The sequence below is a fragment of the Urocitellus parryii genome, chromosome 4, assembly GCF_045843805.1.
Source record: "Urocitellus parryii isolate mUroPar1 chromosome 4, mUroPar1.hap1, whole genome shotgun sequence".
Lineage (NCBI taxonomy): Eukaryota > Metazoa > Chordata > Mammalia > Rodentia > Sciuridae > Urocitellus > Urocitellus parryii.
Window position 1 is genome coordinate 159,625,017 of NC_135534.1, and position 288,358 is coordinate 159,913,374.

At 38.0% G+C, this 288,358-nt stretch overlaps 1 protein-coding gene and 1 non-coding gene across 2 annotated transcripts; one reads left to right on the forward strand and one right to left on the reverse strand.

The window, feature by feature from the left end:
- Positions 1-17,463: 17,463 nt before the first annotated feature.
- Positions 17,464-233,216, forward strand: Sh3gl2 (SH3 domain containing GRB2 like 2, endophilin A1). Its single transcript, XM_026397572.2, has 9 exons — positions 17,464-17,620; positions 178,726-178,794; positions 191,845-191,917; positions 221,768-221,911; positions 222,815-222,948; positions 224,734-224,892; positions 227,172-227,275; positions 229,489-229,619; positions 231,713-233,216. The coding sequence occupies exons 1-9, from the start codon at positions 17,576-17,578 to the stop codon at positions 231,910-231,912; spliced, it is 1,059 nt and encodes a 352-aa protein (XP_026253357.1). The 5' UTR covers positions 17,464-17,575; the 3' UTR covers positions 231,913-233,216.
- On the reverse strand, positions 93,756-93,859 carry LOC113189003 (U6 spliceosomal RNA). Its single transcript, XR_003301602.1, has one exon. It is a non-coding gene; the product is annotated as a U6 spliceosomal RNA (small nuclear RNA).
- Positions 233,217-288,358: the final 55,142 nt, after the last annotated feature.

Sequence of the window (288,358 nt, forward strand, 5' to 3'; positions counted from 1 at the left end):
TACAGGAGAAAGGTGCAGCAGGGACCTGGGCAACACTTCCCTCTTGGCCTGAGTCACTGCATCACTCAGTTGGCCAGAAGTGCCAACATGATGAGCAAAAGCTCAATCTTACATTTATTTTCTTCTGTTTTTAAAGTATGAGTTTCTTGCCAGTATTTAAAAATGTGAGGACTGTTCCCAAAACATACAGGTGTCTGGCTATTATTATCAAAAGATATGGCCAGTTTGGACCCTTTATCTAAGGTCCCTTGCAGTTGAGAAGAGGTTGCCTCCCACTCTGCAAAGGCCCCACCCAGCAGAGGTAGGTGTATGGTAAAGATAAGGGGCCTAACACATCAGGGCCCTGATCTTCCAAGGCCTGCTGCCTAATTTCACACTTGCAATTTTGTGAGGTTTTCTTAAAGAGGCTCACAAATTGTTTAAGTTCAAGATTCACCTCTTCCACTCTACTCTATGTACTTCCCACACCGAGGTCGAGGTTTTGTTACCATTTATCACCAGTCTTGTCAGTAGATTTTATAAAGTGGAAGAAATAGTTCTCTGAACTCATGGGTCTATAAAACCAGAAGACAAATAGAAAGGGCCTCATATTTCAGAAAGAAAGTGAGTCTATCTCTTGGAGGATGTGATCTGGCCCACATCCCTGGCATTTATTTCATGATCCTTGGCTGCATCTAGTCCTCCTTCTACAACTTGTGATTCCTTAAATTCCCCATAGCTGAAACCATTTTTGTACATAGTCATCATGTGTGCTTTCTTCTCCCTTTCTTCAAAGATATATTAAATCCTATCAATTCAATCCTCATGGTAAAGAAAGGCTGCTCAGAATCCCCATGTTAAAGAAAAAAAAAACCATAGTATCTGTCCATAGAAAGAGAGTGAGCTATATATATCTTGGTCTTTGAAATGGAATGTCCTAGGGGGAAAGGACTGAATCTTTTCTGCATTTTTTTACTGCAAGTGTTTGCAGGCATGGCTAAATGCTAACTCAATAAATATTCATTGACACTGATGATAAGACATGTATGGAACAGAGCATATGTTCTCCAGTTACCTTCTAGGATATGTGTTTTCTGTATTGGTCACTGTTTGGAACAGATCCTTTTATCCCATAGTATTAGAGCTCTGTGGAGATATAAATATTTTGTTGTAATAACAGGCTATGATAGGGAATTCAATCATTACATTTCCCCCTTCCAAGATACTCTTTGCTTGACTTTGATATTTTTTGTGTTGTTCATGATGCATTTTATGGCCCCATTTTTCACTCTCAAGATTGTTAAGGATTTGGTGATGTTTTCGGTGACTATATTTATTACTTAGCAGACTAGAGCCTCTGCTTCTCCCCAGGAATGGGGGGAGAGGATGGGGAGTGGTAAGGAGGCATGGATTATAGATCATCTGGCAAGGAGTTTTCCCTGAACCATTTATTTGAAGCTTATTTTAACATTCCCCTTTGCAGACTGTTAGTCTTCTTTTTTTAGACAAAATAAATCTTTGAAGATATACAAATAAGACTAAATACAAACAATAGGGCATTTTTTAAAATGTGGCTCTTGCCTTACCTATTTTCTAATTCTTCCTGGCTAAAGAGTAGAATGGGGGAAATGTGACATATTTCTCTAAATCTAATCCATTAGCTATTATTACTATTATTATTAATTTACAAAATAATAGTTTGGGAGCCAGTGCGCATCAGCCATTGTGCATATTTGTTGGTCATGACTATGGAGATAGTAAAGGATGAAATTTTGGTGGGGGACGGCGTACTGGGGATTGGACTCAGGGGCACTCAACCACTGAGCCTCATTCCCAACCCTATTTTGTATTTGATTTAGAGACAGAGTCTCACTGAGTTGCTGAGTGCCTCTGAGTTGCTGAGGCTAGCTTTGAACTTGTGATCCTCCTTGCCTCAGCCTTCCAAACCGCTGGGATTACAGGCGTGCACCACTGTGCCTGGCAAGGATGGGATATTTTAACATTAATTAATGTGAGCCTATTTTTTTCAGAAATTTTCCATTTTACTTATATTTTGCCTACACAAATGTCAATCAATATTTTTCTATATTTAAACTGGTTCCCTGAGTAACAGCTGCCCAGTTTGAAATCATCTCTAATCCTAAAATTTAATTAAGATGATTCCAGAATACTTGAATCCTCTGATGTCTGAAATAATCCAACAAAATTTCTGAAAAGGGTATTATGAGAAAGGAAAATGATTGGCCAATTATTCTTATAAGCATATATACAAAAATCCCAAGCAAAATAAAATCAAATCTAATCAGTTCATTAAAAGTGTATATAAAATGTGACCAAGTTGTGGTTTTCCCAAGACTGCAAGGTAATTTGGATATTTGAAAATCAATTAACCACAGAGTAAAGAAGAAAAATGATTATTTCAATAAATATAACAAAGTATTTTAATGAGATTTTACCAAGTTCATAATAAACTCTTAGCAAACAAGTAATAGACAGGACTTTCTTAAACAGAATAAAAAATACATACAAAATGAACTCAACATGCTGAAAATATCCTGAGATCAGGAAAAAGAAAGGATGCTTACTATAGCTACTACTCCTGGACATGGCACTGAAGGTTTTAATCCTGTAGGTCAAGGAAAAGAAGTAAGGTATTGGAAAAGAATTTCCATTCACATGGCACAAGTTTGCATATAATATGTTTGCATTCACAATCCAAAGGATTCATTAGAGTATTATAATTAATATATAAATTTATAAAGGTCATTTCATAAAAGTATCATATAAAAATCATTATATTTTATATATTACCTCAAATAACTGATAATGAAAACTTGAACATACATACGAATGTAGCTAAGAAAAGATAAGACAGAAGGAAACCTAGAGAGAGAAGGAATGAAAAATACAAAGCAAAAGGTAAAATACAGAGGGAATATTCTGAAAAGGACTAAGGCATGAATAATTGCAGTCCCAGAAAGAATGTGGCAGAAGTAATGACTGATGAGATAATGGCTGAGAAAATTCCCATGCTGGTGGAAAAACATCAAGGTACAGATTAAGAAGTCTTACAAACTATCAACAAAATAAATAAGAAGAAATACATACCCATGTGCATCACATGCCCAAAATAAGTGACAAAGACAAAATCTTAAAAGCATCCAGGAGGTGGAGTGAAGGAAGACTGAAGACATATTACCTTTGAATTATAAAAATCACACTGTGAGCTGACTTCATAAGAGAAATAATGGGAGCGAGAAGAAAATGGGGAAATATAAAGTACTTTAAAAAATAACTGACAATTTAAAATTCTATTTTTATCTTTAAAGAATACAACTGAAATGGAGACATTTTAAGAGGAAGGAAAACAGAAGATTTATCATGAGCACACCTATTCTCATGAAAATCCCAAAGGATAATTTTTTTAGGCAGAATAAAAATGTTCCCAGATGGGAGAAGCAGGAAGAAAGAGAACTTTATGAATATATCTAAATGAATATATGGCAATAAAAAACAATACTAAAAGTGTCTTTTGATTATAAATCATGAGTTAGGTAAAAGGAGTTAAAGTATTCTAGGGTCCATGAATTGTCCAAGAGTGGGGTGACAGTATCAATAAACTCTATATTCTAATAAGTTAAGAATGTATATTGTAATCTCAAGGGTAACTAAATGTTAAAGAAATTGAAGAGGATTTATAATTTTGAAACTAATAATGGGAAAAAATGGAATAATAAACAACAAGCAAATCCAAAACAAGTTTAGAAATCAGGGACAAGGAACATAAAGCAGGTTAAACAAGTAGAAAATAAAAGGTAATTTTTTTCATTTGAAATACAAATACACCATTGTGTAATGGTTAGCACTCTGAAATACGTCAGCAATTAAATGCTTTAATTAATAAGAAAAAAATCCAGAATAAAGAGATTTATGAGGTAGGTAAGAGACCTACCTAAAACATAAGGGTTTAAAAAGGCTGACATGAAAACTTTGCCTAAAGAACACTGAATACATTCTATGTTTTTACTATAATTCACCATATGCTGGTCCCTCAAGCAAATTTCAGTGAGCATCAAAAGGTTCACATCAGAGTGTGTTCTAGATCCACAATGCAATTAACTACAAAAAAAAATACAAAATTTTCATATACTTTTATACAAGCCTTGATAAAGTAGAAATAATAGAAATTAGAAAATATTTTGTACAGAATAATTATTATGTCTTAAAACCTGTTGGATACAGCTCAATTTTTTATAGACAAATTACAACTTCATATGCAAGGAATAACGTCTGAACATTGACGTATTAACAACTCATCTCTAGAAATTTGCCATGCTTTGAATGTGCCCCCTAAAATTCATGTGTTTCCAATGCAACAGTGTTAGGAGGTAGGGGTTGAGAAGTGATTCTGTCATAAGGGCTCTGCCCTCACTGATGGATTAATATTGTTGTCAGGGGGTGGCTTACTTATGAAGAGAGTGGAGAGAAAGTCCATCACCCTCTCTCTTGCTTGCTGTCCTACAGGTTCTCTTGTTCTTCAGCCTTCCATCGGGATGACGCAGGCTGAAGGCCTTCACCAGATGCCAGCACCTGGATCTTGGGCTTCTCAGTCTCCAGCCTGAGAAATACAAGCAAGATACTTATTTCCCACAGTAAGGCATAAGTATTTTGTTTGTGTAAATTATCCAGTCTATGATATTCTGTTATAATGACACAAAATGAACTAAGACAAAGTTAGTAAATAATATCAAGTCAAATTTAAAGAAAATAATTAAGATAGCAGAAATTAATGAAACAGAAAACAAATAATAAAAATAATAAGCAAAAAATTGAAATTCCTCTTTTAAGAAACTAATAAAATGATAAACCCCTCTGAGACTGATCAAGAAAAGGAAAGAAATAAAAAAATAACCAATGTCAGGAATGAAGCTGGAAACACCATTATAGATCTTATAGACATTAAATCTATAAGAGAATATAAGGAACAACTTTATGCCAATATTCTTGAAGTTTAGATAAATTTTACAAATTCCTTGAAAAAATACAGAATAGACTTTATACAAGAAAAAAACAATTGTTCTGAAAATATCAAATATATTAAATCTATAATTTAAGTTTGCTTTAAGGTAATTTTGAGCCTTAATGGCATCAGCAGTGAATTCTACTAACCACACAAGGAAGAAATAACACTGATATTACAAAAACTTTTTAAGAGAATAAAACAAAAAAACATGCCCAACATAATTTATGAAGCTAGTATAATCTTGATACCCAAACCTAAAAGCACACTATGAGAAAGGAAAACTATAATCCAGTCCCATTTTTGAAAAAAGACAAATAGGCTAATGAAATAGAGAAAAACTTTCCTGTGATATACATCACTGACAAAAAAATTGATTTTGAAATATATAGAAACTGTCTACAAATTGACAGAAAAAGAAACCTTGATAGGAATATAGGCAATACCTCTGAATGGTCACTTCACAATAGAGAACATTCCAATGACTAATAAAAAATATGAAAAGATGCTCAAAACTTCACTACAAAATACGAATTAAAGTCACAATGAGAAATTACTACCTATTATTGAGAACCCAAATGAATGATGGCACCAAGTGTCAAACACTGCTGGTGAAAGTGTAAATCAGTACAAACAGTTTGTAAAACTATTTTTGTTATAGACTAAAGCTGAACATGGAATTGTGATTGAGCAATTCTACTACTGGGTAAATACAGGACAGGTGTGTGTGCATAAGTGTGCCAAAGCATTACATATAAGGATGTCAACAGCATTATTCAGAGTAGTCCCAAGCTGAAAGCAGCCAAATGTTTATCATTAAGAGAATAGAAAATATGAGATTATTGAATACCTAAGAAATAGAATTCTCTTAGTACAAGTATTTTTAAGTACTTTTTAGTTGTAGATGGACACAATACCTTTATTTTAATTGTTTATATTTATGTGGTGCTGAGGATTGAACCCAGTGCCTCACATGTGCCAGGCAAGCGCTTTACCACTGAGCTACAACTCAGCCCCAGAGTATAAGTCTTTTTATCTCTGAAGATTTGTTCTTTATAAAATTGTCTCTATATAACAAAATTTTGTTATATGTAAACCAGCAATAGATCTGGAATAAATCAATACAAGAATGTGATCCTATGAAAGTTATAGCTATGCAGATAAATTTTCTGGGATATTACCTTAAGCTTAAGATATAACCATGATCATATTCATACATATAGTAAATTTTTTGGTTATATTGATTCTCACTGGAGATACAGAATTTAGATAATATCATAAATATAATCAGGATAGAAAGCACCCATAAAGCTTGCCACTCTCAGATAAGCACTAGTCATATTTTAAAATATTTTCAGCTATTTTTTTTGTATGCCTGTGTATGTATATATTATTTTGTGATTGGAATTATAGTGACTTTTCACTTTTATACATACTTATTGTCAATTATGATATTCTGAAAAATTTGAAGCATCAAGAAATGTTGTTCAGAAATTTTATATTCCTTAATTTTGGATTTTAGATTGTTTTCATTATTTTCCTGTTATATAATGCTGTGATGTTTTAACAACAATTTTATTGAGATCTAATTCACGCCTCATACAATTCAATCACTTAATTGAATGACTTTTAGTATACCCACAGCATTGTGCATCCTTCACCCCAATTCATTTTAGAATATTTTAATTACCCCAAAGGAAAAAAAGTCACAAAGTCTACTCCCTTTAACCATGAACACCCAAATTCTTCCACTCCCTGTCCAGCACTAGGCAACAAGTAACCTGTTTTCTGTATCTACAGGTTTGCCTATTTAGGAAACTTAATATAAATTGAGTCATACAATATGTAGTCCTTTGTAATAAACTTCTTTCATTTAGCACAATATTTTTAAGGTGATCCATGATGTAACATGTATCAATATTTCATTTCTTTTTAAATTTTTTTTTTGTAGATGGACACAATATTTTTATTTTATTTATTTATCTTTATGTGGTGCTGAGGATGGAACCCAGTGCTTCACATGTGCTAAGCAAGCCCTCTCCAACTAAGCCACAACCCCAGCCCACTTCCTTTCTTTTATTGCAAAATAATATCACCTGTGTGTTGATACCATGTATTATAAATCTATTCATCAGTTTATGGACATTTGGGTTTTCCACTTTTGGCTATTCTAAATAATGTTGATATGAACATGCATGGATGTTAGTGTGGACATATGCTTCTATTTCTCTTGGACACATAATTGGAGTGAAAATTGCTGAATCATATGGTAATTCTATGTGTAATTATTTCGGAATGGTCAGACTATTTTCCAAATGACTTAATCACTTTATATTCCTACCAACAATGTATGAGTGGAACTTCCTGTTTTTCTACATCCTTACCAACACTTGTTATGATCTACTTTTTTAAAAAAATTATAGCTGACCTGTTAAATATTAAGTACCATATCTTTGTAGTTTTGATTTGCATTTCCCTGATGGATGATTGCCTGAAATTCTATTTGATAAGGACATGTTTTGGATGTAAAATTACTGAAATATGGGAATAATTTTTAAAGGTTGAGATATAGTGCCAAACTGCTTTTAAATAATAAAATAATTACATGGATTTTACTCTGCCTAAAAGTATGTAGTATTCTCATTCCATAAAATTTACATTAAAATAGATATTTAAATCCTTGCTAATTTAGTCAAATTGATAGTATTATAGCTCCATTTCTTGTGACATGGGGCCTTTTTATACACATGATAATTATCTGAAGGCATTTGTACCCCCAGAAGGCCCAGTGTGAGAGATGAGCAGATACTGAAGTACCTGTCCCATCTTTCTCTCTGATTGTTTATGATCAGGGCTCAGAAGTTATTTATGTAACTACAGTGAGCAGCTTATACACTTTGTACATTTCTCTATTGGGTCTAAGTTTTTCCTTGTATTGTGTTGCAGAAGCTTCTTATGTTAGTCATATTTTCTATAAGCTATTTTTAAAATATCTTGGTTTGAGAGATTATTTTTAAAATACCTTGGTTTGAGAGATATTTTTTAAAATAGCTTACATTCATCTTAAATGATTTTTGTTAGATATGAAATTTTTTTGAGTAAATTATCACTTATAAAAATACTTTGAGGAAAAATTAATGTTTCAGAGTCCTTGTTTTAACCAGACTATTTTCAAAGTTTTAAAAGAGATTTAGAAAATTTTTAAAACTATATTTATTAGTTTAAATCATGAAAGCAATTAGGTAAATGGAGACTAAGAGAGAACATTTTGGTTACATAAGACATATTAATGCTTCTCCCTGAATCCAATTGAAAACTAGATGATAGTTTATGTTCAAAGAAATGTCGAAAATTAGAAGTGGTAATTATTTTGGGGTTTATCCTTTTCATTTAGTTTCTTATTCACTTTCATTACATCTCTGGAAACAACCATAGGTTTTGTTATATGGCCCAGAGTCAAACTCTGAGTGTTTACTTGTATTTAAAAGAATTTCATGACAAAAATCTAGGTCTGAGCACTATTTCACTTTCTGGTTTGCAGCATTTTTACACAGAAACCGTTGAACAGTAAATGCATCCTCAGGCACTGGTACCTCCAGAAGGCTGAGTGTGAGAGAAGAGCAGATACTGAATTACCAGTCCCATCTTTCTCTCCGATTGTTCATGCTCAGGTCAGAATCATTCATTAAATTATTACATACATTGTCAGTTTTTCTTTAGGAAGTTCTGTAAACCTAAAGGGCTTACCTAAAATTGTAGAGAAGTTCTGAATTTATAATCTGAATTAAGTTCTGTCTTTTCAGGCCTAATGAGTCTCCCCTTCTATCCACAGTGGTTGTATGTGACTTAAGCCAGAAGGGGCAAAGAGTAATGTAGGAGAGGTGCCAAATATTATCTTCTTTTCCTTAAACTATATGTTTACATGGTTGGATACTGATTAAGTCAATAGGAAAAACCTATTATGTTATGTGTCAGAATGGAGAAGAAGGGTCCCCGAAAATTTTCTAAGTGAATGTGTGTAATCATTATTGCTTCATGGGGACACACTGTGTGAAGGAAGTAATTTATTTTTCCTTGTTAGTTTTATCATCAGTGGCTTGAAATGTAGAAATCTGTGGAGTGTCTTTGTGTTGTTGTCTTTGGCAAGGTAACTTAAGAATGCTAAGGAATGACAAGTATAGATACTCTTTGATGAAGGTTACTCCCTCATAAACCCATTATAACTGGAAAACATCACAAGTATAAAATGAATTTTTTAAAAAATATTTATTATGTTTTAGTTCTCAGCGGACACAACGTCTTTGTTGGTATGTGGTGCTGAGGATCAAACCCTGGCGGCACGCACGCCAGGTGAGCGCGCTACCGCTTGAGCCACATCCCCAGCCCCTATAAAATGAATTTAACACACCTAACCTACTGAAAGTCATAACTTGACCTAGTCTACCTGAAACATGCCCAGATACACACAGAGAATAAAGACCAGGGGAAGACAGAGGCAGAGATGCATCTGTGAACTAAGGAATACCACAGATCACCAGATGCTAGGGGAGAATCATGGGACAGATTTTCCCTCGGAGCACTCAGAAGAAACCAACCCTGCAGACACTTTGAGTTCAGACTTCCAGAACTTTTTTTTTTTAATATTTATTTTTTAGTTGTAGTTGGATACAATACCTTTATTTATTTTTATGTGGTGCTGAGGATCAAACCCAGGGCCTTGAACGTGCCAGGCGAACACTCTACCCCTGAGCCATAACCTCAGCTCCCAGGCTCCAGAACTCTGAAGTAATAAATTTCTATTGTTTCAAGCCATCTTGTTACAAAAGTCCTATCAAACTAGAATAGTCCCCAAATCTCTTAATAACCAAACTGCTTAATAGCCTTGGTTTAATTGCTTTACTTGTGGAAAAGAAGTAATCCCAGCTGATTGTGAGGATGCACAGCTTCTTCACAGGGACAATTTTTATGTTTGGTTTCCTGATGCTTCTGGTCCAATCCTCCATCTCAGTGCAGCCTCTGCAGTTTAGAGGCCTGTGGCTCTTGAACCAGAGCATAGTTGGAGGTCACACTGCCTGGAGTTTGGTAAAGCCTGAAGAGCTTGTTAAAACACATTGGGTAGCTCTTCCTCTGATGCATGGTCATTCTGTAGGTCTGGGTGAGGCCTCGATGATAATTTGTTAATCTAACATGTTCTCAGGTGCTGCTGACACTACTGGTCTGGGGTCCACATCTTGAACACTATGGAATCAGATGGTTGGAGAATATTTATAGGGGAACAGTAAGAAAGCAAGTTTTAGAAGTTGTCCTGAAAGTTTTGAGGGCTTTGCATCATGTGTAGATGACCCTTAAAATGCATTATCAAAATGGGTCCCAGCTACCCACCCTTCATCTACACTATAACACCTGAAAGTCTAATACTGTCTTATTAATTATAGGTTCTTTCTCTGTCTTCATTCTGAATTTGGAAGTTATTTCCTTTTACATTATGGGCTTGGACTTGAATGTCTACCTATTGTGTCATCTTGAGCTTCTAATTGGTGAAATTTGAGATCTGATCCAAAGTGAATTTCAGGATCTATTTTCTCACCTTCCCATGAAGTCTTTTCATTAGCTTCATAACCCATACTTTCCATATTTCTTATTAGCTTCATAACCCATACTTTCCATATTTCTTATTAGGTTTTTAAAAATTTTTTTAATATTTTTTTTAGTTGTAAATGGACACAATACCTTTATTTGTTTTTGTGTGGTGTTGAGGATAGAACCCAGTGCCTCATACATGAGAGCTAAGTGCTCTACCACTGAGTCACAACCCGAGTGCCACTTATTAGGTTTTTTAACCATATATTTCATTGGTGGATCAAGTTTTAATGTAGCGGTCACTGAGGTCACTGAGTGACTTTCTTGTTGATTTATGGGGCTCCAAATAATATTTTGAAGATTTAGGAAGCTATGCCATTATTTTTCCTCAGAAGCACCTGACATTTCTCTTAAGTTTTACTAAATTTGTCAAAACTTCTCCACCTATGTATTCATTCCTTTAATGCCCCTTGCAGCACCTGCTGTATGTCAAGCTCTTGTTTTCTGCTGGGTAAGCAGTAGTGAACAAAACCCAACCTCCTGTGTGTGTTCCTATGGAGTTTGCAGAATAGTGTGGTGGGGGTTGGGGGAGACATTTAAAAAATTTAGTAATATATGCAAAATCACAGCTGTGAAAAGTACATTAGAGGACAACAGCACTTCACTCTAACACACTGTAATGGTGAGACTTGACCCTATTAGGGAGATCAGAGAATCCTTTTGAACAGAATTGAGCTGAAGGATGTGCATGGAATTAGCCAGGTGTAAAGCAGAAACAAGTAGGCAGAGAGAACAGTATGTGTGGTCCTGATCAGATGAAGAGGTGCACCAAGGACTGATCTTTGAGTGCAGGCATCAGGGTAAATCAGAGGTGCTGGGGAAGGACAGTAGGGAAGCGAACAGAGGGCATGAGTTGTGTATTCTCTGTCTGAGCAGGTGTGGGTCATCAGGCATCTCCCTTGTTTCCACCAACTGCACCCCACTTGTCACCAGACCTCCTCCCCTCATCAATATGGTGCCATCTTTCTACACCTTGCACCAATATTCTGTATTAGGGGAATATACATCCTTTTCCTTTTACCAGGTGACTTCTTCCTTTGGCTTTTCTTCCTTCCTTCCTGCATCCTCCAGTGACTGAGCCTCTAAGTCTCCAGCACAACTCATGTCTGTCATTTAACTGGCTTCTTTCTAGGGTTCTTAACATACCCAAATCTCTCTAGTTGAAAAAGAAAGGAAGGAAAAGGAAGGAAGGAAGGAAGGAAGGAAGGAAGGAAGGAAGGAAGGAAGGAAGAAAGAAAGAAAGAAAGAAAGAAAGAAAGAAAGGGAGGGAGGGAGGAAGGAAGGAAGGAAGGAAGGAAGATAGATTACTTATCACATCCCTTGCTATACCTGACCTAACAACTGGGTTGTCTCTTCTCATTGTGGAACTGGAGGGACATCTGCCTTTGCTCTCTCCTTTTCCTCTCCTTCTCTGACCTCTTAGTTCTGCCTGGATGGAGAGAAGACTCTTTTCACTGGTAAGTGTGTTCATTGGTCTTGATCTTGCAGGCTTCAATGGGATCTCCTCTCTGCTCACTGTAATATACCTTTAAAATTCAGGGAATCTCATGATTTGCGTTTCAAATTTCCCCAATTCAACTCTACCCACAGGGAACTAAAAAATATTTTCAAGATCTTTATTTAAGGAATTCCCTACTTGGCAAACTTCCTGTGACTGGACCTTGGGGGAAAATGATATTCCTTAGAAGGGGGTGTTTCAATGCTAATTTAAATGTTTTAAATGCAGTTTTAAAATGGTGAGTTATATTAGATTTGTTGTCAATGAAGTCAGATTTATATGTGTGGATAAAAGGCAAGCTGAGCACATTTAATAAAATGGCCTATCTAAAAAATAGTTGAAAAGGAAAAACAAAAGCTCAAAACTAATCAAGGATAAATGATCTATTTAAATAATTGTACATTGTGTATCATTTCAAAGTATATTTTTGCCTTTTTAAAAACATAGTAGAATAAATACATTACTATTATTCCCGTATATAAAGCTTATGGTGACAGAATAGTGAAGGTTGTACTCTAAGTTCTTAGTTTTGTTGACAGGTTTGTTTTAAACTAAATTATCTCTCTTTTCTCACCTGGACATTTCTGTAATCCAGAGAATGCAACCTTGACATGACAGGACAAAATACTGTGACTAAGAAATAGTTTTTCTGTGCATAGCTAACTAGCTACTAAAATAGCAATAGAAGTTGTCCTCTTTAACACAATGCTTTATCAGGCTGATCCCATGTTCAAGGTTAACAGCATGTCTTCTGCATCTTTAATGGTAATATATTCATGCAACAATCAAATAGATAAGCCAGTGGTAAGGCTGCCCTAACAACTTGCCCCTAATTAAGGCTATTCTCATTCCAGAAGTGGGCACTGTCATGTCAGAGTCCAATTGCTTGGCATTTATTTACAAGCAATCAGCTGTCAATTCCCAGGGGCTGGGGAGGTTCAGGCCCTGGCAGCCTGACACATACTAATCAAATAAACAAAAGGTTTGGTTTGTAAATCAGAATGTCAATGTCTTACAGGGAGAATTGACACTTGCTAAAAGACTATATTCCTTGTCACTCAATCTGCCTACCCTTGTCTGAGAGGGAAGCCTAACACAGTGGTTAGCATGAACAATGATTTCCTAAATCTCTGTAGTTAGCCAAATGAGAAATGGAGCTGAGATTAGAATATTATTGCAGGGAGGGAGATGGGATATGCTTCACTAAGAATTAGTTGATTACAAACAACAGAAAGGAATATTGCCTGACTGAAGCAAAGGGGTTTTATAAGAAGGATATCAGGAACTCTAAAAGTTGACAGAGCATTGGAGACTCAGGCTACTGAGAGAGTAGCAACCATAACTATTGAACAATTTGCTCAGATGGAGAGAAGCCCAGCCAGTTTCATTCTGGAGTGCTTTATTGATTTTTTAAAAAATAACCTTTACTTTTTATTTACTTTTTTTTTTTTTTAATTTAGTGCTGAGGCTCGAACCCAGTGCCTTACCCAGCTAGGCAAGCGCTCTACCAATTAGCTACAACCCCAGCCCCGGGGTTAGCTTTTAAAAGTTCATTAGGCTTTTCAAATTTCAATTGGTCTATGACAAGTGGGTATCTCTTATCTGCTAAGAGTTTAAAAAGTAAAGATAATACCCTGTACTGGAAGAGGTAAGAATCTAACTATATACAAATTCTACAATACACATTAGACTGAGAACAGAGCACATGTGCACAAAAGTGCAATTTGGGGGCTCCAAAAGTGAAGACTAATGGGGAAAGATTTCAAAGCAAAGGTACTTGCAGTGGGTATTAGAGATGACAGGATTTTGCTAGGGAAGTTGGAAGCATTTCAAACTGGGATGTAAGTAATGAGCATAGCCCAGATGTAAAAGGCTGTGAGTCACTCATTTAGCTAAATCCCCTCCTCTTCCTCTGTGACTGGGTTAATAGGGTTTAGCTAAGTGAAAAGAAAGCTTTTGAAGAAAGAGGCCCCTGTGCTTTAGAGGAAGGTGGTCTATGTCGGAAACAAAGAAAGGAGGCATCACTAGGAGAAAGACCTACATATGCTACCTCAAAAAGAAAAAAATAATATACCACTCCCTATGTATGTGTTGGAGGGGGGTGATTGGTGATAAACCTGGAAGCAGAGAAACTAAGGTGTTCTTTCATTTGGCTTCTCACCTCTAGGAAAGGGCTTATTATTATTATCCCTGCCCATGCTGGATAGGAGCCAGTGCACCTGGTAGCATCCAAAGGCACAAAATGTTAAGTGCCACTCACATCCAGAATAACTTTGGTTCCTGCACAATTCAAATTTAAATACAGGATAATCTGATGAAGATTTTTGAATATCAGATTCAATGTGGTAGGAGGACAACATTGGTGACACTGATGTATTGTGCATCCCCTATCCATTGCTTCATTCAAATCTATATTTATTAACACTGACTAGAGACTCTGTCCTGAGGTGAGACTAGAGGCTAGAGTATAAAAAAGGAAGGATGAATAAGTCACCTTCTTGAACTGCCTTTCTTTTCTCATCTGGAAAATAGCTTGGGATGTAATACCTTTGCTTCGCTGTTTCCTATGCTTGTGAAGCAGTTTGCCCTGTACCAATCAGATGGGTGGGCCTGATGGGCAGAAAAAACAATGCTTTTCTTCTACCTCCTTGGAACTAGGAGTCATCTGAAAGGTACCAGGAGTCATCTGAAAGGTACCAGAGACACAGCAGCTCTGTGCAAACTAGTGGTCTGGTATTTGCCAGGAGATTTGGCATTATGCAAGGAGAAATAGTGCATGAATGATGTGATGGAATTATAGCTGACCATAAATTTACTTCCCATTATTGAGATGGTGCTTTGTAGGGGTTTCATTTAATTGGGACTTTCTTTAGCAGATCTAGGTTTATTTACCCTTTTACACTGATTTTATCACAGGAGACTATAGGGCAATATGTTGAATCACAACAAGTTTTTTCAAAGTTCTTCCTCATTGACCTTTGATTTCCCTTTCCCTGCAGTATGCTTCTGGATTTCTCTGAAGTCTCTGTTGCAGATTGTTTGTAACCAAAGAGGGCACCTGTATTTGGAAATTTTTAGTGCCTGCTGCATTTGTTCCTCTGTATTCCAGTCACAATAAATGTCCATAGAAAGGGTTTTCTGAATTATTGGCCTGGAAACTCCCTGTTGTGGCTCAAAGTCCAGTCTTGCTCTACCATCCCCCAACACCTCCTACTAAGATGCCTGCTAGTAAGAAAAGCCAAAAAAATCTCTTCAAAGGTAATATCTGAAAGATTTTTATTGGTATAAATTGCAGCTTCAATAGAAATACTGAATTTAGGTGAGATCTAGGAGATACCCAGCAGAATTAACAGTGGTTACAAAAGGATTCAAAGCTCTTTAAGTAGTTCTTTCTCCTAAGGTAGTTCCTTTGAAGTTTAGCAGCATAAGCCTTCTAAGTTGATGGATGAAGAACCAGGGAAAGGGAAAGACCAGCTTTTGTTTAATTTAGGTTCAATCAGGTATTAAAAGTTCTGAGGAGACTCTTCAGGTCTCTATTTCACACCTTTCATAGTCAGAAATAAGAGCTCACAATCCCATACTCTCCACTTTGTAGATTAATTCTTCTAACTCTTGGCAACTTCAATCAAGGCCAGATCTGAGACTATGTGGTAAAATCTAACTATAAAATCTTTCTTCTTTTGGATAAGTAATAGGAAAACATTTTGGAAATTGGAAAATTGAAGAAAAATCTCATTTCTATCAACCCCAGCCCCAGTGGATTAAAATTACTCAGGTTTATTTCTCATTCATGTTAATGTCCATTTAATGTTAACTTGGAACTTTGCCCTCATTTGTCCTCACTCTGAATCCTAATTGACAAACTACAACCATATAAAATGTTGTTGCAGAGGGGAAAGAGGGCTTTGTGTATCTTATACTGATGGTTAAATTCCCTGCCAAGAGCAATAGTCTTTTTCTTTCCTTACCCACTAACCAGAATTTGTCATAGTGCCTCACTTAAGGGGTTTGGAAAGTGCACTGGAAGGTGTATGCACATAAGAACTAACACTGCTGGCCTACCTTTCTGCTTTTCTCTGCAAACTAGGCACATTAGCTCTGCTTTAATATCCACCACACTCTGTTTGACTTTGCCTTTATGTGTTTTGTCTCTCACTAGCAAGGACTATAATTGAAGAATAGAATCCCTTTGCACCAGGTGTTCACTCTGAGTCCAAATAGCAATGGTTAGAAGGGTGGGGTTGGTGGGTGAAAGAGGGATAGGTATTTCGAGGAATCCCATTCTGCTATGCTTCTTTACTCATCCTTGGCAATTACTCTTATTTTGGCTTCTGTCACTCTGGCTTCTCTTCCTATCACTTTGGTCCCCATGTGGAGACAATGTTCAAGTTCTTCTCATAAGCTCTTAAGTACTAGAAAAACTAGAGGAAATGGATAATTTCCAGAGCGTGGAAGGTATCTGATGAGGCTCTGCTCCCTTCACCTAATTCCATCAGTTTCCCTTAGTCCAGCCATGTATACTTAATTCCATATTTAGTATTTGACAATTTAGTATGATATTTTTTTTGAAATTTATTTTACATTAAAGATTATTTCAAATTGGAAACCCTAAATCCATTACCATAATTGCATCAAGGCCAAGTTCACACTTTGGGCCTTTTCATTTCTGTAAACAGAAGATTAAATGCTATTATTGTAATAACATTCAGCTTTAAGTGTTTTTCTTCTTAAGTCGTTAACTTGCATCAGACCAGATAAAAAAAGCGTTGGTGGTTTTCCCTAAGGTAATATAGGCTTAAGAGATATTGAAACCAGGGCAGATAAGTGTTTTCTGCGACAAACCAACCGGGGGCAAGGCATAAAAGGAGCAATGACTTATTCATTACTCCACATAGACCGCCTCTCCTTTTCAGGCTGCTGAAAGGCCAGGCTCAAAGGGCAGGCAGGCTGTCTGCAGGCAGCGCCACTGCGGCTACCTGGAACCCCAGCAAGTCACCTGAGTCCTGCTAGTGCCTGGACTGCGGAGCTGCAGCAGCCTGTCGGCAGTTCGCCCGGGGTACTAAGGAACACCCCTGTTCCCTGGGGGAGTACGCCCTCAGCAGCCTGACCACCGAGTAGGTGTCAAGGAATCAGTAGTCCGCAGCGACCATCAGCGCCCAGGTACCCTGTGCCGCAACACCTGCCTGGCCAGCCCGCGCCTGGGGCGGGGCTTCCCGCGTCCCCTTTAAGAGGCCGCATCACCCGCCCCTGACGTCAGGGTGTCTCTCCGCACGAGCCCGCGTCCCGCTCCGCTCCGCGCCCCCGCGCCCACAGCCCCGGCGGCTGCACGACGAGCGGCGGCCTGGCGACGGTGCCGCCCCGTTGGGTCCACCGGTCCCGCTCCATCGCCGTCTCGTTTCCGCACCCGCAGCTGCCCCGCCGGCGCGACCTCTTGCACCATGTCGGTGGCCGGGCTTAAGAAGCAATTCCACAAAGCCACTCAGGTAAGGCGCGTGACAGGTGCGTCGAGGAGCGGTCCCTGACTGAGCCGCGAGGGGCGCTTGGGAGCTTGGGGACCCCAGCCCAGCGCTGAGTCCGCGTTGGCCGCGCCCCGAATCTCCCGCCTCTCTCGCGGCGGCTGCGGGACGGTTGATGCGGAAATCCGACCCCCCAACCCATTGACCCCGCCTCGGTGCGGCGCTGCAGGCGCCCGCGGGTCCCTGGCGTCCCGCCTAGTCTTCCTGCTCGCCGCCCCCGCACCGCCACTGGCCCGTGCTGCAGGGAGGGGACCGCAGCTGCACCGGAGCGGCGCTCAGGTGCCCCGGCGCCGCGGCAGGCGGGGATTATGTAAAGTCGCTCCTTCCCCAGTGACCTTGCGGTGTCGGTGCGCCCCACTGTCCTGCGACGTGCTGGCACGAGTGGTTGTCCGCACCAGGAGTGGCTACGGAGGTGCCCGCGGGATGCGCTCTTCTGAATACCTCCCCCGCCCGAGTCCTCAGGCTCCAGGGGAATGGAGGATGGGGGCTTTCTTCAGTGAAGCATTCATTAACTTTTCCGTGGAGAACTCCCTCATAAAACTTCTTTGAGGCCTTGACTTGACCAACACTGTACGTGTCTTGTAACAGTTCCCATGAATTTTGCTGTCATGGCATAACCTAATTGCTGAAACTTAAAATCAAATATTTTGAAGTATTTTTAGTGAGCCGTTTACATCACAGGTGTGTCCATTTTCCCTTAATAAGTTTCCATCAGAGTTTAACTTATTTAATTCAAACTCTAGTAATTTAAATCATATTGGGCCCAGGTGAAGAATCTCACAGAAGGAAAAATAAGTGAATACTTACATGATGTGACCTATTTTTTTTTTTTTAAATAATGTATAGGATTACCCTTTAAAAAAAATTTCTTCTGAAACAGAGTCAAGTTTAAGGAATCTTTAAGGACTTTTTTTGATTTACCTGTAAATTTTTTCCATGCTTTAAAGGCATTTTCATAGTAAATTAATAGTAAATTTCTCAGAAGTAGTGACGTTTTTCCCAGGCTGCCATAATAGCAGTGTATGTAGGAACTACCTACAGAAAAGGCGAGGATTGTGTTTTGTAGAGTATTTGTCAAGTTAGGATGACAGATGCAACATGAAATTCATCTGGGGTGTGTGTGTGTGTTTACATGCAAGGTGTCATCTCTATTATCACTGCCTTTATAAATATAATTGCCTTTATAAAATTAGCTTTGCCAGTTTTAGGAAGTCAGGAAAATTCCTATTTTTGCTTTTCTAAGGAAGCTTTCTGTGACCTCTCTGCCAGAAATGTTTGTAAGCTTAAGTGCATTGATGATTTAGATAGGAAGGCATCTAAGCTTTATATTTTAACTTCCTTCAGATTTACAGGACCAGCATATGTGCTGCTCCTGTTATCCTTTCAGCAAGACTTCTTTGATGTTACTAACGTTTTTTGAATTTCAGGTACTTATCACCTCTCTCAGTCAGACCTTTTTTTTTTTTTTTTTTTTTTTTTTTTTTTTTTTTTGCTAAAAGGCAATTAGATTGTTTTGGAAGTGTAACTGATGTGATACAGCAATCTGTATATGGGGTAAAAATGGGAGTTCATAACCCACTTGAATCAAACTGTGAAATATGATATATTAAGAACTGTGTAATGTTTTGAACTACCAACAATAAAAAAAAAATAAAGGCAATTAGAAACCCTGGCTTTGGAGTGGATAAGGCTAAGATTTGGTATCCCAACTCTGTTGCCTCTGACCTTGAATGAGTTAACTTCTGAATCTGTCCTTCCTAAAATGAAGATAATAGTCATTGCTCAGGGTTGATATGAGTATAAATGAATTTGTAGAACATACACACACACAGTCACACACACACAGACAGAAAGTGCCTAATAAACAATAGCTGTTAACCTTGAGGATAATTTCTTTAGTATAAAATACTGTCCCTTATACCAGTAATGAGACATGAGGAAATTATTGAAGCTATAAGTTTTAGCTTTATTACCTTACAAAATAATGACATAAGTCCTCATTTCAGCCAAATCGTGAGGTCGTGTGTCACGCTAAAATTTGGGATAAAAAAGTTGGATTACAATATGTATGAACTTTTACGTGGTTGGAGGAGGTCTGCTTGTGGTAAGATTAGCATTTTATCATACTGAATCCAAATGAGGAACTACTGCATCATTTTCTTTTGCTGAAAAGTCTTTTATTTCAAAATTGAAGCAACATAGTCTTTTGTTCATAGCTTAATGTAGAACTGTAGAAAACTTAAGGCAGAGATTACTCTTCTCATACATGTATGTGTATTTTGGAGGGTATGTAAAGGGAGTGTTAATGTTTGTATGTGACAAAGATATTAGGGAAACAGTCGTGTCTTATTTTTGTAAGACATTTTTCCCATATAGGTTCATGAACCTGATCTTATCTACCAAGGAAGCTTTAGACCTAGAATTATTTTCTTTTGAGAACTGGCATGCTGAATTATGTAACCTGTGTGTATAAACAGAAGGCAAACATTTTTAATTTTTACAGAACTGAGATTTTTGCTTATGCTAATGAGGGTAGTATTTGTATTAATAAAGCAGTGTACTTTTAGTGTTTGAAATATTAATTTGGAATTTTTTTTACTAAAATGTGTCATAACTATGGTCTTGTATTAGAAGTGATTATTTCTGTCTTGTTGTCAATAGTCATTTTAATACCTTTGCCATTTGGAGATGAAAAAATGCTTTTGCAATAAACTATTTCTGCATGAGGATATACTAAAATAGCAAAAAATCACCATCTTTTAATATGTCTTATTAAGTTCTCATAAATATATAATTAATTAAACTAACTTTTAAAGCTATATAATAGAGCAAATCAGCATCTGTTAGTCTGTTCATTCATTTTGAGATTTTGTTTTATCAAGAGTAATGTCAGGTTTTTTCTGTGTGTTTTAAACCTGTAGCAGTTTAGGGGGAAAATAACCTCAGTTAACTTGCTGCTTTTACAAAACCTGTACTTTTTTTCCCTTATTTTTTAACTTCATTATACCATGTATTTTATGTGTATGTATCTGTGCATGTATCTTACTTTATAGTAACATAGGAAATTCTGTTATAGGGTAAAAAAGTATTTGTTCATTGTATTAGTTTGCTAGAGTACCACACACTGAGTGGCTTAAATAATAGAAATGTACCACCTCATCCTTCTTGACTGAGGAATGCTAGATGTCTGAGATCAAGGTGTGGGTAAGGCCACACTCCCTATGAAAGCACTAGGCAGGATCTGCTGCAGGCCTATTTTATAACTTCTAGAGCTATATTTAAGTCAGTCTTTGGCCTTCTCTATATTGTAGATACATCACCTTGATCTTGCCTTCATGTACATATGGCATTCTCTCTATGTCTATGTCTTACTTTACATATTTTATAAGAACAATCATATTGGATTGGGGGCCCACTGTCCTCCATGTAACTCATCTTAACTTCAGTAATTATATCCACAGTGTCCTTACTTCTAAATAAGGTCACTTTCTGAGGTGCTGGGTTAAGACTTTAACATATACATGTTTTGAGAGACAAAATTCAATTCATTACATTTTTTGCACTAATGGGTTAATTGCAGAATCTACATGTTGCATTTGACTCAACATTTAGAAGGACGAGTCAGTCTATAAATATTGCATAACTTTACTATGTTGAATGCAGTATATTTTTAAAAATTAGTTTGGTAGGAATATTGCTATGGTTTGCATTTGTCCCCATCCCAAATTTTTGTTTTGAACCTTTATTGCTAATGAGGTAGTATTAAGAGGTGGGGGCTTTAGGAGGTGATTCATTACTGAGGGCTCTGCCCTCATGAGTGGAACTAGTTGAAGGGAGTGCCCCATCACATTTTGCCATGTGAGGGTATAGCAACAGGGTGCCATCTTTGAAACAGGGTGAGTCTTCACTAGACATGAAGTCAGTGGTACCTCGATCTTGGACTTTTCAGACTCCAAAACTGTGGGAAATAAATTTCTATTATCTTTAAATTATCCATCCTAAGGTATTTAGTTATAGTAGTCTGAACTAAGGCAGAAATATACCTATTGTCGTAGTACATTTTCTGTTGTTATAACAGAATACCTGAGACTAGGATGTTAATGAAGAGGTTTATTTTGGCTCATGATTCTGGAGGCTAGGAAATCCAAGATTGGGTGGTCACTTATGCTGAAGGCCATTCAGCTTAGAATGGCATGTGTGTGGTATGTGTAAGAGGCATAGTACAGAAGTTGTCTTGCTTTTTAACAGTTCACAGTCTCGAAACTATCCTGTCTCTGGAGAGTGACAACTCCTGTGAGGAATATATTAATCCAAGTGGTTTTGGGGCTCCAAAACCACTAGGCTCTACTTCCAACACTGCTGTCTTGTAGAAATAAGCTTTCAACAAGTGAACTTTGAGGGGACGCCCTGAAACCATAGCACCTATTGTAGGCTGTATCTCTTGACTTTTTAAAATGATAAAACTCATTTGGATAGGTTGTATATTATGATACAGTTTGTTATGCATTTATTATCACACTCAGATTCTACACCTGGGAAACTTTAATTACATTTATGTTCCTTGCCTTTGTGTTTTAACTAATTTCTTCATGCTTCCATTACTTTTAAAATGCTGTATTTTTCTAGATTCTCTGCTCAGGAGAATATTATATAAATCTATTCATGCATTTGTTGGTTATTAAAGAATTTATTGAAATATATAATTAATTGTGATTGAATCAAGTTCTCAATTCCTTAACTGTTTGTTCTAAGCACTAAAATCTCCTGTGCCTTTAAAATCTTCAAGTGTGGCTTCTTGCTGGACAGATCTTAAGCCTGTTTCCTTTGCCAGGTCTGACAGTAGGCTTCAGGGCCCTATATATTTTCTGAAATTATATGCCACATTTTACCTATGCATTTTTCTGAGGGAGAGGGTCTGTAGTGTATCACCAGGTTCTTAAAGGAATTTCTAATCACTGCTGTCCCTTATCAAGTAAAAATGTAGTGCAAGCAATTGATCATGTAGTCTAGAGGGAATAGAGTGCTTCTTACAACAACTGTCACTCCAGCCATTCTGTTACTAAGCTCGAGAATGTCTCATCAAAATGCAGCCTTCCCTGAACTATATTTAGGGGCAATCAAATATTTAAAAACCTCTCCAGAGGTGTAAGGATTGAATGAGAATGCTTGTGAGAGTATCATGTGTGTACAACAAGAATAGATTGAACCATGTTAAAAAAAAAGTTGTTAATATGCTAGCTCACTAATACACTTGGTAGTGGACTTGGGGTGTGTGAAAGTAAGTGAGTGACAGAAAATAATTTCCCTCGAAACTGAGATTCTTCTTGACTGAAGGTTTGGTTGTTGATACAGTTATATTTTTGCAAACTCCCCCCCTGCTGCTCCAGTGATTCTTTAAAGTTTTAAATTGTTTTGATGAATTTTGGTTTTAATCTAGTTGGAACATTTTAATACATCTTCCAATTTAGTTAGAGGTGTCATTGAAAATGGCAAGATGTGGTTGGGGGAAAATGGTGACGGTTTTGAAGACAAATGTCATGGAGGGAGGGAGGGACTTAATATTCAGGGAAAGGGACCTGAATCTTACAGAGCACATTCTATTCTTTTAAACCTCTTGTATGGCATAGAGTCCCATATAGAGAATCCTAGAGGTAGCCTGAGAAAGTAGACTGAGATGGATAATGAAAATTGGGCAAGGAAGTGGTGTTAAAGGACTGATTAAAGGGAATGCAAGTAGGCAAGATACTGGGTGGGTAAGAAATCAGTGAATTTCCTCGAGCTTCCCCTTTTTAAGTTTTTTCTTCTATTTTTTTTTTAATTCTTTGCATCCTTGTTCTTTGCTCTTTTATAAGGTGGTCAGTCAGGTATGTCCACTGGAGGGTATATAGGACAGGCTCAGGAAAACAAAGGTGGTTATACTCTCAGGTCCTAGAAAGACAGAATCACTGTATCCTGGAAAGGGGGAGGCACATGGTGAGCAGCAGGGGAGCAAGTCATCTAAGCAATGGGGAGCTAAGAGTGAAGGAAGACTCCTGGGCAAGTGTCTTTAATGGGGATCATGGTGGCATAGACAAGAAAAGGCAGGAGGGAATTTCTTTTTTTTTCCACAAAGCATTGACTTAAAGGCCACTGATCTGCATCCCCCAGCCCCCCTGCTTTTTTTGTTGTTGTTGTTCTGGAGACAGGGCTCTGCTAAATTGCTGAGGCTGGCTTTGAACTCGGGATCCTCCTAAGTCACTGGGATTACAGGTGTGTGTCTCTATGCTCAGCACAGGAGGGAATTTCTTTGGTATGTTTGTTATCAGGTCCGGGAGGGTGGGACGGAAACTAGTGGAAGGGGTCAACTTGATCACATTTTTGCACCTGGTCACCTGGATAGGTGCTTACAGCTTATTATATGTTTGGGGATGTTGAGGTAGCAGAAGAAAAAAATAAAAGTTTTAAAAGTCCATAGCACAGACCTTGTCAATGTTTTGTTTGTTTGTTTAGTTTTTCTATGTTTCCCTAATGATTTTGAGACCTAAATACCTCAGGGGATTTATGTGGTCTTTATGATAAAGCCTAAGAAAAGAGCTATATCGCTGTTTAAAAATGTCATAGTGGTGAGACCCAGTCAAATCATCTTGCAGACTATCAATAAATTCTTAGTTAGGATACTAAATCATTAGATGATGTCCAGTGGTTCAGGAAAACAACATTTTACATTTAGTATACCTTCTAAATTCCAAACATGATGCACTTTTTCTGCCCTGTCTCAGATTGCATGTGGCCTACATGAGTGTGGAGACACAGCTTGTGATACTTCAGGAGAACCCATAGCTTTTAGCAGGTTTGCTTAATGTTCTGAGGCCTCTGAAAGATTTTGAGGCAATATGTTCAGACCTCTTTTGAATTGTGATATATGAAAGAAATAGAGATATCTTTTTTTTTTTTATAATTTATATTGAACTTTCCCTTGCTGGCAACTTTCCCATAGATCCTAGCTGGAGCAGTTTTAGGTGGCTAAGAAGTATCTCAGTATCAGGTATAATGCTTATTAGTGCATGTAGCAAATAGTCTGTTTATACTTTAAAGTGAAATGTACAAGAAATGTCCACAGTGAACATCACAGTGAAAGACAAGAATGGGAGTCATAGGCAGTTATGTCCCTTAGAGTGCTGCTGCCCTGCTCCATACGCATTGTGAAGTTCCCAACCCCTAAAGCAGATGAAGTTCCTTGATTTGATCTTCACTCTGCAATCCGGGTAGAACTTTTGTTCTTATATTTGGCCAAATCTAATGAAAGTGACAGATTGTGGGTTCTTTTGGATCTACATTACATTTGCATTCAACTTTTTATTTATTTAAGAATTGGCTTACAGTTACAGGCTTCTGACTACTCACAGTTTAAGGCTGACGTGGGCAATACCATTCTCTCAAAAAGGCTTATGAACTGTTTTCTTCTTGTCAGTACTATTAACCAATTATCACAGTGGAAATTGTTTTTTTTGGATCTAGTTTTCAACCAATAGACTTGGTTGTGTTAATGTAAACTTTGTACAACTTAGTTGTAGTTATTGAAACTTCTTGGTTTAAACAAAAAGTCTTAATGGAACTTTGTTGCTCAAAGAAAGCCCCTTTCATTCTTAATTATTATTATTTGTGTCCAGGATATAAGATGAATCTGGATTGGTTCTGCTGCCTTTAACACTTAGTTTTCAGAGTTGCTGAATGGAAAGAATATGCTGGGAAAGCATGGGAGATTTTCATGGATCAGGTCTGGAAGCATGTATAGGCAGAATGCTTAGACCCTCAATGACTCTCGTTTTTTTTTTACAGGCCCTGCCTTTTGAGTGTGGGTGAAACCTTCATTATGAAAAGATGTCATTCCTGAGATTGTTATTTTACAAGGAAAAAGAGAGATTATATAGTTGTATGAGTTCTTTAAAAGCAGGGGATTTTCTCTGGCTGATAGCAGAGGAGGAAGTAAGAGAGGGTGAAAGAATGACTGGTCATGCTGTGGTTTCCTTAAAGAAGGAGGGGACTGTAGGAGCAGAGAGCTGCTCTTGGATAAAGGGAAGTAGCTTTCAAAAGACTGGATTCTGCCAACAACCTGAATGGAAAAGGATGCTTCCCCAGTGCCTCCAGACAGCAGCCCACTCCAGCCAACACCATGATTTTGGTGCTATGAAAACCTTGACATAGAGCCTTATTGAGCTGGCCCAAACTTCTGATTTGTAGAACTGTGAGCTAATAAATGAGTATTGTTTTAAGCAGATAATTGTGTGATAATTTGTTATGCAGCAGCAAAAAACAGTCACTTCTGTTTATGTTTCATTGGTTGGGACTTGTAACATGGCCACTGTCTTGTCTTTCATAAGTACAAAGGAATAAGGTGGAAGAAGTTCAGCAGTGTGCTCTGAACATAGAAGTGGGTTTTGGTGTACACGTGTACATACAAATGCAACATGAACATGTACACATATGAACCTTAAGTCCATTTTGCTGGATCAACCTTTTGTATAAGGTTCAGTGTTCCATTTATATTTTTAAATACATTTTATATACCTTATAGGTTTTTTTTTTTTAATATGTAGATGCTTGTGTTTGGTGAAACACAAGTATATTTTGTGTTCCCTGATCAGTTTAAAAAAATTTTTTTTGTAATTGTAAATGGACGGAAAGCCTTTATTTTATTTGTTTATTTTTATGTGGTGCTGAGGATGGAACCCAGTGCCTCATGCATGCTAGGCAAGCGCTGTGCTGCTGAGCTACAGCCTCAGCCCCCCTGATCAGTTTTAAACAGTGGCACTACTGAGTTCTTTTTGAGAAGCCCCTTAGCTTGGTGGACTGGCAGACAATGACAACCTCATTACCTTGGAATGGTGATACTGAGGAAATGCAAAGAGGTTTTTTGAATTATTAGTCTTCAACAGTACACAAGGAATTTTTACCAGGGAGGGTAGAGTGGTTGTTCACTGTACCTCTGGTTTTGTGCTTGAGGAAGGCTGATGCCAACAAAGACCCATGAAATGCCCTTGTTCCAGTCTTCCAGAAGGCTGCGTGGCAGTTTGAAGTTGGTCATGACATTGTTGTTGAGGATTACAAATCTGTGCAGCACACATGAACAGTGCAAGTTGTGTAATCAGAAAGGGTGACTGCAGTATTGAGCTCTGTAGCCTGTGGGTGTTATTGCCATGCTCTTTGACATGATTTGCGGCCCAATAGCTCTGAACAGTTTTCTGGGTGCAAATGGTGGAGATAATTCTGAAAGAATGAGTTCTGGCACCTTCAGATGTTACTGTTGAACAACTCAGCCAGGAAGAGAATAGTCAAGCATGGTCTGTGTAATAAATAACCTTAAGGTGAAGTATCCTGTAGGAATTGATTACAGAGTGGGTACAGCTTTCACCCTTGTCATTCTCTGCATATACTACTCACTGAGGTGACCTTGGTATGCCACTTCTCTTGAGTACATGCCCTGTGCATTGGCTCCATGGCCATATTTATACCACTTTTAACTGCTTAAGTGGCTGCATCTGGGCAAGAGAGTCCTACAAGGTCAAGCCCTTTGCTGTGGCCATCCCCCATCCTTGTACACCAGCTGAAGGAAGTTTTTTTGGTAGATGTTCATCATCAATACTGTCATCAAGATTTTACTCATGAAAGTTAATATCCTTTTATCCAGAGATCCAGTTCTCTTCCCTACACTCAGCCCCACACTGGGTTGTCTCCAGGTTCACTTTTTAATTAAGTTTAACAGGCATAAAATGATTTTCCATTAAGCTCTTTTCCATTCATGTCATCCAATATGCTCTATCTTTAGACCCTTTGAAGGTCACAAATCTAAAATATTTTATATGGTCATTCTATTCACATTAAACCTAGTCCAAATTTTCCATAGAGATATGGTGCTTATTGTCCATTTCATCTCCAAAATTCTTTTTTAAAGAAATTTGTAATTGTAAATAGACAGAATGCCTTTATTTTATTTATTTTTATGTGGTGCTAAGGATTAAACTCAGTGCCTCACGCATGTGAGGCAATTGCTCTGCCACTGAGCTACAGCACCAGTCCCAAAATTCTTGATATAAACACAGATAAGTTCTTTTTCCTACCTTCATCAGAACCTAGGAAAGCTTCTCATTGTTTATAAAACTTGAATTGTTCAAGTATTTAAGATGCATTCAATTCCTTTCACTGGCTATTTCAGCTACTTTCGGGAGTCTCAATGTATACAGATTTAAATAATGCCGACTAATTTTTACCATAAACTACCTTACATGAAAGGGCAGTCAGTTTTCTGTAGGCTCTTTCCATATGGTGGAGTAATTGGACTGTTTCCTAAATCTGTCACTCAGTTCTGTCTTCATGACTTTTCGGGCTCTTGTATTCATTTTTATATTACTAACTGTATAACTCAGGGTTCTTTAGCAAAACAGAAACCAGTAGGATATAGGTATGAAAAAAGGATTTATTTTGCTTATTCTCTGCAAGCTGGAGAACCAGGAAATCTGGTGGTGTAATTCAGTTTGAATCCAGAGACCTAAGATTCAGGGAAGCAGAGGGTATAACTTTCAGTCCATGGCTGAAGACCTGAGAACTTGAGGGCTGCTGGCATTTAAGTCTTGGAATCCATAGGTCCAAGAATCCAGAGTTCTGATGTCTACAAGCAGGCAAAGATGCAAGTCCCAGCTCAAGAGGAGCTGCTTGCCCTTCCTCTGCTTTTTTGTTCTGTCCATACCCTCAGTGGATTGGATGATCTTTGATTAGCCTAATGATTCAAATGCTAAAACTCTTTGGACACCCCCAGAAAGTTGTAATGTTTTACCAGCTGAGTGACTCTTAATTCAGTTAATTTGACATATAAAATCAACTGTTTTAATTTAAAATCATTTTCATAAGTGGAAAAACCATAATCATTTATATAAAAAAAAGTTAAAGTTCTAGCTGATCTTGCTTAAAATCTGTGAATTTAAGGTTTATTCTGCCTTGGTTAAATTATCAAGTAGACTTTCAAGAAGAAATAAAAGGCAGAAGATAGATTAAGTGAATGCTATCCTTTTTGAGGGATCTAGTATTATTGAGGACTGTGATATTGTAAAATATATATTTTGCCCTTATTCTAGTTTCCTGGCAAAATAAACTCCCAAGACTCTTGAAATCTCTGCTTAATAGGAATGTCTCTTGTCTGTAAATGTCACATGACTGGGGACCCTAGGTATCAGGATGAGACTGGTCCAAGGCATGATTAGAGGGTTGAGACTTTCAATGCTACCCCAGACTTCCAAGTAGGAGAAAGGAACTGAAAGGTAAGCTGATCACCAGTGGACAGTGATTTAATCAATGATGTTTGAAATCTTAGGACTTGAGAGGCCTTCCTGACAGTTAGACATGTGGACATTACTGGAAGGCATGTTGAGAGAGGGCCCGGAGGCTTCCTGTGCTCCTTCTGCCATTCCAGCAGCACTGAGTTATCTGTTCTGTGCTTCCTGTTCAGAAGGGAGGTAGGGGTGTACTTTAAGAGAAACTCTTGGAGTAATGTAGAGAATAGAGCCAGGCCATCCATCATCAGGCCATGTAGAACATCATCAGCCAGAGCCCAGAGTTGAAAGCCCACAGGTGAGAAGCCCTATACATCTCTTCCATGTGCTTGCTTATCTGCATCCATTTTACTATTCTTTATAACAAGCGAATAAATGTAAGTAAAATAGTTCCCCAAGTTAGTTAGTTAGTCCTAAGGAAATCTATCAAGTTAATTGAACCCAAGGAAAAAGTAGTGGGAATTCTCATTTATTGCTGATTGGCCAGAAGCATAGCCATAATCTGAGTTTGTGATTGGCATCTGAAGAGGGGGCAGTTTAGTGGGACTGTGCTCTCAACCTCTGGGATCTGATGCTACTTCCATGTAGATGGTGTCAGAATTGAATCAAATTAGAGGGTGCTGAGCTGGTGCCTGTGGTAGAATAAACTGCAGAACTGATTCTTAGTGGTGAGAAACCCCTGTGAATTTTGGTGACCAGAGGACACAAATGTGTCCAAACTGTGTTGTTAAAAACATGCCCCTCCCACTGTTTGACTGTATAAATTGGTCAGCCATTTTCTGACCATCAAGAGTCTTCTGCTCATAATGGGATTTGATTATTTTTTGTAAAAGGGAAGGTTCCTTGTTTAGAGCAGCACTGAGTTATCTGTTCTGTGCCTCCTGTTCAGAAGGGAGGTAGGGGTGTACTTTAAGAGAAACTCTTGGAGTATTGTAGAGAATAGAGCCAGGCCATCCATCATCAGGCCATGTAGAATATCATTAGCCAGAGCCCAGAGTTGGAAGCCCACTGGTGAGATCGCCTCCTGGGCCTCTTGTTCTGACCACATGTGGGGCTCTAGTCACTTGATTTCAACCCTTCTCTCCTGTAGTTCCTTAGTTCCATAACTGAGGTAATATGGTCTGGGGCATGATTTAGGTTCAGATGTTTTATACTTTGGATGCTATTCCTCTCTGATTTATTATCTACGTGCAATTGTAATGATCTTGGGTTTTTTTTTTTTATGGTGCTGAAGTTGGAACCCAGGGCCTCACACATGTTAGCAAGTGCTATACCACTGAGCCACATCCCCAGCCCAGTAATGATCATTCTAAAGAGCAAGTCTAATATTGGTCTAATATTGTTCTAAACTCTCCAGTGGCTGTAGCTCCCAGCCCTGAACCTTCGTAAGCTGGATGTTACAACTTTGCTATGTCTTAGAAGTATTTGCCCAGTGAGATCTGTTGTCCCTGAATGAAAATTCCTACATTGGATCCTTTGAACCATGCTCTTTGCTCTGTGGAAATTCCCCTTCTGTCTTTCACCTTTATACTTGACTAATCTACTTCTCTTAAAAGATCTCAGCTTCACTTTTTTTTTTTTAAAGAGAGAGGGAAAGAGAGAGAATATTTTAATATTTTTCAGTTTTAGGTGGACACGACATCTTTATTTTGTTTTATGTGGTGCTGAGGATTGAACCCAGCACCCCATGCATCCCAGGCAAGCGCGTTACCGCTTGAGCCACATCCCGAGCCCTAAGCTTCACATTTTTGAGGGAGAGAATTACACTTCTTTTGGTGTGGATCACATGCCTATCCATGTACTATGAAAATTTCCCATTGTAGTTCTGCAAGCATAGCACTTGGCCCACTTCTCTTAAAGCACCTGTTTCCTTCTTAACATCCTCCAAGAGAGGCATAAGGAGAGAGATCTTTCTGTACTTCATTGTTTCTAGTGTCTGTGCCATAGTGGGCATTCAGTTGATGCCTGTTGAATGAGTACATATTTCCTGTGTGTGTATTGTCCTAGGCATATATTTTTGAAGTGTATTTCTACTTAGGAATATGTATTTTAAAAAAACTTAAGTTTTTAACTAGAAGTTTAAAACATTTTTTCATAGAGTTGTAAGTTTACAGGTTTAAAACTAATATCCTTAATTGTAAAAATGGATGGTTGGCTAGGTACTGTTTTAACTTTTTTTTTATTACTCACACTAACCCCATAAGTCTGCAGCATTATTATCCCCACTTTTAAGATGAGGAAACTGAAGCCCAGAGAAATTAAGTTGCCCATAGTTACATGGCTATGGTGACATAATCAGGATTTGAAACCAGACCAAATGGTTTTAGATCTAGCAACTTTCAGTAATTTTCAAGCATGAATCCTGTTCTAGCCTTAAACCAACAAGTATCCCAAAGCTTTTAGCAATCAGTGAGAAAAAGATAAATATGTTGTAGAAAAATCAGCACAAGAATATGCAAAGGCAATATGTGAAAGAACTATGAGACACAGATGTAAAAACTATGAAAATCAAAGGGTAGTATGTTGCATTTTTGATTATTTAGATAGAAAAACATTAAAAGATAATTACATTGTATGTTAACAAGACAGAACGTGGGTTCTCATTTGAAGCATCAATTCACTTCCCTGTAATTTTGTATTTAGTTGTCTATCCATATAAAATAATTGTACAAGCATGTAAAAGTTATATACAAGATTGTTCTCTTTAATAGTTATTGTGGTAAAAGATTAGAAACCACCTAAATGCCCAGCATTTAGGGGATGAGAACTAAATCATGGTAAGTCTCTATAATGGAATTTCCATACCTGTTTTACACATACAGCAGTATTTATTGATTTAGCAAATATTTGTAATTATTGCTAAGTGGAAGAAAGCAGGGCAAAAAACATATATGCAATATGCCTAAATTATAAAAATATATTATGATATAACTAAAATACTAAAATATTATAAAATGATATATAATAATATAAAATTACTAAAATACATGGAGACTTGATATGCCAGCTAGTGTTCTGTATTGCTACTATAAAATTATTTTTAAATGAACATTTAATTAGTGATTATTTTTGATCAGTGGGTTTATGAGTGAGCAGTTTGTTTCTACATGTGTTTTCTTGTCTTTAGTAATTAGATCTACCAACGAATTTTCTTTCCAGTTCATTATCTTATTATTCCTGCCCCAACTTTTCCATGTTAAGTTGAAAACAAAGTAGCAGAATTTTAGGAGCCACCACAGAGATGGGGAGCAAACCCAGTTTCTAGCCAGGTTTTAGAACTATAAGTAGATGTAGGTTTGCTCCATTATTACATATTGAGCTTCAGTCTACTGGAACACCTGTCTTGCTCTTTGTAGAGCCCTGAGTTAAATTGTGCTATTGGGATTTCTTCCGAATGTATGGCTGCTTTTCCTGTTTCTCCAAGAAATGTAGATACATCGTAAATAAGCTGCTAGTGACTTCTAGTGACTTTTGTTGATTTTAATTTTAGATAAAGATTTTATTTTCCAGATCTTTAGTCTTATTCTGAAGAAAAAGTGTCACAAAACTGACCCTGTGCTTTGCACACAGGGAAGGAGGGCAGTTGGGACGTGCATAGTATAGAGCAGTGCTTCTGTGAGATTGTAAGATAATGATGATTTGGGGTGAGCTGTTCCACCTCATTCTCTTGTTCTTAAATGGGAGTCTTCTGGGTATTGTCATGTCTAGCTTCTTTTCAAAAGACCTATTGGCATTGCCTATCAGCAAAGAAGAGTGAAGTGAAGATACTTTTAAAAAGTAGATAGATATTCCCAGTGATCCCTTTTGAAGGTGAATATAGAGTATTCTTAGTAGCCTCTGTGGGCTTCTATTTAGAAAATTCAAAGTTTAGGGAGCCATGAATAGAAAAATACTACCCTTTCTCTGCACCTCAAACAAAATGGAAAATCACTCCTATGAAACACAGCCACTTTCAGCTTCCATCCAGAGAGGACACATCTGGCAACATCACCCAGAACACTAAGGTTGCTGCTTGCTGGGCAAAATTGTGCCTTTATGGATGGTTTGGCTTTTTTCAGGGCCTAAATAGCTTCAATGACAAGTACTTTGAACTCCAAGACAAATAATCCATGAAGTTGTTTCTGGAGTAAAGCTTATTTTTCCAGCTTCTGGAGAATCTCTTGAAATTTCTGGAGCCAATATTCACTTGTAAGTCAAGAAAGAGTTGGAGACTCTATTTTGAGAATTTTGTTTTTCTGAATAGTAATTTGCTGGAAGCTTATATTAAAAGGATGCTTTATTTTCTACAAAACTTAAGGTTTTGACCCTTTTAAAGTATTGGAAAATAATCCAGTGTTTAACATAATCACCAGGTAAGAGTGATTTCTGAATTGAGGTAGAGGCGGTGTAATAGAACATTGTTGCCTACAGACTATGCATTGTGTGCCTCTTAGATGGCTCCTATGACAAAGGGAGGGTTGTGTGGGATGCTTCTCTTATTATTGGCATTGCTGGTGGGAGGTGAGGTGTTAGATTTGTGAGTTTCTTTTAACAGGTTATTTAAGTATGCTTTTATGAGCTACTTTATAAATTGTTTTGATTTTAAAACTCTCCTTAGGAAAGGTGGAGTTGTAAATGTATTGTTGTTTTACTCTCCTCTTGCTCTTAAGAAGACTGTTGTAATCATAAAGTCCATCTTGATTTGTGGCAAGCATACTGACTGGGAAAACATATGTGATTGTGTTTCTGTGGATTAAACTCCTTCACTTTTTTTGCATTATAATTTTAAATATGTTTCACCTTTTTCTCATGCATCATTTGGCAGGGGCTCAGACCCCAGCCCATAGTCTCTGCTAGTAGCTTAAAATCATGTCAGCTGATGCAGTGACACCCCAACTGAGCAGTACATCATCATACTCGGTTCCTGCCATTTGGAAGGCTGGGGAGGGGCACAGACACTACACACAAACAAACCCCCAGCTCCGCAGCTTCAAGCAATGCTCTCCAAAGAGTCTTCTATAATAGATAGAGTATGGAGAAGATATATGAACAGAGGCCAAATAGGTTTGTGAAATACCAGAGTAGATAAAGTTGAGCACATTTCTATACTTCAGGATTTTCAGAAGCCCAAACAAAATGTTCAGAATTCTTGAAACAGGATATAATTATGTATAGTTTCCCAAATGAAATTGGTTGGTAAATCCTTTTTAGACTGACTCTCCTTCTCTTTTTTCCTCTTCTTTTTCATTCATTTTCCCTTCCTAATTCCTCCTTTTAAAAAACTTTCATAATAGATTTATTATAGATCACCTATACATCAAATGAATAGTGATTCTCCCTGAAAAGTTTTTAAAGCTTGGTTTTTATATTCGTTTCTTTAAGTGGAAGCATTACCTTTATTTTGAAACAGTTTTAGGGTCTTTTTATTTTTTGGTTTTTTTTTGTTTGTTTTTGTTGTTGTTTTTGGTGCAGAGGTTAAACCCAAGACCTTGCATGCTAAGTATGCATTCTGCTATCCCTAGTTCCACTGTTAGGGTCTTCTGAGCAATCTGTCCTGCCAAAAAGAAGTTCCTTATTTAATATGTCAAATAATGAGGCCATTGTGATTTCACTCTCCCCATTGGCTGCTATGATATATGCTTCTCTGACATTCATCTCACATAGGAAACTCATATTAACCATTCCCTCTTTGTTGATGAATGTGGAGCAACACCATATTATCTTATGGGGCCTATATGGTTAATTATTGCCATAGTACCTATCTAGGGAGAAGCCTTGTTAATATTAAATCATCCCTATGGGAAAAGAGAAGCTGAGGAAGTTGGCTGAAGTTCCTGCAGAAGTGATAGAATTGTGAGAGTCTGGAAAGATCTTATACATTCTTCTTGGGCCCAAAGATTACCAGCAGTGCCTGATGTTCCTATGGCAGCTGTGAGGAATAGGAAGGGAAAGAAGTGCTTTGCAGGAGGGTAGTAGAGTGCTTGAGGGTGTCCCCCAGTGCTACATGTGGCAAGGAATTTAGGTTGTATTTCCCTGCCAGACAAACCAATCACAAACAGAAATTTGTGTCCTCATATTAGAACTTAGTATGTAGTAGTATCCAATAGCCCTTAACTGCTGGGTTGGTTCAGGTTTACTTTGCCATGGTTTGTGATTGCATGTTAATTTTGTGGCCATTAGATTAAATGTCTATTTCCTGAAGGCAGGGATCAAGTCTGTACCTACTTTTGGGTCTGATGACTAAGAATAAGTGACACATACATAGTGCCGACCATTTAGCTTGATCCTTGTAATAACCTATTTACCAATGAGGAAGGCAGAGAAGTTAAGAGCCTCATTCAAAGTACCATAGCAGTTTGTTACTGTGTTAACAGAGGCAGAATTTGACACTGGCAGTGGATGCTGGGATAGGCTTTAAGTGAATCATTTAATCATTAACTCAGTCAATGTAACAAAATTGAAAGTCCAGTAGTGTATTTGTGGCGATTTGGTATATGATAAAGGCAACATTTCAGATCAGTGGAGGAAAGAATGGATTATTCAGTAAATGGGGTGTGGACAGTTAGCTGTCTGTTGGGAAATAAAACTGGATCTTTTATCATACCTTTTACCAAAACATATTTTATGGGTTGTGAAAATATGAAAATAAAAGATTATAAGGTAGTCAAAGGAAAATATGGGTTCTCTTGAGCTGTAGAAATACTTTCTGAACTTGACTTCAGGTATAGGGACTCTAGAATATAGGTGAACGATCTTTGATACTTAAAAATGAAGAACTCTGGCCAGCCAGAATATCCTAAAGGTGCTGGAAATGACTAATGGAACTTAGGGCTTTGCCACATAGAACTGAAAAATAATACATAAAAAATCCCATGTGTTCTGTGTCCTGCAGGTCCTTCCTCTCTGGGTGGGCCATGTGTGTAGATTCCGTTTAAGTCACCTCTAGGCTTTCATCACAAGTAGAATACCTAGATGTGTGTGCACAGACATTCCAAATATGTTGCTGTGTTAATAATGCAGCGCTATCTGTTAACACGTTGGCATTCTGTGAGGCAATTAAAGTGATGTATCTATATCCCTGTAAAAACCTTTGCTAGATAAATTTGGGGCAGGGGACAGATTTTAGCAAGGCATTTACAAAGTGAACTTGGATGTAATATTGTGAGTGTGGCCTGTATCTGTTCATGAGCATAAGTGACACCGTGTATCTTTATTTTTTTCCTCATAGGAACAGTTATCTTGCTTATGAAGTACAAAAATTAAGATGTTTTATTGTCCTTTCATGTTTACATTTCTTATTTTTATTTTTTTGCAGTGCATGGATTTTGAACCCAGGGACTTGCTCATGTTGGCAAAGCACTTTACACTGAGCTAAACCCCCAGCCCCAGTATTTACATTCTCATAAAACTTATTTTTGCTCCTAAAAGTGCTGTTCTCACTTTTGGACTTCTTAGTCACTGCATTAGAAGTGTTTGAAATATTCAGGACACTGAGCAGCAGTTTCAACACAAAGAAGGAAGCAAGGTGCAGGAGCATGTTCATTAAAATTGCATGAGTGCTGGAGTTTATTCCACGGCACAAAGCCTTCCTCGATGAACTGGATCAATGTTTAATAGAAACACAGCCTTTTCAGCATCCCTGTTCTTAAACCCTTTTGTTTTTAATTAAATGTCCTATGCTCTTCAGCCTTAAAAGAGAAACAAAGACAAAGGAGGAGGGGGGAAAAAAAAGAAACTGAAAGCAATGATAGTATAATGTTGAAGGAAGAATTTCACATCACCCACCTCCACACATACCTCCCTCCAATATTAAGCTGCACAGCTGGCTCAGGTTGCCATCTTTTCTCATCAGCTCTTCAGAGAACAGTTTAATAAAGTACTAATTATGGAGCAGCCCTGCACGCACTGTAGACAGGGTGATCTAGCTGCATAATTGTGCTAAGGATATATGTACCGGATGTGATTTCTATTCTGTTTTGAGGTGTTTGTTTGTTCTGTATTACTAGGGGAATACTGATTTCTGAACTACAAAGAGCATTTTAATATTCAACACATTATCTGGTTCTATGAATATTTAGCATTATTTTGGATTTTGTAGAGAATGGACTTTAAGACTAGTTTCATGGTAATCCCCAATGTGGGGACTCATTTGGGATTTAAAACAACCTCTTGGCCTAGTATTCTAGATGAGATTTTTGGAAGGCTGAAGAGAAGGAAGAAAGGGATAAAGTTTATGTAGATGTGAAATGTCAAGTGAATTTGGAGTTTACGGTTTCGGGTTTGGTGATTGTAGCAAGAATAGGAACTGTAGTGGGTAGTGGAGCTCTATAAATTTTGAGGTTATTTTCCCTATATTATTAACTCTGTGACAATTACTGCGATCCACCCACTTAGTCCAGGTGGCCTCAGCGTTTCTAACCCTTGTGCACTTGTGCTGCCCAAGTTTTTCCTTGGGATGCCTGCTGTTCTCTCATGTCTCCTTATTGCACAGCTCAGGTCATGTTGGGGCTGGGTGAGCATGTCAGGCACAGGTTCATCTCTCTGGGCTTATTGGAGCTCACATTGTCTTATGTAAGTAATGTTTTATTTTTTAATCAGGAGAGGTCTGTTACCAAAAGGACACACAGCAAAATGGAGAAAGGTGGAAAAACTAAACATAGGGCTCAATGTTCAGAGATATTTTTAGACTTACAAGCAGCTTGCTGCTTTCCATGAAATAGCTGAGTATAATTAATGACTCACATCTCCCATTTTGGTGTTTTTCCTCTAAAGGGTGAAATACTGGTTTCAGCTGCGTGTGTGTATTTGTGTGTGTTTCTCTAGGTTCACAGGAGTGTGTTTGTTTTGTTCAGTGGCCATGTGGATGACATTCCCTTTGTCTTTGTAAAATGTCTTCTTTAGTCATTATGGAAATCAAATAATCTTCCCAAGTACGCTTCAGAAAAGGTGAAGTTACATGTTAAAACAAACTATGACAGTAACTTAATTTCCGTATTTTCGGGGGATGAAGGAGGAAGTCAGTGAGTGGTTAAATGAGATTGTAAATTTTCAGTTCCATGGAATGCTTAAGTGGAGCCAGAAGTAATTTTTAGGTCATTTTGAGTTGCTACACTTTATCAGGCTACTGATTAAATCCCCTCTGGGAACTTGGAATGTGGCCATTAGATAGAGAATCTCAGTAGTGGGAAATCTTCATCTGCCTTCCTCTGTAGTGGATTCAATTCTATCAAATCATGAGAAGTAATTATATTCCTAGTGGTTATAAAAGAGAAATGATCAAACTTGGGAGAAATCTTACAAATCATTCACATCTGTAACCACTATTCTTAAGGGCATTACAGAAGTCTGGCATAAGGTAATAAACAACTTTTCCTCCCCAAAGTGCTTTTCCTACCACTTGAAAACCACTCTTTATAAAACGTCTAGAGAATGATCAATTCTATTTATTGGATAGATAGATTTAAAATAGGAACAGTCTCAGTCAGACATTCCTCTTGTATGTTTCCCTTTGAACTCAAGGCAGAATCCTATTGGGTCCCCAGTTCCTCACAGAAGTGATCTTAATTCATGGGACCATACCCCAACTGGGGCCTTTGGGCTCCCATCCCTCATGCTTTTCATATTTTGTTTGCAATATCTTTGATTTTTAGCTCAGTGTGAGATCTAACAAGACAGCCCTGTCCTCTGTCCCTTCTGACTGAGGTCTGTCTTGTTTACAGGCTGCTTGGGAACATACAGGCTATTAGAGGTGGTCCTGTACCTGATGGGCCTGCCTCTCCAACGATTCTGCATCATATGCAGGGTTATTTTTTACTTTAGCTTGTGTACCTCAAAATCCCAGTCAGTGGAGCACAATTTTAATTGCTGTTGTCTAAAATTTTGTTTTACTTAGAAAATCGATATTAGATCGTAGCTAAAGTCAGTACCTTTTAATGGCTGTGTAATCATGAAACATAGACAGAACTTTTTCTTACTCGGCACATTTTAGCCAGAACATTTTTGTAAGATGTTTGCTTCTTATTTTGCAAGTGTTTTATAGCACATTCTAAATACAGAGTCTGCCAGACACCTTACCTTCTCCAATAGTTTCCTGGACATGGTCATAGTAAATCATGCCTTCCAGGTGAGAGACTGATCCCTAGAGTGAGGAGTGGCCAGGTTCCCTATAGGCCTAGCAGGGAAAAAAATCTTCTGAATTATTGATTTGCAAGAGAAGGGCTAAAGTAAATGTTAACAAGATAGTTGGTTGTCACTTTTTCTCTTTATTGTTCTGTTTTTGAGGATAATGGGGTGGAAAAAAAGGTAGGGAACACCTGTACCAAAATGGAAAAGTTTCTTTGTAAAAATAACAAAACATTTTAAAAAAAGTTTCAGCTAACAACAGGATGGTTAAAAGAAGTACTATTAAGAAAAAGCCACCTTAAATCCCCCTGCAAAGTGCATCCAGATCTTCCTCTGTATAGTACTTTTTAAAGAGATAGTTTTTTTGGGGGTGGGGGGTAATGTTTTTTTATTGTATTCTTTAGTTATAAAGAACTCAACTTAGAGGAGCCTGGCCCCACTAAGGGAGCAATGCTGTGTGTGCCTGTGTGGCATGTTATGTTACTCTGAGCATGTGCCATCAAGTCTCCAGGCCTCTGCTCAGGGAGGCCAGCTTAAGTCAGGAATGGCAGGTTTTGATTTGTTTATAATAAATCTCTACTTACATTTTTTTAAAAAGAAAACCCTTTAAACATGAATTGAATTTATTTTGTCTCATTCATTACCCAGAGACATTTGACACCTGTGTTCTGAGCAACATTACTGTCAAGAATCGAAAGGTAGAAAGGTAGAAGCAGCTTTCAGTGTCCACAGATGAATGGATAGACTGTGGTGTACACACACAGTGGAATATTATTCAGCCTTAAAAAGCGGGGAGATCTTTTCACATGCTACAGCATGGATGATCTGTGAAGAGATTATGCTCAGTTAAACAAACCCATCCTAAAAACACAAATACAGTGTGATTCCACTCATGAGGTACCCATTTATAAAGATAGGAAGCAGAACAGTGGCTGTAAGAAGAGCATGAGGGCACTTTGCCATTTAATGGGTACAGAGTTCCAGCTGGAGAAGCTAAAAGTTTTAGAGATGGGTGTTGGTGATGCTTGCATAAAACATGAGTGTACTTTTTGCCAATGACCTGTATACACTTGCAGATTTTATGCTATGCATATTTTACTACAATTTTAAAGACATACAAAAGTAAACCAATCTCAGAGTGAGTCTGGTTTTTTAAAAAAATTTTAATGTATTTAAAATATTTTGGGCTGGGCTTGAAGTCTGGTGGCAGGGCGCTAGCCTAGCACATGTGAGACACTGGGTTTGATCCTCAGCACCACATAAAAATAAATGAATAAAATAAGGGGATTATGTCCATGTACAACTAAAAAAATATATCTAAAAGTATTTTTAAAATTGGCAATTTTTATTCTGGGTAAAATATACACAGTGTAGAATTTACCATTTTATCATTTATAAGTGTGATTTGGCATTTCTATTTCTGGATCTTTTTCATCATCTGAGACTAACTCTGTACCCATTAAACATGAACTCCCTTCTCTTCCACTCCCTAGCCTTTGTTAGCTTCTTTTCTATTTTGGCTGCCTTATAGAAGTGGAATTGTACAGTCAGTATTTGTCCTTTCATGTCTGGCTTACTTCACCTAGCATTTTTTAAAGGTTTTTATGTACCATAGCATGGATCAGAATCTCATTCCTTTTTATGACTGAATATATTCTGTTGTATGGATGTATACCACATTTTATCTATTTACCTTTGATTGGATATGTGGATGGTCTCTACCTTTTGACAATTAGGAATAATGTTATTAGGAACAATAATGTACAAATATCTGTTTAGGCCTTTGCTTTTGATTGTTTTGGGAATGAAGTTGCTTGATTGCATGGTAATTATTTTTTCATTTTATTATTATTATATGTATTAAAACATTGAGGATATAAATTAGTGGACTTCACTGAAGCACTCCATACATGCATATATCATGCTTTAATCATGCATTCCCTCCCTTCTCCTACTCTTTGTTGTTGTATCCCCTACCCCTTTTCCCCATGATGCCCTTCCCCAGACTCTAGTAGTCTATTACTTTCAGGTCCTCTTTGTTCATTTTTTTTTTCAGTTTCCACATGAGACAAAACATGTGATACTTGTCTTTTCTTTGTCTTGTTTATTTTACTTAATACTGTGTCTTCCCCTTTCATTCATTTTCCTTCTAATGACAGGATTTCATTCTTCTTTATGTCTGAATAATACTCCAATGTATATAGATACCATATTTTCTTTATTCATCTGTTGAGGGGCACCTGGGCTGATTCTGCATCTTGGCTATTGTGAATAGTGCTGCAGTAAACATAGACATGCTGTTATCTCTTTTGTGCTGGTTTGATTTCCTTTGGATGTATACCAAGAAGTGGGATAGCTGGATCATATGGTAGTTATATTTTTAGCGTTTTTGAAGACCCTTCATTCTGTTCTCCATAGTATCTGTACTCATTTATATTCCTTTCAACAGTGTAGAAGGGTTCCTTTGTTCTCCACAACCTCTCCATCGTTTGTCATTTTTTGGTTTTGTTTTTAATAACTATTATAACTAGGGTGAGATGGGAGCTCAGTGTAGTTTTGATTTTCATTTTTTGGATGGCTAAAGATTTTGAGCATTTTTTCCCTATTTGGTAGCCACTTGTACTTCCTCTTGTGTAAAGTATCTATTCAGATCATTCAACCACTTATTGACTGGATGATTTGTTTTCGTTGTGAAGTTTTGTGTGTTCTTTATATATTCTTGATATTAATCTTTTGTCAGATGAAGAGCTGGTAGAGATTTTCTCTCATCTTGTAGGTTGTCCTGTTGATTGTTCCATTTTCTGTGTAAAGGTTTTTTTTTTTTTTTTTTTTTTTTTAATGCCTTCAGCCTGTAGCTCTTTCCCCTTGTTTATTCTGATTGTGGACACAGTTGATCCTTTAATGGTGTTCCCGAGATCATATATGTTCTGTTCCTTCTTTTTTTTTTTTCTTTATTGTAGTCTGAATGTGCTATTTGATCAGACTTGTTTTCAAACTCTTAATATTATTTCTTCTTCTTGATCCATTCTGTTGGTGAGGCTTTCAACTGAGTTAGTTTTCTTTTTTAATTCTGACTCATTGATTTTATTTTTAATTTCTAAGATTTCTGTTTGGTTCTTTTTCAAAGGCTCTATCTTCTTATTGAATTATTCACTCATATACTGCATTGCCTTCCTTAATTAAGCTCCTTTTTTTTATTCTCTTGAATTTCATTGAGCCTTCTAGAAATCATTTTCTATTATTTTATCCACTTTGATATCTTTGGAATCTATTACTATAAATTGATGAACTTTAGGAGGTGACATTTTTACCTAGCTTTTTCATATTTCTTGTGTTTCTATGTTGAGACTTGCCCATCTTTTGCTTTTTGGTGGCCTTCATAGTATGTGGCTTTCTTCTGCCAGTGTGACTTGGAATATTCATTTCTTGTGTAATGTAGAGTTTATTTCCTGCTGGACTCCTTGGTTTAATCTCCCTGTAGCTTCGTTGGTTCTAATTTGTTCTAATTAGAGATTGGGATTGGAGTGCCTTTTTGGGATTGGAGTGCCCCACTGTCTCTGTAAATCTGGAAAGAATGGGGACACTCTGGTACTTCAGGATGATGTGTAGGAAACAGTATGTAGGGTGTGCCTTCTGTGGTTACTCCTACCATTTCCATAGGCACTGTTGACAGTAGCTTCGTTTCTTGAAAGAAATTCTGATGCTGGTTGCTCCAGTCATTTTGAAGGGCCTGAAGCTTTTGTCTTCTGATTGGAGACAGGTGGAAATCTAGGGACTCTGTGGGGAGGGGCAGGGACTAGAGTCATAACTTCCCCTCTGTAGGACTCCCATTTAGACCCACCAGCCTTGCTGCTCTGACCTGATGCAGCTGTCATCACTGTAGAGGGCCTGTGTAGATGTGGTGTCATTACCATTATGTTCTTCCTCTCTGCTGCTGCTGAGGGGTTATCTTCCCAGAAGCAGAGCCTCAGAATTCCTCAGTCTGTGCCACCTTGGGACCAGTTGACAGCTGAGAGCCTGTGTTTACCCTTTAAGGGTGGCAAATATGCAAGCCTGGAAGAATCCCCAGAATGTCTCTGAGGGTGATGGGAGCCCTTGAACTAGAGTTCTGTACTGGAGCATCAGTTGCAGGAGGCAAATGATTTGTAGTCTCAATCCCTGCACCTTCAGACCCGGCCTCCAAATGAAACCACATGTAACTGGTGTCACTTCACATCACAGAAGGCAGGATCCTTAAACTACTGATGTGCCTTCCACTCCAATCCATTGCAGCTTATGCTTCCTGCAGTCTAAACCCCTCAGTGAGTTTGTGTAAGAGATACACTCAAGACTCGCCTGTCTCACGTGGCTGCCTTCTAAGTAGCTGTGCAGCAGGATTTCTACAGGGACCCTGAGACATCATTCGGCCAGGTTTTCTGATCCTCAGAGCAGTGTAGTCCCTAACAATAGGACACTTTCCAAGATGGCACGTGGTTGTATCATGCTCCGTGTTTGCTCAGAGGTGCACTAGATTTCTTCTCTAAAGCCAGTTTGTTGTCTAGATTCCAGATCACCTATTTGTTTAGGATATTTGTCTTTGGGGTACACCCTTCTGTGACTTCTTCTTTTGGAAGGGATAGTCCTGACTGAGGTGCTAGGAGCTGGGGTATTTTGCTTCTCTTGCTTTGTTATTCTCTCTAGTCTCTGGAATCCACCAGGTTTCCTTTTGTGTGTCATCTGTTTTCAGTGTTATGCTACCCATAGCCACTCATCTTTAGGAGCAGTTACTCACCTGTTGCTTTGTTTCTATTCCTATGAAGGAAAAAAAAATAGTGCTGGGGGTGTCAGCCATCTTGAATTTCCCCTCATTTTTTACTTTTTTTTAAAGCTTCTCATTACAGTGGGATGAGGCTTTCTTGGTCCTGTGCATGATGAAAAGTTATTGTTTGGAAGGGATCAACTGCTCCAGTGCCTTCATTTTATAGATGAGAAAATTGGATCTCAGAAGTGAGGTGATTTATGCCCTCATTGGTGTGAGCAGTGCCCACACTGGGCTTACCCAATTTTCTGTAGAAAACACTGTGTGATATGCAGTGTATAGTGTAGGTGCAGGAAGAATTCTGCCTGGGCTCCACGGTGGATCCACTACTTGCTTGTCAAGTTAACCACAGGTTAGCTTCTTTAACCTGCTTCTCCATCTGTAAAATGAGAATATCACTATCCTGTGGGGTTGTTAGGAAGGTGAATTGAACTTATCCATATCTGACACCTTCCATAGTATTTTCTCATACAATAAATAAATAAAGAATGTTATTTTTATTATTTTATTATTGTTGCTTCTCCTGGTATGTGCTGCAAACAGTACGTGGGGACAAATCTTGGAATTTTGAGGCTCAGTGGCAATCCCTTGTTAGCTCCCTATTCTGAACTACATGTTCCACTTATCCCTATTAACCAGCTGTGGCACAAGAGTCAGTGAATGCCTGTCTTACTGTGGTGGTTGTGAAGGAAGAGAGTGAAACATCCAGCATAGGGGTCAGTTTTAGAGGGTAAGAGGAAGTCGCTGTAGGGAGGAGGCTAGGCATCTACAAAGGTACAGTGTTCTTGATCAGTGCCAAGAACAGAAATGAGGGACTCTGGTCTCTAGCTGCATGTGTGGGGATGTTCTTCTGCATCTGAGGAAAAGGTCAGCTGTCTTCTCTAGGTCAGTTGTCCCCAGAAGCCAGTCAGGGGTCTGGAGGTAGAGCTTGGCTTAGTTTGAGGTAGAGACAGAAGTATCAGTATTATTTTACAAGGACTTTTTTTTTCTTTATCTGACTCCAGATGGTAAACCTCCCTTTGCTGCTGAATCACTATCTTGTTGGCTCTTTCCTAGTTGCTCTTACCAGCTTCTGGAAGAAGACTTCTTCCTGTTGACATTTCCAGGAAGGCCGTGTGTGCTTGGGAAAATTCATCTAGCAAATGTGCTGAGCAATGTGCTGAATGGGGTAGCAGGCTGGAGATAAGAGCGGGGTGAAATGATCCTGGCCTGGAAGGGCTCATCATCCTTCAGTATGCAGTCTTGTACCTGAGAGCTAGAAAGAACTAGGCAGAGGTGTCAGCCTACGCAACTTCTCAGTGAGCAGTCATACTGTTTGTTATTTAAATGTGTGTGCTTGTGTTGCATGTAATGCACATGTTCATATATAAATGAAAAGTATGATACACTGCATATCATACATATGATACACTGGAATTAGTTCCATCAAAGTCAGTACATTTTTATCTGCTTTATCTATGATTGATCACACAATCACTTTTATTAATGACTTCTTATTTTATATATGTAGTTAAATTCAGTCCAACTCAACCATGACTACTCATTAGCTTCACTTGGGTGAGAATTTTTCAAACAAAACAAAACAAAACAAAACAAACCCCACTAGATTCCACTCCTCCCCAGACCAAGTAACTTGGAAATTTCTCAACTGATGCCAACATGCAGCCTGAGCCTAAATCTATTGCCTGTCCTTTGCTTGAGTAGCATCTGCTTTCTGTTGTGATTGGTGTCAACTCTGCCAATCTTTGTTCCTGTACCAGTTTGGTGTCTTCTCCATCCTGAAAGGTTTGAACAATGAAATAAAAAGCTAAAGCAATTTTAAAAGCTTTTATCAGATTTAATTGGTGTTCTCTGGTGAAGTGAAAGCTTGATATCCTCCCCAGATATGAGCTGCCTAACATTTTCTGTTTGACATTTTCCCCAGCTCCTATATGGGAGTGAAGGAGGAATATAGTGTCAGGAATTTCCCACTCATGTCCTAGAATGCAGGAAACCACCACAACAGATGAATAAAATTAAATAAAATTTCCAAATTCAAGCTGTATTTTGAGTAGCTCTTTTTTTTTTTTTTTTTTTTTTTTTTTTTTTGTCAAGGCAGGTCCTTGTCTAGTGGTGAAATGATGATTTAGAAGCAGAGGGTCAGCCGTTGAGAAGGGGCCTTCTGTGATTTCCCATGAGTTTAGGTGAAAGATGGAAACACCCCACAAATAATGATTCAAAGAGCATGTTCTCCAATGGGAGCCCCTTTTCTCCTTGCAGGGGCTGCTGGAGAGAAAGGCTATGTGTCCATGCAAGAACTACTTTATGATGGTTCCTAAAATGATGGCATAGTAACAATTAAATCACAGTAAAGTTTTTCTAAAGTATTATTTTTTACAGGCTCACTGTTTTATTGTGCATGTAGATATTTGCATCACATGCTCATAGAACAATAATTGTAGTTTTGACTTGTTTCTTCAAATTTTGAGCAGCTGTAACTTCCAGCAGGCTCCAAGAGCTTGTCTTCTGTGTTTGTTTCATCTATGGCAGAATTGCCTAGGTTGAAACTAAATGAAAATAATCTGTGATGACAACCTGATCAAACTCATGAACCAAATGCATTTCATTTCATGATTTATTGAAGATTTTCATCCCAAATACTGGTGCCCATGCTGGAATATGATGATATGAAATATTCATTATCTTGGAGAAGTTCAGGATTTTTCTTTCCTTTTTGCTCTTCTGTTGAAATTAAAATGGAATCTTTATTTTTGGGAGGCCAGTTTGCATTTGCATGTAAACAACTGAGAAATTTAAGTATTTGGGAATAAAATCTTTTTTTTTTTAATTTGGAATTTGTAGGCTGTCCCCTTTAGGGTCAAATGTTATTGCAAAGGCCTATTTTTTTTTTTTAGTTGTAGGTGAAAATAATACCTTTATTTTTTATGTGGTGCTGAGGGTCAAACCCAGTGCCTCACACTTGCATAGCAAGTGTTCTACCACTGAGCTAAAACCACAGCCCTGCAGAGACCTATTAATGGAAATTCTGATGAATAAAATTAACAGATTTGATTCTTTCTCACCCAAATAAGTTGGAAGCAACAAGTATTTTGATTTTGACTCAAGTGAAGTGACAATTTGTTGATTCATGAAGTACAGTGATATTTTAAGATGCTTTGACATTCTCTAAGCAGAGTGTTGTCAGGAACACAGCCCTGAAATTTGAGAGAATTGCAAATGCTTTTGATTTTTATTTAACTATCTCCCCTTACATTATTGTTTCAAGAAAGCCAATGAAATTATTCTTCAAGGCTCAAAGCAAGGAGTTGTCATGGGATTTGAGGTTGAAATTAGATGGAGAAAAACGTGATTTTTAGTAACAAGTGGAAATATGACTTAATCCTTTTTAGTTTTGGTGAATGTGGACATAAAATTCCACGTAGATGGCTGCATGGCTCTTTAGGTAAGTATGTTTTTGAGTAAAGCAGCTCTGGTTTAGTGGTTGGAAACCTGTATACATTTAGTAGATCTGCTTTGTCACTGTCTCCATGCACAGTGGTAAACTGAGCATTTAATGAACAGCAATTCTCATAGCCCAGTGAAATAGTTATTTATGGCGTTCCCATTTTTAGGTGAGGAAATGGAGGAGATATAATAGCTTGCTGAAGATCAGTTTGTAAGAGGGAGTATTGGAGCTCAAACCTAGGTAGTCAGGGTTGTTCAATGCAAGCATCAGATAAGCAAAGGCTGAAATTTTCCTGGGATGTCACCAAAGAGAGCTGGGACTGAAGAGGAGGAAAGAACAAAGATGCTCAGCCTGTTCAAGAAGATCATCAAAGGCTGTTTGGTTTATCGTCTGTGTACCCATAAAACTCTGGCAAGTGCAGAGGCTGTAAATCAAATGCCTGTGTAAGCTGAGCAGGTAGAGAGAAGTCTGCCAGACAAGATGGGCTGTGGAGAGCTGGGGACCTTGATGGGTGACCTCTGCCAGCTGGAGCCAGTGGGAAGAGGAGCCCAGGGTGGATGATGTTTAGTAAAGGCCTGAAAATACCTGTGTGTCCTAAATGGATCTTCAGGTTTTATCAGGTCTGTGGATACCTAATGGGCAACCTCTGAACATATCCTTGATATGAGTTTGGGGAGAATTATTGAGAATTATTTGGCCCTGAAAAAATCTTGTAAATCACATTACAGATCCACTGTGGAGCAGAGGCTGCCTCAGAGAAGGGCCCAAGGTCTTCTTGATGAGGCACATTGATGAGCAGGGTGGGGTTGGATGTTCTTGGAAGCCCCAGCAAGATGCACCATACCTATGTTCTCATGGAATCATTTTTGTGGCTTGTGAGAGCTCCAGACATATGATTGGCCACTGTCAAAGGCACTTTCTAAGGCAGATGAATTGCTGAAGTATTGATTGGCTACATTAGGGCAGAGTCCTTGATACCACCAACTTGTGTTTCCCTAACTTGGTCAGTCTATTAAATATCACCTGTATATAATTTTAACTCTGTGGGCCTGAGTTTGAATTGAGGACCAGCCTTATTCTAGCTGTGCAATTGTGGGCAAGTTGTACCTTGTCCTAATTTGTCTTCCTCAGGGTATTGCAAGGATTAAACACCAAAATGAATGCAGGTTAAGAGTCTGGTATATAACAAATGACAGCTTCCTTTCTTTTCCTCATTTTAATTGATTGCTTAATTGTAAGGAAGTGATAACAAATGAGCTTTGTGGAGATCAGTGCTGTGTGTGAGCATAGGGCTCAGATTCCTTTCATGTATTTAATGAACAATATTAAATAAGCACCTGCTCTAGGGCATTAGGGTATTGAAGACCTGTTTCTGTTCTCAAAGAATTTATGGGTTAGTGCCAGAGTCATGAAAAAGCCGATATCTAAATGTTAACTTGGTTTAGGTGGTTAATACTTGTGGAATGAATGACTATTTAATGTAGGTGAGTGCTTACTGTAATAGGAAATTCATATTTTAAACAGGGTGTAAATAGCACAGTAGTTGAATGATGTTTAAATTATTTTGTTATTGTGTGGAACAAAAATTTTCAAAGTAAAGCCTAAGAAGTGTAAATTTTCTAAGTTTTTATTCTTAAAGCTTAAGTTATCTTCTATAAGTTAATTTTTGCTGACTCACAGGCAGAATAAAAATAGGAGAGTACCCCCTCAAAGTGAGATTTTCCCTTTTGTTGTAAGAATACCTTTTTTTAATATTTATTTTTTAGTTGTATTTGGACACAATACCTTTATTCTATTTATTTATTTTTATGTGGTACTGAGGTTCGAATCCAGGGCCTCACACTTACTAAGTGAGTGCTCCACCACTGAGCCACAACCCCAGCCCTGTAGGGATACTTTTTAATGAATATATTATACTTATTTTATTTTTAGGTTGTAGACTGTCTATACTAGCTCTAATACAGTTAAAAAATTATTGCCTGAATAAAGAGAAGAAAGATGTCAAAGCCAGTGTGTTAACAAGGCTCTCATTACTTTCTAGTGAAGGTTCTTTTTTGAATTTGGAATTAAAATTGTATTTTCTCTGTTTCTGTAAGATTTATTTGACAAATTTCAATTCCTGAAAGATGTAAAAAAATCTCTTTAATTTTTGATGCTCATATAATAATCTTGAAAATTAGGAAAATATAAGTGTTTCATTTCATAAAAATTAACAGTTCTTTTGCTGTAAGAAAATGTTTTCATCAGCTTTTTTATCACTGTGACCAAAAGGCCTGACAATAATGGTGTAGAGGAAGAAAAGCTTATTTGGGATCATGGTTTCAGAGGTCTCAGTTCATAGGTAGTCTGACCATGAACAAAATGTAAACCTCAAAGGTACGCCCCCAGTGACCTACCTCTTCAGCCACTCTCCACCTGCCTACAGTTACCACCCAGGTAATCCGTAGCAGTGCATTAATCAGTTGATTGGTTACAACTCTCACAATCCAATCATTCCACCTCCAAACAATTCCTTTGTTGTCTCACACTTGAGCTTTTGGGGGGTACCTCATATCTAAACCATAATAGGAAATATATAGGTAGAGTAATGCTATCTGATTTTAAGACTGTCCTGTAACGTTTAAATGCATTATTCTTTTTTTAAAACAAGTCTCTTAAATCTTGTTTATGAAAGTAACTTCCCTTTTCATGGGATAAACATGGGTACACAATAGACATATAGTACATTTTGGTTTCTTTTTTCATCTTTTTGATGAGATTGTTCATGGAAAATAAAATTTATTCTATATTCTACAGGGAAACAAGTATTCTGTTCTCTTCAGAGCACTACAATTTAATAGAAAGTGAAGCTCATGTAGAGCTTTATTGGCTTCAGTTCCTTCTGGCTATAGCATAATCCTCAACCTGAGTTATATTGTCATTGTGGTAGTGTGTTTCATCTGCGTGTGAATCAAGCATGGACATGTCTGAGACTCCATGGCTGGTAACAGGAGCTCCTCATTATTAACTTTATGATCTCACAGTGACTTTGACTCAGATTTCAATGGATCCCTGAGATGTGCACTAAGCTTTTATTGCTTTTCAGAAGGTGCTGGTTATCTTTGGCCACTGAAATTCTCCTCCTCTGCAAACTGGGCTTATCCTCACTAAACCCCATGGGGAAGGCCCATTGCTGTGACCTCCATCTTCAGTGCCACAAAAGTAGGCATTAGGAATTGCCCTGCAGAATTTGCCCACTGCTTTGTCTTTTGTGTCTGGCAAGGAATGTCTTGAAAACTTGCCTTTGTCAATGCTCTTCTCTTACTACAAAGCAACATACTACTTTGTGCTTCTTTAAGCTCTTTTGCATCTTTTCTCACACAGGAAACAACTCTATAAAGTCAGTAGCTAACAGTATTAGGTTGGGTTGAACATCTGAGGACATTCTCAGAGAGAGCAGGTGCCTGGTGGAAAGTCTCTCAGCAGCTGAGCAGGCATAGAACGTATCTGGAACCTGCTTGGGTGTGGAAAGTCTGGCTTCCCAGAGTAGCATTACCTCTTTCCAGGTCTGTGCTTTGGAAAACAGGGAGGAAAAATCCTTCCCAGGAGTGTCCTAGGTGAGGCTTATGGGTAGTAGCTCTGCTCAGTGCTTAGCACTTAGGATTTGTTACGATCCTGGTATGTGGTACAACCTTTGGGTGTGGGACGACCCACAGCTAGGAATGTAGACTGTCAGGCTCCACCTCAGACATCAAGAATCATTATCTGCTCTTCAACAAAATGCACAGGTGAGTCTTACATACAGTAAAATTTTCAAAGCACAGTTCTAGAATTATAGAGAACAAGCAATCCTAGAGAATGAGATAAATAAGTATTCTGTTCTCTTGAGGAGAGAAAGGGAAGCCGGTGTGTGTACAAGAGAATGACTAAGAAAATGTATTTTGTTTGTGTGTATATTTGTAAGTAGGCAAGTATGTTCTTATTTTTCTGAAATTTTATTGAGACATAATTCACACACCATACAATTCACACTTAGTTTGCTTTTAAATAGTACCCTATTTCCTGGCTTTAAATGTATTCACGGACTTGTACAACCATGACCACAGTCAGTTTTAGAATTGTTCAGTTACATGCAAAGAAACTCCATACATATTAGCAGCCATATGTCATTCCCCCTGCAACCCTCCCCACTTCTAGAAGCTCTTGACCATCATGGATGTACTTCTGCTTCTGTGAATTGGCAATTAAATGTCTATTCTGGACATTTCTTATATGAATGAGATCACACTGTATGTGGTCTTTTCTGTCAGAATTTTTCACTTAGCATAACATCTTCAAGGTCCATACTTGTTTTAGTCAATTTTTTCTCTGCTGCAACCAAAAGACCTGACAAGAACAATTTTAGAGGAGGAATAGTTTTATTCGGAGGCTCATGGTTTAAAGGAATCAGTCCATAGACAGCCTGAGGTGAGGCAGAACATCATGGTGGAAGAATGTGGCAGAGCAAGGTGAATGGGATCATGCTACCAGGAAGCAGAGAGAGAGGTTCTCTCATGAACAAAATATAAACTCTGGGCATGCCCCCATGGACCCACCCCCTCCAACCACACCCTGCCTGTCTACAGTTACCACCCAGGAGGTTAACACATTGATTAGTTAAGGCTCTGCTAACCCAGTAATTTCACCTCTAAACTTTCTCTCATTTCTCACACATGAGCTTTTGGGGGCACCCAATATTTAAACCATAACAGTTCTGTAGCATGTATCAGTGCTTTGTTTCTTTTCCCTGCAGGCATTTTACTTGCCTTATGCTTATTCTGAGCAGGAATAAAGAAAATTTTGTCCTTTTTCTTAGCTTTGATGAAATTGAGGCTGTCTTTCATTGTATGGTAATATTAAATGAGAGAAGTTGCTATTCTAATGCCACATGCTTTAGGCTCTTGAGAGCTGTGTCCCAGTGAAGGAGTAATGGCAATATTAAATGCATTCAATTGAAGAAATAAAACATTGCTATTTTCCATTTTCTTGGCACGAGAAGTTTCAGCAACTTCATTTTAACCACTTTTTGCATAAAAACAGTGGTGTGCCATCCAAGCTCTGGCTGACAACTATGTCTGCCTTTACCAAATATCCAGCTTATGTTGCTGAAAATTTAAATGACAAAATATTCTGTTTAGATAAATAACAACAATGGTTATATTTTTGGCAACAAACCACAAATCCCTCCCCCAGCAGTCTGTTCCCTGCAGTTCTGAATATTTGTTAATTTAATTTGTTAGTGCTGCCCCAGAGAAAGGCAGCTTCCTTTGCTTTGCTGAGCTCTCAGATTTTTATTTGTCAAATAAAGAACAAATTAGTTTTCTTCTAGATATGTAAGTCCTTTTTAAAACAAACAAACAAACAAAAAAACAAATCTGACCTGCTGAATACCTTACTGATTAGAGAAAATCTTGGCTTGTTTCTTGGGGTTCCCAATGGTCACTTTTTAATGCATGTAATGTGAGGTGAGCAGGAAAAAAGTGGTCAGTTAGCAGATGTTTTCCTGTGCACAGAAGTATTTTTTTAGCATTTCATTGCTTTGATGGCGTTGACATGGTCATTCGGAAATTCTTATTTTGGTTTTTGCAACATGAAAAGCTTTCCTTTTCCCTTTTCCCTCCTTGCCAACTAAGCTCATCTTAATGGTACTAAATTGCTGGCACCTTATTTGGCAGGCTGCCTGGTAAATCAAATGAATGACGACAATACTGGAGATCTGTGTGGTCACTTTCTAAAGGGTTTTGTGCTTCTTTTACACTCTTGTCTCCTTCTCCCTCTTTGGTGGGCAGACTCGGTTATTTGACTCTTTTTTGAGAAAGCTCTGGGCAAAATGCCATTTATCTATCTTTTCAACCTTAGGGGACATGCTTTCTTAACAGATTTCTTTGGGTTGTAAGGTTCTTTCTGTGACCTGATTACTATATTTTTAGGTGCTGCAAAGTGCTGATCATTTGTAGCAAATCTCATGCTTTTCTCAGAGTCCTGACAAAGTTGCTGGTGTGTGTGTGTGTGTGTGTCTGTGTGTGTGTGTGTGTGTGTGTGTTTGAGAGAGAGAGAGAGAGAGAGAGAGAGAGAGAGAGAGACAGAAAGATGCATGGTTTCTGAAAAGAGAAAATAATTAAAATTCTTATTAAAATTCTTGCCCCTTTTAGATTTGGAAATTTGACTGGGCTAGTAAGATCTCTCTGTTGGAGGAAATGGGAAAGATTGGATTGTGCCCTTATGTCAAGGAAATTGACTTGGCAGGATTTCAGAGAGCAGGAGGGGCTGGCCCACTAAAGATCTGTGTCAGAATCTTTAGTGGTTCTGGAATTGGGACAGGATAGCTGTTTTCCATATTAGGGCAAACTCTGGGGGAAAAGGGCAGGCAGCCAGCACGCAGTGAGAATCTCCAATGTATCAGAGAGTATTACATTAGCACCATGCACATTCTTGCATAGAGTAGCAACCTTACAAATTGTGTTTGTTGTTGTTATTACCACCACTGCTTTGTAAATGGAGAAGCTGAGGTTCAAGGAGATTAGGGAAGTTTCCTAAAATTTAGCGGGAAAGTAGGCTGTGAAATTTGCTGTCCCCAAAGTTGATATTGTTTCCTATGAAGTGAAGTTGTTCTTTGCTGTTTTTGCTCATATGGGGCAGTTGTTACAACAGGAATGTGGCTGGTGGAAACACAAATAGACATGGGTAAAATTACAAGGTCTCTTAACACACTAAACTTTTCCTAATAAAGGTGATTCCACAACAGCATTTTCCAACATCCACGGATGCACAGAGGTGTCCAGTACCACCTATCAGTATGAGCACCCCATCAAGTCCATCTGAGGATGTCCTAACCTCCCTCCTCTATGTCACTCTGTCCTTGGCCCTCTCTACTACTATAGACACTAGTTGTGTGCCACCTGCTTTCAGCTGCTAAGGGACCACCAGTGAACTACTACTGAATGGTTATTGAGGGGTTTGGAAAATCAAAGGTCTACCTCCTGGCGAGGATCTCTAGAAGCCTACGCTATGAACCTGAGTAGGTGTGTTTTCCATGAAATGTTTACTAGGACCTTTTAGCAATTCACAAATAAAACCAAATGATGGACCATGTGTATTTTCTACAAATAATTTGATCCTTTAAAAATATATAATATTTTAATCTATCAGTTTTCCCTTATTTTTAATTTTCCCCTATTAATTCATGTTTATTGTAAAAAAAAATTAAAAGTTAAATAAGTGCTGGGGTTGTGGCTCAGTGGCAGAGCACTTGCCTTGCACATATGAGTCACTGGGTTTAATCCTCAGTACCACATAAATAAAATAAAGATTGTGTCCATGTATAACTAAAACGAAAATTTAGAAAAAGTTGAAAAAATGTTAATGCTAACCATTATAACTAACTTAGTCATACTGGCAGGATAATTATTTAAATCAGTTGATAATTTGTTCTAGTAACTTAAAAAATAGTTTTTTATCATTGATTTATTGTATGAAAAGTTGTAGATCTATATATAAGAAATTTAATATTAGTGCTCAGTAGTAGGTATTTATGAGAATATCCAGAGAGTTATTTATGGGAATCATGATTCTGAGGAAGCTGGCCTTCTGCTTTCTCCAGGTCTCCCTGCTTAGGAGGCTCTCAGTAGTGGAGAGTTGCCCATTGTTATGTTTAGCCTACATCAACCTTATGTGTTATGGAAAATATTATTGAAGCTATTTTGTGTATACTGGATCACACATTGGATAAACTCTTAGATTTCAGGGAAAAGGATAAACTAGGAAGCTTGTAGATTTTTATTAAAACAAACACAAAAAGGGACAGGGGTAGGGGGAATAGCTCAATGGAAGAGCATGTACTTAGCATGTGCCAAGCCCTGGATTCAGTTCTTAGTGTCAAAACAACACCAGCAACAAAATAAACAGAACAAGAGCTACCAAGGTAGCAAAGACTACATGATGTGATGCACAGTGAGTCAGGGACCATCTATCATAAAAGTGGCAGCTGCATTTTGTTACATTGAGGACAAACACAGCATATGGGTAGAACTTCCAACTCCAGCTCATTGGTTGTAGCAGCACTTTAAAACATTGGAACCAACAAGGAGAAATTTGCCAGAACTAATTCTATATGCACTGAACTAATGAAATAAACTGTTGTGTTTTTTTTTTATGGAGGTGTTTTGTTTTATTTTTATGAAATGGTATAAGAGGGAGAAGGGAGATGTCTGCACGTAATAGAACAAATTAATAATGAGATTGTTTTTATGAAATCACAAAGCAGAATAAGTAGTTACAGCTTTATCAAAAATTGTTTTCTCCTTTATTCTTAAAAAACAAGAAGGTATCAGTGTACAGAATCATCATTGATATAGTGAAGTTCTTTGACATTTTTACTAATATAGCCTGTAGAGTATTACATTCTAATGTTTTTGATTTTTATTTTCCAGAGATTGGTAAAATTAGTTTATATACTTATTTTAAACTTAATTTCCAAATATATAATACAGTTAGGCTAGTGTAAAAGGTTAAATGGTGATGTCTGTTCTGCTCCTTCCCCTACCTTGTCTTCTTCCCTGGAGGTAACCAGTGTTACTGTCACATGTTTCCAAAGTCTTTGAAAAATGCTCCCCCTCCTCTCTTTTCTTACACCAGCAGTGATGATCGAATATGATATTCCATGTCCGCCTGTTTTTTTTCACGTCATGCACTGTATAGACCCTTCTGTTTCAGCGCTCGAAAAACTTCCTCAACGTTTCATGCTTGGATAATGGTCTTGTGAATTAATATGTCATGATTTACTTAACAAATATACTACTGGTAGATGTTTTATTTAATATGTTTCCATTTTAATCTTTTGACTAATGCTATAGTATATAAAACTATACACATAGTAGATTTGTTTAGAAAGAAGTGGAAACCAATAGCTTCAAATAGGGTTCCAGAGTTGCCCCTGGAGGTTTCGTCTCTGTTCCCCAGATTAATATTCCTTTCCTCATCAGGAAAATAGACATTGTTGGAGTAGAAGGAAGATGGGATTTCATGGCTAAATAAATTGGTGAAATGCAGTGTTCTTGATTTATCTCTCGGGCTGTCATAAAATAATTAGAATATTAAAGACTTAAAGTATTCATGTGGTGTACTGGGGCTACACTACACCAACACACCAATATGCTGTCAGATTTGACTTTTCAGACCTGCTTGGGCATCACATTTTCAAGGTGCCTCACTGGCATGACAGTTCTGGGAAGAGCTGACCTTTGTGATTCTTCCTGTCTCCTGGAAACTAGCTAAACCTTTGATTTTTCAGCTGACAAATGTCCGGCCTTTGGAGGCATGTTCCTGTTGTCTGCAGCTTATTCACTCACTCTAGTGTGAGAAATGGCCTATTAGGAAGGCTGCATATCACAACCATGTTCTGTGAGCATGAGAGAATGTGGGATCTGATATTTTGGGTAGACCCTGGTGGGAGCTAAAACAGCAACTTGTAAAAAGAATGTTGTGATAATTTGGGGCAAAATTAGAAAAGTCATTTTGGTGGCTTGGAGACTAGCATGGAAAAGAGGAGAGGGGTGAGACTTTCTGAAGTAAACAGTATTCCAGCAGAAATTTGCAGTTTGTGGTTCTCTTGTGGAATCTGGAGCAGATAGTGGTTGTTTGTTTACTTACTGTTTTTCAATAGGGCCCCGATTCTCAGTAGGGATGATTTTGGCAATGTCTAGAGACATTTTTGGTTATCATGACTGCAAAGGTGCTATTGACATCTGATAGGCAGAGATCAAGGGTAGTTCTAAGCAGTCTTTCAGTGTACAGAACAGAACACCCCTATAAAGCTTTATTCAGCCTAAGGCATCAGCTATAGCCCCAGTACATCCTGCTCCAATAGGATATTACTAGAGGTGAGCACTAGGAAATGGTCATCTTTTCTCCATGCATCCAAGGTGGCAGAAATAGGTCATGTGTTGCAGACATTATCTAGAATTGATAGAATAGATAGAATAGATTCATGACTCCTAATTCATAGTTGAATTTATAAATTCAAATTTATAAAGCTCTGAGTAGGTAAAGTTTCTACATACAGGAATCTTTGTTGATAGGTAGGTATTTATAGTCTTGATTTACCAGATTTTGTGTAAATGTTTATATGTTTGATTTTAGGGTGTTAGCCTAGACCTAGTGAGGGATTTTATATAGCATGGTCAATACACTGTTATCATTGTTGAAAAATCTGAAAAATTCTGGTGGTTTGCTTGTTTTGTGGTACTCGGGAATCAAAAACAGGGCCTCATTCATGTTCTTTTTTTGTGTTCCAGAGGTTTCAGAGAAGTGATTATGGATTTATATATTGATTTGCATTCTTGCTTCATTTGGTTTCTATTAAGATATTCAGAACTTTTATTAATATGTATTAGTTTTTTAAGCTCCCAAAACAATTTAGGATCATCATGAAGAATCTAACACAGAAAGATAATAATATTGTCAACACCTGTGCAGTGTATTTGTGTGCCAGACACTGTGCTTGGTATTTTACGGGTGTTAACTGACCTTTAAACTTCTGTTATACTTGCAAGTTCTCAAATTGTGGAAGAGCAGTTTGCCCAAAATCTGAGATCGATTAGATGGCAACTAAGGTTTGAACTCTGGCATAGAGAAGAAAACCATCTGGATCTGAGTGGCTAGAGAGAGCTGCCTTTGTTCTTGAGTGTATTTCCTTATAGCTTTCATTTTTTTGAACCTCCTTCATGTTGGAAGAGTATTTCCCTTATTATGATACATATTTTTCAAAAATCTCACTGTTAAATTGCTGCTTAAAAAATTACAAGAATAGTTGAGTGAACCAGAATTTATTTCATTCATCTATTGGCATTTAGATTATTTCCAATTTTTTTCATAATAGAACATTGGCATGAACACATTTATATATAAATATTTGTCCTCTGATTGTTTATTTTTATTTTTTTTTCAGTGCTGGGGATAGAACCTAGGGCTATGTATAGTTAGTAAACTCTCTACCCCTGAGCTATACCCCCAACTCTAGGGAGTATTTTTAAATGGAATCAGAGTATATAACTTTTTATTGACTCTTCATATACACTACAAAATGTATTGGTTATTTTCCCACAGAAAGCATGGGATGTTAAAAAATTTCCACCCGATTTTTGAGTCTGTAATGTAGTCTCTTGATGTTTTCTGGGAAATTAAACAGATGGCTGGACATTTTTTTAATTGGTCAGGAAACTAAGAGTTAAACATTATAAAAAAAAATTTAGGGTAAGAGTACCCAAATTGAGTAGTCGGAACAATCTATTTATTATTTATTTTTAAAAATATTTATTTTTTGGTTGTAGTTGGACACAATAACTTTGTTTTATTTATTTATTTTTATGTGGTGCTTAAGATCGAACCCAGGGTTTTTCACACACTAGGTGAGCACTCTACTGATGAGCCACAACCCCAGCCCATGGAACAATTTATTTTTTAAAAGTTAAAATTAAAAAAATAAATTTTAGAGTCATTTTCTTTACATCTTAATCCATGAAGTTAAATTGAGGCTTCATTTCACATTTTAAAGAGCTAGCAGATATACAGCATTAGGGGTTACTTTTGCCAGAATCTTATTGGCATGTGATTAGTGCATGCCTAAAATAGCCATTCAGTGAATATTTATGAAGTATCTTTTATTTACCACACACTATATTGTTTATTGCAGATCTAATAAGGAATAAATTTATAAAAACAATAATTGGAAATGTTTGTATGGTTCTTAAGTGCCAGGCACTGTTTTAACTTTATATATGTTGCTAATTTAACCACCCAACAGCCCTGTGGGTAGACAAATTATTGTCTCCAGGTAACTGATGAGATTGAAGCACTGAGAAGCTAAGTGATATGCTCATGGACATCCAACCACTAAGTGGCAGAGCCAGGTTCTAAGTCAATTCTTGATTCCACACAGAATGTTGCCAAGAAGTTTTAGGAATACAATCAGATAAAAAAAAGCTGGTGGGGGGGGATTAAGATCATTGCTCTTTAACTTTAGACAAGTATTGATGCCTGAAGGATGTTTAAAGTGACTTTGAGATTGAATCTACCTAAAACTGGCCAATAGCTAGGAGGGCACTGGACCTATCAGGTGTGTATACTTTCTCTGATTCTGTGATAAATCATAGAGGATTAAAGCTATTATGTGCGTAATTCAGGACAAAAACAAATTTTACTTTATTCCTTTATTTGGGGCATAGGTAGGATGAGTTTTGAACTGGAATTATGCTAGTAATTGCCTCAGTTTTCTACTTCATTTTCTTCTCTGCTCTGCTCTCCAACCTCTATAATGTTTCCACTTTGGTTTTCCATAGCCCTTGTCTCTCTAGAGCCATGGAATGTGGCATCTTTCAATTTTTACGCAAACGTAAATTTTGGTCAAACTTGGACGAGGCTATTTCTCTATTTGTCATTTTGGCATTTTCTGCAACCTTTTAATGAATATGCATTATGAATTGATTTGAAAGTTTATTATTTAGGGATTATTTATTAGCCTGGTTACTCGCCAGAGTGACACATTAAAAAAAAAAAAGTTTGTCCACCCATCTGCTTCTTTCCATAATGCCCCCAAACAGTCATCAACTGGCTGAATTAGAATATGCAAATAAGCCATCTGCAGTGTCCAAAAGGGAGGATTGCTTCCAGTTCTTAGGCAGAAATTTGCCAGGGCTGGGTTGTAATTTCAGTAGCATTCCTAAAAAGGGATGTTCCCTTTAGAAGTTTGAAATGCTCCCTGGTAACTGGGACACTGGAATTGGGTGCCTAGGTCACTTGTGAGTGAAAACCTCCTGTTTCCAGATCCAGCCCCACCTGTGAGCTATCTAAGTTGCATCAGAGGTGTCCTCAACTTTATTCTTTTTATCCTCTACAAGACAAAAAAGTGATACCAGGTGTTCCAGTCAGCTTTTCTTGATGCTATGGCTAAAGGACCCAACCAGAACAACTATAGAGGAGGAGAGGTTTATTTGAGGCTCACAGTTTCAGACTTAGTCTATAGTAAAGCTGGCTTCATTTCTCAGGGATTGAGGTGAGGCTGAACATCATGGCGGGAGAGTATGGCAGGGAGAAGATCACATCATGGTGATCAGGAATCAGAGAGAGACAGAGACAGACACAGACACAGACACAGACACACACACACATACATACACATCACTCACCAGATACAAATATATACCCAAAGCTATGCCCCAATTTCTACCTCCTCCATCCAGACCCTACCACTTTAGCTATCACTCAGTTAATCACTATCAGGGGATTAAATCATTAATTGGGTTAAGACTCTTACAAGCCAGTCATTTCTCCTCTGAACCTTCTTGCACTGTCAGGTGAGCTTATGGGGGATATTTCATATCCAGACCATAATACCAGGTAAAAAGTTGTCAAAGAATATTAATTGGGATTGGGCAATTAATATTAATTGGGATTATTGTTTTCTGATGCAACCCTGGACCTGTCCTATTCCCTGATATAGTGAACTAGCAGGGAGTCCCAATATTCTGAATTTTGAAATGAGGGAGGTGAGAGGCAGCCTTGATAAGTGAAGAATAATGGATCCCCGAGTCTCACCTGCTGGGCACTCATTTAGTTGGGTATTTGCTTGTGACATGATAACGAAGACTTGAAAACTATGACATTCGTGGCTTTGGTTTCTTAGAATCTAAGAACTTTACTTACTACAGTATAGCAGAGTGAAATTATACTTTTTCAATTCTTCCCTTTATTTTGAGTAATTAAAAAAATAATCCGTCCTTTCATTCTAGCTTGCTACTGTTCCAAGTGTGAAATACAGCATTTGTTTTCTGGCCCTTTCATCTGAGTGGGCCTATCAGTCATAGGGGTGAGGAATGAGAGGGTTCTTTGGTGGGGTTTCTTTGTTAGGTCCCCAGATTTGAAAGCTGTGTCTTGTCAGTGAGACTGTGGATCTGAGCAAGATTCTAGGATCCTGCATAGACACGAGACCCACTAATTTTAGGAAATGAATTGAAGAGGATTTACCTCTAGAAATCAGAGAGAATGTAGGAAATTCAGAGGAGAATGATGTGCTGGAAGGTAAGCCATGGAGAGATTTCAAGAAAATGTAATCAGAATATGAGAGAACAATGTATTTTTGTTTGTTTTTACTTTTCATTTAGAAATAATTTCAAAGGTACACAAAAGGAGTACAAAGAATATCTATGCATTCTTTCCTCAGACTTACCTGTTGTTGTGTTTAACCTCTTTGCTTTATTATTTCCTACAGACACACATATGTGTGCATGTGTATGCACACACACAGTATTTTGGGAATTGTTTTGAGGATATATTAATATATCATAGCTCTTTACCTCCATATTACTAAGTATTTATTTCCTAAGAATTGAGATATCCTCTTATACAACCACAGCACTATTTCAACTCCAGTAAATTACATTGATATAATTTTTAAATATAAATCAATTCTCACATTCATATGACAACTTGACCAGTTGACCCATCAATGTCTTTTATTACACTTTCCCCATAAGTACAGACTATGGCAGGCGTTTTTATATCATTGATGAGTTTCTTTTAAACTGAATCAGTTGCACAGCCTCACTTTACTTTTTATGACATTGATAATTTTTAAGAATTCATTCTTCCCATTAAGACCTACAGTGGTCTTCCATTGGGGTTGTTTGATATTTCCTCATGATTGATATAGGTTATGTATTCTCAGTTGGAATATTGTATAGCTGACATTGTGTCCTTCTCAGGGTCTCACATCTGCAGGTAAGGAAGCCTGGTTGATGGGGATGCCTTTGATCATGCCATCAGAATGCTGTTCAGTGTCTCTACCATTTAATTGTTATTATTTTTCTTCACTTGCAAGTCTATAGGAGATGCTTTAAAATAATGCAGATAACCCTGCTTCTCATCAAAATAAGTACAAGGTTTAACATCTATTGATGATTTTTACTAGGTCCAGTATTTGCTGTGATGGGTACAATCAGGGTTTTCTATCTCAGTACACCTTCCATGTGCACAGCTGCCCTCAGTGTTCTGTAAGCAAGAGAGTCCTTCATTCATATTTATTTAGTTATTAATGGCATGTACTCATGAACTCCCATCTCCTGTTGGTTTGCGATTCATTGCAGTACTCATTTGTGCCATGTAGCCTGTTCTCATGCCCACCCCCAGATAACTTGTTAGTTTTTTGAGAACTCTCTGGTATAGCAAGATGTTCAGGCTCATCTTGTATATACTCTCCCCTGGCCCTGGAATCAGCCCTTTCTTTGAGGAGCTTAGATTCCTTTTAGTGGAGAAAAGGTGAGGACTGGAAACTTTTGTATTTGAAGGGATTCTCCCTGCTCTATGAAGTAAGAGACCAGACTTGAGAAACCCTCCATTTTTTGGTTGGTGTTTAATCAAATAGAAACCTTGATGTAATGAGGAAGAGCAATTTTGATTTGCAGTTGTTCAATTAAGCATATATATTCAGAGGATGCCTGAGATGAAGATTGCTTTTGTATTTAATGTCTTTGTAAGCCATGGTTAGTGGTGGTCCGACAGGTTGTGTTCCCTCCCCTCTAGTCATCCTCCTTGGGAAGGGCCTGGCACACACTTTAATAAACATGCATGTTCTGGTGCTCTCTTGGGTTTTCACTTGTGTTGTCACCCAGTTCTTTAGCTCCACTTTAACACTGTTCCCCATGTGTGAATGGGGGAGAGGAGGAGGTTCTGGCTCTTAGCAGGAACAGCCTGCCAGGGCACTTCAGTCTGCAAGCGGTTGAAGCAAGACTGCATCCTAGTTCTTGTGTCTCTCAACTCAGTACTCCTTCACCATGGTCTTGGGCACTTGAAGACTGAGGAGTGCAAGCGAGCTTCTAGAAGCAGCTTAGGTTCAGAAATTGGGAGTAGGAGGTGGGGTAGACGTCTTTATTCTAAATCAGGTTCCTATGTGGAACTTCACTTATTAAGGGTACACTTTTTTAAAGTGAGAGATGAGATCACTCTGTATCCTCATGAGGAATCTGCCCCAGGAAGTCTATCCTAAGCTGTAGGGTCACCCCAAGGGAGTAAAGGAAAATGCGCTTAGTGGCATCAGCTTCACTGCCTACAGTCAGTGGAGCAGTGCAGAAAGCTGTTCTCTTCTCCTTTGTTTTAGACTTCCTCATTGGATCTCCTTCACCTGAGCTAATGGACCATCTTGTGGGGGTGGAAAGGTGTCATCTTGGCTCTCTGGTTATGGTTCACAGAGGGGGCTCTGCCACAGCACACAGCAGATGGAGCCTGTGGGAGCCTGTGTTTGTGTGCTCGGCAGGTGCAGGTCTGGGATGGTTTCTGACCTCTACTTGGCACCTGTTCTTTTTTGCCTCCATATGTCAAGGGAATCTCAGTCCATGTTAGAATTTTCAGATTGCTCTGGCCTAAGCCCATGTTTGGGAATGGACAGCACTGTAGAGGGTGAGCTTTGTGAGGGGCAGTTGGGGAGATAGCTTGAGGTTATAGAAACTCGAGGGTGTCCCTTGCAGAAGCCCCTCTGAGCTTCACACAGGCCTTAGTGAGTCATGTTCTGCTCTCTCATATTTCCTGCTTCATATTTGTGTTTGCTGTTTTATTAAGGGCTTCATGCTCATGCATTTTTCAAATTGTAGTATTGTGTTTTTTTTTCCATTTGTTTCTTAAAAGTAAAATGATGTCCAGCTAGTGCAGTTACTTCAAGGCATATACAACTAACCTCTACTAATAACACAAAAGCAATTACCTAAGAATTCTTTGTGGTCCCTGGATATCCTGGAATTAAACAAAAAATATTATATTCTGCATTAATGTGTTTTTATGAGGAAAGGCTTCCACAGCCTTCTGCAAATTCTTGTTGACAGGCATTTGACAACCTTTCAACTGCAGCATGACCGCCAGTACGTCTTCTTCACCTTTCTTTGAACGACTGGCTTTGCCTTCCACATTTCTCCCTCATGGGTTTCTGAGCCCTTTAATTTGTGGAAGAGTCAAGGGAAAGGAGGTCTTGAAAAAAAATGACCTTTTATTACTTCAGAATTCTGGGGCTGCCCTCCCTCTCCAGCCTGCTTCCCTGGGCCAGGATGATCTGCTTTAACTTCCACTGTGTGTCAGATCCTGGATTATGTGCTGTATGTACCTTCTCCTCATCTAATTCTCAGGTCTTCCCTGCAGTGTAGGTATTAAAAGTTAAATAACATGTTCAAGCTATTAAATAGAAGAATAGGAACTTCCAATATAATCAGCCAGATTCCAAAACCAGCCTGTATTCTTGCAGTGCACTCAAAGAAAAAAAGGATCATCTGTCATGTTTCTTAGCACTCACCACAGAGACATCCTTCTGTCTTGCTCATGCTACAGAGCTTCACATCACCCATAGCATAGGTAGTGACCCTGGCTGCTCTCAGCTCACCTTCCTGTGAGAGGCAGACAATCAGTTTGCACTTTGGGGAAAAATGGTGTAGTTCAGAAGGTCCTTGATCCACAACAATGTTGCGGGTCATTCCTGTCCCTGATCAGAGCTCTTCTGGGCTGAGATTCTGAAACTCTGGCCTTCTCACCTAAAGTGATCTCAGTTGGGGAAAGAAAAGTAACAAGGGAAGTTTTAGCAAGCAGATTCTGTTATCTGACTTTAAAAGTTAGAAATAATACCATCATCATAATTACAAGGGGTTTTAGATTTCACACTGCCATGAAAATTTTTATTTTTATTTGAGAGTATAATTTGCATGTAATGCTATGAGTGTCAACAATTAAAAAACTGGAGTGCCTGTGCTCTGATGAGAAGGTATTTATTATTCTACCATGTCCCTTCATCCCTCTGTGATAATGTACAAACAAAGGGTAAAACTTAGGTAAACCTTCTGAGATAGATGTTCCAGAGGCATTAGCAGGAAAGATACCTGGGGTCCAGGGTGGCTATGTGGCTCTTTATACACAAACTGCAAGGATTGTTGATTTTTACAGCTCTGGTGACTCAGTAATGTCATAGTGATCTGGGTGATTTGGCTTTAGACTCCCCTGCTGTATTTTGACCTCTTCACATCTCAACATTTCTTTCTTGTTCTGTTGTACAGGGATAAGAAACTTAAGAGTTCTGAGTTGATTTTGGTCAAAAGAGTGATGTTCCTTTGAGTTGGTATTTTGCACTATAAAGCACAAATCACACTGAACATTAGAGATGTGACTGTGTGTACACAGCAAACTTACCCTCTCCTCAGACTCAGTTTCTTCTTTTGAGCACGATTCTGTCATTCAAACCAATATATTTATTTAAAGTGGAGCCAAAATAGATCAAGTAGTTAACATTGTTACTAGCACATGGACATTTTACAAATATGTAACTCTTCTAACCCCTTCACCACCCAAAAAGCTCCTCCAAACTGAATAAATTTTTTTGATAGAAACAGAGTAGCCTCATTGTTTTTCAAATGAGGTTCCAAACTTAAATGCAGCTCTAGTTCTGGAGACAACCCAGTGTGTATATCCACATTTATCTATTGATGTAAATGTGTGCAACTCTGGGTCCCACCTAATGCAATGCAGCATACTTTGGTGACTTAAGACATTTTTTAAAAAATATTTTTTAGTTGTCAGTGGACCTTTATTTATTTATATGCGGTGCTGAGAATCGAACCCAGTGCCTCACACATGCTAGGCAAGTCCTCTACCACTGAGCCACCACCAGCCCCTTAAGACATTTTGACTGATGTGAAGGTCTTAAGGTGAGACATGACACAGTAACAACATATATCTGTAGCTGGAAGCTTTAGTAGCTTGGAAGTTTGTTTTTGTTTTTTGTTTTTGCTATAAGGGGTAGCTCTCCTCTCTCCCTTCCCTACCCGTTTCCTTCCCCCACCTTCTTTTTTTTCCTCCCCTTTCTCTCTCTCTCTCTCTCTCTCTCTCTCTCTCTCTCTCTCTCTCTCTCTCTCTCTCTCCCCCCTCTCTCTCCCCCTCTCTCCTCCCCCCCTCTCTTTGGGTGGTATTGGGGATTGAACCCCAGGGTGCTTTACCAACAGAGCTATATACCCAACCCCCAAATTGTAATTTTTTTTTTTTTTTTTTTGGTTACCAGGAATTGAGCCCAGGGATATTTAACCACTGAGATACATCCCCAGCCTTTTTATTTTATTTTTAGTTTTGATAAACTTTTATTTTATTTATTTAGTTTTATGTGGTGCTGAGGCTCAAACCTAGGGTCTCACACATGCTAGGCAAGGGCTATACAACTGAGCCACAACCCCAGCCCATCTCCAGCCTTTTTATTTTTTATTTTGAGACAGTCTGGCTAAATTGCTGAAGGCCCTCCTAAGTTGCTGAAGCTGGCTTTGAACTTGTGATCCTCCTGCCTCAGCCTTCCAAATTACTGGGATTATAGGTGCGCACCACCATGCCCAGCTCTATCCCCAATTGAGAAGTCTTTCATTCACAAATTTCTAATATTACCTTTCATTTCATAATACTTTTCCTTTTTGAGACACAATTTTGCTAAAGTTCTTAGGACCTTGCTAAATTGCCAAGATTGGACTCAAACTCACAGTACTCTTGCCTTAGCCTCCTGAGTTGCTGGGATTATAGGCATGTGCCACTATACCCACCTTTCCTTTCCTGCTCAGCTTTAATTTTAAGCTAAAAGTTCTGGTTAGAATTGTCCAGCTCAACAGAGAATTGTATAATGGGCTCTAACTATTAAAGGGTGAAATCCTGCCAGCTGCCTTTTTATAGATCTTCAAAGTGAAGCAGGCTTTGTATAGGTTGCCAGCTAAGAATCGATCTCAGATCCAATTCCATCAGAGAAGCTTTAATATTTTTAGAAGAAACATTCACCCTAGCACAACATATGGTGGTGTGTAATACCAGCTGTTTGTAAAAATCCATGTTTTAATTATTTCTAGAAAATTAAATTGCCCTTTTTCCCCTGATGCTTTCTGTCCATCAAACTGTATGAAGCTGCTTCAAAGTTCCAAATGTGGCCTTTGTTGAGGACTCGGAGATGAATTGGGACATTGACCTTTAGATGTGATGATTGCATGGAGACCTGGGTTGTAGCTCCATTTCTGCCTTTTATGACAGGTGTGATCTAGGCCTAGTCATAAGGCTTTTCTGGGCCTCATGTTGTGCGGTTAGTAAGCCAAGGGGTCGTATGATATCTATAATCCCATTGTTTTAATTGCAGTGAAGTGTTGTTATAGCTTTGTTATAGAAATGAAATACATGTTTGAAATCTTTTTCCTGAAGTTGTGCTGTCATCTCTGTTAGAGCCATGCCACTTAGTGGTTCTGAAGGATAGTTTGGGTACAGTGATACTTACAGATCCAAAATACTGGTTTTTGGCAGTCTAACACTACATCCTGCCCTGTTTAGTAGGTCCTATTATTTTATATCCAAAGAGCCTTTTTGGCTCACCTTAAGCCTATTTCTTTCCCGTCTGTCTGTGTTTCATTTTCACCGATGGTCTTCTGAAAGATCTACCTACTGTATTTGCTTGTGTCCAGGTGTCTTAGTCCCCTGAAGTCCTATAATTTTGTTCTGACTACTGATTTAGACTTTTAGGTGCTTCCTTGAATATTTCTTTCTGTATAGATTCTCCCTTTGTTAGTCTGCTGTTTAAGATGTGGTCCCAGGCAACCTGCTGTGGAGTCACCTGGATGTGCTGAAGAGAAGAGTAGATTTCAGGTTCATGTCCTGTTCTACTGGAGCCAAGTCTCTTGGGGGAAGACATAAAAATCCTCATTTTTGACAGCCTTCTCAAATGACTTTCAAATTTAAACTGGCCTCAGCATCCTTGTCTTTGGGTACTGGGACTATGCCTTTGATCATGTTTGCTGTATCTAACACATAATTGAAGTTAAGTGTATTTTTTTTTTGGTAAATGAATTAGTGTATTACTGGGTAGATTTGTGGTAATTAATTGGAAAGCTGTAGAATATATTTACAAGCCTTTTTAAAAATGAAGCCTCTGAAATATTTAATGAATAATGCTGATAGCAAGATGGTGGAAGTCTTTCATTCACAAATTTCTAATATTACCTTTCATTTCATAATACTTTTCCAAAACAGTATGTCCCTGTAAGACTATCATTATTATTGTTCTTGCTGCTGCTGCTGTTCTTTATTTTGTGGTCTGGGGCTTCATCCCAGGACCTTGTGCATACTTGGCAAGCAATCTCCCAGCCCTGTGTTAGACTATTGATGAGTATGTATTGGACACTTCAGAAAGTAGCACGGGTTGTAAGACCTTGAGTTCACACACATTTATCCTTGTGAGAAGCTCTCAGGAGAGCACCTCACAGGGTTTCAGTGTCAGAAGGACCACCAAGTGTACTGGAAGGGAAGGGCAGACCGGTGGGTAAAAAGAAAAAGACACATGCTTTGACTCCTTGCCTTTTCTTGTTAAGACCTTTGTTATAGTTACATTATTGTAGTGGGGCTGGAAACTAATACAGGTCAAAGATGCACTGATTAAAGACATTAATGCTGATTAACATTCTCTGGAGCTGAAATATTCTTCAGTTTATTGTATTTGGTACCAAGACCTTCCAAATTCCATTTGCAGATTGGGAGTGTGAAGTCCCATCTATGCCTGCTGCTTTGTGGGCATGGTGGGGCTGGACAAGTGATGAGTTTTTGGTCACGGCTTTGTCTTCTGTAGACTATAGAGGATTAGGACACTTTTAGAAACACTTGGGCACTTAGCCTATAGATCCAATCAGAATGGTGAGAAGGAAAGATAAGTACCAGCTGATTTAATACATGATCCTTGATTGCATTAGAAAGTGTCCAGAGCCTGCCTGTGTATGTTTATCGTTTGAGACTCCAGTTTTGATTTATGGCATAGAGGTGGTGTTTCTGTGGAGGGACTGAGAGGAAGAATTGAACTAATCTTTGTCCTTCACCTTTATTCTTCTGGTAATAAAACAAGCCCAAGAATGTGAACATGGAAACTTAATAGGTAATGATGTACACATAGCAGATTATTCACTGTTCTCACATTTATTTTTAAGTAATTCATTTTTTGGCACAGCACAGAAATCCATACTGGCAGTTGTCATGGAACTGGTGAAACTACAGGTAGCCCAACTTTCAGATACAAATAATGTTTCTAAAATTCAAGTTCCAGCTATGCCCAGCACCATTCTATAGTAAGTCAAACAGCCTAATCTGTCTTCAATAAATATTAAAAGGGGGAAGGAATAGAGACAGGAAAATAAATTTTAAAAAATTAGTTTTTAAAAGATAAGAGAAAAATGAAGGGATTTTAGTAATTCATTCTTCAGAGAGTAGGTAGTATCTAGCTCTTTCCCCGCTAGAATTCATGATAAACCTCTTCACACAATCACAATTGTTGGTATTCCTAATATATATTGTTTTTCTAATCTTCTGGAGATCTGTTTTCTGAACTCTTGAAATCAGATTTTTATACAGAAATGTGACCATGGTGGCCTTTTCCAGCTCTAATAGATTGGGTAAAAGGCTTTATTTTCCAAGTGGCTCATCACTTTAATTAAGGTCAAACTTTACTTTTAATATCTTGGCTTTCTTTATATATGTAATAGGTTCCTGATTTCGTTTTTTTTCTAATTTATTTTCCTATCTTTATTCCTCCCCCCTTTTAAATATTTATTGACAACAGGTTCTGCTGTTTGACTTGCTGTAGAATGGTGATGGGCATCAGCTGGAACTTGGATTTTAGAAACATTATTTGTATCTAAAGGTTGGGCTATCTGTAGTTTCACCAATTCCATGACATTTGCCTGTGTGGATTTCTGTGCTGAGTCGTCCCCTGCACTCAGTTGAGGGATTGCGCTCAGGTTTCAGTGCTGTGACTGCCTGCAGGGACAGCAGTGCCTATTCACAGGAATGGTGAGAACCAGGAGTCTGGATCCTTAGCTACAGTTCTTTCTGGTTTTGTGCTGGATGGCTTCTGTGACCTAGAGTAGGTCACTGTCCCCTTCCTTAAACTCCTCAGTGTGACAGTGTGAGTGTTATAATAGGTGAGCATTGAAACAGATCCTTCAGTGCTCAGTGTGGGTGCTTCAAGTCACTGAAGTATCTTCTACATTGTGAAAGAAATCATACTAGCTATAGTTTGAGTGTAACATGAAGTTTTATTCTAATTCAATAAAAACGTCTCATTCAGTTGTGGCGTAGAATAGATCCACATTGAACACATAAGGAAATATGGCGATTTGGGGAAAACATTAGAATATAACATTTCTATATATTTTTTAAGCTTAGAAAGTTGTATTTTTAATTAGTTTTATTTGTAAGTAATATACATCTTACTATCAGTGGCCTGCTTACTGAAGTTTTCTTTATTGATTGGAGTTTATATTCAGTTAGGAGACTACAGGAATAGATTATATGCCTTTTTTATCCAAAAGAATGTGTTTAATTAGGACATTCTAGTTTCTGATTGCTAGGGAACAGGATCTTCTCCCTTTCCTTTGAAAAGATGATGACATTCAATAATTCTGTGGATGTGTCCAGTTCAGCAAGCTTTTATTTGATTGTTGCATACCTTGCTGCTGAAAGAGGAGTGGGTTTTCAGAATGGGTTTCTTGCTTTCACAGCATATAGTTAAAACAGCAGCCTAGTGTTTTGATACTCGCTCTTGTTCATATTTTCATGGCCATGTTAGCATAGGATGGATTTGGTAAAGCTTGGCCTTTGTAAATGTCCCTGCTGCTGTCTCTCTTGGTGTCCTTTTCTGGATTTTGTTATAATATAAGCTCACTAAATAAGACTTCTGGCAGTTCTACAGATGGGAAATGTGAAGGCTTAATTTTTAGTCACTAGCTTCTGTCCTAGAGAAAGCAAATCCCAGCACACTGGATAGTCACATCAGCTGGGGTGGATAACAGGGTTACAAGTCAGCACTTTAAATGGGTTAAGTGACTAGAGTTAAATGTTTGGAGTACAAACCCTGGGTGTAGTATGAAGTTCCAAGGGACCCTAAAACATTTTTCATTCTCTCTACTTTTCGTTATCCTTAACATCATCTATGCTTTTTTCACAGTCTACAGCTGTGGGAGACTGGCTTTGAAAAGTGGAGAGTTGGCTTATTGATGGCTTGAGGCTGTTTCTGGCTTACATGCTTATGTTTATATTTTTGAAATCGACCTGAAAAATATCAATATTTTGTTATAGTTTTGAAATTAATCTGATAATTCTTTTGTGGGCATGTTGAAATCTTAATTTTCTTGGCATAAGCATTTTCTTTTTAGGGCTGAACTTCTTTTCAGGGTTGTTTCTAGGAAGCTTTCAGTACAGCTTGAAGGCTTTCTTAACCATTTGGGACATTATTTGCTCTCTAAATTTAGGGGGAAAATTTAGTGAAAGGGTTAATGTGACACTAACAAGTGACTGTTTCCAGTGAAAGAAGCAGGAAAAATGACTTTGCACACTCTGTCAAGCCACAGAGTTTGAGCACCAGTTAAATGCTAGGTACTTCTTTGGCTTTGGGAACTACAGGATCAAACAAATAGGTATGCTTCTGGCTTATGGGGCTTGCAGCAGGGGTCCTGATAGGGAAGGATCAGCATCTTTATGTTATGGTATGGTGACAGCTTCTGAGGGGGAGACAGAGTGTCCTGTGCACATATTTATATGAATGCATCTAATTGGAATAAAGTGGAAAAAGAAAGGGGTGGTCTCCAGAGGTCTGGGTTTGAATTGCTCCATCTGTAGGAACTCGATTTTATGCAGAGTAATGTGCTTAAAAAATGGGTCTAGCTGGATTCTCAGCTGAGTTCTACAAGACCTTCAAAGAAGAATTAACACCAATACTCCTCAAATTATTCCATTAAATAGAAAAGGAGGGAACTGTTCCAAGCTTATTCTATCAGGCTAGTATCATCTGATACAAAAACCAGACAAAGATACATCAAGAAAAGAAAAATTCAGATCAATATCCTTGATGAACATAGATGCAAAAATTCTCAATAAAATTCTGGCAAATCGAATTAAAAAACATATTTAAAAGATAGTACACCGGGCTGGGGATGTGGCTCAAGTGGTAGCATGCTCGCCTGGCGTGCGTGCGGCCCGGGTTCGATCCTCAGCACCACATACCAACAAAGATGTTGTGTCCGCCAAGAACTAATTTTTAATATTTATTTTTTTTTATCTCTCTCTCTCTCTCTCTCTCTCTCTCTCTCCCCCTCCCCCTCCCCCTCTCCCCCCCCTCCCTCCCTCTCCCTCTCCCTCTCCTCTCTCACTCTCTCTTAAAAAAAAAAAAAAAAAAGATAGTACACCATAATTAAGAGGGTTCATCCCAGGGATGCAAGGTTGGTTCAACATATGGAAGTCAATAAATGTAATGCATCACATCAGTAGACTTAAAGATAAGAATGATATGATCATCTCAATTGATGCAGAAAAAGCATTTGACAAAATACAGCACTCCTTCATGTTCCAAACACTAGTAAAACTAGGGATAACAGGAATATACCTCAACATTGTAAAAGCTATCTGTGCTAAACCCAAGACTGCTAACACTCCAAATGGAGAAAAATTGAAAGCATTCCCTCTAAAAACTGGAACAAGACAGGCATGCCTTCTTTTGCCACTTCTATTTAACATAGTCCTTGAAAGTCTAGCCAGAGCAATTAGACACATGAAAGAAATTAAAGGGATACTAAAGGGATACGAATAGGAAAACAAGAACTCTAACTCTCATTATTTGCCAATGGTATGATTCTGTACTTAAAGGATGCAAAAAATTCCACCAGAGATCTTCTAGAACTAATAATAGAATTAAGCAAAGTAGCAGGATATAAAATCAACACCTATAAATCAAATGCATTTCTATTTAGTGATGAATCCTCTGAAAGAGAAATTTAGAACCTAACAAAAAAGGTAAAAGATCTCTACAATGAAAGCTACAGAACAATAAAAAATTAAAGAATACCTTAGAAGATGGAAAGATCTCCCTTGTTCTTGGATAGGCAGAATTAATATTGTGAAAATGGCCATAGTACCAAAAGTATTATACAGATTTAATGCAATTCCAAGTAAATTCCAAATGACATTCCTCATAGAAATAGAAAAAGTAATCATGAAATTCATTTGGAAAAATAAGAGACCCAGAACAGCCAAAGCAATCCTTAGCAAGAAGATTGAAGCAGGAGGCATCACAATACCTTATTAAATTATACTACAGATCTGTAGTAAAAAAAAAAAAAAAGAAACAGCATGGTATTGGTATCAAAATAGACAGTAGACCAGTGGTACATAACAGAAGAATAATATAGTTATACTAGACAAAGGTGCCAAAAATATACATTCAAGAAAAGATAGCCATTTCAACAAATGATATTGGGAAAACTGGAAATCCATATGTAGCAAAATGAAGTCAAACGCCTATTTCTCACTCTGCACAAAACTCAAAGTGGATCAAAGACTTAAGCATTAGAGACCCTGAGCCTAATAGAAGAAAAAGTAGGCCCAAGTCTACATCATGTTGGCTTAGGCCCCTGACTTCCTCAACAAGACTCCTAAAGTGCAAGAAGTAAAATCAAGAGTCAATAAATGGAATGAATTCAAACTAAAAATCTTCTTCTGAGCAAGGAAACAATAATGTGAAGAGAGCTTACAGAATGGGAGAAAATCTTTACCACATGCACATCAGATAGAGCACTAATCTCCATGATATCTAAAGAACTCAAAAAACTTAACATCAAAATAATAATAATAATAATAATAACAACAACAACAACAACAACAACCCAATCAATAAATGGGCTAAGGAAATGAGCAGACACTTCACAGAACATATATATAATCAATCAACAAATATATGATAAAATTTTCAACATCTCTAGCAATTAGAGAAATGCAAATCAAAGTTTTCTAAGATTTCATCTCACTCCAGATTGGCAATTATCAATAACACAAGCAGCAATAAATGTTAGTGAGGATGTGGAGGAAAAGGCACACTCATACATTACTGGTGGGGCTGCAAATTGGTGCAATCACTCTGGAAAGCAGTTTTCCTTAGAAAACTTGGTATGGAACCATGATTTGACCCAGCTATCTCCCTCCTTAGTCTATACCCCAAAGACTTAAAAATAGCATACTATAGGAGCACAGCCACATCAATGTTTATAACAGCATAATTCACAATAGCTAAACTGTGGAACCAACTAGATGCCCTTCTGTAAAAGAATGGACAAAGAAACTTGGTATATATGCAGAATGAAATATTACTCAGCCTTAAAGAAGAATGAAATTATGGCATTTTCAGATAAATGGATGGAGTTGAAGAATATCATGCTAAGTGAAGTAAGTCAATCCCCAAAACCAAAGGTCAAATATTTTCTCTGATAAGTGGATGCTGATCCATAATGGGGGTGAGCAAGGGAAGAATAGAAGAGCTTTTGATTGGGCAGAGGGGAGTGAGAAGAGGGTGGGGTATGGGAGTGGGAAAGATGGTGGAATGGGATGGATATTATTACCGTATGTATGTGTATGATTGCACAAATGGTGTGATTCTGCATTGTGTACAACCAGAGAAATGAAGAGTTGTGCTCCATTTGTGTACAATGAGTTGAAACGCTCTTTGCTCTCATGTATAACTAATTAGAACAAATTTTTAAAAAATGGGCTTAGCCACCTGTGTTCTGGGGCTGGGAGTGCACATTTCCTGCCTCTCAGAGCATCTACAGGCTGAGAGGGCAGGTGCATGCTGAGAAGGATACAGGATACTCTGAGTATATGTGGTAGAAGAGTCTGGTAAATGTGTGTTAGCTCCTTGAGATATCTCTTGGAAATTAGCTGTGCTGCCCCTGGGTGCTTAGGAATAAGGGAGAAAAACAAGTGGACTACTGAAGACTCTCCAAGGAATTCGTGGTTGCTCTGGTGTCAAGGGATATTATTGAAAAGTTTGGAAGAACAAAAGCCACACAATGGCAGTTGCTATTTTCTCTAGCTGTCATTTATCAGTCAGATAATGACATTAAGTAACCAGGGTGTCAATTAATTAGACTACATGTAGGCACGTGACTTACCAAGGCAGGCATAGCAACACTGAAGCTTTGCTTCTTATGAAGTTATCAGTTTGCTATGGTGTGGGGTTCCTATGTGTATACATACATGTGCAAATGCCCATGTATGGCGTATTAATGATGGTCTTTAAAAAATTATAGTTCCTTAGAAGTATCTAGCAAGACAGCCATGGAGGGAAAAACCTTAGCTCATTTTTATCACAATACTTCTAGATGCCCACACAGCACTTGCCACTGTCGTCAGCATGGAAGTGTTCGTGAGCAACATTGATCTATGTGAAATCCACAGCATTTTATCCCACACCTAAACTCCTATCCTTATAAACACCATTATATTGCCTTTTCAGCTGACTATTCATTGTGTGAGGAAACCTTATTATACAGCATTCAGGACACACAGCCTGACATATCCTGACTCATTATTCCTTTCTCTATGCTAATCATAACTGCAAAATGACCTTTTTCACTACTGGAATCATGCCACAGTTTAGATATTTTGATAATATTAAAGAAAAGTAGACATCAGGGTTTTTGGTAAGTCCATGAAGATTATTTTCTAGTTGTTGAAGTTTTACTAGCCATAGAGTTAATGATCTTTGTCATACATCAAGGCAAATATTTAACCTATACTGGGCAAGAATTTAAAGTGGACAGTTAATTCAAATAGTTTCTTTTGTGTCCACTGAATTGGCTCTAGTTACCTTATCCTTAACACAGTCTTTAAAACCAAAATCAAAACCAAAGTTAAGGCCAGTTGTCTCCTTTTCTTTTTTATAACAATTGCCTTTTTATAACAATTGCCTGCATTGTTTTTTCTGGATGGTTTTCTTAGTGTTTTTAATTTTGTTCTAATCCTTCTTGTTGTTGGACACTAGAACAGAATGGAGGTGTTCAGTTCCTTTATGCTTATGAATGTGTTGATATTGGTAAATATTTCCCGTTTCTCTTGTAGTATAATACCTGTCCTAACCTGCTAATTACCTGGAAGTTTCAGACCAGAATAAAAAAATATGAACTAAATACATGGAGAATTTCTTGCTAATTTCTTTTGTAGTAGGCTTGTTTCCTGAGAACCGAAATTGTTGGGTGGAATATGGAGTAAACTATAGAATTTTGGTTTGATAGCTTTTGGACATGAGAGTTAACATTTATGTAATGTCATGCTATATTTTTTGCCTAACAGTTAAGACCTTATCAGCCACTTATTTATTAATGACAATTACTACTTAAGTCAGTGTAGCTGGTTGATGGAAACTGGTTGGGATATGGCTGTGAGAGTCAGGCCTAGGCAGACAGTTCTCTGGTCCCTCACCTTGCATAACGGTTGCTTTGAGACTCTGGGACCTCCCAAAAAGCCTCTGCTCATAGCTGCCTTATAGCACCTGTGCTGTATATTATCTATGGATGTGTCTGTTTCTAACTCAGTTGGGAAGTCAGCAAGTACTGTAACATCTTTGAATGGATAAATTGATAACAAAGACAAATTCCACATTGGCTTTTGTCCACAGGATTAAAAAAAAAAACTTGAAAAAGCATTCCTTTTGGACATACAAGTTTGGATTGAGTCTGGTCTCATTTTTTTACTACCTGTGTGCCTTCAGGCAAGTATCCTGTCCTTTCTGAGCTGTATCTTCGTCAGTTAGGATAGATAATAAAATCAGAAGCTATTGCTGTGTATTCAAAACAACCCGAGTCATTATTTCTAATAAACTAGATCAACTGTAAAATTTTTACTCCTTCATCAAGCTTACCTTTTGATCCTAGAACATTGATTTCATAGGCCTGATTGTTTTTCAAGATGTCCCACGAGGCCCTTAGAATTTTCTCATTTCTCAGCACATTTTTCAGCTCAGTATCAAAAAACTCCTTATGCTATTGGATGTTCATTTTCAAATTCTTCCATTATGCAAACATTTGTTATCATTGTGTTTTTTTTTCCTGCATTCTGGTCCTGGACTGGGAGCTACAGATATGTAAATCAGCAGAACACATGAGGTCCCTCTCCAAATGAAGCCTCTTAATTATAGTAGAGACACAGAAGTCAGCAAATAAATGAAAATGAAGTCAGTTGTGAAGAATGTCTTACAGAAAGCCAGATGATGAGATGGAGAATAGTTGGAGGTGATGGAAAACTGTTTTTGACAGGGTGGTGAGAGAATGTCCCTTGGCAAAGTGATATGTAAGCTGAGATGTAAAAATTAGATAGAAACACCACACCCATCTTCTCTGTGGGCTTGGGAGATGTGCAGGATAAGGCCCTCTGCTGTGTGGGCTCAGCCTGAACCACCAGCCTCCATGTGGCCACAGCACCTGCCTTTAAGCCAAGATCAACATGGAGGTGGACCTCCCTTCAACCAAGTTGCCACTGTCTCCAGGTGGAGCTGTCGTGCTAGATGCCCCTCCCCAACACCCTGTAGGCTCCCACCTCCAGACTCGGAGATCTGACTTCTCTCCATTTCCCTGGGTCTTTTTTCTTTTTTGAAAATATTTTTAGTTGTAGATGGATACAATACCTTTATTTAATTAATTTATTTTTTATGTGATGTTGAGGATTAAACCCAGTGCTTCACTTGTGCTGGGCAAGCGCTCCACTACTGAGCCACAACCCCAGCCCTCCCTGGTTCTTAATGGACATCAAAATCCCTGGGGTTTTGTCAGAACCGTGTTGTTGGACCCACTTCCAGGGTTTCTGATTCAAGTAAGCTTGAGGATTTTCATTTCTAGCAAGTTCCCAGTTGATGTTGAAGCTGCTGGTCTAATAACCGTGTTTTGACAGCCACCAATGGCTTTGCCCTTAGACAAATAGGTTTATGTCTATCATCTATTTTATCTCCCTATAAAATAAATATGGGAGAGCAGAAAATTACAGAGTTTACTGTATGGCATGTGTAACCTAAATGCTGTACATGTGTTATATCATTAATATTTAGAGTATCCTTTGAGGTAAATATTAATATTTTTCTTTGTGTTACCAATTAGGAGATGGAGAGATAGATAAGTGACTTCAAGATCACATAGCTAGGAAATAGTGAAGCTGACCTTTGAACAGGGACAGTCTAGTTGCAGAGTCCATCTCCTTAAACACTAGGCTAAGCAAAAGTAGCAGTACTAGTATATCACCTAGGGCTTTTAAAATTAAGATTATATGAGATAAGCACTGGGCTGGCACATGTATTTTTTTAAGGTCTCCTTTTCTTAGATTAGCTTCCACTGTTATATGTGGAATAAGTCTCAGTTATTAAACCTCATGGTACTTTAAAACACTGATTAGGAAGTGAGTTTTGGCCAAATAGGCCTCTATCAAGTATAGTTTATTTGATAGTTGCTTTTTTTTTTTTTTAAAGAGAGAGTGAGAGAGGGGAGAGAGAGAGAAAGAGAGAATTTTTAATATTTATTTATTTTTTTTAGTTCTCGGCGGACACAACATTTTTGTTGGTATGTGGTGCTGAGGATCGAACCCGGGCCGCACGCATGCCAGGCGAGCGCGCTACCGCTGAGCCACATCTCCAGCCCTGATAGTTGCTTTATGATAGTAGATTGAATGGCCAGTAATCAGTGAGTTGGGAGGCTGAGGCAGGAGGATTTCAAGTTTAAGGCCAGCTTCAGCAACTTAATAACATAATAAAAAATACAAAAAGGGCTAGAGATATAAGTTCAGTGGTAGAGTGCCTGTGGGTACAATCTCTGTACTGGGAAGCAGGGTGAAGTATGTTGATTGAATATCTGAATTCTGAATTGTAAGAATTGAAGTGAAAGCCTTGTCATTTTCTCTTTTTTTTTTTTTTTTTTTTTATTTTTTTTTTTTTATTTTTTTTTATTTTTTTTTATTGGTCGTTCATAACACTACATGGTTCTTAATACATCATATTACACGGTTTGATTCAAGTGGATTATGAACTCCCGCTTTTACCCCATATACAGATTGCTGTATCACACCAGTTTCCCTTCCATTAATTGACATATTGCCTTTCTAGTGCCTGATGTATTCTGCTGTCTGTCCTATTCTCTACTGTCCCCCCTCCCCTCCCCTCCCCTCCCCTCCCCTCCCCTTTTCTCTCTCTACCCCTTCTACTGTACATCCTTTCTTCCATTTGTATTATCTTGTCTTACCCCTCCTTTCCTCTTATATGACATTTTGTATAACCCTGAGGATCGCCTTCCATTTCCATGCAATTTCCCTTCTCACTCCCTTTCCCTCCCACCTCTTATCCCTGTTTAATGTAAATCTTCTTCTCAAGCTCTTCGTCCCTACCCTGTCCTTGTTTACTCCCCTTATATCAAAGGAGTCATTTGGTATTTGTTTTTTAAAGATTGACTAGCTTCACTTAGCATAATCTGCTCTAATGCCATCCATTTCCCTCCAAACTCTATGATTTTGTCATTTTTTAATGCAGAATAATACTCCATAGTATATAAATGCCACATTTTTTTTATCCATTCATCTATTGAGGGGCATCTAGGCTGGTTCCACAGTCTTGCTATCGTGAATTGAGCTGCTATGAACATCGATGTAGCAGTGTCCCTGTAGCATGCTCTTGTTAGGGCTTTAGGGAATAGACCGAGAAGGGGAATAGCTGGGTCGAATGGCGGTTCCATTCCCAGCTTTCCGAGAAATCTCCATACTGCTTTCCAAATTGGCTGCACCAATTTGCAGTCCCACCAGCAATGAACAAGAGTGCCCTTTTCCCCGCATCCTCTCCAGCACTTACTGTTGTTTGACTTCCTAATGGCTGCCAGTCTTACTGGAGTGAGATGGTATCTTAGGGTAGTTTTGATTTGCATTTCTCTGACTGCTAGCGATGGTGAGCATTTTTTCATGTACTTGTTGATTGATTGTATGTCCTCCTCTGAGAAGTGTCTGTTCAGGTCCTTGGCCCATTTATTGATTGGGTTATTTGTTATCTTATTGTCTAATTTTTTGAGTTCTTTGTATATTCTGGTAATTAGGGCTCTATCTGAAGTGTGTGGAGTAAAGATTTGTTCCCAGGATGTAGGCTCCCTGTTTATCTCTCTTATTGTTTCTTTTGCTGAGAAAAAACTTTTTAGTTTGAGTAAGTCCCATTTGTTGATTCTGTTTGTTAACTCTAGCGCTATGGGTGTCCTATTGAGGAATTTGGAGCCCGATCCCACAGCGTGCAGATCATAACCAACTTTTTCTTCTATCAGATGCCATGTCTCTGGTTTAATATCAAGCTCCTTGATCCATTTTGAGTTAACTTTTGTGCATGGCGAGAGATAGGGATTCAGATTCATTTTGGTGCAAATGGATTTCCAGTTTTCCCAGCACCATTTGTTGAAGATGCTATCCTTCCTCCATTGCATGCTTTTAGCCCCTTTATCAAAAATAAGATAGTTGTAGTTTTGTGGATTGGTTACTGTGTCCTCTATTCTGTACCATTGGTCCACCCGCCTGTTTTGGTACCAGTACCATGCTGTTTTAGTTACTATTGCTCTGTAGTATAGTTTGAAGTCTGGTATCGCTATACCGCCTGATTCACACTTCCTGCTTAGTATTGTTTTTGCTATTCTGGGTCTTTTATTATTCCATATGAATTTCCTGATTCTTTTATCGATTTCTACAAGATATGCTGTTGGGATTTTGATTGGCATTGCATTGAACTTATATAGGACTTTTGGTAATATCGCCATTTTGATGATGTTGGTTCTGCCTATCCATGAGCAGGGTATATTTTTCCATCTTCTAAGGTCTTCTTCTATGTCTTTCTTTAGGGTTCTGTAATTTTCATTGTATAAATCTTTTACCTCTTTTGTTAGGCTGATTCCCAAGTATTTTATTTTTTGGGGGGATATTGTGAATGGAGTAGTTGTCCTCATTTCCGTTTCATAGGATTTGTCGCTGATATACAGGAATGCCTTTGATTTATGCGTGTTGATCTTATATCCTGCCACTTTGCTGAATTCATTTATTAGCTCTAATAGCTTCTTTGTAGACCCTTTTGGGTCTGCTAGGTATAGAATCATATCATCTGCAAATAGTGATAATTTAAGTTCTTCTTTTCCTATTTTTATGCCTTTAATTTCTTTCGTCTGCCTAATTGCTCTGGCCAGTGTCTCGAGGACTATGTTGAACAGAAGTGGTGAGAGAGGGCATCCCTGTCTTGTACCAGATCTTAGAGGGAATGCCTTCAATTTTTCTCCATTCAGAATGATGCTGGCCTGTGGCTTATCATAGATTGCTTTTACAATGTTGAGGTATGATCCAGTTATCCCTAATTTTTCCAGAGTTTTGAACATAAAGGGATGTTGTACTTTGTCGAATGCTTTTTCTGCATCTATCGAGATGATCATATGGTTCTTAATTTTAAGTCTATTGATGTGGTGGATAACATTTATTGATTTCCGTATATTGAACCAACCTTGCATACCAGGGATGAATCCTACTTGATCATGGTGTATAATTTTTTTGATATGTATTTGAATCCGATTCGCCAGAATTTTATTGAGGATTTTTGCATCAAGGTTCATTAGAGATATTGGTCTGTAGTTTTCTTTCTTTGAAGTATCTTTGTCTGGTTTCGGAATCAGGGTGATGTTGGCCTCGTAGAATGAATTTGGAAGTTCTCCCTCTTTTTCTATTTCCTGAAATAGCTTGAAAAGTATTGGTGTTAGTTCCTCTTTAAAGGTTTTGTAAAACTCTGCTGTATACCCATCCGGTCCTGGGCTTTTCTTAGTTGGTAGTCTTTTGATGGTTTCTTCTATTTCCTCTATTGTTATTGGTCTGTTTAGGTTGTCTATATCCTCCTGGCTCAGTCTGGGCAGATCATAAGACTCAAGGAATTTATCTATGCCTTCACTATCTTCTATTTTATTGGAGTATAAGGATTCAAAGTAATTTCTGATTATCTTCTGTATTTCTGAAGTGTCTGTTGTGATATTGCCTTTTTCATCCCGTATGCTAGTAATTTGGGTTCTCTCTCTTCTTCTCTTCGTTAGTATGGCTAAGGGTCTGTCAATTTTATTTATTTTTTCAAAGAACCAGCTTTTAGTTTTGTCAATTTTTTCAATAGTTTCTTTTGTTTCAATTTCATTAATTTCAGCTCTGATTTTAATTATTTCTTGCCTTCTACTTCTTTTGCTGTTGTTTTGCTCTTCTTTTTCTAGGATTTTGAGATGAAGTATGAGATCATTTATTTGTTGGTTTTTTCTTTTTTTGAGGAATGAACTCCAAGCAATGAATTTTCCTCTTAGAACTGCTTTCAATGTGTCCCATAGATTCCGATATGTTGTGTCTGTGTTTTCATTTAACTCTAGGAATTTTTTAATTTCCTCCTTGATGTCTTCTAAAACCCATTGATCACTCAGCAACCTGTTGTTCATTCTCCAGGTGATGCTTGATTTTTCCTTTCTTCTTTTATCATTGATTTTCAGTTTCATTCCATTATGATCAGATAAGATGCATGGTATTATCTCTACCCCTTTGTATTGTCTAAGAGTTGCCCTGTGACATAGTATATGGTCTATTTTTGAGAAGGTTCCATGTGCTGCTGAGAAAAAAGTGTAGCTACTTGAAGTTGGGTGGTATAGTCTATATATGTCAATTAAGTCTAGGTTGTTAATTATGTTATTGAGTTCTATAGTTTCCTTATTTAACTTTTGTTTGGAAGATCTGTCCAGTGGTGAGAGAGGTGTGTTGAAGTCTCCCATGATTATTGTATGGTGGTCTATTAGACTCTTGAACTTGAGAAGCGTTTGCTTGATGAACACGGCTGCACCATTATTTGGGGCATATATATTTATGATTGTTATGTCTTGTTGGTGTATGGTTCCCTTGAGCAGTATGAAGTGTCCTTCTTTATCCCTTTTGATTATCTTTGGCTTGAAATCTATTTTATTAGATATGAGTATGGACACTCCTGCTTGTTTCCGCGGTCCATATGAGTGATATGCTTTTTCCCAACCTTTCACCTTCAGTCTATGTATATCTTTTCCTATCAAATGCGTCTCCTGTAGACAGCATATTGTTGGGTCTTGTTTTGTGATCCATTCTACTAGCCTGTGTCTCTTAATTGGTGAGTTTAAGCCATTAACATTTAGGGTTATTATTGAGATGTGGTTTGTTCTTCTATCCATAATTGTTTATTGATGTTACTAAACCTGATTTGTTATCCTCTTTGACTACTTTCCCCCCTTTACTGTCCTACCTCCCATTGTTGGTTATCAATGTTAGTTTCCATTTCCTCTTCCTGTAATGTTTTGCCAAGGATTTTTTGAAGAGATGGTTTTCTAGCTGCGAATTCTTTTAACTTTTGTTTATCGTGGAAGGTTTTAATTTCATCTTCTAACCTGAAGCTTAATTTCGCCGGATACATGATTCTTGGTTGGAGCCCATTGTCTTTCAGTGTTTGAAATATGTTATTCCAGGATCTTCTAGCTTTCAGAGTCTGTGTTGAGAGATCAGCTGTTATCCTGATTGGTTTACCCCTAAATGTAATCTGCTTTCTTTCTCTTGCAGCTTTTAAAATTCTCTCCTTATTCTGTATGTTGGACATCTTCATTATAATGTGTCTAGGTGTGGATCTCTTATGATTTTGCACATTCGGCGTCCTGTAGGCTTCTAGGATTTGGGATTCTGTCTCAATCTTCAATTCTGGGAAGTTTTCTCGTATTATTTCACTGAATAGACTGTTTATTCCTTTGGCATGGAGCTCTGTGCCTTCCTGTATCCCAATGACTCTTAAATTTGGTCTTTTGATATTGTCCCATAATTCTTGGATGTTCTGCTCATGGTTTCTTAGCAGACTTGCTGAGCTGTCTATGTTCTTTTCCAGCTGAAATACTTTGTCTTCATTGTCTGATGTTCTCTCTTCTAAGTGATCTACTCTGCTGGTAGTATTCTCAATTGAGTTTTTAAGTTGGTTTATTGTTTCCTGCATTTCTAGAATTTCTATTTGTTTGTTTTTTATTACTTCTATCTCCCTGTGAAATTGATCTTTTACTTCCTGGATTTGTTTGTCAATGTGATCTTTCATTGTCTGATTTTGCTGTCTCATGTCTTCCTTGAGACTCCAGATCATCTGAAGCATATATATCCTGAACTCTTTATCTGATATTCCATCTGTTGCAGCTATTACCTCTTCTAAAGTTGAGTTGACCTGCATTGCTTGTGGTCCTTTCTTTCCTTGTCTTTTCATACTGCTCGCGTTTCTTTCTGCTTGGTGCAACTGTTGTGTTTTTGAAATTTACCCCCTATTTATTTATGTTGCTCTTGTATAGTTGGAAAGTCTCCCTTGCAGGGTGGGTAGTGGCTGTGCTCCTCCTCTAATTATGGTGGTCTATCTATCACGCTGATCGGTCACAGGTCTGCCCCCCCTGCGGGCACAGGAGGCGGCTTTGCTCTGCCCCCACTCCAATTGTGGTAACGTAACTACCACGCCCTGGGGTCGTAGGTCCTGATCTGGATGTGGGTGGCGGCTCTGCTGGGTCCCCACTCCAATTGGTGTGACGAGTCTACCACGCTGGCATACTTCTAGGCCGGTGGGTCACAGTTCTGCACAGCCCCCACTCCCAATGGGAGTACCTGACTACCTCTCCAACGGGTCGCTGGGCCCCCTCCGGACCCGGGCGGCGACCCTGCTCCGCCCCCACTCCAACCAGTGTGACGCAACTGCCTCGGTGTTACGTGTCCACCACTCTGGCAAGCTACCTGGCCTGTCTTGTCAGTAGGCCGCAGGTCTGCCTGCACGCTCTGCACAGCCCCTACTCCAAATGAGGTTACTTGGCTACCGCTTCGCGGGGCCGCTGGTCCTATTCTAGGCGTGGGCGGCTACTCTCTTCAGACCCAGCTGCGTTTGGGGTGTCATGCTACCACGCCGGCGGGACACTTGGCCTGCTCTGGGTGCAGGTGGAAGCTCCACTCTGCCCCCACAGCACCCAACAGGACCCTGACTGAGAGGCAGACACCGCTGGTTCCCTAGCCTTGGGTCAAAGCAGCTTCGGTAGCCAGAACCCGCCTCTCCTATCTCGATACACTCTCCGCTGGGAGCTGGCTCCAGCGAGCGACCCCCACGGGTTCCCTAGCCCCGGGCCAAAACTGTTCCGGGAGTCAGAACCCAGTCGCCCCTAGCTCAGCGCACGCTCCACTTGGAGCTGGCCTCCACCGGCAGTCTCCGCAGTTTCCTCAGACCTGGGCCAGGTTAGCCCCGGGAACCAGAATCCAGCTGCTCAGTGCCCGGTACACGCCTTGCCAGGCATGAGCCTCTAGGAGTATTCTCCACAAGATCCCCAGTCCCGAGCCTGAGCTAGAAATCTGTCTGCTAGACGCAGGCAACTACCAGCCTGAAATCACCTGTTCCGTCGCTGGATGAGCTGAGATCAATAGAACATGGGGATGATTACATCATCTCTCCGAAATGGCGGCTGCTGTCCTCCTCTGTGGTCCGACCGGTGTCTGGAACCCAACTGGACCGCTTCTCTCCTCTGTCTGAAAGCTGGAACTCAGCACTAAGCGCTGCCAAAGTCCTAGCGCCAAACCGCTAGAGGCACTTCACAGACTCAGGCCTGCGGAGCCTGGTCTGGCCGCCTCCAAGCCGGCTGGGGGTGGGGTGGGGTGGTAGGAATGTGGATCCTATTGCTGGACCGCCGGAGGCCGTTCACAGACTCAAGCCTGTGGGGCCCAGTCTGGCCTCCGCCCGCGGCCGGCGGGGTTGTGTCCCTGGTCCGCTTGCTCCGAACTGGCTGGGGGTGGGGTGGGGTGTTAGGAGTGTGGATCCTAGCACCAAGCCGCTAGAGTCAGTTCACAGACTCAGGCCTGCGGGGCCCAGTAGGTTCCTATGTTCGCTGCAGTTCAGCGGCGGCCGGCGGGATTGTGTCCCTGATCTGCCTTGCACCGAGCCGGCTGGGGGTGGGGTGGTAGGAATGTGGATCCTATCGCTGGACCGCCAGAGGCCCTTCACAGACTCAAGCCTGCGGGGCCCAATCTGGCCGCTGCCCCTGGCCAGCCGGCGGGGTTGTGTCCCTGGTCCGCTTTGCTCCGAACTGGCTGGGGGTGGGGTGGGGTGTTAGGAGTGTGGATCCTAACACCAAGCCGCTAGAGTCAGTTCACAGATTCAGGCCTGCGGGGACCAGTAGGTTCCTATGTTCGCTGCAGTTCAGCGGCGGCCGGCGGGATTGTGTCCCTGATCTGCGATGCACCGAGCCGGCTGGGGGTGGGGTGGTAGGAATGTGGATCCTATCGCTGGACCGCCAGAGGCCCTTCACAGACTCAAGCCTGGGGGGCCCAGTCTGGCCGCCGCCCGTGGCCAGCCCGCGGGGTTGTGTCCCTGGTCCGCTTTGCTCCGAACTGGCTGGGGGTGGGGTGGGGTGTTAGGAGTGTGGATCCTAGCACCAAGCCGCTAGAGTCAGTTCACAGACTCAGGCCTGCGGGGCCCAGTAGGTTCCTATGTTCGCTGCAGTTCAGCGGCGGCCGGCGGGATTGTGTCCCTGAACTGCGATGCACCGAGCCGGCTGGGGGTGGGGTGGTAGGAATGTGGATCCTATCGCTGGACCGCCAGAGGTCGTTCACAGACTCAAGCCTGCGGGGCCCAGTCTGGCCGCCGCCCGTGGCCGGCCGGCGGGGTTGTGTCCCTGGTCCGCTTTGCTCCGAACTGGCTGGGGGTGGGGTGGGGTGTTAGGAGTGTGGATCCTAGCACCAAGCCACTAGAGTCAGTTCACAGATTCAGGCCTGCGGGGCCCAGTAGGTTCCTATGTTCGCTGCAGTTCAGCGGCGGCCGGCGGGATTGTGTCCCTGATCTGCGATGCACCGAGCCGGCTGGGGGTGGGGTGGTAGGAATGTGGATCCTATCGCTGGACCGCCAGAGGCCCTTCACAGACTCAAGCCTGGGGGGCCCAGTCTGGCCGCCGCCCGTGGCCAGCCCGCGGGGTTGTGTCCCTGGTCCGCTTTGCTCTGAACTGGCTGGGGGTGGGGTGGGGTGTTAGGAGTGTGGATCCTAGCACCAAGCCGCTAGAGTCAGTTCACAGACTCAGGCCTGCGGGGCCCAGTAGGTTCCTATGTTCGCTGCAGTTCAGGGGCGGCCGGCGGGATTGTGTCCCTGATCTGCCTTGCACCGAGCCGGCTGGGGGTGGGGTGGTAGGAATGTGGATCCTATCGCTGGACCGCCAGAGGCCGTTCACAGACTCAAGCCTGCGGGGCCCAATCTGGCCGCTGCCCCTGGCCAGCCGGCGGGGTTGTGTCCCTGGTCCGCTTTGCTCCGAACTGGCTGGGGGTGGGGTGGGGTGTTAGGAGTGTGGATCCTAGCACCAAGCCGCTAGAGTCAGTTCACAGATTCAGGCCTGCGGGGCCCAGTAGGTTCCTATGTTCGCTGCAGTTCAGGGGCGGCCGGCGGGATTGTGTCCCTGATCTGAGATGCACCGAGCCGGCTGGGGGTGGGGTGGTAGGAATGTGGATCCTATCGCTGGACCGCCAGAGGCCCTTCACAGACTCAAGCCTGGGGGGCCCAGTCTGGCCGGCGGGGTTGTGTCCCTGGTCCGCTTTGCTCCGAACTGGCTGGGGGTGGGGTGGGGTGTTAGGAGTGTGGATCCTAGCACCAAGCCGCTAGAGTCAGTTCACAGACTCAGGCCTGCGGGGCCCAGTAGGTTCCTATGTTCGCTGCAGTTCAGCGGCGGCGGGCGGGATTGTGTCCCTGATCTGCGTTGCACCGGGCCGGCTGGGGGTGGGGTGGTAGGAATGTGGATCCTATCGCTGGACCGCCAGAGGCCCTTCACAGACTCAAGCCTGCGGGGCCCAGTCTGGCCGCCGGGGTTGTGTCCCTGGTCCGCTTTGCTCCGAACTGGCTGGGGGTGGGGTGGGGTGTTAGGAGTGTGGATCCTAGCACCAAGCCGCTAGAGTCAGTTCACAGATTCAGGCCTGCGGGGCCCAGTAGGTTCCTATGTTCGCTGCAGTTCAGCGGCGGCCGGCGGGATTGTGTCCCTGATCTGAGATGCACCGAGCCGGCTGGGGGTGGGGTGGTAGGAATGTGGATCCTATCGCTGGACCGCCAGAGGCCCTTCACAGATTCAAGCCTGCGGGGCCCAGTCTGGCCGCCGCCCGTGGCCGGCCCGCGGGGTTGTGTCCCTGGTCCGCTTTGCTCCGAACTGGCTGGGGGTGGGGTGGGGTGTTAGGAGTGTGGATCCTAGCACCAAGCCACTAGAGTCAGTTCACAGATTCAGGCCTGCGGGGCCCAGTAGGTTCCTATGTTCGCTGCAGTTCAGCGGCGGCCGGCGGGATTGTGTCCCTGATCTGCGATGCACCGAGCCGGCTGGGGGTGGGGTGGTAGGAATGTGGATCCTATCGCTGGACCGCCAGAGGCCGTTCACAGACTCAAGCCTGCGGGGCCCAGTCTGGCCGCCGCCCGTGGCCAGCCCGCGGGGTTGTGTCCCTGGTCCGCTTTGCTCCGAACTGGCTGGGGGTGGGGTGGGGTGTTAGGAGTGTGGATCCTAGCACCAAGCCGCTAGAGTCAGTTCACAGACTCAGGCCTGCGGGGCCCAGTAGGTTCCTATGTTCGCTGCAGTTCAGGGGCGGCCGGCGGGATTGTGTCCCTGATCTGCCTTGCACCGAGCCGGCTGGGGGTGGGGTGGTAGGAATGTGGATCCTATCGTTGGACCGCCAGAGGCCGTTCACAGACTCAAGCCTGCGGGGCCCAGTCTGGCCGCTGCCCCTGGCCAGCCGGCGGGGTTGTGTCCCTGGTCCGCTTTGCTCCGAACTGGCTGGGGGTGGGGTGGGGTGTTAGGAGTGTGGATCCTAGCACCAAGCCGCTAGAGTCAGTTCAGGGACTCAGGCCTGCGGGGCCCAGTAGGTTCCTATGTTCGCTGCAGTTCAGCGGCGGCAGGCGGGATTGTGACCCTGATCCGCGTTGCGGAGATTCACTCGCCTGGGACCAACTGACCCCTCCCACAGACTTACTAGTTATCGGCAGGTCTCCTTTCAGTGGAAAATTGTTAGAAGTTCCTCAGCATGTCCCATGCAAGTGTATTTATGTGTCTCTCTGATCCCGTTACTGCGGAGGTATAGAAAATGCTGCCTGCTCGCCGGCCGCCATGTTGGATCTGCCCGTCATTTTCTCTTGTGACATTTAATAATTAAGCAGCAATGTCTTAAAAATATGCAAAAATCTTGACCTGTTAAAAAAATGCTAAAATGGGCTTCATCGAAATTTAAAACTTTTCTTCTTTGAAAGATACATCTGAAGAAAAAAGGCAGGCCATACATACAACATGAAAAATATTTATAAAATTAATCTGATATAAAGCTTGCATTCAGAATATATAGAGGACTCTTAAAACACATTTAGTAAGACAGCCCAATTAAAATAGGACAAAAAATTTGAAGGGACACTTCATAACAGAACATACATAAGTGACCAATAAGCACATGAAGAGATGTTAACCATTACTAGATGTCAGGAAAATGCATATTCAAGCCACAGTGAAATACTACTACATTTCCATTTGATAGTGAAAGTTAAAAAGATGAACAGTATTAAGTGTTGGTGACAATGGCGAGCAGCTGGAGCCCTTGGATGATGATGGTCGGAATGCAGATTGGAAAACAGTAAGGTACTGTTTATAAGATGAACATAAATTTTCCATGTAAACTTAGCAATCCAACTCCATGGTGTTTGTTGAAGAGAGATAACCTGTCCATACAGACTTTTATGTAGAAGTGTATATCAGTGTTATTCATAATAGTTCCAGCTGGACACAACCTGATCATGGTATATCCATGTTATGAATATTGTTTAATACTAAAAAGAACAAAACACTAACATGTGAAAATATCTGTTGAATTTTAAGAAAACTTAAAAAAGTTATGCTGAAGGAAAGAGGTCAAATTCCAAAGACCAAATGCTGTCTGAATCATTTCAATGAAATTCTGTAATTTCTAAAACTAGTGGTAGGAAGAAGATCAGGGATTTCCTGGACTGGGAGTTTGGCTGACAGTGTAACTACAGAAGAGTACCAGGAAACTTTCCAGTGATGGTGTTGTTGTATCTCAAATGTAGTGGTGGTAACAAGATTGTATCAATTACAAAACTTAAACTTTACAGTTAAAATAAATGACTCAAAACTTATTATCTTAATTGCACTTAGGTTGTGAAAATATAAATTATACCCTAATAAAGTAAAAACTTCTAAAAATATATAGCCTCTTTGTGGTTATCTCATTTGCTTCTACTAATGAAGCATTCTGTGGTGTTTCTCAATTAAATATGATAAAGGATTACTTTTCTAAGCATTTTAATACTCTTATTTATTTACTAGTCATTATGTGGCTAGAGAGTTTGGAAAGAGGTTACATTTTTCTTCTCTGTTTTATAATAAATCCTATTTACCCAATCTGTATACTCTTTTTCATTTTCCAAGAGAATTATTTCTGCCTGTCACCAAAAGACTGAACAGATTTATAGAGTACATTTCCTGAAAGCTTTATAATGTTAAAGAAAATCAACATTTGTTTTTATTTTAAAGGATCTCTCTCATGTGCTGATCCTTAGACCAGCCTGTGAAATAGGACTGTGGTGCCCGTCATGCATGACTGTTGAGAAGACAAATTGAAATGATCTGTGTCGGACAGGACGCAGCCGTGCTATGTCCAGTGTTGTGCTCTGTTGGCTAGTGGGCTTCTCCTATGGTTTTCTCAGCACCCCAAGGACAAGGAGTGTTTTGAAATGTTTACTTGAAAAGTTTTATTTACTGTGGCTATTTTATTTTTTCTTTTATATACTATTGCTGTGTCTTTAAAATGAAAGTTCTGTTATGCAAACATGCAGATAATTTTTAACACATCATTGAGGACTCATTAGAATATTGTTTTCCTTTCAGTATTTTGCCTCTTATAATTGATAGTATTTTAATTTTTTTAGAAACTATTTCTAAGGAAGAATGTAAATAAAGGAAAGCTTCCTTTTAGAGGTTTATCTAAATATGCACAAATTCTAAGTAAAAGCCTACATTTAAATTTATATATGTAATTATAGAATCTTATAAAAATTACAAATTGAAAAATATTTTTGTTTTTTACCTGGAGGAGATTGTTTAAAAAATGTTATTAAGCTTCTATAAGGGAATCTTTTTTTTAAGTTGGCTGCTGATTATTTTATCAGTTTTCCAATATTAATAACTCTGTGCTAGATTTGAATGAGTATTACATTTTAACTTTCTAATTCCCACTGGTGTGTCCAAGAAAATAGCTTTTCCAGTCCCTCTGAACATAAACTCAATCATCATTTCCACAGTGCTTCTGCAGTATGTTTGCTTATGGTAGCAGGTAAGGGAAAACCAAACATGCTTTGAATTTAGTTTCTTGTTTTCTAATGATCTGAAGTTACAAACTGCATCTCTAAGTTGACTTGTAAAAGAAACTTAGTTTTTTAAAATAGGGAATATTCTCTAATAAGCAATATATTTTTGTTTCTCCTATGTGCAAAACACTCTGCTAGATGCTGTGAAGTAAGATTAACAGTTGGTACTTAGCAAGTTCTCATTATATATCAGATGCTATGCTGAATGCTACATATGGTTGATTTCATTTAAGGCTACCATAGCTCTATGAGAGAGGCCTTGTTTGTTGCACATACCCATATACACACATTTTAACATTTGAACAAACTTCTGATTTAGGAAGATGAAAGTGGTAGAGCTGGGATTCACATTCAGACCATAGAGGTGTTGTTCTTACCTCTCACAATTAACACTCCTCATCTGTATAGAATAAGCATAACAAAATAGTTGGTGGCAAAGGTTAAATTAAGTGATGTTATAAAGCCTTTGGCACCATGTAGAAGCACTTAATAATAGTAATTAGTGTGGCTATCCTTGGGGAGGGATTGCAAAGATGAAATATTGCATATAAAGCATTTAGCACAGAGTAGAGAATTCAGAGTGTGGCATTTTAGCACTCAAAGAGGCATCTTTTAAAATTAGACCTTGAAAATTGACTTCTTACATAGATCAGTACTTGGAAAAAAGAGCATGATCAAGATGAGGAGAAGGCAAGCTCAGTGGTATTGAGATGGGGTTAAGGACTAAGTAGTCGGCTTAGCTACATTAAGATGCACAGGAAGTTGGAAACTGGGTTTGAAAGGAATTTGGGGCACATCTTTACATATCTGGAGTGCCAGGCAAAGGAGTTTGGTTTTGTTCTTATGGAAAGTAAGTATGCTGATCTTTAACTCACTCAGTGATACAGTGTTAGCTTTTTAGCATAGGTAGATTCATTCTTTAGAAACTTGAGAGAGAGTGTTCCCTTGGAATATTTTATTGTTGCCATTATTATTTAGTAAATTCATGTCCCGAAATGTACTGAGATATAGTGCCTCAGAAAGTTGCTTAGAAAAATAAGTCATAGTCTTCTTTCAGATAGCTTCTCAGGATTTAAAATTTTTGTGTTGACAGATTTCAGATATTATCTTAAGTCTGTCTTTTGGTAAAGGTGGAATGTTCAAAGGAGTTTCCTGTGATGCATGATGAAAGCAACTTCTGGAAAGGGCTGGCAGTGTAGTTTGCATCCTACACCCAGAAGCAAAGTGCTATAGAATTTTCATCACATCAGTCCAGTTTTTCCAAAATCACTGCAGTGAGATCTAGATGCAAAGAGCACATCTCTGTCAAGGGTTTTGATTTACTGAGTATAATCCTGCTTCCTGATATTGTATGTTAGCATATGTGTAAGAATAAATATGTTGGGCTGGGGCTGTAGCTCAGTGGTGGAGCACCTGCCTAGCATGTGTGAGGTACTAGGTTTGATTCTTAGCACTGCATAAAAAAAATAAAGGTACTGTGTCCATCTGCAACTTTTAAAAAAGAAGAAAAATGTCAATATAAGCTTTTATTCCATTTTTGCTTAACTCAAGCATTCATGAGGCTCTTTAGTATACATTTTTTTCTTTCTTTTTTTTTTAAATATTTATTTATTTTTTAAGTTTTCGGCAGATACAACATCTTTGTTGGTATGTGGTGTTGAGGATTGAACCCGGGCCGCACGCATGCCAGGCGAGCGCGCTACCGCTTGAGCCACTTCCCCAGCCCAGTATACATTTTTTTCAAAGACACTGTTACAAACTATGTTTTGGATTAAACTCACTTTCCTTCATAAATATTGCATCCTGATTCAATCAAAATGTTTTTATTTTCAGTACAATTTAAATGAAAAAGTAATAATTGTATGGTAAGTTACCAAGTGTATGATATTTGAAAGGGCAGTGGGAAATGCCATGAAACTCACTTTTTCTACTTCAATTGAAAAATAAATTAGTCTACCAAATGGTATTTAACTAAGTTGGCTTGACTGGACATCACTCAAACGATGCAATGCAGGCAATCTTTCTTATCTCCCTCTCTGCCTCTCTCCCTCCCTCCCTTCCTTTCTTCCTTTTTTCCTTTCCTCCCTCTATTTCTCCCTAGGGTGTTTTGTTACTAGCTATATTCCAGCCCTTTTAAATATCTGGGACACTTCATGAACTTGAGTGTCTCCTTGCACAGTGGCCATGCTCATCTTTTATGTCATTCTAATTTTAGTATAAATGCTGTCAAAGTAAGCACTAAATTTTTCTTTTAATAAAAACATATATAAGTCATCATTTTGAGGATGGGGAAAATAGTCAGTGGTATGAGTGTTAATATTCTTTTTCTCAGAGAAGTCATAATACATTTTCTTGCTATGCCTGGATATTAGATAAACATTTCAAACCAATTTGTTATACATCTGTTGCGACAGAAATTAAGAAGAGAAATCATAGTTAATAGTTTTGACAGGTTTGTTGTACCAAAATGGTATTTAATATGTCCTGATGTTCTATATAGAAAAATGTAGAATAGTGCTCATGATTTAATATAAAATAAAAATCTTCATAACCACCAGTTTTTATTTAATATTCCATATATCTCTAATATACTGACAAGGACATTTTCCCTGGAGAGAGTAAAGTTGATATCATACCAACTCTGATAAGAAGTTAAACTAAAAACAACAGTTGATGATGTTATTTTCATTTATATTCTCAACTTAGTTATAGAATATTTCAGGTGTTATATATTAATACATAATAACTACAGTGTGATCAGTTCCAGGATTTTACTTAAACTAGGTATAAATGACATCTTGTGACAATTTGAAATGTACAGTGGAAAATGGCCCACATTTTCCTCAGACCTTAATAATCATGTTGCTCTTACAGATTGGTTGAAGAGTATTGGAGGTGAGATTCACTTGATGTTTTCATGGCCAATGAACTGAAGCATATTTTTGTAAAATCACAAGTAAATAGCAACATGAAAGATAAAGAAGTCCTGAATCCATGGAATATTCTCTCTTGTTTGGAAATATTATTAATATGTTAGATTCCTTATGGTGCTTCTTTCTTTTAGAGTGTTTGAGTCTTACACTCCCGTGTTAGGGGTGTCCATTACAGAGTCCCTTCTCTGGTCACCCTGATGTCCTAGTTATAGAACCATGACTTCCCTCAGGCCTGAATTCTGACATCTGTAACTGACCTCAGACATTTTCTCTGGTTCACCCCTTTTCTGTATGCATGTGCCCATATGTGCATGGGTGCATATGTGCATGTGTTGTGTAAGTGTATGAGAAGGAAGTAGAACATGCATTCTGTTTCTTGACTTTGCTTCTTGATACTTCTTTTAACTGTTCTTAATTACTGTAACATAATATCTGGCAGGATAAGCCCCTTCTAACTTTGGCTTTATTTTCTTCAAATACTGTCTCAGCTATTAATTCCCCCTCCCATGCACATTTTTAGAATTAACTTTCAAGCACCATCAAATTCCTGATGAGATATTATAGGAAATGCTCTGGAGATATAAATTAATTTTAGGGATCATTGGCATTTTTAAAATGTTAATTTATTCTGTCCATAAGCATCTTCTGTATTTATTCAGAGATTTTAAAATGTCCTTTAAGATTTTAAGTTTCCATTGAGAATTTTGTGCAGTCTTTAACAGGTTAATTCCTAGATACATTTTTTTTTTGCCATGCCTGAAGGATTATTTTTTGTTTTTATTTTTGCTTAGTGCCATATTTTCCTGATTGGTTATTATAATACAGAAAAATTGTATTGATTTGATGTATATTGGTTGTGTCCCTGATAACTTGGCTAAACTCTCCTATTAATGTTCTCTGTTACCTTATTGGCTGGATTTCTTTGTTTGATTTCTAGCAGTCTGTGGGTAATGAATTCTTTCAGCTTTTATTTTCTTAAAGAAGTCTTCATTTTGCCATAGTATTCGAGGATTTACTGCTGGGTAAACAATTCTAAGGTGATTGTTTTTCCTATCAGCACTTTAAAGGTGCCATTTTGATATTTCCAGCATCCTTTCATTTTATTATTTCACTTGTTTTAAATTTCTAAGAATGTTTCTCACTCATTACTTCCATAGTTTTATCCAATCTCTTTTTTTAAAAAATTAATAATTTTTTGAACCTTTATTTTATTTTTATGTGGTGCTGAGGATCAAACCCAGTGCCTCATGCATGCTAGGTGAGCACTCTTCCTCTGAGATGCAATCTGAGTCCCCAGTTTTATCCAGTCTTAAATGGTGTGAGGCAGTGATCCCTTTCTCCTGCCCTGAAATCCTGCCTGAGGCTATTCTAAACTATTAGTCTGTCTAAGCTCTACTTGGTGGTTTAGTAATCAATTCAGTTAATTGGTTTTCCTGTTCTCTGATATCTACCTTTGTTTTTATTCCCTGAATTCTCATTTCTAATTCTTCTCTTGGTGAGTATTTACTTAAGTTAATGGCTTATTATTTTAGTCATTATTTGCTGGGAAACATTTAAATTCTTATGGTTTTAGATGTATCTCATAAAGTTTGGCATTCCTTCTCATCATGCTTTAAGGATTTTGTAGTTTCTCTTATTATTTCTTTTGTAAGTCATTATTGGGCATTATTTTTACATAGTACATATCTAGTTTTTTAGATTTCAGATTATAGAATATCTTCTATTTACCTTTTATTATTTGTTCCTGCCTTTATTATATTGAAATAAGAACATAATCTGATTCATGTTTTAAATAACTTTAGAGATTTCCCTTTGGGTCTGTGAATGACCAGGTTCATGAATGCTAAGAATAAAAATAGGTTGTTTTTCTAAAATTCTAAAGAAATCATTTGAAGTACATCACTATAAGTAGGATATTTACATCCTCATTTCTGAGAGGAGTGTCTTCATATTATATCCAATAAAACATTTATTTAAATCTTGTGTTTCTCTGGGGAGCATAGTAAATTATCCAATGAAAATAGTTTATTTATTCTAGAAGATCTGTTATTTATTTTTACATTTTGTGGTCACATTTTTAGGTACACATCCCTCTGTGAGTGTTATATTTTTGTTTCAGACACAGTTCCTTTTACAAGTACATAAATTCTGTTTGTTCTTTTTTTCTTACCTGGGGAAGTGAACCCAGGGGTGCTCTACTATTGAGCTACATCTCTACCCCTTTCCATTTTATATTTTAGACAGGGTCTTGCTAAGTTTCTGAGGCTGGCCTCAAACTTGTGATCCTTCTGCCACAGCCTCCTGAGTTGCTGGAATAACAGGCATGTGCCATTGTGCCTGGCCCATCTGTTCCTGATGATGTTTTTGGTTTTACATTCTATTGTCTGATAATAAAATTGCCTCACTGGCTTTCTTTGAGTTTCTTACAAAATATCTTTCATGCTTTCATGTTGACTGTTTGAGTCATGATTTTTTAAGAAATCCTAGGATTGAGGAGTGGCTCAATAATAGAGTGCTTTCCTTGTATACATGAGGCCTTAGTTTCAATCCCCAATAACATTAAAAAAATAAATAGATAGATAGATAAATAAAATAAATAAAATAAGATTCAATTTGAGAAATCTATTGGTAGTACGTTTCATTCATTTACTTTAATTGTGATTTCTGTTCTACCAGGCTTGTTTTTGCCATATGATTTTATGTTTTCTAATTACTATACCTGTTTTATTCCTTGATTGCTTTGATTTCTTCCTTTCTCCCTTCCTGTGGAAACTCTTTAAATCAGATGTTATTCTTTGTTTTCCTCAGTTCTGGAAAAATTGGGGGGATTATTTGTTCAGTCCTTTTTTTTTTTTTTAATCCATGTGTTTTTCTCTATTCTTTTGAGACTCCTTGTCCCACTCCTCTAGCCTCCACATCTCCTACATTGAATCTCCTTCTCCCTCTTCTGGGCACTCTCTGGAATCTTTGTCTATCTCCATGCTCCAACACTAGCTAGGCTGTTGGAGCTGCCTTCTCTCACCAGTGGTGTTTGTGCCCCTCAGAGGCCTCAGGCTTCTCTGAACTCATGTTTAATCCCCTAGAACTTTGACCTGCTGCTGCGGTTTGAATGTGTCTCCTCCTAGATTCGAGTTTTGCCAATGTGATCATATTAAGAGGTGGGCCTTTAAGGGGTGATGAGGCTGTGAAGGCCCCTCTTTTCATGAACAGGGTTAAGACTTTTATAAGACAGACTTCTGGCAGGTGGTGGCAGCACATGATAATCCCAGAGACTTGGGAGGCTGAGGCAGGAGAATTGTTAAATTTGAAGCTAACCTGAGCTACACAGTGAAGCCCTAGCTCAAAAAAATGAAGTGAATATAAAAAGGGCTGGGGATGTAGCTCAGTGGTAAAGTATCCCGAGGTCAATCCCCAGTATGAACGAATGAACAGATGAGTGAATACATACTTATATACATAAGTAAGATGGACTTTGAGCTTGTTCTTCTCTGTTTTCCACCTTCTACTGGGCAAGGATGCAGAGTTCCCTCCCCTTGCCCCAGGATGCAGCACTCACCAAATGAACCTACTGATGCCTTGAATTTGGACTTCTCAACTAGAACTGTGAAAAAATAAATTTGTGATCCATATAACTTACCTAGTCTCTTGTATTCTGGACTCATATACCTTTCTTTGGTTATTATGTCTGCCTGGGACTAGAAAACTTTGATAGAAAAAAAAAACCAAGAAAATCCGGTTGATTTTCATTATCTGTCATTATAGGATAGTTCATTACAGATCAAGGAACAGAGATATAGAGTATGAAGATCTACGCAAGACATCAGAGAACAGAATCCATTGTGTTAAAAATGAATTGTGTTAAAAATAGTAAAAATAAGAATACATCCTGACCATTCGGAGAGCTGTGCTGGAGAAACATGTTTTCATATTATTTTCTCACTGGTGGCTGAGATTGAGAACCACTTAGCCTTTCTCTAAGAGAGAAATAAGGCCTTCTCTGGAGCAAACCTGTGTGATTATATGAGAAAATTAACTTGAAGTAAGTTAGGTGTCTCAGGTAGGAAGAAAGGACATTCTCAGTCACCGGGTTGTTTCTGTGTCTTGCCCTCCAGGGTGGGCACCATCCACCATCCGTGGTATTCTCACTGAGTTCCTGAGGTGTAGGTAGACACCGTACTCATTTCCCAGCAGGACTAGAGAGAGGCTGACTGAAGGTGGCAGCAGCAAGTTGCAGCCCCTTGCCAGCTTCTGGATGCTCCAGGCCATGATTGCAGGAGTCATGCTGTTGGAGAGGGCACATCCCTGGGCCGTGCTGAGTGACAGGGCTTGAGGAAAGACCCATGTGCTGAAATGACCTTTGCTCAGAGGAACTTAACTAGGGGAAGCCTGAAGGGTGCTAGCAGTTCATTTCAAGGGTGGTTGAATTGGGTTGTCTTACAAAAGAAGACAACAGATACTTCCTTTGTGAATATTCATGGGGACATTCACAGGAGGCTGACATGGAGGGCTCATGATGATCTGGATTCAAATGGGTAAAAAAGATCAAATTTATAACAAGGAAATGACTAGAAAGATTTTTTTTAATGTTGAGAAAAGTTGTGCAGTATATTTCCATAGCAGCCTTCTGTCATTATTTATTTCGCATTTTAAGCTTTGACTTTACTCTGGATTCTAATTAGCAGCTAGCTTCTAGAGAGTGTTATACCAAGGAGAGATTCACAGGCTGCGGAAGGGCCAAGGATTGAGAGTCAAATGAGAATCCTCTTCCTAGTCAGAGGAGGAAAATGTTAATACTTCCCTGGATGCTACTTGCTGACCTCTGCTGTGCTACTGAAGAATGAGCCACCCTTTCTCTATCTCATGTTTATGTATTTTTTAATATGTCTTTATTATAACATGTTACTATTATGGGTTTCTGCACTGTTGCCGCTGAATAACTGCACTCCTAGAGAGAAGGGGTCTGCTGTAGTTTTTCCTTGTATTCAGTGAAGCTTTGTTAACCAAATGAATGGATCAGTCCTCATTGAAAATGTAGCAGTAGATATGATCTGCCTCTTGGCTAGACAACTGAGGCTTGATTTATTTATAGAACCCTGTCCCTGAGCCAGCATGCCTGTCAGTAAGGCTAATCCAAAAGCATAGCTTAGGGCTTGGAATGGATAGAATTTAATGATGAAAGTAATAGGTGTCATAAGAAGACATTGTGAAAGAGAAATGTATGAAAATAAAGATGTAGGTAAAATTAATTTAATCATCACTGTATTAACCAGTAGCTAGTGTGAACAAGAAATAGTAAACTGAAGGGAACAATAATATATTATTATGTGACAAAAGTATGATACTCTACTGCAGGAGATTAGACTGCAGTGTATAGAGGAAGTGAGGTAATAATAAAAAAGAAAAGTAACACATTTTCCATCTAAATTCTTACCTTACTGACCATCATGATGCACATGGAGGTTGTGATAGGAGCTCTGTGGGAAGATTAACTAGGTCCTGGAAGAAAAAAACATGGACTTGGTTCAATGTTCTGCAGATATTCATATATCTCACTGTTCTGTGCTGTTCTATGAAAAATCCCTCACCAGAGGGAGGTGATGAGGAGGAGTTGGATAGGCATACATTTTCCTTTCCCTCTAGAAATGGTTTGTACACCCAAGAGGTGTCAAGCCAGGGTCCATGATTGGAAAAGTGAAAAGTGATAATCCAGTATGTCAGAAGACTGTAATTTCTTTTGAAATTTCATTATCTTGTCTTTCTTAATTCTCACAGCACTTGCTGTCTCAAGGAGCTGTGGAAGGATGGCCACTGAGCTTCACTGCAGGCTTTCCCCTGCTTCCCTACACTTGACCCCTAGTGACATGATCGGGTGTTTTACTGTTTTCTCTGGGCTGCCTCCCTAATCTTACAGCTTGGGAGGTACTGATATGCACTGAGTCCATTCTACTAAAATATACAACACCGACTTACTATTTCACAGGATATTTTATGTACCTTGTAAGTTGAGTCTGAATAGCCAGAGTTACCTCAAGGGATTTATTTATTTATTTAAATGTATCACTTTAAAATATAAGTGTTTTGAACCTGTGCCTGCAGCATTTTTTTTTTCTTTGTTTTACACATGGGCTAAGGTAGTTGCTGTCCTTTCTTCTCCTCTGGTCTTCTAGCCCCATGCTTTGTTTTTGAGTGATTTGAACTTATGTGATGAGTATAGTCTGTGGTCACCACTCCATCCCATGTGCTTGCCTTCAGCCAGAACCCCTCCTGAGTCAGTCCCAGCCTGCTGTATCTGGGGAAGAGAGCAGAGGTGGACCCAGGCTGCCTTTCATAGGGATGTGCATTTCTTGACCTGGAAGAAAAGTGTTTTTAAAGCCCAACCTGGCCATTTTAAATCAGGATTAAACACTTGGTGGTTGGCTCATCTCTTAAATTCTGTGTTGGTGTCTTGAAATCTTTTATGGAGAGAAGTATGGATATGTGCTGGTTTCCAGTAAGATGCTTTTATTCAAATACAGTTTTGGTTTAGCGGCCATATAAAAATGCCTGTGTGTGCTCTGACCAGGTCTGAAAGTGTGCATGTCCAACATGTGAAACTGCAAATTGGTTTGTAGTATTTTCAGATACTCAGTTATAAGCTCAGCTTAATTCAGCTGCAATCCAATATTATATTAATACTTTATAAAGTTCAGCAGTGGCTTTGAGGTAATATTTACCTTAATTTATGAGCAGATGAACTGTTTCATACTAATTCTAATGATGATAATTTAATGGTAATTTTGTTCCCTTTATGATCAGTGCTTATATCATAACTTAAGGTGAGAAAATGAAATGAGTAATGTCTGTGGCTAAGATAATAAAAAAAGTCTCAAAAATAAGTTTGAATTATTTGAATAAATGGTTCTTCTGTCCCACCCAAAAGCTTCAGTTGCATGATTTTTATGGTCATTAACTGCAATTCCTTTTCCAATTCTTTTTTTAAAATAAAGAGCTATTATTTTAAAAATTTATTTTCCCATTTTTTTGAGGGGTATTCTAGTTGTATGGATGGTGGCCTTTGTTGTTACATACATACATGCATTAACTATAATTTCTTTTAATGTGGTATCTGCTGGAATACAGTGCCAGCTGAACTCAAAATTTCTGTGATTTGTCTTCAGTTAAAAAATAGAATGCAAAATAAAAACTCGTTGTGATGATATTTCAAAGAGAAATTTTAAGAAACTCTGATTAAAAAGAGGGTGAGGGGTTGGAGGAGAAATGTGGTTAAAGTGCAAAGCCACACTCTCTCCCTCCCTTTCCTGTTGCTCTTGCCCAGAGTGCAAAGTGGTTGCAGAACTGAGAAGTGCGGTTTCACTTTTTGGAGTAAGGAGCTAAAACTGTTTAGAAATCTTTGATGGGCTTTCTAAAAATAATTTATTACTTAGGCAGTACTGTTTTCCATATCAATTTCATGAATTTTTTTTGGAACATTCTAAAAATCATTTTGATGGACCGGTTTATAATAAGAAAGTTAATCATGTAGTTACATTAGAGGACATGTTAATCTTCTGTACTATGTAATATTCTTCAGATAATTGACTGACATGTCATAAAGTCAGTTGAGTGACTACTGGCCTTATGAAATGTCCTGTTGGTTGAAAATTAAAGTTTTTCACTAACGGCAGATATTGAGAATTCCATAAATTAAAAAAAGAGATAATTCTATAACATTGCTTTGTAGATTGCAGTGACAAGGATAACCTTGCCTCTGATGTATTGGTAAAAATTATGTGTTGTATTTGCAATATAAACATCACAAGTAGTCAATAACAGATAATAAATTGTTGAAGTATATACCTGTGATTGGTATCTTTTATCATAGTTATATCCATGCTATTAGTCATGAAAAGTAATAACTTCTAGTGTTAGCTATTTAAATTATGTTCAGCTCTCTTGAGAAACATATTTGAACATATTTTATGCTTGCTGATAAAGATTTTTCAATGGATTTTTTTTCTTTACTTGAAGAATATGTTGGATCACTGATAAGTTAAATAGTACACAATTTAGTTAAGGAAAATAGAAGTAAAAACCAAATATGTCCCTCTTTTAACTTCTTATGGTAAAGACTGAAAAACTCAATTCATTTAATGACTTTCAAGAAAAGAAAAAAATATTGAGTGGTACATAAATGTTTGAAGTGTAAAGTAACCAAAGCACTCTCTGATATTAAAGACAGTTGGCTTCTGTGGTTTCTTTGGATTCTGATGTCAGCCCCTGTGATTACTTGACCTGTAGGTGAGTCTGTTTTCTCATTTATGAATTAGGGTCAGTAGTAAAAATACCTGCCTCCAAAGGCAGTTATGAAGAAGACAAAATGGGATAATGTGTTTGAATGAGCTTTGTAAACATGGTAGACATGTATACAATCGGTTAACGTTCTTGGCAATCATTAAATAATTTGGGGCTAGTTACTTAATTATGTTTGGACTGTTAAAGAGGGATAACAATAGTTGCTCTCACATAGGGTAATCATGAGGATTAAATGAACTAAAATATGCAAAGCCCTTGAAACAGTATCTGACCCATACAGGTAACTTTGGCTGTCATTTTAGTGACCACTCTTAGAGAAGAGGAGGTTGACCCAACCTCTCCGTTAACCTGGTGGAAGGTTTTCATGGTACTCATTCTACAGTGTTTTGAATATTAAGATTCCATTGGGATTTTGATGGCTTAATAAAAATTGTATGTTCTTAAACAGCTGTTGTGGATGATCGTCTAGAATTGGATTACATGATTGCAAGTAGGAAGTAGAAGGCAAGCAGGCACTCCCTGTTCACTCGTGCTTAAGGCTGAATTGTTGGAAGTGCCTCTTTCTGGTATTCAGGCTATATATTTTCTGTTTGTAGATACTCTATTTAATGAACACTGATTAAGATACTGTCTTTTTGACAGTCATGCAAAATTATTAATTAAAAATCTGTGTCTGGAATGTCTGCTGCTGTCACCTCAGATGCTGAAAGGAGAAAACGCTTTTGTTCTCTGTGAGGTCTGTGTAGTGTCAGCACCAGTTTTCTCTAAGTGCTTTTTCCTTTTACAGAAAAAAGTAAAATTCAGATCTATTTTGCTTAGATAACTAAAGCAAACAAAATAGCTGTTTGATTCCCCATATTAGTAGTGAATTATAATGTTTCTATTTGTTTGATTTCTTGTAGTGACATTTTATATGCCCTCTCTTTGGGGACTAAAAGCTGGTGAAAATATCATCTGAATTTCACTAGGTCATTGCATTGGGTGTGTAAAAATAGACTTAGAATAGGAATTAATAAGAACAGTAACAAATAATATTTCTTATTAAATGTCTGCTGTATAGGCCATTCATAATGCTAGGCATATGTAATGCGACTCATTCATGAACACTGAGATGTTCACATAGTGGTTTTTTAACTTGAACTGAGTATTTATTTGAAGGTGGCTTTAAGTGACATTTGTAAAGCAAGTGTTTTTGCAGTGTACTTATTAGTTGGGATGCTGTGGGAAATGATGGGAAGGATGTGCTAGAGTTCTTCCAAGCTATCGCCAGAGATTACCACCACTTGCCCTGTCAAATACCAGAGCATCCACCATGGGAAACGAGTCCTTTGGGTCAATTTGTTCATCTTTAGGAATCCATGGAGTTGTCCCTGGAGGGGTAATGGATTAAATCACTGAACACCTAAATTAAAATTCAGTTGGGAAATTATTTTCCTCTGAGCAAGAAAGGAGCTGAAGTGGGTGTTAGCCTCCTTATATGATTTTTTCACAGTGGACTGGCCTTGTATGACCCAGGGTCCTCATCATGGTATGTCCTAGAGAAAAGAGGAGTTAATGTGTTGGTGAGATTAGGTCTTGAGATATTTTCAGGCTGCTTGTGGAAAACTATTAGTGGGAGAAATAGAAAAGGGTAATGGAGGTATTAATTAGATAGTCTTGCATTATAACTCTACCTGCTGTTAGCTTTGTGGACAACTTTTTTTTCTCTGAGTGACAGTTGCCTCATTCATTAAAACTATGGCTATGATAAGATTTAATGAGAGGATGTGTAGCAAATGCCCTTCACAAGAGTGAAATTGCCGTGGAGATGTAGTTTCTTTGGTCAGCGCTCCGTTGAATTTGTTCAGTGATACATTTCACTGTAATAATGTGGTTTTCAGAAATGAGAAGATGAGCAGCCTTGGCCCCCACCTCTGGCAGCTTTTCTGGGTGGGATGCATTCACTTTTCCACATATGGTGGCTCCCTGCTGTCTGAATCTTACCTCTTCATTTGCTTTTCTTATCTAACTGAGCCTGTAGACATTTATTGTTTTGTCAGTAAATGAGATTTTTCATTAAAAAAAAAAAGCATCCAGCACTGGGCACGCAATAGAGCTCTTTAAATATTTCCTTCCTTTTTTCTTTCCTGTCAATGCCACTGATGATGTAGTAAAGGGAAAGTTTAAATCCAGGAGATTTCAGACCCGAAATATCAAACAAAATAGCTGTTTGATACCCCATTTTTGTCTCTGATGGCCATGTGACCAGAGAGAACCACTTAATTCCTGAATCTCACTGTTTTCCTAGGGACATTTCAGAGTTTGGATTAGCTCATTCTCAGGATTTCTTCTCGTGGTGAACTTGTTTGCAAAGTGATTAAGTACCACACTTGAAAATATTTCATTTGTGAGATATTACAAATAAAATAGTCAAGTATGGATTATAAAAGCAATCTTCAAAGTTATAGGTTATTATAATCTGATAAACTGATTCCTGTGCTGTTGAAATTTTTGTTGTTATCAGGATAAAGTTCCTAGGGCAGGCCTCAATGTAGCAGCTCTGTGAAACTGAGAGGGAGACTCATAGGATGGATGACAGCCTGAGGATGGAAAGATATTTTGACAAAAATGGAGCAATGCGCCATAATTGAACAGATATCAGTGTGCAAGGCTGTAATTTATGTTTGAAATCAGTGGCACCAGTAAAGGTAGGGAAGGAAAAAATCTTAAGAGTAGGTAGAAAAAAAGAGCTAGGCTTTTAGTTGCAATGTTTACTCTCAATGTGTGTTCAGAGCCATCACCATGTCACATATAGAAAATATTAGGACTTCCCCTTATTTAGATAAGCAACTTTTCAAAGTAAGTTTTTTGTTGACTTGCCTAGCAGGATGATTGTACATGAATAAAAACAACACTGGAGGCATTGGGGGTGCAAAATTAACTTAAAAACTTAATAGGTGTGATTGAAAGTTTTGGAGACTGCTGGATTGGAAGTTCTGTTGTCAAAGAGGTAGCATGATATAGTGGAAAGTATAAACTTTGCAGTCAGACAGTTCTGAATATAAATTTGGCTTTAACACTTAATGATTATCTAACACACCTTTTTAAGTCTTGTTTTCATTAAATGGTCGGTGTTGTGATATTTCTCTCATGGGTTTGTTGGGATTATTACATTGAGATGACTTTCCTATTGGCTTTAGTTAATTTCTGGTTTGATTCCACTATGGTTAGAGTATAAACTCTGTCATTTTATTCTTTTAAATTGCTGAGGTTTGCTTATGGCTAGATTGTGATGTATTTTGGTGACTATTCCATGATCCTTGATGAGAATGTGCATTCTGTTATAGGGTGATGTGCTCTATAGATGTTAAGTAGACCCACATGGTTGATGTGCTTTACATGTCTTCCATCTCCTTGATGATTTCTATCTTGTAGTTCTATCAGTTGCTGACAGTGGGATGTTTAGCCTCCTTGTATGATTTTTTCACAGTGGACTGGCCTATTATGACCCAGAGTACTCAGCATGGTATGCCTAGAGAAAAGATGAGTTAATCTGTGGGTGAGATTAGGTCTTGAGATATTTGCAGGCTGCTTGTAGAAAATGAATGGTTGCCTCTCTTTATTCTGTCTAAAGATACAACAAATGCAAAGAGGCTGTAGGGGAGAATATTTGGCTTCAGGCAGTAGAATGTGTTCTGATCCTATGACTTCCCATAAATTTAGTAACACAGTATGTCACCGTGACTTCTTGGGGTTTTGGGAAATTATTATTGCTCCTTGGGTATGTCTTCTTTCATCTTCCTCACAACTACCAAGCAAGTATGGACACCAGACCTCCAGTTTGGTCTCAGGGTGCATTCATTGGGCTGGGACTCTGAAATTTAGCTTCTCTTTCACTCAGATACAGATCTAAGTGTTTGACACTCTTTTGGCATGTTAACAACCTGATTTCACATTTTGTAGTGACACATATAAAGTTATATGCTTTCTGTTCTTTGGCCAAATCTTTTCTTAATAAACCCCTTGGGGAAAATATTTTCTAGTGGAAAAGAAAGGAGTTCCCTGTTAAGTGACCAAAAAAAAAAAAAATCGCTGTAGGCTATATGTCTTAACAAAGCTACATGCCTTTACCCCTCATATTATGGAGAAAGTTATCACATTTTGGGGCTTCCCCCCCCCTTCTAGACTAGTTCTCTTTAGGAAAAACTGTTAATAGCTAGGATTCTGTTGGTGTAAAAAAATACATAAATGTGATCTTCTCTTCAAGATCAGTATTTAGTAATAACTGGAACAAAGAGCCATTCTATTTTAGATGTCTCTTTTAAATAGCATATTGCTGGCATTAAAAAACCACTCAGATTTGATCTCAGCTGTTAATTTGAGTATAGAACAGAACACTGTGATGATTGTATGTTGTTATTCATATCCTATATCTATAGTTTTTTCTTCCATTTTAAATTAACTTTTCTTCTTTACTATTTATTTATTTTGCTGCTTTAATCTCTTTTTATTCAAAAAATTTTCATTATTTTCCTTCTACTGGTTTGGACATTATACATTCCATCTGTTGGAATTAAATTTTAACACATACACTGATTTAATATCACAAAAATATATCTATATTTTCATAATTTTTTGAATCAAAGGACTATTAATTTGGGAATGAAATAAATCAAAAGACACAACCAACTCGGGGTTCTGAAATCTAGATGTGCTATTGTTCTGTGATGCTAATCTGATATTTCATAGCTACTTGCTAATCATATTCTTATTAATGGCTCTTATTAATGATCCATCCTTTAGATGTCAAAACTGAGGTGAATCCGGTGTTCCACAATGTAATCCAGGTATCACTACTGTAGCTTTACTGTGTGTGGCTCTGTAATAACAGTGAAGTTGCTGCAAGTGACTGAACTTGAGTTAGGAACTAAAATCATAGCAAAAAAAAAAAAGGGTAAAAATGAACCTCTTAAGATGAAATTGAAGAATATCTATTGGAATAACTAAAAAACTTGCTGCTTCATTAGTGAAATTATTATTACTTCTTGGGTATGGAGAGGGACACTTTTCTAATCATTATCTCTTGATTATTTTACCACCAGTGTCAGTTTAAATTTAAAAAATGCTGAGGGAGAAAAATAGTGAATCAGAGAAAAAAGTTTAAAAAAATTGTGCTTTATAAATGGTTTTTAATTTTTTTTTCTTAACACAAGCTTTCATTGAGTGTAGCTAAATTAAATTACTAGCTGTAAAGGCACAGCTGTTAGGTTTACTGTTAGGCTTAAATCTCTGATTAAAATATGGAAATTATTTTTCCTAATTTCCTTTGGATAAAAATGCATTACCATGAATATATTAACAAAGTGTGCTTCCCATTATTATTTCTCTTAATATATATAATATCCAGATATATGTTGATGAGAAAGTCAAGCCAGGGTAGTTGTAATATGGACACTGGATCAGACTTCTGGAATCTTCAATTCTTAACTTGTTTTGAATTATTCACTCTGAGATATACTCACAGTTTTACATCTCTTTGACTTAGTTTGTTGCTTTTCAGAAATGAAGGCATAAATCTTGATTTCACATGGTGGTGAGAAAGTTAAGAAATTTTGAAAAAGACAAAAGTTTTGCATTTAAATATATTATATGTTAAAATGTATTAATGTTCAACTAGGAAAATGATATTGTCTCTCTGATTGACAGAAATACACAATTGTATAGAAAATTCAGGAGTGCTTTTTGTAAGAAATCAGAATATTTTCCAAACACTTATACAAATAATGTTTCTTTCTTACCTCATCTTCTTTTTTCCCCCCTTTAATTTCCTCAGCTGTAAAAGAGCATAGTGACATTTCATTTATTTAAAACATAATGCAAGGTTTCAGAAGATTTCCTTGGCTTGAAAAAAATGTGTTTTTTTTTTTTGCTTCAATTGTATTTTAAAGAAAATGACAGTTTTTGCATGACTTTTTTTCATAGGAAAGGCAGCAGCATGCAACAGGCACTAGTATGGCAGTATGTATAAACATGGCTGTATAACCAATGTGATCCTACAATCTGTACACGTGGTAAAAATAAGAATTCATACCCCATTTGAATCAAATGTATGATATATGATATGTCAAGGTCATTGTAATGTTTTGAGCAACCAATTTAAAAAAAAAGATGTCAAATACAAAAATTCCAGTAGCATAAAAAACTTCCAGGTGTGCTTCTTACCCAGATTCATCACTGTTTCACTGTTTGCTTTCTTTGGCTTTATTATTAGCTCTTCTCTCTTTACATACATATTTTTCCCTGAATCATTTGAGGGTCATAGACTAACCTGAAACTGTTTCAGTGGATATATCATAGGAACTAGAATGTTTTCTTATATAACTTCTGTGATAAAAATCAATGAATTTAAAATTAGTTCAGTCTGAATTTGAATTTTGTTTATTGTCCCAATAATGATGTTTATATAGAATTTCTCCCTTTGGGTCCAGGACCTTTCTATATTATGTTGTATTTAATTTTCATATCTCTTTTGTTTCTTTTAATCTGAATCCAGTCTTCATCCTTACTTTTCTCTTTCATGACATTAGTGTTTTTGAGGACAACAGGCAAATTTACCATATACAACATATATTCACAGATTTCTCTCAAGTTGTATTTGTTTGCTTAGTTCTTAACTTACTCATTTACATTTGTTACAGACTCAGAATTTCTTATTCATTGGATTATAAACCATTATCATTAATATTTATTTTAATGTACAAACTTCCAAACTTGGCCAGTGGGATCCTCCCCAAGGTGGCTCCTTCTTTGACATGCCACTGTCAGTCTTTCCGCATTGCCTTTCTTTCAGGCACATTATTATATTCCGGGCTTCTCTTTCTGCTGTGTTCCTAGAAGCAGTTGGGTTCTGCAAGGAACTCTGGTTCTTTTTAGCCAGGAATGGTATTTAGATCGTGGTGCTGGGGTGCCCTTTGCTATAAGACTGCCATAACTTTTAGACCCTCTTTGAGGTTAAAGCCAGGGAAAAAGAAAAAAGTACACAAATAAATACATGTCCATTCATTTTTCCATTGATCTATCCATCTGTTCAAAGTGTGGCTTCTTCCTAACACCTTTAGTTTCAGTTCCATTCCACAGGGTTCACACTAGTACTTCTTTCCATGTTTGTAACTAAACTTACCATCTGTGAGAAGGTGGCCTTTATTATTCTCAGTATACTTACTTACTTGTTCAATTAAACAAACATATTTTTAGAATTTCTTGCCTGTACTACTGTGAAAAGAAACCTACTAACTACAGTTCAATATTGTTTATGGTTCTTTTTATCTAATACTGAGAGTACAGTCCAAAGTACCACATCAAATGATTTGGGTTAGTTCCTTTTATCCATCTCTTTGATGTGATTATGTTCTTTATCTGCAATAGTTAGGTTCTTATGTTTATGTTATATTCTTTTTATTTTATTTCATTTATTTATTTATTTTAGTCATTGATGAACTTTTATTTTTTTAAATTTATTTGTGGTGCTGAGAATCAAACCCAGGGCCACACATTCAAGGCAAGCACTCTTCCACGGAGCCACATACAGCCCTATGTTGTATTCTGTTGTAGCATCCTCCCACCCATGCTTGCTGATTTTACTTATTGGTTATATAAAGTAATGTGGTTTCAAGACTAAGATGTACCCAGAAATGCCATGACTCCAGTTCTTCCTACCCAGTTTTCACCTTAGTTCTTGTTATTAGTTTCTGATTTATCCTCCTTATATTTCTTTTGCAAAAATAAACCCATTGTATGAATACAAAATTTTTTCTTATATTTAATTAGCTTTTATTTTATTATGTGTTAACTTGAACATATTTTTTCACATGATTAAATACCATTTTCAGATCTTTTTGTAAATTATATTTTTCCCATTCTTTCACACATAAAGGTAACATGAAGTGTGTGTGTATGTGTATGTGTGTGAGAGAGTGAGTGAATGAGCACATGTGCAAGAGTGCTTTGCCTTTTTCCCTATTTGACAGTATATTCTGGGTGTTTACATGTCAGTTCATAGAGATTGACCTCGTTTTTTTAATAGTTTCCAAGTATTGGACATCAGGTAGCTTATGTAGCCATCAGCATTTAGATTGTTTCCAGTATTTTGCAACTAAAAATGTTGCTGCAGTGGATAAACTTGTGTATGTGTACACACACACACATACACTCCCATACGTTCATAATGTTGGAAGTGTATATTTAGGAAAAATTCCTAGAAGTGGGATCACTAGGTCAAAAGGTAAACAGAAAAGTGAATTTGATAGATATTGTCATATTCCTGTCCATACAGACTGTACCAACTTCAGTTCTCATCAGTAAGAGAAGACCCATTTCTTCATAGCATTCTTAATAAACTGTGTTATCAAATGTTTTTAAGTTTTACTAATCTGAAAGATGAGAATGGTATTGTGATATAGTTTTAATTTGCTTTTATTTTATTATGTGTTAATGTGAACATATTTTCATATGATTGAATACCATTTTTAGATCCTTTTTGTAAATTGTCTATCTGTGCCTTTTGGTTGTTTTTTTGAATTTTTAAAATCTCTTTCCCCTCCATTTGAAACATTCTTGATACTTTAGTGATAATAGCTCTTTAGCTGTGATATGTAGTACAAATTTTTTCTCATGGTTTTTTATTTGTCCTTTATTGATGAGGACATAATTCATATGTCATAAAATCCATCTATTAAAAGGGTACAATTCTGTTATTGTTTTTTAATTAAATTCACAAAGTTATGCAACCATCACCACCATCCAGTTCAGAACATTTTATTACCATAAATAGAAACCTTAGGCCCACTGGTGGCCATTCTCCCTACCCTTTAAATAGCCTATCAGTCACTAATCTTTCTGATTGTATGGATTTACCTATTTTTTGTGCCTGGATTCTTTTAATTAGCATAATGTTTTCAAGGTTCATCTATGTTATAGACATATTAGTACATCATTCCTTTTTGTGGCAGAATAATATTCCATTGTATGGATACAAAACATTTTCTCATCTGTGAACAGACATTTGGATTGTTTCTACTTTTTTGGGTATCACCAGTGATGCCTCTATGAACAATTGTGTATGTGTTTTTGTGTAGACAAAAATTTTCATTTCTACTGGATTTACGTGAGGAGAATCAGCCAAGTCACACTGTAAATTTGTGTCTAACCTTTTGAGGCTCTGCCAGAATATTTTTCAAAAACTTGTTAAGTAAGATTCTTTGAAGCACCAAGATTTTGAATTATGATGAAGTACAACTTACTAGGGTGTTTTTGTAGTGGTGAAGGTGGTTTGGTGTCATATGCAAATGCTGTTGTTTAATTCAAGTTGACAAAGATTTATGTCTATTTTCTTATAGTTTTATATTTGGGTCTTTCATCTATTTTGAGATAAATTTTGTATAAGGTATGAAGTAGTCATCTAGCTTCAGTCCTTCACCAGTTATCCCATCACCATTTGCTGAAATTTTCATATTACATTTGTTGCTAAAAGTAAATTATTCATAAATGTATGGGTTTGCCATTTGTCTTTTGAATTTGCTTCTAATTTTATAACTTTTACCAATAAAGATTTCCTTGTACATGAACAAATCTGTCAGTCTGTCTTATTTGGATTCTGAGTCAAAGGAAGTGTTTTCCTATACTTAGAATTCATACATGTTTTTCTTTAATAAGAGTATCTCCCCCACCCCAATCAATGCCTATTGAATCAGAACCATTTATTTTTTTAATTTTATTTTTTCAGTTCTGGGTATTGAACCCAGGGCCTCGAACATGATAAAAAAAATGCTCTGCTACTGAGGTACAAACCTAGCCTTTGAACCATTTATTAAATGTCCATTTTGTTCAGTGATTTTATGTACTATTTAGATGATACACAGTTTTCATGTAAGTAAGTCCATTTCTGGATTTTTCTAGTTTGTTTGTTGATCTGTTTATGTACCAATACCATACTTTATTATTTTTTTGTGGTACTGATAATTGAACCCAGGGCCACTCACACACTAAGGGAGCATGCTTTCACTGAGCTACATCCCCAGATCCCTATACTTTTAAGTTGAAATTTTGATTTTGTACAAGTTCAGACTGTCATATAGTTGTGAGAAATAATAGAGATTCCTGTGTCCTTTGCCCAGTTTTCCCTTATGGTAGCATCTTGCAAAACTGTAGTATAATATCAAAACCAAAATTTATTTACAACAATCAGATTATTTTCCATTTTCTTGAACTCATTGTATTTTTGTGTGTGTGTTTTAGCCATTGTATAACATGTGTACGTTCCTGTGTTCACCACCACAGTCAGCATGCAGCACAGTTTTATCACACAGGGGTACTCACGTTGCCTTTTTATAACCACACCTACCTCCTCTCTCACCCTCTCTGCCAGCCACTAATTTGTTCTCCATTTCTGTAATTTTGTCACTTTAATTCTATAATTTGCCTTTTATAATACTATGTAACCTTTGGGGATTGGCTTTCCCCTCCTTTTCTCAGCATAATGTCTTAGAAATTCATACAAGTTGTTGTATTGTTCATTCCTGATTAAGTCCCAAGCTTGTCTACTTGCTACTGATAATTGAAATCTTGTCATAACAGAAGCAGATCAAAAAGTAACCTCATAAATACTATTTCACATATGTTCATTGTGTGTGTGAATTTGTTTAACCATTCACCTGTTGAAGGACAGTGGGAATATTTCTAGTTTTTTTACTTATAAATCTGCTCTGATAATTTATATACAAGATTTTTCTAGAATAAATGCCCATGAGAGTGATTGCTGAGTTGGGTGATAATTGCATGTTTTGTTTGTATAAGAAACTGAGAAACTGTTTTAATTATAGAAGCTTTTTAGTATGTTTTCATATCTGGTGGACTAATATCCCCTGATTGCTTTTGTTTTTAGGTATTTTTCAAGCTTGAATGGGGAGAAACAATAGCATTATACCAACATGCTTTTGTCTAATTTACACTGTTTATTAAATTACAAATAGATCATCAAATAGTATTTTCTCTGCTTTTCTAACTTCTACTATGACTAGGTTTAGTGTGATTTACCTTGGCAAATTATCATTTTAGTATGCTGCACATTTTGTACCTTTTCTGAATTTTCCATTTGTTTATTTATTTATTTACATGCATGACAATGGTGGAATGCATTACACTCATTATTACCCATTTACAGCACAATTTTTTGTAACTCCCTATATAAAGTATTTTCACGCCAAATTTTGCCATTATACATGTACTCTTTTTTTGCATTACAATTGTTAATACACATATATACCACAATTTATCATATCTCTGTTTGTTATAAGGTATGTTGACACCAAATTCAAATCTTCATACATGTATTTTGTATAATGATGACCATCACCTTCCACCCTCTTTGCTATTCCCCTTCCCCCTCCCTTTCCCTCCCACCCCTCTTCCCTATCTAGAAATAATCTTCCTCCCATACTGTCCCTCTCTACCCCACTTTGAGTCACCCCGCTTATATCAGAGAAAATTTTTAAGAAAACAATGTTATAGAATTATTTCTCTTCTGTTCCTTTTTAAATCTATTTGAAACAATGGAATTTTCATATATATTAATGACTCTCAAACTTCAGTGGGTGACAGAATCACCTCCTTGTTAAAACACAGATGACTAGGCCCCACCCATAGAGATTCCAATTCAGCAGGCCTGGGAGGGGACTGATTGCATTTCTACAATTCCAGGCCAGGCTGAGGCATTGGTCTGGGGACCACACTTGGAAAAAATCACTGGTCTGTATTAATGAAATGGAAGCACAAGTTATCTCAGGGAATATTGCTGGGCATTATGTTTGGTATTCTATTGATGTTTATAAGATAGGAGTGATCATTTCTGTTGCAACACAAGAAAGTTTGATATTTAAGTCATAGATCTGAAAGGAGACAGAAAACTCCAGTTTTAAATCTTCTATTTATTGAATCCTTCATTTATTCATCAGATTCCTTATCTTCAACTATATTTTCAAGGCAGGGAAAGGGAGTATCTTATTTAGAAAAACTTAATATTTTCTAAGATCCTATATTCGATTAACAAAAAGCCCTTGACTTCAGAATTCATTGAATAACATTTGCATCTCTGTGTCTCTGTTCTTTACATAATTAACTGTAGTGAAACTGAGAGTTAAAGCTGAAATTTAGTTTTATAAACTTAATAATGGCCTTTATAGCTGCCAATTACAACTTGGTTGCCTTGAAATAATAAAACTTTTGGTTGAATTAGTATTTTTTTAGGTGTTTATCTTGTCTCATGACAATTGTGTTACCTCATCACAGATTGTATGCATATCTTGACTGAATTGAAACTATATCAGTAAATTAATCCGGTTTATTATGGAATTGACAGGGAGTTGCCTAGTGACTAATGTTGGAGCCTCATATGTCACATGAGACTTAATTGGAAACTGACCTTGGCAACCTGATGTTTTATTTTGACCTAAATCTACTGTGGTATGTGAGATAAATACTGTTATTTAAAGATCTTGAAAATGTGTATGCTAAATTTGCCCATTATGTAGTCAATTAAGGTGATACATATATTGAAGTTTGTGGTTTGGCAATAGTTAAAATTGAGAACTGAGAAGGAAAATTTGAAAATCTTGGTTTCCAAGCAACTGAACACTTGTCATCAGATGTGTGTACCACTTGCTTAATGTTAAGATGCCTGAGGTATAAATAATTGATTGAGCAAGGACTACAACAGCATAGGCAGCCGAATTCTAAGCTCCTTGACCAAAGCTCATTATGATCAGATTAGTGAATAGGGTGACTGAATTCATCAAGAAAAGGAGCCCCTATGCATATCTGTCATGTATGCATTGTGAACATTCCTTCATTAACACAAAAGATCTGGGGGGACACCTCACATCCAAACCTAATGATGCCTCTTTTAATTCTTTTGCATTTAAGGCTTTGTGCTGGCTGTTTTAGGATGCCTTCCTTGATTTGTGTTCCCCACCCACCTACTACCATCTCATCATGTCAGCAAAGCTGACTCTTCTCTCCTTGTCCACTTATTGAAGTCATCATTTAGGTTCTTAGAGTGGGGGGTCTGTATTTATTTCTGTTTCTTATCATTTTTGACCTTAGCCTTCTTGCTGTTTATCTTAATTCCAGATATTAATTCCTGATCTGGCATCTCCCTGTTATTTTTTTAATTTCTTTCCTTTCCCACATACTTTATTATGAAAGCACTTAAGCATAGATTATGGGAAGAATTATTTTTGCCAAAACTTGAGTAAGTATGTCACAAACGCCCTTACACTTTCTGCCTTAATACATAATTGTGTTGGGCTGGAGATGTGGCTCAGCGGTAGCTCGCTCGCCTGGCATGCGTGCGGCCCGGGTTCGATCCTCAGCACCACATACCAACAAAGATGTTGTGTCCGCCGAGAACTAAAAAATAAATATTAAAAATTCTCTCTCTCTCTCTCCTCTCTCACTCTCTCTTTAAAAAAAAATACATAATTGTGCACCTCTAAAAGTCCCGTTTTTCTACACAGCCTCAATGTGATTTTCACAACTCAGCTTTGTCCTCTTAAAACAAGAATGATGATACCATCTTCATCAGGTAATTAAACTTGTGGCTAAGAAGAGGTCTTCTGTCCTCAGAGCACCCACAGATTCTGATTTGTTCTGTGTGAAAAATTTTAAAACAAAGATAAATTTGTGCCAACCTTATAACCCATTCATTGCTTTCCCCTTTTCTGCCCAGTCTCATGTTCACATTCCCATGCAATTTTATTTTTAACTTATGTTTGATCTTTGTAATAAGACATGGATTGTATAATTTTTGTAGTGATGTACTTTGACATTACAAGGGTGATAGTTCAATATTAATTTTATACTGAATGCTTTGAGATATCAACTGGAAGCTTTTAGTATTTTATAATCTTCTACTAAGCATGTATTTTGAGGGTCAGAGCTTTTCTCTTAATGTGTTAAATGATAAGTTATTATTTCACACAATTCATAACAAATCTTTTAGCTATCCATCTATCTATAAGCCTCAGAGGTGACTACATTAAGATGGGAAAACTAGGTAGAAGTTTATGGAAGGTACTGTAAATCAGTTTTAGGAAATGTATTACTCATAATCATTTGGTTGGGGGAAAGATAAGTGGAAAATAAATGTCTTATAGTCAGTCTGAGGATTGGTAGTGGCACTTTTTAGTATTACCAATCAATGCTGGTATTTTTGTTATTGTTCCTTTCTTTTTCTGTGACCTCATCATGTTGTCCTTTATCTACTGCTAAAATAGAACCACATTACTAAGTCTGCTGAAGGGTTTCCTATGACATAGTCATATGTGACCAGTCAAATGAGATACAAGATCTATTCCTCCTTTGCAAAACCCATTTAGTTTGGATTCATTCTAAGAGGTAATATTTTAACTAGAGTCTCCAGCACTTGCTTATCTATTTCTAATTGGCAAGCTGGCATGATACATGTGCATGCATATATTTTAATCTCCTAAACCTTTTGTGTTACTAAAACCAATCAAAACTCTCATATGATCAGGATTCTGCTAGGATGTATAAAGCCAGAAGAGTGTTGCCTCATTGTTTACAACAGTAAAAACCCCAGATAGTCTACAAAATTGCAACTTTTCTGGAATACTCAAAGAACTTAGGTTGCAGGACAGTCAACTAACCTGTAATCTAAGGAGAAATAAGAGCCTCCAAGTAGACAGGATGATATACGTACCTGGAGCAGAAGCTGGATGTCATATAAACTGGTAAGAAAAAAATTCAGCTACATTTAAAGTAATGAAAGCTGAGTGACAACATGGAAAGAGCAGTGTGAGAATTCAGTCATGGGTGTGCAGGCCACAGACTTTACCAGGGGCTCTAGGGAGTTAGCTGGTGGCAAGGCAAGTGACTGAAGAATGCCTTTCTTGTGAACAGAAACCACTGTAAGAAAGGCAGGAAGCTATTCTGGGACTGCCCCACCCCATGCCATCTTTGGAACAAAAGCCTTAGGTTCCCAGGGGAAGGGCAGGCAACTATAGGCTTGGGGCACAGGGAAGACCGACTTCAGCAGGGGGAAGGAATAGGCAAGTCCCTCTATCTCTGGAGGAGGATGTATTACCAACCCTGACTATTAGAGCTCCCTAATATTGGAGGAGGGTCAAGATCACTGGGAAGGGCCCACCCCCAACCCTTCACACACAAATCCCGTGTAAGACTGAGTTGAACCAGGATAAGAAAATACCTTCTGTACACATACTGGGTTAGCAAGCATGGAGTGACAGTAGGGACTGTCTACTGCTAGGTGACGGGAAAGAACATGGAGAGAGGCCCTTCGTGAGGTACAAGCATAAAGGGATAGAACAGAAGTTGAGGAAAACACTCTGGCAAGCCAGTCCAACTCTAAGCATGGGGTAACATTAAAGCCATATAAAAACCTGGGCTGAACAGAGGGTAATACCCATAGCAACAATAAATCCCAATTTGAACTCTCAACTTCCAACTAGATTCAGTCAATTCCATAGAGAAGATGAGCAGAAGAAGACATGTGTTCATTTTTAGGCACTAATACTACTTATGTAGGTATGCACAGTATGTCTGGCTTTCAGCCCCAAATTACCAAGACATCCAAAGAAGCAAAAAACACCATACATACAAGAAGCAAAGCAGTCAATAGAACCAGACTCGGAGGTGATCCAGATGTCAGAACGAGAAGAGAACTTTAAATAACTGTGATCCATATGTTAAAGGTTCTAGTGGAAAAGGGGATAATATTTTTGAACAGATGGGGAATTTCAGTAGAGAAGTGAAAATTATAAAAAGAAAGAAATTGAAAATGCTAGGAATGAAAAATAGTAACAGAGAAGAATGATGTCTTTGACAGCCAAGGAAATAATAAGAGCACATGAACACAAGTAAATAAAAAAAACTTTTCCATGTTGAAACACCATGGAAAAAAAAGGGGGTACCAAAAACAGAAATATTAGAATCTCTAGGAACCTTGAGAAAATATCAAATAAATATTTCATATATATATTATATACTGTAACATATAAATAATATAACATATAATATAACATATATATAAATTAGAATCCTAGGATGAGAAGAAATAAAAGATACAGAAAATATTTAAAAAGATAGTGGCAAAGAATTTTCCAGAATTAATATAATCAAGTAACAGATCAAAAATCAGTAGACAGCGAATAGGATGAATAGAACGCAAATACCATATTAAAACTAAAAAAACAAACAACCCTCCCCCCACCAAAAAAAACAAAAACAAATTTAAAAAACTCAGAAAACCTCAAAGGCAGCCAGAGGGAACAAAGACATTGTAAAAAGAAAGAATCAAAGCAGATTTCTCATCATAATTTAGGCAAGCCAGAAATGCAAAACATAAATTGAAAATCCTTTGTCCAGCAAAAACATTTTCTAAAATGAAAGAAATAAAAAAAGCAATTCAAAGTCCTTATTATTCTTCATTTCACTGATGACATTAAATGTCTATGGAAATGAAGGTAAGAGCCACGTTCAACTTTACTATTGTGACAAACCAACTATTGTGTCTCAACTCCTGGTTGCCTGTGACTTTTTGAGATTTGTCTTATCTTAGTTCACTGTTGTAGCTTTGATTGTTTTAAGGTAAAGTGCTCGGTATCTGTGATAGTTCTCAAGAGAAAAGGAACCAGTAGGATGGCTAGGGGAGTGTGTATAGATACCAGGAGATTTATTTAAAGAAGTTGGCTCATGTGATAGTGGGGACTGACAAGTCCAAACTCCATGGGGACTGGTCAGGATGGAATCTCTGATGATGCAGTCTTGAGACAGAATTTCTTCAGGAAACTAGTAGTGTGCCTTTAAGTTCTTTTAGTTTATTCCATGAGCCCTATCCACATTACTAAGAACAATATCCTTGACTTAAAGTCAACTGCATGTGTTATTATCCACACCTTCACAGCAATATCTGTGTGCATGCTTGATTGAATAACTGGTACTATTACCTAGTCAAGAGGACACCCTAGTCAAGAGGACATGCAAAGCTAACCATCACAGGAGCATTCATTACTGGACACGTGGGAAGATTGAAAACAGACTCTTAGCAAAATGGTGGAATCACAGTGGTGAACTACATCGTGATCATTTGTATTTTTAGAGAGGCAGAGAGAATGATCTGAGACCAAAGATGCACATTAAATAAACTTTCTGCCTCAAGACCATTATTATGCTGAAAGCCTCATAATTTTTTTTTATCCTTATTGAACTAGAGAGAAACAAAGATGTGAATCTTAAGGATTTATATGGAAAGGTCTCAAGGGCTACTTATTTGTAAGAACTGAAGACAATGACTAATATTCAAACTTATTAAGCCTTTAAGTATGCTTTCTCATGTAATGTTTGCTTTTCATTAATTTAATGTCTAGAACCACTTAAATATATTTTGAATGATTTTAGTCCAAGAACTGTCCTGTCATTAACTATGTTGATATAAGACATTGAGAGCTTGAACTTCACTATGACTCCATCTGCGAGTTAACAAGTATTCTGGGATTTCATGGGGAAAAGAGCCTTAAAAGTCATTGTAGTACAGTATTGTTGCATGTGTTGGAGGGAGATTAGGCTAAACGATGACACTGAGGCTGTATTTGAATATATGCATGTAACAGGGTACATAGTTTAAAAAATGGACTTTCAAAGCACAGTTAAAAAAAATTTAAATTGTAAACAAAATTATAGATGTAAGAAAGTAGTTAGGAGTGTGTGTGCTTTCTAGCATAGATCTGAACTCACAATGATAAAAATGAGTTTTTAAAAAGAGAACTGTTGGAAGTTATGTCCTTGTAGAATATAATGGTATTTCTCAGTTCTGATGATAATAAAGCCTAAATATTCTCATAAATGAGGATTTTTTATTTTTCCTGAAACCATTATAATACTGAATATGTCTTATAATTACTTGTTTTTTTTTTAATATTTATTTATTTAGTTAGTTAGTTCTCGGCGGACACAACATCTTTGTTGGTATGTGGTGCTGAGGATCGAACCCGGGCCGCACGCATGCCAGGCGAGCGCGCTACCGCTTGAGCCACATCCCCAGCCCCATTTACTTGTTAAACTAGACAGAAGAATGTGACTTTCAAGGATTTGTGTGGAAAGTGTCTCCAAGACCACTAATTATCTGGGATCTGTAATTTAGAAAGTAACAATATTTGCGACTATTTCAAAGATTGCTGCCTAAAGCCAGTTTTGTTATGTAATAGAATTCATTTGAGAGGTGACTGATAGTGTCTCTATAATTTTAATGTATTTAAAGGACACAGATCAGATGTATTATATAGTTCAGCATGGGAGCAGCAGATTTTCTGTCAGGTTAGAGTTAGTTTTCTGCTCCCTGAACTCACCAAATTCATCTGTTCCAGTCTCAATCTACTTGTGAATTCAAATACTCCTGAACATGTTTTGAACTTGTTACAGTGACTATAGATGCCTGCCTTATGTAAATGTTACCAAGATCATTTGTATTATTTGTCTTTCTACTATTAAGGTAGTACTGTATTAGTCAGCTTTGTATCATAATAATGAACTAACTGAGGCGATTAATTTAGAAAGAGAAAAGGCATTTTTGGCTCTTGATTCTTGAGGTTCCAGTCCAAGATCGAGCAGCCCCATTGTTTTGAGCCTTTGGGGAGGACAGTATGTATTAGCAAGAGCATTGTGGCAGAGCAAAACTTCTCATCTCGTGAACCAGGAAGAAGAGAGAGGCAGGGAGAAACTGGAGTCCTAAAATCTCCTTTGAGAGCATGCTCATAGTGACCTGAGGACCTCTCACTGAGCCCCACCTTACAAATGTTCCACCACTTCCCAAAGCAATACCCTGGGGACAAAGCCTTCAATACACAGATTTTGTGTATTGGGGGACATTCAAAATCCAACCAATAGAGTGTTACCAAAATTATTTAGTTCTCTTGAGCTTGGTTTTATGGAAGACTCTGCAGCACAAGAGGTCGGCATTTTTTACATTGAAATTTTCAATCAGTAAAATTGCCTTTAGAAAACATGTTTTTTAGTTATAGATGGACACAGTGACTTTATTTTATTTATTTTTATGTGGTGCTGAGGATTGAACCCAGTGCCTCATGTGCTGGGTTAGTGCTCTAAGGCTCAGGCACAACCCCAGCCCCTAACATTGCCTTTCAATGTGATTTTCTATTGTATTTAGTATTATATATGGATTGCTTTAATTGACTGTTGAAAATATCACATCAGGATAGAAATTGGGTGAAAGTATAATATTGGTTATAAGAGGAGAAGTAACATTTTCTTTAAAAGGGGAAATATATAAATTATCAGTAGAAGAGAAAAGAAGGTAAAATCCACTGTTTAAAAAATAGCAGAGATCATAAGTACACTCAATGCTCAGATCTAGTTTCTAATAACATTCTCCAGTAAAGGGAGCCAGGGCACCTTGGGGAAATGGCTGATTCTAGGACTGGGAACAGGAATCATGCAAGCTGAGTCAGCATTTTGTAGTGCTGGAACTTAAGAAGTCACTCAGAAACAAAACATTTTCATGGGAATGTGTCAGGGGATGCAAGACCAAGCTTAAAGAGCTCAAACATCTGATGTATGTGTGGCAAAAACTTGCCCCCAAAATGTGGGCTCTCTCTCCTCATTGTTGCTAAGAAGTTTTTTCGTTTGACTACATCCCAATTATTAATTCTTGATTTTATTTCTTGCGCTTTAGGAGTCTTGTTAAGGAAGTCAGTGCCTAAACTGACATGATGAAGATTTGGGCCTACTTTTCCTGTTATTCACAGGTCTCTGGTCTGATTCTAGTTCCTTGGTCCACTTTGAGTTGAGTTTTGTACATGATGAGAGATAGGGTTTTATTTTCACTTTGTTGCATATGGATTTCCAGTTCTCCCAGCACCATTTATTGAAAAGGCTCTTTTCTCCAGTGTATGTTTTTGGCGCCTCTGTCTGGTATGAGATAACTGTATTTATGTGGGTTTATCTTCATGTCTTCTATTCTGTACCATTGGTCTACAAGTCTATTTTGGTGCCAATCCCATGCTATTTTTGTTACTAGGCTTTGTAGTATAGTTTAAGGTATTGTGATGCCTCCTGCTTCACTCTTTTTGCTAAGGATTGCTTTGACTATTCTGGGTCTCTTATTTTTTCAAATGAATTTCATGATTGCTTTTTCTTAAGGAATGATGTTGGGATTTTGATTGGAATCGCATTGAATCTATAAAGCGCTTTGGGTAATATCGCCATTTTGACAATATTAATTTTGCCTATCCAAGAGCATGCACGTCAGATAAGAACTTAAAAAACTTGACACCAAAAAACAAACAACCTGATTAATAAATGAGCTAAGGAGCTGAACAGACACTTCTCAGAAGAAGATATACATTTGATCAACAAATATATGAAAAAATGTTCAATATCTGTAGTAATTAGAGAAATTCAAATAAAAATTAAGATTTTATCTCATGCCAGTCAGAATGACAGTTATAAAGACTACACACAACAATAAATGTTGGCGAGGATGTAGGGGAAAGGGCACACTCATACATTGCTGTTGGGACCGCAAATTGGTGCAACCATTCTGGAAAGCAGTATGGAGATTTCTTAGAAAACTTGGAATGGAACCACCATTTGACCCAGTTATCCTACTACTCAATCTATACCCAAAGGATTTAAAATCAGCATATTATAGTAACACAATCACATCAATGTTTATAGCAGGTTGATTCATAATAGCTAAACTGTGGAAGCAACCTAGATTCCCTTCAATAGATGAATGGATAAAGAAACTGTGATGTGAGTGTGTGTGTATATGTGTGTGTGTGTGTGTGTGTGTGTGTGTGTGTATATATATATATATATATATATATATATATATATATATATATATTACACACAATGGAATTTTACTCAGCATTAAATGAAAATAAAATAATGGCATTTGCAGGTAAATGAATGGAGTTGGAGAATATCATACTAAGCAAAGTAAACCAATTCCAAAAAATTAGGACAAATGTTCTCTCTGATAAGTGGATGCTGATCCATAGTGGGGGGGGCATGGGACTAAGGGAGGAACTGTGATTGGGCAAAAGGGAGACAGGTGAGGGAAGGCGGTTTGGGGGCAGGGAAGTTGGTGGAATGAGATGGACATCATTGCCCTAGGTACATGTATGACTGCACATATGGTGCTCTGCTACATCATGTACAACCAGAGAAATGAAAAGTTGTGCTGCAGTTATACACAATGAAACAAAATGCATTCTGTTTTCATATATACCTAATTAAAATAAATTAATTCATTAATAATGAAAGAGCTCAAACAGAATAATTTGAGCAACAAAATAAATGAAATAGTATCATATCAAAACTTTCAAATAAATATCCATGAGCCCATGCCAATATAAGTAAATGATTGAATGCTTTAGTAAATGGAGAAGAGACAAGTTTTCTGTGCAGAATAATTCTAAGTAACCCATGCAATCTTTCCTAAAAGAAAGGTAGTATGACTCTGTATGTGTTTGGTGTGTGCTGCTCATAGAGACTTCTGTCAATGAGTACAGCATGGAAAGGGGCAGGAAAGAGTAGCTTCCTAGTGAGAAGCCTGGAAAGCACTGCCCAGCCAGGTGATCCAGGTCCACATCAATAGTGATAAATTGTGTTAGCATTTTTGAACTTTTATACTACTAAACCCACAATCTCTAATCAAGAGGAAAACAGAAGGCAAACTCCAATGATAACATATAATACAACTGACCAGTGAACCTTTAATTGTGAAGGTCATTAAAACAAAAGTGAGAAACAGTCACAGCCAAGAGGAGACTAAGGAGATTTGATAAATAAATATAATATGGTGTCCTAATGGGATCCTGGAACAGGAAAAAAAAATGGGTAAAAAAAGGAAGCAAATACAGATAAATTACACTTTAGCTAATATAATAATGTCTCAATATTGGCTCACTAATTGCACCAAATGTGCTATGCTAATGAAAAATAGGATCAAAACATTCTGGAGCTCACTGCACTGGCCCCTCCAGTGGAGTGTCCGTACCATGGTCTAGGAGGCCCTGCCTGGTCTGGCCACTTCTCTCTAATTCCATTTCTTAGGCACTGCCTCCCTAGCACTGCTCCAGCCACACTGGGTTTGCTGCTGTTCATTAACTTGTCCAGGCTGTTCCTGCTTTTCCTTTGCTGCTTCGTCTTGACAGGAGCTCCACAGGTATTGCTCAGCTCACTCCAGGCTTTTGGCAAATACCACCTCATTAGAAGGGTCTTTTCCTAACCATTCTGCTTAAAATGGAATCTCTACAGTCTACAACCACCAAGCCTGTATTCTTTCTCTTTATAGTAGTATTTTATGAAATAATTTATATGTATTTTTACTTTTCTAACCATCCCACTAGAAATTAGGTTCCACGAGATGAGGGACTTTGTTAGTTCTGTTTATTCTTAACATCTGTAGCAACTCCTGTCACATGGCAGATAGGCGCTCAGTACATATCATTATAATTATTCAGTTCTGCTTCCTTCCTTTATTCTACATGCTTACAGCCCATTCACTTTGCCTCTCAAAAAGTTGTCTTCTGTTATGCATTAGCATTTGTATGTATGAGACTTTATTTCCCTTCTAGACTGCTAACACTGAAGCAGTTGTGCTTCTTTGATTTATCTGTGTACCCCACAGTGTCTAGCTCACTGCCTGGCAGGAAATTACATAATGGCATTTATGGGATAAATATTTGTGTCTGCTTTGCATCTGTCCTTTAACTGCTGTCAGCATTCCCTAGTGAGAGGCCTCAGGCACTGCATAAAATGCTGGATGCCTCAGACTTTGTTCAAGGGACTCCTCCAGGACTTACCTCCCTATCTCCATCGTCCCTTGATTTTGACTTGCTTGACTTTATCTTGGTTTCCTCTGCGAAACATGTCCTCTTTACAATTTTGTTTTTCTGTTAAATATTTTCCAAGTCCCTGGCCTAGAAACTTTGCAGGATGCCCCCTCACTTGCCCAGTAATTGTGGTTATGAAGCACCAAGCTCCTGTGGCCAGCCAAGCCTAAACAGATGTTAGCACAGCTGTTGAGGGACGGAGTGTAACCTCAGGAATGTACACTGTGGCTTGCATGAGGCAGGCTGCCTAACAGCACCCTGATGTTCTCCTCCACCTTTCCTAGCTCCTCACATTTACTAGGAATAAAGGCAAATTGCCAGGTACTGTGGGCATTTGTATAAATAAATATAATACAAAGACTTTGAAGAACTCATACTATGAGCAAATGGTCCTTATAATGTAGATTTTGCCTGAATTAATTGTAGACATAGTGATTAGCAAGAAGTAAACAGACATCTGCATCCCAACCTCTCAAAACCTGACTCAGTACCCCACACCTGACTCCAACAGCAGTGACAAATTTTACATTTTTAAATTAGCCCCTTCTATGGAGAAGGGGGTATTCTTTGTAGAGTGGAGACTTTGAAAACCTTGTGTGACCAGAGACTTAGCAAAATAGTTACAGTTAATGATCAGTGCATTCTTGGTGGATGTAGCATGCTCCATGTTTTCTGCCATCTAATGTTTATTTTTTTGCTTTCACTTTATGCTAAGGGGTGACAAGTTCTTTTGAGGTTTCTGAATGAAAAGTGACCAACAGATTAAGATTCCCGCACACTTACCTTCCCTACTTTAGGATGAATTTTGATAGGGAGATTTATTTCAGAATTTCAGTGAATTTGATACTGTGTTTTTTCATAATCTTAGGACCTAGACATTTTCGAGAACATTTCTGAACACAAGAAGTGCCCCTTCAACCAAGACGCCCTGTAGTTAATGCTATCTCTGTGTTTTAAGACAGCTATTAGGACTGCAAGGTGCCAGGGTTGGTTCATAATAATTTTTGCAATTGTAGAAAGCAGCTTCAGTATAACACAACTGCATTTTGTGCAAGAGGCGAAATTTTGTTCAGCTCATTCCTTTCCTAGGTAATTTCTATATTGGGATAATTACTTATTTCCAATTTATAATCTTAGTTCTTAATTCCCTAGGAACTAGAATCTTTTTATAAAATACAGAAATGGCAAATTTGACCTTTAAAAGAGCTTTTCCTCTCCTTATATCTTTAGCAGAGAAACAAACCTCCATTTCTTTTGGTATCTCATTTCTTCAGTTCTCATTTAGTTAATGAGAGAACTGTTTTCTCCAATAACCTCTGGTAGAATAGAAATGGAACTTGAAGAGTCCGCTTAAAGTCCCTCTTCACTGAGACAAAATCGAAGCTCTTTGGATAGGGAAGTCAGCATCTCCCTTTCTTTCCAGATATTAGAATTAATCAGCCTTTGATTATTTTATAGGATTTATGAATATCTTTATTTAGTTTAAAGGGACAAGACTTTAAACTCCTTGGAAGTTCCTACCATTTTATGACAAATTGATTAGATTTATTATCTGCATTCACTGGGTGCTGATGCAGTGACTTTCTGATAAAGAAGTATGATTTGGGGCTGTGGAATCATGCTTAGTGAGTGAGGATGATCTGCTAGGGTTCTGGGAAGATACCCAATTCCTCATTCAGTGATGATGAGCACCTGCCTGTGTCAGGTATATTTTAGATCCTCAGCCACAGTGAAGAACCCCACCCCCTAATATCATGGAACTTTCTCTGTACCAGAGAAAGTTAGGCCTGGGAGAATACCTTATATTTCTTCATGTGACCTGAGACTCACACTGTTTCTCTCTTTACCAGTTTTGCATGGGATGTTAGTTATTCTAGTGGACACACTCCATTAAATAGAGGCAGAGAATGTGAAGGTTTTTTAAGTGGAATCATGTCCAGATACTTTTGGATTTTCTTTATTCCCTTCTCTAGGCATTGCTTTATAGCTTATTACCACACCTTTGACCCTTATCTTTAAGACCTAAATTGCCCTTTAAATTCCATTCAGTCCATTTGTATTCTACTTATCATTTCAGAAAACACTCCTGCTAATACCAATAAAATATTGTTTACCCCTTTAAATTTGTTGAACAAATAATAGAAAATTGGATATTAATATATTGCTTAGAAAATGTACTTAGAACATTTTTTAATAAATTTTAGTTTTTGAGAGTAGTTACAGATGAGTCCCTTTATTATAATTGGTTTTTCAGGGTTTATCACATTTTAAGTCTCTTCTTCAGTTTGTTTGCATGTGACCTCCTAATCTTGAACAGAAATACATAGTTTATTGAATCTATGAAATATGACTGATTTTAAAATCTACAAGTAAACTGAGTTTCTTTATCGTTAATTTAATATTCCTTTTCCTGACAAAAAACAATGGGATTTGCAGTTAGAGAAGATTTTACACTAACACAATTGGAATTTTATTAAAAAATACAAACTTGTGTTAGTACAGTCTGGATTGTTATTTAGACTTCCCTCTTTCTGGAATATCACATTTCACATTGTCATTACTTGATTTGAACTTTCAAATTAATGGTTTTGTATGCTTTTGGCAGTTTTTATAAAGTGCTACCTCTTCCACATAAACAGCCTGATGTTGTTTGCGGGTTTGTCCTGAAGAGCTATTTATTTCAGTCATTGAAGAATGGAGGAATAGAACCTAATTTGATAATATTTATCAAAATTACAAAAGTAATCTTTTTTTGAGAATTCATTTATGAGGTATACTTATATGTAAACTAACCTATGTTCAAAGTTAATAAATACAACATTTTTGAAATGGCAAAACATTAGAAAGAGACCAAGTATATGCATATCAATAGGGTACAGATTGATGGTGCATTTATTCAATGTAACACTGCAGATGTTAAGAATGCAGAGTGGGTTTGCTATGTATTTATGTGGAGAAAAGCAAGGTATAAACACACTTATGTTAGCTTTTGTGTAAGAAGAGGGGTGGCACATTTTGGTATTTTAATTTGTTGCCTAAAGAAACCCTTGAAGGATATACAAGAAACTGAAAATGTGATTGCTTATAAATATTACATGGAGAAAGTAGGGCAATTGGAAGCAGAGAAAAGTGAGAAACATTTTTTACTACGTACTTTTTAATACTGTTTAGTTTCTTTGAGCCATGCTGTTTGTATTGCCCTTTGAAAATAAAAAAAGGGCTTTTTATGGAAAGTTTGGGAATTTTCATCTATACTAATATTGATCATGGGTTTTTGGAAATTTACTGGATATTTTTTAGCAATAAAAGGTGATATTTGGTGTCCTTCTTTTGAGGGATTTGGGTGATGGAGATATTTTCTCATTGGCAAACACTAGAGCATATCTTCTGGCACAGAAATCCTGCCGGCAGGAAACATGATGGATGCTCTTTCAGTTATACTAGATAGACTAGGAAATGGAGAGGTGAACTGAAATACATGGTTTCTGCTTTCCAGGAGTTGCCATTACTTCTGTCTAAAATGGGGGTGGAGAAAGTAATTTTGTTTGCAAAACTGAATGGTGTAAAATGCCCTACAAACACACAGATGCCCACACAAAAATAAATGGAAGGTTGCTTTGTACTTTACCATTTTTTACAAAGGCCTTTCTACAGGCATATGAAAAGATAGCAGTATTTTCACCTGCAAATTTGTAATTTTCTCTCTAGTTAATATTATTTTGTAAGAACAGAATTGGAGTTACTAAGAACTTCAGTTCTCATCTGGGTAAACCAAACAGGGAGTAGAGTGCCTGGCAAAGGCACTGTTGGGAGAGGGGTCTCATTTTGCTGTCAGAAACTGTACATACATCAGTATAGTTAGAATAATAAATATTTGTATCTTGGATAGAAGTTTCCTGGTAATTTCTGTTAGTAGAAGAGTTCATTGATGAAATCTAGGAAATTTATTAATGACTTAAGTTTATATGAAATACTTGCTAGATTTTATTTTCCTACGTTCTTTTGTACCTTTGAGTATTTTTCAAGATTTTCATTGGCAATAGTTTTTTTTTTTTTTTCTGGTTGGAAACTTACATTTATTCAGAAGGGAAAAATCCTGCTAAGGAAATTGGAGATGGAAGCATATCCTGGAGTATACCAAGAGTCTGATTTTGATTGCCTGATTTTTGTTTGTTTGTTTAATACTAGCAAGAAAGTGTTAGTTCTTTTTCCTGGAGAGATGTTTCAGTTGTTCTATTCTAAAAGCAACTATTGCTTTTTTATTTTTTTTTTTTATACTCAGATCACTGGGTTTTCTATATGCAAGGTATGGTGTACCTGTAACAGCTAATAGTATTAACTGTCATTTATCCTTCAGAATTTAATTTATTAAATGTCATTTCCTACCCACTCTCCCCAGTCCATCAATTGAGATAGTAGAGTTGAAACAAGGGAGAAGAAAGCAAACATTTGAGGGTCTGAACGTTGTAAGTATGGGACAGCTGGCAGTGGAATTGTGGACCTCCCGATGAAGTGAGAGAAGCCATCATTTTCTCTTGATCACTATGTACCAGTGACATGGGAAAGGTGATTTTCTTAAGGTGTTGCTGTTAACTATTAACATAATTGGGTTAAATACCAAACTTCATAGAGCCTACTAAGATCTTTGTAACTGAGTGTTTATAAACTGGACTTTGTGGTTTTTGTTTTTGTTTTTTTGGTAAGGAACAGAATGGAGGAGGCATCACCATTCTTTGGTGATTATCTTCTTACATTGTAACCACAGGTTTGAATTTTAAAGAAACCTGGTAAAAATTATGAAATTTCATAAGATGAATAAATAATTAAGAAAGAATAGAAAAGAAGCCAGAGATTGCTATAAGGGAAAGAGGCACTGTGAAGATTATTAAAAGGGAATATGAGGGAACAAAATAATTTCAGATCTCACTCGTAGCTGTTCTTTTTGTGGCTCTGCTCAGTGGGTACAAATTGTGGAGTGTTCAGTGGTTACCTCTTAGCTCAACATCTTAGGAAGATGTTTTCATTTTCTTAAACTGAAACGCAAGCCCTCTGTCTCCTTCAGATGACAGGCACATGGTGAAGGATAGGAGAGGAACTCTGGGCTCCTGCAAACTTGTCCCTGCATGACACACAATAGATTAGATGCCTGAGGTGTTCGCAAATATTGGAGATATTTATTTCCAAGAGGTTAGAAACTTTACCTAGCTCCTTTCCTCTGTGCACATAAGGAGTAATTGGATTATTTTCACTGAGTCAATAGGTTTTTGGTGTCACATAATCTCAGGGCAACAAATGTGACTGCTTAGATCTCGATGCACTCCCGCAGATGGCAACTTTCAGGAGGTGACCAGGAGGTATTGAACTCCCTATGAGCTCGCCTGGGGACTTCTGACCTTCTCTATAAAAAGCCCTTGCTGTATTGATGCTCCCGGTGGTGGTGGTGGGTCGAATGGCAGTTACATAATCACAGTCCCTTTTTCTGTCAGGGTGGCCATTATGCAGAGAGCTAGGGCTGGATTTCTTCTTGGCAGGAATAAGCAAAGAAAAATCTGTTCACTTTTTTTTTTTTAAATGGAAACATCATGAAAAAAAGCTTATTGTCTCTGAAATTAGAGAATGGAATTTTATCTGAAGGAATTTGTGGGGAACATTGGGGTTCTGCAATCTGACCTTAGTGAGTAATAGAGACCTTTTTGTACTGATATTCCATTTTTAAAAGACATTTGACATAGTGGGGAGAGAAGATACTAGGCCAGAAGAAGGTAGGCCAGCTACTCCTAATTCAGGCTGTGTTGTTGTGTAAGTTTTTCTACAGTCTGATACAGACCACATGCCTTCCCTGAGCTTCTCCTTTCTGATCCCTTCAGTGAAGTTCTTCTGTAATAACCAAGTTCCTTCCAGTTTTGAAACCTGGTGTTTTAATTAGGGAGCCGCTTGAGGGCTCAGGAAGACCCACGTTACTGACATTTAGGACTTTTTTTAAATAGGAGGACATCTTTTAAAAGGATCTTTATAACTGAGAGAAGAATATTTCCAATGCAAATTACAGTTAAATTTGAATTCTCTAATTATGCTTTCACTTTTATGTTTGTGCCCTGAAGCAAATTGACTGTAAAGAAAACAGTTTTATAAACAAAACCAAAGAGAAAGAATATTTGCATATTTTGCAGCAGAAAAATGATCACTTTACTCTTAAGGGTTTTGGGTCCTCCCTCCTGTTTCTGGTTTTTCTTACCCCAACATGTTTTGTGTGGATGCTAAAACTAAACGTGACTTGCACATACCTTGGCACTGGATCTCGGTCATCCTCCTTCTTCCTTCTTTTTTGTGGACTTGTATTCATTGAAGGGTAGTTTGGGGCAGACTGGACACATAGAAGGCTTCATGCCTCTGGCAGACAAGGGATGTGCTCTTTGTGGGGGGATGTATGAAATCCAGTGTTGGAATCTTGATGCTGTCAGATGCTGTCATTTCCTTTTTAGGGATTAGCCCCCTCACACCAGAGGTCCTAGAAAGGCCATGTGGGATGTGGAAGCCCAGGGCTGAGCAGATATTGCTAACAACAAACGTTGTGATCTTTTCCATATTCCAAAACCACCTTTACAATTTGACCTTGGACTCACCTTCCAATGAAAAAGTCCAATCCAAATAATAATAGCTCTTGTGTTCACAATATGACCTCAGGAATACAAAGCTATATCTCTAACCATCTAGATCAACACCACTTCTAGAAACATTGTTTGAAATCTACTAGTGCTCAATTCTGTTAGTGACTTTGTCAAGGAACCCTACCTGTGGATTTCTGAGCTTGGAATGTACCAAGGGAATATTTAAACTGCTATAGTATTTTATACAGAAACTGCTAGAATTATAACCCCAGGACTCCTGTCTTCAGCTTGGGTTGCTTCCCCTACATTCTTCTCCTCTTCTCATTTGCTCTGTTGTCACAGTGTTGCTTGAAAGGTATTAGTAAAATTAGGTTGGTGTTGAAAAGCCAAGATCTAGAATGTTCCGTAAGGATTTAAAAGACATTCTCTCTCTGATTTCCCTCTTTCTGTACACTTTCTCTTATTTACCCCAAATCTTGTCCCACAGCTAGTCTTCTAGGATTTTGCTGGCCTTAAATATACTTTTTAAAAACTTTGTTGCCTTAAATATACCCAATAGGGTATTCCCATAAAAGACTCTGCTAATATTGCAAGAATCGAAAGTTGACTATTATGTACTTTTGTAGAAATAACACTAGATAGGAAGAATCTACAGACTTGGGTCCAAGTTGGATACAGCGAGTAATTTGTGACATTGGTCAATGTCTTCATCCCTCCAGGCCTCAGCAGTCTTGTTCAAAACATGGTGCCTTCTGACTCTGAAGTTCATAGAATGACCCATGGCACATTGTCAGTGATGAGTGCTCTTACTGTCAGCTTTGTATGTGGGTAGCTTTACAGACAGCTGTTAAATCCTGGATTATGTAAAGACAGACTTATAGGCAGAAGGATGAATAGATGGATGGATATCTGGAATGTTTTAGTGAATGGGAAGGAACCAGGAGGAAATCCCTGGGAAGTATGTTTAAATTTGCATGAACATGTTTATATTGGAATAGTTCTAAACCCCAGGCTTCAGATAAACTAGGAAAATAAGACATAGTATGAAGAAATAAAACTTAATTTGCTGAAATTGATGAGTAATAAACAATTTCAAAAGAAGAAAAAGAAATAAAGAATTAAACTAGGTAAAATGATGTTAGCTTAGCTACTTAACAAACTCCTTGTCTTTGTTTCTGCATAATTAAAGGAATTGGACTAAATTCTACTATATATCCTCTTCCATGTAGGTGACAAGTATAGTGGAGATGTTTCAGACCTTGACAGGAAGTGAGAGATTTAGTAATTTTTTTCCTTTTAATTTTTGATCTTTTCCTAGAGGTATAGTGTATGCAATTTACTAAAACTCAAATATAGAAGGACATGGGGGGAGAAAAAGCCAAAATTCTTGGAAATATTTCCATATATATATAACTATGATTGACTCACTGTCAATCATTTGGTAAAGGTACTATTAGATTTGTGTATAAGCAGCAGAAACTGTTTCATAACGTTCAAGGTGAATGAAATAAGTTGTTACTCTTATTTCTCCAAACTAAATTTAAACCAAGTGAAATACATAGTTGCTAGATTGACAGGAATTTCAATATCACCTTCCAGGTATGTCCTTTCCTGTACCCAGTTTCCCAGCTCCCCTCTTCAACCACCACCACCAAGTTTACACAGCCCAGAAAGGACTCTCTCTGAGATCTGCTTTTAAGTAGGGAAGAGCCTTAGTATTTGTCTTCTGTGTTGTCCTTTCTCTGTAGCCTCACTGTCATGTCATGTAGAATTGTTTGGGTATGAGGTATACCCCCAAAGCTTCTGTTAATGCAGGCATATTCAGAGGTAGAATTATCAGATTATGAGAGCTTAACCTGATTGGTCCATCCTAGTTTGAATGGACTGACAGGTGGTAGCTGTAGGTAGGCAGGCGTCACTGGAAGTAGGTAGATCATTGGGCGTGCCCTGGAAGGGTTGTTCTTCCTGAGGCCCCTTCCTTTCTCTCTTAGTTCTGCTTTCCGGTGCTTTCAGGAGCTGAGCAGCTTTCCTCTGCTGGGCTTTTCCCCCATGATATATTGTCTCACCTTAGGCCTAGAGCAGTGGCGTTGGCCATGTGTGGACTGAGACCTATAAAACCATGAACCCCAAATGAACTTTTCCTCTCTAAATTGTTCTCATTGGGTATTTTGGTCACAGCAGTGCAAAAGTTGACTAAAACAAGGTCCCACTGTTGAACACTGGCCCCACGTGGCTGTTCAGCAGTGCTTGCCTGTGGTACTGCGAAGCCTCATGAGCTTGAGACCATATGGCTTTTTGAACAAGGGCACCTCTATTAGTTCAGTGCTTTATCTATTTTCTCTGTCACATGGTATGTCATTGATGACATGTGTCATTTAACCGGTCACCTAATGGTGAATATGTAGGTCATTTCCAGTGTTTATTATAAATAGTGTAATGATGGACATTTTGTAAATGTTCTTTGAATGTCTTATTTCTTTATACCCAGGTGGCATGTTGCTGTATCAAAAGATAGAACTGCTAAATTTTGACCCATATTGCAAATTTGTGTGCTAGAAGAGATGTTCCAGTTTATATTCTCGAGAGAACATCCAAGTGCCCTTCCTTGTCACTCTTGCTGATGATCTCTGTGGAAGAGGAAAATAGTTTGGGCTACCAGGATCTCAGAAGAGCAACATATGGCCATACACATGGAAAAATTATCTCTGGAGAACTTGAGTTCCTCTTGTGTTCTGGATCCATCTGCTAGGGATTTATTATTTTTCATGTTTTATTTTTTTTTCCCAAACTTTGTGTCGAGTTGGTCATGTCGACCCATTTGGATTCAGAGACTGAGCCGTATGTCACAAACTATCTCATGGTATTTGAAGGAATGACCAGATTTTTCTCAGTCTTTCAAGATTTCTAATCTTTTTGCTGTGTTTTCCCACATATGTGTGATTTACCTAGTAGCATAATTAATTCAGGATTTTCAGGTAAAATTTCCTAAAGCAATACTCTAAGGTTCATTTGTGAGATGAAAATTGATCAGAACTCTAGAGAAGTAAAGAGATGTCTCCTTGGCACCTTTGTTCTATGGTTTCCTGATATACATTGTTAGGTTAGCTAGTACTGATTTCTGAATCTGTCTCAGCTACCTTTCTGAAGATAACCAATTATTGTCCACCTTTTGTTCTTTAGCCAGACTATTTTTTTGCTATTCTGATTTTTTTCCAGGATTTCCCTGTATTTAACTCTCTTTTTTAGAAATATTTCTATATTCTTTGTGATTGATTTAAAGAGTCTTCTAAAAATTGCAAAAGCCTGTGTTAAAATCCTATTGGCAGTAAGGCCACATGATTTCTGATATATTAAATCAGAGTCTGAGGACTTCAGCCTACCGTGTAGAGAAAGCTATACAAATAGTTTTTCATACAAGAATCATATCAAACAATAGCAGGTGAATGCATCTCTAAGGTTAAAGAGATGGATAGAGCTTTCAGCTGTGTCTTATCATGCTACATGGTGTGTGTCTACCCTTGGGCAAGTCATTTCATATTGGGCCTTAGTCCCAGTTGGTAAAAGTTCCAAGCTGTCACTTTCCATTATTCCATAACCTCTCAGCTTATTTTCCATTATTCCATAACCTCTCAGAAGTGGGCCCACAACCAAAGAGAGGGAGGCACTGAAAATGGAGTCACAAATCTAGCAAAGACTCCCTCTGGTGTCTGAATTAATCCTCTGTACACAGGGGAAATCTATACACAATGTTCCCAGAGGGATAAGACAGAAAATTTGAGAAGCTTTTGCAATAAAACACCTAGAAATTCTGGGTAAAAACAAACAACAACAAAAAAAACCAAACATGTGGTTTCATACATTTCAGAGCTGCTTGGAAAGCAATATCAAGAGCTATAATAGAGAGGGAGCCGAGACCTGAGCTTCTGTAAGAATGAGGGTAGGTGACAGGCAGTGGAGAGTAAGTATAGGACTTGGATTACCATGGATGATTTGGGTCTCTTTTAGGGGAAAAGTTGGAAGAGAGTCACCCTCTCATAAAGTCAGGACACTAAAACAATATCTTTAAAAATTGCACATGTATGTGTTTAGAAAATTCAAAGTAAAATAACCAATAACAAAATGTGAAAGCCTAAAAACAAAATATTACCTAAAACATAATAGAATTAAGACTGTACTAATGCTTAGCAGTTTCCTAGGGCTGCTGTGATAAATTGCTGCAAATTTGGTGGCTTAAAACAATGGAGATTTATTCCCTCACAGTTCTGCAGCCCAGCAGTCTGAAGTCAAGGAGTTTTCAGAGTATTCATCTCTGAGGACACCAGAGGAAAATCTGTTCCTTGGCTTTTTCTTAGCATTTGGTTTTGCTGGCAATCCTTACTTTTCTTGGTTGAGAAGCACCACTGACTTCAACCTCCATCCTTATAGGGAGTTCTTATTGTGTATCTATCTCTGTGTTTCTTTTCTCTTTCTCATAGGTTGATCAGTCATATTTGATTAAGGGCCAACCTCATGTAGTATAACCTTATCTTGACTACATCTGCACAGGATTACCAATGTGACCTTGTTCCCAAAATAGATTATAATCACCAGTTCTGAAGGTTAGGACTTCAACATATATGTTTTGTGGACACAGTTGTGCCCGTACTATGTTATCAACAAAAATTAGTGGGTTAACTTGACTAATTAGAAAGTTTTGATTTGGCTTAGAAAGCAAGAACCTCCTCTGTACTGTGTGTGAGAGATACATCCAACAGTGCAGTGCTTCAGAAAGGTTGAGAATCAGTGCATCAGCAGTGGTGTGCAAAGGTAGATATAAAAAGGAAGGGTTTTGAAACAACTATAAAACAAGATTAAATTGAGAGTAGGAGGCAAAAAGCAAAGAAAAAGGTGATCTTTTTTTCTTTTATAGAAGAATGCCATCTAGTTAATATATAAGGAATGATAAAATTAGAAAATCACCATTTTGCAGTCCCCAATTGTGGTGGTGGTGGGGATTCTAGCAAAGGGCCTCTCAGAATGATAAAGGTATTAAAATATTTTCATAGTGTCAAAGTGTCACTCCAAAAAATTGCTGTTAAATGAAAAGATGAAAATGTCTTTATAATGGAGGAATCTGGTGGCTACCTCCTTAACCAAATGATCAGTTGAGCATGAGTAATAATGGGATAGCCTGGTATGATGCCTTCATTCAGGTTGTACTCACCATAATTTGAGTCAGTCTTCTAAAAATAATGAACTTTGATTTCACTCAGTCTTTTTTTTAACTTTTGAAAAAAGTTTATTCATTCATGCAAAGACAATATTGGCAATAGGTTATAGGAACATATTCTAAGTTTAAAATTAATCTTCTCTTTTGAAAGTTTCAGAAGTTTGCCTCTTCTTTCTAACCATACTCACTCCAACAAAATAGTGGACAAATAAAAGTTTATTTCCTTACTTTTCCTTACATTCATATTGGGACAATTAGAATTGGTTCTTCAAAATTTAGGTATCATTTATAATCAAGAGATTTAATCACAGAAGGACACATGTAAGAATATGACAGCACCAGAAAAAAAAAGTAGTCTTTATCTCTAACTTTTGAGATGTCAGATAATACAGGCATAGAGAAGCAAATCAAGTTACACCATCAGGAGGAGCCTGTAGTGTGGAACACTGCCTAAACTGCTGGAGAATTCTCCAAGATATTGGCCTGGTCTCTTCAAAAGCCAATGTCATGGAAGGAGAAGGAAGGGGGCGGGGATGGGGGATGTGTTTCAGGATTAAAAGTTAGCTGTAACAACCAAATGTTGTGTGTGAACCATCACTGGATTCTCATTTGAAAAATGAGTTTAAAAAACAGAATGAACATGATATTAGGAAGTTATTACAATTTTTTAGGTGGGGACTGGTACAGGTATTGGTATTAAGTGGTTATTTGAAATAATGTGCCTTAGGAGAAGATTTAGTATAATATTTGCAGGTAAAGTGTTATAAATAATTTGCCCTAAAATTACTAAGTAAAAAGATACATGTGTGTACACACATATGACACAAATACATAATTTTTTAAAATTTTTTTAGATATTTAGGGATATGGCTAAAAATCCTTGCAGTGTTCTTTTCACTATTTTTATAACAAAATGTCATGGTTATATCAAATTGAAGTTACTTTGGTTCTGCAATAATGATTTATTGTCAAGGAAGCTCTAATACAATATGCTATCTTAGGTGTAAGTTGACATATACAGTTACATCCATCAGTGCTAAGTGCATTTGACCAAATTCAGCCTCAATTCCATATAAAAATTCCTAATAGAAATTGATCAGTGCTTCCTTCATCTGTCTTAACCTCACAAGCCAGATCACACCTCAGCACTGAAATATTCCCCTTAGGGTCAGGGGTGCAAGACCATCTGACCTTTTTTGTGGAGGTTCTCTGTTACCAAGGCAGTTAAGCAAGGAAAAGAGTACAGTATAGACATTGGGAGAAAGACAGTGAAATCATTGTTATGAGCATACATTTTAACCTTTAGAGGATCAATTGAAAAACATGAAAACAATAAGCACATTTATGTTTTAACACACAGAACCATTAACATAAAGAAATAGGCTATACAGAAACAAACAACCACCAGTTAGAAGAATAGTGGAAGAAAAGACTCCATTTGAGGTAGAATGTTTTTAAAAAATAAATGCCCAGGTATAATTAGGAACAATTTTTCCTTTAAGAATAAAAACAATGTAAGTACATATAGAAAGCATTCTGTTTTGAAGGGAGAAGAACAGTATGATAAAGGAGTCAGTCTTCTAAGACTAAGTTAAACTAAAATGTGATAATTGAAAAAAAAGAAAGATACTGTTTTTAACAAGATAAGCTTATAATAAATTGTGTGCAAAGTAGTTAAATATAGCTAAGGGAAGTATAAAGAATGATGATGGGAAAGACTAGTCTTAATGTATATTAAAACACATGTGAAATCTTTAATGCTTAAAATACTCTGTTACTTCATTTAAAAAAACCAGATCAATGCACCAGAATAATTAGTCCATAGACCCTAATGCATATGTGAATTTAATATAAGGTATATGTGGATTTCGAATCAGTGAAGACAAATAGATGTTTCAGTAAAGATATCAGAACAAATGAGTAGTTGTCATGGATAAAAAGTAGGTAATATCTTACACCAGGATAAGTTCCAAATGGAACAAATAAAGGTTTATCTTCTAATTAATGAAGACTTCTAGATCCTAGAAGGAACCAAGAAAGAAAGTAAATAATTTGGTTTGGTGAAAGCTTTTCTAATTATGACCCAGGGAATGTAAAAGAAAGAATTATATATATATATATATAAAATCACAATTGTACTGCAGAAAGCTCCTGTGGAAAAGATTTTAGAAGATGGAAAAGTAAAGAGAATAGCATAGTAAACCCTCCTGTTCTCATCACCAGTTTTCAACCATTATCACCTCATGGCTGAACTTTATTTTGAAGTTTATCATATCATCTTATCTAAAAAACTCTCTTTGTACATGTGTGAGTATAAAAAACATTTTTCCTTAACACATTAAAAACCATTATTACAACTAGAAAATAATTCCCTAATATTCATGCTTATTTTTAAGGCACAGGAAAATGAATCTGCTGGCGAATAACATCCACATAGACATACATGCATACACAAGGCACATCCTGCAATTTTACAGATGTTTAAAATAAAAAGAGAGGAATATGCTGCAGAAATTCCTATTAAACTAAATTTAGGTACATTCCCCCAGTGTGCAGTGTTCCTAATGCTCTGATTCTGTTAATGCCTCACTGTCAGCTGGCTGTATCCCTCGATTATCCTTTTGTTAATCCAGGATCTTGCTCTGACCTGAATGTTGCCCGTTCTTTAGCTTTCTCTTAGAAATCACTGAGGACTGTGGCAGATGACATAGCAGCCTGCTAAATCCTGCAAGGTGTTACCTTTCTGACCTGGGCAGGTGCCCCAGGGTCTTTAAGGAAGAGTCAACCCTGATGAAATGTGAAGGTAGTAAGCTGGCTGCCTCCAGAATTTCCCACCTTTCCACAAATGAAGATGGCTGCCTTCTATGGGCAGGGAATGATTTAAGGGCATTTATGGCTTAAAGAACAATAATAAAATATTTTTTGAACAATCAGCCGAAGTGAATCACTTTTCATAAAGATGCTGTGAGAGCAACTAATTATGAGACTGATGACCAGATTTTAATGTTATAATTATTAAGTTTGCTTTTAATATGACTGTATTTAGAAAAAACTTGAGGCAGTTTTGTTCAATTTGTTTTAAAAATAATGAAAAGATTTTTGGAGATCTAGAGCTGAAGACTGATCAAAACAACATTAAAAGTTTTAGTAAGCAGTATCAAAGTAATATATCTGTATATCTGTAGTAAGAGGTGTCACAGTAATATATTTTAATTAAAACTCAGAACTGTGTCATTTGAGAGATTACGTCTTTTATTATGTTGTAGCTGAGGGACTTGCCCAAGACTGCCCAGCAGGGCCTGGACCCTGTTGCCCCGATCCTCACACCTGTGTTCTTTTCATGTGGCCTTGCTTCCTCCTTTCATACCTCTGAAAAGGTTATTCTCATTCCCTTAGATTGTGCATTGGCTATTAACCAGGCATGAAAGGCATGGATACACTTTTTGCTCTTAATTTAAACTCCCTTTCTCCCATTGCTTATGATGCTAGCTCCTGTTCATGAACTTTGCACCAGCCTTTCAGCTCAGCCAGATGCCTTGGGAGCAATTGCTATTCCTAAAGAAATCCATAGTTCACTTTTATTTTCCTCTGATCTTTTTCTTACCCTGGTAAACTTTTTTGGTCATTTATCTCAGTCATAAAGATGAATGGATGAAGTACCTTAATTTTTTCTGTGTTATATGATGTACACTATGTTGTCATTCTTGTTCCTTTTGTATCAATGTACATTTTGTTTATGAAGGAAGAGTTGAATCTTTTTTTTTTTTTTTTTTTTTACTCTCTCAGCTTTTAATGTCTCATAGTTGGATAGTGAAGGGTCTTGGATCTTCCTTGCATTTACTTCTTTCCTGATGTTTAAGACTTTATTGTCATGAGAGAATAAAGGGCGATGGAAACAACTAATGATATTTCTTTAACCCAATAGAAGATAGTAAAACCTAAGAGATTCTGGGAAAGATTGTGCACCCCATAGTACTCAGCCAAAGAGGAACCTGGAAAGGACCTTACACACCAGGGGATAAAATGATGATTGTAACTGCTCTGGGGGTGCCTGCTTACCTATGTAACCAATATTGCAGGATCATCAGTAAAGTCTCACTATTTTTTGCTAAAAAAACAAAAAACAAAAAAAGACTATTTTTTTATGCCATTAAAATGAATAATGGCACTTTAAAAATAGAATCCTGTTTCTTCACATAGAAGAATCTTAATTAAGAGCCAGGGAAGGCTAGAGAAAGCTGCTGTAGGATTTTGCCTCAACAATAGAGTATTAAGAGGAAATTCAAGCAGTTTGCTTTGTAGGAGAATTGCAGCAGCATCTGAGGGTGGGAAGGATCTTTTAAGGAATATTGATGAATACAGACTTGACATAGAAAGCCCCTATACTGCTAAGAGTTAGTTGACTAACCCTTACTTGACCCACATTGGAGACCAGAAATTTAGGAGAGCAGCCTAGAGCTTTCAAAAGAATTTGTACTTTTGAATCTGGCCAGTCTTGTATCCTGGGTTCAATATGCTCTGTGACCTTGGGCAAGTCCCTCAATTCTTTGATCCTCCATTTCCTTATCATGATTTCATTAGGCTGTTAGAATGATATGAGATAGCAACAACTGGTGTTCTCAGCCAGACCATCATGTTACTTGACACTCTGAAGTTGAGATGAAATTTGTCTTCTATGAGTTCTCACTCTTGCTTCTGAATCTGCCTCTTGGGGCCACACATAGCATGTTTGCAATCTCACTAACTACCCTTCTGAGGCATTTAATTTGAGGTTTTAGCTCTCTGTGGGCAGTCTATTATCCTTTGTGTGCTTGAAAGCTATGTATTTGAAGGACAAATGCGGACACAACCGTGGTAAGTAGAAGGCACCTTACAGCATTCTGTACCATCTACCTGTCTTACAAAACAATCACATTTGTGAACTTGGTATTATTACTCAAATTAAATTTAAATGTTTTACTTCAGTCTTCAATTAATATGAGAAATTCTTTATTTTGGGATGAAAAAGTTTTGTTTCAGTAAAGGAGAATGAAACTTATGAGTGACACCAGCCATTTATTTACTTTACAACTGTTTACCCTTAATTCCTTATCTCTAAGATATGAAAATCTTTCTATGAGCTTGTTTACTTGCTAGTAATGATCAAAACCCTCTCCTAACAGAAGCAGGTCATAAGGTAACCTCTTGAGCATGTAGTATCTTATACACGTCCATCATGTGTTTTATTCTTCATATCCTCCCCAAATGCAAGGACCTGGATTTTTTTCATACTCACCTCTTGGACGCATGCAGATTTTATGCATGATGTTTCTGTTGTATTAAATAGAACGTACACAGATAATTCAGCAAATCCTTATCTTTCAGCATGTATATTATGAGTGGTCTGTGCTTTGTTGCTGCCCTCAGGCCTCTGAGATGGGAGGGATAGTCTATACCAGGTCTGAACTGTTCTCATGCTCTTGGTTTCTTTCTTTCCTCAGGGTCCCAGTGCTCTCCCATTTCTGCACCTGCTTCTTGATATTTTTATTGCCACCCTCACTCCATGCTGCTTCCCCTCCCCAATTTTTCTACAATCACCTGTATTTGGTTTGGTTTTCATAGACAGTTATGCTGAATTTTGCTTCAGCTTAACTGATGAGCACATTTTGTATGTTTTATTTACTGAGCTAGACTCTTGATCTCTCCTTCATGTTAGATGTGTCTGTTTAGAGAAACCACCTTGGGAAATTCAGGGGTTCAACTGTAGCACAATTCCAGTCTGAAAATATTCTAATCTCAGCTTTTAGAACATGTAAAATTTGAGGATGGAACCATGAGAGCTTGATTTTCTTAGAAATTCAACAACAAATATATAGGTAGCAAATATGTATTTGATTATGTTACATTCTACTCACAAATTAAACTATCTTTCACCCTGGGCATGTGGTTAGGTCTCCAGCAGCTTACAGACTAGTTAGCACCCTGTGCTAAGATACTGCCCTTTCTTGTGCTTTGAGTTTGCTTTGTGAAGGAGGTCCACTTCTGGAATCTGTTTAAAATGTGCTATTTAAGTTCTGCCTGGCCCCAATTAAGAAATTAGGCTATGCAAATCCAACCTTATCACAAGATTCAGGTTTAAGGAAATTTGAAGTGCATTTGAGATTCCTTTTTACCACAGGTCTTAGTTTTTACTGGAACTAAAATAACGAATTTTAATGTTTTACATTTGAGGTGAAAAGAATTCCATTTCTAACACCAGTGTATTTTACCTTTAATTCTGGGTCCTAAGTGACCATATTTTTTTTCTCTCTGTTCAATAGTTTCTGCCATGATTATTTTATTATTTAATTTAAAAATCATTTAATTTGCTTCACTGGGAACTGAATGCAGGGCATCGTGCATGCTGGGCAAATGTCGTATCACTGGGCTACACTCCCCCCACCTAGTGATTCTTACTCCCATGAAAACATTTTATTTGTTTCTAATGTAGGTAAAGTGTTTAATCCAGAGGTTCTCCTGGTATAAAAAATTCTTAAAGTCATGTGTGATGGAATGTTTTCCAGGGCTTGTTCATTTGTGGCCCATGAGGCATGCATTAGACCTGGAAGAGTCCAATTTTTTCACTTGCACCTATTTATAAGAGAGGGCACTTCTTTATCATTACCTGTCATGGTCTGAGTGGACTAGCTCAAGAACAGACTGTCTGTTAATATTTCTGTGACCATTTTTATCTGGTGACAGTACTGTCTGGAAAACAAGAACTTTTTTGGAAAACTTGACATTTTCCTTGACTAAGGAGATTCACAAAGTTCAAAAAATAAGCAATCATCTAATGTGCATAGTTAGAAACTGTTATTTATTTTAGTTCAAATACACTTTCTTCAAGAAGCCATTATCCATGCTCTTTCACCAGGCTGTACTGCATGCTGAGATTCTCTTCAAATATTTTATCATTAGACAGTGAAACCATTTTTGGTCCATGCAAGAATGTAAAACAGAAGTCATACATATTCCTAATCCCAGTTGCAAGAACAGTTTCTTGTGTGTCATGTCCATGAAATAAAGATGTGTGGTCCACATGCAGATCCATACACAGGTGTATGATTCTACTCAGCAGAAAGAGGGGGGTGGGGCTAATTGACATGTAGATGGACCATGTGTCATTAGCTTCTTTTTCTCCACAGTATTTAGTAGGACCCCAGACAGCACCATAAGGAGCTTATGACTGAAAATGGAAATATCATGAGAATCAGTACATGTTACATGTAAAGAGAAAAGCCTTTTTTTATGTATGTCTAGCAAAACTGACATTCATTTAAAAAATGTTGGGTTTCTAGTATGTTCTAGGCACTGTGGAAGAGTTCTACAGATATGAAGAATGAAAATATAGATCTTGTTTTCAAGTAGCTTACAGTTTCTTAAGGGAGAAATATATACCAGTGATAACAGAGCAAGGCAATACTAATAGAAGTATGGTAGGTACACTGTGCTTTGAGACCTTGGAGGAAGGAGGGGAGTCCTTGGGGTGGGAGTACAGTTGTCTGGGAAGGACCTCTATGTTGAGGAGTTTGAATTTCATGCTAAAGTCAATTAGGGAACTGTTAAGGATCTTAATTCTCAGAGTGACATGGTCAGATTTGCCTTGTGGGAAATTTATTTCTATGTACTAGGATTTAGGAATTAAGGTTATGGTGATTCTGGAACAAATTAAACATAATTACCATATGATCCAGAGGATTTACTTCTGGATATACAACCAGGAAAAAAAAAAAAAGCAAGAACTTAAAACAGCTGACGAAAGACCAAAAGGTAGAAACAATTCATATGGTCATTGGAAGATGAATGGAAAAATAAAATGTGGTATGTGTGTGGTTGAGTGCATGCATGTACAATGGACTAGTAGTCAGCCTTGAAAGGAAATAAATTCTGATAAATCCTGCCGTTTACATGAACCTTGAAGACATAGCAAATAAAATAAATCATTCTTCATCCTTGAAGCATGATGATAATAGCACCACTTAATAAAACAGGGCAGTTGTTCTGAGTAATATTTTGTCCAGTTCATTTTGAGGATGCCTGAAACACAATAACTTTTCAGTGTCAGTGTCTGCTGATTTTTTGCAATTACTGCTATTGTTGTTACTGTTTGTTTGAAGCAATAACATAAGGATATGGCATAATAATATTGTTTCCTTGACTTTGATGGGATTTCTTATATTTAACATCTGTATTACAAATTGACATACAATAGCTGTACAATAAAAGTTTTGACATGTGTATACCTCCCTGAAACCATCACTGCAAGCCAGAAAGTGGACATACCCATCCTTCTGTTTCAAATGTCCATTTGAAAGTTTTTTCAAATCCCTTGGCAATTTTTTTTCTTCTGTCCCTGGCCCCCTCTCCTTAGGCAGCAACTGGTATTCTTACTTTTCTGTGTAGATTAGTTTGAATTTCTGGAGTTTTATGTAAATATAATTACATAGTATTATGTAATTTTTGGTCTCACATTTAAGTCAGTAAGTATGTAAAGGTTTATGCATGTTTATGTGTATATGAATAGTTCATTCCTTTAGATTGCCAAGTATGGATACACCACAACTTGTTGTTTATCCTTATGTAGCCATTGATGTATTTTTAGGGTGTCTAGTTTGGTATGATTACAAGCTTTTCGGTTTTTTTTAATGCACATATGCTTTCTTTTCTTATGGGTCTATCTAGGATTGGAATAGCTAGATCATATAGTAAATTCATGATTAATATTTCAAGAAAATACCAGCATAATTTTACAAGGTGGGTTGTTCCATCTCACATCCCAGTAGTGGTGAGTGAGAATCTCTGTTGCTCCACACCCTCATCAACACTTTGGTATGTCAGGTGAATTTTAGCCACTCCAATAAGCTGTATAGTAATAGTTAGCTGTACTTTAAATTTTTATTCCTAATGGCTAATTGTGTTGCACATCTTTTCATGTGTTTATTTGCCATTCTCTGTATTTTCTTTGATGGTGTTTCTGTTCGGATGTGTTGCCCATTTCTTTAATGGATTCTTTTCTTAACTGAGTATTGAGAGCTGCTTCTGTCACATGGATCCAAGTCCTTTATCAGATATCTGCTTTGTGAATATTTCCTCCCAGTTTATGGCTTGACTTTTCATTCTTTTAACAGTGTCTTCTAGTAATTAGAAGATTTTAATTTTGATGATTATCTAATAAGCCTGTTGTTTTTTGTGCTTTTAGTGTCATCTGAAAAAATCCTTACCTAATCCAAGGCTATAGAGATGTTTCCTATGTTTCCTTTTAGAAATTTTAGATATTTGAGTTAGATCTATGATCAGTTTAATTTTTGTATACTGTAGAAGTGTGGATTGAAGGTTTTTTCCATATAAACATCCATTTATTCTACATTATTTGTTGAAAACTCTTGTTTGTTCTTCACTAAATTGTCCTTTCACCTTTGTAAAACTTATTTCTCCTCTGTGTCCATGTTTATTTCTGGAATCTCTATTCTGTTGCACTGATCTATTTGTCTATTCTGATGCCAGCAAGACTTTGTCTTGTTATAGAGGTTTTATGACAAGTCCTCAAGCCCCATATGTTAGCCCTCCAACTTTATTTTTCTAAGTTGTTTTGGTTATCTGTGTCCTTCATATTTCCATATGGGATCAGCCTGGTTTTGTTCGTACACATTCACCATTCCCCAGGTAGGATTTTGATTGGCATTGTATTAATCTGTAGATCAAAGTGAAATGACAGAGTAGAGCTCCCCATTTGTTTAGATCGTTTACAACTTCTCTGCCCAGTGTTGGTTTCACACATATAGATCTTATACATCTTTTTATTAGGTTTATCCCTAAATATTTTATATTTTGATGCTATTTTGAACATTACTTTTATGCTAATTTATGATTATACATTACTAGTATCTGAAAATATAGTTTATATGAACTTATAGCCTGCAGCCTCAATCAACTCCTTATTGCAGTAGCTTTTTGTAAATCACATTAGGTTTTTATTTATTTTTCCCATGTTTTTACTGGTGTATTATAGTCATACATAATGGTAGGATTTGTTGTTACATATTTGTACGTGAATACCATATAGCTATATAATTTGGCCAAAATCATTCTCCAGTATTTACTTTCCCCCTTTCTTCCTTCCTTCCCCTTATCCCTTTCCTCTACTCTACTGATCCCTCTTCAATTTTTATAAGACTCTCCCACCTTACCTTACTTTTCCTGTTTTCTTTATAGCTTTCACATGTGAGAGAAAACATAAAACCCTTGGCTTTCGGAGTTTGGCTTATTTTGTTTAATATGATGTTCTCAAGTTCTGTATATTTTCCTGCAAATGAAATAATTTCATTTTTTAACTGAATAAAACTTCATTATGTATATATGCTACATTTTCTTTATCTATTCACCCACTGATAGACAACTAGGCTGGTTCCATAGTTTGACTGTTGTGATTGTGCTGCCATAAACATGGGTACACATGCATTGCTATAGTATGAAGACTTTAATTATTTAGAATAGATATTAAGGAATGGTTTAGCTGGATCACATGGTGGCTCCATTCCTAGTCTTTGAAGGAACCTCTATACTAATTTCCATCGTGGTTGTACTAATTTACAGTTCCACTAACAGTATGAAAGTGTTCCTTTCTACAACCTCTTCAGTATTTATTATTATTTGTATTTTTGATTGCTGCCATTCTGTCTGAAGTGAGATGAAATCTCAGTTAAGTTTTAATTCACATTTCTCTAATTGCAATGATGTTGAGCATGTAAAAGTTGTTTTTTTTAAACTTGTGAATTGATCTTATTATTTGTGTCATTCTGAATTAGTATTAATTGGTCAGTTTTCTTCAGTATGGATCATATGTTGGAGTGTTGACCCTACATTTTCTTCTTGGAGTTGCATAATTTCCTGTATAATTCCTAGGTCTTTGATTGATTTTTAAGTTGATTTTTTTGTGTGTGTGGAATGAGGAATCCTCTCATTCTTTTACTTATGGATAACCACTTTTCCTAGAACTTTTTGTTGAAAGTCTGTCGTTTCTCCAATGTGTATTTTTGGCACCTTTGACTGTATCTGAGTGGGTGACTACTTTAGATTTTATATATAATTATGTCATTATTTTGGATGCCTTTTATTTATTTTTAACACTTTGTTTTCTGCCTGTGTATCCATCTGTGGGTATTACTATTCATTATAACCTCTATTACAGTGTTGAGTAGAAATGATTACGTGTGAACATTGTTGTGCATATTCTTGATTTGTGCTGATGATGAGGGGCATTCATTCCTTTACTATTAAGTATGACGTTAACTGTAGGCTTTTCTTGCATGTCTTTTTTAACATATGGGACATTCCTTTTGGTTCTGAGAGTTTGGGTCAGAAGTAGATGTTGGATTTTGTTGAATTCTTTCTATACATTTGTTGAGATAATCATATGGATTTCCCATTTTAGTTTCTTAATAAGTAATTGATTTTTTAATATTAAAAATATTCCTAGACAAACTCCACTTACTATTCTTTAGAATTTGTAACCCTCATTTCTAATAGTACTATATAGTTAATTTCTCCCTCATTGTCTCTTGGTGTTAATACTGTCCTATGTCTTGTCTTGTTTTATCTGTAAAATTATAGTTAGAAACCTATAATATTATCTAGATTGATATCTATTCGTTCTTTATCTCTATTTATCTTTTTAAGCATATGGAGTATAATTATAATTTCTTTACTCTCCTTGTGAATTGATCTTATTATTTGTGTCATTCTGAATTAGTATTAATTGGTCAGTTTTCTTCAATATGGATCATAGTCTTTATTTTTTGCTTCTTTGTATCCCTAATAATCCTCCTTTGCATGGTGTTATGAATTTTCCCTGAATGTTGGGTATTTTTATATTCTTATAAAAATTTTGAATTTTGAAATGGTGTATACCTGTAATCCCAGCCACTCAGGAGGCTGAGGCAGGAGGATCACAAGTTTGAGGCCAACTTGAGCATTTTAGTGAGACCCTATCTCAAAATAAGAAATGAAAAGGATTGGAACTGTAGCTTAGTGATGGAGCACAGTTGGGTTAAATCCCCAATACTGAAAAAAAAATTCTGAACTTTCTTTTTGAACAGAGCAAAATTACTTGGAAATAGTTTTGTCCTTTTAGATCTTGCTTTTAATATTTGCTGGGGAGACCAGAGCAATGTTTAGATATAGCCAAAGTGCATTGCTTTGTACTTCCAAGTCTTCTTGAGTTCTCTACTAAATTCCATGTCAATTAGGAGCTTTCCCAACATATCTGGTGGGAGTAGGTATTATTTCTGGCTCCACATAAGTGCTGGGCATGGTTCCCTCTAATCTTGTTAGATGATTCTTCCTGCAGTGTTGGTTACTTTCCTCACATGGATGTGCTTTGCTGAATAGTCAAGAGACTCTCTAGAGATCTCCAAGATGTTCTTCCTGTGCATTGTGACTCTGCCCTACAAATTCTCGTTGTCTTGGTCTTCTTAAACTGTGATCTCTAAGGCTTTACCAGTGTCCTTGTATTGTGGCCTGGAAAAACCTCTCAGAGCACTAAGTTGGGACAGTGTAGAGATAATCTCATTTGTTTTCTGTCAATCAGGGTTCACTATTTATTTGCTTGATACTCAGTCTTAAAATGATTGTTTCTCATATGCACGCACATGCTTGTTGTCTTTGGGAAGGAGTACACACACACACACACACACGCTGATTGTCATTGGGAAGGGGGATAAATCCAGTCTATTTTACTCTGCCTTGCCTTGGAGCTGCAGTCTGATGACCTGCTTTGAAATTGGTAGAACCTGTTAGCTAAGTGGTCTGCAGAATCTTCCATTGTGGTACAGTGGGAATGGTGATATAAGGCTGAGGGTTTCATTCTGTTACTACCAATCACCAGCTATGTAAAATGTCTCAAGGGACAGACTTATGGAGTCTCTAATTAGAAGGAACCTTTTGGGTCATGTGGCTCAGCCTCCAACTCTGAATAAAACTCTTTCTGCATATTCTTTCCTGTATTGTTGTATTAGGCAACTCCCATTTGAAGAACACATTTCATATTTTAGACATTTCTCACTATTAGGAATTTTTTATATATTAGCTGGAATAAATCTTCATTCAGATTGTTTAGTGAAGTCATGTGTAGTTAGTCTAATCTCCTCTCCATACCATAGCCCCACTTATATTTGAGGACTTATTGCTCCCTTCCTTCCAAGTCTCTGTCCAGAATTATAACCTCTGGTCTCTGTAAGTCTCAATTGTTTCCTGTTTTTGCCTTCTTTATGGAGCTAGAAACTATGCTAGATACTAAGGATGCAGAAGAAAATATGCCATCTCTCCTTTCCAGAAACTCATAGGCAAACATAGGGAAGAGAAGAGATAAAGAGATAAAAATACAGCACAGAGATAAAGATGCTAACAGAAGTGTGTGGGGTGTGCTGGGCCCTTCACAGGATTTTGGAGATCAGCTTAATGAAGGCACGCAAAGTGTACTCTGTAGAGACTATAAACATGTCTGGTATTATTAGTGGTAATAGTCAAAGATGTGTCTACAGTTGATCCATTCCCTTTATTTTCCCTGAATCATGTTATGCTTCTGACCTTTTCAGTTTCAACGTTATGCTGGAAATCTCTGGTTTCCACATAATTAATGATTTTTAGTGTATGATGGTGCCCACAGGGGTGGAAGCATGCACTAAGTTCATTTTTCCTCCTTCTTGTTGCAAGTCATTTTTTTCTTGGCTCATGAGAAAGGCAACTTGTACTCAGTGAATCTTCATGTGAATTGGAATCTTGTGAGCTAGGGGCACTGTAAAGCTCTACTGATGTTTTATTGCTTAACACTTTACAACTCCAGATGGCAGTGGTAATACTTTAGCATTTACCATATGGAGAAATAGAAAACAACTTTTAGAAGTAAGCCACAGCAAATTCAGATCTCATAGTTTTGAAGCACCAGATCCAACTGTGCCTCTCTTGTAGGATTTTGGAGCTTCTAACTATGATTTTTTTAAGCATCTCATTACATTGCCAACAATACCACAAATTAAATTAAGAGGAAGAACTTATACATTGATATGACATGTTGCTGAGGTTGGACCTGGGAGGGCACACAGTGTGGCAGCATTTATTATATTCAGGGAATGTGTTACGAATGTGGCTCCAAACCCTACCTTCAAATGTCATCAGAAGTTCAGGAAAGTGTAGGAGGCAGTGGCCTTTTAGTTAGTCTCTAGATGGCTTTGCTGCAACTGGTGGTGGGGACTGATTGTGAAATGGGAGTACCATATTCCCTTTTTCTGTCTGTGGCTCTGTATTTTTTCTGCCACCCTTCCTTCTACTAACTTATAAGGGTATATTTTTATCAGAAATTTAAATTCTGAGTGTTAAAAAAAAAGTGAGATAGACATTTCTCATCGCAGAGTCTTCAGTATAGCCTGTCTCATTTGGTCACTATAACCATGGAACCTTGAGTGTGTTACTTTGAAGCTCACTGAGTGTAACTGAGATAGCACAGTCCAGGTTGAAACGGGTTAAAATCAAATTCCTACCCACAATCGTAGCTAATGTTCATCATCTCAGAGCAGATATTATGCCAAATATTACTTCCTTCCAAAGTGGTTAAGCTAAGTAAGACCCTAACCTTTAAAACTTAAAGAACTGTGTATGTGGGTTACTGTTTCTAGCCTGTTCATAGGAACTGTTTCAAAACCTTATTTCAGTCAATGTTTTCATGATCTGATGAGCTTATAAACATGAAGGTGAAATGGATTCTTACTTAAAATATAAAGTTAAGCTTTTGGAGTCAGACGCATCATGTCTTGCTCAGCACATTTTTAATACCCTTGTGCTTGTTGAGGTTTAAAGGATTTAGTACTATGTGAAGAATCCATCCTGCATTTGACTGTATCTTACCTGAATATGCTATAAGTTGTATATCTTTTTAAAATGATACATAGTCATTCTGTATGTTTAAGTACATTTATCCATTGTGTATGTCTTTTTTAGTATGTAGAATTTCTTTTTACTTTCACTTGCAAAATTTCCAATATATTTTTGATATGTTGATTATCATTTTTGTAAAATATAGTAGGCCAAAAAAACCCCCACAAAAACATCAATGTCAATTGTAGGAGTATTTGTAGATTTTCAATAAAAGGAAAGATGTCTCCATTTGTTGGGATTGGTTTTAAAATTTTAATTTTAGCAGACTCTCCTCCACATACAGAAATATTAATTCAATACTTAACACATAATGCAGCAAAGAGATTACCCTGCCAGTGAATTAACTGCATGATCTTCTACCTCTTCAAAGATAGGAAAGAATAGAAGAAATAAGAAATTTACTTTCTAGTATGCTTTTGATACTTTAGGTGAAATGAGATCTGAGCAAATGTGAGAAATAAGAATTAGCACTTAGTGTTCTAAATTTAACTCTAAAAGAGTTAAATAATCTTGGAGATTAAAAATGCACAGCTCTGGTAGTTCTTGATTTATGAATTGTAGTATGCATTTGTGCTATGACCTCTTCACAGATGAATCACTGAAATTTGATCAATGTAGACAGTTAGTGTTTGCTTCAGTAGTCACTAAAATATCTTCCAGAAGGAAAGCTTTAATAGACGGAAAGGCAGTGTGTTCTGCAGTAGTGTGCACCTGGTGGCAAATAAGATATGAGTCACCCTATTGGAAGATTAGATTGGTAACAAAATGTGCTTGGTACTTCTGGCCATACCCGCTCTGCTTTCTGAACCTTCCTTCTCTTGTCTGGCTCATTTTTCCAGTTGCTTGGCTCACAGTCTCTGTACAACCTTCTGGGACTGGCAGTTTGGTAAAACTGACTGCTTGGTGTTTGATTCTGATTTGGGTTCCGGATGCAGGCCGTCTCAGCCCCTTATCTGGATTAGGAAATTAGTATGGAAGTGGCCACACTACAGGTTTCCATGGAACTTTACCATTTCAGGATTTCTTTAAGGATTACAAAAGAAATACGTACTCATTCTGGAAAGTAGAAGCACACAAAAAATTAAATAGTTTATGATTCTTTTAATGGAGTTAGGTTTGATATTTTTGAGGAATTATTTACCTCATCTCTATACATACTATTAACAGTTAGAATCATACAGTTTTAAGGCTAATTTCTTTTTACTTTATGATTTAATGATATGAATTTCTATCATTTTTCTTCTTTTTTATTACTATTTTTTTTATCCTAGCAAGGCACACTTTACTTCTGCAAAAGGGTGTGCTACCCAACAAAGTCTGGCAATCAAGCACACTTGGATGGGCAGTCCACCTGTTTTTATCCCTAATGCAGCCCTGTCTCTTGTTCTGATAGGAGGAGATGGGGGTCTCAATCTATGTGATTGGCTGATTTTAAAATTGTGGAGGGCAAAGGCAAGGGCTATAGTTAAAAAGACTATGATTGAATCTTATAATCCAGTTAAGGCTACATATTATAGTCTGTAACTGGACCACTCTATTTTCTATTTCTCATAAGTATCCCTTTTCTTTTTATACCTTTTGTCTCATTTTCATTTTTGTTCTTGTACCCTTTGGTATTGCCATCCATCTTAAACATATTAACTTTTTAAGATCGGAATTGTCCATGGTATGACTTCTCTTTTTAGCAATTTGTATAGCCATTCCAGTGATTAGGAGCACTTGGTGAGGTCCTTCAACTTGGTTGAACCTAGTCTTCTTTCAGGTTTTGATTAAAACCAAGTAGCCAGGCTGGAAATGATGACTTGTGAACTCCAGAGGAGGAGTCTAAGCAACAGAGCATAATAATCATACCAGCAAACCAACAACAAAAACAGACACAGATCAAGTCCATGTATACAAGAGGTTAAGAAAATTTATAGATCTCCAATTGACTCAGAACAAACTTGTGACTCTGACAGAGCTTTTTGTGATATTTATCAGGCACCCCTTTATAAAGACCCTTCCTTTATAACCTCTTCATTTTATTTATTTACAGAGGAATAACACAAATATGCATCTCAAGTTACATTAAAAGAACCATTTTCTTTCCGTTTAAATGTCCATGTTTGTGCTTTAGTTATACTCTCCTGCCAGGTGTTTAAGATTGAGATGGTCAAAATTGACCTTTTTTCTTGTGTGCAGTTAAGCATCAGTTGAGATTTGTCAGGGATCACTCTTGGGAACTTGTAAAAAAATCTCTTGGCTCTTTAGCCTTCCTCTACTAGTGATGCCATCTGCCAGAATGGGTCAGGATTTTGCTGATTACATATGGAAGCATCAAGGACATTTGCCTCTCCCTATTTACAGAATGTGCATTGGTTGGTTTCCTGTTCTTTGGGATCCTCACGATCCCCCTGATCAAGAGGAGGTCAGGTGACTCACTGGAGTTGCAGGGCTCCTAGAGGGTCCCATCATTCCCTGAATCCTAACTGACCTTAGAGGGCAAGGGCAAAAATATTGACTGATTTTTCCTTGTCCCTTTTACTTGCTTGATTGTGTTCTCCAAATTTTTATTTTAAACATCTAGAAGGTCAGTTTCACCAGTCTTGAAGTAGGAGTACTGAGTTTTAACTTTAATGTTTATAATTACTTGGGATCCATATTAGTACTGGAAGCTGGCATTATATTCTATCTGTACCATAGATGATGGCTTATTTCAAATGAACTCAGGTTGTTCTGTTAGGGTATTGCAGAAACATGACTTCTGACAGGAAGCAGTTAAGAAATTTTACAAGGAAAATACAAAATGAAATTAAGAAGGGCAAAAACACACTCAGTTTGCATAATGGCTATGAACTAATAAATATAATTTATATAATCCTAAACCTTTATTTAGTTATTTATTTTATACCCTGTTTATTTTGAGATCACATTAATCTTTACAACAATAAACCTGTCTCTTGAACATAAATTTAAATGTGCTTAATTCTGGCCTACTTTGAAGCCATCCTTACATGAAATAAGGTAAGAGGCAATCATAATTTAGGTGAGTCTGGGTTCTTGAAAATTCTTAAACTACTTTATTTCTAAAGCTGATTTTTGCCTCTTTCTTAAATATTATTTTACAAAGTTATTACATATTATTTACTGAATCTATCTGAATATCAGTTAACATAATACAACATCATGTTTGAAACATTAATCAAACAGAAAGGCTAAGAGAGTTCATAACTTAAATCATATTTTTCTGTTTACCTTCCAAAAGTACATTTAAATTTGTGAAAAGGAACATAAAATTTTATATATATGGATATATAAAAACTTATTGATAACAAATTACATTTACTCAGTTACAAAACATTAAATGACATAAATACTAACCAGATTGGTTATTTCTATATAAATCTGAAGAAGAATATTGCTATAGACAGTTTTAGTTAGGACAGAATTTTACCAAGCTGGTATTATCCAAAGTTTTACATTTTAAAAGTCTTGTGCACTTAAAGAACATGAAGACATCTAAAATGCAGGGCAGTTAGTAAAAGTTAGAGTCACAGTTATACAAATATCATTATTAACTAAGTTTTACTTTTACATTAAAATTTAGACAAGGATTCATGTGTTGTTGAGAAGAAAGTGCATTTGCTTGTTGATGGATGGAATATTCTAGATGTGTCTGTTAAGTCCAAATTATTGATTGTATTATTGAGTTCTATAGTTTCTTTGTTTAGTTTTTGTTTGAAAGATCTATCCAGTGGTGAGAGAGATGTATTAAAGTCACCCAGTATTATTGTGTTGTGGTTTATTTAGTTCTTGTATTTGAGAAGGATTTGTTTGACACATATAGATGTCCCGTTGTTTGGGGCATAGAAATTTATGATTATTATGTTTTGTTGTTATAGGAATCCTTTCAGCAGTATGAAATGTCCTTCTTTATCCCTTTTCACTAGCTTTGGTTTGAAGTCCACTTTATCTGTTATGAGGATGGAAACCTCTGCTTATTTACATGGTCTATTTGAGTGGTACATTTTTTCCTACCCTTTCACCTTCAGTCTGTGAATGTCTTTTCCTGTGAGATGAGTCTCTTGAAGACAACATATTGTTGGGTATTTTTTAAATCCAATCTGTCAGTTGGTCTTTTAATTGATGAATTTAGGCCAATCACATTCAGAGTTATTATTGAAATATGATTTGTATTCTTGGACATTTTGTTTTATTTTTGGTTTTAAACTTGACTTAGTTTCTCCTTTGATTGGCCTTTCCTTTAGTGTAGTTCCTCTCTTTGCTGATTTTCGTCATTGTTTTTCATTTCCTCATCTTATAATATTTTGCTGAGGATGCTCTGTAGTGTAGGATTTCTCATTGTAGATTCTTTAGTTTTTCATAAAAGTTTTTAAAATCAAATCTGAAGCTTAATTTTTCTGGATATAAGATTCTTGGTTGACATCCATTTTCTTTCAGAGCTTGGTATATGTCATACCAGGATCTCCTGGCTTTGAGGGTCTAGGTTTCTATACATGAGTAAATCCTCTGAAAGAGAAATTAGGAAAACTACCCCATTCATCTCAATAGCCTCAAAAAAAAAAAAGAGAGAGAAAACAAAACAAAAAACAAAAAAACTTGAGAACCAACTTAACAAAAGAGGTGAAAGACCTCTACAATGAAAAGTACAGAACACTAAAGAAAGAAATTGAAGAAGACCTTAGAAGATGTGATCTCCCATCCTTCTGGAGAGGCAAAATTAATATTGTGAAAATGGCCATATTACCCAAAGTGCTATACAGATTCAACATGATTTCAATTAAAATCCTGATGTCATTCCTTATAGAAATAGAAAAAGCAATCATGAAATGCATTTGGAAAAATAAGAGACCCAGAATAGCCAAAGCAATCCTTAGCAAGAAGAGTGAAGCAGGAGGTATCACAATACCAGACCTTAAACTATACCCCAATGCTATAATAACAAAAAAGGCATGGTATTGGCACCAAAATAGATATGTAGACCAATGGTACAGAATAGAAGACACAAAGACAAACCTACATAAATATAGTTATCTTATACTAGACTAAGGCGACAAAAACATACGTTGGAGAAAAGATAGCCTCTTCAACAAATCGTGCTGGAAGAACTGGAAATCCATATGAAGCAAAACTGAAAATAAAACCTTATCTCTCACCATGCACAAAACTCAACTCAAAGTTGATTAAGGACCTAGGCATTAGTCCAGAAACCCTCTGCCTAATAGAGAAAAAAGTAGGCTCAAATCTTCATCATGTCAGATTAGGCCCTGACTTCCTTAACAAGACTCCTAAAGCACAAGAAATAAAATGAAGAATTAATAAATGGGATGGATTCAAACTAAAAAGCTTCTTCTCAGCAAAGAAAAAATCACTGAGGTGAAGAGAGAGCCTACATTTTGTGAGCAAATTTTTGCCACACACGTAAGATAGAGCACTAATCTCCAGGATATATAAATAACTCAAAAAACTTAACACCAAAAAAAAACCCAATCAATAAATGGGCTAAGGAGATGAACAGACACCTCTCAGAAGAAGATATACATTTTATCAACAATTATACGAGAAAATATTCAACATCTCTAATAATTAGAGGAATGCAAATCAAAACTACTCTAAGATTTCATCTCACACCAGTCAGAATGGCACAGCTATCAAGAATAAATGTTGGCGAGGATGTGAGGAAATAAGGCACACTCATACATTGGTTGCACCAATTTGCAGTCCAATTAGCAATCTGGAAAGCAGGATGGAGATTCCTTAGAAAATTTGGAATGGAACCACTATTTGAACCAGTTATCCCACTCTGTATGTGTTTCTAATCACTGGTGTGGTCAATTGGTCACTAGGCTACCCCAGTCGTGGAGGATATAGATGTGGAATCAACGCACGGACACCAGAAGCTTAGTGAGAAAGCTGGCTGATGAGAAACCACAGTGGACTTTCAGCAAGCTCCTGTTTATTTTTGGAATGCATATAGCTGTTATAGGGTTCAGGTAGGGCGTGCCAGCCAATCACACATAAACACCTTAATATCTATAAGCCAATCATCTTTTGCCTAATGTAACTGCACTATGAGGAAGCTAAATATTGCTGTCGTGATGGAAGGCAGTCTGGAAGGGTCTTTGTCCCTAAGGGAGGGGGCTATGAGTTGGGGGGCTACATGCCATGAAGCACTTGACTCTTGGTTTCCTGACCTGGTAGTCTGGTACCTTGGCAACGCTGACCACAAGTACTGAGGATGTGGTTTCACAGACGGCTTGCTAGAGCAGAGCACCCCATCCTGCAGGTGTGCCTGTCAGGCCTGTACAAGATTAGATTTCCCTAGCACTCTGAGCTGCTCATAGCTACTAGCTGTGAACCGAAAGTTATTCCAACACCACTCCTTGGTCTACCCAAAGGACTTAAAGTTAGCATACTATAATGATGCAGCCACATCAAGGTTCATACCAGTGCAATTCACAGTAGCTAAGCTGCAGAAGCAACCTAGATGCCCTTCAATCGATGAATGGATTAAGAAACTGTGATATATATACACAATGGTGCATTTCTCAGCATCAAAAGAGAATAAAATTATAGCATTTGCAGAAGCTGGAGAATATCATGCTAAGCAAAGTAAACCAGTCCCTCAAAACCAATCCCAAAAAACCAAAGGCCGAATGTTCTCCCTGATAAGTGGATGCTGATCCATAACTGGGGAGGGGGGCATGGGAAAAATGGAGGAACTTTGATTGGGCAAAGGGGAGGGAGAAGTATGGAGGGTGCATGGGGGCAGGAAAGATGGTGGAATGAGATGGACATCATTACCCTAGGTACATGTATGACTGCACATATGGTGTGATGCTGCATCATGTACAACCAGAGAAATGAAAAGTTGTGCCGCAGTTGTGTACAATTAATCAAAATACATTTTCCTGTCATATATACCTAAATAAAATAAATAAATAAATAAAACAATTTAGACAGGCTCAAACCATTCTCAGATGTATATATAACAGTTGTTTATTTAACCAGTATGAAATTATCATTTAGAAGACTTTGAAACATTTAAAAACCTTAGTCCCTTTAAGATTTAGTTTCCTTAAGTAATAAAACCTAACAGACATAAGAAATTATCATAAGAGCAGATCAATGGTGTAAGGAGCCATGTTCTTTCTAAACATAAAGAATTATTAGCACCTTAACTGTTAACTTTAGGAAATAAACCTTGAATAACTTTAACTGACTATGCTGATTAGAGCTGACTAAATCACACACAGAAACTTTTTGAGATTTACCTTCCACAAATCTTTTGGAACTTACATGGACATTCTACAACTTGTTTATTCCACCATAAAAAAGACTGTCTCATCTGGAAACATTTCTTTTTTCTTCAATTTTCCATTTTGAAATATATTTCTACACCCATAACTTTTTTATGTCTCTCTTTTTCCAGTTGCTGACTCTTAAATTTACATTCTAAAATAATCATTATGAAATTTCGGAATTTAGAAAAAAATATTTCTTTTAATAAGTTTTTACAGCACTTTAATTGAAACATAGCTGAACCTTTTTTATTCTTTGCATATAGAATTACCTGTTAGAATTTTAACTCTTAGTAACCTTGCTTTTGGGTTAAGACCCAGAAAGAAGCATCTCACTGTTTTCCCTCAATTATAAATTTATAAAACACTTTTAATATACTCAAATATGTTACCTTTATGGAATTCAAAAATCCGAGAATACCTGAATTTATACTTAGTTGATGTGTTAGTATTTTAACTTTGCTAATTAATCAGATGTCTGTTCTAATAAACACATTTGTAAAGATTAATCCCATTTTCATTAAAACTAATTTACTATGCATGTTACCAATGAAAACCAAAGTATTAAACAAGTCTAGTTAACACTTTTTCAGTTATTCTTGCCATAGAAAAATCTTTAGAAGCAATGGTCATTACACTTTAAACATTTTTATAGAAAGCAACACTTTGATTGGCTGACAACCTAGAAAAATGCATGCGTTAATAATTTCAAAGGCATCTTTGCCCTTACCAATTTAAATTGACCGTTTTGGTTAAAGTTTTGCTTAAGTCACATGAACTGAAGGCATTTGGATTCATTCTTTAAATTTATGAGTACTCATTCATCTGTAAAGCCAGTTTCGATACCATGTACATGATAAAGGCAGAATCACGTGTAGAGATATGACATACAATACACTGGTATGCACTAGTATATGTAAAAAAACAGGAAACTAAGATTTGGTAGCTCTTTATCAGCTGTTAAATGCCTACAGGTAAGAGGCAAAAGAACTATCAATTTTAACCCTTTGGAAATTGAAATAGAGCCTGTCACAGATTTTTACATTGTGACTCAGACATGGGAAGGGCCTGTGCTTTCCATTTTCCTTCCCTGTTCCTATGCCTACAAGTTTTCCTGGAGATTTCTTATATACCCCAAGCTCCTTGTGTGCTCAGTGAGTCAAAATAAAACAACAGTATTTTTATTTTTGGTTTCTTTTTCCCTTTTGTCCTAGGACTGTCTTCCTATAGTTTAACATGAGGGCCAGAGATATTTGGGGATATTTCACTGTCTTTACCCTGCCAGCCTCCTCTTTTTCTAGACTATTTTATTCAAAGGCTCAATTTCCACTCTGGATGTTTTTTGCTCTTCCCCTTCCCTCTGTTCTGGGTGTGATCTTATATTTCTGAATACTTGCTCCCCTATACCCTTTTCGAGGTTTCTTTCACTTGTGTCTCAGTCACACTTACAAAATCTCCAGGATGTCCTAACCACCAAGAAAGCATCTTTTTCTTGAGAATAAATTTTCTTATCTTGGTGCAGTTGCCTGGTTGTTGTGTTGCTTGCTTGGGCCCTTCACCCCGCCCCCCCCCCCAATTGCTGATGTACTTTCAATGTGGGGTCCATTGTCAGCCTTAGGAGTCACAAATTTCCTTCCCTACTCTGAGGCTGCCACATCAAGTCAGCATGATGGTCTTCTGTGAGGAGGGAAACTCCATGACCCCTAAGACAATACATGTTGTTCCATGTTGGGCACCAAATTTCTTAGAAATACCTGTGTTCTGCAAGAAATCGAATTAGCTTGGTAAGGGCAAACTGTACTTCTGCAGAGGGCATGTTACCAAATAGTCTGGCAAGCAAGCACCTCCATGGTTTTAAGTGGTGTTGTTTTTTTGTTTTTGTTTTTGTTTTTTTCATTTAGACGGATATACCATATTTTACTTAACCAATCTGTTATTGTTTTCTTAATTTGTTGGGAAAGTTTCTCTTAAATGTCCCATTACATTTCTAGCTACACTTGTATTTTTGAAATACATGTTCCTCAATATGTTTTTGTACCTTTGACTACGCTGGTGGTTAATTTTAGGTATCACCTGACTATGTTAAGGGATAATCTTATAGCCGGTGAAACATTATTTCCATTAAATCTTTGGAGTTGTTTCTGGTAGAGATTTGGCATTTGCACTAGTAGATTGTTCATAGGGACCTTCCTTATGCAATCTGGGCCCAAACCATCTAATTTCTGAGGATCCAGATAGAAAAAAAAGACAGAATAAATATGAGTTTGTGTTTTTCTCTTTTCTGGAGTTGAAGCACCTATTTTCTCTTGTCCTTGGACGTCTGAGCTCCAGATTCTTGGGTCTTTGGTCTCTGAGATTTGCACCAGCTATCCCTTGGGTTCTCAGGCCTTTGGTCTTAGAGTAAGAGTACACCATCATCCTATCATTTTCTGAAGCCTTTGGACTTGGATTGGACATATTACCAACTTTCCTGGTTCTTCTGCTTCTAAACAGTGCATCATGGGACTTCTCTGTCTCCAGTGCCCTTAATAAATTCTCTATTGTATATTCTATTGTTTTTGTTTCTCTTTGAGAACCTCAACTAATAGAACAACTAATAGGAAAAATAGGACAGTGAGGCAGGGACAGCTTTGGAGAGTAGTGCAGTGAGGTCTGTATGAGAATGTCAGTGGCAATGTGGATGCCTTCGGTCTGCGTCATCCCAGATGATGTCTTACCAGGCAGACAATGAAGCTGCAAGCTGATTAAGAACCAAATGCCCTTCCTTATGCATTTATACATTAGTAATTACTATTAACTATTAATAAAATATTAATAATGTATATAATGTATAATAAATAATAATATTATTAGAATTATAGCCAATATTTACAGGATTAACTGAGTTCCATGCACTAGTCAAAGCACTTTCACACACTTTTGCTTGTTTAATCTTTATAGCCATCTTATGGAATGCCTGGATCCCCAAACACAGCAATATAAGGGATATTTCAGATTGCTAAATCACAACTCACCCCTAACTAGACAAGATTAATCAAATTTTTATATTCTCTAAAAGTCTGTACTATGAAAATTGATGATATTTTGAGTAGAGATGGAGATCAGCACCACAGAAATAAGACCTTTCTGCACTGAGCATCTTTGATGCACTAATTGCTTCATCAGTGAACTCAACAAGGGAGGAAAATAGAGGTGGAAAGCAGATAAAGCACTAGAAATATAAATTTCTCACTAGTAGTTATTTTTAAATGCCCTGATTACAGAAGGGCAAGATTTTCTCAACCTTTAAAAAAGAAAAAAAACAAAGTTCTGATGAAGTGATGGCTTGGTTGTGTTCTTAGTGCCATTCTTAACCCTGGTCCAGTGGTGTGTAACTGAAGACTCATGTGATTTTAATAACAATAGCTAAGTATGTTCTCTCACCTAGTTTCCATGTCCACTCAGAAGCTTAGTCTATGGACTTTATTTTGTAGATGAGGAATCTCAGAGCATTGAGAAAGTGGAACACCTGCCCAAGGCAACATAACCAGGAAGTGGCAGGATTGATACCCAGGAAGTGTGGCTTTGGGACTTCTCTTTATTTAAATTAACCTCATTCTGGCCTGTGTCTTCAGGAGAAGACAAATGTGATTATGAAAATCTTCTAAATTAGCTTTATTAATTTCCATTTTTAGCACAAAATATCAGTTTTTCATACATGCAACACCAACTTATAGGTTCTAAAATGTTTGTGTCTTTTATTTTCTCTGTGCTGACAAAAGCTTGTTGGAGATGGTTTTAACATCCCATTATTCAAGAGACAACATTTTCTGCATGCAATTACAAACATTCATTTTCTCTTGAAAATATTCATTGTATAATTGTAATCTGACCCTTTGGCTATGGAGTGTGCAGTGAAATGTTGGTTTACCAAAATTCTTCTGTTTGTCAAATGGCTAATTACTATTTATACACCTTGGGTTCACTTACTATCATTGTCTAATAGGGATGCTGCATATTTTCTTTATAAACTAGCCATTTTCTTCTGCCAGTAATTTATGACCATATCTGACTACAACAACTAGGACTAGTAGGCTGTGACAGGGGACATGCATAGCCAGGTGCTGGAAATAGAATAACTGGTTCTTAGTTTACTACCTCAGCTTCCCTGATGTATTGTGTCCCTTTCTTTCACAAATGTCTTTTATCTAAATCATAAGTGCCAGATAATTTTGCTTCAATTGTAAAAGATAAAAAACACTCTACAGTCAAAGCACTTCAAAGTGCACTCAAAAAACAACAAAACAATGTTTTTTAGGATGCTAACACAAGCTTATTTCATTGTAGCAAACAAATGTGTTTTTTTAAATATTTCATTTGTGTTATTTCTGCAGCAAAGTTTTCATATTGCCCCTCCAAAATATCACCTCGTGTAATTATTATTTTTTTAATTCATGTTCAGAGACCCTTGTAATATTTCTTGTGCCCACTCTTTTTACCAAGTTTTGTTATTTTATGTTTTCAACACAATATTTGAATTAATAAATTCTTTGGTTGTTTTATGCAATTGGCATCATATTATTTTGCCTTCAGTACTGCTTGCAAGTTTAGTCACTCATTTTTGAAAATTTAACCAATGATTCTCTGATTCTTTTATACATCAACTTTAAATTCACAATGATTCACTGGCATATCTGGTTGAACAGAGATGAAAGAGGTGGGAATGTCTCATAAACTCCCAAATAATGTACATGAGGGATTTTCTCTGCTTGACCTTTAATAGATAAAAGCTTTGGACAAGTAATATCTGTGTTTTCCTTTATCACTCTCTCTCATTACTTCCTTTTTGCACCGCCCTCTTTTAACTCTATTTGCCTGAGGATTCCTAGTAGCCACAGGACTCTTCTCAAAAACTTTTTTCCTGGATTTTCATGTCTCCCAAAATAAATCGATTTCTTTCAGCATGTTAAATATGTCCTGCCACTGCTTCCTGGTCCTTATTGTTTTTGACGTGAAGTCTGCTATTAATCTTATTGGGAGTCCATTGTAACACAATGAATAAACAATTTTCTCTTGATTTCCCAGAGATTCTCTTTATATTTGGCTCTCAACATTTTGATGTGTTAGGTGTGGTTCTCTCTGAATTCACTGAGTTTCTTGGAAGTGTAGATTAGTGTTTCTAATAACCTTGGGAAGTTTTTAGCCATTATTACTTTATTCTGCTCCTTTCGTCTCATATTTTCCTTATGAATTTCTCGGTGTTCTTGATGGTGTGCCATATTTCTGAGATTCTGTTTATTTTTTCTTTACTCTTTTTTTCTATTATTTGGTTTGCTTAATCTCCACTCATATATTATCAAGTAGGTTGATTCTTTCTTCTACCATTGCAAATCATTGCTAAGCCCTTCTAGTTAGTGATTGTTTAATTTCACTTATCATACATTTTAACTTCAGAATTTTCATTTTTAAAAATGTCTTTTATTCATATTCTCTTTGATAAAATAATCTATAAGCATGATTTTCCTTATTTCTTTTAACATACGTATACTGGCTACTTTCATGTCTTTGTCTAAGTCCATCATCTGGGCCCTGTAAAAGTAGTGTCTAGTGCCTGTTTTTTTTTTTTTTTTCCTCTCTGTGTATGGATCATATTTTCCTGGGATGGGAGTGTGTGTGTGTGTGTGTGTGTGTGTGTGTGTGTGCACATTTTTTGCATGTGTCATAATTTTTTGTTGAAAATGGCACATTAAGATAACACAACATTTCTGGATACTGATTCCTTCTTGTGGAAGAAGTTTATTGAAGTTGTTTGATAATTTGGTGACTTGACTGCACTAATTCTTTGAAGTCTATTTTCTTCACAGTGTGTATATCCTCTGATGTTCACTAGTCAAATTTTCTTTTTCTTCTATGTCTGTATTAGCTTGGTTTCCTAGGGGTCCCATCCCCCACCATGTTTACCTAAACCTTTATTAATCCAATTTCTGCATAAGCTGCCCTGGGCAGTTGGGTATGTGTGTGTGGTTTCCATATTAGGAAAATCTATGGTTTGTGCTGAGTTCATCCAGGTTCTAGTAGCTCAAGAGGTTCTCTCTCTGGTTTCTCCTAAGAAAGTGCAGTGTGGACTTACAGTCTTAAAGACCATGAAAGATAAATGTGATTTTATTTTTAAGCTTGACTTCCCAGGGGTTACCCCTGAGCTAAAGTAACTTAATGTTTATTTGATCAAAGTCTGTGATTATACCTCTTGAGTCAGTAAGACTTTTTCATTTTTCTGATGGGTCTGTACTTGACTTAAGGCATTTTTTTTTCAGGTCTCCTCTATATTCCACTCTGATTATTCCTGATTAAAAATAAAAGTGATGTGTGCCTGGGTCATGTGCTTATTAGTCTTTTGGGCCCCTAGAGGTGAGTGTGACCTCAGAAACACTCTTTGGATGTCTTGCACATTCTGTTAAATTATGGTTGTTTCACAATTTTACTTTTTGCTACTAATATTCAGCTAGCTAATTGCTTGCCACCACAATCTCCATTGTTTTTGATAATGCCCCTAGGCATGATCTTCCCCCCTTTGCATTCTAAATAAAGTCAGTCCCCTCAGGCAGTAGTGAGCTCTTCATCTTTAGGGCAAGTCTCTCATCCTTGACAGAACCTCTATCACTAAACCATTTGAAAATAGGAATAGTAGCCTGCTTCTCCTAGGAACGACCCTTTAATGTGGGAGGAGGAAGATGGAGTCCTTTTAGCAGCACCTGCTAGGAATTACTCTTCTGCTTTGCATGATTGAGGTTAGGGGCCAATAAGGGACATTGGCAGCTTCAAATGAAGCTGGAAAAGGATATTTCACCTTCAGATGAAACCATAGCCCTTACACTAGGAGTTGGGAGGGCAGAAGTCCCTCTGTACTTGGCCATAGCTGCCCACAGTGGAGCTTCCTTTACACACAACTGGGGAAAAGGCTAGGAGCAAGTCACAGCCCCATGGGACTTCATTCTTATCAAGATTTAGTATGTTTTATTGAAGAGAAGTTTCTCCATTTGTTGTGGGCTTTTCGGAAGTTTTCTAGGGACTTGAATTTTTTTTTTTTTAGTTTATTTTCAATAAACCTTACCAGTTAAATAAATGGTGGTGGTGCCAGAGAGGTTGTCTACTGATTTCACTGCCACTCTGGAAGGTCCCTCTTTTTTCCTTTATTTCCAAAACTTTTCTCCAAGTGAAGTGACATTTAGCTCACCTGGAGGACTAATCTTTCTTTGTCATTGAATGTGGTCATTAGATTGTGACCATCTATATCTTTGTGTTCCTTGTGTAAAGTACTAGGAATGCTGCTTAATTGTGAACTCTCAATAAGTGTATGTGAATGAATGAGTAGATGAATAAACAGGTTGATACCATATTTTCCAAGTCATGTGTTAAATTTTTACCCAAAGGGATTGATACAACAGTATAGGGGTTTTTGTGGCTATGGGGACGATAGGTCTACATTCTGCTGAACCAGCCCAGTCATAGCTAGCCAGAATTGTCAAAAACAAAGGGAATGTGAAGAACTGCTACATGGTACATGAGTAAGAGAAGACAACCCAGTAGCAGAAAAAACAATAGTAGCAATAAAAAAAATAGATACATGATGTGCAAAGGCATCTGTAGAATAGGAATAACAGGGGGTTAGTTAACATGAAAAGTTGTTGAACCTGTCAACAGTATGACATTCATAATATGATGCAGTATAACCCATATTTGCAAAAACAAGGCTAACATAACAAAGTATTGGGGGAAAATATGGAGGAACAGGAAATTTCCTGCCCATGGTGCCATAAATTGGTAGAACTACTTTGGATAGTGATGTTACAATATCTAAATAAGTCAAAGATACTATACATAGAACTTATGTCAGTAATTTTACTTCAAGGCACAAATTCTGGGGGATATTCTCACTTGTGCAGCAGGAAACACAGAGGCATGCTTGTTGCTGAATGTTTTTGAAAAACATAAAATACCCCTAATATATATCAGTGATGAAATGGAGAAACAAATTTTGATGTATTCTTTTAACGGATAACTATATAGTAGTTAAAATATATGACCTACTTCTACTTATAGCACAATTATAAGTTAGATATGTAATAAGTTACTGGAAGGCATGTACAGTATAACATATCATTTAACAAACAGATAATAAATCCTTGTTTATCCTGGATACTATAGCACAGGTATTAACAGATTGTGGCCTGAGGGCCAAATCTGATCCATGGGCTGTTTTCAAGAGTCACAAAAAAGAATGATATTTACATTTTTAAAGTATTATAAAAACAACAACAACAAAATAACATGTGACACAGACTGTATCTGACCCTCAAATCCTAAATGTTTCTGTTTGTCCCTTTACTAAACAAGTTTGCAGGCCCCTACTGTACAGGTGGGCTTGTGCCCACAGCTACATGACCTCAGTCTGGGCTTGCTAGACAGCTCCTGTGTCCCACCTCCAGCCTTTATTCTTCAGGAGTTTGTCCTGTGCCTTGGAACTTCAGCTATTCTTGGGTGCATCCTGAAATGTCAGGAGTTAAAAAACCTCAAAGCAATCTTCAGCCAGAGGCAACGTGAATCAGCTGATGAAGATTGCCATAACTTCCTGTTCATCCAAAAGCCCATGCTGAGGTGTGTCCTTGTGGTGCTTTACAGGGACCCCAGCAACACTGAGCCACATGGCCTAAAGTGGTGGTAACCAGCTACAGAACACACCCTACCTTGGCCTTACCTGTCCTGCCCTGCCTTTCCTTTGCTTGCTCACACCTCAGTCCCAATAATCTGCTGTCTCTTCATATGTGTCCCAAGTTCTGCTTTGGAGAACACCAGAATAAGGCAGATATGTGGGCAGGAAAAGAACAAGATTGCCTATGGGAAGAAGAGTGGTTATCCCAGAGCAGACAGGCAGAATAAAAGGGACCTTAGTTGAATTTATTACCTGCTATTTCTTTATTTGAAAATATCTGTAACTAATATGGCAAACGGTTAGCTTTTTAAAACTTAATTTGGTTTTTCTTCAAGAACCTGATGCTAATTTTGCTTAAGCTCTGGTTTCTACCTTGGCATGGTTATCATATCTTGAACAAAATTAATTTAAGAATCAAAGAAAGTTGGCTGTATTTAACTGGTAGAAGAGACGATGAACCATATAGTAATTAAATTGAAAGGGGCTTTCCTCCATTTTCATGTGCACTTCATAGTATCGCTTTCTCTTCCAGTAGTAGTATGTATCTAAAACTTTCTGCTCTACTGAAGAGATTCCTCTGAGATTTAAACAAGTAGAACAGGCTCTGTCTAAGTTGGGAAATATTACCTAAGAGTGGATGGTTATTCACTTGAGAGAAACACAGTTTGCAGAAAACTATAAAATAGCTTATTGGGAAAATTTCTCTTAGGTTCCAGAAAATTAAATCCCAGTAGGAGATTTTATATGCTATGTAAGGAGGAGAACCAAAACCAAAAGGAAAAAAAAAATAGGAAAACAAAAGAAACCAAAACAAAAGGATAACATTTTAAAAAATGTGTTTCCTGAGGTTGCTTAGAGAACAGGATGTTTTTATTAGCAAATTTGGGGCTTGAGGTATGCAGGGCTTCTTACAGAGAGAAGCCATATGTTCTTTTGTGCATGCCAGCCTTGTGACAGTCAGGACTCTGAGGTCCTGCAAATGAAAGCAAAATGCGGCAGAGCCCTTATGACAGGAATGGGAGCTCCTCTCAACACAGCACCCTTCTGTGATGCTGGGCTCTCATTTGGCCAAGTGGCTTTGCACTAAATATATCTCAAAAGAAGCGTTTACATCATAAATCCTGCTATGTTTCTTCCTGCTATGGTCTGAATGTATGCCCCCAAAAGCTCTAACTCCAGTGCATATTTGGAGATGTGGTCTTTGGTAGGTAATTAGAATTAGATGACATATTGAGAATTGGTTCTTATGATAGAATTAGTAACCTTAGAAGAAGGTAGAGTATTCTCCACACAAGCATGAAGGAAAGGTCACGTGAGAGGGTGGAGTGAACAGGCAGCTCTCTGCAATAAGAGAGTCCTCACAGAGACCCAATGTGCCAGCACCTTGATCTTGGACTTCCAGCCTCCAGAATTTTGAAAAAATACATTTTAATTATTTAAGTCACCCAGACTATGACATTATGTTTTGACAGACTGAAGTAATATACTGCCTCATTGCTCTTAGGATAAAGGGCTTTATTTAGTCTGAAAGAACTTGCACGATCTGGCTCCTGTCAGCATCTCCAGCTGCATCTTGATGACTTTCTCCCTTCCCTCTCTGAGCATCTTCTGTGCAGGTTTCTTAGAGGAACTGTGCTCCCCTGATAATCCCTAGGGTCTTTGCACATCTTCCTCACAGTGTCTTCAGTGCCGGACACATAAAAAGCATGCAGTAAACACTTCAAATGAGTAAATGGCAGAGATGAGAAGGTAGCTGCATTTTAGTATGATGGTGGTTGAGGAGATGGTGTGATGGGGGAGCAAGTGTTAAAAGAAAAAGTCAACACATCTTCATGTATATCCTCAAGGCACTAACTTAAAAAATATAAATAGAAGAAAGATCAGTGGGGTAGAGGGAAGGGAATGGAGGTGAGAAGGAAAGAGGAAGGACTTACCAAGGGGGGGGAAAGGCAACACATTTCTTTGTCTGACTGTTGAGCGATTTCTGCTCTTACCCTGATTTTTCTGCCTTGTTTTCATCATATGCTTATCAAGAGTCATGCCTACATATTTCCTTTTTAAAAGAACCTGTTTAAGGGACTGGGGTTGTGGCTCAGTGGTACAGCGCTCACCTAGCACATGCATGGTGCTGGGTTTGATCCTCAGCACCACATATAATAAATAAAATAAAGATATTGTGTCCAACTACAACTAAAATAATATTTTTAAAAAAGAACCTATTTAAGAAAATACTGTTGGAGTATGTGACCAGAATTTCTACTAATTACCCTGTTTTCTGTAACCACCTTTTGTCCTCCTGCTTTGCCACTGGCAGATGGGTGTTTGGTGGGGAAGAGAAATACTTTAATGCAGGGATTATTCAGGGAGTGACTTCTAAGGGGTTTGAGTAGAAAAAGGAAGTGGAAGAAAATCTGATGCAGAGTTTGGCGTCCTGTTGCACTGCTTTGTTGTCTGCTCCTACACTGCAGACCACATGCCAGAGGTCCACTGGATTCTGGGAATCAGAGAACAAGATCAAATCACTGCCTTCTAACTGGTTGTGTAGTACACACATGTAATCCCAGCAACTTGGGAGGCTGAGGTAGGAGGATCACAAGTTCAAGGCCAGCCTCAGTAACCTAGTGAGGCCCTAAACAATTTAGTGAGACCCTAACTCAAAATAAAAAATAAAAAGGGCTGGGGATGTGGCTCAGTGGTAAAGTGTTCCTGGGTTAAATATCCGGTACCAAAACAAAACAAAACAAAAAAACAGTCACTGCCTTCAAGAAACTCCAGAAAGACATTCAAACAAACCATGATGATAAATATAGTCTAACAAATACTGTGAGCCTACCATAGTTAGGTTCAGAGGCTGTGGAAGCACAGAGAGGTTTGGAAATCTTCAAAGGCAGGATAGGGTTGACATAGTAACAATAATAGTGTGTAGACAAAGGGAGAGGGCTTTAGAGTTATTATTATTGAAGGACAGTAAAACCAAACTGATATTAATTCTTATCAAAATGTTTGCCAACAATTTTTAGCAACATAAATAGTATGGAACAGTTTAAAACTTTAAAGAAATTTTGCACAATAAATTTGCATATTGATTATAGTCAACCCAGATAGTTAATCTTTTTCTAGGAAGGAGATAGATATTTATTGGGTGTGGAATCAGAGCCTAACTTTTAGTGCTAACAAAGTCCCTGGTACATTAATTTGTGTTCTGTTTTATTGATTTCATCAATCAAAAATTATTTGTTGACTTTTTTAAAAAAATATTATTTGCTCCCAAATAACCTTGATGTGAAAGGAAAAACCCCTAAATATCATAGCATTCTCTTTTCAAACCCTGCATCATTTTTTCTTTTTTCCTCCCTCTCCTAATTTCCTACCTTTGTTGAAATCCAAGTAATATCGCAGAAGGTAGAAATTGTATCATCATTCTTCAAAGAGAAAGAACCAGCTGGATAGGGATGTGGGTATACAGAGAGGGAGAGAGTTCCATGTCACAGAATTAGCTCATGCAGTTGTGGGCATTAACCAGTCTAAATTTGTAGGGCACACCAGCGGGCGCAGGAACTCAGGCAGGAGTGGATGTGACAGTTTTGAGGCAGATACTTTTTTCTCCCTCGGAGTAACTTCAAGGTTTTTTCTTAAAGCTTTTCCTTCGATTGGATGAGACTCACCCTCATTATTAAGGATAATCTCTTTTACTTAAACTCAACTGATTGTGGATTTTAACCATAGCTATAAAACTTCTCCACAGCAACACCTGCTTAGTGTTTGATTGAATAAGTGGGTACTGTCACCTACCGACTGTCACAGAAATAGGCATCCAATTTTAGTTGTAAGGTGTTTTAGAACTTTTTTCTTTTCTTTTCCAGTGCTACCATATCTGGTCCCATTTCATGGTTGAGGAAAAAGGCCAGGGATGTTTATAGATTGTTCTACAAAACTGGCTAGTAGAAAAGGGCTTCCTAGGAAGTTTCTCTTAACAGTGAAAGCCCAGATCATCTCCTTCTTTGCTTTATTAACTCACTTATCAAGCAGTAGGCTCTAGACCATTTGTTAACTAGATCTGAAATCTCAATTTAATTATAAACACCCTTTTTCTCTTCAGGAATTCTGTTTTTTTTTTAATTCAAGGGAGTTTGTGACAACTTTCAATAGAATTTTTTAAAAACTAGTACATGATATAATTTCTGCCTAGAGTCTTGGAGTACATTTTTAACAGAAATTCTCACCTGTAGTATCTTATTGCAGTGGACTGTGAAAATGAAAAAAAAAAAATTCTTCCTACTTCCCGAGAGGAGAAACATTACAGAAATATCATCTGCTCTAGTCAATTCCCCTTTCCAATTACCCTTTATCTGATGAGGAACCAAAAGTCTGAATATTGTACACACTCAAAAATTTTTCTACAAGACAAAAACAATAAGATCACTTGCAAATGATAGTACTTATATGGTATCACTCCAGTGGGGTGCCAAGAACTCTGAATGATACCTATAAAATAAAACTTACCAACTTCCTTTGAGGGGTATCTGTAAGTAATTAGCTCCATAGTTGTTGGGAAATTTCACTTTGGGGAGGTGGGGACTAGAAGGTTATTGCCTTTAACCCCATTGAACCACACAAAGAACAATTAGAGTTAACATACAAATTGATTTCTGCATTTTCTGTATGGTATTTGACAAGGAACAAGGTAGGGTGTGAACTGGGAAACAGGCCAAGCACTTAGCTCACTTGAACTCATTTAAAACTTTTTAGCTCTAGATATTGGAAGATAACCAATCTTTATCCTGTTCAGTTTTGGGGGAGAAAATCACTGGTTTTCATGTCAGAGAAACTTTTCTAATTTTCTTCAATGTATAAATAATGCTTGGTACTGGGAAATGGTCAGAATTAGTTCAATTTAGAAAGACAAAAATGCCTTTGCTCATTTTCTAAGAAAATCTTTAATTTCTGAATAGGAAAAAATAAATTTTTTGAAATCCATTTTCAAAACATCCTGGCATTTAAGCATTCCAATATAATGACAGCTAAGAAACACTAGTGTGAAATTCGTCTCTCATCAACTGAGGACCCCTTCTCTTTCATATGTGGAGTACCATCATCTGGAAAATTGAGATCTATATGTAGTTAGTCCAAATGAATGTGGAATGGTTACAATGAAGATATTGGAAGATAGACATTTTTTAGGCTTGACTATAAATAAAATATGTCATAGCTTATTGAATTTTCTAATTTTTTGCTTATTTATGATAAAGAGATATTATATTTAGAGGGAAGGTTACACACTTATAAAGGAGAAACAGAACCAATGCTAACTCATAATTAAACACATTCCTTTAATTTACATGCAATTTTTATCTTAGAATACTTTATTGATAATTTTTTCTGCTGTGCATTGCAATCACTGTTAGATACTGGGATGTCAGACATTTTCAAAACACATGCAATGTCATTCCTGCTTTAGCATTTTATAATTCAGCTGAGCAAAATTCTTCAGCAATTTTGCTCCTGAAGTATTTAGTTCAAGGTAGTCTGATAGATAATGAGTCTCATTAAGAGTGCATATGAAGTTTGATAACTTCTAGGTGGGCTGCGCACTCACAGATGATGGAAAAGGTGATATCTAGACATGTAAGACAATTGGTAGTATTCAAAGCGTACAAAAAGGAAATAGGTCCAAGTATAAAGTGATGGAAATAAATACAGTGCATTTGGTAGATGGTAAGGAAACCAGGATTTGTGTGATGAACTGTGTGAGATAAAACTGAGCAGAAACAGGGAAGTTCAGAGGTAAATAACTTTACAGATTTGGGAGTGTGGGAGTGAATTTGGTAAAGTCTATTGAATTTCACTGATGATGTCATTTTCAAGGAGATCTTAGTTAGAGATACTACAGTTGGTTCTTAAAAGGGTTTAGTAAACGTAATACAATGCTGAGGAGAATCAGAGCTGCAGCTAGAGTACAGAGTGTCTTCTGACTGGAGGTGACAGATAACTCGGGGGTGAATGAGTCATTTCTGGAAAGCAGTGCAGCATCCTTTAGCCTGGGAACAGTGGTCACTTATTTAAGATGTGTCTTGATGTTGGCTCTCTTTGACATTTTTCTTACTTGGTATATAGAGGAAAAATAGCATGAGGCAACAACTATTGCAGACTTGAAATGAAGACTATTGATGGTCAGCTGATTGTATTATACATTTTCTCTTTGAAAGACTATCCCAGCTATGGCACCTTGCAGTCACCATAATGGCAATATTCACAAAACTACATTGCTGTTCGGTGTCATAAATCTTTTCTGAGTACCTCTTGTGAGGAATACAATGAAGAATAAGATTTTAGGTTTGGTTGGAAGACAGTGTAAGGGAAATGTAATGGCAGATAAAAACCTCAAGCTTTTAATGTTGTATTAAAGGTGCCATTGAACATCTTGAGTCCTCAATTTTGGAGGTATTTTAGGTGGTACAGGAGGATTTGTGGATGATTCTGAGAGACCTATGGGTTCATTTCTACTGTTTTGCTTTATCCAAATGCTTTGCCTGAAGTTTGTTCAAATAGGTGATCAATTTATCAAATGGCAAGCACTTAAGGACTACTAGATGATTCACAATATATTCAGTACTGTGGAATCCTAGGTTTAGAAACCATCTCACTGGAAAATAATAGAACAAAATAAATAGTATCAGGTAAGAAAAAGAAAACTGTGGTCCTCCATATGGATTCAGGAACCCTGTATTCCTCACATGGATTCTTATGCATAAAACAAAAGAAAGTTTTGAAATGTTTTAAAATAAAAGGAGGACAAGATCTTTGCCATACTCCTAAGGAATGAGTCAGTTGTTATTTAGCTCAATGTTTTATTCAGTGCCTTGATATATTTAGATCCTTTGTGACTTGGAAAAATAGCCCAGATAACAAAGTAGATGTAATTTTGAGTAATACCTTTTTCCCCTTAGGAACATAATTAGATAAGGATTTTTGTATCAACCAACCAATCATGCCAGATCAGTATCTAACTGCTAGCATCGTTCACCTTGTTTAGTGAACTGTTTCTCTCAGAGCAAATGGCAGCTTTTGTAGAGAAGAGAAATGATGTTATATTCTCATTCTCACTGTTGTGCTCCCTTTTCTTTCTCTCTTCCTCTCTTCCCACACAGTTTTTTTTTGTTTGTTTGTAAATTTTTTGTGCATGCATTTGTAAGCTAAAGCGTTAAAGCTTGTGGACTGATGAATTTGCCTCAGTGTGTTTCCAGTTGTCAGTTCTAACCTAATGACCACTGTGATCCCAGTTTCTCATTTGATACAGTGAGCCAGCTACTGTGGTGCTGAGTTTGTGATGGATGCAGAAAGAAGGGAATTAAAATTATTCTCCTTTGAGCACTGTGGTAATGAAACTATGACACAGACCCTTGGGATTTGGATGAGGGCCATGTTTCATTCCCTAGGACTGGTCAAAATGTGGTTATACCAAGATTACCAGGATTCTCTAATATTTCTATACATGGTGGCATTTCTCAGCTGGCTGATTTTTTGTGTACGTTTTGAAAATAAAGTTAAATGTCTGATCCACAAGCCATGTGAGGTGTCTAACTGTAATAATTCTCTTTGACAAAAGTAGAACTTTAGGATATAGTGAGTTTCCTGATCATGGAGACAGTTCTATAAAATGGAGATGACAATTGAAATTGTGTAGCAAATATTTATTTATTGTGAAAGTTCAACAAGATTTGATTTTCACAGCCCAAATTTAATAGTAAACCATGTACTTCAAGAACAAGATGAAAACTCAAATTGACTTCCATGCATATATGAATTTGTTGGGATGAACCCAACTATTATTCATAACTATAAAGCTCTAATAAAAAGAATATGATGAAGAATAATGTGAATTGAAGCTGTTTTCATTGAGCAGATGTGAGAGAGGAAATTAGTGTGGCACAGTAAAAATTTTATCATAGGGAAATTTTGGTATTAATAACCTTTAAGGCCTCTCTCTTCTATTCTTAACTTTCTATAACTTGAACATGAACTTGTAGATCAAGTCCTGGCACTTGGAATTCCACTGGCAGATTCTAAACTGGATTCTAGTTCAGAACCTCTTCCATCTCTCCCTTCCATTTTATGTTTGGCAAAAATCCTTTAGGATGCAGATAAAAACAAAAAACAAAAAACAAAAAAACAACTAGCTGCTGAGCTAGATCCCATTAGTAAGATCGATGCCAGACAAATCCTGGATCTGTGAAGACTGCTTAAAGAATTGGTAATCAGCTTATTCAGGGCACAGGGGAAGAGGCTGATGTTGAATACAGAAAGTTAGGGCAGGGAATCTGTATTTGCCCATCTGGTGTTCTGATTGAACAACAGGCAGAGAAGGACAGCACCAAGGACAGCTCTTCAATGTTGTGATGTGAATCTGAAAAATCCTGCGAGTTGATGTGGAAAAACTAAGGTTCAGGTCCTGGTTCCACCTCTGCCTAGCTAAAAATGTCTATAACTGGCAAGTAATTTAATTAATGCAATCCTCAGTTTACATAAGTTTATTCTACATAGTTCTTGGGGAACACATTAAATGGTAAATTACAAATGAAAGTATGTGTCAGTGATACAATTTAAAGATATTAATATTGTTTTCATTAACCTTTCAGTTTGAATCATAGACCTTTACCTAACCTAAGATTGAATTGTGTTGAAGAAGAAACTAGCACTTTTCCTTAAGTGTGAAATGACAGTTAAATAAACTGATAGAAAAACCAAAATACCACAACAACTACAAACTTTATTGGTGAGAGAAGAGAGCTACGATTTGCTGTATACATTGTGGGTTCAGATATAGGTTCTTTTGGTTTTTATGCCACATAATTTTCATAACAACTCCATGTACATAGCAGAGTAGAGGAGTCAGTTCCCGTGCTCAGCCCCTGCACTTTATTCCTTCTGTTATTATTAGGGGTAGGGGAGGGGAAGGGATGGCATCTGATATTCAGAGTGATAGAAATCTAAGTCTCAGCTTTCCCCAAAGTAGTTTATTCTGAAGGTTTTCCTATGGCAGAAATAAGGTGAGAAGGGTAGAGAGAAAGTGAGAGTAAGAAAGACACCTCCAGCTCCAACAATCATTTATCAGAGCTTCCTTGGCAGGAGCTGGAGCTAGATATCAGAGGCCTCTTTAGAAAGAGATGAGCCAAGCTTACTAGGATAACCCAAGTTGCTGCTGACATCACTGTTCCTTAGTCATGGTGGGGATCCTCCACAATGACTCTCAGCCCAACAGCCAGTGAAGGAAATTAAGAACATAATTGGTTATCAGTGTGAGATAGCTATGTAATATAGTGACGTCTTAGGAAATACTTCTAACTACCTTTACACTTAGGGTATTTTAAGGGAAAATGAAGTCCTGTGTAATCAGTATTCAACTTTCTTTCCTATCTTCAGTGAAATCAGAGTATTTTTATTATCCTTAATTTGAATAATTATTTCAGAAAATATCAGCTTATTGTTTATGAACATGAATTACATGTGGAAATGATAATGTGCATGTGTTAATTTATAAATATAAAATGTATGATAATAGGAAGTGATTGGTTGCAAAGAAATACCTTTACTATATCTTTCCATATAGTTTGCCTTCTGTATGTGAGGATGTGTAGAGAGCTACAGGGAGCTGTGAAAGATAGGTATTCAAGTCCTTTTATCTGAAGATCAACTAGACTGATTTATTTTTATTGTTTGTTTAATAGTTTGATAGATACTTGTGATTATCTGTTCAATAGCCCACTGAGGAATAAGTTGAAGGAGTAGCAATTTTCTACCTAGGTAGAATTTAAGAGCCATTATTGGAGGGAAATGACTATTATATGATACTGCTCCTTAGAACTTCCATAGGAAAATGTTAGTGATTAGGTATATTTGTATGATGATTTGTATAGCAGAAAGAGCACAGCATTGAAATAGGAAGATAGAAGTTTAAAATCTTGCTTCAATACCCACAGAAGGTTGTTTTTAAACCCTCTGAACCACAGTTTCTTACTATGAAAATGGGACTATCCACCTAATTCTGAAAATGATCGTGAGAGTGCATTAAATGATGTTTCTTTTATTTTTTAAAAAAATTTTTGAACCTTTGATGACAAAATGATGTTTCTGAAAGTGCTTAATTACATCTTTGTAAAAGAAACTATAATAATTTTCTTGTTTTTTTCCCCCTGCAGAAAGTAAGTGAGAAGGTTGGAGGGGCTGAAGGAACCAAGCTAGATGATGACTTCAAAGAGATGGAGAGGGTAAGTCCCCACCACCATGAGTTTCCTTTGCTATAAGTTTTCCACCATTAGAGGACCAGGGGGAGCTGCTCTCTACTGTTACCTGAGAACACATTTCATTGTTTTCAAAGATATTGTCCTTTTGAAGTGTATTCCAAAATAGGAGATTTTAAGTATCCTATCATCCCTCAGTGCTATGCTCAGTGAAAAGTGGAGTGTCATAATGCTCTACTCCTAGTAGGTCCTATCATCTCTTTTCTACTTAAGGATTATGTGGAGCTGATGGTTGAATGAGGGTAAGGTGGGAAGAAAAGTGGAGAAGGTGGAGAAAGATGTCCCAAATGTTTTTGGGAGAAGCTGAAGGCTGAGTCACTTTCTGACTGTAGAGGACTTTCTGACAGGATGGTGCCATCCAGATCCATCAGGGTATTATGGAGAGAATGCAGTTTTGGAGCATACCTGCCTTGGCTCCAACTCCATTTCCACCGCTTGTTGCAAAGTACATTTATTGCTCAGAGTGTGTATATATATATATAACATGAGAATACTTATACCCACTTGGAAAATTTTTATTAAGGATTAAGACTAATATAATTAATTTAGGGTTCTGCCTAAAAGATCACAGGTTCTCAATAAATGAAGGTAGAGGTAATGAATAAAATGTCTCATTTCATTTTTCCTGGGATATAAGCCGTATTTTCTCTTTCACCTTGAGGCTGTTCATAGCAAGTGGTATTTAGGCTTATGATGAAGAGTGTGTATTGAATTGTGCAAATATCTTGGGTTTTCAATTGTTGATGGTGATGGATCTGGGAGTACAAATCCTGTACTTGATAAAGACTATCCCAAGCCTGTATAATACCTGGAAACTACATTTAAGAATTATTAAGAATTTTGTTTCTGTACATTTTTATAAAAAGCATTTTTTTCTTTATATTCTGATTTGCCTATATCAGAAATATTTTAGAGGCCTGAGAGATAGATTTAACTTTTTTTTCATTTTGTCCACATCATTTCCAGTGACTGTCTCAATTTTGCTATTTTTTTGTTTGTAAAGTCTTTTTTAATATTTAATTGATTTTATTTTTTAAATACATGACAGTGGAATGCGTTACAATTCTTATTACACATATAGAGCACAATTTTTCATGTCTCTGTTTGTATATAAAGTATATTCACACCAATTCATGTCTCTGTACATGTACTTTGGATAATGGTGTCCATCACATTCCACCATTATTGCTAACCCCCCGCCCCCTTCCTTCCCCTCCTACCCCTCTGCCCTATCTAGATTTTGTCTATTTCTCCCAAGCTCCCCCTCCCTACCCCAGTATGGGTCAGTCACCTTATATCAGAGAAAACATTTGGCATTTGTTTTTTTGGAATTGGTTAACTTTACTTAGCATTATTTTCTCCAACACCATCCATTTACCTGCAAATGCCATGATTTTATTCTCTTTTATTGCTGAATAATATTCCATTGTGTATATATACCACCTTTTAAAAATCCATTCATCTATTGAAGGGCATCTGGGTTGGTTCCACAGTTAAGCTATTGTAAATTGTGCTGCTATAAACGTTGATGTGGCTGTGTCCCTGTAGTATGCTGTTGTTTTTTTTTCAAATTCCATTAAGAGGTTAACTCATTGTTTTTATTTGGTTATCAGAAGAACATACAAGTCATTATTCATTACTAGATGCTGGGGGAAAATTTTACATTGAAGGACTATCAGGCTTATTGGTGCAATAAAGATTTACAATAAACACATCTTTAATTTTTTTTTCTCATTTAATCTCTAATGTAAGAAGCCTCATTGTTTTTTATTAGTTGCTCAAGACAATACAATGATCTTGACATATCATACATTTGATTCAAATGGGTTATGCTGTTTTTAAGTCCTTTGGGTATAGACCAAGGAGTGGGTTAGTTGAGTTAAATGGTGGCTCCATTCCCAGTTTTCCAAGGAATACTGGAAAATACTGCTTTCCATATTGGCTATACTAATTTGCAGTCCCACCAGCAATGTATGAGTATGCCTTTTTCCCCACATCCTCACCAACACTTATTGTTTGTCTTCATAATAGCTGCTATTCTGACTTTAGTGATATCTTAGAGTAATCTTGATTTGCATTTCTCTAATTGCTAGAAATGATGAACATTTTTCCATATATTTGTTAATTGATTGTATATCCTCTTCTGAGAAGTGTCTGTTCAGGTCCTTGGTCCCATTTATGGATTGAGTTATTTGTTTTTGTTTTTGTTTTGTTTTGTTTTGTTTTGTTTTTGGTGCTTAGCTTTTTGAGTTCTTTATATACCCCAGAGATTAGTGCTCTATCTGATGTGTGAGGGGTAAAAATTTGCTCCCAAGATATAGGCTCTCTGTTCACCTCACAGATTGTTTCTTTTGCTGAGAAGAAACTTTTTAGTTTGAGACCATTTCATTTATTGATTCTTGGTTTTAATTCTTGCGCTATATGAGTCTTATTAAGGAAGTTGGGGCCTAATCCCTCATGATGGAAATTAGGGCCTACTTTTTCTTCTATTAGATGCAGAGACTCTGGTTTAATTCCTAGGTCCTTGATCCATTTTGAGTTGAGTTTTGTGCATGGTGAGAGATAGGGGTTTAATTTCATTTTGTTGTATGGATTTCCAGTTTTCCCAGCACCATTTGTTGAAGAGGCTATCTTTTCTCCAGTGCATGTTTTTGGTGCCTTTGTCTAATATAAGATAGTTGTAATTTTATGGGTTAGTCTCTGTGTCCTCTATTCTGTACCATTGGTCTACCAGTCTGTTTTGGTGCCAATACCATGCTGTTTTTGTTACTATTGCTTTGTAGTATAATTTAAGGTCTGGTATAGTGATGCCACCTGCTTCACTCTTCCTGCTAAGGATTCCTTTAGCTATTCCGGGTCTCTTATTTTTCCAGATGAATTTCGTGATTGCTTTTTCTATTTCTATGAGGAATGCCATTGGGATTATAATCAGAATTGCATTAAATCTGTATAGTGCTTTTGGTAGTATGGTCATTTTCATAATATTAATTCTACCTCTCCAAGAGCAAGGTACATCTTTCTGTCTTCTAAGATCTTCTTTGATTTCTTTCTTTAGGGTTCTGTAGTTTTCATTGTATAGATCTTTCACCTTTTTGGTTAAATTGATTTCCCAAGTATTTTATTTATTTGTTTATTTATTTATTTATTTTTGAGGCTATTGTAAATGGGGTAGTTTTCCTCATTTCCCTTTCTGAGGATTTGTCACTGATATACAGAAATGCCTTTGATTTATGGGTATTGTTTTTATATCCTGCTACTTTGCTGAATTCATTCATTAGTTCTAGAAATTTTCTGGTGGAGCTTTTAAGGTCTTCCAGGTATAGAATCGTATCATCAGCAAATAGTACTAATTTAAGTTCTTCTTTTCCTATACATATCCCTTTAATTTCTTTTGTCTGTCTAATTGCTCTGGCCAGTGGTTCAAGAACTATGTTAAATAGGAGTGGTGAAAGAGAGCATCCCTGTCTTGTTCCAGTTTTTAGAGGGAATTCCTTCAATTTTTCTTCATTTAGGATGATGTTAGCCTGGGGCTTAGTGTAGATAGCCTTTTCGATGTTCCCAGCACTGATAAAACAAACAAGCAAAAAAAAAAAAAAAAACAAAAAAAAAAAACCTACTTAAGGTACTGAGACTTCAGCTGTTTGTAAAGTCTTTTTCATTTTTTCTCCTGATAAGTTCATTGATGAACTCAACAAATACTTGCTTTATGCCTCCAGTGATCCAGGAATGTAGGATACACACAGGATTCCTGAGTGTGTGAAATTCATAGTCTAGTGGAGAATGTCTTCTATACCTTGGACACAGGTGACCAGTATGGAAGGCTAACAAAACCTAATGCTGCAGATGCCTGGCACAGGAGAAACCCACCCACACAGGATGGGCAGGGAAGATCTTCAAGCTGTTTACATCAAAGGGTGGAGGCTAAATAAGAGTTAGCAGAGTCTAGTGTGTTTCTTGGAAAGGGAAAAAGATGCGAGTAGATAACACGAGAAAACATTTGAGTTCCTAATATATAAATACTAAGTTGTTAATCAGCAGGGACTAAAATGCCTGTGTTGGTCCCTTTTTTTCATCTTATTAATACCACCTATCTTCAGCCAAAGCTGTCAACCACTGATATTTATAGTTCTGGGAATAGTATTCTGCCCATCCTTCTACAGCATCTAAGTCTCTAAACACTGACACACATTCCCAGAATGTCTTGACTCCTCCACTCCTAATAGTGGAGTTCTTACCCCTTCTAGGAACAGCCACAGGGCTGTGTTAGGCCCAGCCTCGCTCTGTGCCCAGTCTTGCTTAGTCCTCCTTTTATCCTTTGATTCTCTTCCTGAGTACCACATGGCCAGGGCTGTGCCATTATGGCAGATTAGGCAGGGATTTAGAAGTTTGAAACTAAGTACCAAGTGTTGGAAGTTGGTCTTGATTTCAGCATCTTGCAGGACTAAAGCAAATAAGTTACGTAGCTCACTGTCTATGTGAAGACAAAATTTTTGTTTCTTCAGTGAGTCTAAAAAGAAAAGCAAATCTGAAGAATAGAGTTTATCACCAAGCAATTCATTAGACCTTTGGAGACTTATTTTGCTATGAAACCTATGTCAGTCTTACAAGCTAATTAAAATAAAAGGGAATCTTACAAGTATTTTATTTAGGCAAGTACAGATGTCCCTAGAGGATGAAGATGAAATGTAGAATTCATTTCTCTTATTAAGGAAGTTGGGGCCTAATCTCACATGATCGATTATATAAAGTTTCTGAAGGTTTTATTTTTAAAATCCAGAGTTCCTGCAACAAAATAAACTTCTAATTATTTAAAGGACCTACTAATGATTTTGCATTTAGGGTTTTACCTAAGTAAATTCAGAGATTTAGATTTCAGTTCAGTGTCGAAATTATTTTATTTCATCTTATTTCATACATCCTTTGTCTCATCTGTGACTCTTGCAAATTTTGGACTCTACTCATAATTGATTTACTTAAGCTATAAGATTTGCACTAATTGAAAAGCACTTGCTTTGGATTTAGAATCTCAAATCTTTTCTTTCCGGTTAATTTGTCTATTATAATATTTTAGCTCAATGTTCCCAAGCCTTCAGAAGAATTGTCTACCCACAATTGGTTTTCTGATCATCAAACAGTTGAGGTAGAGAGCCCTTTGTTCAGCTGTATTCTCAGATGTGCAATTAGACAACAAAACGAAATAAATTAGAGGTCTGCATTAGGCAGGGCTGCTACTGGGGGAGAGAGGTAGATATTCCTGGAGGTTGTTTCTTTAATTGCTGCCCCACGCTTTCCTGCTAAGATGCAGTCAGATCCCCTCATGTCTCCCAGCCTTCCAGCCTAACCCTCCCTGAGCTGATTTGGGGGAGCCTGTGGCTATGTTGCTCTGCAGGAATCCTTTCCATAATGATCTGTCTCCTCCTCTTAAGTACCTTGAATGAAATTGTTTCTGTTTTAGGCTTAAATGTTATCTGTTGCTTACAAGCTTCATTAAACACAGGCAAAATTCATTACTATGGTGCAGACACTGGGTGGGTTTGTTCCTTGAAAAGCTATAGATTTTTTAAAAATGAAACTTCTAGAATTTGAGGGCTCTCTGATTTCTTCTCTGATTTTATTAGTTACTGTAATGATTCTGTGTTTTTTTGTTGTGTTGTTATGTTCATTAATTCACTTGGAAAATCTGTAAATGATAATGTGTCAGGCATTATACTGGGTACCAAGTACAGAGATAAATGAGGCTCAGTCACTGCTTGAAAGAGGATGCCAATTTTGAGGGGGAAAAAAAAGACACATAAATTTGTAGCAAATAGGACATAGTTCTTAGTGCCATGGGGAAAATCTCTGTAGATCTAGGATAGATGCCTAACTCGATTGGATAGATCAGTGGAAGCTTCCTAGAGGAGAGACTACCTGAATTTTTCCCTTGTCTCTGAAAGTATGGATAATGCAGAATTCCTAGACAAGGGATTTATTGTTATTTTTGTAATGGAAATTCTCTATGTTTTAACTAGAAGAAGTTCTAGGGTTATAAACATGTTTCTAGGCCCTTTAGTAAACAGAATTCTTCTTAAGGGGCAGCCTCAAGTTTTAATAAAAGCAGGATGTTGAGAAAGAATAAGAAGACTGTCCTTGCAAGTGAGATTGAGAAGGTGATGATTGCTGGTAGAGTGGGATGAGGGGAAAGGCTGATAGGACAGTGTCTTTGAGTTGGAGAGGGGTTGAACCCCAAGTGGGAAAACTGGGATTAATGGGTAGAAACCATGGGTAGACAGATTCTGGCTCAATATAGAAAGGACTTTTAGCTATCAGAGGTGTTAAAACAAAAAGACCCCAGAAATTACTGAATTCCCTATCACTGCCCACATTGAAACAGGCTAAACCCATAGTTCCCAGCTGTCTTGTGAAGAACGCTAGTCATCTCTTGAGTTTCATAGCAAGTAATGCGTTACTAACAAGATCTCTTTTTAATGGTGTCACTCTTACTTAGATTCCAGAGATGTCTCTCAAATGGGAGCAAAGGAATAAAAGTTCAGACAACATGTTTAGAGTAGCACACATCTCTGAGTGGGCAAATGGGTGCCCACCATGCCAATTGTGTATCCTTCATGGAGTGTGGTGACAAAGATGTGGCTCATGGGACTGAGATACTCAACTGCTGGTATAAAGCTGTGAGAGGGACGGGAGTCCCACAGATGAGGATCTTCAATGGCATCTTTCTGCCTGGCCTAAAATTTCATGAAGACAAGCTTCCTTTTGACTATGTGTTTATAGTATATTTCCAGACTATTTGTATTAAAGGCAGTGCTCAAGTAGATTAGCAAAATAATGGTAAGAATGATAATGGTCAATGGTAGAATAATCTCCACCTAATACTTTTCTTTTTTTTTTTCACCATCCTTCTAGTAACCACACCTTTGCTGATATTATATTTTGAAAACACTACCAAACTTTCTGAATACATAGGATATCTTCCTTTAAGCAAGGCAGTTTGGGGACAGGCACAACTAATGCTTGGGTTGTAGGAAATGATTAAAAGCCTCACTGTTGGATCAGCCTGGATCTTCCTGCCAACCTTTCCCAGGTGCTGTTTTATTCATGTCTCTGTGACTTGCTTATTCAATTATTCTCATTCCATGGTTCTCAAGTAAGTATGTATACATTCCTAATAGTTGCATTTTCTTAACTTTGATGATAGAAAACTTAAGAATTTGAAAATATTTTAATGTTCCATGTGACATTTTAACTTCTTTCATGTAACCACCATTCATTACCCCATATCCAAGTGGGTGTTTAATTTACCTATTTATTATCGATTGCCAAACCCACAAACTACCTGTGCTCCATTTAAGATGTCTAACATTCTCTTAAACTCTGATTTGCTTCCCTGTGGCAGCATCTGGTATGACTTGGCTTAAGACAGTAGGAAATCATGTCTTCCAGTACTTTTGTTGCTCCATAAAGAATGCCACATTGTTCATGTGTGCACCCTCTAAGTCCAGGAAGCATTGGCTTATGTTTTCTCTAGGAAAGAAAGGTAACATTCAGGCGGCCCTGGACCAGTAACCCCACTCTGGTCAAGTCAGTGCCTTCAGGTATCTGGTATCTTGTCTCTGCAGACTGAGACAGCTGGTGAAACGATCAACTTCATTCATGGATTCAGTATGGCATACTTAGTGAAACTGGCACTGTAGATCAGGGATGAGCAAGTTGTTTGGGCTTTTTGGGGCCGAGGGCCTCTGAGGTCTCTTTTGCAATTCCTCATCAGTGCTTTGAAGCACAAAAGCAATCATCAAGAGTGTTTAAATGAATGAGTGTGATTATATTCTCATAAAGCTTTGTCTGAGGACATTAAATGTGAATTTATAGAATTATGAGCAATATAGTAGTCTTATTTTAATTTCTTTTTCCACTTAAAAAATGTAAGAATAAGTAGTGACCAGCCTCATCTGATTCATTGACTACAGTTTGCCAAACTCTGACTTAGCACGAAGACAAAACTATTATAGTAAGTAAAGAAAGTTGACAGCTATTTTTGTCCCTCTCTGAAGTTGTAAATTATAAGACTGGATCGTAGAGAAAGGACCTCCTAACTCTAAAATATTCGTAGTTGCTAAAATCTTGGCATTGAGAAAATTGAAGGAAAATACCCAGAATGTATGCCCATGATTTTACCTTTAGGAAAAAACCTTATTTCACTCAAAGGTTTTTATTTCCTAAAAGCATGCCTATATTTACATATATTTATGTTTTCACCTCCTTTAAAGAGCCTTACCCTACCATCCTCCTTACTAGTCCCGGGCAAGAATAGTTAGCTTAGGAGCTCACAAAAATGGAAGTTGCTGTAATTTAGGATGATCAAAGCTTATTTTTAAGTAATTGGAAAATTGGGGAATTGAAGAAATAAAGAACTATATGTCATAATTTCAAAGTTACACTGTGTTTTTCTTAAGTGAAAATAAACTCTTGCTTATAATAAATGATGTAAGGGTACATCTTCTTCATGTTCATTTTATCAGTTCTGATAATAAGAGAATATGTTCTTGCCTGTTAAGGTATAGCTTTCCTAGCCAGTACCTTGCAAGCCACGTTTAGGATTGTGATCCATGGCTTGTCCAATACAGTATAACCTAGCAAAAATCCTGAACGTTATTATTGAGGACAGAGATGGAGAGAGATGAGAACTTAGTCAGCCTCCTCCTGACAGATGACTCTGGAATAGCAAATGGTCATGAGACAATTCAACTCTAGTTCTCTTTCTTAGAAACCTAATCCATGACCTTGAGTTTGCTTCCCATAATAACACTAGCTGTGTGACCCTAGGGAGCTCCTTCCCTTTTCTAGGCCTTAAGACTCTCACTTTTGAAAAATCAAGGCTTTGGACTAATTGTGCTTCTGGTCTCTTCTTCTTATGGTTATTAACTTAATCGAGTGATTATCTGTCAGAGTACATAAAGATCAAGGGCTCATGAATGGATTTGCTAAAAGCTGTTTCCTGTTGGTGTATGTCGTGAAAAGAAAATACACAAATAATTCTATTGGATCAAGTCTTTTTTCCCCCAAAGATGGACTTACAAAGAAGCCCATTTTATGCTCTGATCAACAGTGTTTGGATAGAGCTGGTTCTGTATGATGCCTGGATTAGGTAACCAGAGAGGTTGAAGGAGTCAGCCTCAGTGGACAACAGGACCTGTAATGGTCCTGGGAGACTTTGGTCAAGTCATCAGTGACACTGGAATACTTTCTATTCCCAAGTCTTTTTAAGGTTGAATCCACTCTAGGTACCCCAAATGGTACTCTAATATTGGTATCTCCAAGATCCCTGTGCCTCTGGGACCACTGGCTTTAACCAAGTGAATGGCCTCTCTGTAGAGAGCCTTAGTAGTTAAGCTCCATATTTACAAAGCTTGGTAGGGCTAGGGGTTCCCCCACTTGAATGACAACTACTTTTTACAGCCTTCCTTGCTGAATCTCCTGTGGACAATGTGAGGTTTTTGCTGTTGGCACCAGCTTCTGCAGAGGCACCTTTGGAACTGAGAATTTGTGGCTCAGCAGCTCAGCATGGGAGAGTCCTCCTTCTGTAGGGCTCAGGGTGGGATAATTTTTGTGATTGGAGCTTTATAGAATTTGAGGATATTCAAAATGAAACAGAAGATGGGATGACAGCTGCTTTCCTCCTGACCTTTTTGGTTGACTGCTGTCAGGTTCTTTGTCCATGTGGGGGAGGGTACAAACTCCTTCTCAACTCTGACTTGGTATCTCTCCTCAGGCTGGAGCATGCCCCTGTTGCCTGTCCTCTAAGGAAGATATAGGGTAGTGTTTAGGAACACAGTCTCTGGAGCAGGTGTCCTAGGCTCTATTTCCTCATCCATGTAATAATATTTAAATCCCTTAGACTGGTTTTTGACAAATAGAAAACATCTTGTGATAGTAATGGTTATTATTATTATTAAGGACAGAGAAGGAAGAAAGCTAGAAATAATTGGTCTCCTAGCAGCAGAAGACATCAGGGCCATCTGACAGTTCCAGTCTTCTGGCACTCCTTCTTAGAAACCTTGATTTTGGGAACTGTTTTCCTTCCTATCATAGCCAGAGGATTTCTGGATATATCCAACATCTTCTTCCTTAATGCCTGTCATATAGTTAGCAGGTGATCTGCATTTGTCTTCCTACCACTCATGTTCTCTGAAGCTTCTGCATGTTTGTTCTTCATATACCCTTTGGATTCATTGTCCTGACCCTAAACCATTCCATGACTTGAGGACATAGATACTGACGTTTTACTAATACTACCAGGACCTCCATGTGTGGTAGCAGAAGGCATGCAGTGCATAACTCCAAGGGCTACTGTTCTTTTTAGAACTAATCTCCGAACTATATGTTCCATCCCAAAACATCTTAAAAATTTGAGTCAATCACTCAGAATAGCCAAAGAAATCCATAGCAAGAAAAGTAAAGCAAGAGGCATCACAACACCAGACCTTAAATTTTACTGCAGATTGTTCAGGTCCTTGGCCCATTTGTTGATTGGGTGGGAGGGAATGGGAGGGAGAAGGGGAATTGCATGGAAGATGGAAGGAGACCCTCATCTTTATACAAAATACATGTATGATGATGTGAGGGGAAAAAAAAGAAATGTGTCACATTAGATTGGGTAGAGAGAAGTGATGGGAGGGGAGGGGTGGAGAGGGGTGGGGTAGGGGGCTTAAGAAGGGCAGCAGAATAAAATAGACACTAGTTTTTCTGGGTGTATATACGTGTCTGTATAACCAATGTGATTCTGCAACCTGTACACTCTGAAAAATGAGAAATTATACCCCATTTGATTCAAATGTATGATATGTCAAGATCATTGTACTGTCATGTGCAACTAATAAAAAATAAATAAATAAATAAACAAATAAAAAATAAAAATACACAGTAGACTAGTAGAGTGCAACTGAGATGGACCTTAAGTCCTTCTTGTCAATGAATATTCACAATTATCTGTAAAGCCTAATAAGTTATTTTCCCTTTTTTCTACTATATATCTGTATGATGCTGGATTTCCTTGATATATTTCAGCACAAACCAATACATTGCAACAGACTGAATGTGGAAGCTGCTAGAAGATTCCAGCTGACTCCCATTAAGGAAGACATTTAAAAGATTTGTAAAACTGCCACTTTTTTATTCGCAATATCTTTTCTGAAAATATAGATTTTTTTAAAAAAAAAGTGTTACTTATGCTTACATTCACTGTCTATATTATTGTTATTTCAAAATAAATTAACAAAAAAAAAGAAAGTAGAGATTATCATGCTAAGTGAAATAAGCCAATCCCCCCAAAACAGAGGCTGAATATTCTCTCTGATATGTGGATAATAACTCACAAAAGGGGTGGGAGTTAGGGAATAATTGAAGTACTTTGGATTAGACAAAGGGGAATTAAGAGAAGAGAGGGGGAATGGGAATAGGAAAGATAGTAGAATGAGTCAGACATTACTTTCCTATGTGCGTATGTGATTACATGACCTATGTACTTCTACAAGTACAACCAGAAGAAAGAGAAATTATATTCCATGTATGTATAATATTTCAAAGTACATTCTATTGCCATGTATAACTAATGAGAATAAATTTTAAAGAAGTTGAGTCAATCAAAAGAACTTGGTACAAGACTCATTTGCAAGCCGGTAAATCTGAAATAGTATGCTTTTAAAGATAGTTTTATACCATGATTCCTTGACAAAAGAAATTTTTTTCCTCTGTTTATCCCTGTAACAGTGCACACACAGAGTTATGTGACTGTCATGGAATGGGAGATTATTAAGCACTGAAAACTGAACTGCAAGATGAAATCTTTTAATAGGTAGATTATGGAATACAAGGAGGTTTATGCCATGCAAGGCTGATTTTATATGTGTATACAATAAACTATGGAAGCTTTTTAGATTTGAGGGAGGAGCCCTTGATCTCCAATAAACAGATGAAAAAATTTTCATGCACTTAATATCCAAATTTCACTATTAAAATTGCCTCCTATGCCTGATACGTATGCTATATAGTACATGCATGTACCTGGAACACATGGATGCATTTATTTCCATCAGTCATTTTCCCTGTAGTGTGAACGAGTGTACCATACGTGTTGACAAGAAAGGATTTGGTGGAGCAAGGTGGAGGGGATCTGGTTGCATTGAGTAGTTTCCATCATCTCTTCCCATGGGAAGACGGGCCTGACAGGGAGGGCTTAGTGAACAGCCAGTGCTGACCACGCAGAATTTTTTTGAGATAGACTCTAACATCACAGTTTTTATTTAGAGTTTACCTTATGTTCAAGGATTGGTCAAATATGTTAACTGAAGATTTTTGTATCCTTAGGATGTTCTCAGAAGTTAAATAAAATCTTTCCTTCTCACACTTGAGTAAGCAGAGTTGATACTGCATTCTTTTCTCTTTTTCTGTCATTTTTTTATTTATTTAGTTGGTAGCAGCAGTTGAAACCAGGGACACTTAACCATAGAGCCATATCCCAGGCTTTTTGATTTTTATTTTTTATTTTAAAACAGGGTCTTGTTAAGTTGCTTAGGGCCTCACTAAATTGCTGAGGCTGACTTTGAACTTGTGATCCTCCTGCCTGGCCTCCCAAGCCCCTAGGATTACAGGCAGGCCCCATCACACCTGGCACATTATTTTTTCTTTTGAGCAGTGAAATCTGCCACCATACGTGGCTCTTCATAGACATCCATTAAATGCCTCTGGAAAAAAATATGATTCATTGTCTCAATCTTATTTTTGCCAGAAGATAATGAAGCATATTTTGAAACAAATTTTAGGCAATTACTAGCTTCCTCCTTGAATACATATGTTTTTCAGATCTTGATAGACAGTCATTATTCCTTTTAGCATTTCCCCACAGTCCCTCACCTTCTACTGCTGGACTTGATATTACTCTGTTGTCCCAATAGTGGTTTTCTATAGACTTAACAAAAACACTAATGATTTCTGTTATTCAGGATGTGTATTTTCTCATTTCAGAAAGTGGATGTCACCAGCAGGGCTGTGATGGAAATAATGACTAAAACAATTGAATACCTTCAACCTAATCCAGGTAAGGGATTGTCTTACCTGTATTTAGCATGCCTCCCAATTAATCTTTAGCTTCTCTTTGATAGACATTTTCAGTTTGGTGGGCTTCTTCATCAGTCTGCTTTTCTGGAGGTTCAGTGACATCACATATAGTGCTTCAACTGGGGGAGGGTGACTTTTTAATTTTTTTTAAGAGAGAGAGAGAGAATTTTTTAATATTTATTTTTTAGTTTTTGGCAGACACAACATCTTTGTTTGTATGTGGTGCTGAGGATGGAACCCAGGGCCGTGTGCATGCCAGGCAAGCACTCTACCGCTTGAGCCACATCCCCAGCCCAGGAGGGTGATTTTTTAAAGCTCACTTTGCAGTAACCAGAGGATCTGTGATATTTTATCCAGCCATGGTGTATTTAACAAATGGTGTGCATGGACAGCTTGATTGACATATAATGTCATGTCTCATGCTCTTATCACTTGACCTTTAATTTGCAAGAGATGGTAAGGAATAAAATGTGTATATTTTTAAGATAAGATATAATCCCAGAAGATGTGAAAAAAGTTGGAAGGTGAATACTTTGGTGAAATACAAAGGGTTTTTGTTCTTCTGGCATCAGAGGGTTGTCTTTGATTCTGATTCTTCTAACCTTAGAGGAAAGAATTGTAATAGAAATAATGCAGCTATACTTTGAAAAGAGAACCAGATAGAACTGGCTCTTTCAATAGGCTTAAGGTGTAGCAAAGTAGAACAACCTATATCATAAGCCTCCTCATTATACTTTCTCTATATCTGTTCCTGACCACAGGGTGTAAAACTCAAAGCAGGGCCAAATATACGGATATTTGGAAGCATTTGTTTTTGAGACTAGTTTCTTTGGGAGTTTTAGGTTGGACTGCCATGTCCCTGGTGGTTCTTGGAAAGATGGTGCAGGCGACTGTCTCAGCCCCGGTGGGTTTGGATACAGAGCCTACGTGGGCAAGAAACAAGGAAAGTGGAGTGTTTGAGATCAAATGAAGTCCCAGTGCTCCTAGTAAGGCTGCTACTCTCTCTTGCCCCCACCCCCCGCCAGCCCCAGTGTTGCAGCTTTCAATCACATTTTGTTTACCTATGGCAGCACAGCTGCTATTTTGAAGATGAACAAACTATGTGGGAATAACATTCTGTTTTCTTTTTCCTTCTTAAAACATGCTAGAGATGAGATAATGTGAGGGTGGAAAATATAGAAAAAAATATGGGAAAGGATGGGAACCAGGAATTTAATTGATAGCAGACCAAAGAAGTTTTCAAATGGTTATTAGCAAGTTAGATAAAAAACAAAACAAAACAAAATACAAGCCCCTAATTTTTACCCAAAGCCTTCTTCATAACCTTTTTATTCCACAGAAATACAAAGATACCTTAGCTGTATGCTTAGGCCATAATATTTCACAACAGTAATTGGTCAGATTTTGAAAAGAGAACTACTTATCCTGCTTCACCCCAGGAAATAATTGTTTTGGGCAAGAAACTTTTCTCTTTATTTTTGCATAGGATATTAAAGTACCCTATGATTTCCTGAGATTCACACATGAATTTTGCTAGTAATTCACAGTTTGGGGCTAAATATAGGGGACAGGGAGAGAAATATAATGTTTATTGAGCAATAATGCATTTTCATCACAGTGCTAGTTACAGTAACTGTCTCATCTTTTAAAGTGAATATTTTCTTAATATAAAAATGAAATATAACTGAACAATTTATAGTGTAAAGAATGGACTAAAAATTCACTGTGTTAACAAATCCTCTTTGGGAACCTGTCTTTTTCTTGAGAGTAATTAGAATTATACTGTGTTATGGATAGGTGTAGGGAGTTGAATAGTATGTTCTCCTGCACACCCCCCCCCCCCACACAGCATTCAGGTCTACTCAGAACTTCAGAAAGTGACCTCATTTGGAAATAGGATCTTTGAAAATATAATTAGTTAAGAATCTTTAGATGAACTCCCTCTGAATTTATAGTGGACCCTAAATCTAAGAACTGGTGCCCTTGTAAGAGAAGGAGAGAGAGGACAAGAGAGACTCAGAAGACAACTATGGGAGGAATGAGAGCAGAGGTGGGAGTTGTGACACCTTGGCATAAGCCACAGAATGTCAGGAGCCACCACAGGTGGGAAGAGGCAAGGAAGGATTTCTCCCACAGAGCATCTGCAAAAAACCAACCTTGCTGACACTTTAGTTTCAGATTTCTTGACCTGTGAGAGAATAAAGTCTGTTGTCTAAGCCATCCAGTTTGCAGTAATATGAAATGGCAGCCTGAGAAAGCAAATGCTATGGACAGCTTCATTCTATGCACAGAAATATCAAGGGCCAGAGAAATTAAGAAACTGTTGCAGTCACATATCCAAGAAGGGATGAAGCTGAGCCTCTTAAATCCACGTGATTTCTGTTAATGCCCTCCTGCCCCTTAGAAGAATGAGTTCCATTTCATTTATATTTAAAGGGTTCTTTACTTTCAGAGTAGATATACTGAAAATTCAGAAAGAAAACATTGTGAGATTGAGGCTTATTTTTTATTTTGATTAAAAATGGTTAAAGGAGGATGTAATTGAGGGAGATATGTATTTTTAGAAATGAACATGCTAATTAATTGCCAATATATGGTTTTATGTCTCTTTGAGAATTGAATGGTTATCTACTGTCCAGAAGAACAATTAAGGCCATCACCAAGCAGTCTCAGTTTGGTTTCAGAAAAGCATTTATTTATGGGAAAGTCACATATACCCAAATAAATAAGTGTTACTCCTAAGCATTCAGAAGCAAATGAAATTTCATATAGTCATTCTTCAGAATTTGAAAAATCTGTGTTTAATGGTTTATGAGATAGAAATAAAATTTATTCATGTTTGGGGTTTAGATTCTCCTTGAATTCTTGCCTTGGGAGCAGACACAGCATAGAACTCCTGGAAGGTACACTGATTATTCAGAACCCAGGTGTCCTTTTGGAGCTGGCACAGGAGTCTGGCCAACACTTGGAGGCACTCAGTCTTTGGGTACAGTAGAACATAAATAATATTCCAGATTCATGCCTTGTGTAAGTATTTTAACTGCCCTGCTCTTAGGGACCAGAGCTGGGTCAGTAAGTCTGGATAGCTGGGTTCTGGTTCTGAATAAGCAAGACCGGGCTTGGTTCAGGACTGGCGCTGATGCCAAGTGACAAATTGACATGGGTAGCCAGTACAAGCAGTAGAAACTAATGCTTTGAAGGTACTTTGAGAGTGCCCTGAAATAGAGGTACTCTCAAAGGTGCTTGCTGGGTTTCAGATCTTGTGGTTGTGGAGCTTACATAGCTTTTATGTTCTCAAAACTTAAGTTCTGTTGAAATAATGACCAAGGAGGTGCTGATTAATTTTTAGGAATTCATGGATATGCTCTGTGAAAGTCCCACATTTGTACTTGCCCACCTCCACAGTGACATTTTAAAAAGGCAAATCTGATCATATGACTATCTTTCATAAAACCCTCAATGGCTTTTCGTGCTTTTAGGATTAAGTTTCAAATTTTCACCATGGCTTAAAGGGTCCTGCCTTCCTCCTCATCAGCCCTTTCCCCTCCACCTTGCTAAGCTAACAGCTCTTTCAGGTCCAGGTATACAAGGCATGCAGAAACCTTCCTTGGCCGTGTCATTGTTCTGTTCCTCTTGTAAGTTCAGCTGCTTTTCAGCAGTGGCACATGTCATCCTTATTGAAATTATGTAACATGTTTGTTTTTTCCCTCTCTGTGAGGTCAATATCATGCCTGTCTGATTCACTGCTATATCCCAAGCCCCCAGTCCAGTTCAGGCAGCCAGCAAGCTCATGGCTATTTGAATAAATGAATTAGGAAGCACAGTTAACAGTCAGTAGCTAATATAATGCAACTGCTCTACAAAGGAGAGGAGGTAAAAGCTTTTCTCTTCCCAAACCATTGGAACCACACATACAACAGGCATTTATCACATGCATATTCTTCTAGTGGGCCAACTCTAGATGTTTCTGGGGTAAAATAAGACCCATATCAGGTCCATCTCTCTGGTACTTGACAGTGTAACAGTTTAGTTGACACACACTCTGAGGAGGGTGGAACACGGGGCTTCACAGCTAATTCCTTGTGGAAATTCCAGCTGATTGATGAGGCGAGGAAAAGTGGGACACAGGCACTCAATAGGCCAGCAGTTCTGCCCTGTGAAGCAGAGCTTTCAAGGGTGTGAAAGGGATCTGTAAGGTCTTCCAGCTGGGACTGTGACATTCAGACAGGAGTAGCATAACCAGTGCCAATTTCTAAGCTGACTGGATAAGGTATTTATAGAAAATATTTCTAAAATTTATTTTTGACTGATGCATAGAAATAAAATTTATCCATGTTCAGGGGCACCATGTAATGTTTCTATATATGTATACATTGCATAGTATTTCATACTTACCTCTTCAAACATTGGCCATTTCTTTATGGCAACAATATTCAAAATCCTCTAGTTTTATGAACTATACAATACTACTTGTTATGTGTAGCCATCCCACTGTGCAGTAGCACTCCAGAACTTCTTACTCCTGTCTCATTGTAGCTTTGCACCCATTGATCCACCGCTCCCCATCCATACCCCACCTGACTGTACCCTTCTTCTGGTAACCACCATTCTATTCTCAACTTTTGTGAGGTCAGCTTTTGCAGATTGTACATATGAGTGAGACCATGTGGTATTTGTGTTTCTGTGCCTGAATTAATTCACTTAAACATAATGATCTCCAGTTCCATTCATGTTGTTGCAAATGTCAGGACTTTATTCATTTTATGACTGAGTAGTTCCATTGTGTATCTGTACCACATTTTTTTTATTCATCCATCCCTTGATAGATACTTATTTAGTTGTTCCCATCTCCTGGCTCTTGTGAGTAGTGCTGCAGTGAGCGTGGGAGTGCCAGTGTCTCTCTGACAGGGACTGATTTCATTTCCTTTGAGTATATTGCTAGTAATGGGATTGCTGGGTGATAGGGTACTTCTGTTTTTAATTTTTTGAGACTTTGAGGAACCTCTATACTGGTTCACATAATGGTTGTACCAGTTAACTTTATCTTCACCAGTGTGCAAGAGCCCCCTTTGTAGATAAGAAGTAATTTGAACATGAAAAGTACTAGTACAAATTCTTGCTCTAAGAGAAAATATCATAGCACAAAATATAAATCAGTTTTTATATTTAAGTGTTCTGATGCCTTGTGGGGAAGAAAAAGGCACTAAATAGGCATTGTCAGTTTATATAATGCAGACCACGTATGTAATTACAAATTTTCTAAGAGCTACATCAAGAGAGTAAAATGAAAGGTGAAATTAATGACATTTTATTTAACCAAACATGTAAAATACTGATATAGACAATTATAAAGGCATTTTACATTCTTTTTTTTTTCCTGTCATACTAAGTCTTTGAAATTCAGTGTGTATTTTATATTTCCTGCACATCTCAGTTTGGACTAGCCACATTTTAAGTGCTCCAAAGCTCTTTGTGGACAGTGGTTTCTGTAACAGATAGCGTAATGTCAGAGAATTCTATATTCAACCAGTTTAAAATTTGAATTATGCACTACATAGTTTCATAAATGTTTAATGTGTTCGTAGTTAATAAATGTTTAATGTTTGCCACCTTAGTTTATGCATTAGTATATTTTATTTTCAATAGAAAAATGAAGTGTTTAGGATCAAGCTGAAGACCATTAAGTTATTGTACTTTAAACATCCGAAAATTCATTTCATGGTAATGTTGTGGAGATTCTCCCTCAAACAGAATCACAGATTGGAGTGTGAATCCTTTCCTGCTGTAGCATACTTTGTTAAGGTAGAGACTTTTTCACTTAACACTGAGAAATTATTCTGACCCTAATGTCATAAACCAATACAGATTTCTAGGCTGCTGAGAAAAAATGTAGTTTGAACATAAAAATATTATGTGTAGTAGAGATTTTCTCTACATAAATTCTAGTCCTTTAAATGCCTTAGAGGTCTTTTTCCAGTGTATCCAAGATTCAGGTATTAAATTTGGGTCATTAGATTTCTATTCAGTATTTTTAAATAATAATCTCAAATCTCATTTGTGGAATGTTGCCTTTGGGGGAAAAAAGTTAGCTGCATTAGATCTAAAACATCTCATTAGTCCCTGGAAAGATATTACATCAAAATTACACTTCTTTCCCACAGGCTGCCCTTTTAATCATCGTCTTCCAAACATGAATAAATATAATGATTATAAGATATTTTGGTGGTGGCGGAACTGAAAGTTAATGCACAGATCACCTGGCCTTTGTTTACCGAATCTTTGTTCCCACAGCACTGTATTTTCTGTATTTCCTGGAGGACAGGCCTGAGCATTTTCATCCAGTGTCTTTAAGAGCTCTTGGGATTGTACTTGACACGTGGTTTGCCCTCGGTATGTCTGCCACATAGGTGTCTGATAAATCTGCAGCATTCACCCCTCATTTGAAGAATGAGGAATGTACTGTCTGGTAGCCAGTACGTTTTACCTTTCCAAATCCTGACACTGAAAAATTTCCAAATGAATAAAGGACTGGTTACAAAAGCAATTGTGAGGAAAATGTTAAACTTCAAAGGAATAGGGTTTCACAAGGATAACATATTAAAGAGGAAAATGTAAGTAAAGCAGTAGGCAGTATAATCCATATACTGTATGTATTGAAAAGGCTGGCATGGTTTCCTATTTTTACTACATCTTTGGGAAAAATATGGAAAGTTAGTAGGTTCCTAATATACTTGAGACTTTAAGTAATTCATAATTTTAAGTCGGCTGGAACTGATGGTGGATTAATGATACTCATTCCCTATGTCTCTAAAGAATACTAAAACCAGACATTATTTAAAATAGGGTTGCTATTGTCATCATTATTGCACTGGTGCTGGGATTGAGCCCAGGCCTCAGGAATGCTCAGCATGTGCCCAGCACTGCGCCACAGCTGAGGAGCCCTGCACCTTCTTCCTCTCCAGGCTCCTTCTCCCTCCTGTTCACTCTGCTGCAGCTTCACTGGCCTTATGGTTTCTTCATTGCCTCAAGCTCTTTCCTGGACCAGGAATTTGTGGTAGCAGTTCCCGCTTCCTGGAGTGCCCCACATGCTCCTTTTTGACCTCTGTCATCTTACTCATCCTTCCTCAGTTCAAATTATCCTCTCCACTGAGAGGCATCTGCTGCACCCTCCTTCTGCACAGCCCCTGCAGCTTTGCCTCCTCACCACACATTTCTATCACATAAGCCCCTTCCACACATCTCTCAAGTGATTTCACATAGAGTAAAACTGAAAGCACTTACTGTTGGTGACAGGGCCTTGGTGGTCCCACCTTGTTTTCTGCATTTCAAACAGTCTTCATCATGCTCCCTCTTCGCCAGCCTTGCCAGGTTTCTCAAATGCAGGCGCATTCTCACTCATGTGGGCCTCCTCAGTCCTTTGGCCTGAGTCCTCCCTCTCCATGTCTTCTCAGACTCTAGACTCATGTCTCTGCTCAAATGTTACCTTGCATGGCTTTCTTGTACAGCTCTTTTAAAATATCAATCCTTTCACTCCCTAAGCCCTTTTCTTGTTTTATTTTTCTTTGTAGCACTTATCTTTAGTACATTTACTGTGTGTTTCATTGTTAAAATACTGCTTGTCTCTGTCACCAAAATGCAAGTGGTGTAGAATCCTGAGTGTAGGATTGTTGTTGATACACTGAAAGGATCCTGATTTTTTTTCATAACTGTACTTGGAGTGTTTACTTTGTATGTCATTTTATTTGTTCAATATACTACCATATTCCTTTACTCTCCTAGCCATTTCCATACATTCACGATGTAAATCATATCTTGTCACTCCTGCTTACAACTCTCAAGTGTTTTCTACCGAAGGAAGAGTAGACTGAGAATTGACACCCAATCTTGTACCTGTCTCAGGTATACTCTTGCACAGGGTTAGGGCTAGGGTTAGCTCTCAAGATAGCTTCTGCTTCTCATCACTCAACCTGCAGTCAGATGCCTTCTCCTGGCGTGGTCCTTTCCTGGCCATCCTATTTAAAATAGCTTGTTCCTACTTCTTTCATTATTTATCCCTTTTGTTATTTTCTATCCCAATTGAATTTATATTCCAGCTTATCTTTTTGTTTATTGTCTGTCCATCACCCCCATTTCCCATCCAGAATATAATCTCCACAAAGGTAGGAACTTGTCTGTCTTATTTGTTAAAAAGATATATCCCTCATATATACACAATGCCCTCCGTAAATATTTTGTGAATGAACCTCTCTTTATGTCATAACTCATCAAAGGACTATGTCTGTTTTCCTTATTTTATATACTGTGCCTAGCACAGTCCTTAGTGCTTAGCAATTAGATAATTTGATGAATAACTGATTCAGATCACATTAAGTCTATTTAAACTCCACCCTGTAGGAGCTGCAAACCTTTCTGGTAGAATCTTGGTCTGCAGGCTTGTGCAGGCCAGAATCAGCTTTTAGTTTGTCTTTATAATATCTCCTTCATGTCACAATTGATAATGTTTCACAAGTAATTGCTTTGTGAAAATGCATATGTGCACACTATCATGGGTGAGATTATTGGACCAAAGCTAGTGACAAAACATTTGTTTTTGTAGACCTAGATAATAGTTGTTCTTGTTTGAAATGAAAAAAACTAAAGCTGCAAAATAGATTAATTTTCCCAAAATCATTCAATAGAAAAACCAGAATTCTTAGATATAGTTGTCTTTAAATTTCATTTTGTTTTCACTGTCTTTTTTTTAAGAGAGAGTGAGAGAGAGGAGAAGAGAGAATTTTTTAATATTTATTTTTCAGTGGACACAACATCTTTATTTTTATGTGATGCTGAGGATCAAACCCAGTGCCCCGTGCATGCCAGGCAAGTGCATTACCGCTTGAGCCACATCCCCAGCCCTTCACTGTCTTTTATGTTGCAAAATATGAAGATACCTTCAGTCTTGGTACGTGGCAGATACACTCTTAGGTTGACCCCTAATACCTCACATCCATGTAACCCATATCCTTTGAGTGGGTGGAGCCTGTGATTTGCTTTTAACCCTAAGTATGGCAGAAGTCAAGGGACCAACCATTCATCACTCCCTTGATTAGCTAACATTATATGACAGAGGAGATGGGATGTTTCTTCCATGATTATCTTCCATTGTGAGTCTGTTTTAGCCCACTAGAGTGAGAGAGATTCTCCTTTACTGACCTAGAAGAAGCAACCACCATATTATGACTGCCTAAGGAGAGAGAACCAACTGAGGTGGTCCCTTGAACCACAAGATGGCCACTACCTGGCAGCAAGTAAGAAGCTAGGGACCTGTCACACAGACACAAGGAAGCATATTCAGGCAACAAGTTGAAGGAGCCCAGAAGCAGCTTCTAACCCACTCAGGTTTTCAGATGACAGCCTGGCTGACACCTTATTTGTCCTACTGTGAGAGCTTAAGCAGAGGACTTCCAATTTATAGAAACTGAGATAAACTGTTGTTTGAAGCTGAACCAATACAGTGTGGCTATAGTGCATTTGTTTCCCAAGCAGAGCATGGGAAACAGAGTTGTTTTCCATGTGAGGCATATCTGCTCCTGTTAATTTTGGCTCACTGGATACCATACAGTGAAGTAGGAGATAGATTGGGAGTGCTTATCATTGTCTCTTCAGCTCAGGAGGAAGTCTCCTGAACATGTTAAGGAGTGGTTGGGTAATCCATTCCATGTTGAAACGAAAGTTATCTTCTTGTTTTGAACCATGATAGTAAACAACACTTCTCATAGTGCCTGTCACTTTGTAGAAGCTCAAGAAATGTTACTCTCCTACCCTTCCCAGAGACCTTCAGCTCTACCTGAGAGCATCTCAGATGTGTCCTCAGCCATTTCTCAGGCAAGATGTCTAGGGAAAAGTCCTCTGTGCAGCCTTTCCCATGACAATGTCATATGTCCTTAGTCTAAAAACTTGAAGAATCAAAGGCTCATCATGTTAGTATACTGATGCTTGTGTATTTTTCAAATTACACAAACTTTTTTGTGCTCCTGGGGTGCTGTTGTCTGCTCTCCCAGGGATTGCTGTGAGATCTGCACTGGCACCTTGTAATACCCTGTCCTGAGATGGGAGATATTTGCTGTCCAATGTCATGAGTTTTTACAGCTGCTGACTACCACAGCACAGTGTCTTAAAAATACCTCCCTGCTGCTTCCCCCTCAGGGGCATAAAAGAACTCTATCACCTCAAAGAGAGGCGTTACGTAAATGCCATTATTTGGGTTGCAAGCATAATGATCCAGTGCTGGAGTTACCTGTTTGTGAAAGACAACAGCAGATCTTCCTCTTCCCTTTCCTCAATCCCTTAAAATACTTAATTTCAAACACAACTGAATTACCACCTAAGTTTTGTGGGTTCTTTAGTAATTGTTAGTGTGCAAGATAGAGAATTACATTGCTCACAGTGCCTGGAGCATCAGAAGGCCACATTTCAGACTTACAGATGTTCTGAGGTTTCATTGAGGAAAATTAGGCTGTTATACACAATCATCACATTGCCAGCATGAAAGATGCCGAGCTCCTTGCTACATACATTTTACTGCAAGTACTAAGCCCACAATTTAATGTAGCATGATTTGGGGATTTATACTCTCACTCTAATATTATACTCTCTATTACACTTTACAAATTTACAATAATTGAGAATTAATTTTTAAATTTTTTTTATTGTGGTAAAATACATAAAATTTATTGTCTTAACCATTTTAAGTGAACAATTCAGTGATAAGAAATACATTCATAATGCCATACAATCATATCACCAGCCATATCCGAGCTCTTTTCATCTGTAAAAGTGAAATACTATTGTCATTAAATAATATCTCCCTGTTTCCTCCTTTGTCCCAGACCCTAGCACCTGCCATTCCATTTTCTGTCACCAATTTTGACTACTCTAAATATTCAAGTGAAATCATACAGTACTTGTCCTTTTGTGACCAGCTCATTTCACTTGGCACAATATCCTTATGGTTTATTCATATCATAGCATATGTCAGACTTCCCTTCCTTTTCTCATCCTTTCAAAGGCTGAATAATATTCCATCAGATATTTGTACATGCTGCGTTTTCTATATCTGCTCATCTTTTAGATGAACACTTGGATTCCTTCCCCATCTTAGCTGTTGTGAACAATGCGGCTGTGAACACATGCACAAGTATCTCTTGAGACCTTGCTTTCCATTCTTTTAGATATATACCAAGAAACAGAATTGCTTTATCATGGCAACTTTATTTTAATGTTTTGAGGAGCATGGCACTGTTTGGCATGGTGGTCCTACCATCTCCTGTCCTAACAGTGTGTAAGGACTGTAGTTACTCTGTATCCTTACGGACACTTTTTCTCTATTTTTGGCAGTAATCATTCAAATGGAGTATAAGATGGTATGTCACTGAGGTTTGACTAGCAGTATCCCGATGATGTTGAGCAGTTTTTCATATGCTTATTAGCCATTTTAAAGTTTTCTTTGGAAAAATGGCTGTTCAAGTCCTTGACCCATTTTTAAATTGGGTTGTTGGTTTTCTATTGAAGTTTAGGAAACATCTGTATATTCTTAATATTAATCCCTATCAGATAATATTTCCAAATGTTATCTCCATTTCCTTGGGTTACTGTTTTAGTGTTTGTAATGGGTTCTGATGCACAAAATTTAAAAAATTTTCATGAAATCCAGTTTTTTTCTTTCTTGGCTTGTGCCTTTGGTATCATATCCAATAAATCATTGTCAAGTCTAATGTTATAAAGCTTTTGCTATGTTTTTTCCCCTAAATGTTTTATAATTTTAGGTGTTGCATTTGGGTTTTTGATCCATTTGGATTTAATTTTTATATATTAGAAGACAGTCTAAATCCTCTGTGTGTGTGTGTGTTTGTTTTATGGATATATCCAATTTACCCAGCACTATTTGTTGAAAATATTGTCCTTTTCCTTGAATGGTATTGGTATCTTATTACAAATGCTTGAGGGCCAGGCACAGTGGCAGACATCTATAATTCCAGTGGTTTGGGAGACTGAAGCAGGAGGATTGCAAATTCAAGGCCAGCCTTAGTAACTCAGCAAGGGACCTAAGGACTTAGTGTCTCAAAATGAAAAAGAAAAAGGGCTGGAGATGTGGCTCAGTGGTTAAGCATCCTTGGGTTCAATCCCTGGTACCAAAACAAAAGATTAAAGAAAGAAAGAAAAAAAGTGATCATATCATGAGGTGACACCCGCTGATATTTGAATTGTAGTTCTACCTCAGGAGATTAGTTCCCGAAGGAGTAGGTTGTTAGAAAAAAGCAAGCCTGCCTGCTACCTGGGTTCTTGTTTTCTATCTTGCTCACGTGCCCCTTCTGCTATTTCTCCTTCCACATGTCTGTCATGTTGTGATAAGTCAGGGTCCTCTCACCAGAATTCCAGTGTCCTGTTATTTGGACTTTTCAGCCGCTAGAAATCATGAATAAATAAACCCTATAAATAATAAATAAATCCTATTTTGTTATATATTGCCCAGTATTAAGTGTTCTGTTGTAGCAACACAGATGATCCAAGACATGTCCCATTTTGATCACTGTCTCTTTGCAGTGAATTTTGAAATCAGAAAGTATGAGCCTCTATTTCTGTTCTTTTTCTAGATCGCTTTTGCTATTTGGGGTCCCTTGAGATTTATCATGAATTTTAGGTTGAGTGTTTGTATTTCTGCAAAAAACAACACTGAGATTTTGTTCTTAATAACATTAAATTGGTAAATTGCTTTGAGTACTATTGAGCTGAACAATGTTATCTTCCAACCCATGAATATAAGAGTGTATTTGTATTTATTTATGTTTTCTTCAGTTTCTTTCAGCAATGTTTTACACTTTTTATTATCTTTTACCTCTTTGGTTAATTCCTAAGTATCTTAACTCTTTTTGATGCTGTTAGAGATGAAGTCCTTTTAAGTTCCTTTCAAAGTGTTCGTTGTCATTGCAAAGCAACACAACTGATTTTTATGTGTTGACTTTGCATACTTCTACTTGGCTAAACTTTGCTAAATTCATTTATTAGATCTGATAGATTTTTGTTGAAATCTTTAGGGTTTTTTACATAAAGATCATATCATCTACAAAGAGGTAATTTTACTTTTTCGTTTCCAGTTTGAATTCCTCTTGCCTCATTGTTCCAGCTATGATGTCTACACTGTGTCAAATAGAAGTGGTGAAAGTAGGCATCCTCACCTTGCTCCTAATCTTGGAGGAAAAGCTTTCAGTCTTTTGTCATTGACTATGATTTTTTTTTATTGGTTGTTCAAAACATTACAAAGCTCTTGACATATCATATTTCATACATTAGATTCAAGTTGGTTATGAACTCCCATTTTTACCCCAAATACAGATTGCAGAATCACATCTGTTACACATCCACATTTTTGCATAATGCCCTATTAGTAACTGTTGTATTCTGCTACCTTTCCTATCCTCTACTATCCCCCCTCCCCTCCCCTCCCATCTTCTCTCTCTACCCCATCTACTGTATTTCATTTCTCTCCTTGTTTATTTGCCCGTTCCCCTCGCAACCTCTTATGCGTGATTTTATATAACAATGAGGGTCTCCCTCCATTACCATGCAATTTCCCTTTTCTCTCCCTTTCCCTCCCACCTCATGTCTCTGTTTAATGTTAATCTTTTCTTCCTGCTCTTCCTCCCTGTTCTGTTCTTGGTTGTTCTCATTATATCAAAGAAGACATTTGGTATTTGTTTTTTAGGGATTGGCTAGCTTCACTAAGCATAATCTGCTCTAGTGCCATCCATTTCCCTGCAAAATCCATGATTTTGTCATTTTTTAGTGCTGCGTAATATTCCATGGTGTATAAATGCCACATTTTTTTTATCCATTCATCTATTGAAGGGCATCTGGGTTGGTTCCACAGTCTAGCAATTGTGAATTGTGCTGCTATGAACCTCGATGTGGCAGTATCCCTGTAGTAAGCTCTTTTAAGGTCTTCAGGGAATAGTCCGAGAAGGGCAATAGCTGGGTCAAATGGTGGATCCATTCCCAGTTTTCCCAGGAATCTCCATACTGCTTTCCAAATTGGCCGCACTAGTTTGCAGTCCCACCAGCAGTGTACAAGAGTACCCTTTTCCCCACATCCTCGCCAGCACTTGTTGTTGTTTGACTTCATAATGGCTGCCAATCTTACTGGAGTGAGATGGTATCTTAGGGTGGTTTTGATTTGCATTTCTCTGACTGCTAGAGATGGTGAGCATTTTTTCATGTACTTGTTGATTGATTGTATGTCCTCCTCTGAGAAGTGTCTGTTCAGGTCTTTGGCCCATTTGTTGATTGGGTTATTTGTTTTTTTATTGTTTACTTTTTTGAGTTCTTTGTATACTCTGGATATTAGGGCTCTATCTGAGGTGTGAGGAGTAAAAATTTGTTCCCATGATGTAGGCTCCCTATTTACCTCTCTTATTGTTTCTCTTGCTGAGAAAAAACTTTTCAGTTTAAGTAAGTCCCATTTATTGATTCTTGTTATTAACTCTTGTGCTATGGGTTTCCTGTTAAGGAATTTGGAACCCGACCCCACAATATGTAGATCGGAACCAACTTTATCTTCTATCAGACGCAGAGTCTCTGATTTGATATTTAGCTTCTTAATCCACTTTGAGTTAACTTTTGTGCATGGCGAAAGGAGGGGATTCAGATTCATTTTGTTGCAAATGGATTTCCAGTTTTCCCAGCACCATTTGTTGAAGATGCTATCCTTCCTCCATTGCATGCTTTTAGCTCCTTTATCAAATATAAGATAGTTGTAGCTTTGTGGATTGGTTTCTGTGTCCTCTATTCTGTACCATTGGTCCACCCGCCTGTTTTGGTACCAGTACCATGCTGTTTTTGTTACTATTGCTCTGTAATATAGTTTGAGATCTCAATAGATGCAGAAAAAGCATTCGACAAAGTACAGCATCCCTTTATGTTCAAAACACTAGAAAAACTAGGGATAACAGGAACTTACCTCGACATTGTAAAAGCTATTTATGCCAAGCCTCAGGCTAGCATCATTCTCAATGGAGAAAAATTGAAGGCATTCCCCCTAAAATCTGGAACAAGACAGGGATGCCCTCTATCACCACTTCTATTCAATATAGTTCTCGAAACACTGGCCAGAGCAATTAGACAGACGAAAGAAATTAAAGGCATAAAAATAGGAAAAGAAGAACTTAAATTATCACTATTTGCGGATGACATGATTCTATACCTAGAAGAACCAAAAGGGTCTACAAAAAAACTATTAGAACTAATAAATGAATTCAGCAAAGTGGCAGGATATAAAATCAACACGCATAAATCAAAGGCATTTCTGTATATCAGCGACAAAACTTCTGAAATGGAAACAAGGACAACCACTCAGTTCACAATATCCTCAAAAAAAATAAAATACTTGGGAATCAACCTAACAAAAAAGGTGAAAGATCTGTACAATGAAAACTGCAAAACCCTAAAGAGAGAAGTAGAAGAAGATCTTAGAAGATGGAAAAATATACCCTGTTCATGGATAGGCAGAACTAACATCATCAAAATGGTGATATTACCAAAAGTTCTCTATAAGTTCAATGCAATGCCAATCAAAATCCCAACGGCATTTCGTGTAGAAATAGATAAAGCAATCATGAAATTCATATGGAAAAATAAAAGACCAAGAATAGCAAAAGCAATTCTGACTATGATTTTTTACTGTGTGATTTTCACATATTTTTTATTATGTGGAGATAATTTTCTTGTATTCCTAGTTAAGTATTTTTTAAACACAAACAAATGTTGTATTTTGTTAAATGCACTTTTTACATCCATTGAGATGCTCAGATAGTTCTTTTAGCTTCATTTTGTTAGTATGGTATGTTACATTGGTCAGTTTTATGTGCTGAACAATCTTTGCATTCCAGGGATAAATTCTACTTGATTATGGTGTAAAATTCTTTTAGTATGCTGCTAATTAAGTTTGCAAATATTTTGTTGAGAATTTTTACATTTAATTTCATAAGGATATTGATCGGTAGATTTATTTGTATGGTTTTGATATCAGTGTAATGCTTTCCTCATAGAACGAATTAGGAAGTGCTTCTTCCTCTTCAATATTTTTGGAAAGTTTGAGAAGAATTGGTGTTAGTTCTTCAAATGTGTGGTAAGATTAAATCTGTGAAGTCATCAGACACTGGACTTTTAACTTTGTCAGGAAAGAATTATTGGTAATGTTCCCATTTTCTGATTTTAGTAATTTTAATTTTTCTTTTTCTTTTTTTTGTGGGGGGAGGGATACTAGGGATTGAACACAGCAGTACTTAATTACTGAGCCATATTCCCAGCCCTTTTTATTTTATTTTTTAATTTAAGACAAGAGCTCCCTTAAGTTCTCTGGGGCCTCACTAAATATCTGAGGCTGGCTTTGGACTTGCTATCCTCCTGTCTCAGCCTCCTGAGCCATTGGGATTATGGCTGTGAGCCACTGTGCCCAGCAAGTTTTCTTTTTATTTTTTTCTTTCTTCTTCTTATTTATTTATTTATTTATTTATTTGCCCATCTTTAGCTAGATGTTTATCAGTTTTGTTATCTTTCCATGAACCATCTTGTCTTTTGACAGGTGATAAGGAGGTAAGTAGATTGTTAGTTATTGTTGGCTATTCCAGTGAAGTAGCTATCAACTTATTTTCTCCAGCCAAAAGTGGGACAGAAGAGAATTAAAACCTTTGTGTAGTACCTACCTTGCTTAAATATGTCATCTCATTCACAATCACAACATTTTTTTCTCCTTTGTTGCTCTTTTTTTAAATTTCTTTTTATTTATATATGACAGTGGAATGCATTACAATTCTTATTACACATATACAGCACAATTTTTCATATCTCCGGTTGTATACACAGTACATTCACACCAGTTCGTGTCTTCATACCTGTTCTTTGGATAATAATGATCCTCACATTCCACCATCATTAATAACCCCTTGCCCCCTCCCTTCCCCTCTCACCGCTCTGCCTTATCTAGAGTTCCTCTATTTCTCCCATGCTCCCTCTCCCTATCCCACTATGAATCAGCCTCCTTAAATCAAAGAAAACATTCGGCATTTGTTTTTTTGGGGATTGTCTAACTTCAGTTAGCATTATCTCCTCTAACTCCATCCATTTACCTGCAAATGCCATGATTTTATTCTCTTTTATTGATGAGTAATATTCCATTGTGTATATATGCCACAATTTTTTTAATCCATTCATCCATTGAAGGGCATCTAGGTTGGTTACACAGTTTAGCTATTGTAAATTGTGTTGTGTCCCTGTAGTATGCTGTTTTTAAGTCCTTTGTATATAGACTGAGGAGAGGGATAGCTGGGTCAAATGGTGGTTCCATTCCCAATTTTCCAAGAAATCTCCATACTTCTTTCCATAATGGCTTCACCAATTTGTAATCCTACCAGCAATGAATGAGTGTACCTTTTTTCCCACATCCTCACCAACACTTATTGTTGTTTGTCTTCATAATAGCTGCCATTCTGACTGGAGATCATCATAACATTTGAACCCAGTTCTATATTATTTCCTTGATATAATGTATACTTACATTATTTAGCAGAAAATGATTATAGATTGTGTCACTGGAGAAAGCAGTTCTAATTTTATTTTAATCTTCAAAAGGAGGCTCTATTTCAAAATTTATATGTCACTTTGGTCCTCTACATTTTAACAATGCTTGTTCACAATGCTATTTGTCTTTAGGAATTAATTATCTCTAATGAAATCTGACAGTTTCTAGAGAAGGAAGAATAAGCTACCTTGTTGTTTTCTTTGACATATCCACTGGGGCTTTAAAAAAAAAATTTCAGACCTGTACAAAGAAACCATATCATTAGAAAATGGTCTGGCTGTGGTATACATTGATGTGGGGGAAAAAATTTAAAGACAGATTTTAAAAAATAGTTCACTGGAGTTTTAAAGAGATAACTGTTTCACTCTAGGTAATGGTTTTGTAAAGGATTGTGGTTTTGGGGTTTTGAAATTTTACATTTAAATTCTGTGCATGGAGATAGATACATCTATTCATTTGCAAATAATGTAGTCCACTTGTCCTAGAAGATTTTCATGGAAAGAATCAGAAATTTGGGGATCTGAAAGGCACTGTAATGTGTGGGGTAAGCTAGTCTTGTGTTGAGTGAAGAAACAGAGGTCTGAGGTTAGGCAGGTCACCAGAGGTCATAAAGGTTTCAGAAAGACCTCCAACCTCTTAATGCATGCCCACTTCCTGAATGATCACACTTCCTCACCTCTGTATTTTAAAACATTTAATGCATGTAAGTAGAACTAAAGCTTTGCATTCTGCTATTGCTCCTTCCTAATTTGACCTAGTTTAGAGAAGATCTAATAAAGCAGTGAGAGCCAGTGCAGCATTCTGGGAAGACCTAACTATGATTCAAGGTCTGGCTCTGAGGCTTTGTTGCTGCATTTCCTTGGGCAATGACATTATTTTTATGTGCTTCATTTTTCTTTCCTGTAAAAGGGAGAAACAAAACTTGTTGTGTCATTGCTAGGATTAAAGAGATGATGTGGGAACTACAGAGAGTAGATACTTCTGAAGTGATAGCTGTAAATGAAATGTGGTCATGATCTTCAGTTTCTCCAAGATATTTTTGCGGATTTTTCCAAGTTTTTAGACCAGATGGTAGCATTTATGAATATTAGAATAAAATCATTCAGCAGTTTTCCTTCTAAGGAACTCTGCTCTTGGAGCAATGAAGCTTGGCTTCTGTAATGTAAATAAAGGTGACAAAAGAATTAAGTTCCTTTAAGCAATAAAAGGCTCCACAAAACTTGTTCCAGGTCTCTGGTGCTTCTGTGGTAAGTGCTAAATCCATCAGGTTTCCTCACAGACCACGAAGATGTGACTCAGTACTGTGGCCACCTGCTCTGCCTGAATGTGTCTGCTGTGTTCATCAACATGAGCCAAGGGTGGGGGTGGATTTTCTTCTCCCTGTTGTGATGCACAGATATCCTTTCAATATGTTTTCTTCTTTGAAATTTCACAGTTGAAGAGGGAAGGAAACCGTACTTGAGAGCATAACACAGCAGTATAAAGTAGGTTGTAATTTTTTCTTAAATTTATAAATGGTCTCTCTCCAAACACTTCTGTCATAATCATTTGTGGTGGGAAGGAAGATGGGGTGCAGAAGGGCAGACTCACCCTCTTCCCTGCTCCTTCAAGCATTAGCACTCTTTTGCACAACCCCGGTCCCCTCCCCCCTCCACACTCCACCCTGGCCTTGGATTTGTGCTGGACCTCTCCATTCAGGCTTCCTATTCCATGGAGACTGCTGGTTTCCAGAGCTACAGAACTTCCATTCATTATAAACTTTGATTTTGAATTATTTGTAAATGAAACTTAAAATAAAAAAGGTGTCATTAGAACCCCCTATTTTTTCCTTAGGAATAGGAGCAATTCAACTCTGGCATTATTGCCCTTGGGACCAAACCCCCTTAGAAAACATCATTTGTGCTTGGTCCTCTGAGGCTTTTTTTTTAAAAAAGCAAATATCAATGTGTTTCCAACAAATGTATATAAAACTTCAGCACTGACTTATTTATGAGTGTGCTGTACCCTATTTTAGAGACACAAAAGATAGAACCACTAGCAAGAAGTACCTGTTCAGAGATAATCAGGAACATGGTATTCAACAAGGAACATCTCAATAGTGTATGTATATGAGTGTTATGTTATTTTTGATACTTCTTTCATGTGTTTGAACTATTTCATTTTTTAAGCAAATAGTATAGCCAGCACAGATGAGAATTGGAGAACATTAAAATTTTCCTCTAGCTGGAAGGTTAATCACTGCTCAGTGCTTTAATGGTGCTAATAGTTTAACAATCTCTCTAGAAGAAAAACTTTAGTTTGTGGCAGTTGCCAGTATCTGTGTTGCAAAGTCTCCTATGGCCGTTTTTAAACTGCCAACAAGGTATCACTAAAGGTAGACATGGAAAAACACACTGTCATTTGTCTCTCTAAAGCACTGCTGGCTGAGTCCAGAAATACCATAGCCACAGAAAAGTAGTCCCCACAGGGAAGCAGGCAGCAGATGCCAAAGAATACCTTGAGATTGAGGCAAGGAGAACTTCAGAGCAGGGAGGATGTTAGGGACCTGTGTCTTTTGTATCTGTGAAAACCTTAGATCACACATTCATTCATTGATCACATTCTTACGTTCTTATGGAAATAAAACTTCCATAAAAAATTATTATCCAAGAAATAAATAAATCACTTAGAAATCAATATTTTTTTTTATTTTTATAAGGCTTCTTTCAAAGTTAATTTTTTTAGTGGCTGAATCCAAGAATAGCAACTCCAGATGGAATCTTTAAGAGATAGAACTTTAGAAATCCATGTGAAGTGAAAATTATAATAAATGGTTTTATCATAAATGTAGCAATTCAGCAAGTTCATAAAAATTACTTTTATATCAAGTTTGCTAAAATAATCATCTAAAAGATAGTATAGTGGCTTGAATAGTATTCCTCCTAAATTCATGTCCCAGAACCTCAGAGTGTGACCTTTGTTCCCTTGTGTTGTCATAGATGGCTGGCTTAAACAATAGAAAAAAATGTTTTCTCATAGTCTTGAGGCTGAGCAGTCCAAGTTGAAAGTGTTGGCCATTTGTTTTTTGATGGGGGCTTTCCTCCTGGCCTGCAGCACATTCACCTTCTCACCAAGCCCCCATGTAGCCTTCTTACAAGTCTTCTTATAAGGACATCTCTTCTTAGTTTTCTCATACGTTTTACAAGGAGTAAATCCTAAAATCTACTTTATACGTAATTTTCTATATTCTTTTTATTTGAAACACAGAAATTAAAGTTGGTGCATGTTGCTGTTTAAGAACTCATGTGTTTTGATCCTGTTTCTAGAGTTCGTCTTTCTCCTTTGTGTTTACTGAACAAACTCTGTTCTTTAAAATACCCAGAATAGAGTACACATAACTGAATTATAATAGCTATTAGATTAGGATCCCAACCTTATGACTTCATTTAATCTTAGTTAACTTCTAAAACCCCCGTTTCCAAATACATGAATTTTGAGGGAACACAATCCAACCCATAGCAGCCTTCTTACCTTTTTTACATTAGTCACTTACCAGCTTCATTCTATTGTCCCAGATTGAGCTCTCTTGTCCCTCTCCTCAGTGTTACACCACAGGCAACATCAGATGTTTACACCTAAAGCCATGGTTATTCTGCTGTGTAAACTTTCCTCTTGTCAATGAAAATCTTGGGGTACCACATCTGTTCATCTCAGTATCCTCATTGTTCACCTACTTCCATACCACACCGACTTTGTTGTGATGGTTGTAACTTGTTTTAATGAGTATTTCTGTTAAGTGCCAAGCTCAGCCAGGAAGTGCCCTACAGACATCATTTCCGGTCTTCACATTAAGGAAGCTTTGACTTTTTCCACTTGGGGATAAATAAAGTCTTCAGATTCTTCAATTATTTGCCACATTTACCTTAAGGTAGTGTTCTAAGCCATGGGCATACATTAGCAAATGAAACAAAGCCCCTTCCACAGTGGAGTGAGGTTGATACAGAATAAAAATTTAGTGTTAGGTGGTTCTCAGTGCAATGAAGAAAAATGAAGAGTAAGGAAAATAGAAAGTAACTGAGTCTAGGAAGATGGTGTTCTTGGTGTGTTCAGGAAGTAGTAAAGAGCCATAGCAGGAGGGGTATGTCCATGGGGTCAGAGCCCATAGGACTTCAGAATCATTGTTGGGACTGGGCCTTCTACCCTGAATGACCTGAGAACACATTAAAAGGTTTGGGGAAGAGTGACACCTGAATGACATGAGAATACATTAAAGGGTTTGTGGAAGAGTGACATGATTTACACTGAATGGGAGCACCCTGACTCTCATATGGAGGATAGATTCTAGGGAGCAAGAATAGAAGCAGGGGGCATATGTTAATGATCAAGGCTGAAGATGACATGGCTTGGACCAGTGTTAGCAGGGCAGTACACAGATCAAAAGTATGTTACTCAGTTGCATAGTATAAACTGATGATCTGCACAAAGGCAACCAGCTCAGGCTGAATACTCAGGATCCCAGAAGCTCTTCCTGATGCCAGCTTCCCGGCTTCCAACACCAGACACTTTTGTCTGTCTTATAAGTTCACTTAAATAGAACCCTAAGCACATCAGGTGCTCCTGTGATTTACCTTTTTCTCTTTGACTTTGCACTTGCTATTGTATGTAGTTATCCTTTCCTTTCTCATCTCTGAATGTTCCCTCATGAAAAAACGCACTGTTTATTGTCCATTTTGTCACCAGCAAAATAAAGGTGTTTTCATCCTCTGGCTACTTTAAATAGTCCCTTTTTTTGTACAGTGTGTGTTATACATGTACACACCTCTGGTGGATGTATACCTAGAGGTGGAACTATAGCTTGCAGGGTAGAAGCCAGTTCAGATCAAATCATGCTGCTAAGTGATTGTCCAAAATATTCTACCAGTTTGTCTTCCTACCTGTTGTTCTTGAGAGTTTGGGTGGCTCTGTGCCCTCTAAACACTTGATGTCTTTTTCTGGTGCCTTGTTCCTTTTCTCCGGATGCTGAGAATGGCCTTTTCCCAACTCTGCCTTTATAGTGGACTCTTTCAGAAAACACAGATCAGATCAGATCAGTGTCACCTGCTTCATTAGCTTTCCCCACCCTTACTCTTCTAGGGGAGCTGGTTGATGTCTTCTCTGTGTGAATTTATAACCTCCCCCAAAGCATGGCCCTACCTTTTACCTGGTGCTCGGGAGTAAGTTTTCTGGGTCTCCAATGGATGACAGCTCCTTGGGGTCAGAGGCGGGGCCCTTCTTGCAGCAGTCTCCAGAGCAATCTTCTTCACATAGCAGGTGTTATTAAATACTAATTTTATTATATTCCATGGAAAATCCTTTAAAAACATATTTTTGGTAAATAACAATTCAGCCAGGCACTGATGTTTTAGAATTTTTTTGAGGGGGTATAAAAGGTAGTAATTTAGTTTCCAGTATAACATACTTTTTTTTTTTTTTTTAGTTTTTGGTGGATACAACATCTTTATTTATTTATTTTTTAATTTTTATGTGGTGCTGAGGATCGAACCCAGCATTCCGCATATGCCAGGCAAGTGCACTACCGCTTGAGCCACATCCCCAGTCCCAACTTATTATTTTTTAACTGGATCTTTTAAAAAATCATTTTAGCTAGAGCCCTTCATTTAGCTTAGGAACCCTCTCTGGTTAGGGGAAATGAGAGTCTATTCCCTAATTCAAGGAGATTGCGAGATCAATTTTTGTCATTCTCACATAAAGCAGAACTTCATGGTATGATTTAAAGATGAAGTGTTTCAAAAATCCAGGTTGCTCAGGGAAGAGTAGTGTGGTTAAGTGCCAAGTCGTGGCTCTTAGACCACCTGAGATATAGGACTCCACCCTTCTGTACCAATGGAGAAACGGAGAAGCCTGGCCATCTTGGGACTCATACTGTTTAATGCATGTAAGAGAAGACAGGCAGGCCAGTTGCCCAAAGCCCGACCCATACTCCAGCCAGCCCATCAGACAGAGTTGGAGTGATAAGACTTGACCAGCAGCCACTAGCTCCATTTCAGAGCACAGAGCAAGGTCAGGATGCTTTTGAACAAGGAGGGAGGCGTTCTTTAATGATTAGAAAAATTGATGTGTACAGAAGAATTTTATGAGAAGATTAATATTTTTAAATGAAATGACTTGGCTCACAATGGGAAACATCATGGACAAACTGTAACCCATTCTCTCCTCTTCATCTGTCTCTGGCTCCTTTAGCCAATGACAGCCTTCAGAATGTCATAGTTGCCACTTTACTTTTGCCTCCCAGCCCTTGCACAACCTCCCTTTGGTCCATGGAAATAGGAACTCTCAGAAATGTGGTTCCCTGCACGACCAAGATGTCCGCGGAACATTGCAGCACATGCTGCCTGAGGAGAGCCTGGTTCTCTGTTTATTCTTGAGTACTGGTGACAGCCTTATGAATGAGATAATTTTCAGGGATATATAGCTAACAACAGGATTTATAGGCTAGATTTCTACCTATGTCTGCATGTGTTCAAAACTAATGCTTAATTTAACACACTCTGCTTCTTTCCATGAAAGACAAGACCTAATAGTGATTTATTTCCCTGTTCATTAATTTAGACAAATAAATAAAAATCTTAAAAACTAAGAGTTAGCAGAGATACTGGATGTTCAGCATTTCCGGCTAGTTGCTGCATTGGACAGGTAGCTTTAGTCCACTGACTCACGTGAACACTGCTTTTAGGTCAGAGGAAAATAGCTTAGGCAAGGCATGTGGAGCTGCTGTCTAACTCCCAGCAGAGCCTGGACTTCCCTTTGGCTGTTCCCAGAATTAGAAAGATGGTCAGGGTGCTGCAGATTATGCTTCAGAGTTGGGTGTTGATGAAGATTGAGGCTTAGCTGCCCTCATTTGTCTTCCTTAAAAGATAGCATAGATTTTGAGCATAGTTTCAAAATAGAAACTGTCCTGTTTATCTAAGTAGAGCCCTTTTTGGTTATCCCATTTTCACTTCCTGCTGTTTCAGTCCAATCCAAAAATTTCCTTCCAGAATTCACTGTAGACATCAAACCCTCTCTCCTGATAGTGCTTCCTGATAAGATTCCACCTGTCAATCCTTATTAACTTTTCTCTTCCCAGACAATTGTCTTTATACCAGTGAGTATATGTTTTCATCAAACCTTTTGATTGAAAGGTCCCTGAGGTTGGGGCAGTGGCCACAAGGCAGAATACTGTTTATCCACTTCAATCACTAGATGAGGATTTGTTTCATTTGTCTGTCTGACTGTCTATCAATTCAACTATCAGTCAGTACCCAGGGACACTCATGGACCACTGAGCTGCATCACCAGCCCTTTTTATTTTTTATTTTGAGAGAGTATCTTACTGAGTTGCAAGGCTGGCCTCAAAGTTGGAATCTTCCTGCCTCAGCCTCCCAGTTGGCTGGGATTACAGGTGTGTGCTATCATGGCCAGCTGAGGACTTGACTTTTCTTTCTTTTTTTTTTTTTTTTTTTTTTTAGCTAAGTTCTGACAACTATCTCCCCAACCCTCTTTAACTGAGGACTTGTTTTAAACATCCTTTTTCCCTATGGGAAAAATATATGGAAATATTTTAAATTTAGTTCTTTAGAATAGAAGTAATACACAAACATTAAAAAGCAAGTAGTTTACAAACATTTTATAAAACATAGTAGTCCCCCCAGGATTGCAGCCCTTCTCCATTTCTGTTTCACAAAGCAACAGTTTGAAGACTCTTTTGGCCATTTCTTTGTTTGTTTGGGTTTTTTTTTTTTTGCTTGTTTGTTTCCAATCCTAAAACAATATATTTATGTTGATCCTGCTTAGTTTTCCAGTTTTTGATGTTTTCCATTTGATTCCCAATTTGGAAGATTGGAATCACTTGTTTTTTTCCTACCTCACTATTTTTCACATACCTCTGTTCTCTCATTTTTCTGATATGTTTGTAGCATAATTTTTGTTACATCAGTATTTAATTTTTATGTCCTTATAAACTTTATACAAAGCTGAGGCATGTAGAATAATATAATAGTATTTTCTTTCTCATGTATCTTTTTGGTTTTCATGGAGTTAATCTTTGTCTTATTTTTAAATTTTCAGAACATTTTTTATACCTTTCACTGATTCTTTCCCAAGCTGTGCCTCACATATGAATTTCCTCACAAAATATGGTGAAATCCATCAGGTGTTCATCATCTTTGAAACATCTGATGCTGTACTCTGGATTGACTACTCCCTTAGTTTGAGTTCCTCAGAAGCAAGCCACAAGACAAGGATTTAGCACAAGTACTGGTTTTCAAGGTGATGTCAGCAAACCCTGTGAGGGGAGCAGGGAAGAAGAGGAACCCAGTAAAGGGGACATTATAAATCATGGTACGATGGCAGGCAACTGCAGCATGATCCCAGTGGGAGCATAGGAGCAAAGAAGACTTCAGAATTAATCCTGTGGATCCACAGAGATTGTTGCACCTTTGCAGCTCATGGCTCTCAGAGCTGCACACATTTGGTTATGTTGGTCTAGTTGCCTGTGGTGCCTGAAATATTGGGACTATCTTTTTCTTAATCTTTTTTTTTTCCTGTGGGGATGGGTGTACTGGGGATTGAACTCAATCACTCAGCCACATCCCCAACCCTATTTTGTATTTTATTTAGAAACACAGTCTCACTGAGTTGCTTAGTGCCTCACCGTTGCTGAGGCTGGCTTTGATCTTGTGATCCTCCTGCCTCAGACTCCTGAATGCCTGGGATTACAGCCATGTGCCACCGTACCTGCTCTAGGACTGTCTTTATCTTCCTTTGCAGTCATGTTGGGATTCCCTCTGCCTGCTTCTTTACATTGGGTTTCTGTTTATTTCCTAGGTCTCATACCTATCCCTTTTCATGATTTATAATTTCATTTTAGTGGAACTCTTCCATTAGTCTGGGAAGGGGAAAAATTTGTGACCTTCCTTTTGTGTGTTTGAAAATGTCACTGTTTGACCTTTATTTGTCTTTGATAATTCCAATATAGACTAGTATAATTTTCCTTATTTTCTCTAAGAAATTTGGAGGTATTGTTTCATTGTTTTCTAAGAAAACTTCTGTTGCTCATGCTGGTGTGGTCTCTGGTGAGGGCAGTAGATTAGAGCACATCATCTTAGGAGCATGTGTAGAAAGAAATGGTTACCTCTCAAGTCAGAGCAGGAGGAGACATGTACACATACACTCCCAGTGACCAAGAATCTTCCACTAGACCCCCCTCCCAAAGGTTCCAACACCTCCACATAATGCCAGCCTGGGGACCAAGCCCTTAATATATGGACATTGAGGGATACTACCCACACTCTGACACATCAATTGGTGAGTCCTACAGTGCACATAGTGACTGCCACAGAATCCTAGCTCACAGGGTCAGGGGTTTTCTTTCTTAAAAAAAAAAAAAATCTGTTGAATTGACGTACCTTTTATTTCTCAACCAAAGAAACAAGGTTTTAATTCCCATTGTTGTGCTTCAGGGGGTGGTCAGCACGTGAGCGGTCCATTTATGCAAACCACTACTCTGCTTTGTCTTTTCTAGGATGGTCTTCTCATTCATTTCTTCATGCCTTCAGCAGATGTGTTGAACATCTCCAGTGTGCACAGCTTTGTGTTGACCCTAACTGGGAGATACACAGACCAATATGCCAGGGTCCTACTCTCATGGCCCAGGGGAGAGATTGCTATTAGGATAGGAAACCACTTTTTCAGTAAACCCAAATGAACTAAGATAGTGATGGTGGGAAAGTAAAGGTTTGGCATATTCAGAGAGAATATAACCATTTGTAAGAAAACTAAGTGATGAAGCAGGGGAAGATATTTTGGAGAATAGTCAGGCCCCTTTGGAGAAAAGGGATTTAGGTCTCCAGGGTCACAATACAACTTGGACAAACAATCCAGGCTGAGGTCCCATTACAGGAATTTTAATGTCTTATATTTGTATTTTCCAGGCTCTTACTCAGCTTCCTTTAGAAAATCATTTGAAATGATTGTTAACATTTATATAATATATATATATATGGTAATTTCAAGATCTGATGTTATTTTTCAAGAACAGAGAGTTTTTACCAAACCAAGGTTCTTAATAAAAATTTAATGAGTTTGTGAATGAACTTAAAAGCCAACCTCTTCAAATGTGGGCTAATAGGTTTTTTTTAGATCATTTGAATAAATAGATAAAATAATAAAATATGGCTTTATTCTTCCTTGTTGTAAAGATGTGGAATGTATCAAAGATGTTTTTAAGTAATTAGTAAGAGAACAGGGCTATTCATAATTCAGCAACAGTCAAAATGAGGAATTTTAAAATCAGCTACAATATATTCAACTGTTTAAAATTGCTTACCAAAGACAGTTTTTAACAGAAGAAGGTATAACACTAACCAATACCCAGCTTTCATAAACAGAATATATCTGTGGAATGTAAAATGTTCGAAACAGGATTTGAAGGCTTACCTTACCCACCAGGGGTGGTTTCACTACTCTCTGTCTTTGGTCTCTGTTCCATGTGTTCATTCTGTATGCCTTATTATCAGGTGTTGGCTTCTTTCTTTTATTTGTACGGATATTACTACTTCTTCATTTTCCCCATCCCCTTGTGTGTATCAGCCAGTATAATATTTATCCTATCAGACTACTGCCTGTCTGCCCAACTCCTCAGTGTGCGGTGAACACCTTGAGGGCAGGGATTGTGATTTTCCTGGGTCTCAGCCGGGGCTGATTGCAGAAACAGCTCTGCAATTCCACTTTAATGACAGTTTCCTCTAGTAAACGGGTGATTATGAGACAGTTTTAATTTTAAAAATTCAACATATCTGATACACTTTTCTTTGGAAAGTGGAGGTAAATAAAAGGTGAATTTTACATTTTTACAGTCACCTCCAGCTTTACGTGTGTCATTGGTCAGCCTGTACTCTCTATGATTCTACGCTCAGTGAGTTGTTGTTCTCAGAATCCTTTGCAGTGTCCCACCCCACAAGTTGGACAGTGCCATGTTCCTATAACTCATAGAAGTCCCCCATCATGGCACTTAGTATGTACATGTCACACTAATTACTTTTAAAATAGACTTTACCCTCAGGTCCTTATAAACTGTGACAGCTGTGGCCTTAATTATCTCACTCATTATAATGTCCCTGGGCAGGGTTGGGAGGCTCTTATCTCCAGTTTGTATCATTGAGGCCCAGAGTTTAAATAAGAGTTTATTTGAACTAGATCAGCCACTGAATGCCAGAAGTACCTTTAGATGTGGTTCTGACAGGGGTTTCCCTGCAACTGGGATCTTGGGCACAATCCTGGGTTAATGTGCAATCCAAGCTCTAACAATGAGCCTAAGGAACTCAGGCATTCTAGAATAAATTAAACCATAGCTTTAATATCTTGGTAATAAAGCCATTTCTTCTACTAAGATTGAAACTGCTTTCCAGGCATCTTCTTTTATAAAAATAAAAGCCAAATAAATAATTGAAATGCTATCTTTGAGGCATTAAACTAATTTTCAGATGTAACTATGCGCAAAAGAAGTAATTAATTCTTAATGAGCACACTATGTTTCTTCTTCATGAATCTGTTTATGGTCATAATCTTAATTAAGAGACTATTTTGAACATACTTCTATTTTATAGATGATGTCATTGAAACACGGCATAAAGGCTCACCCTTCAATAATTTACCATTGATTTTGGACTTTATTCCATAGACTTCTAGAATTGAGATATAAAACTGGAATAAAGTTAGAGATCATCACATAATTCAGGATTTTCCAAAATGGTCTCTATGGAGCCACCAAGTGCCACAGACTCTCAGCTGGAGCCACCAGAATGAAGAGGGGACAAGGACAGATGGGGATAGGATCTGAACCTCTACTATTGCTTCTTTGAGAATAGCTATGCCTTTTCTTTATAATTCCTCATAGGATTTTAAGAGAAAAGAGAGAGCTTAGTGATTATATTTCAACAGTCTATATTTATTTGCATATATATGTTATATTGATATCTTTCTATCTCTATTTATCTATGTCTCTATCCATATGTATATCTATGTCTATCTATACATCAACACCCACATATTTCATGTAAAGCCCAAACCATGAAGGATAAAGGTACAGTTTTTGATCAGTAAGCCGATTATAGGCTGGTCTGAGGTCTGCTTCCTCATCTGTCCCTGTTTCCACTGTGCCACATTGCTGACTTCAAAAGCCTGTTCTCTCTTTGCCTTCAGCATCCAGAGCTAAGCTCAGCATGATCAACACCATGTCAAAAATCCGTGGCCAGGAGAAGGGGCCAGGCTATCCTCAGGCAGAGGCGCTACTTGCAGAGGCCATGCTCAAGTTTGGAAGGGAGCTTGGAGATGATTGCAACTTTGGTAAGGAGTGCCATGCTTTTTCACAGTGTACTTACTCTGGTTAGCCCTGGGGGCTGTATTGCTGGTAAGAAACTCTGTAGGCAGTTAGTCAAGCTATTTTTTGTTTTAGATCTTACATATATGAAACAATTTTTTTTAAATTTTCACCTTTTTTTTTTAAGGTGATTTGTCTTTTTTCGGTTAGTTTGTTTTTCTTTTCTATGATTGGATCCAGTGCTTACAACAGACTTCTAGAATTGAATATTTTCCTTTGGTTGACATACCCAGGTGCCTCTGTACTTTCTATTGGGTGTGTCTGGGAGGAACTGAGAATTGAGATAGAGGAAACAGTCACAGCACAAAGCAACATCCTGCCATTTGGGCTTTCTCTTGGATCTTAGCTCCTTTGTATATGTACCTAATCCCACTTCCCCAAGTGAGACAGGGCTTATTTCTTTACTACCCACATTTCCAGTACTCAATGATGACACTAAACACCTCTTGTCTTCCTTCACCCCCTTGTGATGTGGGACATGTCCTTCTTGACATGATGATTGTTCTTCCTGATTGAACCTGCTTTTCATTCCTAGAATTTGCTTCTTCTAAATACATTGGTCTGAAATTGGTCCTCTATCAACAAGAGCTGGTACTTCCAGCAGAGGGCAGAGAGCCTCACAAATTACTTTTTAAAAGTAAAGTAAAATGTTACATTCTTGATGATAAGGGTTATTCCCCATTAGCATGGGGCTTTGAGTCTGGTTCTCAAAATGAACATCCTAAGTGGAAAAGACATTACACATTCCTTCTGGTCTTCGTCATCTTTAGGATGTGTAATCCTGAATTTTCATCTGTGAATGCCCTATTTTTGCAAGTGTAGCTCATCTTTGGTCTTTGAGTTAGAAGAACTTCCTTCTCTCCTTCCAGGTCCAGCACTTGGTGATGTAGGGGAGGCCATGCGGGAACTTTCAGAAGTGAAAGACTCTTTGGACATGGAAGTGAAGCAGAACTTCATTGACCCCCTTCAGAATCTTCATGACAAAGATTTAAGGGAAATTCAGGTATGTGCAACTAGTCCTGTAGAAGTTGTCCAGATGCTCATTTCCTTTAGAAAACATTTTTGAAGTTAATATTTATGTTGACAGAACTGGGCACATGAAATTCAAAACAACAGGGCAAGACAAGAGAAATTAGAAGTGTAATACCTTTCTGCCTACTGTTGTGATGTGCCACTCTTGTGTATTACATGTGACTTCTTTATGTTCAATTTCCACATTCGTTTTTTCAAACATTTTTCCCTCTGGAAGCATAATGGACTCAACCTGAGAAGACATAATTTTATCAGTTGGAATGATTTGCCAGACTGATGTCACTCCCCAAATGTAGTTGGACTATATGTTAGTTTAAGTAAATATTCTTTCACTTTTAAATGTATTTTTTTAAATTTTTATAAAAAATATGATTGGGATTGATCAGGAGTAGCCAATAATCCTCTTTCTGAAACTTACAGAACCATTGAGCTATTTCTAATAAATTCAATGGGCTTTGTCTCTGACTGGATATATGATGTTTGCTCATTCAATCACTGAACCTAAAACTGAACAATTAATATTTGTTGAACCTGATGTAGCTTAAATTTTGTTGACTATCAAGTGGACTTCAATAGCTTGAACTTGGGTTCTCTGGTTCTCCCTATTCTAGCGTAAGTCTCCTTCAGCCCTACTACTCATTCAGGGTCACCCAGTAAATGGTGGACTGGCACTCTGCATCCAAACTGTAACTGATCCCATGCTCTACCCCACAGCTGGCTGAAAGTTCAGATGTTTTAAAATAACAGAGGAACAGATATCATTTAGTTTGGATCAGCCATGGACTGGGGGCAGGATATGAAGTGGGAGGGAAGGATATTTTTCATCCTTCTTTTTTTTCTCAGTTCTTTGTCACTCCAAGCTCTGTTTTCTTTTCTTTTCCTTCCACTGCAGACATATCCAGAAAAAAGGGAAAGTCCAGCATTTTCTTCCAGTCATTAGTAGTAGAAGACTGCAGCTCTCAGGGTGGGGAAAGTACCTTTTGACTTTGGAAAGCAACTTGCCCACCTGGCCACTAACAGTACTGGGCAGAGGCTGAGCAGCCTGACTCAGGGTAGTACAAGGAAGAATTGAAGCTCATTGTGGAGCATTAGATGAAATCCTTCCGAGTGAGGCTTTCTGATTGAGTTGTATCACCTGTCAGGAGGAGGCTTAGGCTAAATCAGGACATCCCCAAAAGCTGCCACAATCAACTGGAACAAGGTTAAGATAGAGATTCCCAGGCCCAGCCCTGGATGTTTTGATTTAGGTGATTAGGAATTATTTATTTTATTGATGAACAATTTAGGTGATTCTAACAGACTGATTACAAAATCAAGAATTCCATTCCTTTGCACATTATTTCAGGGAAAGTGTTTTTGCCCTGCCTTTTCCTGAGATACAGTTTCTCTTGAAGATGGAGACTTGGGGGCTGAGTATATCCTTTTAGTATGTGTAGGATATGCACACATATTCCCTTATCATTGTGAGAGAAAGGCAAAGTCCAGCTTGACTTTGGCCTGGCAAAGGCAGAAAATAAAGGACAATGTCATTTCCCACAACGTCTTTCTCATTCTTAATTAGTTTTGAAGATATTTCTCCACATTTGGAAATATTTGCCTCCTTAATGTGTATTTTTTTTGTTTCTCTGGCAGTGTGCCATTTTGAAATGTAGCCTGTCTTATTTTGGAGACTGATAGGCATGACGTATAAGTGAGCTGCAAGTGGACCTTTTCTGTAAGTCCTTTCATAGCATATTCATGCCCTTGACTTTTTCAGCATCATTTAAAGAAGTTGGAAGGTCGACGCCTGGACTTTGATTATAAGAAGAAACGACAAGGCAAGATTCCAGATGAAGAGCTCCGTCAAGCTCTGGAGAAATTTGATGAGTCTAAAGAAATTGCTGAGTCAAGCATGTTCAATCTTTTGGAGATGGATGTAAGTGACTCTTCTGTGGTTTTTAATTTAATCTTATCATTGAGGCTGTAGATTAATGTGTTAAAGAGTCTGATATTAAAAATGTTATGATTGGATTATATTATGTGGTGAGAACACATAGATGCTTATTTCTTTTAAATAATTTTAAGTCATAAAGTATACAGAGAAGTAGTATTTTCCTGCACTGTTATAGTTTGATTTACCTAGATTTTTTTTCCTGATGAGGAATCTTAAAACATTACTAGTAGTGCAAAGAGAAAAAGAATGTTGGTAATGATTCATGAATAAGTCCAATATTTGAAAAAATACTTTGTTAATACAAAGTATATTGATTTGATATTGTGAAATACATTTAGAATTGAGCATCCAGCATAGATTAAGACATTCTGCATTTTGAAGTAAAGTTGACATTGTCTTTGAAAAGGTAATTTTTATTGAGAATGATGATTGTAGTATAGGTATTACACTTGGGATATAGATGAGATGGTTTAAAAGCATACCCAGGGTGCTAAATTATTGTTTATTGCTATAGACATTACATTCTGTTAAATTCTTTTAGCTTTGAAATTACAATGAAAGATACTTCTTCCTCATTTCACTTATGCAATAAGACCTGTTATACCAGCTTTCCTGTCCTTGTTCATCTCCACCTCCTACCCTATAAGCTGCTCAGCAACTTTTGCCAAAATGTTCATAGATATTATGTATTTATTACTTAGGTTAGGGTCTCCAGAGAAATAAAACCAATAGGATATAGGTAAAGATACAGAAGAGGGAATTTATCAGGGAAATTGGCACATGAAATTATAGTCTCAGAAGTCCCACAATATGCCATCCAAAAGCTGGAGAACCAGGGAAGCCAGTAACATGGCTCAGTCAAGCCTGAAGTTCTGAGAACCAGTGGAGTTAATGTGTAATTCTCAGTCTGAGGGTAGAGGCCCAGAATCAGACAGAGGTGGAGATATAGTGGTGCAAGTCTTGGAAACCAAGTCTGAAGGCTGAAGAACTGGGAGCTCTGATGTCCAAGGGCAGGAACAGATGCCTAGTTTCAGGAGCTAGTAAATATTTTCCTTTCTTATGCAGTGTTACTCTGTTTGGACCCTTAGCCAAGTTGATGGTGCCTGTCCACATTGGATAAGGGCACATCTTCCTTACACATTCTGCTGATTCAAATGCTAATCTCTTCTGGAAATACCTTGACAAATATACCCAGAAATAGTGCTTTGCTTGCTATCTGGGTCTCCTTTAATCCAGTTGAGTTGACACCTAAAATTAACCATTACATTACTTAACTGCCTTCCTCCTGTGGCAGGGAAGGCATATTAAACAAATCTGGTCTTTTTTCACCATCCAGAAGTGGTATAGGTTTGTGTTCATGTGAAATAACTTTTGTCCACCTAAATACTCCGGAGGAATACCATAGGAAACCTGAATCTCAGGGATCTTTCCCTATACCTCAAATTCAGGGTAACATCACCTCTGTTCACTAGGAGGCTACTGCTCAGGTCACAACACAACGGGAGATTCAAAATGAAGAATAACTAAGGGGCTGGGGATGTGGTTCAAGCTGTAGTGGGCTCGCCTGGCATGCGTGCGGCCCGGGTTCGATCCTCAGCACCACATACAAACAAAGATGTTGTGTCTGCCGAAAACTAAAATAAATAAATAAATATTAAAAAATTCTCTCTCTCTCTCTCTCTCTTTAAAAAATATATTTTTTAAAAAAGAATAAGTAAGGATACTAAGAATATTAGAGCTAGAAAGAACTCAAGATGTCACATAATCAAACCCCTTTGCACTACAAATGAAGCTCTGAGAGGACCAAAGGTTTTCCATCAGACTATATTACCTCCATGGTGCCTATGTGAGCAGTCAATATTCACATTTTTATTACAACACTGATATTAACTTAGCATAAAAAGTATAGGGAACAAAGAGTCCTTTAGTCAGTGGATCTTTTTCCTTTAAGAAATCAATAAAGGAAGCCACATCATCATCAGAAGGTGGTAACTAGACATCAGACTGTTTAATAGAGTGATGTCATCTTCACGGGGTTTCTTACTTATGCTGCTCTTCCTGGTACTGATATATGTGGTTCTGAGAACAAGGATGCTTTCTTATCTGTAAGGAATTTGGAGCCTGCAGAACATCTGTCTTAGCCTGGCCTGCCACACAGTCATCAGCATTGCCAGGCACAGTCATATGTGTGGGGCAGTAAGTAGTAGGAGCTTCAGGACAGTAACCTGGTAACTGAGGCATGATTTCCCCTCTATCTGAAGATTGAACAGGTGAGCCAGCTCTCTGCGCTTGTGCAAGCCCAGCTGGAGTACCACAAGCAGGCAGTGCAGATCCTGCAGCAGGTCACAGTCAGACTGGAGGAAAGGTGGGTAACACTTCCTTGCATTTCTCATTCACATTTCCTTGATATAAAATGATGTAACGAAACTGAAATAATAGAATACGTTTGGAGACAAAACTTTTGCCAAAATTTTTGTTGATCCTACATAGACATCTTGTGGATTAGTTGTCTGTGCTTCATTTTACTTTGTTCTTTTGGATCTAGGCTTGGGTTTATGATAGGTTGGATTCTATACTGACTGTCACAGATGGACACCTGGATACTGTTGATGATGATGGATGCAGTTTGTGAGCAGATGTTCAGCAAGAGACTTAATGCATATAATTATTCTTAAAACATCCTTGTAGTCTAAGTAACAGTTGATCAAACTGAGGATTAGGGAGCCCATGGCCACACTCAGTGGTGGATCTGGGGCTCACTGGCAAGTACAACCTATTTGAATACCTGCATCTTTTCATATCAGGTTTCTTTGAATGATAATAAAGTCCTAACAGAATAATAAAGTCCTAACTCTCTCACTAACAGAGAAAGCCATTTTCATATACCTGTTCTACTTCCATAGATGCACTTCAAAGAGACCTATAGTAGTTCTCTGTGCAAATGGGCTTTCTGGATTTGGGGACACAGCCTGCAGAGCTACATGCAGTGACTCTACACTATCTTACAGATGCTGCTTATCTGACTTACATTGGGATTATAGTCAATAAACCCAAAGTATAAAAAGCATTTAATATACCTAAGTTATGGAACAACGTAGCTTAACACACAGTGCACTTTAGAATAGGGATTGTTTATATTTGTGATTATATAGCTCACTGGGATTTGTTGCTCCCCTCCCCCGACTCCTGCCCTCAGCATTGTGAGAAAATATTGTATTGCATGTTGCTAACCCAGAAAAGATCAAAATTTGAAGTGTGGTTTCTATTCCATCTGCATCCTTTTGGCACCTTCAAAAATCAAAAAATTATTGAGTCAAACCATTGTAGGCTGGCAACTATATACATGTGTTATTTTACTTAGCCAGATGAAGCAGGATAATCTTGCTTAAAAAAAAAAAAAATATATATATACACACACACACACACACACACACACACACACACACCTTAAAAGATCATCCAGCAGCCTTTACTCTCAGATTATGGCCAGATTAGACTCACATAGCTGAACAGATAGATGGCTTAGTGCACAGTAAATACACCATTGGTATTGTGCTGCACTGTTGGAAATGTCACTTGTTTGCATCTGGCTAGGCTCTTCCTCTCCTCAGTATCTTCTTCGGTGCTTTGATCATGCAGCTTCCTTTGGTACACTGTGCCTTGTGGGAATGTATGTATCGCTGAAGCCTCTAGAAAGAGTTAAAACTATACATGTCAGACTAGTAAAGAAGTATGTGCCTTTGTGATACCTGTTGAACATAAAGGGACCAGTTTCCTTTCTTTCCTCTGAAATATGTTGAAAGTCAGTATCATTCTACAGTGACCATACCCTTAGCCCCTTCCATGCTTGCATATCTCTGGTGTTCTTTGCTTATCCAGTATCTGAAGCTGTGGAAAATACTTAGTGGTATGCAGAATGTGTTATCAGCCGTACCTTTCCATTTTTCTCCTGCTTTCCCTCATTCCCTTTCCCCCACTATCTTAGACTGCTCACTCCTCTCAGTATTTCCTTCTTCCTTCCCTTTAAACCGGCTCTTGTTCTAGAGTAGCTTTCTTCCACAGTGTTCTTTTGGAAATAACTCCTAGGGATCTTTTGCATCTTTCCTGAAACTTCTCTACCTTTCCCAGGTGAGGAGGACTGCTCCCTACCCCCAATCTCACCCCAAATTCCACAGCACTTTGTAGATCTCTCCTTGACAGCACTATTATAATTTGATAATCTGTTGTGCTGTTCCCTACAGAACATAAATTGCTTGAGGGCAAGAATTGTATCCTAATCGCCTCTGTGTTCCTGGCACTTCACACAGTGCATAGTGGAATAAATCACTGAATAAAGGAGGGAGGAAGTGAGGGACTGATAGATGAATAAAGACAGTGAGGATAACACTGAAGGAGGACATCACCAAGAGCACAGGTGCACACACAGAAGGAAACTACGGCTCCTTTGATTTTCCACATTCTGTCATAGTAGACTGGCAAGTGGCCCAACATCTCCTTGATTTTGTTGTTTTCTGTTTTTGCTCCTGAATCAACCCAGCCTTTTTTTTTTTTTTCCTCTCCTCTTTCTCTTCTGTGCAGAATAAGACAAGCTTCATCTCAGCCTAGAAGAGAATATCAGCCTAAACCTCGAATGAGCCTGGAGTTTTCAACTGGAGACAGCACGCAGCCCAATGGAGGCCTCTCCCACACGGGCACTCCTAAGCCTGCAGGTAAGGAGCACAGATCACTGACCTCACTACCTAGCCTTTGGACACATGGCTAATATTTTTCCAGGATTTCAATCTGCATGAGAAATGTACGGTAACACAAGTCTCATGGAGTGGCTTGCTGGGTAGAAACTGTTAAAGGAATCTTTTTTCCTTTTCTTTCCCTCCACCACTTTTCTGCAAAACTTCCTTTGCATGACCCTTTTCTCTTACTCAGCAGTACACATAGACTTCCTAGCAGACACATTTGATTGTGGGCCTCATTTTATGGTGGTCAAGTACCACAGGAAGGTGCTGGGCATGTCTTCTTTTTTCCCTGCCTTTTCCCTCCTATGCATCCAAAACATGAAAATGAAGCCCCTGGGCAGTGTGCACCCACATATACCCCACATCACCCAGAGACAGCAGCTCCAGGAACGTGTGGAGCTGGATTTCTTGAGTCACAGGAACATATGGTTCAGTATATTTGCAGATGGATGTATTTTGAACCTCAGCACCTGCTAGGTTTTTTTTTTTTTCTACTCCCACCCTCTACCAGTTCGTGGTGTGGTGGTAACTGAGGTTGGTCTTACGAAAGCTAAGTTTTGTTTTCTCCAAGGAATATTGATGCACACCCAGTAACACATTCTCTCAGTTGTCACGATCACTCTCCACCCCCTATCCATAGGACAGACAAAGCCTGTGCTTGAAGCATTGCTAACTCCATGACACGGCTTGGTTAAAACATGGGAACTGTCTTTTACTAGATACAGGATTTTCAATATATGCAGCTTTATCCTATTTTCTATACATCTTCATTGATTGATGTTCTTTAGGAGAAAACTTTGGATAGATGTTCTTAGGGAGCTGAAAAGGAAAGGAGACAGAAACCCGCAGATGAATCTCAGCTCTGTCCTTGCTTTCACCTCTGCAACTCTGAGCTGAGTTCCCTGTGTCAACAGCAGTGGCTTCTGGCTACCAGGACTAGTCATATAAATTATCTATAACAGTGCTTCTACCCAGAAACCAGTAGTATATTTTGCTTTTCATTTTAATTTGGGGCTTTCTGTAAATAAAATATTAATTACCTTGTTTCTCTGCCAAGACAGCTAGTTTGTATGGGAGCTGTATGTACTTGGGTCCATATTCATAAGTATATGTGGGCTATATTAATATATTTGGTCATTTCGTGTATACACACACACACACACACACACACACACACAGACATATACACACTGTGTGTGTGATGCCAGGGCATTGTGCATGTGAAGCAAGCACTCTGCCAACTGACCTATATCCCCAGCCCCAGATAGATATATTTTAAGATATGATTCCAACCCTTATTATTTTACTTAAAGTGAAATACATTATTTTTATCTACCATCATAGCTCTGAGCTTCAACATTTTACCAAGAATGAATTATATTTCTTTTAACATCATCTCATTTAGTAGACATAATCATATGAAGTAAGTTCTATTGTTAATTACAATTTGGAAAAAAATGAAACCAAGGGTGACCTTGTGCAAGGTCACACAGAGTAAGAACTTGAACCCAGTGTATTTTATTATTGTGCTTTCATTACATTACAGCAGTTTTCCAGAGGTGAGGTTTTTTTTTTTTTTTTGACGAATGAGAACTTAACTGTTATTCTGAGGATGTAAAGCATTGTACATGGAGTTAATTGTCCTATTTTGAATGTGCAGGGATTTTAAAGTGCTAATATAACAGGATTCTGGCCATGCTGTGTTACTAACCTAGATCTCATTATAAGCTCCCTAAGTCATAGGGTCTCCCATCTCTGGGTATTGTCGAGAAGGCAAACCTTAATGAATGCTGCTGTATGTATCACAAGAATAGATGTGGCCATTTTTTCATATTGAGAATAGAAACAGGAATATCCAACAACTTCCAAAGATTGAAGTAAGCATCTGAAAACTGTTAGGGTCAGGGTGGCCCTAGAGCGATGCTGGAGTCTAGTAGCAAGAGGGAGCATTGGCAGGGAGAGGTATATGAGAAGGAAGAAGGGGAACAAGAAGCCAGTTGGATGTAGCAGGCAGTAGATACTGCAAGTTAAATATCCTTTGTGTTCTTTTCTCCTGTTCCTACTCCCAGGTGTCCCAATGGATCAGCCCTGCTGCCGAGCTCTGTATGACTTTGAACCTGAAAATGAAGGGGAGTTGGGTTTTAAAGAGGGTGACATCATCACACTCACCAACCAAATTGATGAGAACTGGTATGAGGGGATGCTTCATGGCCAGTCAGGCTTCTTCCCCATCAATTATGTAGAAATTCTGGTTGCCCTGCCCCATTAGAAAGTTATGCTGGCTGGCTCACCTTTTCTTGACCCAGATAGTTAAGTTTAACCACTGCTTTGATAATGCTGCTTTACAACGCATCTCGAGTGCAGGCCGCAGTGGACCAAGTCATCATGCCCCACAAGTATCTTGGGTTGACTTGTGTGCTCCCACAGGAGCCTTGGTGACGGATGGTATCTTCCAAGCCTGGTGGGCATGGCATGTGCTTTTAAACACCATCTGAGACTAGCTGGTAGTCACAGAACTACTGTTTACCCAGTTCTCAGGAGGCTGTGGTTTCTTAGAATATGACTATGAGCCACATCACAAAAAAACCATCCTACTGAAGATATTATCTATCACCTAGGGGCCATTCAGGCCTCAACTTCTTCATTCAAAGAGGAGAGAGTTATTTCTTTTTCACTTTGTCCCTTCCTAAATATGTGAGGCATGGAATTGTCAAAAAAGCCTCCCTCACCAGCAAATTGTCTTCTGGTCTGAATGAATAAGTTTCCTGATGCCAGCAGTAGAAAAGTATTAATGGTGGGCTCAGAGCATTCCTCTGGAAACAGTCACCTTTTTCTCCCCATTGATGCCTATTTCTGAGATACAGCCTGTTTTCTTTACTCCCTGTTATTAAATCCAGTGGGCCAGGGGAGAGAGATACTCATTTATTTTGAAGTGAGACAGCAATCGGCATATTGTAGAAAGGGTTGAAAAGAAGAAGTTCTCCATTATGAGGAATTGGGAAAAGATCTGGTTTTCAAGCTCAAATTTCTTGCTGTACAGAAGCCATGTACATAGTTAGACCATATCTGGAGGTTACGGGAAGGGGGAACAGTTATCTTCCCTTCAGTTTTATTCATGAATTATATGTCTCATCACATAAATTCTTTAGGCACAGAGATACAAGGAGAAAAATACTAGTAACCATTTCCCACAACTTCATAGACCAAGAAACAGTGAATGTCTTTCCTTTCCACTTTTACCTTGTGTTCCTTGAACATCATTTGTGTGTATTTGCCCTCAATGAGGACCAAATAAAGATGATTTTTGTGCTTAGCGGTTTAAGGTTTGTGACTGCATATGCAAAACCTCTCCCAATTCAGTCATCACATCTACATCTGTCCCTTCTATCCCATCTCCATCTGGTGTGTACAGTGCTGTGTGTAAACTTACCAGTGTTGTTTTTTCCCCCTATATCAGTCATGAAAGTCCTGTTAGGTATCCAGAGTTCTATTTATCTAGCTGTACAGACTATTTCAGAGATTTAATGTGTTGCTTCCGATGTGCCACCTGCAGTAGTGGATCATGTGGAGTGAAAGGCAAATCTTACTGCTTAACGTATAAACTCTCACCCGGGAAGCATTGCTGTTTCCAATAAATATTGCTGAAAACAAACACAGAGGCTCTGCTTCTTCATTTTGTGTCCATTTTGAGGGTCTGACAGTGGGTAGAAGAGGACTCACTTCAGTCTCCTTTATCTCCTGTTGCACCCAGACCTGACTCCAACCACCTTTCTATCTCACTGTAAGTAGGAAGGTTCCAGCAGCAAGAAGCCAGCTGAACATTGGTAACTTCCATTAACTCCAGGAAGGAGAAGAACTTGAGAGATGAGACAAGTGAAGAGGGGAGGTCTCAAGATCCCATAAGATGCACCAGTGGCAACAGCAAGATAATAATACAATAAAGGGCAAATGAAATATATCACATCAACCAGTCTTTTTATTTCCTCTTATACATGAAGAGAAACAAATATATATTGGAAAAACAGTTGGGTCAAAGTCCAGCATTATAAAATAAAATAAAATAAAATAAAAAATCCAGCATTCTTTTCTCTTGTTGTGTTGTGTGTAGCAGCACTGGGCAGGTGGCAACAGGGGAAGTTGCACACAGAATAGGTATTTCCAAAGCTTCCAAGAAAATAAGCATGCTCTTTGTATATTAGGCACCCTTTAAATTATTTTATGCTCAGACTAGTAATCCAAATTTTCGAAACTAACATGAAGAGTTTTAATAACTTACATATGTGAACTAACCTAACAAAAACAATGTTTTCGCAAGCTACACGAGTTATAGATTATTAAAGATTAATTCAGTTTTAAAAAATTACTAATGACGTTGTGAATGTAGAAATCCAGAAGGATCTCAAGATAAAATGTTAATAAATGATTTTTATAGGATTACTCTGTATAAGATGAAAATTTCAATTAAAAAAATTACAGAAGCATCGAAAGGTCAAACCTATAGATAGAAATCTAGCAAGATCTCTGCATATGAAATTATGGAATATGTTTTAGGAAAAATAGTCAGTGAAGAGGTATTCTGTGTTTCTGGATTGGAAAAGTCGGTTCAGTAAAGGTAAGATATTTCTCCAAATTTACCTGTTGAAATATTCAATGTGGTCTCAACCAAAATCTAAGAATGTTTGTTTCTTTGTATTCAATTTCAAGCCTTATAAAATTTACATGTAAAAGCAAAGGGATATTTTTTCTTGAAGGACAAACTTGGAGGACTTACCCAATATAAATCTAAAACATAAAGTTTTAGTGATTAAGGTAGTATACTGTTAATGCAACAGTAGAAGCATAGATAGTCTATACAGAATAGTGAATCCAGAAAGAGACATTCAACCATATTTGAACCAATAAAGCATTCCATTATCTTTAATGTGATATAGTCATATCAGCTGTATCTGTTTAATGTTATTTTTGTGACCTAAAGGATAACTAACAACAAGACCTGACGAAATAGAGTAATATCATTATGAGTCAATGTCAATTGAAATAAAAGTGCCCTGACCATAGATTCCAGGATTCAAAAAACCTTTTTTCCAGGGAGTGTTCTGGAGATTATTACTAATACACTTAGCAGATTCATAACTGTTTGAATTTCTTATTTTTATTGAACTATGTAGTAAATAGTTTGTAATGAAATCATAAATATAGAAAAGAATAGACAACTCTGTGGACTATCAGTGGAAGTTAAACTTCTCCAAAATACTTGCCCTTCAAAGTAATCACAGAACAAACTTTCAGAAATGGAAGTGGAACTGAATTAAACTGAACCTAAAATGGGACAATTGTCTCTCTATTTTTCAAATAGGTTTAATAGGTCTTAAAGAGAAAACTCTGGAAACATAGTCCTCCCTCCCACACTCAATTTATCTTCTTTGTAAATAAGTACACAATAAGAATATGACCAGAAATGGAAACTTCTGTGGGACTATGTATATGTGGTATATAACCTAGACCATCACTGCATATATTGCTTAGGAAATCGGTGTATTCTCAGGCTGTTACTTCCAGGATAGCATCTAACATTCTGGATGAAGCCATGTGGACACATTTTAAAACCCATTGTTTCACCAGCCAGGTTAACAACTGCTTAACGTGCCCACTGCCCTTCATCCCCTGTGGATGGAGTGGAAGGACAGACTTTAAGATGAAGAAAGAGGCGTGACACCTGCGCTAAGAACTCTGGGTGGTGGCTGGGAGAGAAGACATGCAATACAACAAGGCCAATACCAGCTTTTTCTGGGCACCACTGTTGAGACCTGTTCTGACTCCAGGTTAAAGGAGCTGTCAAATTGACCAGCAACGCTGTTTTTAAGGGCTCATTGAGTGCTAGCTACTTAAAGTTCAGGCCCTTGAATGTCAGTGCAAATGAGTAGATGATGGTGGCCTTCCACTTAGAGAAGGCTACAATGCTTGACAAGTGAAATTGTCCACATTAAAAGCAAAAGCAAAGAGCTTCTCAAAACCATTTGCTTAGAACAGAAGGTGGATTCGCTGGAGTTGGGAAAATGTGAGAATCTATTTTTAAAAAGCTCTACCAGTGATTCTAATGTATATTTCTTATCCAAGCATCTGCCTTCATCAGAATTCAGATAAGAGATTAGGAAGGGACCTAGAGTACCTCAACCTTCCTAAAAGTTGCACCTGGGGTTAATTGTACAAACTGAATTTCAAGGTTTTTGTTCCAGCTACTCTGAATCAGAGTTGCCCACAGAGGGGCCTAGGAAATTATATTTACCATCAGAAAGGTTTAGGAAAAATCTGCAGTGCTGATGTGAATCAGTATTCTAAATAAGCAGAATCATGGGTCTTGTTAAAGCAGATGTCTGAGGCCCACCTCCAGAAACCATTCCAAATCTGGAGCCAGAACCTGAGAATTCACATTTCTACCAAGCTCCATAGTGTTATTGCCCATCCCTGGACAACACTTGGAGTATCACTGTTCTACTAGATCAACTTCTTGGGAAGGGTCAGCTGTTTCCTGCCTGTGGTGTTGAACATGATAAGGAAACATTGACACACTATTCATTATTATTATTTTCCCCAAATAATTGTTCATTGTGCTCTCACACACAATAGAATTTTCTATGTAGAATGACGAGTGGGGAAAATCCAGGCATATTCTGCAGACCTGAGAGGTGGCACTTCAGGCATGCTTTGGTGGCTGCTTCAACATGCTCTGGAGAGTCCCAGTCTACTTCCCAAATGACTCAGATTCCCACGAGTTTGGGAAGTACTCCTCTAGATACAAATGTTCTAAATAAGCAGGACACTGCTCACTGACTTTTTCTTGTTAATTTTTTGCTTTAAGGTATTCATGTTTATTGATTCAATAATATTTGATATATGCTTTTCTACCCTTACTCTAGAGTGATTTTGCAAATTCAGGAACTCCAGTGATTTTTTTTTTTTTAAATTGAGGACAAAAGGCATCCTGATCTGAGTCTGTGCTGACTTGGAGTCTCTATCTTCTCTCTTCCCTGCCATTCCTTGATGCCTCACTGCTAACTTCCTGTATCCTGAGGGGTCAGGAGAAAGGGTTGTCTATAGTAGTCTCAAAAGCCCCACATGGGGCCACTGCCAGAGTTCTTGCTTTTCTTGTTTAGATCAGTGGGTCACATGCTTCAGTGCATATCAGAATCATGAAGGACGCATGTTAAAATGCAGATTCTTGGGTCCTGACCACACCAGGAGTAAGGCCAGGATTCTCATGTTTTACAGCTCCTGTCCCACCCTATGGTTTGTTTGCAGGTCCTGACAAAGCCACACTCTGAGAAACCCTGGTTCATACTTGGGAATATTGATTTGTGAGTATGTTGGAGGAGGATCAATTAATAGACATGGGCTGGCAATTGAGGAGAAAGAAGGAACCAGCTTCCTCTCACCTTGTAGTGCAAGTGATTTCCATGACAAGACAGTGAAAAACACTGCAGAATGCACAAGTCAGCTCCTGATGCTGACAGCAACATAGCCTCTTCTCTTGGTTTTTCTGTTTAAGAACATCAAGGACCGACGAGGTGGCACAGACCTATAATCCCAGTGGCTCGGGAGGCTGAGGCAGGAGGATCGTGAGCCAGCCTCAGCAAAGGCAAGGCACTAAGTAACTCAGTGAGACCCTGTCTCTCAATAAAATTAAAATAGGGCTGGGGATGTGGCTCAGTTCATATTAGGGGTATCCCTAATACCCGCCCCCCCCAAAAAAAAAATCAAGGATTTGAAATTGTTGCGTAGGAAATAGCAATCGGGCAGAGGAAGATAGTTCATGAGTCGGAGGAAACCTGGATTGACTGACATAATGTATCCAAACACCAACATTTTAGTGCCATCTGATGATTATATATTTTATATCCTCCCCTCCTTTCTCTTATTTTCCTGTAAGTAGTTTCATGGAGCCTAGATTGCCCTCTGCTGGCCAAAAAAAAAAAAAAAAAGTAAAACTGACAAATTCCCCTGGTGGTTTTAAAATCCTCAAATGTAGGCAGAACTTAAGATCTCCCTTTTCCCTGTCATATGCTGCTGTAGCCCTTGATCCTTTAACAAGCCAATTTTATCAGGTCTGCCAATAAATCTTTCCCAGTTCAGCCTTGTATTCCTAACTCCCATCCCCAGTTCACTCTCCAGAAATCCACTCCCACATGTATAACTCGTACCTATTGGTGTGTATTAGTCTCTTCTTTCTTCATGGTGTGGATTATTTCTTGCAGGGAAGACACTGCATCTCTCTGCTGTGGGTGACTAATCTGTGACAACATTAGCCCAGAGGCAGAGAGAGGCAGCAAGGGCTGAGATTTTAAAAAGCAGTCCGAGGGTGGAGGAGGATGGAACCTGAGGGGCTTCAAGCAAGGGGAGGGCTGGTCTTCCCTAGAGAAGTGGAGGAAGAATTTGTCTGTCAGGTGGGATAATTCAGAAAAATCCATATTCAAGATTCTGGGCCTCATGCACCTAGCCAGTTCCATTGCTGTTTTCTGGGTTCCACTTTCCCTGACTTCGATGTAAGATACTATTAAAATTGCATATTCCATTTTCTTTACAGTTTTATCTCAACAGATTCTGATTTGGATTTCTATTAGAGTCTGCTTTGCTGCAGAAGATAGGGACCTCCCAAAGGCTTCCTTAGAGGTTCTCTGGCTTTCATAGCTCATGGTTGGCTGACCTGTAGCCATCATTTTTTTTTCAGGATATTCAAAGCAATTACCAAAATAGTGCTACAGTCTTTATAATTACAGTTGCCCTATACCCTTCAAGTCCCATATGTAACTTCACCTTCCCTCTGTACCTAATCCTAACCCCCACAGGAAAATGTTGATAATTGTGATGATTTGTCCATCAATGACCACTACAAATGGTGTCCTTATTGCCACCTGATTGGTGGGTAATCATCTCCAAAATTCCATTCTGAGTACATGCATTCCGGGACCATTTCTGGTACTGCCTTTCTCAGCTTGGTCCCCCAAGCTGTTCTAGAGGTGTCATGTTTTGGCAACTAGTACTTGATCCCACTGGAAAATGCTGAGGAGGAATATTTGCTTGGGGAGTGAAATGGGAAACAATTGTCTTTTGGCTCCTATCCCCGACACTTCTGGGTATCTCATGGCTGAATACAAGAGTAGGTTTCCAAGAATCAAGTAGGCAGCCCTAATCTAGAGCAAGGCACTAGCTGAATCTGTACAAATCAGTGAAACTTGCATGCAAGTGTATGCCGCAGCTTGGCAGGAGTAAGAAGTAGGGCCAAGAGGATTTTGAAGTGATGCACAATATATACCCTACCTCCTACCGCAGGCAGCTCATGCTCAATCCAATTCTACCCTTCTCCACAGATTTTGCAACTCTTGTTATATCAAGGATATTTATCTGTCACATCAAGGGAAGCTGCTTACCCAGAGGAAGTATATTTTTGCTGGCACCTTGTGAGCCCCTGAGACAGCTCACTAAGCATTACCCCTGCAGAACTTCTTCCTATGACATTTTTGCACCTGCTTGGCTACTTTGGACCATCCCTAGATGCCTTTTGAGCCTGAGGATTATATCTCTTTTCTAGCTTTGCTCAAAATGTCATTGCCCCCACCAATTTTATTTCCATTCGTCTTGTTGTGTATGATATCCTGGAAGAAGACTAGGAAATTTCTGTTTCACTGAGGTCTTTATACCAGAATTCCTATTCTAATTCTTTAAATCACAAGGAGATGGAAATGTCAGGTTCATGAGTGGGGGATGAATCCTGAGCCTCACTCTCATCTGGATTACTCTCTGCCCCATAGCTAACTTTGCTGATTATAACCCCCTGCTGAAGAGAGGATGTTTCAATCGTCCTCATGGTCCTGACCCAAGATGGCATGATTCTCTTGGTGGACTGTGGGCTTCTGTCTGCACACACAGCTGAACTTCTGAATTGGCCACTGGTAAGTATTCTCCGGGATAGGGACTACCTGTCTGGACACATTATTTTTCTTCAAGGTAGAAATCATAAGCCTGGGGTGGTATCTAATTTCAACTCTCTCTCTTCATTTGTGGCAGATAGTTCCTTGTCCTAGGAAAGTTGCAAATGCCCCTGTATCTTGCCTAAAGATATATAGGGCATAGTTCATTTGCTTCACAGGGATGGCAGGGGAGGGGATTTTCTTGAGCATTTCCATAGATGCTTGACATATATTGTCTCATGTAATGTATGCAACAAACCCAAGAGAAAGGTGTCAATTTTACATATGAAGAAACTGTGGCTGAGCATTATAGTACCAATTTTTTCTGACTCCAAAGTTCAGGATTTTCTTGTACAACAGCAGTTACCTAGTAACTCATATTTTGTAGATGAGGAACACAAGTCCTCAAATTCAAAACACAGAACCTCTCACTCCTATTCAAGAGCTCTGTTATACTGAGTAGATGAGACTCTCTGAGCCCCAGATTCCTTCATCATAAAAGAAGGGATATAATAGCGCCTTCCTAATGGTTATGGTCATTTGTTGAGGATTCAGTGATTTCATACATGTGAAGTATTTAAAATACTGGAATACACAGTATAGGCATGCCATGTGGTTTAGTGAAACAAAGCCCAAACAAGGCTCACAGATTCTGGGGCTAGAATCAGTTCTTCTAATCCCCACTCTAAAGTCCTCCTTTATTATACATATCTAAAATGGTAATTTAATCTATGGGAAAATGAATTTCACTTTCCAAAATACTCTTTATACACCTCTTTTCAGCCAATATGATATTAAACAGTGACAATTCATGGTTTTGATTATTTGTAGACTGCAACCAGTATAGACATTAAAATTCATTCCCTTGGGCTGGGACTGGGGCTCAGCAGTAGAACGCTTGCCTTGCATGTGCGAGACCCTGGGTTCGATCCTCAGCACCACATAAAAATAAATAAGTGAAATAAAGATATTGTGTCCAATTACAACTAAAAATAAATATTTAAAAAATTCATTCCCTCATTCTTTAGGCAAGGGAAGCAGGAACTCATTTAGAGCCAATCAGACTTTAAAGATGGGAGGTATCAAACTGGAGAGACCAAATAAATGGATGTTGATCAAGCAGGAAAAGTCATGCCTTGTGAATCTTTGGGATGGATATAGCTCATACCTCTCCTATTCATTACAGCAGTGAAGATGTTGATTGCAAGTGACAATTACCAACATACACTAAAACAAAACTGAACAAAAAAGGAATGAGTTGGTAAATGCAATTGGTAGGCTTTAGGGTAGAATTCACTTTGGACAAGACTAGAAGTAGCTGGGTGTGGTGGGTACACACCTATAATCCCAGCTCCTAGTGAGGCTGAGGCAAGAGGATTGCAAATTTAAGGCTAGACTAGGCAAATTAGCAAGATTTTTGTATCAAAATAAAAAATCAGGGCTGGAAATGTAGCTCTGTGGTAGAGCGCTCCTGGGTTCAATGCCCAGTGTCACAAACAAACAAACAAAAACAATTCTAGGAACTAAGAAATGCCATTGGCGCTTATTGTTCTCTTAAAAAAAATTTGCCAGGGGGCTACGGGGATTGAACCCAGGGGTGCTTAAACACTGAATCATATCCCCAGCCCTTTTTTATATTTTATTTAGAGACAGGGTCTCACTGAGTTGCTTAGGGCCTCGAAAAATTGCTGAGGCTGGTTTTGAACTGGAAATCCTCCTGCCTTAGCCTCCCAAGCTGCCGGGATTTCAGATGTGTGCCGCTGCACCTGGAATTTAATTTTTAGGAATTTTTTTTAAAAAATTTCTCATCTGTGCATGTTTCCACTCTTTTTTAATGTGTTGGCTTAATTCTCACCTGCTGTAGACATCTTTTGCATGTCACGAGAAAGATAATTGCTGACAGGTACAAATCTTCATCCTTATAGGAAGAGAGTCCCTTTTTCTTCCAAATAGAAACATCTCATGGGAAAACTCTGATTGGCCCCACTTGGGTCTGTGTTCATCATTGGGCCAGTTTTCTGGTTCAATCTCTCTTGTTAGGTGGATGTGGTCCTATGGTAGTCCCGTAATTGTCATTGCTCTCCCTTGTGGAATAGGAGGTTCATGGTTTGGGGATGGAGAAGCAGCAGCTCCCAAAGTGAAAGCAAGAAGCCATACAAGCAAAAATCAACTAGTGTCCACCCTGCCACCTCAATCTCAAACATTCTCAATTGTTCCCTTCCTCTTTCCCCTCCAGTCTAGGTCCCAACCAATTTTTGGCTCTTGGTTCTTTTGCCATTTGTAATTTCATTTACTTTTAAGTTTAATATTTACATTTGATGCCCTGATGCTTGTCTCCTGGCTGTACCTGTGGGATTATGGTTCAGATGTGCTCCATTACTCTCCATGCACTGGCCAACCATTACAGACCCAGCTTCTAGCATTAGTTTTACCTTCCCAGCCCCTTGAGCTTCCAGACCTCTTGGTGATATCTGAGTTGCAGCATCTTAGGGCTCATGTGGCTGATAGTAAGCAGTTTATACAGAGCACTAAAGGGACTGGGGGAGCGTTGGTATCTCAATGTTAGGGAAAGATGAGAAATTTTAGGGTAGGAGATAGGACTGGAGACTAACAGTGTATCGGAGTGGAGCATTGCTTCAGTTCAGATCCTGGGAAAAAGGGAACTCTGAGGGATTACTCCAGGGTCAATGAAAAACATGGATGTCCTATTTTCTTTTATTTGTGGGAGGGTTGATAGTCTAAGACTCAATCTGTTCTCACTCCATATAGTTTTCTTGCCATTTGATGAAGGCATGAAATCATTCACTGCAGAGCACCCCACAGTTTTTAGTTTTCTTTTGCATCCCCGTGGTGGTGGTATGCATGTTCCTGACATCCTCTTTGTTTCTAGTAATTAGGAAGTTAGATCTAGAGAAGGACCTTGAGTTTTTTGCAAGACAGGCCCTTAGTGAATTCTTTCATTGAGTGACATTTAATCTTTGATAATTTATTTTTCTGTGATTTTGGCAGTCTCTTTGGACACATTACTTCATCAGGAATTGCAAAGTAATATCCTAACTTATTTATTTTTCATTTATTTACTAGAATACTTCTATAAAAAGAAACTTCCTTTTATCTACTACTTGTTTCTCAGTGGTACAGACTATATCGAAAAGTAGCATAAAATCTGGAATTTTTTCCTTCTGTTTTCCTGTTTTGAAAACAGAGTTAATTCACTAGCATCTCTAACAGTGACCAGTAAGTACCATTGTGAACTCATGGATCTAGCATATTTAATATGCTTCAGTTATTCTTACTGATACTCAAATTGCTACTGTTTGGGCCAATGTGAAGTGTGACTCCACTTGAGTTGAATTCTGAGGTTTTTCCATACAACCCTAGGTTTCCCACCTATATCTTCCTTGCTTTCTGGTGAGGTGAAAGGTGACACATCTGGTAGATTTATTGCCCTGGAACTACAATTGAATATTTATTCAAGGAATCCTGTTTCCTTTGAGCAGGAGATAGAGTCTTAAGACCTCAGACTAGGTGCCAGAGGGTCATTTTGTTTTCTGCATTAATGAGAATGCCATATTATTCAATTATAATTTATATAAGCAATATATAAGCTCTGACTGTTGCCAATTCCATGACAAGGCTTTATAGATTTTAGAAAATTTTTAAGTTATGTTTGACAGTATTTATGTTTAAATGGTTTTGTGGAATCCGCACCTCCTCCCCCATTATCCTTGGGGGCTTCTCAAAGATATCAGCTGTTATCCTCCCAAGGAGCTGAACTTAAGGCCTGATGAGAGGCCTGTGGGACTGCTGACCACGTGAGATATGCTTAATGAACAGAGAAATCAAGCTGTGCTTTCAAATATAAGTCTAAAATTGAAGTCACTAAGCCAGATGCTTTGAAATTCAGGCACTGATTTGTGTGAGCAAGCTGCTTCTCACATGGGCAGTCCTGTGTAATAGGCCTCAGGAGGACTGGCGGCAAGGATTTATTTATTTAACGATGGTTCAACATTCATTCAAGCAATGTGGGATGCCAGCTGGTGGGGAAATGCTCGCAGAGGCTGGAAAGGCCAGATCATCCGATCCGAGTGTTGTTTGTATAGCTGAGCTGTGCAAAAAGCTAAATTTTAACCTCATTGTGCTTAATCTGATTTCAGATAGTCATTAATCATAAGGTTCAGCTTTTCTGATGGCCTGATGCAATTATTTCCACCTTGGGGGCATTCCTACAGGAGAGCAGGAATGCACCTTTCCATCTACCAAGCTCCCCTTTCCCTGCATATTGCTGGAGACTGTTGTGTAAAAAGCAAGACTCCTCTTTGTACATCAGTTACCACCACTACCTCCCCTTTTCTCTTAAAAATATTGCATTTTATGATGCAGCTTAACTAATGGGTTCTGGAATCTTTAGTCAGAGGAGTTCTAGGATTTATACGCAGCATTACTTTGGTCCTTATCCAAATATCTAAAGAGGATTGTTGCCTTTACTTTTCAAAATAAAGTCGCTTTCTTCTTCTGAACTGAAAATGTGTAGTTCAGTCTTCAGAAGGAACATCTGATTCACAGAACTAGCTGATTTTTAGGTAAGAATGACAAATTACCTTTTTAGGTTTGGGACTATCCTCAGGTCAGACTAAGGGTAGGGAATGATTAAATCCTAATCTGTTAGTGAGACCCTGAGATATTATGACATTGTATCATTTGCCAGCCAATATTAAAGCAATACAACTCCTAAGCTGTACCCGTGCCATGTTTTGAAGTCTCTCTAGATCATGCACATGAATATTCCTATGATACTTGTATTAGGGAGGCTGGCTGCATGTTTTTTTTCTCTGGAGAATCACACAACTTTCACTTTCATCTCATCTACTTCTTTCTCCCCCTTTATGAGGAGAGGCAGCTTATTTAGGTAAAAACAACAACAACAACAGCAACAACAAAAACCAACACAATGAAGGTACCATATGTAGGAGCGTAATGATTTTCTGAGTACTAGGAGGAGACTGGAGGTGGACAAGACATGGGAATTCCAATCATTAATGGAACCCTCTGGTGGTTCCCTGGGGAATGTGGAGTTGTCTATGTGATAAATCTAATAATGCTGACTTCCCAGTTCTATGGGCTCTCAGTATCACCCAAAGAAGATCAGGTCCTGCAGGCTCAAAGAATTAGCATCTTTGTGATAACCACTGTGGTCAGCAACAGGAGTGTCCATCCAGATGTTTTGATGCTGTGCTGGGACCCTTGCACAATCCTAGGGAAATGGGAGAGCTCCAGTATTGATTGACTGAACTTTCCTTTAGAGAGTTGGATTTAAGTTTCTTTAGAGGGAACTGCAATCTGAAATTGTTCACAAGGCTCATGCCTCCAACTCCCCCCTGTATCTTCAGGGACCTCACTCCATCAGTTGCCACCTGTATCCCTCTCAAACCTGCTCCACCCCTTCCAGTGCTTCTTTCTCCTCAATATATAAACACACTCAACCCTCCCAATCTTGAATAGATGCCTTTTCCTGGACCCCATGCACTCCCTGTCTTCAATCTTCCTCCTTCCTTTCATAGAAATCTTCTTAAAAGAAAAACTAGAATGGCAATTATCAAGAATACAAGCAACAATAAGTGTTGGCAACGATGTGGGGAAAAAGGTACACTCATACATTGCTGATGGCACTGCAAATTGGTGCAACCACTGTAAAAGCAGTATGGAGATTCCTTAAAAAACTTGGAATGGAACCACCATTTGACCCAGCTATTCTACTCCTTATTCTATACCCAAAGGACTTAAAATAGCAAACTGTAGTGACATAGACACATCAAAGTTTATAGCTGCTCAATTCACAATAGCTAAACTGTGGAAGCAACCTAGATGCCCTTCAATAGATGAATGAATAAGAAAACTGTGGTATATATACACAATGGAATATTACTCAGCATTAAAAGAGAATAAAATTATGGCATTTGCAGATAAATGGATGGAGTTAGAGAATATCATGCTAAACGAAGTAAACCAATCCCCCAAAACCAATGCTGAATGTTCTCCCTGATAAGTGGATGCTAATCCATAATGTGGGGTGGGAAGAATGGAGGAACTTTGGGCAAATGGGAGAGAGGGGAGGAAGGGGACACAAGAGTAGGAAAGATGGTGGAATGAGACAGACATCATTATCCTGGGTACATGTATGACTGCACATATGGTGCAGTTCTATGTCATATACTACCAGAGAAATGCAAAGCTGTGCTCCATTTGTGTAAAATGAACAGAAATGCTGCATGTATAACTAATTAGAACACATAAAATATAATAAACTTAGGTCAGATTCACTTCATCTTTTCTGCTTAACTCACTCTGACTTCTGCACTTAGCACTCCACAGAACCACTCTGGTGAAGGTCACCATGGTGTCCTTGGTGTCCTTTTCTGTCCCTATTTCATTTACATCCTCTGAAGTAGGCGGTTTCCTTGTGGAAACTGTATTTACCATTGGAGGCACTTTTTTTCTCTTTGCTTCCTCCCTTTGTGGTTTCATGGTCTGTATGAGACTTTCCTTCTGTCTGAGAATGTTGGTCACCATGAGTTGGTCCTTTCCAACTCAGTCCTCTTGTCTTCCTCTCTATACATATGCTCTAAAAAGACTGAACTTTTTTCAGGGATCCATTTACCATGTACATGTTGATATGTTGAAACTCTTTACCTCAAGTCCAGATTTTCTGAGCTCTAGATATAAGATTAGGCTGCCCACTGGACATTTCTTCTGGGTTCTTCAAACTCAGTATGTCCCAAACAGAATTAATCATTTCTATCCCATCCTTGATCTGGTTCTTCTTCAAAAATCTAAATCACCAAGATATGACTCATCCACCTATGTAATTACCTAACCTCTTAATTCTTTCATTTATCTTACCTACTAGTTCTCCCACCAATGACCACATCTTGTCCATTTTACCTCTAAAATTGTGTGTATGTGTACATCAGTTCAAAAGGCCCTAATTTTTGCCTTCTTCTCGCCATCTCCATGTACACCATCATAAGCATCCTAGTTGGTCTTCTTGACTTTTGTCCCATTTTGTTTAATAAATTTTTCTGCTTGTTTTAACCTGGACTCTCTGAAATACAAATTTCATTATATTACAACCTTTTAAAATCAATCGTTGGTTCCTCATGTTATGGAATGTGAGCACGGCAATGGATATGTCTTGGCTACAAATAATAGAATATCTGATCAAGAGGCTACTTTATTTTTCCCCCTCATAATAAAAAATCCAGAGATAGGTGGTATCAGGGTGGTTCAGTATCTCCATGAGGCCACCAAAGATTGCCATCTCCAGAGTGTTGGTGATGTCTCCATTCATGGTCACCAGATGGCAGCAATAGCAACACCTTCATGTAACAGCAATAGCTTCCTGTGACATCAACAGGTAGATTGAAAGTGGAGGGTGCCCCTCATGGGTGTCTCCTGTTTTGATATGGAAGAAATTATATCTCATCCATCCCTCCAGCAATGTCCCCTGATATCTCATTGAGCAGAATTGGGTCAGATGTATATCTTTAATCATAAAAGCAACTAGGAAAATTATTATCTCAGAGGCCAAGAAGACAGCAAATCAGCAAGGAAAGATGGGTGGGAGAATGACTGGTAGATAGGCAGCCAAAAGTAATTATCCTAACTTTCTACTCCTGGAGTCCCTAACCATGTTCTTTCACCTCCATGCCTCCGCATCTGTGGTTTCATCACTGGAATGTAAATCCCCGTGTGTACACCACTTCCTGCACCTGGCCACCTCCTAGTTTCTTTTGAAACCTCAGCTCAGGCATCATCTCATACTTCTTACACCTCTACCTGCTGGATTAAATGTCCATCCCATTCTAATTCCAAATTTCTGTTCCTTGTAGTAATCTTTAACCTGCTTGATAATACAGACTGAATATCTTCCTCTATTATAGCTATAGCCCATTTTCTTTGAAGGCACTGAAATGTTTTCTAATAATCCCATGAATGGATCTGAATATACAAACAGTGGCTTCCTCTTTGTGGTTGCCCACATCTTTGTTAGCTACCAATGGCCAGTAGAGGGCACTATGGCTTTGGCTAGAGTGCCTTTCAGCCCTCGCTGATTCCTACAGCAGAAAGCTTGCTTTGTTTTTATTTTCCCTCAAAGAAGTGCCGTTTTTGAGTTACTCAATAAAAAGATTGAAATCATGCATTGTTTATTTAAAGTTATATCTTGCTTGGGTAATGCATCCCTGGACTCCACTGAGGTCATTTAGAGTTATGGCATACCTCCATTGACTTTTCTGAGGTTTATTGCTAATATGATGCACACTTTAAATTCTCCTCCTTAGGCAGAATGTGTGCAGCTGTTGAGTTCCTGAGAAGTTATCTGAAGAGCTGAAGTGGCCTGAAGAGCATATTAGTCTGGTGTCATCTGCTTTAAAGCCTATTCTATGCCTTCACCTCATGGAAAATCACTTAGACCAGGTTGGCCAAGGATATTGTGCAGGTAAAGGTAAGTGTTATTTCAGAACTGGAGAGCAGTGGTTGTGGGGTTAGGAAATAGAGATAGTATATTGTTCATCCAGTTGTTCATGCCTTTAATACATGTTTGAGAACCTATTGTGTACCTGGCATTATTCTAGGAATAGGGACAAAACAGTTAAATGAAACAGAATGAACCCCTGACTTCATGAAATTTACTTTCCAGGGAGGGAGACCAACAAATAAACATGTATAATACAGTATCAGGAAAAAAATCCTATGGGGGACAGAAAGGGGCATAGTAAAGGTCTGAAGGAAGGTGCTATTAGAAGTAGGTGCCATAGAGGGCATAACACTCTGGACAGTTAAGCAGTTGCAGAAAATCCTAAAATCAGAAGGGTGCCTGGCATGTTTCTGTGGCCAGGAGCCAACAGGAGTTGCAGCAAGGGAGTAAGGGTGGGGGTAGATGAGGTCTGAGAGGTAGCAAGGGTGGATAAGGGAGGACCTGGTAGGTTTGGTAAGGAATGAAATTTTTACCTCAAAGTCAGTGGAGTGAGTTGATCTGTTTTACTCTTCAGAAAGAAAATCCTGACTGACCATGGGAGGGGTGATCTGCAGCTGAAGCAAGCAGGGTGGCTAGCCAAGAGGTTATTGCAGAGAGCAGGGAACAGTCAAGAGGTGCTAGAGGCAGGATAGTGGTGGCAGTAGTGAGGTGACCCACAGTGGTCAAATTAGGCTGTACTTGAAATTTTAATGATGGAATTGGTTTGGAGTTTTGATGGATGGTTTTATGAAGGGTATTACAAAATGGCCAAAGCCAGAGGACTCATTATTTTTCTTTCATTTTTGAAGGTGTTATTTAAACAAAGTCTAAACGAATCATCTATTTTAAGTTCTTTTGTACCCCTAATGCCAAACCTAGAACCAAACAACTATGGTTAACAACAAGGATCTCTGATTTCAAATAACAGGGGTCTTCCTACATCATTCTTCCTATAACGTCCAGCAGTCCATTAGTCAGGCTTGGATGATGTGTAAGATTGGACTATTTTCTCTTGGTGTCCTCTGCTCCTGCCCTCCACCCCTTTCTGCTGTCTCATGTGGAATGGCAGCATTTCATTTCATTAGCTGCAGCAAGAACCTTTATAATGTTTATTCTTAGAGCCGCCCCCCTCCCAAATCATTTCCTATCCTGAATAAGTAATGAAACCTCAGCATGACGGTTGTCATTACTTCCCAATAGGTTGGCAAAAACACCTTGGTTAGACAGTCTCTGGGGTCCTATGCCTGTAATTCCAGCAGCTGCCACCAAGTGGTGCCTGCAAAATTTAACAGGTTACCTCCCTAGGCTCTGGGGAAAGGAGTGAGGAAGAACAGATTGTAAAAATCCAGTTGTTCCTTTCATTTAAAAAGATTTGCAGTTTATAGAAGTGAATCTCATTAAAAACTGTACCCAATAACTTGGAAAGACCGTTTTAACAGGAATTCATAACAAGAAAAGCCTGCCTTTTCACTCTTTCCTAAGTCAACTTCTCTGCTATTCAGTGCCTATTTTGGTCTCCTCATTTTATCTCCTCTTGTTTTACAAGAACCTCCTGATTGTAGTTTCCAGAATTATAGATTTGAACACATCAACTCCTCCCCCCCACCAAAAATGTTTGCCCCTCTTGTCTATAAAGTCTGACCTTCAAATGTCCTTCATAATCTGGGCCCAACTTGCCTTGATATTTGCATCTGTTCACACCCATCTTTTCAACCCTGCATTTTCCTGACATAGGACACATTCACATTCCTTCAGTCAGGGGGTCAACTCAGGTCTTTGCTTTCCTTATGCTCTTCCTCCTGCCTGGAATGCTCTTTCCTCTTCCTCACTGGAATAGCTCACTGATTTTCCAATGCTCATCTTAGAGCACCCTGCGGGAAGCCATCTGTGAATTACATGAGGATCTTCTCTCTGCATGGAAGGCAGGGAGATTTAGGCTTGGCCTTGGGATCTATCCATGGCTCTCCCAGGGCAGTAGATTGCCCGATGCATGTGACCTTTATCTCTGCTCTGCTAGGAAGATCCCTCATAGTAGTTCCAGAGATGGGTTTAACTCACTGGGAACTGGAAAGCCCAAGTTTAACCTTTTTTGGTGAAGAACATTCTATGGAAGGCCTTTGATGTTTCCAATATAAATAAAGCAGGCACGGGCTTCATTTTGGCCAGAGTCTAGGAATTCCATCCATCAGAACAGCTTGCCTGTCCTGTCCCTGTTTTTGAAACTGCTTTCTGTGCCCTGTGGTCTTTTCGTTATTCTACTTTTCCTAGCTTTTATTTCTCAACCAGCCCATTCCACTGAGGGGAACCCCATTTCCACTGCCTGCATGGGACATGAGCGGGACACTCCCTTGGAGGATCTTGCATTATTTTCCTCCACCTTTCCTCCCTGTGGTGCCACAAGATCTTTGAAGACTCTTGTGCCTCCATTATAGCACAGATGCTAATGACTGAAGGAGCTGTTTGCTAAGGGATCTCTGTGTGCCTGTGACTCCTTTAAGCCTTTTCTATTTATGATAATATGAATAGTTTTCTGTAGGAGACTACTTGAAGATCATGTTTTATTTACATTCTGTAATTTTTCAGGGTTTAGTAATGTACCAGAGGCATATTTCATGCTTATAAATTGCCTGTTGAGTAAAGGCCCCAAAAATTTTGTTTTTGACTTTGTTGGCTCTCACACACTTCCTGATGATCGAAAGAGTTCCTGTAAGATTCTGTGAGAGTTCCTATAAAAATTCCAAGAAGACCTAAAAAAAAAAAAAAAAGAAAGAAAAGAAAAAAGAAATACCCCTTTTCATGGGATGAGGGGTTTGGGGAATGTTTCACTTTATAAACCTTAGGCTATGTTGCAATTTACAACAGATGGTAAACAAGATCACCCCATCTCCTATCATGAGTATTTCTGACTTTCTGGTATTCATTGTAGATTTAACATGTTTTGGATAGTAAGATGAAATGTAATTAAATTATTCAATGTGTTATAAAGTTTTATTCATGTATGTGGTAAGTCAATAACTTGGTTTTTGTCTTCCCTTCTCCTTTTCCCTTGTGCAATTTTAACTCTTTAAGGAGTTCCAATATAAAAACAGAGCATGTGAAGCATTTTCCCTGCATTCTGAAGTTTCAAGGGTCACCCAGAGTTTCTGCACTCTGCTGGAACTCAGAGTGTCACAAATGCAGGGAACTGTGTGGGTTTGGCTTGTTTCTCATGCTGCTTTGGACTCAGAAGGACAGAACATCTGCAAATACCTGCAGGTGTATCTGCAGGAAGAAGAGGTAGATCTGAATACTACCAGGGGAGCTTTGGGTGTGAAGGAATATTTTTCCATGAGAGAATGACAAGGCAAAAAAAAATGTAGGTAGTTAAATGATTAATTGATATATATATCATAGATTAAGACACAAATGGTATTGGGCAGAGGCATCCTGCTGAGTACCAGAGTGGTATGCTCTAGTCCAGGGACAGAGGAAATTGTTTCTTAATGGACCTGAATTCCTTAGGGCAGGACATTCAAATATCATCAGGGGTATATTCCATCTTGGAGCCTATTACAGGGCCATAGATACTGCTATGAATGGAAGTCTTCCCCTTCGATTCCAGAATAATTGTGATAGAAGAGAATCAGCCTCAAGTCCAAAGGAAACCTCCCTGTGGGCAAGCAAAGAATGGCATCAGTGGTACCAGAGGCACCTCAATGGCTGCTGTGGGGGAAATGAAATATCAGTACCTGAGATGAAGTGGCAGCAGTTACTAATTTTAATGAGTGTCCAAGAGAAGCTAGGATTGGGTTTCTCATTTAAGGACAAAGGAAACAGAAAATGTAGAAAAGCACAAAATACCCCAAAACTCATCCGAATGTTGTGATACCAGTCATCTTGCCCAGGCTTGGTTCATAGGGACTGACCTGGGGTGTGTGTTCCTTGGAACACACAAAGCGTTTCCTTCACCATCATGCTGCGTGGCACCTTGCTTTGTTGATTGTGTACCTGTATCCCTTGCCAGACTGTGAATAAAAACAAGGATGTGCTATTCAGTTTTGTACTCTGGGACCCAACCCAGAACCTGCACTTCGGTTTATCAATCCTGTTGAATGAATGAATTTAGGAGAAAAATCAATGGATGACTATATCAGGAGGTAGTCTGGCCCCTCCAGCACTGAAGCCTGACTCCACATGCTTCTAAAAAAAACACTTCCATGATCTCTGAGAAAGTTTACTCCTAGCATAATCCTCTGCATTTCAGAGGCACAGGATTAAGAATAATTGCTTATCTCAGCAGGTGGGGCTGGGGAGAACTGATGCATGTTTGACAGGCCTTTTCAGTGGGTGGAAGACAAAAAGACTTTGTTTTGTTTTTATATTACTGTCTCCAGAAATGCTCTCTAGACTGTGCAGACACAGCCCAGCCTCCCAGAACTCTGATATAGAACCAAGCACTGCACATTCCTAATCCAACCCTTTCGTCCAGTAGTTCACATGCTTCTCAGTCTCTGATAAGAGGTGACCTTAAGGGAATGAATGCTTGAGAACCAGCAGCAACTTCTCCTGTGGGTCATGGGCGTCTCTATGAAGGTCAGCAGCAGATGAGGCAAGCTACCATGTGTTTTGTTTTTATTTTTCTTTGTTTATGTTCTGCTCCCCTTGCTCCTCGCTTTCTCCTCCTCTTGCCCCTCCTTGTCCTGCATCAAAACCTTTGTGAGAATGCATTAATTTTCAAAAATACAAACCCCCAAATACAAGCAAACATATGAGCATTTAAAGAGCAGAAAATTGGTAGAGATAATTTACATACTCAGACCCAATCTTTATATAAGTGGAAATCAAAAGAAGACAGTTTAGAAAAAACATCTTTTCATAATAAACATCATTGTATCTCCCAAGTAACTTGAAGATAACTTACCCTTATGGATGGGCTATGGAGAATCCTTGAATGAGACCTCCGTTGACAAAAAACAACAAAAACTCCACTCTCATTTCTAAAATAATTATAAATTAGTTGACAATTTTTTTTTATTCCAAAATGATGGGAACATCTTACCCTGATGCAGTTATTTGAGCATGAGCTAGGGTGGAATTGTTTGGGTCCATAGCTGTTTTTCAGCACTTTACAATTACCCAACTATGCTAAGTTGTTTTGAAAGTAGTTAGATTTAAATAATTTGATTATAGTGATTAAGGTTCCTATGAGTTTTACAAACATCTAACTCTAAATATCTATAAAATTCTGTAGAAAAGACTTCTATCTAGATTCATAGGTGTTTAGATGACCTGGAAACTTCAGACCCCATCTGGTCCCAGCATTGATCCCCTGGAACCTGAGAAAAGAGAGGAAGAGGAAAGGTGAAAGGCTTGCTAGAACCTAACCTGGTGTCAGGATTGTCCAGCTCTTCTGGACTCGGAGAGTCTCTGACTTCCTGTGCTCTCTTTCCCCAAATGCACACTGAGATCTCAGATACCTAAAGCTTATTCTTAAGGGGGATGGAAAGCCTGAGGAAAAGTATTCCAAGGAAGAGAAGGAGCCACGTCCTGCAGGAAGCTCTATCAGCAAGAGATCCTCATTCCTTTGAAGAAGACTGTTGGGCCAGTCCTCAAACTAGGAAGCCTACAGGGTTATGGGAGCTAAAACAAAAATGGAAGAAAAAGCTGCCACCAGAAAATATACCCCACCCCAACTCTGTCTTTATATAAGTCTCTTTCATATATGTGGTGTTGTCCCTTGGCTAACTTTTGTAACATTTTTCCCCCCATACTGGGGACTGGACCCAGAGGGACTCTACCAAGGAACTAACGATATCCCCTGCCCTTTTTAAATGTATTTTTTTTATATTTTGACAGAGGTTCTCTCTAAGTTGGTGAGGTTGGCCTTGGACTTGTGATCCTCCTGCCTTGGCCACTTCAGTAGGTGGGATTATCAGTGGATGCCACCATGCCTGGTTTGTAACCTTACTTTTGTAAGCTATTTACTTCTATAAGTGGGAGTAAGAATATTTGATATCATCTAATCAATTAGTTCTATAGTTAGTGCTGTGTTCATAAGGCACTTATAGTCTGATGAAATCTGTTTTAGTGACCTAATAGCTATAGGAAAAGAGACAAATGTTATCCCACAGTTTGATAACATTTGTTATCAAATGTGTTAAATACTTTTTATACCATGGCTGCTCCAAACCTGGATAATCATTGGCAACATGGAGAACCTTTCTGGTTGGCCCTTAGAAACCAGTCTTTTTCCCAGTTACCAGGTCTTCCTCATGACCAATCAGGTGAGGACTACACTGTGCCAGGCCTGCTGCCCTGCCAAAAGGTACTGTGTTCACACCCTCTGACTTAGTCCACTTTTTCATTGCTATGACTAAAAGGATCTGACCAGAACACTTTTGAAAGAGGAAAAGTTTATTTGAGGTTTTAGAGGTCTTAGTCCACAAAAGCCTGGCTTCATTCCATGAGACTTGAAGTGAGGCTGAACATCATGGTGGAAGAGTGTGGCAGAGGGAAGCAGCTCATATGGTGATCAAGAAGCCGAGAGAGAGACTCTGCTCTCCAGATACAAATACATATACCAACCATGCCCTAATTCCTACCTCCTCCAGTCACACCCTACCACTTCAGTTACCACTCAGTTATTTCCTTCAGGGGATTAAATCACTGATTAGGTTAAGACTCTTACAATCTAATCGTTTCTCCTCTGAACCTTCTTGCATTGAATTTTTCTTTGTTGTTAGTTTTTGGAATTTTGACTCTTAATATATGTTGGTATAGAATTCTTTGAATTTATCATGTTGGAGACTTATTTAACTTCTTGGATCTGTAGGCTTATGTCTTATGCCAAATAGGAGGAATTTTCAGTCATTATTTCTTTGAATACTTTTTCAGTCCCACTGTCTTACTTTTCTCCTTCTGAGATTCTAGTGACATGAATATTAGATGTTTTGTCATAGGTCCCCATGTCTCTGTTGACTTTTTTCAGATGATTTTTCTCTGTGGTTCAGATTGAGTTATTTTATTGTTCTATCTTCAAGTTCCTTTTTTCCTGTTCTCTGCATTGTGCTGTTGATCTCTTTTATTAAATTTCTCATTTCAAATATTGTATTGCTTATTCAAAAATTTAAATTCTGTGTTTATTTACATATTAAATTTTCTTGCTGTCCCTTCTCTTTGAGGACACTATTTTTTTTTTCATTTATTTCAGGCATATTCTTAGATTTTTGTTTTTTAGTATTGCTGCTTTAAAATTTTGTCAGATAATTCTAACCTCAGTATCATCTTGCTGTTGGCATCTATTTATTGTCTTTCTCATTAATATTTTCCCATCTCTTGGTATAACAAGTTATTTTGAATTGTACCTGAACATTTTGGTTAATGTATTATGAGACTCTGCATCTTATATAGGAGGGGTGGGGAAAGAGAAGCGTGGCTTGTTCCTGGCAGGCAGGCAAGGAAGCCCATTACCTATTGAGTCTTCATGGACACACAGAAGGGGGCAGGTGCCAACACATTGAAGACAGGAAGATGTTACTGCCATATGGGGGTGGGCGGTCAAGATTCCCACTTTGTCTCTATCGATATCATGGATATCACCATGATACACAATCCATTTTCATGCATGCTTGTCTTAAGATGTTGTACACAATAAGCAGTAGGTAAGGTCCCTAGCTTACCTGTATTTTTCTGTCTATCTTTCAGAGTGTTCTTATGTTCCTTTTATATACAATATCTAGGATTTTTAGCTAAGTCTAACAAAAAGTGTAAGGAAGAGGGTATCTACTGCTTCTTCACAGATGCAGAAATCTTAAAAAATAGTTTGAACCTGATGCTGTATGTATTTATAATCGTTCCCCTCTGGTGTCATTTCACTTATCTTGCTCATCTTTTTCTCTTTTCTAGAGATTAAATCTAGAAGTCTTGGTCTTTAGGCTCAAGATTTTTGGTAAGATTATTTTTTAGGTGATGCTGTATGGTATCTAAAGAGAAACTTTAGAACAATTAGATAACTTGAGAACAATTAAATACATAACCCACCAGGATTTGTGACATGTAAGTAACACAGTAGAGAAGATAAATATAAGAGCAAATCAAAGGTAACTAGAAAGAAGGAAATAATAAATATGAGAACAATAAACAAACCAGAGAACAAAAGAACAGAAAAATGGAATGAAAATGATAGCTTTTTCTTCAACAAGAACAAAAGATTGAAGAATTTCAAGCTAGATTCATCAAGACAAAAGTAGTAAATTACCAAATTAGTCAATTCTGATACAGTGTTTGTTTTGAAATAAAAATTCTTTCCAATGCACTCCACATACAAGGGAACTCTTTCAGCATGATGCCCTTTCATTCTTCATGCTTGTACATGATTCTGTAAATAACAAATACAAGGTAAGCACAATAAACCATACCCAGATAAGCCAAGCCATGTAGGATGCACAAAATGCATACATGCACACATCTCCCAGCTAACCATGTCACTGTCTGTGTCATGAGCTGTAGCCATCCATATCCGGTGTTGGGCCTATCCATTCAGTTCCGATGATCCTCCTCTTATCTCCCAATAGCTCACAAGCTTCCTCCTTACAGATACCCATTTCCATAGGCAAACTTTAGGATTTTTTCAAGGTTAAGAACCATCTATATTTGTTGTGGTATTTATGTCTTTCTTAGTCATTTCACATATGTAACAGTATGCTGCTGTTTTTAATAGGTGCTTCTCTCTTCTTTTAAACATTTCACTAAAAATTTTTTGAATGTTATAACCCAATTTTCCCCATAACCTGTGATTTATATTATATGCAGCGCAGTGATTTCAAAGATTGTCTATGTGGCCTAATAGCACAACTGACTGTACTTTCTGGGAACCCAAATTTAGTGTCCTTAGTTGTATAACCAGTTATCAAGTTTTTCTTTGGATAGTGGTGATCCACAGCATCACTGAATCCTACCCAAAATCTCGAGCCTGAGGATCAAGATTTCTAGATTTAATCTCTAGAAAAGAGAAAAAGATAAACAAGATTAGTGAAATGACACCAGAGGGGAACAATTAGATAAATACAGAATGCTGCAGTCAGCCAGGCAAGTGGCTTGCTCTGATTGAATCCTATTTTGAAAAAAATCAACTATAAAACATATTTTAGTCCAGAAGGACAACTGACACCAGGGTATTACATATATTACGGAATTATTGTTAATTTTAAGAGTAACAATGTTATTACTCTTGAGCCAAAATGCCCTTATGTTTGGAAAGAAAAATGTCTGTATTTAGAACTGAAGTATCCCAATGCCTGTGATTTCCTTCAAAACGCTTCAGCAGTACACATACACACATGCATATATTAGAGCAAATATGAAAACGCATCCAAAAACATAAGAAAACAAATACAGAGAAATGCTATGGGTGTTGATTATACTAACTCTTTTATTTTTGTATGTTTGATATTTTCATATTATGTTATTATTACTTTACAAAATTCACATGTTAAAGGACTAAAAATATTTTCACCTCTCTTTCACAGAACCTTCAGAACTTCTGGGCCTTGTGAGTCCCAGGGTCTATTTATCCTGTCTGTACCAAGTATACTCAGCCCACTCTTATTGCTCCTGTGTTTTCTGTTATAAAATGCACTCTGCTCAAGCAGCCTGTGCCCATCTTCGGGATTCCTTGCATTCCTCCAGGATATAAGACTCCCATTGTATTCCCTTGTCTGGCCCTACAAGGGAAATTGAGCATAACTTTCTTTCTCACTTGGAATTTTTTTTTTCTTTGAGAAAAGGAACAATCAGATCAAAGCAAAATCTGAAAAGTAAATAGAATTGTACTTAATAATCACCAAGAGAAGAGATGATGTATCAGAAGTTTGGACTTAGGGAATAAGTGCCAAAGACTTCAGCATGGATGAGTAGCCAAGGGAGAAGGAAGAGTCTGGAAAATAATTCTAAAATGCGTATGCCCAAATCCGGCTTTCATGCAAAACTGGGCACAGCCTTCCCAACTCCTTGACAACTTGGAGCTGCTGAATCTGAGCCAGGACTGAAGGAAATAGATACCTGAGGACACCAGACACAGGCACAGCTCATGTGCCCACTGTTGCAGTGATAGCAGAGAAATCTCAGGGATGGGGGGAGTTACGGGTATTTAGGAATGATTATAGGACTTCCCTTTTTGTTTTATTTTTCCTTTTTCTCCCACTTTTTTCTCCTTTAATTTTTCACTGAAGAGGTGATTAACTGTTGTGTATCCAGAAATAGTTTAAGCTAAACATAGCAAAGCTGGCAGGCGTTGTTACAAAATAGAACTTGGGTGTGGGAATGCTGCCTCTTAGCTATAATCCTTCCCTTGGGTGAAGCAGTGTCAATGCCATGAACTCAAACCAAGGTCAACTCTGAGAATCAAACACAAAGGTCTCATCACTTCACCTCAGGAGGAAAAGTTTGTTCTTATGGGTATGCAACCTACTTCAAGTCAGAGGACCTTTTTTTTTTTTTTAACAATAAACAGTATTTTTTACTATTTATTCTTTTTAGATGTATGTGATAGTAGAGTGTATTTTGACATATTATACATACATGGAGGTAATCTTTTCTAATTAGGATCCCATTCTTACCAAATAAGCAGTGTTTTGAGAGGTGACAGAGACCATTATAATCATTATTAAGAACAGTTGGAGCTAGGCCTGGTGGCACAGGACTGCAATCCCAGCCTGAGGCAGGAGGATCACAAGTTCAAGTTTAGACTGGGCAATTTAATGAGACCCCATCTCAAAATGAAATAAAATTAAAAGGGATGGGATATCGATTAGTGGTAGAGCATCCTGGGTTTGATCCCCAGTACTGCAAAACAAAATAACAACAACAAAAGAAGATTTAGTTCAGATTACTGATTTTATAAATGAGAACTATATAAGTAAGTTACATAAACCCACACAGCTAGTTGTGGTAGAAGCAAGACCCTCAGTTCAGTGCTCTTCCTGCCACAGCTTGTGGTTTTTGTTAATTTATGATTATTTTCCCACTAGAAAATATGATCAAACATGAACACAAACAGAATATGATTAAAACCCAGAAGCGTTTGTGCATGGGCTCATTTGAAACCCTGTAAAACTTTTATCAGGGTCTAGGGTTGGGGAGGGGTCTGATGCTGAAGAGGGGAAACAATTGGCAAAATAATCAGAACCTGTAGTTAGAGGCATGGGTTGGGTTTTCTGCCCTGGGAGTACTGCGACCTCAGGGGATGCTCAGAGGTGACTCCAGGTGTGCCAACAGAGCATTGAATGTGGTTGCACCAGGGTTAGGGGCCTATAAGCACCATTTCCTGGCAGTATGTACTATGGAATTAGACTAGAGAACATTAGGAAATAGGAAACAGCCAGGAAAAATAACCACTCTGGATCCACACGGGGTGTAAGTAGAAGAGATCTCTTCCTACATCCAGCCATAATCCAGTGCATCCTGTATGGGATTCTGTGCAATTTATTATTATTATTTCAAGTAGAAAACTCACAGAAATTTTCTAGCCATTTATTTTTAAATCTTTTAAAAATATTCATATTTTGAAATAATTTGACTTTCATAAAGGTTGCAAAAATATTTCAGAGAATTCTCATATACTTTTGAGATTCCTGAGATGTTAACATGTTACAAATTTGATTTATAATTCTTACTTTGAATCAGTGGAAATTACATCAAGACATAATGCCTCCTTATGCCTAATTCTTCAGAGTGTATTTCTTTTTTTAAAAGAGAGAGAGAGAGAGAGAGAGAGAGAGAGAGAGAGAGAGAGAGAGAATTTTTTCATATATATATTTAGTTTTCGGTGGATACAACATCTTTATTTTATTTTTATGTGTTCTTGAAACAAGGACTTTCTTTATGTAATGGCAGCACAATTATCAAGACCAGGAAATTAATAGTCATATAGTTATCATTCCACTCTATAGGCCTATTTAGATTTTTACCAGTGATCACACTCATGTGTTTTGTAGCACAAAATAAAGTTACTTTTCCAGTGCAGGCTCCAATTTTGGATGGCATGATGTAGTTGGTTGTCTCTTTTTCCCCTTTACATCTTCAGTCTTTTTCTTGTCAGACATTTCTGAAAATTACTGGCCAGTTAATACATGGGATCTCTTTCATTTGGGGTTTGTATGATGATCCTCTATGATTAGATTCATATTATGCCTATTTGAAAACAATACTCTAGAAAAAAAGATAAGTTTTTCTCAGTGCATAATTTCAGATGGAAAATGATATCTATTCCTCATGATAGAGTTAGAACAGATATTGCTATGTTGCCAAAGGTGATTTTTAAAAATTTGCCTCATTTCTTCTATATCTATTAGTTGAATTTCTTTGTCATTTGTTTATTTAGGTATTTATATAGTATGGACTGATGACTCTCATTGCATTCTATGGGTTATAATCTATAACATCAAAATTTACTTGGGCCTCAAACTAGGACAGTTGAAGCTGGCTCCTTGTCCTTTTGGCAAGTCCCCACATTCTACCAACATGAAGGGAAGAAAATCAAAGTTTATGATCATAAATACACTTACATCCAATAGAAGAACCCAGAAGCTCACAGGATATCTCTTCAGGAACATGTGCTAAGACTGTGGCTATCTGCGTGTGCATGGGGTAGCTGTGTCCTCTGGTAGAGAGGATGCCCTGTGTTCTTCCCCCATCTTGTCATGAACCTACTATTGCACTGTCTTAGCCCAAGGTTTCCGTGTCTGCTTGTGTCCTTGCCATGACTATTGCTTCCCCTAGGAATCTGATCATGTCCATGTCTACTAGAATTGATTTGTTATGTTCCTGAGAAGTAGTTAGCCCTATTTCAGGAAGAAACTGCATTTGGGCCAATGTTGGCATTCTAGGCCCCATTGACTCTTTGTCAGCCTGACCATGGAACCGTTCTGAGGTGGGTCCTCTGGATGTCTGCACCCTGAGCTAGAGCTAGATTCTGAGCCCAATGCTGGCTTATCACTGGCTAGGCTTTTCTAGGACCCTCACACCCTGACCTTATAACCTGGTTTTCTTTAACTACAGACACCCTAACTAGCTAGCAAATGTTCTTTTCCTGAACACCTGGGATGATGTTGAGGACATCATTTCTCCAGCTCCAGACTGTTAATATTATTCATCTAAATAACAGAGCTCAGATGAGAAAGTGCCTGTGAAACATTAAACTGCATGCTAAGCTTAGTTCTTGCTCTGTGAACAAACCACGTGGTCTTCCTACAGACCCACCTCAAACACTTTGTCCTTATACATTGCGTGCAGCCACAACACATGGTCAGCAAGTGCTTGCTGTCAGTATGCTAGGCTCTCTCACCCCTTAGGTATTTTCATGGTCTTCTGATGAGACTTGTTCATCTGCTCCATCTTGCTCTATCCAGCTGATTCTTGTAAATTCTTCAATGTCACACTAAAGGCTACTACCTCTCTGTTGCCTTCCTGTTTCCTGCAGCCTTACTCTGCCATCAAATCCTACATCCCCAGCCATCTCCATATTAATCTAATAATTGTAACACAGAGCAACTATGTGTACATCAGTATGTCCACTGCAAGCCTAAAGGCAAGAGCCATACTCTTGCAGTTCCATGTATCTGACCTCCTGCACAAAGCCTGGCATATTCCAAAAGCTTCATTGTTACATGAACATGGTTCCATGATGAAGAGACTGGGAAGCAAGCTGCCAGGCATATAAGCTTGAAGGTCCACAAGCTCAGAAGAGTCAGGGTGTCACCAAACCTTGGGACAGAACTCATGAGAGGTGGGATAGGATGATGTCATTCATTTATGTTCTTCTCAAGTACAGCAAGGAAGGAGGAGAGCATCAGTGAAACCAGAGAGGAAAGGTGCAGTTCTCCCAGCAATCACCGTTCAATCAGCGTTGTATTCCCAGCTGCCTACTGGACATTTCTTGGACACCGAAGACTTGGGATGCCCAAAGCTTAATTCACTGTTACCTTCTCTACCTCCAGGACTTCCTCCTTGCTAAGGGTACCACCACAAATGCAACTCCTGAGCCAGAAATCCAGGGAGATGATGACATCTCTTTTGCCATGTTTCCCACATCTCGTCTACCACCAAGACTTGTCAGTGTTTTTGCCTGGACACCTTTGGATTCTGCTTGTTGAATGTCTCTTAATTTCTTCTTTACCCCAGAATCCCTGTCTTAATTCAGACTACCACCTTGCCCAGACCAAACTGACCTCTCTGTCTTTAGTTCCCACACGTTCTTATTTTCTTAAGAAATATTAGAGGCAACTCATAGTCCACAGAATAAAATATTACTGCTTTAGCATGATTTAGAATCTCCTTCTCAATCTGGCCGCTTCCTCCATGTTGGGCTCTATCAGTTGAGACCATTTTTGAACCACAGGTTTCAGAATATCCTGATGTAAAAACTTGAACCAGCAATTTCCAAACTGGCAGACCAAGGGTATCTGAAATGACTTGTTAGCAAGAGGAGACATTAAAACTTCTTACTCTTTTTCTAAAACTAAGAAATCAGAGTTTACTAATATTTAACATAAAATTATATTAAGTATAATAAAATTACATTAATATGATTATATTTGATATAATTCTTGTCTGGTGGATTCACTCAGTCTTTATGCCACAGTGTGGCAATTAGATCTCCTATAAGAGATAGCCTGAGGGAAGATGTAGAATTCCAATGGCAAAGAATGCAGTTCATGTGTGTCTGGCTAAGTGAATTCACCTTGGTTTTGTGAATTTTCTTTGCTTTTTGGAGGGGGAAAATGGCAAATGACTTCCTCTTTTAATTTTTCATTGAAGTACAATTTATAAAACTGATATACACCATTGATTAATTTTACCTTTTATAGAACTTCTTCAAAACTTCAGATTAATGGAATCTAACAGAATATGGTCTTCATGTTTGACATATTTTGCTCATTATGGTGTATTTGAGATTGGTAGGTGATATGTAAATTTGTATATGCTTGACTACCTAGAGTGTAGCCAATTTATTTTCCAAAGTGTACTATTTTACACTGTAAGTCAGTGGTATATGAAAGTTCAAGTGTTCCATATCTCCCCAGCACTTGATATTATTTTCCTTTTTATTTTAGTCATTCTGGTGAAGTGGCATTTCACTAGACTTTAAAATTGAAGTTCTCTGATGACTAATGATCTTGAGCACCTTTTCATATACTTCTTAGACATTTGTATGTCTCCTTTTGTAAAGCGTCTAAGCCTTGTCCAACTAAAAATATTTTGGTTGACTTTTGTTATGAATCTGTGGGATTCTATGCATAAGTATTACATCAGACGTGTTTATTGCAAATACTTTCTTCTAATCCATGACTTGCCTTTTTGTTTTGCTGGTGGTGTCTCTGGATGAATACAAGTTTTTAAATTTTTTTGGTGGGGAGGTACTGGGGATTGAACTCAGGGTCACTCAACCACTGAGCCACATCCCCAGTCCTGTTTTGCATTTTGTTTAGATACAGAGTCTCACTGAACTGCTTAGTGCCCTACTTTTTGCTGAGGTTCCCTTTGAACATATGATCTTCCTGTCTCAGTCTCCTGAACCACTGGAATTACAGGTGTTCTATAATTTATATATTTTTCCTTGTAGGCTTAGTATTTTTCATATCCCATATAAGAACATATTGCCTGATTCTGAAGATTTTCTTCTATGCTTTGTTCTAGTATAGAATGAGAGTAGAAACACACATAACCTCTCAGCATTATTATGAAATTAATTCTGAATTCGAAGACTCCCTGAAATGGTCTCAGGAGAAGCTGTGGAAGCTGGACCACACATTGGGAGCCTATGCTCTGTATCTTTACTAATTTTTTTTTTCAAATTTTGTTTACTCTTTTATTTGAAGTATAAAGTTCTATAATTCTAATAGTGGATTTTTCCACCCTTTAATTCTGGAAAATTTTTGTTTTTGTTGTTTTGGTGACTCCAAGCTCCTTTCATAGGGAATGAGAAACCAGAGCTCATATAAGTTTTAAAAACACATATATTCTACCTCAGGGATCAGATTAAGCATAGCTCCATAGTCTGGCCTATAATCTATTTTTGCCTCACCATGAAAAGAATAGTTTTTATACTTTTAGATATTTAGAGAGGTGAAAGAGGAAGGCAGAGTCATTTTGTTAGATGTTGGTGTAAGCATTTACTTCATTCCATTTGAAACATACACATTTGGGAATTTTATGTTTCCTGATGAATTGACATTTTATATGTCTTTTTCTTTAGTAATATATTTTGCCTTGAAGACTATTTTGTCTGATTTTTATATACTAAACTACATAGCTTTTGTTTATAGAAGTCGTTATATACTAAATTATATACTTTTGTTTATAGAAATAATAATTTCATAGTGTATCTTTTTCCAACCATTTGTGTTTAACTTCTCTGTGTTGAGATACATTTCTTTTTCTAGATGGTATATAGTTGTTCTTGCTTATTTTTTTTTTTGAATACCAGTCAGACAATCACTTTCTAAAGTTAGGTTTAGTCCATTCACATTTAATATAATTTAGGTCTTTAGTGGTGCAGCTGTAGTTTGCTCTTGGTATTTGCTTTTTAATTTTTATCTGTTTTGAGGTTATTTTAGACATTAAAACATTTGTATCTAATTTGTTTACCATGGAATGATATGCTACTTCATATATAACTTAAGATCCTTAGCACAATACTTTTATTTATTTCCTCCGTCCTTTGTGCTATTGTTGTCTTATATTTTATTTTTATGTAGATTACATGCCACACAAAACATTGCTTTAATTTGTAGTTTTTACATACAATTACGTGAGGCCTTTCACTATGCAGCCACAAATCCATCTACAACTCAGGAATTTTTCTTCTGTGATTTATCTAATTATGTTTAGTGATGGTCTTACCCCTAAGTCTTCTTTTATTTCCTTTGGGACTCATTTGTTTTTCAAGCTGCCTCAATTAATCCTCAAGAACTTTCGTTTTTTTACCTTATGTCTTAATTTTTTACTTCTTGTCTTATATTGTTACTCAGTTCTTTTAAAATATTTTTTTTCAAATTGCCTGGCTTGTGATTTCAGTCTCAGTGGTGATCATTTTTTTTTGTCAATTTGCTCATTGAATTTATAATTTTCAATTGTGTTTTTCAGTACTGAGTGGCAATTTTTGTGTTGTCCTTTAATCTTTCTAATAACTGGTTTTGCTGTCCCATTTATTGTTAGTCTCCTCCTGCAGCCTCCTGCTGACTGCCAGACACCCTCCTGTATAAGTGTTATTGGGTTTGATTGTCTGCTCACTTGGCTTAGCTTCAACTCTGATGCATATTAAGTGGTGCATTTGAGACAGTGATGGAGCAACAGACAGTTTATCATTCTCTACTGAGGTGTCAGCATAAAAATGAAGCCTTTCTGTTTCCCATACTCCTTAGGTTTTCCTACCTAAGGAGTAGAGAGAAGAAAGTCCTTTTTAAAAACATGATGGTAAAACATCTCAGGGGTGGGGAGGCAGACACACTTATCCAGGCCCTGTTGCACATTCCTTGGGTAGGGTGAGAGATCGGGTTTCCCATGGATCTCAGTGGTCTAAATTTCTGGGTTCATGTATTATAATCCTTGACCTTAAGTTCTCCAATACTGTTTCTAGGTTCTTACCTGGCCCAGGTGGGAGGAGTCCTATACACTCAGTAATCTCCAACTTTACCACTGTCAACTGCAGTCATGACAGTGCTAAACTCTGGAGATACAGCTGGATTGGAGAAGGGAGTAAAGGGGTCAAGACACATTCAAGCTGTCAACTTTCCAGGATTCTCTGCTCTAGGGACTATTGTTAAGCAAAAGAAGGAGGACCACAGAATGGCCAAGGTCCACATCATGTTCTCCATCGAATGGTTTGTGAAGCAGTATGGTACTGAAAAGAGGAGGCTTTGGAGCCATTCAGCCCCGGGTTAGAAGCCCAGCTTTGATACATGCTCATAGGGGGCAAGTTACTTGAGTTTGTGAGCCCCAATTTTCCTTCTCTGTAAAATAAGGAAAATCAAAGTCCCTTCTTAGAGTTGCAAAAATTAAGTCAGACAAAACCTTTAAAGCTCCTGGCATATTCAGGGAGCACCTTCTCCTCCTTTTTAATAAAAACCTTTTTTTTTTCTGCTAACTTTCCCCTATTTTCATCCCTCATTCCTCAGCTAATAGGCACATTTCAACCCAGAACAGAGCTACCCATAGAATCTCAGCTCCAGCCCAAGTTTTCTGGTTTCAGCATTTTCTCAGTTGTGTGGCTATGCAAAGCTACAATATGTTCTTGTATTGTAAACTGCAGTGCACCACACCCAGGCTGCCCTGAAACAGGATAAATTGATGTTACAAAGAAGCAGGGTTTAAAGTGAAGAAAGAATATTTCTCCCAGTGTTGGACTTAGCACCAGATGTAGCCCTTTGTAATTAAAAAATGTGAGAGAAGCCAGGTTTGGGCAGAGGGAGAGGAGCAAAAAGAGTGAAGGAGAATTGAAGATAAAGTGGGACTGGTAAAGGGACAGGGACAAGGATAGAGGCTGAGAGAGTAGGGGACTGGAATCAAGGAAGGAATGTGCAGCTCAACTGCTTTCCTCTGAACAGGTCCTACAGAGCATGCATGGGCCTCAAGGGGAGGCAAGGTAACTGCCTGTCCTCTGTCAGCAGCACACAGGCAGAGGAGGCCACCAGCTGATAGACAGCTTTTCTGAAATTTATAAGGCCACTGGCCAGTCTGGTGAACCCAGAAAGGCAAGATGCAGACTAGTTGGAAATATTCTCCATCCAAGACACTCTTTATTTTTGCAAAGTGCTGCCCTTCATTTATCTTTGTAGTCTCCTGTTGTTAGCTCTGCTCCTGAGCTGGTGCTCTCTGAATGAATCTGGTCTCCATGCATTGGCTCTAATGCTTATTAAGGAGGCTTAAAGTCACATCTAACTCCTGGCAGTAACCCTATCCTGGCTTTGCCAGCTGTTCATGGAATTGGGGTTGACTATCAGCCTGACTTAACTCACTTTTCCTTTCTGATGTGACTTTATTTTCTTTCTTTTTTCATGATCTGAAAGTATCCTGTTTTAATGTCTAGATTTTCCAAGATACTTCCTTTATCATCTACATCACCACAACAAAGATAGGAATTACATTAAAAACTACTACTTTTTTTAATTTTCTTTTTATGGTGCTGGGGATGGAACCCAGGGCCTTGTTCATTCTAGACAAGTGCTTTACCACTGCACTATACTCTGAGCCCAGCAACTACTGTGAATTGATCACTTATGTGTTCCATTCATAATTATAGCACTTAGTGAAAGTGCTATAATTATGAATGGAATATACTATAATATATAATATATATAATACTATATTATCAGCAGCAATTGTTCAATCAGATTAGCTAATCTATCAATGTGAGTGAAGGAAAAGAGAAACCATAAGTCAGAATGAGGATGGTAGGTAGGAAAGAAGTTTCAAGAAATGACTAAGGATTCAAGTAATTTAAAGAAGACATGGTTAAGTGAGGAGGCTAGAAGGACAACGTAGCTATGTTTCCTTTACATAGTTTATAGTTTGTGAGCTTCAATTTTTATTCTCTGTAAAATAAGGGAAGATAAAGTATAAAATGCTTTACATAGTATTTTAGTTAGGGAAGGAAAATTGAATGCTGAGGAGAAATTTTTAACATTTTCTGGTTGTTAATACATAAAAAATACTAAGATTCGAGGCTTTCTAAAATCCAAGTTGTCCTAAATGCAATTTGTCTTACAATTGATTTGTGCACCCAAAATTAATAATCTAAGCCTCCCCCTGAAGAAATTAGGGGGAAGAAAAAGAAGTGGACTCGGTCCAAAGCAAGCAGAAAGTGGGAGATAAGAAAGATGAGAGAGTAGACACCAATGAAATGAAGAATAAAAAATTAGATAAAATCAGTGAAAACAAAAGTTGATTATTTTAAATAGATTAAGTTATGGTTCAAATTTATTCCTCCAAAATTTATGTATTGGAAACTTAATCCTTGATGCATTAGGAGGTGGGAGTTCTGAGAGGTGGTTAGGTCAGGGGGCTCCACCCTCCTAATGGGCTAAGGCCATTATCGTGGGAGTGGGTTATTTACAAGAAGGGGAACTTGGCACCCTTTCCTCTCTGTCTCATGTGATAACTTCTGCCATGTTATGACACAGTAAGAATGCCCTTACCAGATGAGATCCTTGATCCTGGACTTCCCAAACTCCAGAACTGTGAGCCAAACACATTTTTATGGTTTATAATTTGCCCAGCATGTATGTTATGTTATATCAGTGAAAAACAGATTAAGATCAACAAAATTGAAGCTATTTAAACCAGTAGTTCTCATCCACAGGTGATTTTGCTGCCCAGGGGACACATGTCAACATCTGGAAAAATTTTTAATTGTCATATCTTGGTGTGTGTGTGTGTGTGTGTGTGTGTGTGTGTGCGTGTTTGACTAATATCCAGAGGATAGAGTTCAGGAAGGCTACTAAAATCCTATAATGTATAATAGCCTCTTCATCATAAAAATTATTGAGCCCACATATTAATAGTGCTGAGGTTGGGTGACTGTTCAACAACAGAGAAAACACAACTTACCAAAATCAGGAATAAAAGGGGAGACATTATTGATGCACTTAAACAGAAATTAAAAGCATTATAAGGTAATACTACTATGAACAAATTTATTTTAACAAATTGGAAAATTTAGATAAAATAGGAAGATTCATACAATGACGCAAATTCATGAAACTGAGGAAGAAACAAAAAATCTGAGTAGTCCTATAATAAGTAATTTGATTATTAATAGAAAATTTTCCCTCATGGAAAAACCTAGGCCCACCTGGGTTCTATAAAACATCAATTTTTCAAAATCTCTTCCAGAAAATATAGAAAAGAACACTTTCTAACTTCCATGAGGCCATTATTATCCCAAAACCATAGCCAAAGATATCACAAAAAACCTTACCAATAGTCCTCATTAGTCTAGATGCAAAAATACTCAGCAAAACATTAGCATCATGATTCCAGCAATGTATAAAAGAATTATATACCATGCTAAAATGGGATTTTTGCCCATTATTATAATGTTAGTTTAATATCTAAAAGTCAATCAATGTAATACCATATTAATATAGTAATATGAATAGAGGACAAAAATGTTATCTCAATAGATGCACACACACACACACACACACAAAAATTTGACAAGGTCTAACACTCATTCATGATATAAAAAAAAAAAAAAAATTTCCAGGCTGGGAATGTGGCTCAGTGGTAAAGTGTTTACCTAGCATATGTAAAGCCCTGAGTTCAATGTCAAAAGACAAAAAACAAACAAACAAACAATAAAAAAAAACCAAAAACAAAAAAACCTTTCAGTAATCTACAATGGAAATGAATTTTCTCAATTTGATAAAGGGAGTCTATGAAAAATCTGCAGGTAGCAGCATATTTATTGATGAAAGAGGGTCTGCTTTTCCCTCTAAAACTAGAGGGATTATTATATATTATTCAATTTCACTTAAACAAAATGTACTAAAGAGTAAATGTGTAAAGGTAGAAAGCAGATTAATGTCTGCGGTGTTGGCAATGGAGAGTGACTGAAATGGGCAGACCCATCGAGCTTTATGAGGTGGTAAAATGGTTCTAAAACCAAATTGTGATGATGGCTTCACAACTCTGTAAATTTACTAAAAATTATTGGATTATGCCATTTAAATGGGTGAATTTTCTGGAGGCTACATTGTTTTCAACAAAGCTCTTAAAAATTTCATTGTGCAAAGGGTGTGGGTTTTGTGTATGTGTGGGAATGAGCAGAATTTCTGAAGGCTTGAACCCCAGCCTTGGCCTGACCTCTAATTAACTATCATTGGTAAAATTACTTTATTGTTCTGAGTCTCAGTTTCTTCATCATACTGAAGGGGCAGCACTATTTGATTTCAAAGATTTCTTCCCCAGTTCGAACTGTCTATGCATCTGGATACTTTCATGTGAACTGTGGATCATAGATCAGGTAACTGAGGATTAGGTCCTAGACTTCAGAGAATGGTATTCTCTGCTTTAGAGGGTGAGATGTGAGGAGGGGACAGCATCTTGGGGATCAATCAGGGCTGAGTCATCTGCTTTAAAATATGGGTGAGGACTGGGATTGAGATTTGTCTAAGCCCAAACAGCTATTGAAGTAGCCCAGTTGGGACGAGGATCCACTCCTCTGAACCCAATGTCAATGCCTTTTCCAGGAGAAGCTGTTCTTTCATTTTTCTTTGACTAGGACTTTTGGGAGGGTCAGTTTGGAAGAAAAGTTGGCAGGAAAGGGCTCTTAGCTACGTGTGGATTATGTCTTCATGCAGAGAGATGCCAGCCTGAGCTGGAGGGAGCGGTGGATGGGTGGCAGGAGTGCTGCTGTTGTATGTCCAGCATCTACCTCACGGGAATGTAAACACATGCTTCCCTTTTCTAACCACATCGTCCCACTTTTCTCTTTTTTATGGGGTAAAGTCACTCTAAGCATCAGCTTTCAGCAAAACTTCTATTTATTCAACTGATACATTATGCCTACAAAAACCAAACAAAAGAGGAACCATATAAAAGTCAAAGCACAGTAAACTTGTCAACCCATGACCTGACTTCACAGTCCCACCCTGATTTGTTTCTGGCTGTGAGCATGTGGGTCCTGGATCGTTTTTCTTTTCCCTTCCATGGTTTACTGCTTTTTCACTGCTTCTTTCCAAACTGGATCCCAGAGCATGTTAGGGAGACCCTCTGTCTGCCACCTTGTGGTTAGAAACACAAGTATTGGTAGCTGAAGTTCCTTGAAACTAGAGTATTCAGAAAGTTTACATCTGACTCCTAGGCTAATCAGAATCCTAATACTTATGGTTAACTGTAAGAAACAGGTGTAATTTATTAAGTGCTATCTACCCAGTGGAATGGGAAGTTCTTTATGTGCATTAATGTATTTATTTTTTAAAACATGAGATAGTCAGCTTTTTCATTGCTGTGACTAAAGAATCTGACCAGAACAACAGTAGTGGAGGAAGAGTTTATTTGAGGGCTCCCGGTTTCAGAGGTCTTAGTTCACAGAAGGCCATCTCCATTCCTCAGGGCTAGAGGTGAGGCTGAATGTCATGGCAGAGTGTGTGGCAGAAGGATGCAGCTGGCATCATGTTGATCAAGAAGCGGAGAGAGAGACTCTACTTGCCAGATACAAAAATATACACCAAAGCCAAGCCCCGATTCCCACCTCCTCCAGCCACACCCTGCCACTTTAGTTAATACCCTCAGGGATTAACTCACTGATTAGGCTAAGGCTATAACCCAATCATTTCTCCTCTGATCCTTCTTGCATTGTCTCACATATGAATTTTTCGGGGACACCTCACACCCAAACCATAATAGGCTCTACTATCTCTATTTCCTGTTGGGGTGACTGAAGTTCCGTTGAGTGTTAGGGGTCATATTAAAATGGATAGACTGTTTATAGTGCTGAGCTCTTAAAGTAATCGTTGCACTTCTCTGCCTTCTTGTCCATCTCATCCTTATCCAATGTGCACATCTCTCTGCCCTAATATTATCAATGGACCCTCCACAACGAGTGCAGGGAACTCACTGCACTGAGGGACTCCTTTCCATTTTTAAGTTACTTTCTGCAGCTTTTATCAGGTACTTGTCCTGGAAATTTTATTTAAACAAGTTAAAAATCACATGACTGCCTTAAAAAAAAAAAAGGCCTCATATTCCTCTTCCACTTGATTCTCCCTCCCGTAAAGCAGCCCCAGTTCTTGGGCAGTATCTATGTGACAAAGTTTTGCATCTCCTTTCTACCTTAATTTCTCTTATTTAAACCTGGACCAGGTGTTCACTCCTCCCTCTTAGAATCCATGTAGTGTTAGGATTTGAGGTACAGAGGAGCAACATCATCACCGTTCTCTCTCTAGCTTCCGTATTTTCACTGGTACCTAAATTTTGTTTAGTTCTTAGTGGTTACATTATTTGGTTGCTTTCCATGGGAAACCCATTTTTATCTCTATACAGTTAAATAAAAAATAGGTTTAGAAATCACAACTGTGCATATTATTAGGCCTCCGATACTTGTTAAGTAATATTCTGTATTTACTTCATCTATTTTCAGATTGATTGATTGCCTCTGTGTCTATTTATACTTAAGCTTTCTGATGATTTTATTCCTTGACCTCATAATACAAATTTGGACAAGGACTTTTGCTGATCCTATTTAAAAATGCCCTTTCCCTCAGAGAGAGAAAGAAACCACAGATCTTGTTGTAAAAAGGGTGACTGGGCTGGCTGACCTTGCGGAAGGCACTGCATCCTGTGCCCATTCCTCTCCTTACTAATTGCCAGGCTGCATATTTGACAACAGAAGAGGCTAAGGAACCCTGCCCAGCCCAAGTTAAGCTTTGATCTTGTTGAGTTGCAAAAATTCTGTGTCAATGGCTAAAATTACCTAGTCAGGCTTCTCACCCTGGTCTAGAGTTTCCATCATTTGTTTATTTGTAGTAGGAAGAGATCATCTTCCAAAGTGGGTCAAAAGCAGATAGATTCAGCTCTACCCCCTGATGAGGCATAATAATTTTCTAAGTCTGCCTGGAAACTCAAATTAGTTCTGGATGCTTTCCTGTCACTTGGGTAGAAGGCTTATGCCCAGCAGTAATATTGATGAAGATATAAATTGTTGCTGTCTATCTAGTTTTTAACCAGCTCTTAAAGTTGTGATTTAAAGTTCTATAGAGAAAAACAAATGGCCACAAAATGCTTTCTAAATTCTGCTTTTCTTGAAGCACTCATTCAGTAGGTCCTCTTTGTTGCCCTTCAATCATAAGAACATCTCCCCAGCTAGGGTCTTGTCTTGTAATTCTACCGGAAAGCAACTTAATCTGTGCTTGCGGTTGTTACACCTTCCTGAGGACCAATGCAGAAGGCAATTCAGTAGGATGAAATTCGAACCTGCCTGGCATGCCTGATTTTTAACACACATCGAAAGCACATATTTAGCTGTCATCAGGAGATCTGACAGTTTATGGGAGAGGTGCTATGTACAAAGGACCAGAAGTGGGCATTCCCGGCACACACCCACTTAGAGCATGCTGTGATCTGAACTTCCCCTTTCCCTGGAGCCAAACACACAGAATGGAAAGGAGTTTCAACCACTGTAATAAAAAACATCCCATTTATAAGTCACCAGAGTAAGCCACAGCCATGGTTTTCTTTAGGAGACACTCTTAAACGAGATATATGCAGGTAGAAACAAGTATATCCAAAAGCAAGTTTGCTCATCAAAAGTGTGTGTGTGTGTGTGTGTGTGTGTGTGTGTGTGTGTGTGTGTGTGTTTGGTTTTGGCTTAAAGTAGTGCAAGGGATGTTTGGTTCCAGCCATCATCCGAGATCCTGGAACTCCAGTTCCTTAGCCCTGGTATTTCTCACTCATTGGGCTGCATCCAAGCTCAGCTCCAGACACACTGTCTCTTACAGTCATCGAACTCTTAATAAAGCACCACCTGATCACAAAATGTTGCTCTTTATTATCGTAGTTGATCTTCACAAATAATATTCAAAGTAGGTATTATCATTCCCTTTTTAGAGATGAGAGAAGTAAAGTACAGAGGATAAGGATCTGCCCTATAAGGCCATACAACTAGTGGGTGAGTGCCTAGAAAATGGTGGGGCTGTCAATGGAGCCCAAGGTCTCCATCTCTACAGCTCATGTCTTAACTGCTCTGCCTTACTGCTTCCATGAGACCTTCTCAAGTCTGAGCTCTAACCTTACCAAACCTCTCCTATTCAAACTAAATGTTAGGATTATACACCATGTCATCTAATGCTACCTTCAGCAAAATGCATTCTCAACTTTAAAAAAAAAAATCCTAGAATTTTCTCGGAGAAAGCAGAGACTCTATTAGGAGAGGGATTTGTACTTGGTTGTCATCTGGTCCAACTGTCCCCACACAGGTACCTGTCCAGCCTTTAGGTGACTCCAGCCCTGGCCCACCATCTGACAGCAACTGCAGGGGAAACACCTTGTGAGAATGGCCCATGTGAGCCCATTCAGGCCAGAAGCATGAGAAAGAAAACTAAATTGTTGTTGTAAGCACTAAGTGTTGGGCAGATTGTTAATCAGCAGTAGACAACCAGAATACTACCTTTAGTGAAAAAGTATTCCAGTTCACTTCACATCATAGTATTTAGTGTGTAATCCAGAAATTTCTCCCACCATTCAATACAAATTTAAAAAAAAAAAGAAAAAGGATTTCAATCCCACAGATAACCATTAACTATTCATTTAAATCGTGTGGCCAAATTTCAAGATTTAAAAAATCTATCATTCTTTGCTGGTTGCGGTGACACATGCCTATGATCCCAGTGGCTCCGGAGGCTGAGACAGGAGGATCCCGAATTGAAAGCCAGACTCAGCAAAAGCGAGGCACTAAGCAACTCAGTGAGACTCTGTCTCTAAATAAAATACAAAGTAGGGTCAGGGATGTGGCTCAGTGGTGGAGTGTCCCTGAGTTCAATTCTCAGTACACTGACCCAGCACCAATCTGTCAGTCTCTTATGTTGTGTATAATATAACAGAACAGGCTTGTTGAGAGTAGAAGTAGGATGGAACAGTCAAAATCCAAGGTCATTGTGTAGTTATTACATGACATTTATACTTTTGACATGTTTAATGTACCATTGAATATGATTTTCAAATGATTTACTAACACTGTGAAAAGAAAAATTCATTACATGAAGGCAGGCTGTGAACTCTCAGAATTTCAGAATAACCATATGGGTCACCAGTGTACAAACAAAGGAAGTGGAAATATTTTTTATAAATGCTTCCTATGTGCCCAAATATTTTCTATGTTCCAGGACTTTTTTTGTGAATTATCTCATTTGACCTTCTTTCAAATACTCAAGGGAACTGAAGTTCCCTCATTTCATAGATAGAACAACTGCCCCAGAGAGGTTGTAATTGGGGGATAATTAGAGGACCCAGGACTTGAACATAAGTCTGATTCCAAGGTCTTCTTTACCTGATATCTGAATACACTTCCTGGGTCCTAATGAATGGCAGAGGACATGTGACATGTTTAATTATCAAAACTGAGGTGACTCAAGCTGGGCAACATCCTCTAGGAACCTCTTTCCTTTGCCATGATCAAGATGGCTGTCGCTCCCTTACTCTAGATCCTGGGCTATCAAAGGTGGGCTGACTCCCTGGCCATGCTTTCTCTACTCTGGCTATCCTGTGGCACCAAGATTGAGGTGAGTAAGGTGCTGTAGTTCCTTGAGGCTCTCTAGGTATTTCCATCTTGTCCCATCCCATAAGTTTTGACTTGGAGGAGTAAGGCTCAGAGAAAATCTTTCTGGCTCTCCTTTTATTCATCCCCCAGCCTTTCCTCAGCCAAAGAGGGAATTTTACCTCCTTCCGTGTGATGGGAAAACTTAATGGGGGCGGGGGGTACCAGGGATTGCACTTAGGGGCATTCCACCACTGAGCCATATCCCCAGCCCCATTCTGTATTTTATTTAGAGACAAGATCTCACTGAGTTGCTTAGCACATCGCTTTTGCTGAGGCTGGCTTTGAACTTGTGATCCTCCTGCCTCAGCCTCCTGAGCCCCTAGGATTACAGGTTTGCCTGGCAGGAAAATTTAATTTGATATCATATCATGCCTCCTACCTATGATGCCCAATGGCTGGTTTTATAGGCCTGTGCTCTAGTCTTAGATGCCTGGCTTGTATCTTTAATACCAGCTCTTATAAATCAAAAACACTTGGGCTTCTCACTTACCTTCACCAGGAACTTGAGGAACTTTTTCATGAATCAGACAGCTGAGTTTTTCCACTGAGAACAATGAGCATTGTCCTCTACCTGTTGCTTGGCAGGTAGAGGAAAAGAAGTGAAGAATAAAGGCAAAAAATGAACTCTTGTTTAACACTGCAACCTCCAACCATTTGTGTACCCACCCAGCCTACTCCCTTCACTGTCATCAGAGCCCTGTTCCAGCCTGGCCTCGCCTCTCATTCTCTTCCCCTATCTGCAATCTCCCCGGGTTACTGCTTCCATCACCTCACATTTAATCATCTTTATGTTTTCCCCATCAAGACACATATACAAACACTCAACTAAATTCCCCACCTAATTGTATGTCCATTTTTTATCTCCTCCTTGGGTGTTTTTGAAAGAGGAACACAGCACCCATTACTCACTCCTAACCCCTTCTTTTTAGACTTCCAATCCACTGGGCCTGTGGCAGCTTTATCTCACTTAACCCTTGGCAGCATTTGCTCCTGTTGACCATTGCTTCTTAAAGCTCCTTCCTCCCCTGGCCCATCCTCTTCAGGATTTCTGGCCACCTCTGGCCTCCCTAGTGAGCCTCTAAGCTTTCCCATGTTGTTGTTGCCTGTATTCTCCTGTGCCTTGCTTTTCTGCCTGCATCTCCCTCAAGTGAACTTATCCACCACCAAGGACTTAGTCTCTCTTTACCCCAACCACACCTTTTCCATCCTGCATATTTTTTTTTTCAGGAGTGAGTGTTGTCTCTTTGACTGTTCACTTCCTGGTGGTAACAACCCTGCTTTTTCCAACAAGTTTAGGGTTCTTCTATCTTACAAGCAGAACATTTCTTTTGGTTTGTTTTTTACTCTCCAAGATAAGTCAAAAGATAAACTTTGCCACATTTTAATTTCAGAGTTTATTTGAGCAGACAGGGATTCATGGATAAGGCAGTTTGAAACTAGAGTGGTTCAGGGCTCCTCCAAAGAAGCACAAGAGTGTGGTTTTCATAGGATGAATGTAAAGCAAGGCAAAGAACCATTTGATTGGTTGAAGTGGAGAAGAAGTCTTACTTGGGATCATTCTAGTGGAAAGCCTCTGTTTAGAGGTTAGTGGGCAGTTTCTGACCTATTAATCTTAAGTTTCATCTTCCTAGAATATGAAAATGAGTTGGACTGTGGTTTGTTGACGTAGAAACCTAGGGCACTGGAGCTGGCATAGTCCAATGGGCTCACAATTAATTATTTTAACTGGTCTTATGCATTTCTTTCAAAATGAATTGCAGTATTTGCCTGGGAGGCAGGAAGGGCAGGGCACTGCCTCAATTAGGTCCTGTTACAGCCAGCATTTGGGTGGTGGCCCTTTTGTGAGGGTAAAGATTCTTCCTAATAGCACCTTGTTCTGTCCTCCAAAACTTTGCACAATCAACTCCCTCCTTCCATGTCTGGAACATTCTTTACCTCCCCTCCCCACTTTCTGCTTATCTCTGCTGGAATGTAACTTTCTCTGACCACCTTTTATTACCTCGCACCTCTCCATCACTCTCCATCCTCCACCTGACTCCCCACATCCCCTTTTCTTAGCAAATATCACATGTGACATATTTTAAGTGATGTGTCTATTTTCTCCTTTTGGACTGTAAGCTACAGGAGGGCAGGAAATTTTGCTGCTTTGCTTAGCATTATATCTCCAGTGCTTCAGACAAGGCCTGGCAGACTCAATACATATTTGTTGAGAGGATGAATGAATGAATGAGCAATATGTCTTTCCATGAGAAGAGGTAATTCACTGCAATCGATTTAAACTGTCCTACATAAGCCACATCAGAAATCTGGGATTCACCCTAGTCTTGTTCCTCTCCTCAATATTCAATATCACTCAGTATCAATATCACTTTTACCCACTCAGTGTCTCTGAACTTAGTCCCTGTCTCTCTGCTTTCATTCCCAGTTTAGATCCACATATCACTATATTGTAGCCTTGGCTTCATGCTAAGTTTCTCCATGTTAGTCCTCACTCTCCAAAAGATCCTTCCCACTATAGCCAAAGGGCGTTTCCAGCACACAAAGCTGCTGATGATACTCCCTGGCTCAAAAGACTTCAGTCTTCCTATTCCCCAGGGTTAACCTGATCTCTTTTGCAGACATGCAGCTCTTGACAACCTGGCTTCCTCTTAAGTCTGTCGCCTCACCTGTGAGAGCTTTCTCCTTGGACTCAGAGCTCCACCCAACCAATCTCCTTCTGTGAGTTCAAGAACCAGGACATGCTAGAAACACAGAAGCTCTTGGATAGGGAGTGTCATTATGAGCTGAAAGTCTTCACAGACTCCAAAACAAACAACACACACACAGCTCTTGCTTCCTCCCACCCCAACCCCCTTCTATGTTCACACAGGGCTCTGTTTCCCTTTGCCAATTATGTAATTATAGCACTTCATTGTAATTGTCTGGTTATTAATCTCATCCATCAGACAGTGAGCTCCTGAGAACAAGCTCTTTTCATGTATTGTTTGTTTGCTCAGGGTCTCAAAGGGAAACTAGTGCAAGGTGGGCACAGCGGAAATTTGGTTTGAAAGATGATGGGTAAATGTAATTTAAACAAACACATTAATTTCATTCACATAAACAGAAAGAAAATTCAATTATCTTTTTAAAATGGGAAAAAAACAAGTTATTTAAAAATAACCCCTCTAATTAGTAAGACAATTTTAATGTTTGACATATAACTTTCTCCAGGGTATGCAGAATTATTGAGTGTTATTTTGAATTTGTGTACCTATATTCCTTTAAAAGTGAATGATTTTAGTATAGAGAAAAATACAACTTGAAAGAAATCATCCACATAATGTTCCAGCTTTTAATTTAGGTGCTATGAAAACAAACATGTTTAGTGTGTTCCTGCAGCAGGTGTGGGGCAAGTGGGGCAGCCATTTCTCTGGGCCACCTCCCCAGCATCCCTCCTTCCTGCCCCGGGGTTGACGGCACTTAGAAACACGGAAGTGGTTGTACAGTCTCCAAGGTCTATTTAATCTTTGGCCTAGTTACTGAATTTGCCAAAAAGGAGGCCAATTAGTTCCAGGTGTGATGCTGGGGTCTCTGATGTGGAACTTCCCCATTGGGAAGTTGGCTCACACCTGCCTCCAAATGGCTCCAACATTATTACTCAGCCTTTTCTCTTGCCTATGAGCTGGGAAGGAAACTCTGTTCAGTTGTTTTATTTCAAAGTCAGTGTCCCATATCTCCTTGAGAATCAAGAATGCATTTGGTAATGATCCTTCCACAATGTGAAAATTCAGTGCTATTTAGGTCATACAAGTTATAAGTTAAGAAATGGCCCTCTGAAAGATTAGATCGAAAAGCTTACTTTTATTGGAAAAAAAAAAAGCATTTCCCCCTTTTGACAAGCTCAAAAAGACATCTGTGTTGATGAAGCTGGTCTTGCCCCTCATTCATGATGTGGTTCTTTTTGCCCAAATGGGTGATTTGTCTCCAGGGAGACTGATGTAACAGTTTCTCTATGAAGGAGCATAAAGAAAAAAACGTGCTGAATTTCACGTATTGTAAAAATCCCTGCTTAATGCTTTCCAGTGTAGAATACTCATCTTATACACCCTTGAAATGTTCCCAATTATAGTGTTCTTTTCTCCAGCCCTTGGGAAAACCAATTTTACTATTAGTTATACACACTTGTGGATCCATGTTTTCATTCTCAACCAAGAATCATGGCAAATTCTCAGCAGCTGATGTATATATGGGGAACTAACATTGTTCATTCTTTAAAAAGCTCCCTGTAGTATCGGATGTAATACGAAATTCATGGGGGCAAGAAGGCAGCCCCAACTCCCTAAATGCCTGTGGCTCACTTCGTTCATCCCCCAACTCCTGCCAGGCCCTCAGTCCCTGTGGTTTAAACAGAGGCCTGTAACCTCAGGCTTGAACTTTGGGGAGATTGTCCCCACCCAGATATAAAGAACATCTATGAGGAGAACATGAGGATTTGATTAGAAAATGTGTTCAGGAGGTTGGACGGCTATGTACCAAGAAATGTACTCTCATTCTTATGTAGTGTATGAAACCAGTGAAAAATTTGGGGTTGATGGAGAAATATTGGAATTCTATAGACTAGGATGTGATGAACTCTTTTCAAATGGAAACAGAAAGTGCCTTAATTGTAGTACAAATATCTAACTTAAAAATCAAACACAGCTAAAAGCAGAATCAGGTAGGTGTGTATTTTCTGCTCCATAAAGATCACAATGCCAGGTGCCAATCTTATAAATGAACTCCAAAGACCAAATCCTTATTGGAGCTCCAGTAAAAACGATATTTTCATAGTACCAACAAGGAACAAATGACTATTAAGCCACATTCTTATATTCTGTCCTGTATGTTTACTTTGGACATCAAATTTTCTAAAAAACACCCAAGATCATTGTATGAAATGTGCTTCTAATACAGTAACTCCCAATCTTTAAAAAGGAAAATAACATAAAGCATAAAACAGTATGGCAATGTCTGTAGTGAAAAGAGCCCCTTTTAGAGTAAAGCTCACCTTAGTCCTTTCCTGCTTCTATAACAAAACACTATAGACTGGGTAATTTATAAATAATAGAAATTTATTGCTTGTGGGAAGCCACTCCTGAGCTATTTAGTGTCTTCACTTAGCCTTGAGCCAAGGAGATTTTGGTCTGGCATTGCACACTATTTTGTGGCCCCTCCCACCTAATGGATTATACAATGAGTGTGACTTCAAGTCCCTCTGCTAGGAAGCTGCTCTGTTAGCTGTGGAATTGGGCGTGACCCATTGGTCCTGGACAGACCACCTCCTACCTAATTTGGCAAAATTCTATGGAATACCTTTGAATTTCCCCCATATAAATAAAGCAAGTGGGGGCTCTTGCTCTCTCTTTCTGATGTGGAAGTGGACCCTTAAGGTCAAAGAGCCCTCCCGCCCTCACTTTCTAAATTACTTTGGATGTCGTGTGGTTTTTCTGCCACCTTCTTTTCTTAGCTTTATTTCGCAGCCAGCCCAAATCATGCAGAGGAAACTCAAATTCCACCACCTGTGCAGGACATGGGTGAGAATTGCTCAAAGTTTTAGAAGCTGGGATAAAGATCAAGGTGTCAGCAGATCTGGTGTCTGAAGAGGATGAACCCAGTGTTCTCACAGATGGGACAAAATAGCAAAACAGGTTCCCTTAAAATACTTTATAGAGGTACTAACTCTATTCATGTGGGTGGGTCCCTGATGGCCAAATTACCTCTAAAGGCCCCACTTCTTAATATTCTCATTAGGAATTAAGTTGCAACATGATTTTAGAGGGACACAAATATTCTCACATTGGAGCAGTGAAAAAAAATTAGATAGCCAATGCTGGTGATAATTTACTAAATAAAATATATTCACTCAAACGTCAAGATAAAACTGATTTAGGAAAGTTAGAATTTGGTGCTTTGTAAACTTCTTTAGGTGAACACTGGTCCTAAGTGACAGAATAAGATTCTTTTGCCTAAAAGTTACTGAGAGATTAAAGGCAGATGACACACTGACGTATCATTTAGATTTTGGATGTGTCTCTGAATCCATGAAAAATTCTGGGAAGAAAACGAGCAGAAATGACAAGGAGGCAGTTGTCATGCAATAGTTCTTTGAAAGACATTCAGAACTTTGCCTCAAGTGAGTCTTGGTCCACAATTGGGCCATTGACCATTTGATACTGATGTTGAGATGAAACTTAAAATCATTGATAAGATACATTTCAACAGTCCCCCCATCAGTTCAATTAGTTGGTGTTAGAGATTTTGGAAACTTGACCTTCTGCTTATGAGTATCTGGGAAAACAGTGAGACCCATATCATGGAAGTTTGCCATGTTTATATCATAACTATATACATTATGTAGAGCACATGCATCAGATTCTCTGGAATGAAGTGGAATATAAAAATATTGCTTGATACAATACTAAGGCATAATTGAGCAGTGATTTTTGTTTCAAACATGTAAAATCAACTTTAGGGAAATATTCCTCTCTGATAACACTTGTAGATCTGTACTTGTTTTTAGACTTTGTTTACCTGTGAGTTTTTTTTGTTGTTGTTGTTATACAAAGTTTCCTATTTTAGTTGAATTAACAATAAGAACAACACTACTTGTTGGGGGAAATGTGATATACTGGAGTGATTTCCTGTAGGAATACAGAAAATGTCCCAAGTATTTAAGTCGAAAGATGTTTCATCTGGGGCATAAGCTCTCCATGGACCATTCTGGATATTCATTCTATTTGAGCAGATGTTCTCTTCATTTTATGTGGCCCTATGATTCATGCTCCAGTAGAAAGCAAAGGTGTTTTCAAAATTTTATGCACATCTATGACTCATTCTTATGCATCATGCATATGTACCTTTAATTCTCAGGAAAAAACAGGAAATTATTTGATTCATCTTGCCTTAATATACTCTTGTTGTTCCAGATAGATTTTTCTCAAGCTAAGTTGAGAACAATAATTAACTTTTAAACCCATACCTCTTTATTAACACATTTTCTTTTGCTGTGCTGTTGTTGCTTTTTTTTTCTTTTTGCCTTCTCTTTGAATGAGAGTCTGACTGTAGTGTCCCACTAGCCATAAATCCTCTTGCTGGCCTGCTTCAACGTCCAACTCACTCCCCTTCCAATATTTCAAACCCTTCCTCAGCAGTCTCTTGGTCTGCAGAGCACTTGGCATGTTGGAGAGGAAGATGAAGTGTGTTTCCCTTTGTGTTGGAGGTAAGCTGAGAACAATCTTCCAGTAAATCACTCACTCTCAACCTCTTCATTGTCAACTATTAGCATCTCCTTTCCAAAAACTGAAATAATATCCCATAACCTGGCAGGTACACTATCTTCTAGGTTGAACTCATAGAGTTTTTTTTTAAATTCAATTTAAGTATGATAAAACAATAATTTTGAGTTGTTAACCAATGGATTTCTCCTTACCTTCTTCTTCCCTTTGCCTCCCTTTAGATGTCTTTCCCCCCATTTGTTTGGTTCCATTCAACAAGAAGATAACCTTAGTACAGGGATGTAACAGGACTTAAAACTTCCCTAGGTCTGTATCCCCCAAACCTCAGCACATCAACAAGATTATACTAGGTGCCTCCCATGGGACCTTGAAAGACAAGGAATGTCATTCAAGAGCATCATTCACTGATATCTCCCTCAAGAAGCAGAGTGAATTCTTCCCTTTCTAGTCCCTAGTCTGGGAAATATCTCCAAAAATTGGAATGAAAATGGAGACAGAGAGGTTCCAACTCTTGTTGGCCTGTGATGTTACATGTTTCTATACAGCATGCTGGGGATTCTCCAGAGACTGACTGTAGCCTGGCTTCTTGTCCATGGAGTAAAGTACAAGGAAGCGGGTAAGACGGCAGGGAAGAAATTGCTCTCTGCTACGTTTAGGTAGATGATGCCAGTCAGCAACACTGAGATCTTTGTACCTCAAATGAGAACTAGAAAAAGAGAATAAATCTCTAGGGGCCATGATATTATGAGATGAAGTCTGTGGTCTTGGTCCATCTGTGCTGCTATAACAAAATTCCATAGACTAGGTAATTTATAATAAATAGAAATTTATTTCCTACTATTCTGGAAGTTGGAAAGCCTAAGATCAAGGTGCTGGGATTTAGTTTCTGGTATAGGTTCTGCTTCCAAAATGGTACCTTGTTGCCATTTCCTCATATAATGAAAAGTGGAAGAACCAAAAAGGGTGAATGCAGTGTGAAGCCGCTGGTAAAAAGCCTTCATCTCATTCAAAGGGGCTCTGCCCTCATGACCTACTCACCTCCTAAAGGCCTCCCCCACAATACTACGACGTTGGTGGTTATGTTTCAAGATATGAATTCTGGGAGACACGCAGACCGTAACAGCTGTGACAGGAAAACCAAAACAGAGAGACAAGCTGAGGATCCAATGTTCCCTTCCCCATCCAATAAAAATAACTTCCCTTTTTGGATGGCACATGTTCCTGAAAATCTTGGAGACCTGAGGGAGGCATTAAACTTTATTAAACAAAAAATGTTAATGTTTTTTAAAGAATTCCTGGGTAGTAAATGAGATGTATACTCACTCATATTTGGCGCTGCATTGCAATATTATAATGGTGACTTAATTTCATTAGTAAAAGTGATAAATGCTTATAATGACAATAATAATGAAAGAAGCAATAAATCATGCCAAATACCATCACTTATAGGTGACCTATTGCTTTAATTTGGAGCTGGAATGTCTCCCAAAGGCCTATATATTAAATTCTTGATTCTTGGCTTGGTACTATTTGGAGGTAATGGAACCTATTGGAAGTGGGGCTTAGTAGAAAGAAGTTTGGTCATTTGGGGCATGCCCTTGGGGTGAATATGGAGACCCTCTTCCATATGGATCTTTGCTTTCTAAGGGCCATGTGGTGAACAGCCCTTTTCTGCCACGTGCTCCTGTCATGATGTATTATACATCCACAGACCCAGAGCAATAGGGCCAAGCAACCATGCATTGATAACTCTGAGACCATGAGTCAAAATAAACCTTTCATATCTTTTTAGTTTTATTATCTCAGATATTTTGTCACATTGATGGAAAGCTAACTAGCACACCAAAATAATGAAGGGTAATAATTTCATTGAAATGGAATCAACCATATGTGGAATAGTAAAGTAAAAGGCATTACACTTAATTTTCCTTGAATTTAGTATTCAATACAGAAAAAACACTATAACAAAATTAGAGGTAAAAGCTAAAAGAATTAGGTGTACTTCTCATAATTGCTTCTTTACCACAGAAGATACCAGTTCACACAAGAATCCTTGAAAGTTAAAGGATAAAAACATTAAGAGGTTGAAGTCATTACATTTTGTTTATAACAACATTTTTTACTTTATAAAGTATAAATTGATTCCCTACAGAAAAGATGAGATTAATATTTTTGTACTTCCTCCCACTCCACTTTCCCCAAATCCCATATTTAGTTAAAGTCCCATCTCAATGACTGTAGGCTTAATCATGTTTCCTACTTTGGCCAATGAACCGTGATTGGACATGATGTTTGCCTCTTCTAAGCAAAAGTATTTAATGTAAATGTATGCTTTGGCTTAGAACCAACTGGTTTGGCCTTCCACAATGAAAATAGCATGTTCTAAAGTGGGGCTATTCTTTCAGTCTGGCTTAAACAAGGAGAAAATATGTGGGGATGAACCCAACAGAACCACAGCTGATTTCCTATTTAATATGTGCAAGCTAACAATATTTATTGTTGTAATCCATTAGGATATTGATTTTTATTACAGCATCAAAAGCAGCAACAGTTGTAAACTTCATATATTTATATTTTGTCCTATAAATATGATTCCTTCAGTTATTTAGATTTAGTTTTATATTTAAATATATTTATGGTTTAGTATCAATATTTTACTATGGTATTTCCATTTCTGAATGATTTATTTTGATTCATCTCTTGATTAGCTAAATTTCAACATCAAGTAGGTTTGTCCAGAAAGGTTCATAATTGTATGTTATGTTTTGATAATTTTTTCAATTTTGTGAATACATCTTGTGGCCTATCTCTACTTGAATACCAACTTATCTGGGTATAGTATTCTTAAACTTTAACTCCTTTATTTTAAAGTGTTGACAAGAAAATTTAAAGAAATAGAAAAATTAGGTAAATGTTGCTATAGAAAACTTCAAAGGACAAGCTAATATGTTTTTTCCTTATAAGCAAATTTTTTCTTTTGACTACATTTCTAATATATTCTTTGCTTATTTGTTTGTTTGAAGCCCATTAAAGAAGACAGGATATATATATAGAGAGAGAGATCTGTGCAGATTATTATATATCAATTTTTTCAGGTCTTTTCTATTTTGAATTTTCTATTTCATGGAATTTTTTTTTAAAGAGAGAGTGATAGAGGGAGAGAGAGAGAATTTTTTAATATATATATATATATATTTTTTTTAGTTTTCGGCAGACACAACATCTTTGTTTGTATGTGGTGCTGAGGATCGAACCCGGGCCGCACGCATGCCAGGCGAGCGCGCTACCGCTTGAGCCACATCCCTAGCCCTTCATGGAATTTTTTAAATCATACCTCTGAATATCTGTTTCTGTTTCACTGATTCTCTGATGAAAGAATACTAAATTATCCATATAGTGACTCATTTATTTATTTTAATTTTTAAAAATTGTGGTAAAAGGGCTGGGGATGTGGCTCAGCGGTAGCGCGCTCGCCTGGCATGCGTGCGGCCCGGGTTTGATCCTCAGCACCACATACCAACAAAGATGTTGTGTCCGCCGAGAACTAAAAAATAAATATTAAAAATTCTCTCTCTCTCTCTCTCTCTCTCTCTCTCTCTCTCTCTCTCTCTCTCCCCCCCCGCCTCACTCTCTCTTTAAAAAAAAAATTGTGGTAAAATAAGCATAGCAAAATTTAACATTTCATCCATTTTTATGTGTGCAGGAGTTCAATGCATTCACATTGTTTTGCAACCACATCCACTATCCATCTTCAGAACTTTTTTATTATCTTACAAAACTGAAACTTTCTAACCCTTAAATAATTCCCTATTCAGCTCTCCACCCACTCCTGGGCAACCACCATTCAACTTTCTGTGAATTTGATTATTCTAGGTGACGCATGTAGGTAGAATCATAAAGAACTTCTCATTGTTGCTGGCTTTTTATCCCCCCTAATATAACGTTTTCAGAGTTCATCCATGTTATAATATGTGTCAGAATGTTCTTCCTCTTTGAAACCAAACAATAATATTAAACTGTGTGTGTATACCATATTTTGTTTGTTTGTTCTTATTTAATCGGTATTTAGGTTGCTACTACATTTTGGCTATTATGAATAATGCTGCTATGAACATATATACATCTATTTGACTTCCACTTTCAATTCTTTGGAATATTTATCAACAAGTTGAATTGCTGGATAATATGGCAATTCTATATTTAATTTTTTAAGGAACTGCCATTCCATTTTCTTTTAAAAAACATTTTTTATAACTTAATTTTATTTCTGTAATAATTTTTTTATGTGGTGCTGAGGATGGAACCTAGTGCCTCACACATGCTCTACCACTGAGCCCCAGCCCCATCCCCTGCCATGTCATTTTCTATGGCAGCAGCACCATTTTACATTATGTAAAATATAATATATAATTGTATTTGTGTAATCCCAGCAGTAAACAAAGATCTCACTTTTTCCACATCCTTACTCCCTTGCTTTCTGTTTTTTAAAAGTAGTAGCTATTCTAATGTGTCAGGTGATATATTTCTTGCTCTAACTCATCCACATGAATTATTTTTATCTATTTTCTCTCTCTCTGTCTCTCTCTCTCTCTCTCTCTATATATATATATATATATACACACACACACACACACACACACCATCTCTTCTCTATTTGCTATTATCACTTTGTCATTCTCATCTATATTCACTATAATAAATTCTAGTAATTCTTTTTGTTCTTTGTTATTAATTAATTATTGATATGATCTTGTTTTGGTAATCAGTTTCCCTAGCTTTGCAGTGTGCATTTTCAACTCTGTAGTTTTATTATCTTCATTCACAGAATTAAGATATTTAAAAAATGTTGTATTTCAAAGCATTTCCAAGGAGTATCTTTCTGTTTCTTAGGACAGATTTTCTTTGAGACTAGGTTCATCATCTGTCTTTGCCTGCTAAATATCGTTGCTTCTTTTCTTATTTTGTGTCTGTTTGCAAAGTTGCTATGCCTCTTCTCTTTTTGTTTATATTTTAATGCATGGTGTAGGAAGCGCTCACCAGTCTTTAAGAGACTACGAGTGCACGCTCTGTGACGCACATCCTTCTTTTTCTAAATCTACCTTTCTTCCTCTCTCAGCTAAAGTTTGAGGTATAAATTTATATTCTAGACTCTTTTTTTGAAACCTGAAGGCATTGGGAAGAGAGGGAAAGATTATTTGGGATTGGATGCAGTCTTTGTTAGAGCATATAAATTGTTTTAACAGTCCATAAATGCACTATGAAAGGTCCCAGTTCTGCTGAAGCACACCCCATTCCTATTGCTTTGGGCTATTCAATCAGCCCAGAGCCCAAGCAGCATTTTCCTACCTCAGCCTTGGATTCTTCAGGCAGATAGGACTTTCTAATCCTGTATAGGACTTTTGATCCTATAAGACTTTTCCTTGGCTTCTTCCTGAGTGGCCCACTCTTTCCCATAGGCTGTCCTTGTTCAAACTGGGAAATATTTCTAATAAATACAGAATTTTGGCTCTACTTTTTTCTTCCCCTTTGTCTTTCCCCTCCTCCTCCTCCTCTCCTCCTCCTTCTCCTCTTCTCCTTCTTCTCCCTCTCCTCCTCCTTCCTCCTTTTCCTCCTCCTCCTCCTTCTCCTTCCTCCTTTTCATCTTCCTCCTCCTCCATTTCTAGAAGGTGGGGTAGAAAGCAAGTCATAAA

Excerpts from the sequence above, each read along its gene's own strand:
- Sh3gl2 (XM_026397572.2), top strand. The coding sequence starts at position 17,576 with ATGTCGGTGGCCGGGCTTAAGAAGCAATTCCACAAAGCCACTCAG. Across the intron at positions 222,949-224,733 it reads AAGATTTAAGGGAAATTCAG|CATCATTTAAAGAAGTTGGA; the intron begins GTATGTGCAACT and ends TGACTTTTTCAG. Across the intron at positions 229,620-231,712 it reads GGGCACTCCTAAGCCTGCAG|GTGTCCCAATGGATCAGCCC; the intron begins GTAAGGAGCACA and ends TCCTACTCCCAG.